The sequence below is a fragment of the Aptenodytes patagonicus genome, chromosome 4 (assembly GCF_965638725.1).
Source record: "Aptenodytes patagonicus chromosome 4, bAptPat1.pri.cur, whole genome shotgun sequence".
Classification (NCBI taxonomy): Eukaryota; Metazoa; Chordata; class Aves; order Sphenisciformes; family Spheniscidae; genus Aptenodytes; species Aptenodytes patagonicus.
In genome coordinates, this window is record NC_134952.1 from 8,931,159 (window position 1) to 9,219,516 (window position 288,358).

Sequence of the window (288,358 nt, forward strand, 5' to 3'; positions counted from 1 at the left end):
CCGCTGCACAATGGCTTCCAGCTCCTCCTGCTTGCCGCCCATGCTGCGTGCATTGGTGTAGATGCACTTGAGCTGGGCTATCAATTTTGCCCCCAGCATTGGCATGCCACCCCTAGGCTCATCTCTAGTGAGCCTGGTTTTATCCCCTTTCCCCTTCAAACCTAGTTTAAAGCCCTCTCGATGAGCCCCGCCAATTCATGAGCAAGAATCCTTTTCCCCCTGTGAGACAGCTGGACTCCATCTGTCGCCAGCAGGCCCGGTGCCGTGTAAACCTCCCCATGATCAGAAAAGTCAAAATTCCCCCGATGGCACCAGCCCCTGAGCCACGTGTTGATCAGGTGTGTTTTCCACTCATGGTCCAGAGATGAAAAATTATTCACAGGAAATATCCCATTTTCCTGGTCAGGGTTGCAGTACATCTGGACCAACCCTCAAAGCAAGAGGCTGCAGCCCTCTGATCTGCTTCTGGTACAGCATCCTCATCCCTTTGCTCCCGAGATGCTCGAGTGGGAGAAGAGAGCACCCAGCAGCTGGGACACACCATCCGGGACCCCTGAACTTGGGACCTCTGAATTCCAGTCCAAAATGTTACATCCCACTTCAATCAAGAGACATTATTTCCCTCTGGGCTCTGCATTCAAAATTATGATGATGCTTATGCATTATTTATAGAAAAGGGATGACATTCAAATTCTGCCTGGGTCCCAGCCACCACATTGCATCTTTCTAATGGTTTCCCAATAGAGACAGATTCCTGTTCTGGCTGCCTGACTGTCCTTTCCCCTTTCCCCCTGATACTAAGGGATCTTAAAAGCTTAGAAAGCTATAGCCATGCTAATTTTGTAATACACTGGAACTCTCCTTTTGCATCGTCCTAAGGGGGACTTACTCTAACTTGGTTCTTGGAAGTAATTTCTCCCCTCATAAACCCCCCCAAATTGTAAACCTTCCAATGAACTCCTTACATTAAGGCATTTTAAAGTTTTATTTTAGTAATCATCATAATAAACAACTCCAGTCTTTACAGAGCTTTTCATCCCCAAGGATCCCAGAGTGCTTGCAACCACTGCGCACCAACTACGGACAGGGATGAATTCATCGCCCTGCGAAAAGGCAGCTGCTCCCGTGGCTGCAGCTGGCCGTGCCGAGCAGGGCTCTGCAGGAGAGGCACCGATGCAAGGGGAGAACAGCATCTCTGCAGCTCGGCCGGTACAGTTGCCCCGTTACGATGCTCAAACCTGGCCAAAGCGGGATTGGTGCATGTCCTCCACTTCTGTAGCATCATGAAATTGGAGTCCAGTAAGCGGTTACCAAGAAACATGCTATTAATTGAGGGATTTATTAAGTAATAGCTAAAACATTATTGATTGCACCATGATAGGGGAAAGGCAATGGACACAAGTTGCAACACAGGAAATTATAATTAAATATAAGGAAAAAAAATCATTATAGAGGTGGTCAAATATCACAAATAGGTTGTCCAGAGGGGTTGTGGCGTCTCCATCCTGGGACTGAGTCCTTGAATTCAGCTGGACAAAGTCCTGACCAACCTGGTCTGTTTGGGACCTGCTTTGTGCAGGGCATTGGATGAGAGACATCTTGCAGTCCCATCCCAAATTCTTCTATGCCATGGTCTGGTGCAATAACTTAAAGCATGAGTGGTGTTGGTTTAAATTAACACATCAACTGCTGAGTTGCAGCAGCTGTCACAGCTGTTAGCTACAGGCCTAGCAACCTCCAGCAGACACCAGAAACTGCAATGCCTCAAGTTGTGCTAGTGAGAGTCTGCAGAAACCCCACTGTTCCAGTAATTTCACTGAAAATTAAGTTGATTGCTCTCATCTCACCCTGGCAGCTGCGGAGGAGAACAGAGCACCAGGCCCCGTGCAGCAAACGTTTCCGAACTTGGGTGTTCCCTGTCTTCAGTCCCGTATTTTCCAGATTAAAGCCATGCAGTGCTGTTAACTGTTCCTCACAGCAACCAACTGCTTGTTATTCTCATTAATCTGGACCCGCTCCAGTTCATCAGTATTAGTGGTGAAGAGCAATACCCAAACCTGGCTTCAATATACTGTACTTCAGTCCTCATCAACACCCGGTGTAGCCACCTCCTTATCTCATATACAGCTTTCCTATGAAGCTGGCCCAGAAAGCTCTTACGAGGCAGACAAACGGCGTCACGCTGTCCCACTTGGATTAGAGTCTCCCATAGCTTCCAGATGTTTCTCCATCGCGCTGCAGCCTCACCAGCTGTTGCCTCCTCTTTAGGAATTTGTGCACTGGATCACACCTTCTTGCTTATGTCTTTGCTGAAATTTGTCTTGCTGATGGCAGGTTTGTGCTTAAACCCTTCTGAAAAGTAATTTTCCCCCCCAAAGAAGTTGTGCATCCTATGCAAGGAATGACAACTAGACCTTAGCTGGAAGACAGCAAGGCAGGGATACTCCACCACTGCCCGGGGGTTTATTTCAATAGTTGACTTCCAGCTAACCACTTTTCAGCTCACACTAGATACTCAGGAGGTTTCTATGTGGGCAAGGCTACAGCGTGATGTAAAGACTTGGTAGCTAGACAGCAGCTATAGGCAAAATCATTGCATAAACCAAGTCTTCTGGGGCTGGGAGCCAGAGTGTGGAACTCAATATGGAAGATACGACTATTTTTTGTTGATATCATTATATTCTATATTCTGTTTCATTACAATCTGAAAATACTTTTTAACCCACTGCTCTCACGGCGATCTGCAGTCACCCGATTGCCTTGTGACGCTCATCCCAAAGGAATCCTCGCCTGGATTCAGGCTCTGCCTGGACTTAGAAACGGACAGTTCGGGGTTTTAATCTGTTTTTTTATAACCCTTAGATACCGTAGGGAAGCAAACAACCGAACAGTCCCTATAGCTGTGGAGCACTTTTTAGCAAACAGTAGCTCTGAACTACTGAGGCAGCATTTTAATCGTCGCTGTAGGACAGGGAGACCTGGGGCAAACAGCATAGATATCTATAGATCGAACAAAAACCCCATAACCCATTGACTTTGGACAAAGGTCTAGTGAGTTCCAGCTCTGCTGCACAGAAGCTTCTAAACTGCAGCTACCAGCACTGTTAAATAAGTTGAAAAAAAATCTATACTGCTATAGTTCACATCTAGAAAACATGTAGGGCAGAAAACATGCAATTCAAAGGTGAATTGAAGAACAACTTTTTGTTTAAAGTTTTAACCCACATAGCATAAATAATGAATGGGTCATTTGCAACTTGTAAGACCAGTACGTACAAAAATCACATAAACTTTTAAACTTATAACATTTCACGGTGATAGGAATGCCATTATTCTCGTCATTGTAGCAACTGAACACACACCCCTGCTTAACAGAAAAAGAAAAAAAGAAAACTTCCCACCAGAAAATAATGAAAAGAAAGTTAATTACGGGACTTTAAAAAAAAATAGTAGTTGGACATTGGCCAGAAAGCTTTCTGTTTAGACCTGGTTAAGTCTTCCTAAGGGAAGCATTATGGTTTTTTTGATGCAGAGGCTCAAGTCTATTTTTAGAGCACATCATAGTCGATGAGTTTAGCACTTTCACATTTGAACCAACAGTCTATTAATATTTTTTTTTTGGACTTTCTATAACACCAACATGGTAGTTTGCTCACTTAATAATTGTGTAAATTGTCATCAATTCCATGCCTGGCATTAAACCGGTTTTACCCTGAATAACCTCTTGGATTTGACAAGTGAGACTCAACTATTCCACATCGTGCATTAACCATGTGACCTCCTTGTTTCCATTTCAACCCTTCTTGTTCAGCGGTGTGTTCAGCAGTGTGTTCATAGTGGTCCTTACGCTGGAGGGGAGGGCTGCGTGCAAAGGAGCTTGACAGGCTGGAGAAACCGGCTGATGGGAACATCATGAAGTGGTAGAATGGCAAATGCAAAGCCCTGCTCCCGGGAGGAAAAACCCCATGCACCAGTACAGGATGGTCATTGACCAGTTGGACAGCATCTTTGCAGAAACGGTCCTGGTGGACAAGTTGACCATGAGCCAGCAATGAGCCTTTGCAGCAAGGAAGACCAACAGCGTCCTGAGCTGCATTAGGAAGGACACTGCCTGCAAGTCGATGGAGATGGTCCTTCCCCTCTGTTCAGCACTGGTGAGACACACCTTGAGTCCTGGGCCCAGTTCTGGGCTCCTCAGTACAAGACAGACATGAACATACTGGAGCGGATCCAGCAGAGGCCACCAGGATGGCCAGGGGTTGGAGCACATAGCATATGAGAAGAAGCTGAGCCAGCTGGGCCTGCTGAGCCTGGAGAAGAGAAGGCTTCAGGGGGACCTTATTGCAATCTGCCACTACCTAATGAGAAGGTGCAGAGAAGATGGAGCCAAACTCTTCCTTGGGGGTGCACAGCAATAGGGCAAGAGGTAGCAGACACTGGCTGCAACATAGGACATCCCCACCAGATTTTAGGAAAAAATTATCACCATGAAGGTGGTCAGACACAGGGTCCAGGGATTTCTGTAATCTCCATCCCTAGAGACAAGCAAAACACGACTGGCCAAGCTTGGGAGCCACCTGATCTAAATTTGGCCCTGCTCTGAGCAGAAGGTTGGATGACCCCGGGGTCCCTTCCCATCTGAACTATTCTGATTCTCTGATTCATACCTTTTCACCAAGCTACATTTTTTTTAAAACATGCCTGAGTCATTTGAAGCATCGCATCCAAACCACTGAATCACACGTGCGTAACCCACTCTAAACTGACCTAGCATTTGATCCTAAAAATGCCTCATACCAAAGAAATGAGAGTGGACTTTCAGTTTTTGTTAACTAAGTGTTTATAGCACTGAGTAATACATTTGTTAAGCCCTTGAGACAAGAGCCAAATCTGCCTTTGTTTGCACAGGAGAGCACACCGGCACCGCTGCTTTTATAGCAACAGGAAAGTGCTGGGCTCTGTAGGAAGATGCAAACCCAGATTAGCAATTTAAACCATCGCAAAAGGGCTGTATCTTCAGGGGCGTTTGGATGTCACCTCTAGATGTGGAGTCAAATTCAATGCTCTGCAGCCAAGGTAGGCAAAAAGCCCACAAGGCACTTTTGAACACCTTGATCGCAGTGTCAATACTGAAGAGTTAATAAGCAAACGCTATGCGTCACCAGCCCGGAGGGAAGGGCTCTGGGTAGGGCGGGACACAGGTCACTAATTTTTGGAGGAGCTGTGCAGCTCCAGAGTTACCCGCATTAATGCAGCCCTTAAGCAGCCCCACAAAGAAAATATTGTCGGGGGCATTTCCACAGAGCCAACCGAAGTCAAATGAATAGAAACCGGTATTAGACAAATTCACTAGAGACAGTTTGGCTTTTTGTTACTTGATTTTCCAAGGGCAGGGAGTTAATTTATTTTTCTATTTTTGAAGACTCTTTTCCGTCTCCCTTCCTCCACAAGAAAACCCCCACAAACCACAGAGTGATAGCAGTAAACGATTACCAAGGCTCACCAAAGGTTTGTGGTGGATTCTCTTTCACTGTCAAATTTCAAACCGAGATCGGAGAACTTCCTAGAAATGGTGCTGTTATTTTAAACAGGGATTAATTTGGGGAAGTCCAGTGGCTGATTATACCAGGTCATTTGACCGGACAGCAAAGTTTTATTCTAGTTTGCAAACGTTATCATGTTGACAAGCAGAGAGGAGATGAAACACGGGAAGAGGGAGTATGGGGGGACCGAGCGCCGAGAGGGGGGTGCAGAAACATGACCTTGCATTAACAGCATCCTCGGTGGAAGAAAAGAAAGATTTGGGAAACAACAAGCCGGGAAACAGAGCCTGTGAGTGCAGAACAAGAAACTGGACATAAAGACAAGCTGGGGAAAATCAGCAACAGGATCAAATGAGGGAAGAAACGTGCCGGGGGGCTCCGCCACGGGAGTTTCCTCGCCGGGAGGCAGGGCTCGGGCCGGAGAGCGGTGGGCGGTCAGGGCACGCCATCTAGTGAGATGCCACCGCTCGCCGGGCAGCCCCGGCAGGAATCCTCCCTGGGCTGGAGCTGCAGCTGAGGGTTTAGAACAACCGGGTGCAGATGTTTGGGGGTTTGGGGGGGCAGTGTCTTGTTTCGCAGCGTGGATGTGGTTCCTGGGGTGGAAACCCCGGGGTGATGCTGGTCCCTGTGCTCAGACGGGCGAATTCACTCTCCCTCTAGTCTAGGTGACACGTATCTGCTTTATTAGCCACTGTGTTATTGCTTAATATATACAAAAAATGTTTTCAAAGACTTTATCCCATTTCCTTGAAGTCCCCGAGTTTCACCAAGGACTTCAGTAAGAGTTTCAAGCTTGGTGGTACAATATATTTTTCTTGACTTAGGATATCTTCATATGCACAAAATTAAAATAAGTACTATAGTACCCTGCTCACTCAAGGGGAAATTACAGGGAAGAAAGCACAATCAGAATGCTAACACCATCAGATCTCCCCCACATCTATTCCCATTCGCTGCTACGGATCCTGTATGAGCCTGGGTAGTTGACCTATTTTCCACGCCAGGTATTAGGAGGTACAAATAAGGTTTTTCTGTTAATGCTTCCTCCCCTGTCATTTATTTGAAGAGGTTTTTTGGGTTGACATCAGTCAATTCTTGAGTTTGCAAGTCCGAAACCTAGACACTCAAAAGGATCTCATTTTCGGAGTGGGTACAAAGGATTTTCTGGGGAAAAAGATGACCCAAGTAGTTTAGGTACACCTCAAATTAAATCATACTGAGTTACTAAGGGACAACAGTGTTAGTTTAATCACAGAATTTGGATGGGTAACTCTGGTTGCAGAACGTAGGTTTAAAAATAGGGATGTGTGTGCCTTCTTTCAATGTCACTCAATTTTGAAGACTCGTCCTAAGAGCATAGTTTCCCCTGAACTGCTGTGGCTCATAGAAGGGCATACGCCGTTCCCCGTGCTAAGAGCACACAGGATTCAAAGGGAAGGATAAAAGCCTTCTGCTCTTAGGAGCATTGCATGCAGAGACTGCACAGGGACCACGGTGGAGCTGGTGTAATTATGATAGAGGAAGGTGAGAGCGAAGCTTGGTGAAGGCTACTAACGACTGAGTTTACACAGGCCAAGCACTGAAAACCATCTAGTAAGGAGGCGTTCATTGGGAAGATTAATGGTCGCTATATTTCAAATCTACTTCCACCAGTGCAAAGCAAGGTTCTGAGAAACTAAAGTGCAACAAGGACTCCATAAATCTTTTCTACTTAGTCCTGCATATTAAGTAAGGGATAGAGAAAAGGGAAAGGTTGGGGGATAGGAAGGATGGAGAAGAAAAGCCTGCTGATTTGCTTACTGCTTTGGGATATATTACCTGATTAAATCTGGGGGAAAAAAATCTTACAAGTCTGGGGTAGGCTGCAGAGATCCCCGGGTTTTCTGCATAACAGGTTGCTAATTCCCATCTTAATTTACTAAACTCTTAAGACTTTTTTTTTATTATTTTTTTTGTCGCTCATCTCCCTTCAGCTCCTTGCAGAAGCTCTCCTTAGCATGGAGTCTGAAGATCTCGCTTAACCAAGGATCTGAAAACGCGGTTAGAAAATACTAGGAAGGAACTTGGATGGCTCTCGGGCTGGAGCTAAGACAAAAGGAGGGGGAGGGAGAATCCGCAGCCGCTCCCAACACGCACGGGAGACCTGACATCTTGAACTGCTGGCTGCAGCATTCACTGAGACATAAATCAGGCCATTCATGAAGGGGTCTGCTCTGCCAATATACATAAAGAGAAATACTAGACGGAAAGAGGCAAATCTGAATTAGATCCATCTCTTGCATAGCAGAAATCCTTTACGCCAGTTAGATGAGAGAAACTGATGTTTGAAAACCACAGAAGGTTTGGCAAGGGTAAAATTTTACATGCTAATGAGCCCCCAAAGAATTTTGACCTGTGAAGGATATTTAACTACTGAGAAAGATTTATATCCAATAATACACAAAAATGGAAGTGAGCACAGAGTACAGGGAATTAGAAACACACTACAAACATCCTCCTGTTCACATCAGAGTTGAGAAATAATTCAAGAAAATACCAGAAACACTTTTCAATACATAAGCAGTGAGAAAAGTAAGATTCCTTAGCCAGAGAAACTGTTCGGTATGGTCTGTTGCTGTCTGTGTTCAGTATTTAAAGCCTTATCACTGCAAAATACTATACTAGGTCCTTGCATGGAGAGACTCTGCTCTGGGGAACTTGTCATCTGCCCAGTCACTGTCAAGGAGGTTTTATGTTACAGTGGCACAAGAGCCAAGCAATGTATTATTGAAAGAATAGGCATTAACTGAGCACAGATTTCTCAAGCCTCAGGTCGACAGAACAACCACAAGACTATCCATCTCTCCCCCACTGCTACGCATACATATTCACCCTTTAAATGACATTTCACCAAAATAGTTTGCAACAAAACTCCTTCTATATTAAGACTTTTAAGACCATGACTTCATGAAGTCAGAAGTTTCTCCAACCAGCTTTCTCCACACCTGCATTACCAGCCTGACGTAAAAGAAGATGCCATCCAGTGAAGTTACAGCAATATCTCCATTATCTATTATTCCTAATTAGTGAAGTCAGTTACCATTCCCTCTGTGTATATTTCTGGACAATGCACAAATTCACGTCTGTAATAACAGATTATCCTTATCTGTCACATGGGAAACATAAGAAAAAACTTTTTATTCCCGAGAGTGACCAAACACTGGCACAGGTCGTGGTGAGGTCCATCCGGACAGGATACGGAGAGGTGGAGTCGTCTCCGTCCTTGGAGATACACAAACCCCGATGGGACGCGGCCCTGGGAAACCGACTCTGAGCAGGGGGCTGGACTACATGACCTCCAGAGGTCCCTTCCAGCCTCAGCTTTTCCAAGACTTGAATTTGGCTTCTGCCTACCACCTACGCACCAACCAGACTGGCCAGGCACTCTGCTTGGTCATGGGTACCACTGTTTTGTTTCCCCCCTACATCAAGGCAAGAGAGTCCCAAAAAAACCCATTTTTTCTTCAGATTGTAACAATAACTAGACATAATTGTTATAAATGTGTAATAAAGATTTAGAAAAGAGTATAATTTCTTTGATACAACCAATTTATCTCAGCAAAAACAACACTGGATCCAGAAGTCAGTCTCTTTCTTGGGCATTCAGGACACAGGTAACTATGATCAAGCGCACTTGCCAATGTCCACATTTAATTTGCAAACTCAAAGCCACAGTTTCTCTGCTAGCCTGTTTTACCACACTGCTGCACAACAGTCCTATTCATGCGAAATAAGTCTGTCATTAAAGGAAATTTTTAAAGCAAAAGCTTAAAAGGAACAAGTTCTGCCACTTTTAAAGCCATTTATTTGATATTTGGCTTTAAGCAAAAAAAGGAAAAAGCTGCAACCCAACCTAGCTTATCTATTAAGTTATATTAAAAGCATCTCAAGGCAGGAGGTTGTTTTCAGATATCTATCTGTTGAAATACTTTGACATTAGAAAGTAGCTTCAATGTTTGCACGTTCCAAATCCTATTTGAAAGCAGGCAGGAGACTAACCGCTTTTGTGAGTGCAGGCCTGTGCAACAGGACCTCCACATCTTTTGGGTCTGGATCACCTTTGCTATGCATTTCTGTCAGCGCCGACCACAGCTGGCCCAAGACGAGCGCTGAAGCTTCCGAAACAGCAGCAACGCAAATTACATTTGAGGTAGCTCGGTTATTTCCAAGGGACCAGACGTGCACGGGACACCTTGCTGGCTCGGGCTCTCTCTGCCTTCCCACCCAGGCTGCCAAGGCTTCAGGAGGAGAGGTAGCAGCTTTTAATCGAAAAACTGTTTGTTGGATATGCCCAAGACTTAAAAGTCTGCTGTACGCCGAGATGAACTTTGTAAAGAATATTAGGATTCCAGAGGAATACGTGTAATTTTGCAAAATCAGGGGCGAGGGGCACAGCATGGCATAAAATAATCAATCTCTGGAACCATTTCAGATGTGTTTTCTCCCCTAACTCAGACAAAGACCAAACGCGGATCCTTCCTAAGGAGACATTTCTATTTGGAATAGATCTCAGCCTTTCCGTTAGTTCCTTATAGTAAAGAGTACACTGCTCCCCACTTTCATACCTAAAATGTAATAGTTAGAAAGAATGGTTTAGCACAATTCACTACACCAGGCAAGCAGTCCCACATTTGTTACGAGAATTTCTGCAGGAATTAACACTCCTCCAAATCCCACAAAACCCACCACCCCCCTGGTTTAAAGATTTGTCCTTCACTTACCCTCTTCTACCCCAAACATTTCAGTTACAATACTCAGCTCATCACTGTCCAGCTCGGTGACTGGCATCTCATCTGAACAGCAATAAATTAACACTAAATAATCAAAAGCAACAGAAGAATAATGGAGAGATTAGGTTTCAAAATGATACATTTATTATAACTAAACAAAGGACACAAGCTCCAATTAACTTAAAAATTTTATACTGCGTTATGGCAAACACAGGACCAGTACGCTCAGAGCACAGACAAATGATTTTCAACTTAAATTTCTAACACAGGCTGAAATTCTTCAACTGAAAAGCAAAACTTGGAATACATACAAAGAACAGAATATGGGATTATTCTTTTAAATATACCCAATAATTTGATATAAACAATTTAAAAGTATTTAAATACATGCTGAAGTAGCTAAAGTTTAAATGATTAGCAAGATATATAAAGTTACAAGAAGTATTTTGGAGTTGTATAAAAGATGTAACTTTTTCCCCCAGACAAAGCCTACATAAGTGTAAGGTACTATCTTGTCAAGAGAATATTCTCTACCTGCGTGCAGTCCTGCTGACAAACTACTTATTAACTTAGCTTTCTGGTACTTAAATTGCAGGTGGATTTACTCTCACAGCATGCAGTCAGTGATGAAAATCTCAGTAAAAACCATCTTTTGAGCTAATGTGAAATGGAAACAGTTTTTTCAATAAAATAGGTCCTATAACCTGCTTGTTTTGAAGGGGAAAAAGAAATGACATCCTACTTTACTTCTACGTCCCTGTTGATAAATATTTTTTTTTTTAAAAGCTTTTTATATGTTTTACATTTTTTCCCCTGAATAGTTTATAATCAAAACCTGATCTTATTTGCATCTGAAACAACCCCAACAACGGCCTTACCGACTACCTAACTCTGAGCTTAGAGGCTTTGCCTGTGTAAGTCACACGGTCACTGAAATCTCACACATCCTGTAATTATTTAAACAAGTATTTACATCTCCTGATTAAATATTCCTTCAGGAATAAGTTCTGACCAGTTACTGTACACTCAGAAGTCATCCTTTCTCTGAAAGTACTGCAGCTTCTGGTTTTTTTGGTCAACACGTGCTCTGTTGTCTTTCGTTATTCTGAAGCTAGTCCTCAAGCCACCGATTTGCTGGAGTTGGCTGTATCGCCTGGACAAAGCTGCTCGGGAAGGTTCAAAACCGGGTAAGTGGGAATCACCGAGGGCTTCCTCATCTTTTTAAGCTTGCAGAAGATGTGTTGTTCAAGTCCAGCTGTCACGGGTTTGCCTACTTTCAACATCAGAAGGAAAACATTCCCCGCAAAAACGCTTCGCTATGGTTGATGAGTACGTCCTTTAAACACTTTAGGTAACAGGGGAAAACTGACATTTGTGATTGACATTTAAATGTATTTTATGTAACCTGTTAAAATTTCACAATATGGCAAATTTCAAACAAGTCCAAAAGCTAAAAATGTTCAATAAATGTTTCACAATTATTTTAATCAGGACATTCTTCATTAAAAAAAATCTGCTATTTTTGGCTCCCTTTTATTTAATCAACAGAAAATTTAAGTGAAGAGTAAACACAGAAAAAGAACAGCAGCAAAGTGTCTTAAACTTCCCAATACTACAACCAGGTAATTTACTGTAAGGACAGTTAAAGCTCTGTGAAACTTTAATCGAGAAGTCTTTGAAAACAGCTTTTTCTGCTACTTCTCTGTTTTAAACTTGCATGCATTCAAGTGCATGCAATTCTTAGGTTTTTGATATTCCATGAAAGGTAGCAGACAATTTTAGGAGTATCTTTATCATGTTTCAGGAATGTCAAGTAAGATTGTTACACATTGTTTTCAAATTGAAGATATGCAACTGCAAAATTTAGCGTACTTCAAAGCCCATTAATTCTAATTGTAAATTATACAATGTAAAATTAGTTTTTAAATTGTATTTTTGTGAAATTAGTTTTACTCTTGCATTTTCATCTAAGATAAGTTTTGGCCTAAAAAAGCACCTAGTGAAGTCCTGTCTTCAAAATCTACAAACTGACTTTCAGGCTGAAATCTCCAGGTTAATCTCGATTTACAAGGAAGAGAACAGCCTCCTTGTTTAGCGGTACCTTAACTACAAAGATCGCACCGATTTGAAATTTCAGCTTTGTCACAGCAATTTTACACTTCAGATACAATTACAGTAATTCTCAGGAGGATCTTGCTGTAAGCAGCTTTCTTTGCAAACTGTACAGAATATCAACTCAATACTTGAACTAAACACTGACCCTTTTTCTAGAATTAATTGTACTGTACATCTTGCTTTGGAAACAACTAAATACAATGGTCCATCATGCAAGCCATGAGACTGTCAAAACTTTTTTTGTTCCACTAATTTCAAATAAGTTTTTACAAATAATTTAGCCAATCTAGATAAATACTGAACATGGAATTATGCTGAAATACTCTCGGGAGTCAACATTTTCTACGAAAATATGCAACTATGACTAAAAGCATGAAGTACTAACTGCCCACCTCAATATCACTGTGTACAGCGCCATTGTAAGATGTGCTCTCTATAGCGAACACAGAATCAAGAATGTTCATGTATTTCATAATACTGGGTGCAAAATAAAATATAAAAAAAACAAACCACAACCCTGCTGGTTCAAGTCACACTATGTGTATTTCATAACAAGATTTTAAGAAAGAGTGAAAAACTTAGGCTATCAGGACTTATGGAACATCCCAGAGTTGGCATTTTAAACTTAAAAATTTACTACTAAGGACACACATTAATGAGTAACCTTGACCTACTGTCAGTATTTAATCACACAGTTAAAAGACAGTAACTATAAGCAATATAGTAAAAATCCAGTGATGTAATCAAAGCACTGGCAATACTAGACATGACTTGTTGACTGCACAGTAAGCAAGGCCATGAGATGAAAGTATTTATGTACTTTGACTATACCTGGTTAGTGATTTTATACCTGAGATGAAAATTGAGAGGTAAGATAACTCGTTATGGTGTAAGTAATTATCAGATTAAAAACAACAAACGTGAAGATAACTGCATTTTTAAGAAATATATGCAAAAAGATGACAACTGACATTTTCCCCTTACGATTATTTTCATTTTGCTATTTAGACACTCACTTTACTGTGTGACAGATTGCATTCTGAAACTATTTTAAAGGCTCCCGTGATTCCAATGCTTTAGCAATTCATGGAATTTTGGGTAGAAGCGACATCCTCTACTCCCTAGTCTTAAGAAATTTAAGGCACCCATAAGAAGCAAACTTCATGGGAAGTTTCCATTCTAGGGAAAAATAAATCTGATTTTCCCTTCAACAGAAAAAAATAGTAACAATGAATTCATAAAAGTGATTAGAATGCCACATTCTCTGTCAGTGAGGCAACAGCTTAGTGATATTTAGCTTAAATAAAATTCAATCTAAAAAGCTACTACTGAAGCCACAGAATCTTCACTAACAGGTTACAAAATATGTAATATTGTGACAGAAGGGAAAGTTTGTATTAAATTCTGAAAAAGCTAAAAGGTAGAAGCAGAGCAAGGTTGGGCCCCATGTAATGATGAAAGAAAATAAATGAGAAACATTTTTCCATGATAGATACACTTAATTTATACAGCAAACTTGCAAGTTTAATGGATCACTGTATCACAACAATGAGTGCAAATACATGATTTTGTGGGCAGGAGCACTGCTAAAGAAGCATAGTTTGTTTTCATCTGTATGAAATGACAGTAAATCACTTCTCTGATGAACGGAAATTTCATTCCATATGTCAGAAAACATATCTACGATTTATTACTAGAATCAGCTCAAAACACTTCCCATAATCACAAAGCTCAAGTAACATGTAGCCATTAGACGCAGAAAGATATACAAGGTTTTGGTTACAACTGTAGTTAGCTTCAGATTCTGAAGCTTAATTCTTTGCTTCCGCAGCTTCTTTATCATGCTTTTCTTTTGCTTTCTCTTTTTCTTCCAGTTTTTCTTCTTTTTGAAGTAGTGCCATAATCTCAGCAACCTGACTGGTTCCAATATCAACATCTTCTTTGTCAATCAATTCTACCACCTACATGAACATAAAGTGAAATTGAGAGAGCATTTAGTTTGTACATGATTGAGGCATTTTCACATCATAAATTTTGTTAAGACAAAAAAAGTAATCAGTTCTCTCATGTTCAACAGCATTCTCTTACACAAAACACAAATTCAAGCCACAACCAGTGCCTCAAAGGTATCCAGAGTATTAAAAAAAAGCTGAAACTTAATGCAAATGATCTAGAACTTTTGACCTCAGCACACAAAGACTCACATTTTAAAGCATTAGTAAAACAAACCCATTTATTATATCTGTTGCAATGAAAAGCTCAGATTCAGTACCTGCTGAAACAGTATTTAAGACAATACGTATTTTATAGGCTTAATTTTATCAAAAAGACCTATAGGCACAAATTTACAAAAACTTAAAAGTAGACAGGGGTAGGCCTTTCAGAAAGCAAAATGAAAAAAATAATTTAGCAGGTGATTCCAAATTCCTTTACATAGCTTTTTGTACAAATGTATGCTTGGCATAGCTCCTGAAGTTCCTAGAATTATTCTGCATTATATGCAGACTTCAGAAGTACATTTTATCTGTGTTGCTAAATGTACAATTGCTGTTTAGATCAACAGGGAAGATAATCACCACTGGGACAACTTCAGTAGAGAGGAAAAATGTGTTTCAAAAGGCTGATACTGTATTTTCTAGCTGGCCATCGTTTAAGCGCTATTTCTGTATTGAGTAGGAAAATTACTTGCAAGGAAGTAAGTTTCAGAACATCTCTAAATTTACCAGGTAAAAAAGAAACAAGAAAGTGAAGGACAAATGCAGGGAAAACCTGAGAATGTTCTGCAAAATGAGAAAACAGGACAAATCAGGCAAAGAACACAGGTCATTTACAATGGACCTAAAGGACGACTGATGGTCTGATGCCTTTCAAGCATAGGAAATACAGGTCTCAATGAAATATGTAAGGTATACAAGTAGGCAAGACAATTATTATCTTGTGTTGACATAAAGTATATCTATATGCATTATGTCAAGACTTTGGCTAATAGTGGTATTCCTAAAGTACTTTAGTACTTCTAAAGCTCCTTCCCATGCTCCCTCCCATTCATAAGTAGCACAACAAAATTACCGTATTTTACAGAACTTGACATAGGCATACAGGAAAACCTACAGCTCTAAAGTTAATGTGGGTAACAGACACAGGATAAATTCCGCACCCCCCCCCCCCAAAACAGCCATATAAATTCTGAAGATGCTAATATGTATTATATGGTCTATTTACAATACATTACCAAAAACCTCACTGGCATCAAGTAAAGACTCTTGCAAAAGACAGCAATATGAATTTAAGTCAAAACAGGTACAATGTTTGAAGGATGGCTAGCCTTATTTTCTTTGAGTAGTCCACAGACTTACCTTAACAACATTATCTATATCAATTTTGCCATCCTTGTTTTCATCTAGTGCCTCTGCAATCCTAGTTAGCTTCTCCTCTGGAATCTTCTGAATTTGTTTCATCGCATTAATTAGCTCAGCAATACTGATGAGATTCTCCCTGAAGAGGAAGCACAATCTGTACATGGCAGGCAGTTACTCCAAAGGAGTAAAGTTGACAAAAGGCAGTACTCAAAGTCACTACACTGCAGGTCATTTGTAAAAACATGCATTATTTATTTATAATCCTGAACAGAATGCAAAAAAGCAAAAATGAGTTACTGATCAGCAAGCAGATTTCAAACGAATCTTTATCTTACTATCAAATCTCACGCTTTTGGTTTTGACATGCTGTATTGCACAAATACAGGTATCCAATAGCATTTGAAATGAAGTTTAGCACAGTTTCTGTGCTTCCCAGACTGTGTATCTAATGCCCTTTGCCCCCTCCCCGCCCCATTTACCAAAGATGCAGTGCCATGCACCTGTCATCCTTTTAGATTTAGAGAGACCGGCCTACACAAAAGTAATGAAAGTCACAGGAAAACAAAAGCTGAAAACTAATCGCTTTAGCAATTTAGCTGTTGTTAAAATAGGCCTTATTTGCTCCTATCAAGGAATAGACTTTGTAGAAGAAAGGACTAAACTTGACATTGTGACTAGCAGGTTTCAGACGTTTCCACTGTCTGCTTACTGATCTCATGAAGCTAAAGTTCTCTGTCTTCTGCAACCTAAAGCCTCTGCTTGCCTATGTAGTTAGTTTGAAGAACCATCTTCCAGCACAGGTCAAGCTGAAATGCAGGAGACAGTGAACCCGATAAATATTAACAGAAGGGCTTTATCAGTATAGTCACAGCTCTATACCTGTCCCTAACCTCTGGGCACAGACTGACTTTTATTCAAGGAGCATTTTTCAAACTGCCACTAAATGTCCTGGACTTGTGTTGTTCCTATGACTCTTAATGGCTTGGTAATGACTGCACCAACTTGAAGGTCAAAAAAACCAAGCCTTTGACAATTAAACAATATTTAAACTAATAATTTTCAGTCATCCACAATCACCTACAAAATTATCCACAAAACCATCCATTACATAAAGTATAATTACATTCAGTACAAGCAGATTCTATATTGTATTTTTAATTTACAAATTTGGATGGTTTTGATCAACAACTTCTCTATAGCACCATTCATATGGCTGCCTTAATCTTATTACACAAAATTTGAAACAAATGACCGTTTGCCTTGGGGACTGGAAAAAACAAAGGCTGGAAGCAACAAAAGCAGAATCCTTATTTCTGTTTAGGTTACGCTCTATGGGAGCTGGGAAGCTCTCTTTATGAATCACACAAAATGGTGCAAGCATAAACTAGATTAATACAGCATTCATAATCACAAACTGTGAGAATTACAGTCACAATTTTTAGGAATGTCAGTGCCTGTAATATGCAACATATGACCGTTCAACATATGATTGCCTGAAATGACTCTCCAGTAACATTAAGACCTGGAGAAGTGTTGATAAAGGAATTTTGCAATGAAACTATCAAGGAAGATCTTTCTTTGAAAATCTGCAAGTGTGTCACAAGTTGAAATGAAGCAAATTTTCAGAAAGGGACCATGTAAAATTATCTCCTTACTTCCATTAGACCTGTTCCCCCATTTCTCTCCAGAGACAGAATAGACTTTATGGCAATTTTTTTTCCTCACTGACATCTTCACTACTAAAGAACAACAAACATGAATATGCTTACCATACTGTTGCATACCTTTTCAATCAATGACACAGGGCAAATTTACTGCATGAGGAGCATGACTAAAGGCATGATTTCACCTGCATCACCATTAGTGCTACAGGCATGAATAAGATGGTAAGATACTAATCGACACTTTGACTTTCAGAACCCCCTCAGGACTAACATCTGGGGAATTATACCTGCTTTCTTCCTTCCTCATTTCAACCATATTTAACATACCTTAGAAGAGAGAAGGTCTACAGCACAATTTTGTTAATTTTATTCTTCAGTTAGATTATCTTAACGTTCTGAACAACTTTGCTAATTCTTTTCTAATCACACATCAGACAAAAGCAAGACTGAAGATGAAGAGTCAGAGACACACTCAGTGGTCTCAAGTCACTTACCCAGCAGGAGGACTATCACCAGCGTCCAGCTTTACATCCACTGTCTTTTGACTTGTCTCTAATTCATTAATAATTTTGTCTATCTGACCAATCATTCGGTTCACCCTCTTGGTCAATCGCTTGCTTGCCTTCGACTCTTCCACCACCTCTTCCTGGCCAGTTTTAGAGAGCTCTTTTATCTCTTGCAAATCCTAAAATAAATGGTCAAGAGAGAGAAAAGCTGCTGTTGGTGTGAATTCTCAACAATGGACACTACTGACTTCGACCAGCATTTCAAGACAGGAGCCATTTGTAAATGAAATGCGAACGTATAGACATATAAAGCCAAACTGGAATTAGAACAATAAATTCTAACACTGCTGCCTTTTTCATGCACCCCTTAAATGTTATTTTGCACATCTTTCATAAGACTGGATAAGATTCATTTTATATAACTTGAAGTATCTGTAATACTGACATGTATGCTTGATAAAGAACCGCAGCATGCAGCAGTTAGCACCTGTTAGTCTAGTCAGCCTGGGAATAAGAGCAGGAACAGGATTCTCATCTGGTGGGAACTACTCCAATGATTTTAACTAGGCTTTAAACGCGTTATGCAAGTGAGACTCTGCACTGTCCCATACAAAGTTCATTCACTCAGCTACCAACTACAGGCTAACAGACATCCAAGCAAGATAATCTTAAAATTTGTGGATCATTTATACTAAAACTAAACACGAACAGAAATAAAAAAAGAACTTCCATGCCCCATTCTTCACCTCACTATACTCCTGGATATCACCCTTCAATTCCTCGAGCTCTTCCTTTTCCTTTGTTAGTGATTTTTTCTGTTCCTGCAGCTTGGTGCAAGCATCATTCAGCATGTCAATCTCCTCCTTAGTGATCTCCTCACCCTGTAACAGAAAATATATACAAATAAGCAAAAGACACATTTGTGATTTTCCTCAAAGATTTCGGGTCTTTTACCAGAAAAGACAGATTCAAGATTCTTTTTCCATGTTCAGAGTCAATATTGTCATAGCCATTTTGAGGCTAATGCAGAGATCTGCATTTTGAGGCTAATGCGAAGATCTTAAATGCTAAGACAATTAGTTTGCTATGGTATGTATTTTTTACGTGCACCAGTAGTAAGTTCAGCTGATATGATTCATTATGTGGGTTTTGGCTATTTGAAATTCTGTACCTAATTGTCTCATTTAAGAATGTTGTACTTCGTTCTTTGCTGGGTGAAAAATCCAAACAACTGAGAAACGATTCACTATGTACAAGAAAGATAAATTACACAAAAAAAATTTGCAAAGTTCAGGGAATTGAGCTGGAGCAAAGTTATCTTCAACAACCTTTGTGAGAACGAGGATGAACATCCATAGTTTGTGAACTATACCCGTCTCTTGAAAAGCTGAGAATAAAAATCTAACCCCCAACTGAATACGTAAAAAATAAGGCTTCAAGATGATTCATTAAAAATGCTAAAATCCTGTAATACTAGCTACAGTTAGTATATTAATCTTACCCAGACACTAGTTTTTATTCTGAATGGCTAAGCTCTGAACAGCTTTTAGACTAAATAAGTAGAGTACAGAAAGACATGTGCAAACAAGGATGCCAGAAACACAGAGCAGAAGGATGACATGCTTCCAAGAAACAACTACAGAACAGTTCACGAACTAGGCATCCAGCCCCTTTGTCAACTCTTTTAGAGTTTCAGTGTACTGTTAATATCTATGCATCAACCTCAGTTCTGATTTTAATACAGTATCTATAGTTTACCTTGGGGGGGGGGAGAAAAGAAAGCAACTCAGTTTGAAAACAAATTCCTCTGCCTCAAATAAAATCAGTCATCTTCAAGAAGCTGGCAGTCTTACATTTTTGCTCTAAGAGGCAAGAATGTATTCGACGGCATTTAAAATCTTTGGAAGGATCTTTAGGGGACAGGCCACACTGTAACCTCAGTTAAGAAATGCCAAGCTAACTGTACTTTTTGTTTTCTCCTATAGGTTAGGGCTGTTGAAGAAGTCCTACTTGTGGCCCGGTGTCATGCATTCTCACAGCGCTGGTGGCATGGCAGGCAGCAATGCAAAACGCTATGCCAGATGTGGCAGTATAAGCTAGCTGTGACATCACACATCCTTGCTGTTTCCAAATGAGATCATGCCAGCCTTGCCTGCCTCCCTCCCACAGAGTATCCTCATGGCTGCTCTATCATTCACCCAGCTACGCAGCCAGCAGAGTCAGCTAACTCATCACACAATAATGCATGATTTCAACGTGGATTAGTTCCATTTTGTTATTACCATTAAAAACTTCTTGGCAGCATTCTAAAGTAAACAATGTTATTATTATAACAGGTAGATAATGATGCTGTCCAAGAAAATTGAAAATGTTTTTCTACTTAAACTTTCTATTTTAAATTAATGTTGTTATTCTGCAAAGTAACACTGGGACTGAGAAAAATCCTGACATCAAGCCTCATGGACAAAAATAAAGTGCTCAGCTACAAATAAAAGTCAAGGTACAACTAAAACATGAAAAGAAAGCATACAAGAGGTGGAAGCAGGGACAGGCGACCCAGGAGGAATAGCAGAGACAGTCTCCCAGCACGCATGGATGGGTTCAAGAAAGCCAAAACCCACCGGGAATTAAATCTGATGAAGGATGTGAAGGACAACAAGAAGGGCTTCTACATAGAATTATAGAATTGTTTAGGTTGGAAATGACCTAAGATCATCAAGTCCAACCGTTAACCTAGTACTGCCAAGTCCACCACTAAACCATGTCCCTAAGCACCACATCTACCCGTCTTTTAAATACCTCCAGGGATGGGGACTCCACCACTTCCCTGGGCAGCCTGTTCCAATGCTTGACATCTCTTTCGGTGAAGAAAGTTTTCCTAACATCCAATCTAAACCTCCCCTGGAGCAACTTGAGGCCATTTCCTCTTGTCCTATCGCTTGCTACTTGGGAGAAGAGACCGACACCCACCTCCCTACAACCTCCTCTCAGGTAGTTGTAGAGAGCGATGAGGTCTCCCCTCAGCCTCCTTTTCTCCAGGCTAAACAACCCCAGTTCCCTCAGCCGCTCCTCATAAGACTTGTTCTCCAGACCCCTCACCAGCCTCGTTGCCCTTCTGTGGGCACGCTCCAGCACCTCAGTGTCCTTCTTGTAGTGAGGGGCCCAAAACTGAACACAGTATTCGAGGTGCGGCCTCACCAGGGCCAAGTAAAAGGGGACAATCACTTCCCATCACCCACTGTGGTGGTCCTGCTGGCCACCACACTATTTCTGATACAAGCCAAGATGCTACTCGCCTTCTTGGCCACCTGGACACACTGCCGGCTCATGTTCAGCCGGCTGTCAACCAGCACCCCCAGGTCCTTTTCCGACAGGCAGATTTCCAGCCACTCTTCCCCAAGCCTGTAGCGCTGCATGGGGTTGTTGTGACCCAAGTGCAGGACCCGGCACTTGGCCTTGTTGCACCTCAGGCAACCGGCCTCAGCCCATCGGTCCAGCCTGTCCAGGTCCCCCTGTAGAGCCTTCCTACCCTCAAGCAGATCAACACTCCCACCCAACTTGGTGTCATCTGCAAACTTACTGAGGGTGCACTCCATCATTGCTAAAGATATTAAACAGAACTGGCCCCAGTACTGAGCCCTGGGGAACACCGCTCGTGACCAGCCGCCAACTGGATTTAACTCCATTCACCACAACTCTTTGGGCCTGGCCGTCCAGCCAGTGTTTTACCCAACAAAGAGTACGCCCGTCCAAGCCATGAGCAGCCAGTTTCTCCAGGAGAATGCTGTGGGAAATACTGTCAAGAGCTTTACTAAAGCCTAGGCAGACAATATCCACAGCCTCTCCCTCATCCACTAAGCAGGTCACCTTGTCACGGAAGGAGATCAGGTTAGTCAAGCAGGACCTGCCTTTCATAAACCCGTGCTGACTGGGCCTCATCACCTGGTTGTCCTGCACGTGCCATGTGATGGCACTCAAGATGATCTGCTCCATAACCTTCCCTGGCACCAAGGTCAGACTGACAGGCCTGTAGTTCCCCAGATCCTCCTTCCAGCCCTTCTTGTAGATGGGCATCATATTTGCTAACCTCCAGTTGACTGGGACCTCCCCTGTTAGCCGGGACTGCTGATAAATGATTGAAAGTGGCTTGGTGAGCACTTCCGCCAGATCCCTCAGTGGATCCCATCCGCCCCCATAGACCTGTGTGTGTCTAAGTGGTGCAGCAGGTCGTTAACCATTTCCCCTTGGATTATGGGGGCTTCATGCCGCTCCCCATCCCTGTCTTCCAGCTCAGGGGGCTGGGTACCCGCAGAACAACTGGTCTGACTATTAAAGACTGAGGCAAAGGTGGCATTAAGTACCTCAGCCTTTTCCACATCCTTTGTCACTATGTTTCCCCCCGCATCCAATAAAGGATGGAGATTCTCCTTAGCCATCCTTTTGTTGCTAATGTATTTATAGAAACATTTTTTTATTGTCTTTTACAGCAGTAGCCAGATTAAGCTCTATCCGGGCTTTGGCTCTTCTAATTTTCTCCCTGCACAACCTCGTAACATCCTTGTAGTCCTCCTGAGTTGCCTGCCCCTTCTTCCAAAGGTCATAAACTCTCTTTTTTTTCCTGAGTTCCAGTCAAAGCTCTCTGTTCAGCCAGGCTGGTCTTCTTCCCCACCGGCTTGTCTTTCAGCACATGGGGACAGCCTGCTCCTGTGCCTTTAAGATTTCCTTCTTGAAGAATGTCCAGCCTTCCCGGACCCCTTTGCCCTTCAGGACTGCCTCCCAAGGGACTCTCTCAACCAGCCTCCTCAACAGGCCAAAGTCTGCCCTCTGGAAATAGGGCAGCAGTTCTGCTAATCCCTCTCCTCACTTCTCCGAGAATCAAAAACTCTAGGTATTTTGTGATCGCTATGCCCAAGACGGCCTCCAACCGTCACATCACCCATAAGTCCTTCTCTGTTTGCAAACACCAGGTCCAGCGGGGCGCCTTCCCTAGCTGGCTCACTCACCAGCTCTGCCAGGAAGTTACTTCCACACACTCCAGGAACCTCCTACACTGTTTCCTCTCTGCTGTATTGTATTTCCAGCAGACATCTGGTAAGTTGAAGTCCCCCACGAGAACAAGGGCTAGTGATTGTGAGACTTCTCCCAGCTGCTTACAGAATATTTCGTCTGCCTCTTCATCCTGGTTGGGTGGTCTGTAACAGACTCCCACCATGACATCTGCCTTGTTGGCCTTCCCCTTATTCTTACCTATAAACACTCAACCCTATCATCACCGTCATCAAGCTCTAGACAGTCAAAACACTCCCTAACATACAGGGCCACAAGTACATTGGGAGCAAAAGGAAGGCAAGAGAAAATGTGGGCCTGCTGCTGAATGGGACAAGGAACCTGGTGCAAAAGGACATGGAAAAGGCAGAGGTAGTCAATGCCTTCCTCAGTCTTTACTGATAAGACTGGCCTTCAGTAATCCCAGGTCTTTGAGACCAATGGGGAAGTCTGGAGCAAGGAAGATCTACCATCAGTGGAAGAGGATCAGGTTAGAGAATATTTAAACAAACGGAACACACACAAGTCCATGAGACTTAATGGGATACAACCACAAGTGGTGAGGGAGTTTTTTTGATGTCATTGACAGGCCACTCTCCATTATCTTGGAAAGGACCTGGTCATCAGGGAAGATTCCTGAGGACTGGAAGAAAGCAGATGTCACTATCTTCAATAAGGGCAAGGAGAAGAATCTGGGGAGCTACAGGCCAGCCGGGTAGCAGATGATTAAAACCAGCACGCTCTGACTGTAACAAAGCATGCTCTGATCACAACAAAGCATGCTAATCCTAAAAATTAACCTGTTACTTTAACGGTGGTAATAAATTATGTTCAACATCATACAAAAGAAATAGTGGAGTACACTAAAAAGTTTTTATAGCGTACATACACTGCCCATATCAGTTTAGAAGAGGAAGTCGATACAAATCTAGTAGAGTCTAGTCCAAACCTAGTTCCTTACTTAATCCTTTAGTCTTAGCTACACCCTTCAAAAGAAGGCAACACCCATCTTTACCTACTCTTCCCCTCTCCCTCCTCATGTGTTAACTATACACAGATTAAACATGCACAGATGCATTACGTCTACAGCCAGTGCAAATGCCCCCCCCAATAGGTATATTAGTTTCAATAACACAGATAGATAAAGGACATACTCAGAGATGTTTTGTGCCATCTTCAATTTCTGCATTGGTGGTTGAGAATTTGCAATCTACTAATTAGCTGTTTTTAACGGACAGAATGCAGTGAGAGGGTTAAAACTGAAGGACAGCCAGGCAACTTACCATGGCTCTTACATGTATGTTTTGAATCTTTACATTAAAAAGTATAAAAAAGTACAGTTACCCAGATTACCTTAATGCCTTCCAATACTGGTGCTGTATCTTTCAGTGTCTCCGAGTGCATCGCCATATCTGCCCTTGCCAGTTCTTGTTCGGTATCCATAGCCATCTGACTTTTTTTAACTTGTAGAGCAGCTGCTTCAAGATCTACTGCTGATTCCACCTCTTGCTAAATTTGAAAGACCCATGAAGTTTTAATTAAAACAAAGATAACATTATCTGCATTAGCATCAGTAAAGAATGACTTCTCAAAATAGAAATAGTTGCCAAAGTACACGCAGACATTTTTAGAAGACATTAAAAAACTGCAACATATTGAGTGGTTTCACATTAAAATACCCACTTGCACTTAATGAACTATGCCTGTGAGCTCCTGAGGCTTAATTCACCAGTAAAGCAGGCCAGCAGCTTTTATGGTCAAGTATTATACAATGACATTATCAGGTTAATGACAAATAGAAAGAGCCAAAGATAAGAACATTTAAAGTACAGGGTGGGGGGAAATCAAAAAACAAACAAAACCACCACCTTTGCTAGAGGAATAACAGGCTTCTCTTATTACTCTAATTAAGAGGAAAGAGAAATCAAAGATACCTAAGACTGAGACAATCTTTAATGTTTCACAGTGAATCCTTCTGTGTTGCAGTCTGGTTTAATATTCTCCCACATCTTCCATATGTGCATTTAAAGTCCAGTTTCTTGCAGGCAAGACCCAGAGCAGAGGCAATAACTCATAACGTGCTAGTTTTTACATCACTGACATTTATTTCTCAGTAATTGAGAGCAGAACTTACCACGGCTGCAACCTGAAGGGTTTCTTTGGCTTTCTCTGCAGCTTCAGACAATCTTTCCATCTCTTTTTCTTCATTTTCTTTTCTGATGGCTTCCTCTTCCTGAAGTGTTGCTTCCAGACGCGCTTTGTTATCTACTTTCTCACCTTCAACTTCTGCCACTTTGACTTGAGCCCCTCTGGCCTAAAAATAATGTAGGAAGTCTATTAAAGTCTACATATGTGTGTGTATATATATGTATGTCTACATAATGTAAGAAGTTTATATAACCTTATTGAAATAGGTAGTACAGGTATGCTAATGAATATAGTTAGAACTCCCAAAAGTTACCCTATTTTTGCATTTCGTAGAAAAAGATTATTCTCTTTCTTTGAAAACGAGAACCTTCCACCATGAAATCGTACATATTCTTCCCTCTCTTTCTCTCAAGACTACCAATAATCTACCCAGATCATTTCTCTCTCTACACAACATCAACATTTTCATGTATTAATGTCTTTATATTGCCCGCAGCGTAGACTGTTTTTTATATAAGTAAAAAGATTATTCTAAATCTTCTTATGCTATTACTGTCTACTGTCATGCAATGAAATATTGCCTTTTATTTGCTTTATTCTCAGACCCCTCCATGTATAAGCCAACTTCTGTGTTTGACGGTCACTCAAATAAACCTATCCATGGTTTAGCTTTTCAGGGAAAAGAAAGGAACCAAGAACATCCACTTCTCTGAACGGATTTTCAGTGATGATACTGAAAGCTGGTTACAGACTATGTACATCAATACTTACAACACTCTCTGGTAGTGTCTGAAGTGTTGTTTTGAGCTGATCAGCTGGAGAAAGGGTATCTGGAAGATACATAGCTCTGGATAAAATAAGCAACGAAGTAGGGATTTCCTGGTTCAGATGTAGATCTAACCACTATAAATGCAATACACAAAAAAAATTTTCAACTTTTGGATTTTTTTTCTTTTTTACAGATCAAGTCAAGCATACACAAAAAAGTAGATACTATTTTTTCTACCACTACTTATCAGTCAATATCCTAGCACAGGAACTATAGGCTATAAGCAGCTAAGAATTACAGCAATTGCATTGAAATATATGAAGAAATATTCTGTTTGAAGAAGTATTTCAAGAAGTATTGAATGAATATTTGAAGAAGTGTTTTGTTTCACATGCATCTTCCTCTAAACCAGGCAACACCAAAAGACAACAAACCAATCTACTTGGAGAAAAGTTCTTTACAGAGTAATACAAATAATTAACAAGACAAACTGCCAAAATTGTTAACATATTTTGGATATGTTTAAGTCTAAGTATCTATTTGCATCATCAAAACATCATAGCACAGCCAAAAGCCAGAAACCCACTGCTACTACATACTTACACAGTACACATGACAAAAGCTTATTAAAGAGAAAGACTGTTTTATCCAAGCCTTTAATGAGAACAGAAGCAAAATGACTCCTCAGAATCATAACAAAAATCAGAGCCGCAACTACAGGTCTGTGTATTCGGTCTTGCAAAAACATACCTGTTTAAGCTGTTCCTTGAGACGCTCCTCTGTCACACCAAGAGCTCTCATACCTCGGGCACGACAAGCTGCCTGCAGTTCTTTAACAGTCAGGCTATCAACTCCTTCTTCAGCAATCAGCTGCACAAAGCGTAAAATAAACTTTACCATGCAACAGCTCAAAACTGAAGAACCACCATCAATGCACACCCAGAAGTCCATATTTTTTACAACGGCCACTAGAGGCTGCTGTGATAACACAAAATAGCCTCCACTTTCTAAACAGTGAACATTTATACTGTAGTCTTAACAGCTCCATAATGGTAATGTCAATCTCTTTCTAAGTTAATATTTCTATCAGCTCCCTTACAAATTATAGTTTCATAGAAATGCTTTTCTTTGTAACATAATTACTTCCATTGCAATTAATGGTAAATTAAAAAAAGGTCAGCTTTTTCTTTACAAATAAGGATGCTTCCGATTTTAAACTCTTCAAACCTTTTCGTTCTAAGTTAGCTCAAAAATAAGACAATTAAGACAAAAAAGAAAAATGCCTAGAAAGACATACATATATCTACACACACTCATTACTCTTACACGTCAAAATTATTAACCAGTGCCTATTTAGAATGACTCACTTTGTCATCTGCTTTTATGCTTCTCAACCTCATAGTCAGCTGGAAGCGGAGAAAGTTATTTGTCCCAATTGACTGAAGTTCCAACAATTTACAAAGTGCCACCAACTGAGGCCTGGTTAGATTGTCCAGAGTCAACTCATCTTCAAACAGTTTAGAGAACCTTAAGATCTCCTCATTGCTGGGTCTTTCGCCAGTTTCCCTGATCTGTAAGAAAAAACAAACACACACAAAGCTTTTCAAAGCAAATGTTATGGTTGGGCATTATTTTGAACAATAAAAATATTCTCCTCATTTGTCAAGTACTTTGCATCAATTTTGGGATAGGAAATAGGACACAAGGAAGACATGAAAGAAATTTAAAAAAAACAAATTTATTTACTATAAAAGGCAAAAGAATTGATGGTGTTGATAGTTTCCAACAACATTGCATAATATAAAAACTAACAAAAACAAAAATTAGATGCATCTGTATACTAATGAGCAGGTCTATCTGAGTTGGCACTGCCATGAGATACCTCAAAAAAAAAAAATCTGAGCAAATAAACAGTTGCTACAGAAGTCACACTGGCAAGTATTCTTTCTGGTACCATACTTCATAAACATAAAAGCACATTAAAAGCATCACCCTGTGAAGATAAAGTGAGAAGTATGTCCAATGGCAAAAATTTTGCAACGTTGGTGTCCCTATGAAACACAGATTTGGACACTTACCTACCTACATTCTCTCCACAACCACATTTGTTACAATACTGTCTTGCTTCCAGTTTCTAGCTGTTCTGCAGCACCTCAATGCAAACGCACTTGTACTTGAAGTTATTCCAAAGTATAAAACACTATTTGGGAAAGGACTCTGCATCTTTCTTGATGGAAGATTCTACATAACTGCTTATACAAATGCAAAGTTAAGCTTTTAAGTTATGTGTTGCCAAATGGTACTTCACAGTAATTAAATCCAAATACTGGAAGCAGAAATAACAGTTCAAAGAAGTAGAAAAAAAAAATCATTCCCTAGTCTCATCAGGTCTTAGTTAAACATTATCACCTGTATAAATGTTGATTTTTCTATTTTAAGTGCACCATCAAGTGCTTATTAGTGATATTACTGAATCAAAAATCTACAGAACTTAACAATTAAGTACTCCCAGCCATTTAACACCTTCAGTCTAAACAGTAAGTACATAGATATCCAAAAAACACTTTTCCCAATACCTCCACCTTTTTTTAAGCCCTGTAAAGAAAACATAAGCTAAGTGACACCAAGTACAGTCTGAAAACCTAACATTACCTATACAGCCTGATTTATTATGCCTACCTGTTTTACTTGCCAACTCAAATCATTTAATGAACAGCTACTGAGTACAGGAAAAGATAAAAATTTGGGAGACAAGATGGTCTTGAGTCCATTAACCTCCAGGATACTTGTGTAGCAGGGAAACCAACTCAGAGAAAGAAAGGTCAAAGGCATTGTTCCACTTCACCAGCTCCTTCACTACAGGAGCCAAAAATGGAACTTTAAAAATACAGAAAGTATTTTCTTCCTTGCTTAAAGCTGAATTTTGGCAGAGGCAAGCATATGTTTCTTGAGAGTACAAACTGAAACTTTCTAGTACATCATTAGCTACAAAGCAACACAGATAAATTCTGGAATTCTACAGCAAACACGTTAAGCCTGTAATCAATGGTTCTTGCAGCATCAAATACTTCACTGCAGAAGCAGCTATAAAAGAATAGCAAAAAGGTGGGAAACATTTAAGCTTCTTCGTGCTCTGACATTTATTATTTAGTAGAGTGAAATGAGATCAATAAAATTTGCCTCCATGGCACAAATGAGAAATACATAGCTGTAAAAAGCACACCCACGCATAAGAAATGCGCGGCTTGAAATGTCTTTTTAGTCATCAGAGGAACTTGGGACTTCCTCCAGCAAATGTGGAGTGATATGTCATTTATTTCCACAGAAATTAACCGCCAAATGTAAATACTCAGCAGCAGTTCTTTGAGAAGAAAATTAAATGTTCCAAACATGAAGCATGGCAGTGGCATGCTCCCAGAGTCTGCAGCATCAGTGCTTCAGCTACTAACTGCTATAACTAACCATTTAAAATTTTCTGCAGATGAAAAAGAACAGAAACAGATGATTGCATAGAAGCTTCAAAGTACATGGACTTCGCAAGCAGATACCAACTGACAAAATATGCCAATATCATTATCTGAGGTAACCTACACGGCACTATCAACATGATCTTATTACCCCACCCTTTAAAACTTCATTCTCAGCACTGACAAGCAGGAAAAGCTCCAGCTACCTGACAAGACTTGTAAAGTTCAGGTCTGAAATCCCCAGGCTTATGTGCCTTTTTCTGTGCAAATACATACTCTCCCCAAAGGAGGGGACTACACTCTTTCTTTCAACAAAGCACCTGGTGATGGTTGCTGGCTCCATCTCTTACTCAACAGCCCCACAATTAAGAGAAATCAGAAGTGTGAGCTGACCAAGATAAATCCTATTCTGAGAAGATTTAAGAAGGTATTTTTCATCTCTCCAGGGAATACCTTACCCTTACCTACAACTTGGTGAAAGGAAACACTGTCAAACCTAAAGGCCATCAACATAGGAGGCAGATATCCGACATTTAGTCTCTGTGTCAGCAACTGCTTGTGAATAGAACAATTTTGTACCAAACACAGCACTCACGTTCTAGCAAAACCCCAGATTATACCGCATTCTAGTCAGTACCCGAAAGGATTTCAGCAGTATAGCAGCCATGCATTTAAAAAATGTTTTTATAAACAGAATTAAATTTGACAAAAAAAATTTTACTTTTCCCCCACTAAGTTTTAATCAGTTAATTAGGAAAGAACTTCTTTATCCCACTTTTTTTTACACCCAATGTTCAAAAAAAGAGGTCAAAAACTACACGAGTAAAAAGAGAACGAGAAGTGAATGAGTAGAAATACACTGCTTCTAGAATCAGAGTGAAGTACCAGCTAGAATACCAAAGCTAAGACCAGTAAAACTTCAGCACGCTGAAGTATTACTTGCAAAAAAGAGATCTATCCTAAAAAAACCTATTACATCCTGCTCCTTCAAATCCAACAGAATAAAGGTATCTGATGATTACCATAGACCAAACAAAACACCAAGCCATTTTTTTGGTAGGAAGAGAAAATAATTTTTTTTAAATTTTTACCTTTTGAAAGAATGTTGAGAAATCTTTTGTAACATTTCCTTTGGCTGCTTTATTTTTTAAGGCAATCTCCTCAATCGTGTCTTGAAGGAATTTAGCCAATTCAAGCTTTACTCTCAATTCTTTCTTCAATCTTTCCTCCTGTTAAAAAAAAAATTTGGTTTTAAAAGTTCTTTCCAGAAATGTGCGCACTAAATACCACTTCTGCCCTCAGACAAGTTATGTGGAGTACTTCTGAACTGCTGTAACACACACATCACAAGAGGACATTCACTCTTACCAAAGATCCCCAAATCACACTGAAAAATAGGTTGATCAGCTCAAAGCTCCACGAAGCATGAGATGCAATACCAACAGAGTGAAGTGCAGCATGAGTGGCCTCAACTGCTAAAACTAACATGCACCCTCTGAATTAGTAACAAAAAAATAGAAACTAACCAACTTCGGTTCGCGTAATTCCCAACTCTTGTATCCAGCACAGAAATCCTACACTACATCTCATCCAAGGAATTTATCACAGAACTAGAAATTAATGGTTACTTAGATCCAAGTATACAATCATGATTGATTATATCTGTGACTGACTGGAAGCGCACTATGTACAAACCTTATTTAAGTATTTTGTGCTCTGAAAGAGAAAATTTTGGGGGCTTTTTGACTTGTGTTTACAAAACTCTATACAATTCCCAGAAAACTTAACTAAAATAAATAAAGTTTAAACAAAACAATGTATCAGAAGTTTTTAAAATAATTAGTATACCTACAAAAAACCTTGCATCAAGAATAAGGACTACAAATGTTAAAACAAAGTCTGCCCATTTTAATACAAACTAGAAAAAGAGAGTTTGAGCTTTCATTTCTGCTTTGTAAGGGTCATAGAAAATGGAGATAAGGATAGTGAAAAAGACAAGAGAAGCTTACAGCCCTGACAGCTAAGCACCTGCAGATATAAAAAGGCAAATCAGGGCAGCACTGTTTCATTATCAGATGTTAACAGCAAGATCATCAAAACAACATAAAGAAAAAGCATTCCCCAAACATGAAAGAAAAATAGTAATTTTTAGAATTTTTCTGATTTCTTTCTTTATCAAAGAAAGTTCTAATTTTTTCAAAACATATTACTGGATCATAAATTCAGACCTGCTTACCTTTTTAGACTTTGTCTCAAATGTAGAGGGAAGCATATTAGGGAACAACTTAAGAGCTACTGGAAGCAAAAATTCCATAAATGGGACAACAAGAAAAACTAGGAAAGGGACCAAGCGGAAGAGATCGGCACATATTCGAAGAAACTGGAAGGGGGGGGGGGAAGAAAAAAGAAATATATTGATAAGCAAAATTTTATATATTTAAAAAATACTTGACATGATCATCCACATTATCACTTAAGTACACGTATATATACTTGCTACAAAGGAAATTTAAAATAACACAGAAAAAGGATGTGACAAAGTCAGTTTTTAGTACCTTTTTCTTCAAGTTGCTATATACTACAGTGCGCTAGTTTCACCAGTTTTCAACACTATAGAAAGTATTTCAAAAGCCTCACTGTGTCTCAATAGGATTATTGAACAAGTATCTCATTTAAACCTCTTAAAAGCACCTGAAAACAGGAGGTGGTCATTTGTTGTCGTTAAAGCTGCTTAACTTCTTTTATTCATCTTTTTTTGTGCTCCACCACTTCTTACATGCATGAGCTACTATGGACTAAGTAATCAAGAATAAAATGAAAGATCCCTCCCCCTCTGCCTTTTAACAATTGTAATGTACATTTAAATCCAGGGTAATGAGCCCAGCTTGGTAGATTTTTTTTTTTTTTTTAAATCACTGCTTTTCTAGAGCAGTAACCCTCTGAAGCAGGCTGATGCATTAGTTACTGAATCTTGAACTGCATAAAATAAATATTGTCCTTCTGATTTCTGTACACCCACAGATGTATATATTAGGCTGTACAGTCTACAATCAAATCTTTCAGTACTCGTTGGAAGCTTAATAACTTGGTTTATATTGGGGAGTGTAGATCTTGCATGACTCTACCTTATTTTACAAAGCAAATAACCGGTTATTGGGAATAATGTCAGTTCCTAAATCAGAGACTGAAGGTCAGACATACACTACAGTACACTACTGCCACAGCACTGTCATTCAGCATCATGATTTGATAAACACAGCTATGATTGGCAAAAACTGGCAACTTCAATGCTATTACACAAGTAAATGCGTGCTTCCCCTCCATCCCCTCTCCACAGCTTACACCAATCCAGGGGAACAGCAGCAACAACCAGTATAGATTGCATGTCACTAGGACTGCTTTGCTAGAATACAGAACCAGTAAAACATTTAACCATAATTTTCTTAGCATAAAACCAGCCAAAATCTTAAATACAGTTTGAGGAATGCACAAACTCCACAGATCCAAAGTTCGACATTTTTCTTTGTATATAAAAAATTCTGATTCCCAGAAGGGATGCTTTGGTCCATTGTTTACAGGCTCAAAGATGTTTTCATTCATTACAACAATAGAAGATAAATGACTACCAGAGAGTTCAAAAATATTTAAGAAAGTTTGGAAGAAAATTTTAAGTCAGAAAAACAAGTACATTTTCCCTAAAATCCCTCAAAATATCTATACAGTGCAATACAGAGTTTATTTCTGCCCAGTATCTATTTTTAGACAGTGCATGCAAGTATTTGTACAAGGCAAAATCTGAATCTAAGGAAGCAGTTTTACAACTGGATTAAGCTAACCTAATGCTAACCTGAAATAACGTATAAAGAGTCATGAACGCACACTAGCAGTCACAATGTGAAGGTACACCATTGATCCAGCTAAAAGTAACCCATGAATAGATACACTGACAACTGAAAAAGGATCAGTACAAACCAAAAGCGGGGGGAGGTGTTAGAAAACCTGATTTGAGCACAGAGCAGGCCTGGCCTTTTTCGCAGCAGCACTGTCCTGGATCAGCTTACATAAATCATGAAACTGCACCCTCTGCTAAGTCAAGGAAAACAACTTTGCACAGGAACCCAATACAATGGTGCATGATTACACACACATTATTTGGCAGCACAGCATGAAAAACTTGTGACTACTCTGTATCTGCTGCTACAGTTCATGTATTCCACTTTTCCCTCCTCTGCAGGGCCGAAGAGTTTGTAAAGCTGATAAACTTGCCACAAACTCCATAGTGTTTGCCATCTCACTTCCATGTCCTGAACCATCCTGCTGTAGGAAGCAGCACTAGAGCAATTAGTTTTTAACAGCCAGTATCGTATTTTGCATGTTTTACTTCTTCCTGCCTTCTCTCCTAAGTGTAGATATGTGAACCTGTTGAAACCAAACTCTACCAGCAATTGTACAAGCAGAATTTTGGAGCCGACTTTTGGTTTACAGAAGCAACAGCTCCCTTGCATTAGCCACGCTGCAATTGCTTGTTAATGTGGTTAGATTACTTGGATATCTTTCCATTATTGCCTCCAAAGAGGAAGGAAAGGGCAGGCAGAAATAACTCATTTGTCAGTCTGCGTGAAGATAAGATTTCTCTAGGACTGTCAGTTCATATGCAGTTTAATACATTTAAAGCAGTATGTACTTCAATTTTTTTTTTTTTTTTAAGTTCAGGAGGCAAAGTTGTAGCTAATCTGGCATCAAAGTTTTAAGACTTCTTTAAGTCAGTCAATATACCACAATTTAAGGCTGAACTGATAAAAATGAACTGTGTTGAAACAAGCTTAAAATAAGGTTTAAAAAAAGTGCATGTAAAGGGTTTTGTTCAGCTGTAGGCTGGTTTGCTTTCCACTGACTAGGTTCTAAGCCTAACTTGACTCCATTCAAGAGACAGGACGTCCTCTACCTCCATATAAAGAAAACACAAAAACCTAGATTGAGAAAACAACATTACTGTAGTTCTTAAAACTATTTTCTCTACATCTTCTACACTGGAATGCACGCATACAGACATACACACACATTATTAGATAAGAGACAGGCTACATCAATGTAAACACTAATTTATATCTGCATAATAAATTTCTATTTTAAATAAGGGAATTGATACTGAAATCGCACATCTGCACAAAAAAAATAATTCAGGAAGGCCAAATGCCAGACCACTACATAAATATGAGAAAGACTGCTCTGTCATCACTAGATGACGAAACTAAAGGGCAATCAAATGAATAAATCCACCTATTGATGGAATAATGCATGTGTGTCCAAAGATAATGTATTACTTCTAAAGGTTCATGCCTTCTAGAATACAGTCCTGATCTTTCAGCAGAAATATTTCCATGATATCCATATTTTACTGTTGTTTGCATAATTTCTCAGAAGTATGGCTCAGTGAACAAGAAACAGGCAGGAAAACCAATGGTTCCAGTCTTGCCCTCTGGAGGATTTCTGATTCTGTTTAAACCATGAATTAATTTGTCTCACTTGGTTTTCCAAGTTTTCCAAAGCTCTCAATAAGCCAGCACAAGCCAGCACTGCTACTTCAAGAAGTCCTGCTGTCCTCATTCCCCCCCTATCCTCAGTTACTCTTTTTTGGCACTACATAATCTCCTCTCTTATGTCAGCACAGACTTTATATTTATTGCTGAGCAATGTTTCAGCTGGATCAGCTGCCAAACATACCCTTGTACTAGCATAAGGAAGAGGGCAAAAATCAGTAGCATGAAGATGCTGAGACCGCATACCATCAACCAGTGCTGCTGTAGAAAGAGACTAAATGTAATCACAGATGAACTGCTGTATGTGCATTTAACAATTTTTGTTATTTGTCTAACCTTGCGAATATAGGAAAAAAACTTTTGCATACTGCAATAAGATGGGACGTTTTTCAATTACACATGAAAATGTTCAGCTATGTACCAAATTTTATCAGGAAATGATTAAAACAATGAGCAAATACTCATATTTTTGATCATTTAACAAAACTTTTGAAGGCAGAGATGTGAACCTAACATACTGCGTGTACAGTGTACAAACTGCAGAGAACCAGACGGTGATTGCAAGCAGCACTATTCACTCCTGCTGCCAGAGTATATACACTTTTCACTCTCCAACATTTCTTCCAGCACATTTTTTTCCAGCAACAGCTGAAATGCGCCCCCCCCTTTTTTTTTTAAAAAGGCAGGAAGAGAGACTTGAATATTTTATCTGTATAAATTGCTTAAACATCTTGGCTTTAAAAACAGTAAAATGAGAACTATTAAATCAGCATGTTAGATATATTGCTAATGAACTGGTGAAGTTGAATACCAATGCATTCTTTCAAAAAACTTTTTTTAAATTATACCTGTTTTAAAACAGCTTATTATTTTGCAGTCTTTCCATATATGAGCTCATGTCAAATGTTTTTAAATATCCATATATTGTTTAATTCTAGCTGTATATGCATATTTACTTCATCCACAAACTGAAATTACTATTGAAATGTATGTATATTATCCTACTTTGAAAGCACTCTCATTTTGCACTCCGGATTTCATCTCCATCCCCTCTTCCCTTTTCTTTAAAATTATCAGTTGCATTTTTACAGTTTCATAAATGTAAGCTACATGTCATAAAGAAAAACAAAAACTTTCCTCAAATTATCTTCTTTGGACTAAAATTATCTCACAAATATATTTGTAACTGTGATAGTACTAATATCTGATTATCAATCATGCATTTCAGCCTGCAGCTTTTGTTCTGTTTAAAAAAAAAAAAACACAACAGAATTGGCACAAATCCAACCTTTACTAGAAGTGTTTTCCCTCTGTTTTTCCAGCTGGAGTGTAAAAGCAGAGAAAGTGACCGTGTACACACATGTAGCACGTGGATGGGAACTTACAAACAAACCACAACTGCTGTCCACATGACAAAGCAGAAGAATCCTCTGCTGTTCCAGTTAGAAAATACCAAATTTATCTTCAATAATGGGGAACAAGACTAAAATGTTTTGGAGTCAAATCCAAAATTTTTAGTGTCCACATAGGGAGGAGGAGGGAAATACACCTAGCAATTTTAATTCTAGGAACAGAAGACAACAGAAAGAACCAACTCAGTTCAAATAAAATGGAACAATCGCTAAGGATACTCAGATGAAATTGGTATTTACTCAGTACCTGTCTCCGTTCTCGACGAGACAAAGTGTTTCCATGAAGTATTCGCCAGAGCATCCTTGCCGCTATTTTTGTGTCAATCCAGAGTAGTCGAAAACCATGATAATAGTGCTTCAGTTCATCCACAATCCTCTGTCCAATAGATTTTTTCACAACTTCCACTTCTGTTGGACTATATACAGGACCTCCTTCTTCCAACTTCTTGTTTTTGTCCTTTAAGGACTTCAGTGACTTTTCAACTATGGAGTCATCTTGAAGGGGACGTGAAGAATGCCACCATCTAACTGGAAAATACTGGGGACCTAAAACACCCATGGTTGCTAGTGGCGTCCATGAGCCAGAAGAGCTCGCAAGAGTGAAGTATATTTGTTCAGATCCTTTAGTCCAACAACAGTAGCGACCTTTTTTGGAGTATGCGTAAACAGAAGGGACACTAGTGCAATATTTAAAGTGTACAGTCCTTCAGAAGAAAAAAGCATTCAAGAATTAGCAACAGATCATAAGCTATTTAAATATTTATATATATTTGTAAAATTATATAAATTTATGTACTCATAAAATGTATCATTTGAGAAATATCTACTGCATATTTAAGAAAAAAACCCAAACCTGTGACTCTCAAGATCAGGATATCTATACCTGAAAAGAACGCTTGGCTGTACTTCATGACAAGAAATAACCTGCAGAGAATTTTCCATTAAGCAACTTTGAAAAGGTAGCTTATTTTACTCCAATTCCATAAAGAGTAGCGACCAGAAGTGCTTTCCATATAGAAAGCTACATTTGAAAATAAATCTGTAAACCCACAAGTAACATAAAGCCCCTTCCATTAATTCTCCTGTTTGAACAAAACACTTGAGAAAAAAATACAAGTTGTAGACTTGGGATAGGTGCTGAGTTAGAGGAAGAGAATTAGTATCAGAGAAATCTGATTTCATTAGAGTTCCTCTTTTACTACCTCCATGCATCTAGTTTTCCTTTTTCAGCAGAAACTTTATGCACAATATTCCATCATGGTACTGAGCTCGGGCACACAGAACCAACACTTTTCTACCTTATTCAGAATTTTGTTCTTTTTCTTTAATTAAATGTAAACTGAAGTTAGAAGGAAAGCATTGCTCAAACATCCCAAACACTCATTATACACAAAGAACTACTCATTATAGTAGGATCGTACATACTTTTATAAAAGGATATGATAAACTTAAAATAGTAAATAAAATATTTTATATAAATGAGTTCCATTAGGTTTCCCTCAAACTGAAATGCCAGCATTAAGTTGTCTACAGGACAGAAATGACTGGGGGGTTTCTTCACTAAGCCCTTGTACTACCAAAACAAAATCAGAATGTATATTTGTCTTCAGTCAATGAACAGAAAATAGGTACAAGTGGCTCTACAGCTGTGAGTAACATTAAGGAAAATAAAGTTTATTGAACACTTGTAAGTATTAGCCTCACTCACTCAATTTTCAGCCAGAAGTACTTTATAAACTTAATTATCATATGCATCCAATGAATTTTAAATTACTTTAATGGTTTTATCCATTTAATGTTATTCAAATAGAGCTTTGTACAAAAAAAATTTACTAAATTATTACTTTTTAAAAGACACATGATTATTTTCTAGGTTAAACTAAAGTTTTAAGCATCTGACCATTCACTGATCAGATGACTGCTGAAACATGCACAGCTACACAAAACATTTTCTTGATTAGCTAGAAAACTACACACTTGCACAGATACTAACTAATGAGAATTATGGTTCCTTCAAGAAAATAAAGTACATATTCAAAACCAGATCAAAACACTTGCATAAATCAATCCATCCTGACTCTAAGTCCAAAAGCAGAGCTCCAGGCCTACAGACTAAGTTCCACCTACATACATCTACATTCTTCTGTATGCAGAGAGGAAGGGAGCTCTGCCAGCAGAACTGGTTCTGAATCTGCAGGGAAAAAATTTTCAGAAGAAATGTGCCTCTTTGAACACACTTTCACTAGCAGGATGTCAGACATAGAACTTCTATCCCAAGCTGTCCTCAGTACTTGTACCATTACAGTCCCTTGCTTTTGGACGTGGGTCATGCAGGGTGCAGGTACTAGTTTGTTTTATTTTAAGCAGCAACATTACATTAACAGCAGCTTTTGGTAAAAAAAATTTCTCAAAAGAATAACAAGAACTTCTGTCCCAGTATTCTGCTGCTCATATAACAGACTTAAAATTGTAAGTTTCCATTTTTCCAAGAGAGAGGCCCCATATAATAATCTACTAAAAAGCAAACAGGTTTTTAAAATGCTGTATGTATTAAAAAAACTCTTATAACTAATTATACAGTAAGCTATATAGAACTAACATGACTAAAAAAGAATGGAATTACTTCATTTCATATCAGAGGGATATGTCCAGAGACACACCCTTATGTTAAAATGGAAACTTACGAAATTGAAAAATAGTCACTGTTTCCTGAGCAGTTAGACTGTAAATAAACCAGAGAATACATATTTTAACATTCCAAGGAAAGGGGTTATGAAATTCATATCCACAAGCATGCCTTGTGAGCCAAGTCAGGAACAGAGAATGGATTCTGCCAGCATCCAACTCCTTAAGTTCCATAAGAGCACACAGCAGCTGGATTTGTTTTCAGAAGAGGACACCATCTCCTAGGAGAGCCTCACCCAAGGCTGTAACATTCAGTAAACTACATTGGTTTAATAAAGATATAACTCAAATGATCTACATTCCTAACTGTCAACTATGTTTTTCAAACCAGCTTTGACTGAATGTTTACTCTATGGAACTCCACAGAGAAAGTATGCAAGAAGCCCACGATATCCCATGGTGTCACCTGGAATCACTCAAGAACAAGATTAATATTCTATTGCTTTCACATTGTAAGTGAAACAAAAAGGAAAGAAGCGGGCGAAAAAAGGAAGATGTCACTTTCCTTCTCCTGCACACAACCAAGCAGGTGAAGAGGGTAATACTCAGACTTCCTTTAATCTGTCAATAACACAAGCTGAAACTAGTATTTTCACACTTTGTCTAGAAGATTTAAACCTACATTCTATGATAGTACACTAACTAATGGTTTTGTACAGTTTTGAGTTTAGGAAAAAAGTTCATATTTACTCACATTTTGTTTGCCAGCCTCAGGGATGTACAGCTAAGACATGCCCGATGTCCCAAGGTACCTAGAGAAATACCAATAATTAGCATTAATTCTGAAATTCAGGAAGACATTTATTCATATAGCGAATTGTACACAAATACGTGATTTAAAAGACTGACCTTTACTTAGGAATGGCTACTACTGAAAGCACAAAAAAGATGCTGCTTAACAGCTACTGGACTTCCTTATCATGCACTGTTTGTACGCACATTCACACTTTAGATGATTGTGCATCACAAACAGCCAAGACTGCAATTTTTTTTGCTTTGATAATAACCATGTGAAGTACTGAAGCCCAAATACTGCATCCTATTCCAACACAAGTAGAAGCACATGCCTTGTTCTTCTTATTTCTCTCAATCTGTAATCCCAACTTATAGGATAAAAAAGAGAAAACAGGTGGGAAGCAATTCTGTAACATGGCTGACATCTCCATAAGCGTTCAAGCAAATTGTCCATGCATACAGTCGAACTCTGTGGACATATGAGGTACTGCTTGCACTTGTTCAATTGCCTGAAGACAGGTTTCCAAGTCCCTCAGACAAGCAACTACATTGCAGAAAAACTTCACTGAAAGCAAATGTCTTTTTTAATGGCTCCATGACAACACAGTATTAGATGAGCCAAATGGAGCACTTGGCAAGTGTCTAGGATGAAAATGTTGGGTTTTTTTTAAGCAGGACAACAAAGAAAGTGTGAATATGAACCTAAACACACTTCACTAGAGAGGTGGAACTACAACACCATTTCAATACATTGCTGTCCATTTTGATTAGCACCATATGAAAATAGCTCTATCCCTGGACCTCACTGCAAAGGATACAAATTGTCCCGAAGGGCAAGAGACTGATCCAAGAAATATGAAAGGTTAGCTTTCCAGCAAACGGTGTGTTCCCCAAAATGAATTTTATTCAAAACATTAACTCAGAATCAGTCCTAATAGTAACTAATAAAGTCCACAAAGATGACTGACACCTATATAGGCATCCTCTATCCAGGTACAGAGACAAGCAGCATCCATTCTGGCAATAAATTGAGGAGACGGTCAAATGATAAAATTATCTAACTCAGTTCACATACTTCAGTAAAGGGCCATGCTTGAAAGCCTTCCAACCATCCAACACCATGGAAGCACCATCAGCTACATAAAATGCTACCTAGTGGCTGTATGCAATCTACAATAACTGAAAATCATCCCCGAGCCCACTAGAAAAGAATTGATCTCCCTAAAAAAAATTTTAAAAAAATCTTGTATCAATACCTAGCTGCAACAACTAAATAGCTAGATAATACCAAGTGCAAAAAGATTCCTGGACAGAACAAAGGAAGAGCACATGAGCAAGACTGCAAATGCCTCTACTCTTTTTGGCCAATCTCTTCAGAATTCACTGTAACCAAAACAAAAATTAAAGGCTGGAGTAGGCATGCCATAGTTTGTTTCACCCATCTAGTATCTACTATTTCTGGTCAATCCTAAGAGACAGTAGAGTATAAAGGTCACTTCAAAGGTTAGTGATCAATGTTTCCATCGTCAAAGCTAAGATATAGCCCATGACAGAACCTGAAGTAGACAGTTGTATCTAAGAAAACGCAGCACCCGAAGCTGATCCCCAAAAGCCTTCTCCAAAATACCCTAATTATTAGAGGAAAAGAGATACCTCCAAAATCAGGTGGGGCAATCAGAAGGTATTGAAAGGGGGAGGAGGGGAAAAAAAAAGACAAAGTTAACTTATCGAAGAAAAATCTCAATAATCAAGGGATGTCCCACGCTAAGTGGGCTTTGATGTCATTACAGCAAAAGCTATGGCATTATGAAGTCAAAGGAAAAGGATTTACCCATCTCAAGCTATATCAAACTCTTAACAGGTACTCACTGCCACTACAAGTAGAGCGAGGGGAAAAACTGTTTCTTTCTGGCTCAAAACTCAAAGCCTTGAGAATTTGTAAAGGCGTTCTGTTACTCTCCAATATTTACAGAAAGATTAGTAGCTGAATTTCTTGACCCAAGAGTCAAGCCATCTCACAAGGATGTCCCTGACGTTAAGGAACAGCTGAGCAAAGCAGAGAAGCACTCAAAGTCTTGAGGGATACATCACAGCACGGTAATCTGTTTCTCTCACCTGAGTGCCAGGAAGCACACAAAGCCTATGTGCCAAAAATGAGAATCCTACTAGTAGAGGACATTACCTGCTATGGACAGGCGCCCCTAGGACAAAGAGGGATGATCTAGAGCTCAAAACTGGCTTGAAGTTTCTTAGATAAAACTCCATAACAGCAGGACACTTTCACTTCGCTTATCATTATCTTTTCTTCCAACCGGACTCATTAATGCTAAGGAAGGGGCCAAAGAACAAAATTCCAAGGTTACAATAAGAAAACATGCTGACTCAAACACTTCTTGTCATACAGCCATTCAGAGTGTGAATGGGCACACAGAAAAATCATTTCACCAAAACATTCTGCAAATAACTGTTAATGTCAACTTTGTCAGTTCTGACAACAAGAGCTCTTTATGTTTTGCAGTGTCTGTTCTAATCATGTACCCAAGAGCAAGCCAGCCCTGAAATAAAATATACACTTTCTTCAGAAAGGAGCACAGTCCATACTCCTTGCTTCTAGGATAACAGAGACATCCAGAAGTGTCTGAACAAGGTGAATGTAGCTTACCATACTCAACATTGTTCATTTAAGAAACCTGCATTAGGATTACTTGGTTTGGAAGAAAGAAAGGGGGTAGTGCCAGAAAAGCTATATGTTAACATATTCCTCACGGAAAAGAAACTCATGAGAAACTTTATTTTTAAATTTAATGAAACTTCAAAACCAAAGTTTTAAATGTAGAATAGCTGTGTACTGTTACTATGTTTAGAGTTTTTAAAAAGCAAGGGCTAACATGAAGTAAGTCCCTAGAGAAGTATAAATAAGCCTGCAGTACTTAACAGCTTGATCTTTACGGGAAGAACATTTAGGACTCTTAGAAGCACTTAGGTTTAAATTAATCTTAGACTATTTACACATAAAGCAAAGAAGATGAGCTAAGTAAAGCAAAACACTATACAAAAAATTACACCATAGAATAACATGTTAATAATAGATTAGCACTCCAATTAAAAGCATTGATTATATCATAAGCATAGTGCATTACAGCACACAAATTATTTGATTCGATAGCAGTATTTCAGCAAATGAGAATTTTCATGCCGGGTGAGATTTATAACACGCAAAAATGTAGCGATCATTAGCATTTCTTCTTATGCTATGCCACAAGAAGAATCTAAGCTCCCATCTAATTTGAAGGTACGTGGATGTGTTTCTTCCCCATTTTAAATAAACTGGATGGCTAACATACCCCAGCTTTTTGTTCAGGTCACTGTACAAGCTCAACCTCAATAAATGTCTTTACAACAGTAGCTAAAAAAACATCAACTAGAACAAGCTACCACACTTGGGCAATTACTGGTAACCAAGAAGACAGCTTGTTTATCAAAATGAACAAGCATCCATATGGTTGATCAGGTTTGCCAGAATACGAATATGCAGATAGCCCATTCTCACTGACAGCACTTCAGTGACAAGTCAGGGCTCAGTGTGGGTGACAAACCACTGCCTGTTAAGCCTTCACTCATTCCTCGCTAAACCCCTGCCACTCCAACTCGTGGACGTAAAAAGCAACCACAGGCCTCATGTACATCACAAGTGATCAGCTGTTTCATGTCATTAAACTCCACTGCCCAAAGACATTTAAACTGCCAAATTATCTTGATTATTAATGGAAACGGCATCACACACTGCATTTCCTTTTTATTTTCCCAAGCTTTCAAAGCCACTTGGAAAAAGGCAAATTCACATTTCCTTCCTAGTATTGACTAGGAAAACAACCTCGTGTACTTTCTTAAAGGGTACTGAAAAGCATGTAACTAGTGACAACACGACTTCACAGCCGAGCTATACTGAGAACGAGGCAGGCAAGACTGAAACGAATCCTGTACCTTAATAAAAAGCACGCGATTTTTTCTTCCTCAGCCAGCTGGCATTTAAGAGATGCATGTGTCCTAACTGCTATTAGGGGAAAGCATCCCCTCAAACCACCCTGGCAGGGAAGCAAATGCGAAGAGACCAGCTGTCCATCCCCGGCCACAGCAGCCAGGGAGAGAGGGCCCCGCTCACCGCCCCGCTGCCCCGCCGACAGCAGCTCCCCGCCAGGAGGAGCAGCGGGAGGCGGCCGACGGCGGCAGGGGGGAAGCGCCGTGCCAGCCCCGGCACTGCTGACGCCGCTCCGGAGGACGGAACGGCGGGGAGTCAGCCGGAGCCCCGTTGCCGCCCTTCCCTCCCGCAACGACCTCTCCGCCCACACCGGGAGCCCCAAGACGTCGTCGCCGCCGTCGCCGCCGCCCGCCCTGCCCCCCCTTCCCCTCCCCCCCCCCAGGCCTTCAGCGCCGCCGGCAGCGCAGGCCTCGCGGGCCGGGCGGCAGCACCGCACTCCAGGGCTGGGCCGGGCCAGGCCAGGCCGCGGGGCGGCTGCGCTCCCCTCCCCGCCGCCGGAGCCGCCTGACGGCCCGCGGGGAGCCTCACCCAGCTGGGGCTGGCGGCGCAGCGCTCGGGGCAGGCGGCAGGCCTGCCGGCCGCAGGTCTGTAGCAGCATGGACGCCATCTTGGCGCTCGCGCGCGGCTGGGCGGCGGCGGCGGGCTAGCGGCGGCGGCGGCAGGCTCCCGGCCTGCTCATGTCCCGCCGCCCGGGCCCCGCGCTGCGATCCCCACACGCCCAGGAGCGCCGAGCCGCGACCGCCGGCCGCATTTGCATAGCACCGCCCCGCGGAGCTGGGCACGCCGGGAAGTGTAGTCCTCGGGGGCGCACGGTAAGCCTCCTGCGGGCGTGCGGCGCGCAGCATGCCGGGATCTGTAGTCCTAGACGGTGTAGCATGACGCCAGTCGAGGAGCTCGGAGCAGGGGCTCAGGGGCGGGATGTCAGGGCGCGGTGCATGCTGGGAGATGTAGTCCTCCCTCAGGCACGCCGGCCGTGGGAGCCTTTCTCTCTTCCGGCAGCCGGTGGAGCGGAGCAGCGGGTGGGCAGGTTCCCCGGGACCTGCTATCGGCACCAGGGGTCGGGGCTGCTGAAGGCCGCGTGAGCCGCCCCGGGGGCAGCGCGGGGCTTGTTTACCCGAGGAGACCGTGGAAACGGCGTGCGGCGGGGTTGCGGCTCGCAGCCTGCTCATCCCCCACCGTGCCGGGAAGGTCACGCAGGCCGTGTGCGCTGAGGGATCGCTGCCGAAGGGGAGGGCGCTGGTACCTCACGAAGCCGTCCTGGGCGGTTTAGGCCAGTGTGGCCGACGACCACATAACCGTAGCCCGAAGTACAGTACACCAGTACCAGACCCTGTGTGCAACGACGTTCCCTCGCGTTTGGGGCCAAAATCTGCCATTTATGCTGGTGTTAAGTACTGCTTAGGAGCAGTTGTTTCACTGCATGCACGTGTATTGCTTGTGGATCTCGGGATGTGACACAAAAAATACCTTTCTTGTGGAGCGAAGATATTTTTGATATAGTACATAAATTAATTGACAGCTGTGCTTCACTAGCGCTGGTTAATAGTTTGGCTACAGGTAGCATGTTATTCTTCAAATATCAGTCTACTCCTGTCCACCACTAGGATCTTTTATCAAATATTTCAGTACTCAGTTAATACAGTATTAAATAGTACCATAAATTTTGCTTAGTTTTTAACTGTGTAGACAGATGCAGGGCATAACCAGAATCAAACTGCAGAAATTATAATTTAATCTGGGAATAGTGAAATTTTATTTTAAAAACTATGTATATGAGGTTTGGGTGTTAATGCCTTCCTTGTTCTAAAAAAGGGGGGAAAAGCTGCTGGAACTGTTTTTCAACAAGATGGCTGACACCCCCTGTCAACAAGATGGCTGCCTCAAGGACAGGGCTCAAAAGTGACAAGGATACCGTGGTTTCAGACCTCCTGTATTTCACAGGTTATTTATAATGCCAGGCATTTGTTCACTTGTACACCCACCTAAGCCCCAAAGAAAATAGGTGCTATTTAACTTTATATGTAAAGGATAGCAGAAGCTTCAGGTTTGACCCAAAACATGACTGAAACAGCATCTCATAGCAGGAAAAAGCAAATGTGGCTGCAGTCATCCTTTCATGTTTGAGACTTGGCAAATGCAGGAAATTAATTAGTAATATTTTAAAGTTCTTTTATGTATTTAAAGAAAATCCTCAGGGTTTCTCCTAAGTATGAAAAATTTAGATTAAATTTATACTACTTCTATTTTTAATTCAAAAGAACATGTGAAGATGGAATATTCAATTAACCAAATCTTGAAAAAAAAATCAAGACATCCTTTTCTCACATCTTTTGACTGTGTTGGCTACAGAAACACTAGTGTTGTTTAGATTTAGTGACTATTAAAAAATTAATTGGTATTATTATTTATGTACTTATTATTAGAGCTACTTTTAAAGTGTTAGGCTCCCAAATGCATTGCAAGATTTTTAGGCAGCTGTGTTTGCTTTACAAGTATTTAAATATGTAGTACATTTAAATGGTTAAAATTGTTTAAAATGTGCAACTTAACAATAGTGCTTTATGTTAATATGGCAATCTTAAAAAAAACCCAAACAACAACAACAAAAAAAAACATCTTCCCAATCTACACATTTCTCTCACTAGACTGGGCTTTGTAGCCTTCTCTTGTTATTCTTTTTTCTTTCTGCTTGGCTGATAACAAAACCAAATGAAATGGGGCAACTAATGGCAGTTCCTCTAACAAAGCTGCTTAATTATGTAGAAACATTATATGAAGCCTATACAAGAAGAATATTATGCTCTGAAGTCATTAAACTATTGACAAGAGGTTTCAGACAGCAAACAGATGATTACAGAGGTCTCAATACATTTATGCAGACAAGTAACCAGACTTTCAATAGTTTCATTAAATTCATTAGTATTCAGGGTGGCAGACAATGTAGATGCATGAGCCTTTTCAGAGCTGAATGTGTTATGGTTTTGCACAGTCTTTTGTTCCAGATTTGTTTATACCTGGAAGTTACATGGTTTTCTACCGTATATGAAAAGGAATGATAATACAGTCTGTGAAAATTTCCTAAACGGATGCAGTTTCAAAATACTCATTGATTTTGTGCATTTACCAGCATTGTGAAATAACGCTTAAGAAAAGACAAAGTATTAATAATTTTCAAGTAGTTGTACGAATTGCTCCCACATGAAAAGGCCTAGTGACTGTAGGTGATACATGGGCCTTCCACGCAAGTCAGTTTTTGTGTTAAAGAAAAACATCTTTCACTCCATCCAGACCAACAGCCTATGAGTTCACAAAAACACTCATCCCCAGAATAAAACATGATACACATAGTTACTAGGGATTTGTTTTTAAAAAACTTAAGCTGCTATGGCCACTTTAGACCTGGTTCTTAAAGCAACCATGTTGTTTGGAAAAGTTGTCAGCCATCTTGTTGAAAAATGTTTTCTAGCAGGAAGAGGGTAAAAGACTGAAAGGAAGAAATACAAAGCCTTCTTTCTAGATGGATTTGGTAAGGATCTGAGAATGATTAAAATAAATGTAATATTTAAACAAAATTAAGATTATTTAGTATTAAACATCAATTTTTTTCCCCTGAATGTTAAATAGAAGCAAAGCAAGGTGAGAGTTGTCTAAACAATTACAAAACAAACTCCAAATAACAGGAAATTGTGATGCCTATTATAGGCTGTGGGAATATCAAAATCTGTATTTTACTGATAAATGAGCACAGCCCAGTGATACGAAAAAAGCAAGAATGTTTTACTTGTCTAAAAGAGGTATGTGCATAAGACCTATAAAAGCACAGAATGTGCCTACATCTGTGCATTACTAGCATAGACATGAAAAAGGAGCAGATGAACCTATAATTCTCGTTGAGGAAGTTTAGAGAGCTGTCTAGAAATTGGGGGGCAAATGTCAATATGAACAGGGAGCAAAACTGTAAGGTAACTAGCTATATATGCAGTATTCTCTTTTAAAAAATCTCTACTTCACAGCGCAATAGATTTCCCGTAGTAAATAGTTATATGAAATTCTTATCTGCTATTGTCCCTTACTCCTCCTCTCTTCACCATCTAACGAGCTCTGGTGGGTGGTAGGCAGATGCATATGGGGAACAGGATTCCTTTGTGGCCTGCCAAAAATACCTGCACAGTTGGAGGGGGCACCCCTCCATGCTCACCACGGTTGTCACCCCTTCCCTGAGGACATGTCCCAGGAAGCACTTCCTAGATCCTGTTGATTTTTTTGGAGGATGGATAACAGGACCCCTACGCCCAACTTCAGACACATGGTCAGTTGCCCTATAGCTTGTGAAAGTGGCTGTGTAGCAATACCAAATCTATGACACTCCTGCCAGAACCACCTCGTTCATTACACAGGCATGGCCTCAGTTCCTCGTTACACCCAGATGACAAGCTGAGCTGGCAGCGGAGGCAGCAAGGGACTGGGGAGATAAGATACAGTGGGTGGAGGGGAAGGAGGTGCAATGCTTGATGCTCTGGGCTATAAGCGGGAGGTGGCGGGAGCATAATTAGCATTTGATGAGATGGGAGACAGGTTTGCCATTTCTCTGCTGCAAGATCATGTTTGTGTACACAGCTTGATTCTATAAGCTATGTAGTGGTACAGGTCCATATACAGTATTTAAAAGTAGGATTACGCTTTTAGTCTGTAGAACCTGTTTCCATGGCAATCCCCAGGTTGTCTCCTTGAATAGATTTGACAATACAGGATTAACCTCATCTTTATTCACTGAATAAATCTGAAGAGGAAAAAAAAAAGACATTACTGTGTAGCAAGTTACATTGTTTCCACTCGAGGGAGAAAACCAACAGATTATTAGTGGTTCTTTAAAAAATACTCCATTCGTCATCACAGATTTTTAGGAGAGGATCCCAGGATACTGAAGCCTGTTGCTCTGTAAATGCTTCTGCCCAAAGGCAGAAGTTCAAGTGGTTGTTGGATTACCGACTTGCTCTGTATGTGCGTCCAGGTCACAAGTTCACTCCTGTCTGTAATGTGCCAAAACCAAGGAGCAGTGGCTACCCATTAGCAACAGCACAGAAGCAATCTGCCTTGGGTATCTTTTCAAACAATGCAGCAAAAAGCTACTCAGAGATTTCCATGACAGTAATAATGTGCTGTAAACAGTCATTCCAGATCCAAGGATAATTTCTTGCTCAAATTCTAGTCAAAAAGTGGTATTTTAAAAGATTGCATAGGCTTGACCCAAATTAGCAATACAAAATAACGTATCAGGTTGTCATTAATTAAATTTGACATGCAGGCAGACGAGAACACAGCTGGGAGAGTACAAACAGATAATTTTGAAAATCTTTTCAAATTGAGGAAAAAGTAGCATTTGCAGTTCACAGTGAAAGTCACACAGATTCTAGTTTTAACCAGCAGATGGAGCTTAAGTGAAACAAACAAGTGGAAAAGATGCATAATCGTGGCACAAAGCAGTGTTTTGGGGCGCTGCTGTCTACAGGACTGGAGGAGGACATGGGGAAAAAGCTAGAAGGTTCTCGCCAAGGCAGGATCAAGCAGAGGAGGGAGGGCAGGCAGTGTTCAGGCTATACGCATAGCAAAAAGGGAAAAACGTAGCTATAATGAGTAAACTGATTTAGACCTTGAGAAATACAGATAAAAAAAAGGACAAAAGGAGTCTTTAGTGTTAAAAATGCACCTGTTAGTTCCAGCTGATATGAGAAGGTCTGAGATTTTGCTGCAAAATTACCAGTCCTGTATTTAAGATAACCTGTTACGCCTCCAAATTCATCAATTTGATTTTATGAATGACAGGCTTTAAAACTATGTATTTAGAGTTATTCTTTGTCTCCAGGTTTTTTCGAGTCTGTAAGGTTTGCAACTTCCTGTCTGCAATTAGAAACACAGAAAGCCAACAATCTTATGCCATCATCTGCCTCTCAGAGTTAGGTCTTTAAGAAAACACCAAATGTTGTGTTACTGTCAATAAAAGCCCTAAACCTGCCACCTCTGCTTTCATAAACCCATCAAGAAGCAAGACAAGAAGCGCATGCCATCAGGGAAGCCCTCCCTCCACCACATCCCAGATTTTGCAGACCTGATCCTGCACTCCTTATATATCTCCAAATTCCTGGTGAACTCAGCCAGTATTATAGGAGTGCTGGAAAAATAGGAGGTCCCTGCAAAACAGATACCTTTCAGTTTGTGTCCATTAAAGAAACAGCAGAAGGTCAGCACACCATTTTAGGAGAATTTTTACCTTTGTATTCTAAAAGGGAGAAAAATGTGCTACTTCCAAGGGCCATTTTAGTGGCAATAACATAACTTTCTTTAGCAATTTGGCAAGGCTGAGGCTGCTTGTGATAAGCACTGGTTTAGAGGGGAGAGGATTACAGCCAGCATATGCACACAGCTGTATGACTCGGTAGCAGGCAAAATGCTATGTAGTCCCATTGTCCCCCAGGCATATTCGGGCTTTGTCTGCCTCTAAGGAGGGAAGCAGAACTAAGCATTTCTGTTAAAAGAACAAGTAAGAAAGATATTGAAGATGGATAGGTTGATTTGCTGAAGCCTGATGCTTAAAATTCCGGTGCAGAATTTAGCCCTCTTGGGCCTCAGCTGTTGTTACCTCTTTCTTGCTGCTTTTGCTGATGATCTTATCAGTCCTGGCCCATACTTTTCCCTAACAATCAGTCTGAATGACCCTACCAGAATATGTCTTTCCAACCTTTGAATCGCTCTCTCGTTTACCTTTCAGATTTAAACTTTCTACCTTACATAATCCAGACCAAGCCTGTAACACAGATCTCACACTTTTTTATCCTGTTCTCCTTGACCTGACTAACACTCCCATCTTCCGTGCTGCCATACAATGACCTCCCCATTCCAGCATGCAAGCCCACAGCCCCTCCTTTATTCAAGTCAAAGAGCTGCTTTTCTCAAGAGGCCTCCCCACAGAGATAATGAAAAGCAGATTAAGAGATTTAAAAAAGGAGTTGGTTCCTTTGGAATGGTCAGTGCGCTTTCCCTTTCTACAACCGTCCTCTATACTGTAAATTTTCTAAATCAGTGTTTGTCTGGATGTCTGTGCCTTGACCTCAGCGGGACCTAAGCTGTTGGGCCCCAATCCTACACATGCATATGCATGCCATGTCCCTTTGCTATCAGTAACATTCACAGACACAGAGTGGTAAAGGAACAAGCACAGTTATGTATTTGTAAAATCAAATCCTGGTGCTTGCCAGATTATATCATAAAAGTGTTGGAAAGGGCTAAAAATTAAGATTTTTATCTTTGTTTTGTGACACAAAGAATGGCAACCTCCAAGGCAAGTGAAGCGGCAGCTCTGTTGACAACACTTGGTTTGGACTGATTTGTAGGTATATGAGAATCTTGAGGGGGAAATACCTGGTAAAATGTGATGTGAAGCTATAGAAAAATAACAAAGAGCCACCAGCACAAGTACATCCCAGTGGTGCTTTGCCAGTATCCTGCCTTTTTCTTATGTGGCTGAATTTCAGGCATCAGAAACAGAAGACGCTTTGTCTGGGCTTTCCCATGTAATCGGCAACCTCTTTCCTGCTTGTCTTAGGCCTCTGTTCACTTTATTACTATTATAGTATTCCCTAGAGACAGACTTAGGAGGCATTCACCCCCAAACGTCCTGTTACCTTAAAGCAATTAGTTATTTTCTCAGTAACGCATTACATGCTTTAATCCTGGTTATGTGATTGTATGAAGTGTGGCTAGCAAGTTATATGCGTATATAAGAAAATACAAAGTTGACATAAAAGAGCTTTACTGTTGGACTTGATCAGTATCCGGGGGAAGTAATGTCCCCCAAACCAGGCGCTTTCCTTTGAAAGCAACTTCAGGAGGGACCTTTGTGTATGAACTGAAGCCTTAGCTGGGGGTTGCAAATATCTAGCAGTTCATCAGCTGGACAGAGCGAGAGGAACTCATTGGGACTAATCTGAGCAACAGGTAAAAGTAAGCCATCCAGACTGCTCATCAGTCAGGGTGACAAGCCCCACATTCATTCCCATATGACATGTATCGATCATTTTCTTTCTCAACCACTAATCCAACAGCTGAAAGAGGAAATACACCCAACAGACATCAACAAAAAGACTCCATTCCCCTTTGGCTCAGCCAGCAGTGCTTTTCTGTTGTGCCAAGGGAACAACCTCCTCCCCTTTCCGAGGCCTCTCCTCCCAAGGAACAGACATCTAACTCTCCCTGAGCGGGAAGCCTCTTTCAGCATGCCAGCTGGGAATCAGGGCCCTGGGCTCAATCCCAGCACCTGTGCCTAGTTTTCTTACAGAGCACGGCCAGCTGCTCTTCCAGGTCTGCAAATGTCCTGTACACCCTATTTCTTTTCATTTCTGTGTATTGCTTTGGATAATCAATGCAAATGTGTTGCTTACATTTGGATTTTTGCAAATACACTATTTTACATTTACCTTAACCTGGTCTGTATTAAGGATCATATCAGGGTACTGACAAACAGAGCCTTGCCACGTTTTTGGTAATCCTTAAACCAGGGTTGTTGAACCAGTAGTGCCCAGAACCCCTGTACTATTTTTGAGGAAATTTGAAGGTGAGCAGGATATAACCGCAGGCCCCTTTGGAAACTAGTGACATGGGAGCTTGGGAGGAAGAAGTGTTTTTGATGGCTGGTGTTTGTCTGAACTTTTCTGGCATTAAGCATGGTAGCAGAGAGTATAGTTGACCTTGAGCATTCACAGGCATTAGATAATTGCATTGGCTCTGACTTAGTTCACAGCACGTTAGACTAGTCATTTCTATCTGTGACACCGAACTATCAACTGCAAACTTCCTGTGTGGAAATAATTATGCATCTTTTCCGAGTTTGCATTATGTACTTATTTATCCAACAGTTCTTGTGCAGAGAGGCAAGGTTAGAATTAAGAGAAGACTGTTGTCACTGCTAATAGCTTGACTCTGAAAAGCCCTCATATCATTCAAAAATCCTAGTATAAACAGGAGCCAGACTGGGGCTTGCATTCGTACTGCAACAGGAAGGGGATACATAGAGGTCTGGAAAATAATGAAGGTGGGAGGAAAGTGAATAAAAAATTGTTATTATCACTGCTCATAATACCATATTAATTCAATCAGTTTATCAGGGAGCAGGGTTTAAAAAAGAACAGGAGGAAATACATTTTCATATGAACTTGTTGCCACAGGATGTTCTAAACCCCAAAAATGTAAATAAATAGGTTCAAAAAGAAAATAGACAAATTCAAGGGAGATAGGCTTAATGAAGTCTCTGACACATGCTAATTTAAATGCAGTGTCTGGTTCGGAAGTTAGGAAGTCCTTAAACTACTGATTTTCAGAAGCAGGAATGACACAAGCAGGTAGGTGCTACTTTTCCTATGTCCTCTTTCCAATTCTAAGCACCCATTACTACTTCACATCTTGGTTTCCCTTGAGGAAAGGACATGCCTGAGCCTGCTTTGAATTTTAAAAGCCTTCTCCGTTCTGCATAAATAGAGGTGAGAATAAGAGACCATAAATGATTACCCATGGGCAGCTAATGAAAACCGTAGGATGCGAGTCCTAAATTGGAACCAAGGAGGTGTCTGAGGTGGACTGAAGGGTCACTATTGGTGGGTCTCAAGCCACTTGACTTGAAGCGTGCATGGCTTGCCCCATGCTGGGGAGCTGTGGCAGTTCAGTTAGTCCTAGACAAGCACAACGCTGTTTCTGCCATCCTCACAACTCCAGGTGTTGCTGTCACCAACAAAAGAACAAACAGGTTAATAGGGATGGGGATTTTTTGAAGAAAAGTGTAATGAAAGCCAGGTCAGAAAGGGAAAGGATTTCAGTCCAGTTGGTAACTTACACAGAACTTTGCAGCACGATACTCTACCAGGGTAGGGAACTAACATCTTCTCTGGCTTTCTTATCACAGTGTTTCCTCTTTGGACTTTACAAAGTCCAACTTCTGCCATAATCCACCTGGCAACCAGTTACAGTCTATCTCCCTCTAGTGGGTAATTACCCATGAAAGCCGTGAGGAGATGTGCACTGAAAATTTCCCTTGCACTTACTTTCCATTAACATCTTTCTTCAGTTTGCTTTCTTCTTCTTTGCTCCATGTTCTCGCAAATACAATCAGTGTTTTCCCGATACCCTCTAAACATCATGTCTGCTCTTCCTCCATTATTGTGCTATGTGAGGAGTTGGGCTGTTTGAGGGTTTTCTATTTGACTTTGATGTAAGTGGAAATGAAAGTAAAGAAGCTGCCCAAGAATGAATTTAAAATGAAATATTCTAGAGATTAGTGGTGTTTGCACAGAGGCACATGTGCAATCCCCAGTACGCTGGAGACTTAGAAATCTGGGAAAAAGAAAACCCTAAGACCTACCTTAAATGGGTTCCTGAAGTTTGTAATTGATTTTTTCTATCTGGAGTCAGTCAAAAGAAATGTACAGTTGGGTTTTCTTATCCTTAAAGTTGATTTATTTGGGTGGAAAATCTTCTGCATTCTGCTTAGTAGTTTGTTCGCTTTGCATTCGTTGTTCCATTACCAAAAATATTAACAGCAAAATACATAAGCCAGCTGTGTTATATCTAAAGTTAGCTCTCTAACAGCAACAGTTAACTACCAAAGAGTATTCCCAGACCAGAGCTGACGTTAATTGAGAAAGATAGTGCTCTCAAATATGTCGAAACAAGATGCTATAGAAATTGATTTAACCAGACCATGCCTTTTGTCTATGGAACTGTGTTTCTCTCCTTTGCAGAGCATATAGGCTAGATACTATTGCTGTTACTCCATTGAGATTAATGGAAATATATTAGGGATGAATCTCAAAGGTGTTCCTTTCTCTGACTACTCTGATTTTTTTGTCTGGTTAAGCACATTTCAAAAAATAAGATGAACAAGCCAATATTTTCCAAACAAAAAATGACAGATCTGATTGAAAGAAATTTTTAGGTCAGGCTTTGATAATAATATGTTTCTCGAGTGATAGTAGGCTTTGTGTTAATCATTATCTGTTATCTTTCTGTTTAAAACTTTAAATTATCTAAATAAACCAACAGGAAAGACATTTTGCTCCAGTCCAAATATCTTCCAGATTCCTTGAGGCACTGACCTTTTTCTTAATTCACTGTGGTAATGGTGTACCTCAAAAGTCACTAATTAGAATCAGACCAACAGAGTCTTTATTATGGCAAACTTAAGTATCACAAGGAAAATGAATGAAATGAAGATAAACTGGAATTTAACTAAAACAAAGTAAGATCGTGGATTATTTGTTCTGAGCAAATTCTGCTCCTACTAACACCTATGCAATCCATATATTTATATTATTTTGTGAAACAGCATCATACAAGAATAATTTTGCTATAGAGCATATCAGGATTATCAACAGAGTCATTTTACTTACATGGGTAAAAAAATATTGTAGCTTTTGCTCCCTTTATAACTGAGATGTCAACATAACTAATTTCATTTCACTGTAATAAAGATGAAATGAATTCCAATCCTTCTCCTGTATCAGTAACAACATATTTTTATTCAGCTGAGACATTTCATAAACCTGCTGAAGGTAAGAATTACAGACGGCACTGAGACAGGATGTAAAGGCAGGGAGAAGGTACTGCAGAAGAAATTTACGGGTTTTGTCTCCAGAGCTTTACTTGCATTGATGTACAGGAAAAAAAGAATCCACTGACTATCAGCTTTCAAGACCAGCTTGTAGAGCTGACAGTAGGAAAACGTTCTTTTGCTTCCAAATTGAGTATATTTGTTCTAGAATTTATTAAGATGCTGTAAACAAAGAAACTTACAGTGCCACATCCTGTTCTTTATTTAGGTTGGATGAGGGCTTCATTTGGCATTATGGAAACTAGAACAACTGCACTGGGCTAAACCAAAGGCCTGTGAGTCCCGTTATCCAATCTCTGGACATAGTCAGAAACGAGCGCTTAGGGAAAGAGTATGAGAAATAGGGCAAGCATAGTGTTGCTGCCATTAGCCTACTCTGCCTGCAGCAGTGACTGTTGTATTTCATTGCTGCTGACAAAGAAACACAGAAGGTAGTCTAGTGGTCTGAACACGGAGCTGGGAGCTATGAATCTGCGTGTTTCAGTCTTGCCTCTGTCACCAAGGTTACTTGTATATTGCTGTGTCCCAGCTCATGTGCACGTGTGCTTGTGGCAAACCTGTCTTCAAGCCTCCGCACTGCAGAGGCACACACAGCCCACACTTATGTACCCACGCACATTCACACTGTAGTTGGCCAAGTCTGGTGTTATGGTTTGGAGAGATTGTTCCTCCCTAACGAGCTGCTTAACATCTGTGAATGTTTCCTGAAGAGCTGCATAATATCCCCCTGCGTTTCTTATTGTGCCCCTTTATCTCTCCCCCATTCCTTCTGGTTCCTCTGTTTTTCACATGGTTATCATCACCGGTCTTTGTGGTCCTTGTGCTTTCTCTTAAGCTTGTCATCCCTGAGTTCTTACACTCCAGAACAGCAGGCTCAGTGCAGTGTAAAAACTCTGCAAATGTTTTCCCCGACTGCATAGCCCAAGTCAAGGTCAATCTATCGGGTAGCGTGGAGAGGCTGACTTTTTCAAATGTCCCAGCTGAAGCTGCTGATAAAAAGGTGATGCTGTTAGATTTCCAGTACAACCAGAAAGATAATGTTTAAATCACGTCCTTAAAAATTCCTGTTAAAAAATTTGTTTAAAAACTATGCTCCACCTTGCTTCAGAACTACCCTGCAATTCCCAGCACCATGAGATCACTCTTGAATGGACCCTCAGAAAATGAATCCGTCAGCTGCAGGCCCACAGTGAGCTCACAACTTCACCGTTGCTCCTGAAACTCTGCCACCTCCTCCTCAACTGTCTCCTCTAGTGCAACCATTGTTCCCACCTCCATTGGTCTGCTGTCCTTCCAGAAACACGAGGTGGAGGACTGCAAGCTCCACACTCCACACTGAGCAGTGAGGGCACTGCTCAGAATATCATGATGCAGGCAGGTAGATGGGGAGTTGCCAGAATTCCCGTTTCCATCTTTAACCTTGCAATGGAGAGCTTTTACCAGTTTGATGCATTACTTGCCCTCCACAGCCATCGGGCATGTCCTCATTTCTGCAAGCTGATTCCAGCTGGCTGGATCGAAGGGCAGATTTGAGGTATTTCTCCCCAAATCCTTGCACCTCAGGTTGAGCAGAACCCTGGAGAGCTCCTCCTCCTCTTCCCTGCAGCCTCCAGTTGCGCCTCTGTGCAGAGCAGGGGTGCACAGAAACTGGAGTAAGCCACATGCAAATCAGGGTTGAGTGGTAACCAAATATATCTAACCCGGGGGAAGCTGGTGGGAAGAGCAGAGTCAGTGAAAGGGAAGTAAGCAAGCAAACAGGCTGGAATAGGCAGGTCCTGGTATACTGGCATGTCAGTGGAGGGCTGTGTATAGTAAATAAATAAATACAGGTACACATGCTTTAGCTATTCCCCAGGGTAAAGTGAGTAGGAGTGTGTTCAAAGAGTAGTATTTGCTTTATACTGTCCTGTGAGCACACGTTCAATATATACATTAGGAAGTATTTATAGGTTGTACGTGTGAATCATCAAGGAATTTAGACAACAACCTGAATAATCAGCAGCATACACCAAATCCCATCAGTCTAATCCCGTTCCCAAGTTCCTTGCTTCTCAGTGTTACAATTTCACGAGCAATTAAAATGGCTACTTAGCTATGTTATGTTATTATGAGCAACATCACCTGTCAAGCATTTTAAGTATGAAAAATGATGTTAATTGTTAGGCATTACTACCCAGGTAAAAATTACACCCCAGTGTTAAGAATGCACAACAGTATACCATTAACTTGTTTAATATGATAGCTTTGAAAGAGTGATACGTTTGTCTCTCACATTTCTACTACGAGACCTTTGTTATTACTTTGTTCATTAAAATTCTTTCTGCGATAAAGATGATTCAATGATTTTGCAAACCAACCTCATCCCTAGAATGTTATAATTTGACAATTTCAAGGCTTTTCAACACAGACCCTTGCATATATGTCATATATCGCATTGCAGATTTCATCCAATAGCAGAAAATGTACTCTGAATGCAATATCATCTTATCAGTATTCTAGCACCATAGGCTTTCTCACTGCAAGCAGGGTACTGTTCATTACAATGAAACTGAAAATGGAATAACTGAAGGATTGATTTATATGACCTTCACTCAGGAATGTTCTAACTCTGACATAATCTCTCTGACTGAAATCCTAAACACTGTATAATTTTGATTTATTACCCTTAAAAGAAGGAGCTTAGATCTATAGATCAACAGAATACCTAGCATGAAAAAGAGTGGTGCAACAGCTCAGGAAGACTGCAAGAAAATGCAGATTGATCATGTGACTTTACTCCAAACATTGTCTCAGCCAGCAAATCCAAGAACGGGGCTGAAAGCAAGTGGAAAAACATTATGCGGATGTTTTCACAAATCCACTCCTTCACTCAGAAATCTCTCTTGATTATATACATTTCTATAGCAAAGATAAGAGCATGTTAATAAGTTAAAGCATGAACCAATCTGTTTACTAAAAGTTGCAGGAAATGTTTATTAAAACAGCTAATTTATGGCAAAACAGGGCCAGAGTTTGATTCCCAATATACTACACAAAAGGCTGCTTTACCAGGCAGCTCTGTTTTCCTCCCGCACCAGCAGTATAATCTATTCTGTGCTATTCTGCCCTAACATCCGCTTGTCACGGGGGCCTGGGGAAGGCTTATCTATGGTGTGAGGGTATCTTGGACCTGTCTCTGCTAGCAGGTGAAAGCTAGAGCAGCCCTACAGTGTGCTGCTTAAAAATCATAGCTGACATCTTTAAAGCAAAGTAGCTGGATCTAAATCAAGTAGAATCTTATGGAATTGAAAGGTGAATCAGGTTGGTTGTGTTACTTCTTGGATTTTTTTGGTGAGGTAAAGAAAGCAATTGGAAGAAAGGACAGATACAAACTATTCACAACAAACTGGTTGATAAATGTACATTAAAAGCCCAATGAACACAGCTTTAATACCTTCCAGAATTGAAGTCAACAGGTCACTTAATTTTAAGCAGACTAAGAAACAGAAATCTGCCCCCCACCCGTGCCTTTTTCCTGTTCTTAGTGTTGGGTGACATGAATGCTTGCCTCCTTCCCTCCCACACACTCAGCTCACAGTTCCCACTTAGCCACTTCCCAGTCCTGTTTTGGACAAATCTTTATCTTACCACCTTTCTCTTGCAAATCCTTCTTCTCTACAGCACTTAACATCCTCCTCTTTCACAAAATCCACCTTTTACAAGTGGTACCTAATCAATCCCACTTCATCCTAGCCGGAAAACAGAGGGTTTTATTTTAGAAAAAATTCTTTTTATTCAGTGCATTTTGTGGCTGATATGAATACTTTGTTTAATTCTAGCAGATGGTAGTCTCCTCTACACGGGAACATTTGTCTGCTTCACTGTATTGCACAATACTAGTCCAAGCATATTATTCTCACCTATGAATGAGCCTGTTTCTTATTACTCCCAAAGATGAAACATTACAGAATTCCTCCAGTATTTTTCACTTATGGACAGTCTGAGCTACAGCTACTGCAGCCACTGTAAAAGCACTACAGCTTCAGGGAGATTATTCCTTCCTTCCTGAATACATTAGAGTGGATATACCAGGAACTAAATTTGTGCTTAGGGCATAGCAGGAAGTGCCTGATTCTTTTTATGTATTTGTAGAAAGGAAAAAGAAAAGAAAAAAAAAAAAAGAACTTGGAATCAAATTTAGGACATTTATTCCCTCAGCTATATGGACACAGTTTTCAAGACTAATAAATTATTTCTATCAAAAACTGTTTTCTACTAGAATGACATAAAGGCCTGTAAGCAGTGGACAAAAGAGGAGAAAAGTGCATATTATTTTTATAATCAATCAGCACCATAATTGTGTATGGTGCACATCAACATATATTAATACAATGCAGACAATATTTGATTCTTTGGACTAGAAAACTTAATGTAAAGCCCAGTTCTGCAAACCAATCCTGGCATGCTTGATTTTCAGTATGAGCTGTTTATTGAATTCTCAAATGAATGCATTTATCGGTAGGAAAATCAAAACAGCAGAGGAAATAATATAGTCTTAGATTTCCCAATGGTGAATTCATTAGCGGAGTCAATTCTGGACTCAGCCTGGCATCTTATCCACCAGGCAACACTCGCTTTCCAACGTAATGACAGATGATCATAAAAGCTTAACAGTGTTTTGCTATGCTGGTAAAGTAGATAGGGATGGGAGTGAAGAGCAGCATGGCATCTTCTTCGACCAATGGCAAACCATTAAGTATGAGAGATTAAGAACTAGACTTTATCAGGATGATTATCATTACCCTCAACAACAACTATAAAAAGCTCTTAAGTCAAATGGTTCTGACTCACTTGTTGAAGGGTACTAGCATCTGTGGGGGAAATTCTGGGTATGGGCTGTCACCGGTGGCTAATCCCTCTGGAACAGGTGCACAGCAGTTTGCCAGTCCCACATCACAGCAGGGCTGGGAGCCAGGGGATCCAGCTCATAACAGAGATGTCCATTTGGAAAAGAGGTGGAACAAAACAAGAAAGGGCACTGCCTGTCTCAGCATCTCTCCTGAGTGGCTTCCACTGGTAAAGTTTTGGTGCCTAGCAAAATTTGGAAGCCTTTCTCCCCTCCGTGCACATCAGTGGTAATACCCTACCCACCCTTCCCCAATATCACATTCTCCTGGGCCATAGCAGCAACTCTTGGGTGAAGTACTTTTGCAGCCAGTATGTTTGTAATTGTAAATTCAACAGATTCTCTATAAACTGGTGACTGTTAATATTTAAAAATATCACTAGAATGCATAAGTAGCAGATCAGTCTAACCTGACTAAGGTCAAAGAACATTTATTGGGCCCTTTCAGGACAGAAGGCAGAAATATTGCAAAATTGACTTTCAAATGAATGAACAGGGAATACAGACTCAAAATCTCAACTCTGGCAGACGCTGAACCCACTGTCATTTGATCTTCAGTAGCGCTTAGGTGTCTGAGCAGGTCAGCTGAAGCAGAAGGAAACCTTTCTCAAAAATTATTGCTCTTGTTCAACTAGTCCAAACTGGTGGCTTCTGAATAAGAGAAAAACATTTTCTTACATAATATAAATAAAATAATATAAAGTCTTTTCACTGATTCAGCTACACCTGTTAAAAATTACATGTTATAGAGTTAGAGAGGACCCTATCGTCAGACCTGCACTAGACAGACTGAAGGAGTTCTTGAAGGGATTTTTTTTTTTAATCTGAAATACAACATACCTTTCAACACAATATTTCTGCCTGATTAAAATAACTCCATTGATGGACAGTCTATCAGTCATAGTTTGATTATGATTACAATTTATTGTAAACTTATTGTATTCATTATTAACCTGAGCTGTAATAATATTAATACTGGTAATTATTAAACTTGAGAACAATGCAAAAAAAGATAAAGAAAAAAAGAGGAAAATGAAGCTGATTAAATATCTGGCTCCCATTGATTGCCAATAGCTGCTAGTGTTAAATTAAGAGGTTATTTTATTGTCTTCTGCAGCCAAGCTCAGCCATACTCCATTCAATAACCAACAATTTAGGTCTCTGAGTTAATAATAATTACAATAAAAGTATTCCCCCCTTCCGGCACACTGTGTTTATTTTAGGATATTAACACAGCAATCCAAATACAACACGTAAGACTCCCTCAGGGCTTTCTGTCTCACATCCCAGACCTTCTGTTTCTTTATAAGCTTTAGCAGCCACAGTTATAAGAGATATAAATAGTCCGAAGCACAAGAGAATCTCTCTTCCCTGACAGAATCTTTATTTACACGCTGTACAAACCTAAGCAGGTCAAATAGTCCCTTGCTGGCAGGTTAATAAGGCCCACCTGCCAAATAAACCCACCAGTGAACTCCACAGAGCCTACATAAAACCAAAAAGCTTGGACAAGAGAAGATTTTCTCCCTAGGAATCATACTGAGACGGGATGCTTATAGTTCAAAAGGGGTTCATCGTTCGAACTGGAGTGTTTGTCTACCTGGCACATACTCATGAGTGTGCAAAAAGCTTGCAAAAAACATGGTTCTTACCTTCAGAAGACACCGTTATTTAACATTTATATTTCAATATTGTTTACAGGACACCTACATGCCGAGGGCTCCTGTACTGGTGCCATACAAACATGTAAGACACTTAAGTCTCTGCCCTTGAGAGTTTTTAAAAGGCAAGTATAGTTGGGTCATAAATCAAATCTTTAAAATTATTTAAGACTTAACATACAATTAATTTGCCTACAATGCCATGAAAGAGAAATGGAAGAATAGGATAACTGATTATTTAAGCTGACCTAGAAATTAATTCTCACAAGCCACAGTACATTTTTAAATGAATATTGACCGCTATCAAAGTGGAATTCTGTTCCGAGACCTGAGCTGTTCAAACACTACTCTTGGGTAAATGTTTCCCACTGAATCAATGGCTTCTTTATGTTCTTTCCTGAATCAACTAGGCCCAGCAACTGTCCCAGTATGGGGATATCCATAGACCTTTCAAAAGGCCTAGTCACTCTGTTTATATTGCGTTGTAAAAGTATCTCCAAAGCATCCTTCAGATTTCTATTTGCTGTTCATACAGTCAGCAAACTGGTAAATTCTGAGAGCATGCATCCTAATTTATTATACTTTTAGGATGGCATCAGACAGATGAAGGCAGCCAGCCACGCAGCAGTAGATTGTAGCTGGGCAGCAGAAGCTCCCTAGCCCAAGAATCTGAAGTAGGAACTTGTGATCCATTCATGAAGGGAGTTAGTTTACCTTTGCATGCCAGGCTGAGAACTGCAGCAGTGCACGAGCTGATTCACAAACAGATCATATGTCCCAGCCTCAGAGGTGGCAACAGCAATCAGGGAGGGCGATATATAGCTGGAGAGGCAGTGTGTTTGTACGGAGGGTGGGGATCACAGATCCCATTTTAACTAACCAGCAAAAGTCTGATGAAGTTCTTTAATGCATGGTGAGGGACACATCCATAGCAGGCCTACAGGCTGTCTACTGCCTGCCTGCAAAAATCCTTGGGGACAGGTTACAGGCAAATCAGGGAACACATAAAAAGGCATGCAGCTATTCCTTCCTGCAGGTCTAGAGTGGCTAGACCAGACTCCCCACAGGCACTGGGGATTACAGCTGTATTAAAACATGTAAGGGCTGCAAAGAGAACTCACATACATAACACCAAGTACATATATTTGCCACAGTGACTCCAAATATAAGTCAAATGAAACAGTTTTACAAGTATACATGAAATAAGGAACACATGCAGAATGTGCATTTAAGATGGTATGCTGTGGCAAAGCATTTAGTCGCACTTTGAAGGCCTCTGTGTCAGATCACCAGAGGGAATGCTGGGTTTCAGGATTCTGGTATTTTAGGTGAGCTGCATGCTGGGAGTGGTGTACTTTTAGTCAGATGCAAAAGTACTTCTTCTAGCCCCTATAAAGGACTTCTAGGGTGAGACAGAAGTTGGGGCTTTGAATCACAGGTTAGACAACTGAATTCTGAGTGCCATTTCAGTGCCTATCTCTTCCTTTGGACCAGTGCAAACCGTTCATTCCTGCCTTGAAGAACCAGCTCAAATCCAGAAGATGCACATAACCTCAGCCCTTCAGCAAATACCACATGGCCAATTGCTGTAGCAATTGCAAAAGGAGGACTGTCCAACACATGGTGGCTTGTGTCCATGGGAATGATGCTATTATTAGCTCAACAGTACGTAGAGTGGGTGAATCTTCATGTAGGCGGTCTCCTACACACTGGCCAAACCCAACACCTCTTCTCTGCTGACTACATTCTTCGTTTGAATCACAGTTTAGTTCAGCTGCTGTAAATGCAGCTGAGACAGTCCAATGTTTTTCTAATGTATGTAAACTGGATGCAGATTCAGTGCTGGAGCCAGAACTGCTACAGTGGGATCACTCTTGCATGTAGGGTTGAGCTGCTGACAGTGAACCGCAGTATAACTCCTGCAGACAGCTCAGCAGCCACCTTTCACTCCCTGCTAGGACTTGTTCACCAAGCAAGGGTGTCTCGTAAAATGCCTGCACCGATTTGCAAAGTGTAAGCTCTGGCTCATTAACAATAACTGAAGCAAAGAAATACAGCTTAGAGGAGCAAGCATATCAAGCTCAAGAAGAGTGTAAGAACATGGTAAAATGTGCAAGAAACACATCCTACTCCTTTCAGTTTTCACAGCAAAAACAGCACAGGTGATAATTCAGCAGTTAGGCCTGGATTTGCAAACCTGCTCATCCTATGCCTCAAATCCAGTTGTTTCAGCCCTCATTTGTCAAGTACATTTGCACATACTCAACACCAATATAAAACAAGTGCTAGGCATCTTATATAAAGTCTCCAAACAGTTCTCAAAATTAGTGGGTATTTCTGAAAACGTCTGTCAATGAGCATTTTTCTCAAGGCATATATACTGAGTAAATGGGATATGATCACAGCTACAGTTTCTCAGTGCAGGAAATTGCCAGCCACCAACATAATTAGAAACAGTTCATATGATCAAATTAATCATTCAAAAAAGAGCAATTACTGTTAACAGAATAATGGCATGCCTTAAAAAAGAATGAAATTAACCTTTAGGACCGACATAGTTACCCCTCACCATTCTGTACCGAGGCAGCAAAGATTAATATATGTGCAAAATAAAACACTGCATTAGCGTCTGCTGAAAACAGAAGTAGCATTATCTATCTGGCCTATTCAACCCTTAACAAACTTTATTCTTTGGCACTGGCATAGAGTGGAAATATCAATAGTCACTTCACTGCCAAAATGAAAAAAAAAAATCAACTTCAAGACTTCCATTGCTATATAACTTACCACATTGTGTTTATCACGGAACAGTAATTACATGAAGATTAAGCATAAGTCAGTAATTTGAAATGCAGTAGAATTGACATTCAAACCTACATTACGGCTCCTCAAAAGCCAAGAGTTACAGAGTTAAGCTTTAGCCTTAACAAGTGAAGATCTAGAAATGCATACCAAACATATTGCAAAAAAACCTGTAGTTTTGCTCTGTAGTGCTAAACATTAATTCTGATTATGAATGTATTTCAGTATTTATACTTCTAAATGAGATAAAATTGATGTTTATAAACACAGTAATGTACTAAGCTATCAATAGATAGAAGAGTTAATGTGTTTTGAATCCTCAAGCTGTGTGTTTCTACATAGATTAGATTTATTTTATTCTGAATGTCAGCAATGTTTAAATTAAGTCATACTGATGCTGAAGATAATTAGAGACATATAACTTCAGTACGCTAATATATTTATCTACAGAAGTTACTTATACCAGGCTGGAGCATGTTAGCTGTTTAGAACTGGTATACAGCTGTTTTTTATCATCCCAACACTGGAAAACAGCAGGGACATGCTCCTCAGTTTTCCTTTCTCCTGGCCTCTGCCTTCCCCTGAAGGTGTATCCCACTCCCTCATGTCTTCAACTTTCCTCTTCTTTTTGCTCCCTCAGTGACACTTCCCTTCCTTCTGCTCAGCACAAATGATGCAAACAGTAATAGGTATTTGCGAGAAGTGACATTTACTCCATTCTTTTCCTAACTGAAAATGTATCTGGTAAACAGACTGGTGTATAACTCACAGTACGAAGATTCACATTTAACTATGTTTTCATCAAGGTTATAATTTCTTACTCTGAACAGTATTTAAGCTATAAGCTATAGTTGCACTTAAGACGTCTCTCATTTGAACAGAGACTAATTCTGTTTGAAACTCTCTAAGCAGATTATTTTCTTTTTCCCAAAGAATCAACTTTCAATTAAAAAATACTATTACTCCATTTTTATATAAGATTACACAAAGCATACGAAAAGTCTGAAAAGCCTGTACCTTCGCATTTTCAAGTTAAGTTAAAAGTAAAAACAATTCTAATGCACAATGCTGAATTTTTTAAATAACCATTTCCAATGAACTTTCATTCAAATTAATTAGCAAATGTATGTGTAGGTTCTCAAGAATGCATTTAGTACTATAATTCTAGGATGACTATGCCACATATAAAATAAAATATTTTGAAACGCTGATTTAAGTTTTATACTTCGTTCTTGCTTAGTTCTACATCAGCAGCTTGCTGTCTCCATATTAAACAGCATGCAGTATGTTGCATGGCCAAAGACATAAATGCATACATGCCGATAAAGATTTTTCTTAACAGTTGTGATGACACACGGACTGACATGCCAAAGGATCAGTGGCTCTGTCTAGCTATACCTCACATAGCTAAGGATAGGTTCAGACAGGGTTCAGGCAGGTTGGAAACAACAATTACTCACTGTTAATCCGAAACATGGACTGCTGGCCAAAGTCAGAGCGCAGGTGATGGGTTGCCAGCTGACAGCATGAAAGAGAGAGTAATGGTGATAGGAGGGACAACACTGGGAAGATATCTCTGCATCAGTGCTACAACAAAACAGGAAAATGGGCGGCATAACTTTTCCAGCGTATTCACGTTTTGAAGTAGAACTACAATGTCTTCAGTGTTTAGCCCTAATAGGTGGAAAAGTCTGTGAAACAAGAAAAACCTACATTGGTAGATTCTATATGGCCTAGTACAGTCCTTATCGTATTAAATACCTGTAGTACAATAAACACTGTGGACGTGCTGTGCTGCTCTACTAACTAACTTGGGAATATCTGATTAACTCATCAACTGCACTCACATAACTTCAGTTTAACTCTACTTGCAGTTATGTTTACATTGCCACCAAGATGATCTGCATTCAGAAAAATATTAACGAAACAGATGATTATATAAAATCCTGAAGCAAAAATAAAAAGTGATACAAGAAAGGAATTCAGAAAGCAATCAATCCTTAGGATCCGTACAGGAGAGAAATGTAAACATGAAGCTCCTGCCACAAAGATCTACAATGAGATTAAACGGGCTTGCTAACCGCACCGTCATTACAATTGGCCTTTGCCAGGAGAAGGGCAAAGCTTTAGCACAGGGACTGCTAATCTCCGTTACTTCTAATAGCAAGAAGTACCCCAAAATGTGCCCCATCCCCTTGTTAACAGGGCTGACCAAACTCTCAGGGGAGAGAGTTCTGCACTGTTGCATGGAGTAGTGCCACACACGTAGAATTTGTTTCTGAGCTCTGCCTAATCGCAGTGAAACTACAGCAACTGCAATGTAGGCCTTTGCTTTTCTGGCACTGTCTGTTCCTGTGGTGGCAACAAAAAAAAGTCGTCTTCAGCTTCAGAATTTCAGCATATCCTAACATATGCCTAAGGTCAGGGGCACCGACTACCATTACTGCTGAATAAATGACCTTGAAAAAGTGTTTAAATTGTAAATTTTCTTTTGGCCTAGTAACTAATTGATAATCTCTAAAATATTTAAATATCTCTAGAACAATATGCAACCGCTACATTTATTTAAATTCCTTTACTGAGTCAAACAGAGGGATATTGCTCTCTATACTATTTCTTAACACAAAAGTTGAAAGTAAAGAGCAACAAAATTTTAGATACCAAATGAAACAGGAGTCATTAATAAATGAATACTATTATGTGCTCTAGTTGTACATCGTTTGGTTTCAATGCCCTGTTTGGCTATCCAAGAAACATCAAACCGTTAAAAAACACTGGCTAACTAAAAAATCACAAGAAAATGTAATGAAAGAGAATAAAACCTCCAGGAGGTTCAGTCTGGAAATTTGCAACTACTAGAAACAGATTAGAGGATATTTACTTCAACTCCTTCAAAGCCATCACTCAAGTATAATGCAGTGTGCCTGTTATTTGTCAGCACAAGCTCATGCTGCACTGCACGTGCATTTACACCGTTGGAAGCTAAAACTTTTTGAACTCAGTTTTCAGAAGTGTCATATAACTATATCCACTTTCAAAGAATCAGCCTCTATGTACTGCAGTGGAAAAATTGAGATATTTTTATTATCACGATATGAGCTCAAGAAAACAGACAATTGTTTTTGAAGTTAGAAAACCTGCAAGTACAGTTTCTGTTTAAAAGGGTCGTGACATTGGAGAAGTTTGCACCAGTGTCTATGTACAGTATAAACTGGTGCTATTCCAGTTAAAGGTGTTAACTCCCAGCATAAGCTTTCCTGGAAATTTGCATGGTGGCTCTATCAAGAGGTAATTACATGGTTGCAAATCTTAGTAGCATAGACAAGGCCAGTGATCTATAGGAGCTGAAAGGACTAAGGAAGATTTGTTGTCACCTTGACCATGATAGCAAAATCCTTCCACTTAAATCTTAAACAACTGACAGAAGGCAAACATGAGAACTGCATTATCTGGAGGATCTTATGCATTAGTAATAAGTACAGAATAAAAATCTGTTTCTCTTTTATAAGTCATACATAGAGATGGATTTACATCTTTGAGCCTGAACACAGAATTTATTCCCAAGAGGAAGTAGATAACACATTTGTAGCAAGCCAATTAATGATAACTAACCTGGTTTCTTACACAAGTTTTTTTGGTGGAGAAACAGCAAGCACCCCTGCAAACATGTTGTGCTTTGTACTTTTAGTACATTAGCATTATTGTTCAACTATGGAAGAAAAGCACACCTGTATATGCTCTTATGTAGCAAAACAACAGGATTCACATATTTGTACTTCTATTTATTTGTATTGATAATGGTGCCTCTATTTTTAATTAGAAAACATCTTTTTCTGTAAACACATATAGCTGAACTTTAGAAAGGAAGCTGGAAGATAAAATTATCATGACTTAATCCAAATTAGCTATTTTAAAATGGGAAGGCACTTTATCTTTCTCTTTAATGCTGTAAATACTGACATAAATTCTTACTGAATTCGGAAGCTAAATCTTGTTTGTCTAACACCTTAAACAGTATGATTTTTTACAATAAGGCCATAAAACAAGTTAAGGTACCTTTACCACCACAGACAGATTTCCTTCAACCACCTTGAGATTAAAGTTTTAATCAGCCAATGATTAAGTTTTTCATTACAAAGTAATTAACACTAAGTTTGCACTGTTCAACTGTTAACTGCCATGCTAAGAAAGGTGCACCCACCATTAAACACACGTAAAAACATCGACAAAGTTTTAACATATAAAAGTAAATTAAGGATTATGTAAAAAAAAAAAATCTGAGCCTTTCTGTGACAGATGGTGTAATTTCACCATTATCCAGAAAGCATGATGCTGGTGTGTTCCCCTCCTCCATTATCGTCTGTTTACCTTTCACAGGAGTTGCGTTAGGCCCTTAGCTACCAGGTTAATACAGTCTCCATAGCACCGAGGAACTATATTCTCGGCCTTGTAGAGAAAACACAGGTTGTCAGTGCTCCACAAATCCTTTATCAAACCATCGAAAGCTTGAAAGAGTTGGCCATTACCTGCTTTACGTTACCTGGTGCAACGGTTCGTGAGGATATTTGGTCCGGTTGTAACATGACAGATATTTAACGACTGGGCCTAAAAAAATAGCTGTGCTTTCAATTGGCAAATTGCAAGCACATGTACTTATTTTGATGCAAGCTTTAAAAAAAATCCACCAGGCCATACTTGCAGAAGAGGCAGCCCGAGTAATTCACAGCCAGGCGCACCTGGGTTCTTAAAACCATCCGACAGCCTCAAAGTTGTGTGCAGTTGTACGGAAAGTCAAAACACTTGACTTAAATCAGGATTTTCAGAGAGCGCACGTGTACGGTCGCCGAGGCCAGCGGGTGAGGAGGGCACATTCACCAAGCAGTGCGGCCCACGGCGAGCATCCCTGCGCCCAAGGGGGAGATAAATAATAACATGAGATATTTAAAAAATAAGTGTTTTCCACCGACCTCTGCGGGGCCAGCGGGCCCTCGACGCGCTCTCGCCCACCTGGGGACGCCGCCGCGGCGAGCCAGGCCCCCCCGAGCGGGCCGGGCCCCACACAGCTCCCGCCTTCGGCCCCACCTCGCCCCGTGGCGTGGCCTTCCCTCCCCTGGCACCCGGCCCGCCCTCCTCTTCCTCCCCGCCGGCGGCGGCGGCCCTGTCAGGGCGAGCGGGCGGCCCTCGGCGCGCGCCGGGCCCGCGGCCGGCTGCGCTGACGGCCCCGCTCCCGCCGTCCGCGCGCGCTCGCCGGCGGCGCGGCTGGCGCTGCGGCTGGCGCTGCTCCCGGCCGCCGCCGGGCCGCTGGGCCGCGCGTGCGGGCGGCTCCGTGCGGGGGGATTTGAAACAGCCGCTCCAGGGGCAGCGCAGCGGCGGCGCCCAATCAGCGGCCCCGATTTTTCGCGCTGGTTCTGGCCGGAGGAGGGGGCGGGGCCGCCGCGCAGGATCGCCGGAGCCGCCGCCGTTGCCGCCGCCGCTGTTGCCGTGTCGCTTCAGCTCCCGCCGCTCCCCGGCACCGAGCTACTGCTACCGCCGCCGCCTCCGCCCGGCTCTCGGGGGAGAAGGATGCGCTAGGGCACAGGTCAGTAGGCCGGGAGCGCGGCTGGCTCTCCCCCCCCCGCCTCCCCGGGGAAGGGAGGAGGCACCCGGGGCACGTTCCCGCAGGCCCCGGGCGGGAGGCGGGAGCGGCGGCGGCGAGGCTCCCTCGCCCGCGGCGATGCTGCCGCCCGGCCCCGCGCCTCGCCGCGGTCACCGGGAGCCCCCTCCCGGGCTGGGACCGCGGGCCCTGCCCGGCAAAGCGCTGTGGAGGCGGCGTGGGGGCTGGGGGTCCCGTCGCGGGGCATCCGCTCCCCCCGCTCCGGCCCTTCCCCCGGGGACTCCCCCTCCGCCGCGGCTCCGCTCCCCTCAAACTTACCGCCGGCGCCCCGCCGTCTCCGTCGCCCGCCCCTGCTCGGACAGCCCGCAGCTCCCGTTTCCCCCTTGCCGGAGGAGGGTTTTTTTTGTTCGCTCCCCCCTCTCTCCTTCCCTCCCCCCCCACCCCCCCGCTACCTGGCCCTCGCTGAGGGGCCGCGGGTCCCCCTGCCGCCCCTCGCCCCCCGCCCCCCCGGAGGCTGCCGCAGGATTTCTGCTGCTGGTTGGGCCTGACTCTTGGGTGGCGGAGGAGCGGAAAGGAGCGATGCCGAGCCGGAGTCCCGGCTGTTGCAGCTTCATCCTTTCCCCCGCTGCCCTCCTCCTCCGCCTCGGCGCTGCGGGAGGTCGGGGCAGCATAAAGGGGTAAGGGAGAGGTGCCCACCCGTCCCACCTCCCTCCCCCGGGGAGGGGGGGATCAATCAGTGCAAATCAGAAAGAAGACCGGAGGGGGGGGAGAACCGATGGGAAGGAAAAAAAAAGGCTCCCCCAGGGTTTAAACCGCCTCCTTAAGGGGTGGGGTGGCTGCAAATGTCCCCCCCGTGGCGGTGAGGGTGTGAGGAGGTGGAGGCTGCTCCTGCCCCTTCCCTCCGGGTAGGACTGGGATTGTACGGCAGCAGGAGTGAATGTAACTCTGGAAATGTATGGAGGGGGAAGCCATGTTTGATTTATTCCTCCACTAAACACTGGTGTGATGATCCTTCTACTTACACCCTTCTGCAGTCCATCCTGGACCTGTATGGGAGGAGAGCCTTGTTAGGAAAACGGAAAGAAAACATTCCTGCGAAGGCATATGGGCTCGTTGGCTCAATCTTCATTAAGTATAAGAGGATAGGGCTCTTGTAACTTGAATTGATATTTGTGTGGTAAAAGAGCCTGGGGAACTTGTATTCCCAAGGCCATAGTTACAGCTCATCCGCTGTGGCTTTACCGCTCTGGGGGTGGAGGAGGGAATTTGCCACACTTCTTGAACATATTTATACTTGCTTTTTGGTTTTGTTTTTTTAAAATATGTCGGCTGAAAGGAGGAGTAAATACTAGTAGAAGTGCAGAGACAGTAAACGCTGTATTTAAACAGATTTCAGAGAAAATGGGCCTCTTGCTAACAGGCATTAAACAGGCAAGAGGCTGGTATCAGTCATTGCCCATGTATTTTGTGTGCGTGAATAGTTTTCTTATTGGCATTTGCATTAAAATTGGTTTATAATGATTCTTAAATTTAGGAGCTAGTGCTGCCCGCGCTGAGTAAGCTAAACGAGGTCTGCTTTAAAAAAAAAAAAAAAAAAAACACCAAGGAAGATATGTTTGGCGTTTAGCCTTTTCAGGCGTCTAAGGAAGGTAACTGTAAACACTGTAGGGTGGCAATGAAGTTTGTAATAGATTTTGCAAAGAGTCCTTGCTGGTGGTTTATGTGGACATACATGCTTACTAAAATTCCTTAAACATGGAATGTGTGGCTTCAGCTGCAAGAATAAATTGGTTCTTCACCAAAATGTTCGTATGTTTGTACAATCTCTGTAAATTTATCACTGAAGCTATTATTTGCTTGTTTTGCTGTGGGAATTTTGCTCAGGAAATGCAGCATATCAACCTTAATAAACTCCTCAATTTCACAGTGTGGTATTATTTGACTGTTCGATGTAATCATTGAATAAAACCACTGTTTTGCAGGACTACTCAGGACTCAGTACTTACAGTATATGCCATTTTTGGTTGTTTCAGTAAGCATCTGTATCCCATATTTTAAAGCATGCTGAGATTTTCATCTAGTATGCAGCCATCAGAAAATATGACAGTTTTTTTAGTATTTGAATATAAAAGCTCTGGATATTCCTGGAGACTATATGGCTAGTTCTTGTGACGGTTATACGAGTTTCCACCCTCATACATGCTTGGAAAAATTCAGATATTAAAAGTACAATAAAACCTACTAATTTATCAAATATTATTTGAAAATGTCAGAAGAAACTAGGTCATTATACTTTAAGGATGTAGATTGAAAGTAGTTTAGAAAATGGAAATTAAATGTAAAATATATTTCCTTCTAGTTCAATACGAATCCAACAAATGACTAGTAATAAAAAAATTGTGTTTTAATATCTGTAGGGCTATGTGCTTTTTCTGAAGCCAGTGGTTGTTTTGCAGATGAGACTATTGCATTTAAATTACTGCCTGCATGCAATAGACTGGATATTACAACAAAAACAACCCCACTTTGTTTTAGACTGGAAGCAAAAATGATTGTTAAGGGGGTTGCTTTCTAATATTTGGGTGGTGAAATTAATGCGTACAGGTATACATACATATATATGTATATATGTGTGTATATATATATTTTAATATATATGAGTTTGTGTCCAAAACATTACGCTAACAAAATGGCAAAGGAATGGAAAGAAGGGATTGTTTTTCAGTGTCCTATTGTCTGTGGCCCATTCACTTCTCACTTTTGCACTGAGCCTGCTTTTTGTTCCACTGGTGTCAGTGTGTTTCCCAAGCGAGGCCTTATTTCTACAGACTGATAAATGCATGTCTTTCCTTGTGGTCGATCAAAGCCTATTGACTGCATTGGGACTCCATGCGTATATAAAGATTCATCTGCTCTGGTGAGATTACTGGATCAAAGATGTAGTTTATGATGAGGAGAAGATACAAGCACAATTCTTGCAGCATTTCGGTCACCTCTGGTCACTCCTGCTTACATAACTACAAGACATCTCTTAGGTTTTAAGTGTAGAAGATGGTTGAGTGCATGAAAATTGCAAGTATTTTCTGTGTAGAACAAGGTAAAGTACCTAGCCTTTTCTGGGAAAAAAAATTTCACCTCGAGAGCACTGTGCTGCACAATTGTAAGCATCCACTGCGTGGTATTGCTGAAAACAACAGATACTCTAACATTCAGTAATCAGACATCAATAAAGAAATGCTTGGTGGGACTAATTGTAATGCAGTAGATGATGATGACTGCGTATTTTAGTACTATGTTTGTGGCTATACTATTTGAGCTTTTTCATTACTTTTTGGCAAAGACAAATGAAATGGCCTTACGGTTGAGTAAATATGATAGATCTGGTATAATTCTTGAATCTAGCCTTTCGATGAAGGAAGAATGGAGATACTGAAGGGGGTCTAAGTGGATAAGTAAGTCCATGTTTCTAAGAAGCATCGCTTTCCAGTTAGGATGTAGCTTTGAGAAATGTCTTCACCGAGGGTGTGCTGGAATCTTGGTGGTGTAAATGAGAAGGCAGAGGTGGAATATGGTACCAGGATAAGCGGTCAGGTGGTAAAGTGGAGAGAGAAAATCGTTTCCCATCAGAGTTTGGCATGGGAGTCCAAATTTCCTTTGGTGCATGATTGTGGAGGACTTGGGAGAAAGGGGGGGGTAAGGAGAGCCTTGTTGACATGCCAGTAGTCACCCTGGAGCCTGTAAATTTGTGCAGCCGGTTGAATGGGTCAGTTATTTTCTAAAATTAATGGTTACTTGGAAGGCTTTGGTTCTGAGAACATTTTTGAAGGAAAAGAGAGAAACTACCTAAATTCACCCTTCACTGCACCTTCAAATTAGCTTCTCTATGACCTGCAGTCATTGGAGGTAATAAGACAGCTGTATAAATGTATTTACTTTTTTCCTTTCAGTTTACACTGACAGAAGTTACAAAAGTGATATATCAAGTGCTATTTTTAATATTTTTATCAAGTTGATGGTGTCCAGCATAGTTATTTTATATTTTCTAGCATCAGCCGGAAGGGAAGTTTTTGGACCGTGTTATAAGGGAAACTTAGACCATACTCTATTCTGCTGCCCTTCTGGTGAATAGCAAGCTACAAAAATACGCAAGATTCCTGGAGAACAGATCTTATATACTAATACCTTGTGTATGGTGATGATAGGTTAATGCATAGTCCATCATGTATTACTTTGCTTGCAAGCAACTCTAAACTTTAGCACCAGGTAATCTATTGGCTTTCTGGTACATTTGAAAAGCTGCTTCTGTCCAAAGCATATAATAGATTATACCATAAACTGAATTTTTTAAAATGCATTTTGTGTGCAATGAAGAAATACCTGTTAATCATGGTTGAACCAAAAGCAAAGTTTCTACTATTCTTCTTGCTAATGTTAAGAAATAATACCATTACATGGAAATTGTTCTGATAGTACAACGGTGTGATGAGCTACATGTGGAAAGTAGATGTTTGAAAATCTTTTTGAATGTTTCATAGCAATCAAATTAAATTGACTAAGTATGGAAAAGTGAAGCGCTAGCCCATATGTACTTCAGAGTATTCTTCTGTTGGGCAAAATTACTTTGCCCTAGGGCACCATTGATGTAGGTTCTCATATTTGACATAATCTGAAACTAATAAAATACATAAGTGACTTAAAGCATGTGTTAAATTGCAAGGGCTACTCAACAGGTGATGGCTCGGTTTCTAGTTTTGTCCCCATCCTTTTAACTTGTCCTATTTTTATCTTAGTGCAAGATAGCAATTTGATCTTGTTTTGAACTTTGGTATTCAGCTCCCCAGCACAAATTGGAGCTATTTTATATTCATCCATATTTGGGGTAAGGATACATATGTGGCAAATGGCTGGAAAACTATAGCATGATGTGCTATTGAAATAGACTTTCATAGAAACTTTAACATTTTTCTTCTGCTGTTTGTGAAGGATACTGTCAGTTTTCTGCGTGGCTCTTTGGAGAAGCACAGGGTGGTCTTGTTCTGTTAGCTGACAGAGATGGCCCTTTAACTGTCTGTGAAACCTCTTCTGGCCTTAGCCTCATATCAAAATACTAAAATACTGACATCTCACATCTGTGCTAAAACACACATAACATCAGAAAATTTGTGTTTTAAAATAATAATCATTTTTAAACGTATTTGGCCTTGAGGGCTAACATCAGAATTCCACATTTTCTTTGCCATGGTCAAAAACATTGTAGAGAGTGAACATTGTCCTGTTCTCCGAGTTCTGCCTTACTAAATAAGAGAGAGACCAAGGAGCAGAAGATGAAATATTTTGTGACAAAAATATTTTCAAGAAAGAAGGCTGAGGTTAGGGAAGATTTTATTAGAAATGTAATTAAACGCCATTTGAAATATTTTGAAAAGCATAAAAGAAGCAATAGGAAGGAGATGCAGTAATGCAGCCTCCTATCATAATGTTTGGGACCCATTTCATTTATTTATTCATTATAATAAGTTGAAGTGTAAATGTTCCTGCTGTGGCATGGGTTAGTCTGTGGAGCTGAGGTTCCCGAGATCGTGTATCAGATAAATCAATTGTGGAACTTGCCAGCCTTGGTGGGATGCCATCGGAGCAAAGAACCTGACTGCACTGGCACTCAGAAACATCTAAATTGGGGAGTTATCTCTCTAGTAAAGAATGCCCAGATTCTAGTCTGATGATAAAGCCAGAGGGATATAAGCCAAAGTATGAACCTTGGAGAGCAGTGTAGGATGAAAGATATGAGTATGGATCATTTCGCTATGTGGAGTAGTTGCCAAGAACTTTCAGTCAGATACTTCAGAATGAAATTAATGTTGTGATTTTTCTGTGGATGCAAAATGCAGACCATCAGAAGCTGTTTTATAGTAGCACTCCTGAACAAACCGGAAACAAATGCTGTGATTAAATGTGGAACATGACTGAAATTCAGCAGTAGTGCAAAAAACAAGTAGTAGGCTTAAAATGTGTTGTAGAAAGTACGTGTGCGATATCTATTCATCAGGTGAATGCTTGGCTCAAAAGTGGTAGTGATAGTTGAGTCTTAAGAAACTCTGCAAGTATGGATAGCAACTACAGTTGCTTAACACGACTTATTTCTACAGTCAAAACCTTTTAGATTTTCCCATAAGAAGTAGGTACAACATAATTTGTCAAAGGACTAAATTTGATAAGGCAGTGAAGTAATCCACAGAACTAATGCTGTGCTGAGAGAATGGACAGCAAAAATGGCAAGAGGTACCCATTGCAAACCTTTCAACACAAAGGCTTTGGAAAGTGGACAGGAAGGATTTGGTTTGTTGGACAGGAAAGTGTTTTACCTTTCTGTCTCCAAGTTAAATGGGTAGGCTACACTATATCTGCAGAAATGTAAAACTTGCCTCAAATTCCAGACTTTTTACCTGTAACAGTCATTCTAATCTCTCTTCTGGAGAGACTCTTGATGTAGACGTAGCAAAAGAAATAGAGAGGGAATTAAGAACACTGTGAATGGTAGTAATGCATTTTGGCAAGAGCACAGGGAGATACTTCAAATAATGTCCAAACCAGAAAGGCCACTTATTAGCAAGTAGTTGGATTTGTTTGGAGAGGATCTAGTGTTCCAAGTCTCTTGTGAGCGCGGGCCTTGTTTGAGTGTTGCTGGCATACATCTGCCAGTTACATGTGTGTTTTTTGCTTTGAGGTAATACATTGATAGAATAATTAATATAATCGCATGTATATAGTTATAGTCTATGTGTAAAGTAGACCAGAATTAGCACAGTATGGCCAGGGTTACATTACAGACATAGTTACATTGATCAGCTATGGATATATACAGTTCTTGATGAAAGGTACAAGTCTATAAGTAAAATTCCATAGTGCTGTTGAGTCAGTATTAATTACCTCCAAACTTTACCTTCCAGTTATTTACTTAATGTTATGGGATGTGAAGTTGAATGTACTGGATGAAAGAAGGTATACATATTTTTACACGATACCTGCCCACATTAGAGAGGTGCATTATCAGTGCAATGTGTTGCTCTTTTTATAAAAAAACAGAAGACATGGCCAAATACTGCTCTATGATAAAGACAAGGCCTCATATATCACCAGTGTCACAATGCTGCTTTTTAGAATTATTCCAATGCACCAAGTGTGCTTCTGGCATCTAAATCCACCCGCTTGGGTGAACAGGTTTTAATGCCCTGATAGACAAAGATAGCGGAGTTTTAAGGGTCTAGGTAAAATGATTGTATCCTCTGTATTAAAATTAGCTGCTGTCTGGTCTGATCTGGGCAACATTGTTTATTTCTGTAGAGGTGTAGCGGATAACATTTTATTAATATTACAATTTGATTCGTTACTTATATTGATAACTTATTTTGTGGTGTCATCCCAGATTTGATCTTTCCTTCTCAGAATTTGCACGATCAGAAATTTTCGTGATACTCGCAGTGAAGCTTCAGGCAATTGCTATGCTGTCATGACTACATATGGGAATAAGGGCAGGATCATTGGCCACAGTGAAGAGGAAACAAACAGATTATAGCACGTTTATCTACTGCAGTGAGTATTATGTAGAACCAGAGGATCCAGGTCCCGAAGGTATGGCGCAAGGAGCAGAGGTAGGATGCTGAAAAGAAAAAGCAGTGGGATTAAATAAGGGGTGGGAAATTAAAGTAGGCTTGGACCAGGTGAAAAAACAGCGTACATAAAGACGGAACTATGCACCTAAGTGCTGAGCTATTTGAGATTGCATTTGGTTCTTCATTCCCAAGCTAAGCAGAAGCCAGATGCACAGCTCTGGCCCACCTGAGAGACAGAGAGAGACATAATTTCATTGGTGAGTAAAGACCTAGACTGAATGAGTATTCTGGCTGTATTGAATTGTCGAGTCCTGTTCTGGTAGAGAGGGGCCATTCCCTTCAGCTGAACCATTTGGAACTCTCCAGGAGACAGAAAAGTCTCAAGTTTTCGTTTGAAAACATAACTTTATTTTTACTTTTAGCCATTTGTTAAGCAACTGTTGAGGACTACCTTTTAGTGTTTATTAAATACCAGTGGTAAATCCAGTAGTTCCTACCATTTTAGGCACCAATGTTCCTCTCTGCTTATCTGCAGAGGAGAAGCAATTCTTTTCTATTTGATTTGGTCCCACAACAGTAGTATCTGTATCCTCTCTTCAGACAGAAATACAATGTTTTACAAGAATTTGAATTTACTCAAATCTATCCCCTTCCTTCACCACCCACCTTCACCAGCAGGAGTGGAACTGACAAAATTCAATTTCTGCAGCAGTGGAAAAAGAGTATTTCTTCTGATTTTGAAGAAAGCGAGTTAATGGGGAGGAGTCCTGTTACAGAATCTTCTAGTGTTATCCTCAGCAGCAAGGGTTGGTTGCAAAAGCTTTTCCTGAGGAGGAAAAAAAGTCAAGTCCATCAGTTTTGTAAGCTCGCTTTCTGCAGTAGCAAGTAACATTTAAAGCGAAGAAATTCTTTGCTTGCCATTCTGCAGTTCTTAACTGTATAAGGTGGTATTGCCTTCATGAGAAGGCAATAACTACTTGTTTTGGTTGATGAAAAAAGACTATAACAATTAAGTTCTGACATTTTATCCATTGGGGGGGTGGAAGCAAACCCAAGACAAATTAGAAAAGATCAATACTAGTTTTTTTGAAAATATTTGGTGGCAAATAAGTGTAAGTTCAACTGTAAGTACACTAACCTTTTTCACACAATTTTCAAAACATGCTTGATCTTTTTGTACAAATGTATATTACGTCTCTATATAAACATTATTATGTACTATAAATGTAAGAAAATTTTCATGTACTCATGAAATGTACTCATTTAAAAATACTTTGTAGGTCAGCCTTGCCAGCTGACTAGTTAACTGAAATCATTGTATATCTACTGCAAGACTAACAAATTCTTTACTTCAGGTGCTTTTAAACTTAAAATTGGCTCCTTTGGACTAAAGTTTCCTGGTTTTTTCTTTCTAAGTCTTTTTTAAGACTAGTGGTAAATTGTTAGAAAGTTTTGGTATAATTATTTTCAGTTCTCTATCAGCTACTACAGTAATGGTTTTCTTCATGAGAGATAATGCTTTTGAATTTGCTGGGTAGAGCTGGTTTGTAACAATTTTTGGCAAACCCACAATGCAATGTTCAGTTATGCGTTTTCTTCTAAAAGTAAATTCTGTTTAGATCCTGTAGTAATTTTTCATTATTTGAATATAGTGAAGAACAGTCACAATGTATTGCATGATAGTAAATATGTCTACTCCTATTTGGTATTTCATTTTTTTTATACAAGATAATGTGAATAAGCGTACTCAAGTTTTCAAATGTGTTAGCAAGAATGTGTTGTAACTTTACTAATCTCTTTAAGTATTTTGTCTCATTCTGATCTGAAAATAGGAATAACCTTGGTCTTAAAATTGATGAGAGAATGGAGAAGACTTATCAGAAAGTTATCTTTGCAGAAAAAAGCAGCAGCCCTCTATTAGCTTTTTCAGTGCCAGCTGAAAGCCTGATTTGTAGGTAATAAAAATAGCTTTTGTGGATAAAGTTCTCTTGCTGTGAATTGTATTTAGGTGTGTCATCTTCCCCCTATCCCCCCACCCCTCCCCGAGTAATTCACCTAAGAAAGGGCTTTAAGAAAACCTTTAGACAAAACAAAAGTGGTATTTAATAGTGACGCTTGTTGTTGATTACTTACTCTGTTCACTCCCTTTGGCAGAATTGGAAGGAATGGACTACTCCATTATTTCTGACACACAAGAAATGCATCTCTGAAATTGCAGCAGATGTGGAAGAAATGAATAATAAATCTCACATAAATGATAGTGGCCTGGACAGTGAAGGAGGAATCTGACATGCAGACTAACTGTATTTGGCTCATGACTCCTGTCAGATGATGGACCTTCAAGTAATTAATAACATTATTTAAAATGTCTGCAAAATAATTTGCCTTATGTAGAACCTGGTTTTTTAGTATGAAAATGTGTACAAAGCCATTGCAAGGATTGTCCGATTGTCATTGTCTGATTAAAATGTCTAGAGACCTTTCTCTGATAAGTCAAATCTTCTTTTGCTTACTGAACCCTATTTGTTCACAAGCCAAAATATCATGTTTATTCAGCAGACTCCTTGGCTATCATGTTTTTTCCTCTTTGTTAGTGAAAATGGTACTTCTTGGGTCACTAGACAGTCAATATGGGATGATACTAGCTTAAGCTCATTAGTTGCTACTAGTGTGTGGTGCTTTTGTCCCCTTCCTTTCCCCACCCTCCCCCCAGTTTCCTTTTCTATAGATGCAGTCTCATCTAGAAGAAGATAAGGGATTGCTTTTGCTTCTGTGTGATACGGTGGTCCAGCATGAGTGCAGTTAATTTAACTACCAAATCTAATCATATACTCAGCTGCTTCAGGACCTTACTCTTGCAACTCTGATCAACCAGATCTTGTCTGTGATCTATCTCACTTCATTTTTCATGTCATGTCTTCTAGATCTCCTTGTGTTAATTCTAAGCTCACAGTACTGCTTGGTTATCTGTTGCTGATCATTTTCTTTCCTCACCCCTTTCCTTCTTTTCTGCTCTATTGTCCTCTTCTCACAAACAGCCTTTTTCTTGCTTATGGTATTGTGCTACCATGAATTTTAGATAGCAAAGGTTTCTGCAAAATTTAACTAGTTTCAATTTTGTCCTTCTTTCTTGAAACCCTTTGTTATTCCCATGTGTAGATTTGCTAGCTTCTTCCATTTAACTGGATCCCACAATGTAGCTTATTTTTTACGAGGAGGACTGAGATGCGTATCGACCATTTCCCTCCATTGGTTGTCCTAGAGATGGTGACTAACCTGCAAGTTAGTCAGTCCTGGTTAACAGGGGAGGTCCCGGACGACTGGAGGCTTGTCAGTGTGACGCCCATCTACAAGAAGGGCCGGAAGGAGGATCTGGGAAACTACAGGCCTGTCAGCCTGACCTCGGTGCCGGGGAAGATTATGGAGTGGTTCATCTTGAGGGTGCTCACAAGGCATGTGCGGGACAAGCAGGGGATCGGGATCAGGCCCAGCCAGCATGGGTTCATGAGAGGCAGATCCTGCTTGACCAACCTGATCTCCTTCTATGACCAGGTGACCCGCCTAGTGGGTGAGGGAAAGGCTGTGGATGTGGTCTGCCTGGACTTCAGCAAGGCCTTTGACACTGTCTCCCACAGCATTGTCCTAGAGAAGCTGGCGGCTCACGGCTTAGACAGGTGTACTCTGCGCTGGGTCAAAAACTGGCTGGACGGCTGGGCCCAGAGAGTTGTGGTGAATGGAGTTAAATCCAGCTGGCGGCTGGTCACGAGCGGTGTTCCCCAGGGCTCAGTTTTGGGGCCGGTCTTGCTCAATATCTTTACCAATGATCTGGATGAGGGGATTGAGTGCACCCTCAGTAAGTTTGCAGATGACACCAAGTTGGTCGGGAGTGTTGATCTGCTCGAGGGTAGGAAGGGTCTGCAGAGGGACCTGGACAGGCGGGATCGATGGGCCCAGGCCAATTGTATGAGGTTCAACAAGGCCAAGTGCCGGGTCCTGCACTTTGGCCACAACAACCCCATGCAGCGCTACAGGCTTGGGGAAGAGTGGCTGGAAAGCTGCCTGTCGGAAAAGGACCTGGGGGTGCTGGCTGACAGCCAGCTGAACATGAGCCGGCAGTGTGCCCAGGTGGCCAAGAAGGCCAATGGCATCCTGGCCTGTATCAGAAATAGTGTGGCCAGCAGGAGTAGGGAAGTGATCGTGCCCCTGTACTCGGCACTGGTGAGGCCGCACCTCGAATACTGTGTTCAGTTTTGGGCCCCTCACTACAAGAAGGACATTGAGGTGCTGGAGCATGTCCAGAGAAGGGCAGTGAAGCTGGTGAGGGGTCTGGAGAACAAGCCTTATGAGGAGCGGCTGAGGGAACTGGGGTTGTTTAGCCTGGAGAAAAGGAGGCTGAGGGGAGACCTCATCGCTCTCTACAACTCCCTGAAAGGAGGTTGTAGCGAGGTGGGGGTCGGTCTCTTCTCCCAAGTAACAAGCAATAGGACGAGAGGAAATGGCCTCAAGTTGCGCCAGGGGAGGTTTAGATTGGACGTGAGGAAAAATGTCTTTACTGAGAGAGTGGTTAAACATTGGAACAGGCTGCCCAGGGAAGTGGTGGAGTCCCCATCCCTGGAGGTATTTAAAAGACATGTAGATGAGGCGCTTAGGCACACGGTTTAGTGGGCATGGTGGTGTTGGGTTGATGGTTGGACTCAATGATCTTAGAGGTCTTTTCCAACCTTAATGATTCTATGATTCTATGAAGTTGCTCTCTACAAGTCTTGTCTCCCCAGTAGGCCTATATTTGCTTATAGATACTCATATCTATCATCTTTGCCCGTTATTCTGCCTCTTACTTTAAGCCTCTTCTCATTTGGCTCCATTATATCTTTGTACAAACATGGTCTATTTTCCATATTCTGTAACTGTATCTACTGGTTCTGATGCTCTTACTGTCTCAAATTACTGCCTTTGTCTTCATCTTCCCATTCACTATTGGCCTGGGTACATTGACTTCCTTTTACCAGTTATACTCCTGGATTTGTTGTCTCTCTAGGCTCCAGCAATTTGAGGGGCCTTTTTCAGTGCTTTCAGCTGTGACCTGTATTAGTGAGAATCATTAACTGAATCTTCACTCACTGAAGTTCTAAAATCTGCATGCTGTGTATCTTCAGATGTATTAGGCAAATCAAGGTAACCCCTAAAAGTTCAGGGTCTTTCACTGCATGGTCTTATTGTTATTCATATTTTTGTGATATGGAATTACTACCCTTAGTTTTATCAGCTAGAAAGAGAGTAACTTGATTTCTTTAAGCCATGTCTTTTCACTTAGTTATTTACTGGTCATTGTCCAGACAAGGCCCTGAGCAGCTTGATCTGCATTGGCCCTGATTTAAGCAGAGGATTGGAACAGATGATCTCAGGAAGTCCCTTCCAGCCTAAGTTATTCTGTAACTCTGATGATTTTTATGTTTTGAAACTCTTAAGCTATCACTTTTTTTAATGCATGCAGTGTTTTGAGATTGAGTACACCAGTAACGTGTCTAATTTGATTATTTGTTGCTTTTTTTGACTTGTCCTGTTCTGCCTCAAGCTTGATGGCTTTCTAGCTTAAAGAAATACGTGATGAGAGTAAGAGTTATTATTAAGCAGGACAAAAAAATACTAGTAGAATTAAGGATTAAAACAAACAGTTACAAAATGCAGATGTCTCGATCCAGAAATCCAGACCCTGGTAAGCAGCTAATGGAGCCATATTAAAAAATGTTTTTCAACTTAACCGTGTAGTTGATGGACAGGAGGAAGTCACACAAGGCATTTTTGGTGCTGGTCCTCTTGTGAGAAGCTGTGATAGCAGCAGTCTGTCAGGCAGGGAAGTGGGGAGCTGCAGTGTTTGCTGCTCTGGCTGGTTCAGGCAACCACTGGAGGGCGTCTGCAGCCGCAGAAAAGCTGCTCACTTGTAGGCGTATTTTTTAGATAGAGGGGAATTTAGATGCCCAAATCAAACCTCTGTTTTGCATTCGAGTTTACTCTGTTAAGAATCTGTGGGAAGGAAGTACAGATTTTGCAACAATTCAGTGTTTGGGGTTTTTTTAAGGAATTTTGCTGTCATCTCTGTAACCATAAGTGTCACATGTTCCGTAACGGGTTTGCCTTTTGCCTAGAGATTTATAGAATTTGTCATCAGTTGTTTCTTAAAATAAATATGATTTCAGTTAAATCTGCTGAATCACAGCTTGAAACATTGTCATGTTATTAATTGGACTGAGAGTCTGTCTCATGTCCATGTTTTCAGAGAAGATCTTGTGAAAGTACATGAGTTCTCTTTCGGTTTAGTGAGTTCTTTGTTCTGTTCTGGTGGAGTTTTGAGTTTCCTTTTACCTCTGACTCCTCTTCGAAAGGGTTAATATAGTTGGCTGGTTTCCACTCATTTTATCAGAGATTTTATTGGTAATTCAGACTTTATCTGGCTGAAGAAAGATTAGAACCTTTCCTGTCGCAGATTCACTTGGAATTCAGGTATACTTCTTACCTTGTTTAATGCCAGCTTTTGAGGCTGCTGTTTGTACCTGGAGAATGGTTTTCATCTCTCAAATAAGTCTATATAGCTTGTATGGAGAGATACCCTTTTATCTTGTAGGTACCTTAGAGCAACATATTAGGGAGATGGGAGCATTTGCTAAGGAGTGATGGAGTTATGATTTTTAGATCCCCCCCCCGCATCTTTGGGCATGAAGAGGTTTCATGTTGGCCAATTGCCTTGAGTTCAGTCTTGACACCCTTAAGAAGCTTTGCCAGGCTAGGGTAATGCTCAGCTATACTCATTTGTACCTTGCCACTCCTGATGTAGAAGTAGCAAATATGCAAGTTTCAGGAATATGCCAGTTGTAAGCATTATAACTGTGTACATTAATAAACAAGGTGGTGAGATTCAGTAGAGATTTATTCCATAGCAACTGACAATTCAATAGTTATTCATCATCGTTTTTACTGCACTTTTTTGGAAACGTGAGACTAGATTTGATGAATTTTTGATTCGATGTGACAGTTCTCGGACTTAATCATATATGAAATTGGTTACCTTGAGCATGGATATGATGATTATTGTGCTGAGCTTTCATAATATTTATGATGGTGTATTCTCTATATCATGTATACACTGGACCTGGTAATATGAAGAGTCTATGCATATGAATTTTAAAAACAAAAACTATCATCTTGCCTGGTCTAGGAGCACAAAGGAGTCATTCTGCCAGATTCATTTGTTTGCTATGATAGTATAATGTTGAAATGGGCAGGGTTAGCTTTTAGAACCCTCAGAAAACCTGTCTAGGGCAAATAATAGTGCAGTTTTAGCTTGTTGGATGTTTTCAAATTTCTGTGTGAAAAACCAGTGTTAGATGATGTTGCTGTTGTTAGTAAAAAGCTGAAATTCCATCAGTTGCTTTGACCATTTAAATTTTGCACAGTGTGGCCACTGGCCTGAAGAATCAGCTGTTTCCCAGTGGGCTGGTGTTCATGATACAAAATGCTCATGTTTTATTCGTTCTCATAGCCAGAACGCTTTGGGATACATCTGAAGACTGAGCTGTGTTGTTTCCCCAGGAGGTGTGCTTTGATGGAAGATTGAGGGCCTGTTTGTAGCGTGAGGAAGAGAAGCTTGTGATGCTGCTGTCCATGGTGTAGGTGCTACAGTAACACGGCCTGTGGGGTTTTTACGCTGGCACGACTTCTTAGAAATAAACTCATCTGTTTTACGTTGTTATTAATGATACTATCTTAGGTCTAACTCTTAGCTGTTTTAAACAGTGCAATACCTTTGAATAATTAGTGTGGGTAAGACTCATGCTGTAGATTGTTAACAGATTGTTAAAATTAAAACTGTGATTTCACTCTCTGCTTTTGTTTTAATAAAATTGATGATTCATCAATCTATTTTTCTTGGACTTTTTCATAATGCATATTAACAGATATAGAAGTATTTTGGTTATGAAGATTGTAAGCAACACTTTTTTTAGTAAAACTTGAATGAAGTACCTTGAGTGTTATATTAGTGGGGACATATCTATCTGAATACTTGGTAGCTTTTGACATTTCTGTATTATTAAAAATATTCTCTGTCTTTTTGTCTTAATATAGCAGTGTAAGACTGGAAACATCTGGGCTGAATGGACTTTAGCATCAAAAGAAGTTCTCAACTGTTAACTCGAAAAATTAACTACATCAAAATGAAGCAGGTACCAGAGATCCTTGGAAATACCAATGGGAAAACTCAGAATTGTGAAGTGAATCGTGAGTGTTCTGTCTATTTGGGCAAAGCACAACTTTCTGCCACTCTACAAGAAGGTGTCATGCAAAAATATAATGGCCATGAGGCTCTTCCATTTATTCCAGCTGATAAATTAAAAGATCTAACCTCTCGTGTGTTTAATGGCGAGTCTGGGGCCCAAGATGCCAAGCTGCGGTTTGAACCCCAGGAAATAAAGGGAGTTGGAACACCACCCAACACTACTCCTATCAAGAATGGCTCTCCAGAAATTAAGCTGAAAATCACTAAAACCTACATGAATGGAAAGCCTCTTTTTGAATCTTCCATTTGTGGAGACAATGGTGCAGATGTGTCTCAGTCAGAGGAAAATGAACAAAAGCCAGCAAACAAGGAGAGAAGAAGTAGAAAAAGAAGCATAAAATATGACTCCTTACTTGAGCAGGGTCTTGTTGAAGCAGCGTTAGTATCAAAGACTTCAAGCCCCACTGAAAAGAAGGTAGTACTTTTTTTATATTCTTTCTTCTGTTAGGTTTGTTAATCATGCTGAGATTTCATTTGTTCATATGCTAATCTTCATTTCAGGTATTTCAATAGGTGCTTCCCACAAACAGGTCACTTTCTATGATACTCTCGCTTTGTCTCAATGAAGGACAGATGCACTCTAGTTCTGGTCTGTGTTTCTTGCCTAGGCTAGGAGTACCCCATAAAATCTGTTTCCCTATAAGTAAGTCTCCAGAGCAAATCAGGGCATGAGTGGTATGGGATGTATGAAACAGAAGCTTCATCCAGACATGCAGCCAAGATGTGCACCTGGGCAAGGGAGCTTGGGAGGCCTCTAAATTTAGAGATGGCCTTTAACTGTTGGAGCATGAGGTATTCTGGCTTCCTAATAACCTGTTTTTCTGTTTCAGAAGAAAATAACTATTTCTATATTCCTGGTACTGAATTAAAGAAAAATGTACTCAGGTGTCATTTGGCTGATAAGCTAGGCTCTTTACCTTCAGATTTTGGCAGTTGGAATGTAGTCCCTACCCTTATTTATCATCTGAAAAGAGCTGGTTTTGCTTGCTATAACCTAGTGAATTGTATTCATTGAAAAGGTCTAGATACTTGTATTAAATGTCGTTAACTTGTGGTCAAACTCATCTGTCTTTTGCTTCTTTTAAACATGGGCAGAAATGGAAATTTCACTTTTTTTTAAATTTGCTTTACCAAGTTGTAAATAAGAATGCTGCTGGGAGCCCTTTTCCCCCTTTATTTAGTTTTTGTTGCTAGACTCCATTTAAAGGAATGTGATTTGCAATCATTTTATCTCGGAGGAAGAAACCTACATAGCAGGGATACTTCTGTGTATATTAAGTTTCTCAATGAGTAATTCAGAAGTGTTGTATAACAGTGGTAAACATTAATGAATGCTTTGGCTAGCAAACACGTCCTGTTTTTACGCACCTTAAACGTGAAATGTATGTTACAGTTTTCTGTCAACTGCAGGTTTACTAGTTAATGTTGATTCTTACTTTCTCCCAAGGTCACACGTGCAGAGAAGAACCACACACATAGCTGCTGTATTACTGATTTTATTTACCCTTATTTTCATTAAAACTACTTAATGAATGAATTTACAGAACTGTGTAAACATTCTTCTAAGTATCAGAAATACTTATTATTTATTTATGATTTGAATATATTATTCATCCTAGAATGATCAATACTGATGTTTTCAGGAATTTTGTTAAAGAGTTTGTTTTCTTTAATTTCGCTAAGGAGAATGTTTTAACACTAATTGGTTCAGACTTTTCCGAATCACTACTCAGAGGTAAAAAGTATGGGCACAGTCGCTAGTTGGAGTAATTCTTTGTCTTGTTCATTGTTAACGAGGATATTTATTAGCATCAACAACTGTAGCATATTTCTGTGGCTTTTTTTTTTTCTTTTTCCTTAGAAAGAGGAGACAATATTTAATATGCCCATCTACACGGTTTGTTCTGAGGCCTTTCATATCAGTTGTCAATTAAGGGTGGCCTTTAATTTTTCCTGGTGAGCGGTTCATTTAAGATTAAAAGAAAGGCTGGTCTGGGTTCTCTGAGTTGTCTTTTGGCCAGAAATGGTCAGGAGGAAACCATGTCAACGCCGTTTCCTAGAGTGCTTGAGACTTGATGGCTGGAGAGTGATGGGGTTATTTGCTCCTGTGCCAAACCAGTGAGCTACCAAACTACCAATTCAGGACAACCACCTGCTTGATCTCAGACTTTGCAATAGTATAACCCTATTCTTTGCAGAGCACTTGAAACAGAGGGTCATGCTTCTGGCTTTTTTTTCCTTGCACAGTGCACTTTAAAGCACAAAGGGCAAAAGGAAAAGCATTTAAAGGTCACAGGTTGTTTTATGATATAACTCCTTGATTGTAAAAAGTCTGGGGCTTTTCTTTCTCTCACAGGGAGGGTTTGCAACTGTGCAGGTTTAAAATAAAGGAAGAAAAACATACTAGGGAACATGCTGAAGAAGATTTTTCAAATATTTGTCCACATGTAGACTAGTGATATACATGTGTTCTCTGTGATCATAACTGTGATATCTTAATATCAGTGTTCTTTGGTTTCAGGCCCCTGCTCTAGCTGTTATTTCATCGCCAACATCCAAAGCCTTAATGTTAGTGCATCATACTGTGATTTTATGTAGCTGATTGTGGCTGCAAAGTGGAAGTTGAAGAAATATCCTTGGAGTAAAAGCTGATTAATTTTGTACTTAGATATCTGTTTACTGTAGGTTACAAGTTAATGTAGAACCTGTTTGTCTGGTTTTATTTCTGGGCTGGTTTCTCTCTCAATTTCTTGTTGTCCAAGCTCTTACTCTTTTGATTTAGCAAAAACCGCCGTGGTTCACTGCCTTTTGTGTAAGGTAATTATATCTCTGTTTGATGGACATAGCAGATTACTGTCTTGCTGAGGTGAGAGGCGTATCGTTTAACAAATGTTCCAGTGCTCTGTTTGTTGGGTTTTCTTGTTGTTTGGGCATTTTTTGTTAACATAAAGGAAGGCTGTTTAAAACTTTATCTGCAAGTCAGTTTTCAATTGGGAATAAACATGATCTGCCCAGCTCTGACTTGAGTTAGATTTCTGTTGATAATCACCACCTTTTCCAGGCTTCCAAGAAACAGCTGTACTGCTTTCACTTTCCCAAGGTAAAGGAGAGGAAGCTGGACAAGCGTGGCTCTTTCCTCCCTTCCCTCCTGCCTTTCACCCTTCTTTCCCCACCCCTGGTATCTCTCCACCTGAGGAGTTTACTTTAAAATCCAGGCCTCTTCTGATAAGGCCTGGTTTAGCAACTTTTATGCCAAGGTCTGACACCACCTCCAAATGTTCTGTGTTATTGGTGGTAGGTATCACATGTTAGATGTTTGAATCGACGCCAAACCCATGGACTCCGATAGTTGCCCACTTGATAGTGCTGCTCATGAGAGTGGCAGTATGCTTCAGTACTAGATTTTGTGGTGGCTGCTTTTTAAAGTCATTGTTTTTTCAGTTCTTGCAACACTACCAGTTAGGAATGAGGACTTTCCTAGATTTTTCTTACTCAATGCTTTTGTTAGAAGTGAAACAATCCTGTTTGGAGGATGGCAGAGGTTTACTTCATATGCTAATATGAAGTAATCCAAGTCCGATCCCTAGAGCAATCCAGAGCTTCTGTACAGGAAATAGAGTACGTGTATCTGCAGCTCTCGCTGGTGGTCCCAAAGTAGGTCTGTGCTCTCTAACCCTAAGAACAGCTCAGTATGTGATACTGGCACATTTGAGCTTGTTCTGCACAAGCTGGTTTGGGCCTACAAGTGGCAGTTTGCCCTTTTGGCATGGCTTCCTGGCATGACTTTCTAGCACGGGTGCAGTAGCTCAGAAAAGCAGCGATGCTGTGTCCAGAACAAACCTGAAGTCCACACACTGCTATGCTTGCTAGTTTAGGGATTCCAGCTGTGTAAGATGTATACGATCCAAAAGCTGTACCTTCCACATAGCTTCCTATCCAGTTTTCTTGTAGCCCTGTTTTAGTATTGTACCAGAAACTTGGCAGTTTGTTACTCTTTCTGCTCGGTACAGTCTATAAGGACTTTGCAGCAGCTACATGGGGGGCAATTGCAAGTTACTGGAGAAATTCCACTAGTCCTTGTCATGTGTTCGCGTTGCCATTTCAGCTTCACAGAGAAAAACTGTTCTGGCCAACTCCATTATATCTGATACCTACATAATGTTATAACGCCTTTCCCAGTGAGTGGCAAAGATTTAGAAACCGAGTAAGGGTAGAACAGAAGCAGTATAAGGATTATCTGCTGCTTCTTATGCTTCTGTGCTGACTAAATGCAGGAAGATGGGGACCACTGAAGGTGGTGATGTTGCTCTGATGCTTGCATCTAATCAGTAGAGATGAGCCGAAACCAACAAATTCCCTCTGTAAGATTGGAGAGCTGTGCTTATCAAATGTTTGATTAACCTGTTACAGCCAGATCCTGAGATGATTTGTTTTGTTTTAATTTCAAAAAAAGTAAAAAGAAAAAATAAAGTCAAATAAATGTGTCTTTTTCAGAAGGAGGACTTGCTTGATTGTTTTTCATTATCAGTTGCTAGGAAATCCTGGTCAAATATGATTACTGAACTTGTCATAAAACGTGCAGCTAAACTACCACGGGAGTCGGGATCTGTAGTTCTAGGGTAAAATGAACTCAATTACTTTTTCGTTTTTAATAGGCTGTTGTTGAGGTATCAGATCCTGTCTTCAGGTGAGTGATAACACAGGCTGTCTGGCTGATGCCATCAGAATCCCAAAGGAGTAGGAGTAACCCTAAAAATCTCTTCTGGGTGATCCCTTCAGGAACAAGAGAAATAACTTCTTATCCTTTTTGGAAGGGTTCCTGAGCTACTGGTTTGCGTTAGCTGTTAGTAGAGGATTACCTTCAGCTACACCTTGAAAACTTGTTTGTGCTAAGCAGCTCACAATGTGCAGCAGTAATTGTTACTTTGGAACTTTAAATTGTTTGTTCTTAACGCCTCATTGGAAAAGTATCTTAAAGAACTATTTGTAGGTGAAGAAGCACCAAAAGGCATGCAGCGTTAGGAGTATACTGGTTTGGGGGGAGATTAGAAGCTATGAGTATTGTCAGAGTGGCTACAAAATTAATTACAGAAAGCTTAAGTATTTGTTTAAGGCTCTCCATACCAGACTTCCTGTTCTTGTATGTAAAAGTGGCTGAATTAAGTACGCTTTCTGCGTAAAACTGTGGTCTCAATATGTAATATGTAAATACATATTTTTCTCTCTTAATAAACACATTGGTGGAAGAATCCAAATCAAATATAAAATAATATCTTGAAGTGATGACAAAAGTGCTATATAAGATTAGCTCTACCAAGTTGGATCAAGGAGCCATTTAATTCAGCACCTCAGCTTGGGGATGAGTTTCAGCGGAGGATGTATAGATGTGGCAAATCATGGAGTGATGCTCTCTTTTAATACATTCAGCCTCCAGCAGTTTGTGACTCAGAGGTTTCTAGAGCTGGTGACTTTGTATTTAATAGCTGTAGATGGCTAAACTCATGGAAGACAACCTCAGTTTCTTTTTGAGCCAGCATGAACTTTTTGCATCCATGATGTTAAGTAATAGAGCAATAGAGCATCTCTTTTTCCTTTTCAATTTGCCACCTACTTGTTTCACTTGATTCTCTCATAATACTAGAAGTAGAGATCATGGACAAACTTCTCCATTACTGATAGTTTTATAGATTTCTCACAAACCTGCTTAATTTTTAATTTCAGCTTGAAGAGTCCTAGTGCATTGTTTCACATATAGGAGCCATTCCAGAATGTTACTTCTTGTTATAGCCCTTTTTCTGAACTGTGATGCCCTTTGAGTTCTGCTGTCTCTTTTTTGAGAATGAGGGACCAGAACAGTACAGGACATTCAAGATACAGAGGTCTTGTGGATGCATACAGTGGCATGTTAGTGACTTTCTATATTGTTCTCAATTTCATTATTTTTCATTATAAATAATACTTAGCATTTGATTGATTCTTGACTGCTTCTGAATGCTGAGCCACTTTTCTGTGGAAAAGAGCTGACCAGATGTAATCTAACTCATATTGGAAAAATGTCAGCAACTGTTGCATTGTTTCATATTCATCTTTGGTTTGTGCATTCCAGGACTCTTTTTATTTTATTTTTGGTCTTTTGGAAACTATGGTGGACATGACAGATCAAATAAAGTGGTGAGCAGGCCATCTTCTGAAAGAACTAACTTCCTTTTACGTCTCAACAGCAGACTGTGTGCCGTAACACAGTTGAGAGGTTAATGACACTTTTTTGGTTTAATTTTTTTAAGTTGACCAGACTTATTCTCAGTCATTGCACTGGTAGTGTCATGATTTAAATGAATAGTATCATCTCAGCATCTCTTCTTCACGTTGTATTGACCATTACTGGTTGGTGGGGCAAGGAATTTGCTTGTTTTCACTGCTTTTCTGTCCAAGATACGGTGAAGCCTTTCTGATGCTCTGCTCAGTTTTCTGCTTAACCAAAATAATGCATGTCTAACTTCCGTATTTAGCTGAGAGTTAGTTCTACAGTTCAGGGTTATGTTACTTGGATGGATTTACAGGCAGATTTTTGGGAAACTTTAGTGATCTGTACCAGATGTCATTTCTGGCCCTTAAAGCCCCCTTTTGTCAAGAAAGAAAGATGCTTTGTAGTAACCCTTAGGCAAAGCAGTGAAAGCAAAATATTTTGATCTGTCTTGGAACAGTGATATCAGCCTTCTTTACAAGTTTCCTTGTTCTGGAGTGGATTTCACATAGGGCACATGAACTGTAGGACCTCCAAAAGAGGTCTTTGTTCACAGACCCTAATTTTATGTTTGTCTATTACCATGTTTCATTATCCTCCTATTATAAATAAATAGGTCCAACCAGGGTAACATTTATATTTCTGTTTCTTGCGAGTACCCAAAGTACCTACAGGAAGTTGTTCTCTTGCGCATCATAAAATGGGCAGTAGCTAAAAGTGTAAGCTGTCAATAATAAGGAATTCATTCCCTTCTCAGAAAGACAGTTCATAAAAATGCTTTACTTTGGAAGCCCAGTGCAAGAGGGAAAACTGGATTTTGCACAGTTGCTAAACAAGCCCTGCTGCACTTGTATGAAGAAGGGAAGTGAATCTGTGGCCTCATAGCAGCAACTAATGCTAGAAAAGGTTGGTTTTGTTTCTTTGTTGTTGTTTTGGTTTTTTTGGTAAATAAGTATCAACTCAAGTATATGTTGAGGATGCTTGTGATGAAGTAAAATGATTTGGGATCCTGGTTCTTGTGGAATTGATAGCACTTTGATCATGTGCTTTATGATGTTTTACTGCAACGACTGCCCTATTTTAACATTCGTATGGGGTTGGAGCATTTCTGGTTGGGGTTTCCCAGGTCTTCTGTACATCTTTATTGCTCAAAATAAGGATGTTTCAAGAATATGCTTCAACATTGCCAAATCAAAGTAACATCTGTCTGTTTAGGTTTTTTGGGTTCCCCACCCCCCCACTTGCCCTTAGGGTGGTTAACCACTGATAACAGTTTCTTGCATTTCATCTCTAGAAGAGGAGGACCTACTAGGTATATGTAACAACACAACCTGGATGGAAACCTCTTGTGCCTGCTTTTAGGTATGGGGATTCATTTTAAAGGTCTAATCTCAAAGGCAAAGTAGTACTTGGGACTATGTAAAATTACTAGTTAACTAACAGAGCCCCTTTATGCCAAATCAGCATTTGTTCTATTTAAGCCTAGACAGCTTCTTTCAGAAGTGTTCTTGTTGCAAAAAAGTGTAGAGATAAGTATCTGCCTTCACCAGAAAACAGTGTTCCGTAAATCTAGTTGCCTGTTGGCAGTATTAACGGGGCTTGGGTTTTTCTGTTTTCTACCAAGAATATTAGGATTCAGAACATCTACCCGTGCTACCTTGGATGTTTATGAGCTACCAAGAGGAGGATATCTGTTAAGAAAGTGTTTTGGGAAAACTCTTTCCTACTGAACTCTGTAGGGGCGTAGCAGAGTGCTAAGGGTAAGGCCCTGATACAGATTCTGATCTTGAAAGTACATGCAGATAACACAATACATATGGATATGGCATTCTGAAAATCTGTAGGTATGTTGAGATGATTTAGCTTTCATTCTGTTATCCTATGTGAAATTCATATGGAAATTATTCAGAAATAACTTGTTGCCCGTGCCAAACTTCCTCATGGCTCTACAGAGCAAAAAGCAAAAGTTATGCTTTTCCAGACTTCTGTAGCATCTCATATCCACACTGTCTAACGTACCCAGATGCTGCATCAAAAGTTTAAATTTTTGAGGGTGGATGAAGGTTAGAGAAGTTGGATGTAGGCAGAAATCTTTCTCTAATACTCAGTATAAAAGAAGTATAAAAGGTTTCATTCATTCCGATCAAGCCTTATCTAATTTAAATTTCTGAAACATGGAACCTTTCAATAATAAGCCAGTAACAATTTAAGAGGTCATCTAAATGTAAATGCAGAAATTCAGTAAAGCAGTTGAAAGAAACTGCTCTCCACATTTTTAAGAAAGATCGAAGGTTGGTAAGTGTTCCAGAACTTGCATCTTACAGGATCTATCTGTGAATGATTAAATCTCTTTCTCTTCAACTCTTTACTCTGGGTTGTATCCTAGTTACTAAATACCGTGTTAAGTTTCTTTCTAAAATACTTGCTTCTTGTGTAAAGAAGGATTGCTGATTTGGATAGACAGATTTGTTTTTAAATATAAAAGCATCTTAAAAAAATTTCTCATCTGCTGGAGACTTGCTAATGAAGGAACCAAAGCCAGAAAAAAGAATTGAAAAGTAACCAGGAGTTTAGTGGTTGATTTGAAATACAAATTTGAGCTTTTATCTTGTTTTAAAATCTATAATCTAAATTATGAATCCCCGTCTAAACTTAAATGGATTTTTATTGTCTTCTGCTTGCTTTCCCTCTTGGAGGGGAGGGTCCTGCGTGGTGATATTCAACATGCTGTCCACGAACTGCTTTAGATGAGTTTGTGGAAAGAAATGGAGGAAACAAATCTATTGTCACGAGACTTATATTTGGTTTCAAAGAGCCTCAGCCGGCACAGAAAAGTTTTCAGGGGATCTGCAAGTAGAGCAGTGATTTTCTTCAGCCTTTTTTGTCCTCTTGTTTTATAGCTTTACCATCTAAGCACATTAAAGAAAAATTACTAAATCCTGGTTGTGGCAGGAAGATTCAAACTTGGTGTCTTCTGCAAATGTAATTCTTCACACTGCCAGATTTGTCCCCCTTATAGTAATAGAAGAAAAGTAGTAAGTGATTAGAAGAAAAACAGATAACTTGGAAGAAATACATTTAATGTAATTGCTCTCAAAACTTAATTTGGAAGGTTTTAGTTAAATCTCTGGCTTGGTATAAAACAATTAGAAATCTGAAAAGCTAACAAACCAGCCCCCAGTATAATTTGTTCGTTTTTTTTGTTTTGATCTGGACTTTTCATGTTGTCGTGGTTTAACCTCAGCTGGCAACTGAGCACCACACAGCCATTTGCTCACTCTCCCCCCGCTGGTAGGATGGGGGAGAGAATCGGAAGAGTAAAAGGGAGAAAACTCGTGGGTTGAGATAAGAACAATTTAATAATTGAAATAAAATAATAATAATAGACTACACAAAGCAAGTGATGCACAATGCAATTGCTCACTACCCGCCGACCGATGCCCAGTCAGTCCCCGAGCAGCGGCCCCCCCGGCCAGCTTTCCCCCAGTTTATGTACTGAGCATGATGTCCCATGGGATGGAATGTCCCTTTGGCCAGTTTGGGTCAGCTGTCCTGGCTGTGCCCCCTCCCAGCTTCTTGTGCACCTCCAGCCTTCTCAGTCGGTAGAGCATGGGAAGCTGAAAAGTCCTTGACTAGTGTAAGCACTACTTAGCAACAACTAAAACGTCGGTGTGTTATCAACATTATTCTCATACTAAATCCAAAACACAGCACTGTACCAGCTACTAGGAAGAAAATTAACTCTATCCCAGCCGAATCCAGGACATATGTCCTCTTTCCCCTGAGTCTTTACCTCACTGCACAATATAATGCATGTTTTATGAGGGTGTTGCAGATTTAATTGTGCAGAGGTTGATGCAATGGCCTTTTGAGGGCTGCAGTCTTTGGATGCTCTACTGAAGTGTCCCTTTCTGTTTTACTGAAGGTGGAACACAAAACTTTGCCAACTCATTGCTTCTTTCTTCATGTTTCCTCATCCTTCTCCATTTTGTAGTAAAAATTCAGCATTTTCTCTTAACCTTGCAAAGGTCTGGTTTACTCTTTAGTCTTCTGCCTGAAACATTCCCTCTGTAGGCAGTGGTTTGCTGAATATGTAATTACACAGCATTCTTCTGTTAGATAATAAACAGAACATAATAAGACAAAGTGGAAAAACTTATTTTTATTCTTAATACATTCAGTTACTTGTGGTTTACTATCTAAATATACTCCCCCACATCCCAGAAGGTGGGAGCTATTTGGATAAACATAGGGCCTCTAAGGACCTGTCCTTCTGGGATGAACAGATTTACTATAACATGTGAATTATAATCTTTAAAAAAAAAAAAAAAAGAACAAAACACTAAGGCAGTTATGTTTGTGAGGATACTGTATTTTTATAGACAGAATCATTTAGAATGAGCACTGGCCGTTTCTTAACAGACTTAAGTTGCCACCCTTTTCATTTGAAGCAATAGTGTATATTGAGGGTTTTGCATAGATTTTAATCAGCTGTAGTTGTAATTTTTGGTTTTGAAGGGATTTGACTTCATGAGATTTTTGCCCTCAGTCACAGAGTGAGAAGAAGCTGTTTCTGTGTCCTGAATGACAGGACATCACTCTCTGGGAAAGTAGTTGCATCCCTCCATTCCTTTGCCTTTGAAGACTGAATGGTGATTTGTCTTTTGTCAAATGAAATTCCTGAATTTTTCAGGAAGCAAGAGCTTTCAGAAGAACGTAATTGAGATGGTGTTTTTTCAAGGAAGAAACGTTTAGAATCATTGTCCTATTACATAGTTTGTTTGTTTACTTGTTTATAGTGTCCTTAGTCATTGGTGAATTCAAGTGACAGAACAACATTACAAAAATAATCTTTTTTGTTCTGTTGCTCCCTTTTTCTCCAGACAAACCTACCTCACCTCTCCTGAACCTCTGAAAGGAATGAAGTTTGTTCTACAACCGCTTCCTTAGTTCACTATCTTTCCTGATAGAGAGGCAAGAGAAGACAAAACATTTTTACTTCTATTTTTATTACACAAGTCCATGATAGAAAATAGGAGTATTAGTGGATGAAACACAGCACAAGTAGATAGCAGGACCAGAAAAATATATGTGGTTTTGGTCAGCAGGCAATGTTATCTTTTCCATAGTAAAGAAACACATTTGACTGTCTAAGTTTGTGTGTTCTAACTTTGATTTAAAGTACATTTTAATTGCATATATTCTGTTTAGGGACCTTGATTGTTTTGTCTTAGTTTCTTTGTAATGATAATAGATTGGTTTTTATTCTGGAATGCAAGCGGACCTCCAGCAGTCTGTTTGTAGCATGGCCTTCTATTATAGTGCAGTCCAGTGGAAGTTCTTTGATACAGGATGGAACTGAATTGAAAATGAAAACAAAGGGAGATACCAGATACCTGCAAGTTGTTCAATATGTACTTCCCCATTATGTTACACAGAGGAGAGCATTTACTGTCTTCACTTGTCTTAATTGTTTTCTTTTATTTTTGTCCAATATTAAATTCTGGTGGTGTATTCTTCACCAATTCTCAACATAGTTCTTTGTCTAATCCCTTTTTGGCGATTTACAGTTAGATGAAGGGGTTTTTTAATGATTTCTATAGTTTTCCAGGTCTGTGTAGTGAAATAGTAGCTTTTTGATGCTTAAGGTAATTTGCAATAATTTTGAGGGGTTATAATTCCTTGCCCATGTATGCACACGTGCATATATACACAAAACAGATAATAATATTAGTATCTACTCTACCACTGACCACTTTAAAAGGGATAAAGTTATCTCAGTCTGACACCACCTAGTAAGACTTCTAGGTGGTTTTTTTTAAAAATTACTTTTGTCCCTTGTTTACTAAATACTCATCATGGTGTTTTTGTAACAGAGTCTACAAACAAACCTAAAGCTCTCAGTACAGTAAAGCTGCTGCCCTTAAATGCATTTTTCTTTGGTCATTTTAAGATAGTTTTAAACTTTGAAATTACCCATCACTCATGGTGTGTTCTTGTCTCTTCATACTCATTAGTCAGACCAGAACTAAATGGAAACTTACTGGATTCTTTTGATCAGATGTAGGCAAAGTTAATCAAATACCAATGTTTTCTATGGCTAAGCCACTTCTTTGGGCTGGTAGATTGCTGACAGCAGTGTCATAAATTCTTGTCAATCTGCCTGTCACTCATCGCTTATGAAAGTGCTGAGAGAAATGACAAACAAATCTGTGAAATGTTAAGGGAAGAGGAAAGGCATGTTAAATTTTCTTTTCTTTTTTGGTGCTTCTCAGCCTATTGCAGGTGCTGGCCCAGGTGAGTTTCTAAGGATGCTGGTACTCTTCAAGGCATATTTTCTCACAGAAAAACTCAGTTGCAATAAGGGAATTACTCCATTCCACACTCCACACCCCCCTGGACAAAATAAACTTAAAATTCGTCTAGCTGCCTTTCAGAGCAAGTGTTTCATTAAGATACTAATCCAGAAAGTCAGAAATTTTGATGTCTGCCATAGGGAGTGGTGCAGAGCCTGTCAAAATGCCTGTGTATTCAGTGTTAGGACTGGTCTGTGTGGGAGTCATCACCTGCTCACCCAGGCTTTGATTGCCCATTTATTAACTTCTCTGCAGTCCAGTGTTTGAAAGCGGAAAAAGAAACTGGAATTCCTTCCCAAAGTAGAAAAGAAATATGATCACGAGCTGTTTCCTTCTTCTGTTTAGCATAACTGGCTTAAAGTTTGGGGCTAAGGTGATTGAGGTGGTAGTTCTCTCAGAGGCTGCAGAGCTTGTCTGTAATTAAGGGAGGAGAGGGAGGGGAAATTCTGCGACTAAATGTGTACGTTTACTTCCGTCAAAACTGCAGTAAAAGGTAATGTGATGGGGCATAGGTAGAGCAGTCCAGACTTACTTAGCAATGACAGCAAGAAAAGACTGTTCTGTGTTCCTCTGCAGCACAGAATGCCCAACAGGCTTTACTTTGTTGACATTTATGGGTAGGAGATCTAATTAGAAGTGAGAACAATTTCAAGAAATAAAAAGTTGTCAAAAAGACACAGAGCCAAAAATCGAGGGGAAAGTATTTTGAAATAGTTTGATTTTGTGTGACTTCCCTTGTTTTACAGTTGTGCTCTAAACCAGGAGTCTCCCATCTTAATTTGCTTGTTTAAGTATCATCACAGAAAGAATTGATCAGCTGTTGCAGGAGGAGGTATTCCCTGTCTTCTGGTGCATTCACACAGACCACCAAAAGCGCGCTTCCAGTCCTGCCTCTCCGTCTTCCACGGGTGCACAGTCAGATGCCCTGTTCTGTCTGACTGCATATTGTTAGGAATCAAAATTTGCCTAAATAATTCCTGTTTTCTTCTGGAAGAAAAAAACCTGCAAGCCAAATTACTTTTTGCTATACCACTTTGTAACTTGAATGGTGATTTCCTATTCTTAAAAATTGCAGAGAGTACAAGTGTCTCATAAAGAAGCTCCAGCTCTCGTTGTATGAGAACATAGATGCCAACAGGGGACTGGGTGGCAAATTTGTTTAGAAATGCTCTTTTCCTCCCATCCCATCAATATTTAAAAAAAAAAACAACCTGGATACTGAAGTAAAATCTATGCATATGACTGTCTTCCAGTATCTAGCATTTTCTGATGTTTTTAATCAATTTAAATATGTAAGCATTTAATGCTATGCTGGCAGTTAGCAAAAATGTTTTTGAGAGAAAGTATTGAAAAGACTGTTGATGTCCTACAGCTGCTTGTCTCAGAAGTACATGCCAGGAATTTCACCTCGCTGTTTACTGTTGAGATACTTATTGAATACATCAGACTAATTCCCAGAATTGGAAAATCAAACTAAACCAGAATGATGTGGGAAAGTAAGATGGAAGTGAGCAAGTTCATGGTGATATTTTCTGTAGGTCTTTAAATAACCTCATCTGAGAGCTCTTAAAAAAATTATGTATATAGAATTCTGTGCTGTATTTTGCCATTCTTTTAAAGTATGTGCATTTTATCAATAAAAGAAAACAGAACTGCAGCAAGCGTTGTATAGATAAACTTTGCAGGTTTTATCAGAGCCTGTCATTTTCAAGTTTTTTATCATGATCCAGTATAGTAAAAGAATTCTGGGCATATTTAAAATTTGTGAAATGCTTGTAGGTATATTGAAATGCGATATTCACCCCTGTACTGCCACTCCTTTTAGGTTATGCTTCAATAAGAAGCACTGCTAGAGCCTTTTCATCATTCCAGCCAGCTCCCTCTCAGATTGTAGTCATAAATCTTTGTAGCTTAGTTGCACTTTCTGAAAAATACAGGGAAATCATAAATTAAAATGAGATTCAGAATTCTGAGTAACTTTTACATTTCTGAAAAGTTAACTCACTGAAAAATATTTTCATCCCACCTATTTAGTTTAAATGCTGAAGTCAGTTTGTGTGTTTTGGGATTAATGTTTATCCGGATCTGTTCTCGGCATATGTATTTCTTAATTTTTAGCTTTTAAGCATAACTTTTCATGTCATGTTTAACTGATAGAAGGAGCATTTGATTTTTCACATCTGCTTGGAATCTGTTACGTCCATTGAGACTGCTGGACTTGAGGCAAGCTCAGCAGGAGGGGTTTTCTGACAGTCTTACAGAATCCTTAGAGCACCAAAAACCTTGAGACATGGGAACATGGGTCTAGCTGGAGGCACGTGAACCAAGTCTGAATTCATCAGAAAAGCTGAATCACTGGATGAGTAACTGTCCCTAACAATCAGATGACATAGCATTATGTGTGTCTACCAGGCTTAGCTTTAAAAGCTTTGAGGAAAGGAGTTTCTGAGTATGTTAAGCTTTAGGTTTTTTGATTGGATGTACCTCTATGTTTGAGTTGCAAAAAAATCTCTATGTTGTTGCAGCACGTCAAAGATTTTTGTTGTTTGTATTTGGAAAATAATGTCTAATTCGTTATGGTAGTATTCTCTGGATTTAAAAATCTGTACAAGGTAACTTGATCTACTCTGATTCAACACAATGCTCCAAATACTTGTTTCCGCATTCTAGATTTCCGGTTTCTTAACAGTGTTCTTTCTTTCCTCTTGCCACTTTTAATTAATTAATGTTAGAGCAAAATTCTGTTTTAAATCCACTGAAAGCCTGAAGCTCCAGTCCGCCTTCTGTATGTTGAGCTGGTACTACGCAAGATGAACGATATAACATGTTGCACGTAAATGTAGTACTAGAAAAACTAAAAAGCAAATTAAAAATACGTGATTTTTTTTTAACAGATATCTGTAATGAGACATGTTCTGTGCTTTCTTACATCCAGAGTTAAGGCTTGCATATATAAAGGCATTCATTATTTATATCAAATAGAAGAGATGAAGCCAAAAAGACAAAATGTAACTAACTTTGTGGAATGGTTTTAGTTGGTGAATAGCCTGTGTTGCTGAACTCTGTTACGATGCAGTAAAAATGTGTGTCTGTCATACGGGAACACAAAACTCCCTTGTAGTTAAATCTGTCCCTTGAAGTGGAAATAGTTCTGTAATTGTTTTCCAATAGCTAAAATAGCTTTAGAGTACCAGCTGAGCACTCACAAACTTTTACTGCTAGAACTGGAACAGAAAAAAAAATATTGCAAAAGAGTGTGGGGAAGGGTTCATGTCACAAATTCTCAGTATGTAAAAAGACAGCTGAAAGATGCATAGTTTGGGGTTTTTTAACTGGTTATTTATGTAGTTTCTATTCAGACATAAAGACAGTATTTCAGTCTATTCTAGTTTGGGAATTTTATATTTTTTTTTTAAATCTAAGAACACATTTATGTGTATAGCGCTTAACTTGATTAATAATACTCAATACAGAGGGAGGGAGGTTGGCTCTTCCACATCTACACCCAGTGCTCAGTTAATGTGTTTGAAATTAAAGTAAGCCTTCCTGACGGTCTCACAGCAGTTACTCGAAAAGATAAAGGCAAACCACAGCTTACTTGCCAACATTTCTAACTAAAAACAAAAACATAAATGGAACTTGGGATTTTTTTTGCTGTGAGAGAACAAAAATTACGACTTAAAGTTTTTATTACACATGAAATATGATTGCTGTTTGTTAGCAAACATGATAGTTCTTTATTCTGGTGAACTATTTCTTATTTCCCTCCTTCCATTACGACTCTGTGTTTTTACATATAATGAGAATGTTTAAACAGAGAATATGAACTGTAGTTTGTTGTTTATTTTTGTGTGCTATTTAGTAATCCTAGTGCATATCTGAAGAAATATGGTGATAGTTGTTTGGGTTTTTTTTCTTTTTTTATCTTTTAAGGCTCCTGCTAAGAGAGATCCAACTCAAAGTACCGTCAAAGAAGACAAAGTCCATCTGTTGAAGTATAATATAGGAGATCTAGTGTGGTCAAAAGTGTCTGGTTTTCCATGGTGGCCATGTATGGTTTCTGCTGATCCTGTTCTCCATTCCTACACTAAACTAAAAGGTATGTCAGTGATGTTACAAACATCCAAGTTTCTTCAGGTATACATAACCATTATTTGGGGAGAATTCTGTTCTTCATTTTATCTATTCAGTTGTATCAGTAACTGAATTAGCTCCTTGTTGTCAAGAGGAATGTTAAAATCATGTAAACAGTATTCTTGAGCATATAGCAGATGGAGCTTTTTTCCCACTGTGTCTTTTTAACTCTGAACATTCTCCGAAAGATACCAAAATTGTGATCTGTGAAACTGTGTGAGTCTTATTAAAAAATTATCTGATGGTACTTTCCATTGTTTTTATGGAGATGCTTGGAGAAGTGATATGCGCTAAAAATTTTATTGGAAGCTAATGGGAATTAAATACTCCTGATGATTATGCTTTACTAAAAGCAATCCGTAATTCAGGCAGGTAAATATTCTGTGATTCATAGAATCAATACTGTTATCTACAGACAACATCAGTTGATTCTAAATGCAGGGACTACCAAGTGTTAATGAAATTTTTAAGTAGTAATCTGTATGATTTCTTAATCTCACTTGCAGCTTTGTTCTCTGTTCTGATACCTGAAACTTGTGAGGCTTGTCTGTGCTGGTTATAGAATGATAGAAGTAATACAGGTTGGAAAGGACCTCTACAAGTCATATGGTCTCCAAGTTAGAGCAGGTTGCTCAGGGCCTTGTCCAGTCAAATATTTCATGTCTTCAAGGATGGAGACTTTACAGCCTTTCTGGGCAACCTCTTCCAGTGACTGGCAGCCATTATGGCAAGAAGACTTTTCCCTTTATCTAGTTGAAATTCTCTTTGTTTCAACCTGTGTCCATTGCCTTTTGTATTGGCACTGTGTGAATCAGATTGATTAGGTACAATTTGCCCTTGGTGAGTCTGTGCTGGCTATTCCCAGACACCTTCTCGTCTTTCATGTGCTTGGACATGTCTTTTAGGAGAATTTGCCCCATAATCTTGTAGGCATTGAGAGTAAGCTAGTCAGCCTAGCTTGTAGTTCCCCAGATTGTTCTTGTTTTTCTTGAAGATAGGTGCGATGTTTGCAATGTTTGCCTTTTTCCAGTGATTGGGTGTCTCCCCTGATGGTTGTGACCTTTTTATAGAGATCACCCTTGCAATCACATTGGCCAACACCTTCAGCTCTTCCTGAGGCATTCCATCTGGTCCCATAATCTCATAGATGTCCAATTTGATTAAGTTCTCCCTGACTTTTTCTTCATATGCTGTGGGTAGTGCCTCAGTCTTGCAGCCTTTATAACTAGACTAAGGGATCTGAAGGCTTGGGGGCAAATGTTACAGCTTAAAAAACAAACAGACAAACAAAACTCGGAGAGAGAGAAGACACAGAGTACCCCAGCCTTTTCTGTGTCCTTTGTCACTCAGTCTCCTGCCCCAGTGAGTATTCCTTAGCCTTCCTTTGCTACTGTTGTATTTACAGAAAATCTTCTTGCTGCACATTGCATCCCTCACTAGTTTTAACTCCAGCTGAGCACTGTAAACTATTTTTTGCTATGTTTATGCCAAACTGTACTGAAAGTTTGGTAAACCTGAAAACGGAATCCAGAAAACTTGCAGTTTAAGGAGAAAAGCAAGAAGTTAATAGGAATATCAAAACAAAATAGGAGCACATAACTTTGTTTTGATATTTATGCTTCTAAATACTTTCATGTATTTTATTAGATCAAGTGAAAGTATCGGCTTCCATTGTTATGAACAGAGTAGGGCATTTACTTGTCACTAGAGATTTCAGTAACTTTTAACTATGTATTTCCAAGTCTGGGAAGGGAGTGTTTTTGTGGTTTTGGTTTTACGTCATTTTCAAGGGTTGCATTGAGATCTTCAAAAATAGACTAGAATATAAATCTAAAATTTGCATTGGAATTACAAATTTCCAGTGTGGAGGGACTGTGTAAACATGTATGATTGGAAATCAGAATAATCTTGATACTTTGGAGGTGTGGTCTGAAAAAAAGTACAGTTCAGTAGAAGTAAGTGTTGGATTTTTACAGTGGTACGTGATCAAGCTGGGAAACAAGTGGAAAGCTGCATTTTCACAGAAAGGAGTCTGAGAGTCATAATAACCCATTGTAGTTTTCTCTGCAGAAAGACCAAAATCACACTGACATAAATTAATAGTGCTCCTTATAAAAAGCATGAAGTAGATCCTTTGCTTTTCCAGTGTTAGCATGGCCTCAGCGGAAGTACTTTGTTCATTTCATCCTGTTTGGGCCATCTCATTTCAAGAAACATGGACCAAACAGAGAAGGTTCTGAGGACAGCGTGAACAGAAATCTAGGAGCCTACCTGCACAGACAGACTGAAGGAACTGGGGCTGTTTAGTCTGACAAGGAGTAGCTAAAGGAGTAACAATGAATATTTAGACTACATATTAATAACAACTTGGAAGGGATAAAGATAGTGAAGCATTGGTGTGGATTGCCTGGAGAAATGGTGTGATCTCATTCATAGAAGGTTTTTAAGAACAAATTGAATGAGGATCTCTAGGATTATAGCTAGACTCAATGTTGGTAGTAAACTAAATGGCTTCTTGAGAACCCTTTCAAGCATTCATACAATTGCTAGAATGGTTATTGTAGACTCCTCAGAGAAATTTTTTCCTGTAGCAGTCTTGCAGAGTTTTGATCAGGCAGTCCCTGTGATTTTAGTCTTTGGATTATTAGGTCTATTATGAAATAAAGAGTTGGATTTTGAGAGAAATAAAACTGTTTATTTGTTCCTAACTGAATTACTCTGCTTCTTGAAAGGAGCTTCATTATCAAGAATCTCTGTGGTAGCTTTTTATAAGAAACTATAGAAATAGATCTAACAAAAACCAATGTCCTATGTCTGAATGCAACCGGTGCAGTGCTAACAGAAAGAAGGGCCCACGTACTTTGAGATGTTAACTTCCATCTCTTTGAAGTAATATGGATGAGGGTAATACTTGCTCTGGAGTTGGCTTGGGGCCTGCCTTTTCTCTCAGGAAGATGACTAGGGCTGGGCAGCCATCATAACTGATAAATGCACACAGATACGCATATTTCCATCACTACGTATTTCCAGTTGTGTATTATCTTCCACCTAGAGTTTACTATTGAGGCACTATCAAGTGTCTTCTGTTCCAAACAAAAGAGTTCTTTTATCTGGGAGTTGTAGAAATACTCAGCTAGGTCTCTGTATTTCTCATTTCTAGGATTAGGTTCGACAGTGTTTATAAACAATCTGAATTTCTGGATGCTAATACTTGATTTCATCATTCCAGCTGGTTAGGCTTGAGAAAAGTTTGTAACTTTCAACTTGCAAGATGCACACTTTCATGTAAGAAGGCCCATACTGAGTCAGACTAAAGCTCCATCTCATTTAATATCCTGTCTCTGACTGTGGTCAACCACAGATGCCAGGGTACAGAAAAAGACAAGTAATAGTGGTGGGTACCCAGAACACTCTCCCAAACCTTCAATAATTAGTGGTTCCAGGATTCTGTGAACCCAAAACGATATCTTTGTGTATAACAACCCTTAATGAATTCCATTATTTTATCCAGGAGCATTGATACGAATTCAGCCCACAGAAGATACCTGAAGGTTCACAAATAGGTTCGATGATTCTAGTGGTAGGCGCTATTATTTAGACTCGTTAATTAGGCAGTTACAGCTGTCCAGCATTATATTGTAAAAGGAATAGAGTGTGTCTGCTTGGAACTGGGCTGTTGGCTGCTCAGAGGCAGATCTTTACAGGTGATTGTAAATGTAGTCTGTGCCATCTCTCTGCAGCTAGGACATCCTGGTAAAATATGAAAATTATCCTTTATTTCATCATAGACAGATCTATTTCATCAGAGCTCAGTAGTCCCTAGTTAAGCCACAATTTCTTGATGAGGACAAAATAATTACTGTGCGAAAGAATTGCTCCTGACAGTGGATTACTGGAACATGTATTAGACTACTGGATTGGATGTGTGATGCATACAGTGCCAAGACCTTTCCCTATGTCATTCCTCTAGATTCTCATATCTAATCTCAAATGAGTCATTGTAAGTCTAGAAAACCCAGTAATAATAGTACATGAAGCAACCACCTAGAAGTATTTGCTGATTAAGGTGGAAGACATGCAGTGTATGAATAACCTAGTAAAATCTAGACCTACTTAGAAGACATCTGTAATGGAGAACTGTGACTGTTACTTGTTCTTACTGGGTAGACATCCTTACCTGATTTCCTCTTCCTCCCAGACTACACGTTAGACATACTAATGTGGTGACACCTTGAAGAACCATAGATACTGGGGGGGCATAACTGATCCTTTTTGCAGCAGGACTGAATTTACAAACACAAAAGTGTAGGTCGTCACAGTTAAAACCTTCTCTATTTTTAAGTGAGACCCTAATTTGTACACTTAGACAACAAATCTGCAAGTTTTAATGAAGGAGATGCTAGAGGACGTCTTAAGTCTGATTCTCTTACCTCTGCCTTTTAGAAGTTTGTTGTTACCTGTGAACTCTTTGGTGAATTTTGAAGGTGGTGTCTTCCCGCTTCACTGTAGAATAGCTGAGATCTTTAGAAGGTTAAGGTTGTATGTCTATATCTTACGACAGTGAGCCAATATTCCTCTTTACAATCTTAGAAGAATGGATGTTTCTTGTCTAGGTTTCAGAATTGTTCTCTTATCTTCCCACTCTCCCTTCTCTCCGTTCCACCACCCAAATCCTTTTCATTTCTTGCTTTGATTCCTTAAAAGCTTGGTTAAGATGAAATTATGATTGCAAGTGTTAAAACTAGTTGAAGTATGTGTTTTTATTCAAGAATATTAAAAGATAAAGTTTAGGCTAATCAGAGTTGAGGCTGAATGCACAGGCTATCCAAGCTTTGGAAACTTTTTCAAATGTAGCATTTTCAGAAACATCCAGGCCTATGTGTAAGTAAATATATTTGGAAAGCACTGACAGATGATTGTAACCTTAAGTTAATTTAGCAAAGCATATTCTTGTTTGGAATTAAACCATTGGGCTTTTATGTCAAACTTCATAGATTATAGCTCAGAGACTTTCAAGATGGTTAAGTGAGTTTTTGAAAGGTTAACTAGTGGTACTGTACTTTTGTCATGGTAACTAGAGCAGCTTACAAAAGACTTCAAGTCTGAAAGTGCAGAGAACAACCTCAGTTGTATCTTAAATACATTTGTTTTTAATTTTCAGGACAGAAAAAGAGTTTTCGTCAATATCATGTTCAGTTTTTTGGAGATGCCCCAGAGCGAGCCTGGATATTTGAGAAGAGCCTTGTGCCCTTCAAAGAAAAAGACCAGTTTGAACAATTATGCCAGGAAAGTGCAAAACAAGCCCTCACTAAAGCAGAGAAAATAAAGGTAAGAGGCTACCAAGTCAGACAAGATTTGCAGCTTTTTATTTTACTGTTACAGATATGTACGGATATAAATAGATAGTCTAGAAAGCTTTAATGACAGCTTGTTTTACAGAGGCTTGTAGTCTTATATTTTACCTATAGATGCAAAGAATGGGATGATTTGCCACTGTTTGTTACTTATTAAAAATCAGTACTCTTCTGCTTTGTCATTGATTCATGCATAGTATCAGTACTATCAAATGCAATTCCATTTGAATGTTTGAACTATAATTATACATTACACAGTCTCTTGGAAATGTTTTGTGTTAATGTTGACGTTTTGAAATCAGAAGTCGGCAAATTTCTCACACTGTCGTCTTATCTTGCAGATGTTAAAGCCTGTTTCAGGGAAGCTGCGGCCACAGTGGGAGATGGGTGTTAAGCAAGCAAGTGAAGCAGTAGGCATGACAGTGGAAGAACGGAAGGCCAAGTACACTTTCATCTATGTTAGGGACAGACCTCATCTTAATCCTCGAGTGGCAAAGGAAGTTGGCATTGCTGTGGAACCATTAGAGGAGATAGATGAGTCATCTTACTCAAACGAAGAAACCACTCAAAATCTGAAATCAATGAAGGAGTCGGGCATTCCTAACAAGAGGCGGAGAAGGACGTCAAAATTGTCTGCCACTGATGATATGCAAGAAAGCAGTCAGTCGGGGACTAAGAATACTACTCCTCAAAAATCATCCGAACAGGCAGAATCCAAAAGAGGGATAGGCTCCCCTCTCAATAGAAAGAAAACTCCAGCATCTACTCCGCGAAGCAGAAAGGGCGATGCAGTATCTCAGTTTTTGGTCTTTTGTCAGAAGCACAGAGATGAGGTTAGTCTCTTTTAGCTGTTATTGTTGTTGATTGCCTCTTCTCATTTCTGTACTTAAAGAAACTTCTTTACTTTAGTTACAAAAACTACTTGTTACTGTAGAATCCATAATACTCTGGGCTTGACAAGGTATGCCTGCATCAAATCTCAGTCTAGACAGGAACAGAGGAAGAATGGAATGTAGATAAGCAATATAAACAAGACAGTGATAATGCCATTGTACTTTAAGCATAAGTCATGTTAGTATCTTCCTACATAATCTTAATAGTCTTTTGTATTAGCCATAATTTTTTTAATGTATATAAAATACTGTAGATATGCATACATATGCTCAGGCAAATATAACGAAGGTTATGCTGTTTATGGCGATCTACTTGTAGTTAGCTTGTACATTCTTTCTGAAAATGTGGCTCAAACCCTTCGGTTTGTTCCTTTGTCTTTGAACTACTCAAAACTCCATTTACCCACCTAGAATCTTTTGCTGAGCTTCAAAGGAAGCTACTTAACAAAGCTTGTGAAAATCACTGTCGGTGTGCAATCTGCTAGGACAGAAACTAGGTCCTCTTGAGAGGATTACACTCCAAGACAAGGTAGAATAAATAAATACCTTAATATCAACATTTCTTAGGAAGACTGTTAGAGGTATAAAAGCAGTACTGCTGTTCTAGCTCATTACTTTAAAATCATGACCATCATTTTTCTTCCTTACAACCCTCTGCTCCATTTGCAGTACAATTCCATGCACTGAAAGAATCATGAGTTCTCATATTTTCTTGTAGTTGTACTATTGCATAATACCCACAGAAGGACCAGAAAGTTAGTGGTGACTTTGTCACACACTTTAGCTACTGAATGGTTATAAGAGGTTTGTGTTAGAAAACATTAATAGATACGAACTTATAAAGAAAAAATGAAAAACAGATTCTGTTGTATGGAAGTCAATTAGTTGTGGTTCAACTTAGGATCTTTTTAGATCATTGCAACTTAAGCTAATACTGAGAATGAAAATGAACACAGCGTTACATACACCTTTTAGTGGCTTTCGTTAAATTGAGAAAAACTTTGGCGGTTCAGTTTGCTGGCTCCAGAAAGGAAAGGGTTTTGTAGCCAGACTATTAAATATAGATTTTGACATACTCGTTATGAAAAGCTGTATGGGTAAATCATCTGTCTCATGTTTGAGAGACCTGAGTTCTATTTCCAGGTCTTCTATCAGTAACCTTGTGTCTTGTATAATGGCAAGGGGGAATTTCCTTGGCCTTTAAGGTAGGTAGCAAGAAGTCTTGTGCAATATTGAGGGACATGAAATTACTTCTCTGGAAGAAATGAGATTATTATGACTGGTTTTATGGACTCATAGCCAAACATATCTTACCACAGAAGAGACATGCTGAGTCTCTGATGTTATATTTCTATTTTCTGTGCCAGTTATCAAGCTTTATTCCCTACTACGGTTATACTGTAATTCTCAACTTAATAGATGGAAAATATGAAGACTATTACAATATTTGACATTGAGGAATTGCTTTGTCTTCAGTGTCATTTTGGGAAACTGAAAAACTTGCATAAGCTTGAAAATCACACTGATGATAGTGGCTAATATTGCACAGAGTTATAAGTAGAAGGAAGTAAGTTTCAAAATATTACATATATTTAGAGATGACATCAGTCATCAAAACCCAAATCCACCTAATTGTGTAATCCATTCTAACAGGTACAGAAGCACTTCTATGCGTAGAACAGAACTAGGTTACAAAAACTGCAGACAGCAGGTAGCTGCAGATAACAGTCCCTCTAACTGATCAGGGCAGTAGAACCTGTCTTTCCTTTCTCTTGATTCAAAGTTAACTGGCAAAGTGGGGAAATACCATTTTAGATATTCATGCTTCTTGCACAGAACCTAAGTTATCTGAGTTTAGTTAACACTTCCAGCCTGTCATGTCACTTTTGAAATGGCAGTTTTGTGCCTTTGGTGGAAGGTGGAGATTGTATCCAAACTAGTATTCGGAGTTTCCCCGTCGGTTAGGCTTATCTGGTTCAACTTGCATGGTTTGCTTTCCATCCAAGAGTTTGTTTGGTTGCTGTTGTAGGTGTTCTGATGCTTTAGAAGGAGTGATAACGTTGGCTAAAAAACAGACCTGTTTTTGAGCTACTTGCATTGGCATCTGAGAGTTTAGTGTATGGCTACTGTAGTATTTGCATGTAGAAGCTTAGAAGAAAGGAAAACTATGGATCCAGAAGAGGCTCTCTGGCCCGCAGACTTGGGAAGGGATGGAACTGAATGGAAAGGAATGACTGAAGACTTCTCTTTTGGGGCCTTTAATAATCACAAGCTCTCTTAAAAGTAGAGCCATTTCTGTTGTGTCTTGCTTGGAGTCCAGCTTTGTACGGTAGTAGGATTCGTATGTCGGTTTAGTTTTATTAATTACTACTTTTTGTGTTACTTTTTCTGGGGATAGGAGGGTGAGGAATAGTTGAAGTTTTTAGAAATGAATGATGGCTGCTGGAAGACTGGATGAACTGCTCGAAAATGTTTTTAATGATTTAAGAGTCATGCTTCCCTGAGGGAGGCGTTGAAAGCTTGGAGCACTTTCATGGTTGTAGTGACGCATTAAGTATTTTGTGCTGTTACCAAAGGAGTAAAGATATATTTTGTACTATTGGCATTCTTCTGTGTTTCCTCTGTGAAATATAACCATAGTAATCATTCGAAGGGAGTGTCTGACTTTGACATAAAGGTATTGTTCAGCTAGAGGCAGACAGCTATACTGTTTATATTAATTCATTGATTTGGGCCTTGAGTCTGTTTTGAGGTAAATTAAGAAATAATTTCACTGGCAGGGTGAATTGAAGATTTCTGCATGCATAAGGAGTTGTTGAACATGAAGACAAATAAGAGTGAAGGTAATACTCTTTGCTTGGATGAGCTAGGACGTGCCTGGTCTAATTACCATGTTTTCCACACCTATAGTGATATTCATTCCCAGATCCAAGAAAAGATCTTCCATGTGCTCTGTAGCATAGTTAGACTTAGAATAAGTATCCAGGAGAAGTGCATGATTTTCATGTACATCAAGATACCCGATACATCATTTCTAGTATGTATGCTGGGATTATGTATTACATAATATGAAGACTTTTGGAGAAGGCTGCTGGGCATTTTCCTTGGAGGCCTTCTTTGCAAGGATCCCTTAATCATTAAGAACCATGAGTGTCTTTTGCTTGTCATTTCACAGCACTCCTAGTCAGCTGAAAGTTGTTTTTATTCGTATTTTGGTGGGACTGGAGGTGATATTAAACTATCTCATTTGTGCGAACAAAACTAGTTATTTCTTAGAGAATTAAATAACTCTGTGCCCTAGTTGAGCACAACCAACTATGCACTTAGTGGCAATGGTCAAAATTGATGCTAATTTCTTTTCCTAAAGAAGTGAGATTTGTGGGAGGGGTATCTCGTGGGTCTGTCTACATTCTCCCCTCTCAATAACTTTTTTGACATTGTTGGATTTTAATTAGACTTTGAGTAGAGGTCTCCAAAGGTAGTTGTGTTCTCCAAGCTTTATGCAGATGGATTATGCCTGGTAGAAGCAAGTGAACTCTTACTACTCTACTAGGGGAAAAATTACAGCATGAATTTCCCTACTAGACACTGAATAATCCCAATGGAAGAAAGGTACTACAACTATTCTAACCCCTGGAGAAGCTTCACTTGTATCTTGTTTGACAACAGGAAATGCAATTTTAAGACACTAAGTTCTAAGAAATTAGGTTTAATCACTTCCACTTACCACAGAAAATTTGTATTTCTGTTCTGTTGAATGGTGTTACTGTTTGAACGCTTGGCTTTGTTGGCCTAGTTTTTATTTTGCTCTATGATTTTGGGGTATTGGTTGCATCACTCCAGTAATAGGATTTTGGAGAATGCTGGGTAATGAGGTGAGGGGGCTACTGATTCATTTCTGTAGATCGTACAATCTTAGAGCTTTCTGACTTTGTATGATTAATCAAATCTGTTTTTCCTTAAGTAGAAGTATGGGAATACTGAAGGAGTTTGGGAGGATTTTTTCTTTGTTTTTAATACTGGATTTTCTGTTTGTGTTCAATAAACTTCTAGAAACTCAGATTCCATGTTGATGGCTATTATGTGTCATGCTCACATTATTAAGAAAAGATGCACAGCTTTTTGAGTTCCTAATATTCATATACATAGAATAAAATGATGAATTAATACAGGAAAATGTTGCATCAGATGCTAGCTTGTGTAAATCTCTCTGCTAAGATAGGTGTAATGAGTTTAATGTACTTGTAATGTATTTAATGAGTTCTCCTATGAATTGATGGATGTCTTTGTAGGCAAGCATATATTCCACTATTTTTTGTCTGTCTCTTGTGGTATAGATTTAAACTTAATCAAGAAATAATACAAAATTTTTTTAATGACCACAACACAAGATTTACACTTACTCCATTTTTTTGAATGTTAAAAGATACTTCCAAAATGATTCTTAATACTTCTGAATATGCTAATAGATTTATTTTTTTTAGAGGGGGAGAGAGAGAAGTGGTTATTCAAAGAAAAACTGGATACAGAAGGTTTTAATCTAGTTCTGTCTACAGCAGAAATGTTAGATAACTTGTTTGTATCCAGTTTTCCAAAGCAATAGAAGTATGTACACCATTCTTTTCAATGGTCACCTTTTTTTAATACAACCCTATTTCTGCATGTATAGGTGGTTGCTGAACATCCAGATGCTTCAAGTGAGGAGATTGAAGAATTGCTCGAATCGCAGTGGAACATGCTTAGTGAAAAACAGAAAGCTCGCTATAACACAAAGTTTGCCATAGTGACCTCTCCCAAATCTGAAGAAGACTCTGGTAAACGTAAAACTGTGCTAGTGTACTCTAACTAAATTTGATATACATAGTGGTGTTAAACTAAGCACATATTTGAGACCTGTAGGGAAAACAGTTTTCACTGTTTTCCAGTTTTAATTCTTGGTGTTTGTGCCAATAGCAAAGGAATGCCAATGGTTACAATAAACGCAACCCATGAAGTCTACATTTCTTGCTCATTGTTCTGAAAAGTTGTTATATGTAAACCTTCTGCTGTTTAGAGATTGCTGATTTCTCATTCTTCTTCTGCCCATAAGCAGCTGCCATTGCATCCACTGCCTGTTACGAGTGGATGGTGGGAAAGGAAGACAAAGTGTTACTACTAGTAAAATTTGAGTTGTTTTTTTTATAGAATAGTTAGGAAATTGTTTAAAAAGTTTAATCAGTGCTACACCTTTTCTTCATATATACCTAAAGTATATTACCTCATATCATCATCAACTCAGGAAGAAGTATTCCAAACTTTATTCTGAAACTTTCATCCGTTTGGCATTTTATTGTGCTACTCAAAGTTTTTAGGATATTGTACAAGACTGCAAATACTTTTTTTTTTTCTCCTTTTATTTTTTTGTTGCTGTTGTCTAGCGTTTGGTTTAGATAAACAATCTCAATTATTTTGCAAAATATTTGAGGGGTTTTGGAGTCACTTATTTGAGAAAGAAGGAGGAAGATAGTTTGGCATTTGCATGAACTTTATCAAATTTAACTAGCTATCATTTTTCAAATTTAAATAGCTTTACAGCACTGTAAGAAGACTTATTATGGAAGTATTAGAAGCCAACAGGTGCTGCTTTGGGCAATGACAAGAATGAGAGGGAGTGTTTGAAAGTTTGTGAGACTTGGAAAAACTTGTATAAAAATGGCAGTCAGTTTTGTTAACTATCTGTGTGTGTGTGAAATAACATCTTTTTGTGGAAAATTGAAAAGTTTTTAACTTTAAATTTTAAGTGTCAAATATTTGGATATCAGTTTAAAAAAAAACCACATTCTGTATCTCTCAAGGTTCATCATTGAAGAATATTGGAGAGGCCAAACGTAAAGTGTTTCAAGACTCACCTAAAAGGAGATCAAGATCCAGAAGTAATTGAAATTTGTGTTGTGTGCAAATAGTTCATCATTATAAGTAGCTATTGAGTGTATTTTTTTATGTAATCGCCCACGTATCATAATCTCTTTATTTTATCTCAGATGTTGTCTTCCTTGACGTTAGAATTTTAATGGATCCCAAATTAAATATCTAAACACTGTAGTGCTGAATTTTGTTCACCTTCCTCAGTGTCATATTACAAGAAATGTAATTGAAATTGTACCTGTACCAGGTGTTTCTAGTACATATATTGTGTACATTTATAGTATTCTACAGATGAAAACATGTCAGTTCAATCGTTCCCCTACCCAAATCCTCTTATCTTAAACTTGGAAGAATATTGTGGGATTTCTTTTGCTGGCTTTTTGTAAGTAGCAGGTTCTCCTGGAGCCATTTCAGTCTGCTTTGTGGATTCAGAATCTGATAATAGAATATGTCCTAGATTGTTTAGATAAGAACATTAATTTGAAAATTATCCGTATTTTCAAGTTGCTATATTTTTAATATTTACAGCTATTTGTTCCCACTGGAATAGAATGCTTGTAGCTGTAGGGCAATTTTCAGTTAACATATTTGTGCCCCTGGAGTTTGCAATCTTCATACTAATAATACTCTGTAGCTTCATAAACTAGAGAGTACTGGAGAGTGTAATAATGTCATTTCATCCTGATAAAACAGACCACTTCCTAAACTTTCATCTATCTTTTTGAGGTGGTAGAGCGAGTGTAAACAATAGCTGAACCTGTGGAAGGGGTATGTAGGTTAGTCACTGACTTTTGTAATTTAGCAGCTGCTTGAACTTTACAGTGAACAGTCACCTAAATACGTGAATAAGTCTGTTGGTTTAAAATGACCAATGTGATTCTGTTCTTAGGATTTTGGTTCACAAAGGAAGGGGATCTTACGGTCTCCTGAAAAATATAAGTAAGCTTGTTAGAGAGGGTCTGGAACTGCCATACCAGAAAGAGAGAATTAATCTGTACGGTTGGTGATATCTTGTCTTTTCCAGAGGCCCCTTAATAGATGTCGCCAGTATCTTCATCTGTATCATTTGGAGAACTTAAAGGAGACTTAAGGAGGAGACTTAAAAATTCATTTCAGTGATAAGACACTGTTACAAAGTGGCAGGAGAGTTAAAAGCTGTATGGATCAATCGTGCAGTCTGACGATATGAAACAAATGTTGGGCAGTAATATTAAGATCTTAAACTAGTGCTTATACAGGTAGATTCATCTTTCTAAAATAACTTGAGTATGAAGCAGTTGAGTTGGATGTGTTCTAGAGTTAGTCTTCAGCACCAGAAACCAGACCTTAAGCTTTAAGAGGTCATCAAACTGTGTTAATGTTTAACCATGTTTTAAAAATAATGACTGAAAGAAAAGTAACTTAAATAACTAGATCAGTTCAAAATAATTTGAAAGTGGGTTTTAGATTATTTTTCATGTAAGTTTCCCCCATCCCCCATCCCAAGGTAACTTACATGGAAATAAAAGAAACCAAAAAAAGAGGACAAAGGAACCTACAGAAGATTTTGAAGTTCAGGAAGCACCTAGGAAAAGACTCAGGATGGATAAACAGAATAATCGGAAGGTAATTATGTCGTTGGTTTGTTTGGGTTGATTTATAGCGGCACCAATCACATTGCTGTAGTTAAGTTTGTCAGCATTTCCGTTTTCAGGATTAAAAAAGTAATGTCTGTATATCAAACCAAACCATTGTAAATATTCAGATACATGTGAGCTTATCGCTGTGGGGTTTTTTTCTTTGGTTTTGAGAATGGAAGTATGTACTTAAACTGTGGTGAAAATGTATGCTAAGAAAATCTGTTTCCCGAAGGAATGTGCAGACACATGACCTTTCCGTGTTGTCATGCTTTGTAGTTCCTTTTCTTTCCTCCTGCATTGGAGTTCAGAGATGTATACAAGAATGTAAAAAAACCAACTTTAGTCAATACTTAATTTAGACAAAAGTGGGGGGAGAGAGGAAAGCAAGTGAAGCAAAACAGAAAAACTACTTTTCAAGAACTGGAAGCCTATAGAACATTTTAGAGTGGCATGCTGACCCATTTCTTAAGTTAGGAAACTGCAGTAAATATTACAGTATATTTATTGCACAAATCACAGGCTCCTTTTCAGTTTAGCTTGCTTGTGAGAATGAGAATTTTCCTTACCTAGGTCACTAAAACTATATATATGGATAGAGCCCAAATCTTGTAGAGACTTAAGCATAGGTTTATTTAGTCATGCATGTAGACCAGTGAACTTAATGGATTTTACTTGTGTGGAAAGCTTAGCTCACAAGTGTTTTCAGATATGCTATTACAGTATCATACTGTAGTGTGAGTATCGCAGGCCTCATCTCAGGACTTTAGTGGTACAGCTATTAAATGAAACAACCTAATATAAGGAAAGGTAGTGGATTTATTTTTTAAATGAATTATGGAGGTCACACTTGTAGATGTCAGTTTGTTTGGTAGGCTGGTTATTTTAGTACCTCTGTTGATATTGTGGATATTCAGACAACTTGTTTAGAGTTCAATATAAAAAATAAATAGAATTTCAGATAGCCAGGCTTAATGAGCTTATTAGCAAGGGACAAAGATAATTCTTAGAGAAATGTTGTTACCTTTGCAGAAAGAAGGGCCAAAACTGGTTTTTGCACTTCTTGCTCTAACAGGTTAGTCATTGAATGATTCGTCTTACATTCTAGGAGAAGTTTTTGGACCCTTTTTAAACTTGTCTAATTGATTTGAGTTCGCTATAATACACTAGATCCGTGGAATAATTAAGTTTACTTACTGTAATTTTTGCTATGAAGTCCTTGTTTTGACTGTCCCTAAAGTTACTTCTTTACTGTCCCACCAGCATTCGTACACTACAATTAGCCTACATTATCACAAGTAGAATGAAAGGTGGTTGCAGTATAGTTCATGGAGGGGAGGTTTTGGTATCTTTGATGCTGTGATGCAGATGTGAATACTAACAGGAAAATAAATAAATAAATGAGATGAATGATTCCCATGAGATACATACCACTAATAACGCTGACTTAGTAATATGCTTTTAAAAAGTGTTGTCCTCTATCTGATCTGTTTATCAGAACTAGTTACAAGGAATCTGGTGTGTGTAAATATTAGGTAATTTGGAAACTAAATGCATATAGCAGTGTTTGTGCTTCCGTCCACAGAAGGGTCAGATACCATAGAATGGTTGCTTTGCGGTTTCTTTTATTACTTCTAGCTGTATGTGCTGCTGCTTAGTAAAACATTTAGTGAATGACAGTAAAAATGTCTGTGTAATGATTCAAAAAAGCAAACACTAACCATACACCTTCCTTCTGCTATTCCCAGTTTACCTGCAGGCTTTTGTTACAGTCATTTTGGATAGGAGGAGCTTTAATGACTTTTTTCATGACGTTTTACTTCTTGCATGAGTTCTGCATTATCCTCTCCTTTTTGTCCTTAATTCTTATTTACGAAATCTGAATGTTTTCACACAAAGTAACTAAGTCATGCGTACCCATATGGAAGTTTTTCAAAACTAATTCGTTCATCAGTGCTTTCCTGATGAATATAAAATGCACATTAACAAAATGGGGGTTCTGTAAAGCATGCTTTAAATTTAAGAGTGAACTATACTGTACATTTTCTTTCATTTTTACACAGAAGTGTAACAGTAATCTTACAAAACGGATATTGGGAGCCTCCGGTGGCATTAGTGGTAGGGCGTCTTGATCTACTTAGAAGTCAGTAAAAGCACAGTGTAGCACATCTGTAGTACAGTAGCCATTCATATTTATTTTTACAAAGGAAACCAGTTCTCTGGCCTTTGAGGTGTTCATCTGCACATCTTTTGTAAAACTGAATGTCAGATGAAGAATATGAAAAAGTATGTAAAACCTTCTGTTTGGTAGAATTATTCTTTTTGATCAGGTGAGCATTTGTCAGGGTTAAGCATTCTTGGCTACAATTTTAATGGCTTATTACTGGAATGAAATTGTAACATACAAAAAGAAAAAAAATAGTGGCATGTGTAAGGAACAGTGTCTAATTTTGACAAAGCTTTGACAAAAACTTCCCCAGTTTTCGGCCTAAACTTTTAATGATAAATTCTCAATCTGGAGCATTTATGTGGTGTTTGTGCTCCCTTGAAAATAGTGTTTTTATTTTGGAAATGCTGAAACAATCTTAACCATAGTAATTTAAAAAATGGCACTGCTATAAGTTGTGGAGTTGAAAGCAAGCCTCTCTGAGACTTAAAATTCTGCCCAGGGTTTTTTCTCAAATTTCTATACTAATTCTGCAGTTTACCTTTAACAATTAAAGGTTTTAATTTGACCAGTTTAGACAAAGAATAGTAAGGATAATTTACATGTTTCATGTTCGTTTAGAGCTCCCCTTTTTGGTGTGCTGAGTTTGGGATGGATAAGTGGGATGCTGGAATACTGTGTTCTTTACTTTTTCTCATTTGTTTATGGGTTTGTACCCTGTGCTGTAAATGAGTTTTAAAAATCACTTAAATGGGGCTAGCTTAACTACATTACCATTCAGGTATTTGTAAAGACACTTTCTTTTTAATAACATAAATCCAGAAGTAATTGCCAGTTTTATCCAACCACTCATAAATTAGGAGTTTTTTTATTTTTTCATATTTTTTTTTGTGACAGAGGGAGACAAGCAATGACAAAACAGCAAAAACAAACTCTTCTAAGGTCACAGAAACCTCCTCTTCACAAAAGAACCAGTCAGGTAATGTGGTCAGAATAAGTTTTAATGTAACTTTTTCAATTAAATAATTTTAAAATAAACAGGTTGTCTGAGGCAGCCGGCTAAATTTTGCTGACGCAATAACCAGTTACAGCCACTATGCCACAGATCGGGGGGGAGCGTGCCCTCTTCCTTCACTACCACCATTTTGCAACATTATACTTGACTGAAATTGTGTATTGCTGATTTAGAGCAGCAGTTCACAAGTTCACCATTTGATGGCACCAAATTAAAGCTATTGCCCTGTGATCTTGGCGAGCAGTGATAGAAATCCTACTGCTCCAATTTGTCATTGTGCATTAGCCCAATAAAACAAGTGCAGTGACCATCAATGTAATCAGTTACTATGTGATTTTAGTCCTTTTAAATGATGCTTGATGGGAGGCAGTGTGGAGCGCGAGAGGGAATTCTAAATAACCTTGGACCGAAATCCAAAAGTCAGACTTGTTAATGATGTTCAAGTTTAAAGTAACTTCTGTAAAAGCATGTCTCTTTAGGTATTATAATGATATGCCAAAGACGAGTAAGCTTCAGCAAGTTCTGCGCAATGTAGAAGTGGTGACGTGCCATAGATAATGTCTGGTACCTGGGTCCTGTATATAACCTTTCTCTTAACAAAGCGTTAGTGGTACTCAGATTGTGATGAGATCACATAGGCCTTCTAATGTTTATCTGAGAAGATAACTGTTACCTCTGCTTTAAAGAGGTCATAAGTCACAAGATATTTTGATTTTTATAGAAATGAGCCGAAAAAATTTGGGAAAACATTTCTTAGCCATTTGTAGTACATATTTGATTAATAGAAACCTCTTTATTTTTAAAATCAAGCCAAAACACATGGTTTTAGAAACTTACTTCGTGTTCTCTCAGCCCTCCGTAGGTGCCCAGAAGACCTACCTAAATCATTCCTTCCTTTATCTGAAGGAATATTTTAAATGGCTTCAGGGAGATAACGTTTTAAAGTTCCAAACTTCACTTTGTAAACCAAAATTATTTTACAGCAACGAAAAATCTGTCTGATGCATGTAAACCTCTGAAGAAGCGAAATCGGGCTTCAGCAGCAGAATCTTCAACTCTTGCTTTTAGCAAGAGTTCATCTCCTTCAGCTTCCTTAACTGAGAATGAGGTAAAAAAAAAGTGGTGTTTGCACACAGCCATTTAATTACGGAAATTTTCAGGTGTGAATCTTGTTTAAAAACAAAAATCAAAGGCGAATTCTCTAACGTTGGTGCTCTAGACAAGTTACAGTTTTGGCCTCTGTGAAACCTGTTGATGTGTGCATTGCAAATTCATTTATTGTAATACGAACGTCTGATTTGGGGACGTCGAGATATTATTGTGGTTTTTAATGTATTTACCAACAAAGTTTTAGAATTGTAACCTTCTATTAGAGGCAAAGTAAAATGCCAGTGTGTTCTGTATTTTCTTCTACAGACTTTATGTAAGTGTACTACATTAGTTACATTATGTAACTCAATATTGTCATGTTGCCATAGCTTTTATATTGAAGCAAGTTTCCTAATCCTCTCTTTGATCTAGAACTGGACAGTTTTCTGAGCAGAGCCCCTTTAAGCTCAAATTAGTTTTCAGGCTGTTTAAGTGCTATTTCTCTGTGATGCAAATAGCTTCATCCCCAGTAGAGTTAAACAGACAGTGAAGGATGTATCTTTTTGATACTTACTAATCATAGTCTTAGCTCTGCATATTTGGAACTGTAATTCTTCTCAATTGGCATACAATAAATGAAATGTATGTAACAGAAGTGTATTCATACAATCCATTAAACCATTCCCCAAGTCATCTACACTATTAAAACCAATCAGCCAAAGAGTGGCAGCATGAAGGTGAAGTATGCATGCTGTTTTGCAGGTGGATTCAGAAATGTAGTTGGTAGGATTTAGTAAAATATCCATAGACAAACAGCTTCAAGCAGTTTGTATTACAGAAGCTGTAGAGAAAATACTCGCCTGCTAACAAGGGAGTAGGGCTTCCAGCTATCCTAGAGACTTTTTCATCTCCCCTAACAAACGCATGAGGTGCTTAGACATTATAATGAATGCAGTTAAAATATCTAGACAATGTTCAGTAAATGGTTTACCTTTGGGTGGGGAAAAAAGATTGCATGTTAATGACTGTATATCTTACTGTAACTGGAAAAATATTTTAACAAAAAAACCCAGCAAATTCTCCCTCCTGTACCCCAATAAAACAAGCAAAGGAAGTCCCACAGGAAATAATGTCCATGGCAGCAGTCAAGTAAAGTAATACTTGTTCTTATTTTGTTCTCTTAATTGAGAGACTCCCATCTATTGGCTTACCAGCTTCTGCTGTTTTGGCTTTACTGTTGGGACTTGCTGTGTAACGGTTGGTTGTGTTTGAGACCATCTATTCAGCCAGACCAGTTTAAGGAACATACTGTCTTTTTGGCTCTAAATATGCATCTCCAAATATTGTAATCTCAGGAGAAAGATTCTTCTATTTCTAGATATTGTGTTTATAAAATGAAATCTCTAGAAATCTCTCTTGACAAAAGGCTCATTTTTGTAGGATTTTGGGTTGTGACTTAACGGTTCACGTGTAAAAAAGGATATGGTTATATAGGCTGAGATGGAAATTTTAAAACTTAGCTCTTAATCTACTCAGCTACTGCTAAACAGCAAAAGATGTGAGAAAAATTAACATCATAACACTGCTCACAAAACACAGATACACAAACTAGAAAGTGAATTAATTGTTTTCAAGGGCTTACAAGGTTTTAAAATATCAAAACAATCCAAATCAACGTAACAGAAAATACACCTGTCAAATAACGGAGATTTTGTGGGGCTGGATGCAGGGGGGAGTAGATCAGTGGGCTGGATCCTTAGGTGGTTTAAAGCTACACTGACCTGAACTTGTACCAACTAAGGATTGGACCCAGTTTGTTTCCTATGATATTAGATATATTTTGCCTTTAAATAAAACAAAAATGTCAGGCATGTGTTTCTGAACTTACTATTGATCTATTCTACAAAACAAGGAAAGATATAAATTTTGGATTGTGTGGGTGGCTTTAAAAACTGTTTTCCCTCTTGTATTGTTATTTAGCACTTGTCTAAATGGGTAAATATGCGTGTGCCCTGTGAGCATTCATCCAGAGAGAAACCTTCTCCAGAGTGTTAAGGGAAAGAGTTTAAAAAACAAACACAATCATGCAATGATGAAAGCCTTGCTCAGCTAATTGAATAGGATGTAATTCTTCTCAACATTAAATACATTTACTGATTAACTTTTATATTTCTGTGTTCACTATAATACTTCTAAATGTTGGCTTAGATGCTCTCTTAACAAAGATAGAAAAAATTCTGCGTATTCCACAAGTACATACACCTCCACAAGCAATGCTATGTGGATTCTGGCCTGGTTTTTTTTCTCCTTTCTTTTCCCCCCACACTATTTGTGGACAGCTGGTTCCAGAGTGGAATCTGGATATGACTGTTATTTGTCAAGGACTGTTGCTAGCTGCACACCTCTTAAATGTCAGCTCGTTGCAGCTAAGTTCTAGGAAAGGTGTGTTCAATAGGATAGGAAGGGTGTGCTCAGTTTTTTCTTGTTTGAAAGATGCATCTTATTTGACATTTTTTAAAAAGATTTTTGGATGCTTTTTATTGTTATTGGGGGTGTGGGGGTGTTTTTTAATGGGGTTTACTTGAAATATTGTAAAATTAGTCAAGGCCAAATTTTCAATTGATAAGTTACTTTGGGTATCTAATTTACAGGGGAGAGAAACAGGGGTGGGCGGGTGGACTTCTGCCTTAAGAACAAACAAACATTTATAGACCTGACATATCAGAGATTAAAAGGTAGGCTTTCACTCCCTTCAAAAAATCGGGCTTTGACATTGTTTTAAGATGGATGGACAGAAGCAGTAAGGTGTTTATACATGAATGAATAAATTTCATACCTGCATTTAATCTTGAAACAAAATACTTAATTTTACTTCTAGGCACTTGACAGCAGTTGTCATTTCCTCCAGTACTTCATGTGAAACATGATTTTGTTTAAAATCTAATTCTTAATGAGCAACTGGTAGGGCCAGATGTGAGAAAGATACTCAACACTTCGGAGTCTGCAAAAGCTCGGAGTAGTTTTTTACTGCCTATGTAAGACTTGGTGTAACCATCCAAAAGCTCATGATATTTGTGAGAAGAGACACAGGTGGTGTATTCTCGTTTCTTTTTTTACCTGGGCCCTCCACCCCCCAATAATGTAGTAGGTGCCAGTAGAGTGTAACCAGTATTTTTTTAATAAATAAAAAAGGCTTTACATTACCATTGCTGCTGGATTATTGACACACTTTGTGTGTTTGCATGAAACATATCTGCTTTAGCTTTACAATCAATTTTTGTGGTTATTGGCGTGCTTCATTAAATTGGATGGATTTGTTAACAGCAGATAAGTGTCATAGTATCCTGCAGGGTCTAGATACTACTTCTGAACTTTGTGTCAAAGCAATTGTAATTTTTTTTAAGAGAGGACAAAATAAAGAACATGTAATACTCTAAATTCTTAGCTAGTCTGTCATTCATCATATCCTCATGAAGTATGAGCTGACCAGCAGATGGCAGTTTAAAGAAGGCTGTGAAAGATTTTGAAGGCGCTGCTTTTATCATAAGATCCTTGTATCTTCCCTAGAGGGATTTCTTTCTTCTTTCGGTAACATCCAGTGTCAAAACAAGCTCAGTTGCTGGTTATAGCTACAACTTCATGCGTTTCCAAGGCCTAATAACGCAAGTTATAATAATGCAAGCCTTAAGTTTTGCTCTTTTTCTGCATATTAAACAGTATATTTTTTTCTCATTACCGATTTGAGGCAGATTTGTTTTATCTGCATTTTTAATGGTTATTAGCATGTGTACACAGTGGAGAAAACACGTACAATTCTTAAAAGGTAAGGTATTTGATTGAGAAGGCAGTCTTGAGACATGTACAACTTGGGACTAAAAAAGTACATCAGCTCCATTTATTGACCCTGGAGTCTAGTTGTCCTACAGTATACAACTAAAATATTCTAGGCATGCTTACTGAAGGTAAAAATAACTGTCTTTGACATCCTAAGAACAGGAAGGAAGAAAGCAATTCACATTATTTTAAAGAAACTACCGCCCTAAAGAAAAAATAGTTGAAGCTAACTTTGCAGGTTGTTAAACAAAATCAGCGTGCTTCTAGCGTTTCATTCTAGCTTCATTCAAAGATAATTTTCTCTTCAAAACAATACTTAAGGACAATTTAATATGTAGTGTCACTTTAAATCCTCTGACTTAGCAGATAGTTGTTTCCTGTGTTTGTTTCTGTATGCCTATAGATTTATTTTTTCCTGTTTCAAAGCACCAGTAAGCAGTCAGGGGTACGTGTTTGTGGAACACTGCAAGTAATTGGACTTGTTTCTTGCTAAACCTCTGCTAAAGCCTCTAATAATTGAAATGACCTGCATCGCCCACCAGATCATACAGTTTTGTTACAATGCTTCCACTTTCACATGGAAAAAAGTTCTAGGCTTGACTCTTGTTCTTTGGCAGCACGTTCTGTGTAGAAAATTAAGTTTCTTATGTAATTATTCTCATCTTGTGTATTACTTAGGCTTCGGAGTGCAGAGAATCTGTTTACTGAATGTTTACATGATGTAGGTTTTTATTCCACATCCCCTACCAAAGTATCATGAGTATCTGTAGGCAATTTTATAATGTTTTAAAATGTTCTCAGAGTTTTAATGAACTTTCCAGGCAAATTCAGAAATGCATAATATCCTTATCTGAAACGTCTAACTCCTGCTAATAATAAAAATGAAACTTGTCCCAGGCCGTCTTTTTTGCTATTATAGTACTGTGTACACTTGTGGCACCGCATACTTAAAGAATTTATCTAGTCTAGCAGTATGGGCCAAAATACCATTCTTCATTCAGTTCAGGAATTCTTATACTGAAATAAAGGAAATGTTAACTGTAACTCAATTGGCTCTGTCAGTTTTTCTGTCTCCGTGTGGGTGCACGATAGATTGTCTTTTGAATACAGTCTGATCTGTTGTTTGTATGTTGCTTACTGACTTACTCTTGTATAAGTTATGCTTAGATTTAAAAAAAAAACAAACCAAAAACCAACCCCCTAGCAATTGAGATTTTGTTAATAAGAAAAAAAATGCAGTTGGTGTTTCTCTGTGGAAAGACTAAAGAGTTTGCTTATCAGAACATGCATACTCCAAGCTTTCTAGAGAAAGCTCTTAGCCAGACCAGGCCACTTCCTCCTGGATGACCGTGGTATAGCAATCACTGACTCTAAAGTCATGTCAGGAAGTCTGAGCTTTTAGCAGTGTCCTTAGTTTTAAGCAAAGTGGAACTTAATAGCCGACAGCATTCAGAAGTCATGGAAACATGCTTCTAAAATGCTTATAAAAAGATGCAATGTGCCTGTTAAAGATAGCAGATGACCTGAGAGAGGATGCCACTTAAGCCAGTGAGTGTCTTGAGACAACTCCAAAAGAGTGGTAGGTTACTCTTGTGGGCCCTTTCTTTTATTGATCCTGCTGTGGAGGTGACTTGCCTACAAGTCACAACAAAAAAGCAGAAGGAAATAATTTTCTGCCATGCTTTGTTTTCATTTTATATACCCCTAGCTTTAAAATAAGTATACATAGTGGATTTTGCTTCCATTTGATGTTCTACAGCCAGGATTATAAAATGAGATGCTCGAGTAAAACAAGGGGAAGCGGGAGGGTTAACTTTTTTGGCTCTGGAAAAATTTGCCCTTTAGTTGCTTTTGGAACTGCTTAAGCACAACGTGACAGAACAACACCGTTGTCTTGAATATGACTAAGACCAAAGCTTGTATTCTTAATGCTTAAGAAATGCTGTTAAGCAAGCGTATATGAGTAATATAAGAAGTGTTTTTATATGACTGAATGAGTTAATAAAGTGAGTTTTCTGAGGAAGAATTTTTTTTTTTTTAAATGAAAATTGCACTTTGGTAGCTAGAAAAGTCTGAAAAGGTGTGCGACTGGTGTAGTAGTAACTGTTGGAGCCCATTCCAGTGTGGGCACCATGGATGCATAAACGTTAGCAACTTTTTCACTCAAAATTTCCAAATTCATTTTGAACCTTCAAACACTGGGCAGGGAAAGCTTGTCCAGGGAATTGGATGTAGGAGAGGAGAAGTCCTAGTGAAGCTGATAAGCACAGAAGTGTGAATATTGTTCACTTTGCAATTGCTAACATACAGTGAATAGTATTTGAAACTTGCTTCTGCTCCATGAGGCATGAGGTTTTGCCTTAAATACTGATGCTCTAGTCCTTTAGGATGTCCTTTAGCCAGGAGGTACTTACAAGGAAGAAAAAAAGACACCACCACCCCCTCCCGTCCCCAGGATAACATTGAGCCAGCAAAGATGCTTTTATAGATCATCTTTTAAAAATGAAGACTTAATCCTAAGCCTAAAACAAAAAGCACGTTTAATAGCCAGGCCAACAGCTTATTGAGGGCCAGTCTTGACAAGCAGAACAGTTGCATTTTGTGTTCTTGCTACGGTAACTTCTTAAATTCTCGGGCTGCAGATTGGATGAGTACAGCCATTTATTTTCAGACCTAGAATTTCTGAACCTCTTTTTCCTTGGAATTACAGTGTAATGGTTTTGCTGGCATTGGTATTTACTATTTGATTTTGGAGCTGTCTGAAAGGAAGTAGAAAATTTTAAATGGAAAAAAATATTTTTTCCTCAAGTGGGTGAGTGGATGGAGCAAACGTCCACATAAGTATTTCAATTCATCCTCACCTGCTTCTTTGAAACACAGCATCATTTGAACTTTTAAATTCCAGGCTATCCTTTCTTGTATCGTGTGTCAGTATGATTGGATGCCAACTGAGAATATGTCAGTACCTATCTTTTTTTTTTTTTTTTTAATAAGTGAAATGTCAACCATCCAGGCGTGGAACTAACAATACCATTTGCAAAGTTCACCCACATGATTCTAGAAATATGCAAGCTGAGTGTACATACCAGCTTGCATCCAACTTTTTTTTTTTTTTTTTTTTTTTTTAAAAGCCAGAGGGAATGAAGAATTGGCTCGCATTTCTGCTGAGGTGTGTGGCTGAGACTGGAATCAGGTACCTGGTTGCAAAAAATGCTTAAAAAGTTGTTGTAGACTTGAACTCAACATTTAGATGTACTGAATGGTGTGAGAAATGTTTCCCTATGTTGGAGCTTATCCTTTCACCTTTGAACGCTTTAATTGATGGTGCAGTGAACTATGCAGTTAACTGAAACTCAGTGTTGCAGCTGAGGAAAGTCTTGCAGTAGAAAAAAACATTTGAGAAGTGATTTTGTGCACAATGCTTCTGTCAAATCATCTTCCTTCCCCCCCCCCACGCCCCGTCTTTTTAGAGAGCTTCAATCAAAAGGCAAAATTAAGAATATAAACATACAAATTCACAAAATGCACATAGCTGACTCAATTTAATTCCTTTTAATACTCTAGTGTCTTACATCTTATTTTAAATGTAGGGAGTTGCACACATTTCCTCCTCTTCTCTTAGCCTGCCCAGCAGCCTCCATCAAAAACAAATTCTCATTTACTCAATGTAATCATGAGAAGGAAACTCCATTATTCCACAAACAGTCCTTGCATCTGTATGCACATTGTATATCCCTTTCGCACAAAACGGGGAGAAGTAGTTCAGGAAGCAGTAAAAAAAAAAAAGTAAATCTCATCCTTATATTTAGCAATTAAACAATTACCCAGTATTCAGTGGCAGTTGCTGGTGTAATCTGGCTTTATACGTCAAATATTGCAGTATGCAAAGCATCTTCCATTCAGTTAAGAATTAATGCTGAAGATTGCTTTTATAAGCCTTCTTATATAGTCTTTCTAAAAATAGGTCGATGTTTGAAAGAATCCATTAAACGCTTCTTTTGGTTATTGTGAACAGGGAATTTTAGCATACAGTTCAAAAGAAAATTAAAAATACTTCAGGGATACGAAGTCTTGATATGCTGATTGCTGTACCGTGGTGGGTCTGAGTAACTATTGCCAAAAAAAAGTTGTAGTAGTGTAAGATGTACGATCAAAATACCTTGAGATGAGTAGACCCAATTCTCAAACTAATGACACATTGCCACAATTTGTATCTTTTCACAGGTAAAAATATAATACTAAACCCAAAGAATTTACAGACATGCCAAAATTTTGTCCCAGTTTGACTCAGTAACAAGTATTTTTCCAATAACAAAGCTATAGAGAACTTGGAAAAATGCAGTAACGTGTCCTTACGTGTTCCCTTTGAGTCTTACGTGTGTGAGTAGTGAATAATAACTGATACACATGGGAAGGGAAAGATTGCCTTGGGAGCCTGACAGTAAATTTGTCGCTTCTGTGAGCAACCGTATTCTGAACCTCACTGATCCCTGAAGTAAGTTCTGGCCCAGCCCAAATGAAGAGCAAAGCTCATGATTTGGTTTTTAGGGCAGTTTTTTTCCCTTTCTCTCACTTGTGTACGCAGTTTCCAGTAGAAAGAGCTGCATTTGATTCCTGAAATACCACCCGGTTGCTCAGTGTTGGGGCAGTGCGGTGCAAAAGCCTCTACAGGCAAGTACTCACAAAATAATGTTGACGTTCAATAATTGAAGGAAATGGGAAGGAAAGCCTGACTGATGTGCAAAATGTAAAGTTTGATGGTGCTTGCAATGATACTAACTTCAGCAGAAGAAGGGTATCTTCCGTGCTGCAGCATCAGCTAGTGAAAAGTGGAGCTGATTATAGAGTTCGGGTACGATTTCATTGCAGAAATTTGTCACTTGCTAGAAATCTGAAGTGAACAGCCTTGCCTTTTTTCCCCTAAATTTGCACTCTTAAAAAAATAGTACTTTGCCTTTATGAGAAATAAGAAATTACTTAAAACGTAAAACAGAATAAAATAGGAAACAGGCAATCGCTACAAATTGCCAGTTAACAGGTTTTGCCACTGATCTAAATGTTGATTACTTTGAACCTTGGCCTGAATATCAGAAGAGTTAATTACATGCAATTTACTTTGCTAAGGAGATTATATTACAGAAGTAAGGACAAGACAAGCTCTGGCATGATCACAAGGGAAAGATTTACGTTTGTAACTTAACAATTAAAGAAAAAAGCCCCCAAAAACCTGCGCTGATTTTTATTGAATGCTGTGATTTGGGCACTTGTGTGTGAACTGTTAGACCTTCCATTATGGAAAGTTGTGTTAACAAACCACAAAAGCGTTGTGTGGTTTAGAGGTGGCTGTTTCACATCAGCATGAACTGATTTCCAGCAATCGTCTTGTAAATCATCTTTAGTTAGTGACTGTCTCAATCTAAAGGTATTTTTATTGCGAAACTCAACTGTCCCCTTGGTGAATCAGAACCTGTTAGTGCCGCTGCAGCTTGCTTGGGGTACAAATATAGTTTTCCCAACCATCTCGTGCTCTACCTGTCATTAGGTTGTAAGTCCTCTCTGAGAAACGTTAGATGAAGGTTGTCTCGGCCTCTGCTACACAGGCCTGAAGGGACAGACGCTCATTTTACTTCCCTGATACTTCCATCGGCTATTCTGGGATAACTTCAGGAGCTGAGGTGTTGAATTCTGGCTCTCTTCGTAAAGGGAGCTTTCCCAAAAGACGGTTCTATAGGACAGGGGTTATTTGCAAAGGGAGATGGCTGGTAGAGAGTGTTTCGCCTTCTGCAAGATACAAATAAGAGATTAGGGTCAAACTCTGAATTATCCTGAAGAAATGCTTCCCTCTCTTATAACGGGGAATCTGCTAGCCTCCCCCTCTATTAGCCCCCTAAAATTAGCCAATATGAAAACTCTCAGATGATGGTGGAGTGGATGCGAGCTGTGCATGAGTCGCACGTAACGTGGCTGTTGGATGCAATGGCTAAACCTTTGGTCGTGCTAGCAGGGATCAAGAGATGCGTTCTGCAGCAGCAGCCTGCATCAGGCAGTAGAAGCATATCCCTGAGCTTCTTATGAATGTATTGATTCTTAGGAGTTTCAACAGCCATGAGCAGGTATCCAGGCTTGTCTGTGTAGTGCAAAACTGGTGGTTAATAGAGCATTTGATTTGTGAAGTGTGTGAGGCTCGTGACAGCCATAAAGGAGAGATCTTGGAAGATACTCTGGTAGCCATACGGTCGATGAACTAAGGTGTTTTGTTCATGCTATGTGTGTTGGCATTCATGCTTGAAATCCGGCATTAATCTATAAGCGGGTGTAAATTGCCAAGTTTTATCTTGAACGGGCTGATAGGATCTGGGGTTTGTGGTTGCATTTGTGATGTAGAGTTTGATTCTTGCCAGCGCTGCTCCTTTTTGGCTCAGTAACCGTTTAATTTAAATGAAGGGCTGGTGCATTAATTCTGAAGCAGTATAGTCTCAGTTCTGTAGGAAAGTGGCTGTCAACCTGTGGTTCACAAATGGCTGGGATTTTGTGACCCATATCTAGGGGGTTTCTGAAAAACTGTCATCTGCCAATAGGGTTACCTTTCCAGATAGAGGTCTGCATCCTTCATTTGAACATTTTACAAATATATAAACCAAAGAAAAGCTAGGAAGCCGTTGCTTTGAAACAAACCTTATTCTCTTGTGGCTGAATATATTTGTCACTGGATATGTTCTGTTTCTCTGCTTTGCTTTCAAAAGTAGTGAGCTGAGGGAAAAGGAGTGCTTTCCTCAAGGGCAAGACTGTATAGCTTTTGCTGCTGGGAAGAAGACTATCTTAACTCTTAAGGTGTGCTGCACAAGTGGTTTTTCTCAGGGTTTTAGGTGTACTTTGTGGTGTGGGGAAAAGATGGGGGACAACCGTAGTGTCAAGTTAACATAAGACTGCTTGTTTTGTTTACAGCATAGAGTACTTTTTTTTTTAAGTAGAAAAGAAATGCAGATCTAAGACGTTCCAGCTTTTTTTTTCTTTTTTTCTTTTCTAAACATGACTAATTTTGGCTAGTTGAAACAGGAACATAATGAGGTACTAAAAATGTTAGAGCAGTGCACTGCTTATACTAATTAACGTTTCTGCGGGAATAATTTAAACAGAAATAAGCATGTGTGTAAGTTTACTTAAACCGTAAGGGAAAATGTTCTTATGTTTTTGCCGAACTCCCACGCTACCTTTCTTTATCTGCCCCTTCCCAGCAAGAACTGGCTGCTCCTGGCCATGCACTCGGGTTGCATTTGCAGTTTACTGTTTCACAGCTCCTTCCAGGGGACAGAGATTTCCTGGTGCCTGAACGAAGCAATGATTTTACATCCAGTTTCTTTTAACCACTTCTAAAAGGGTCGGGCAGAATCTCCAAATCACTCCAGTTGTAGAAATATTCATAGGTGAAGCATAGATACAAATCACTTTGATAGTATGCATTTGCACAGAGGAAATGCATTTAAACCCTTGCAAGTAATCTGGAAGAAAAGAACCCAAAACAACCAACAATCATCAGTCTGATCCGATTTACAAAATATTTTTAGACATGATCAAGGAAAGCAAATGTTAAATGGAGGAATGCAAATTAGCTGGCAGCAACGGTGCGAAGTAATTGCTCAAAACCAGTGTTCCTAAAGGGATTTTATAAAGACTAATGGTAGGCCTGCTTCGGCTTTACGTTTTTCTCTCTGATTTCAAAATAAATCACTTCTAATAAATCTGCACATTACATGGGGATTGGCTGACAGGGGAGGTTGCACATAGCTGTCTCCATTACTAAGTAAGCTGGGCCATTTTTAATAAAATGTGGTTTACTATAGATAAATATGAGATCGTATGTCTGAAAACAGAAAGCAAATTCTTCATACAAAGCGGGGTGTCTGTATTCTGACAAACAGCTATTGGCAAAATGATCTCTTGAGTACTGCGGTGATTTGCAGTGACTTTCAGTGCTGTGTTGAAAAGACCTAGGGAGATCCTTACACAGCAGAACAGGAGCGGTGAAGAGTAGTAGCATGTTGGTTTGCTTTGGATACCGTACTTAGGAGATTTGTAATGGGCTATTGCCTCCAGTTCTCATGCCTGATTTTTCAACAACCTTTTTAAAGTACAGATAAGGTTTAGAGAAAACCCACCAAAATTCTCTTGATGCTGGAAAAAATTCCTTAGGGAGAAAATTAGAGGGCGTTCTGGCTTACCAGAAGGGATTGAAACAGGCTTAATGGCAGCATGCTTCCACAGGAGGAAAATGTCTGGTTCCAAAGGACTTCTAATATAGCTGAAATACCTGGAGAAAGCATCATCAACTGTGAGTTGCAGTTAGACAACTCATAAGGGACATGAGGCAGTATTTTTGGTGGTATGTGTGAATAACCATTAGAACAAGCTCGAAGAGAAGTGACGGGTTTCTTTCTCAATTGCAAGTGGTGATGCTCTCCTGGAGAATGTACTTAGCCAAACGCAACTCACTAAGTACCATGTGGGGCCGACAAGATGAAATTCTGCATCTTCTGGTGTAACGTGAGATAAGACAAATGACTCGGTTGTCCGTTCCCTCCCTAAATCCTATTGAACTGAAAACTGCCTTATATTTTCTTTTAAATATGTTACTTGGTTGTGGGCTTTTTTAAAGTAAATTATGAATATTTTAAAAAATCCTCCATCTTTAATACATCTAGATCTGTTATATAAGATTTATCCATAGCAGGGTTATCTTCTGTAGTATTTTGAATTCATTGTTAGCTATAACATTCCTTAAACATATTCAGAGAGCCACTTTTTTCTTTCTTCCTCTCTTCTATATACTGTTCTCACTTTCTTGCAGAATATTTGGGTCAGAGACTTTCAGATGAGAGTCTTCATATCGGAGACTTGAAGTTTACCAAGTTTCTTTCCAAAATTAACTGTTACTCTCTCATAAAACACGTATTCAAACTTTAATCAAGGGATTTGAAGATATCCCTGTGTTACTGGCTAGGCACTTCTAGCTAACTGTATTACAGAACTGAGTATAAATAAAATGCCGTATTACAAAGTTTTGGTGTTTTGTTTTGGCTGCTGTTGAGTTCGTGAGGATGATTGTTTTATAGTTCTTTTGATGAGACTTCCACAAATGCACACTCTGGTTTTAATCAAGCTTTTTCTAAAGGTGGGGGAAACAAAACCAAAAGAGTGTGCCTAAATCTGCTAGTCTGAATTGCAGTCTGTTTGCTTTCTTCAGTTGATATTCTGTACAAAATTGACCATACATGACTGCTTTTTCTAACACGTATGTTTAATCTTCAGATCTCCGATGGCCAAGGAGATGAGCGGTCAGAGTCTCCCTATGAAAGTGCTGATGAAACTCAGACTGAAGTGTCTATATCATCCAAAAAATCTGAGCGAGGAGCAGGAACAAAAAAAGAATATGTGTGTCAGGTGAGAGATGTTAGCTGGGGCAGCGAGCCATGTTTTCTGAGGGTTCCTAGAAAAGTTCTTTTTAAATATGAAAACGACAGTATTAGGCCAGAAACAGGTTTCTCGTGTGTGTCTGAGATGTCTGTTAGCGATGAGGGTGTCATGCCAGTAAATGGAATTCTTCGTTCTTAATTATTTTTTTTCTTGACCTCCAATAACTGACTTAGCCTTTCTGCTTGAGTTTCCAGATCTGTAAGATAAGCATAATTTGTACCTCAGAATAAGTGCATGAATGTTGCCAGGTAACTAGTTAAATGACTGAGGAGAGCTGCTCGCTTATCTGTTAATAAAGAGGAGGAAGTAAAACCCAGTGGGTTTTGTGCTTCTGCGTGCAGCAGAGATTGCCGTGCTGCATTGGTAGCAGCGTGTGTGTGGCATGCTAATTGAAAGCAAAAAGCTTTCTTAAACTGCTGTTCTAGAAGAGTTCTTAGATTATGAAATGATAACGCAATGCAAATGGACAGATCAAATTTGTTTCCACGAGACTGGGCAAGCAGTTATATTTCCATTTCTTGTACATAGCGATGATGAGGTTATATCTATCTTTAAATGTTGGCTAATCCCTTAAATTCTGCCAGCATTATTGTTCGGTTCATTTTTAGTTATGCATGTGTCATTGCTAACCACTTGGACATAGAAGTATCATTGTGCCACCTAAATTAATTTCCTTTTGCCAAGGAAAAGGAAAATAAGGATGCTTTTTAACCCTACTCAGATGCATCAGTGTGCTCAGGGAAAATTTCTTAAAGCTTTTTTTCTTTTCCTTTTTTCTGTCAGATTGTATTTACTCATGAACCATGGTTCTATGAGTGATATTTCTAGCGGTTTAATGACTCTATTATCTGTTTCGACTGGAAGCCAGGGCATGTGATGATACTTGTAAAATTATCTTTCACTTGTTAAATTTGATTTCAACAACGGGAAAAGAGATTTTGAGGAGCAATATATGAAAAGGAATGAATAAAACAGTTTTTTCCACATATGAACTTTTCTTTAACATTCAATGCCTTTGTGTTGTAAAAGCTGTGTGAAAAAACAGGTGATCTCCTACTGTGTGAAGGACTTTGCTATCGAGCTTTTCATGTAAGCTGCCTTGGGCTCTCTGGAAGACCAGCAGGAAAATTCATTTGTAGTGAATGTACATCAGGCAAGTTTGTCCCTTTCTATTAATAAAAAAAAAAAAATATTGTAGTTTTCCCATACGTTGTTCTAGGAAATCATCCTGCACAGAGTATGTATCTCTGGAGAAATCATATTTACCCTTTGGTGCCTGACAGGGTGGGGTTTCATGTAGTACCATTAAGTGTGCCATGTTTCAGAAAGCTCACACTGTTTTCAGTGAGAACTCCGCTGCAACTTGGCTGATTTAGTCTGAATTCCATTGCCTTAATAATTGCAGAATATTTGCTCTCTGAGTACAATTACAGATTAGATTTAAAGGCTGTCACAAAGACTTAAGAAATCCTAGAAAAAAAGCAGCAAGTGAAACGTTTTAAGTCCTTTTTCAGTCCTTTGTGTGTCTATATCAATCTTTTGCTTTTCCTATTAAAAGACTACCTTATTGCTATTAATTTAATTTGCTTTTAATCCTATAACAACTGCTTGGAAGTTCTTAATCTTAAAACTTTACGTGAAAGATTTGCGTTCTTGCTCATAAGCTCAGTTAGTACACGTGGTTAAACCTTGTTGGAACAAGGCTGCTTCAAAATAAAGCTTTTCCAAGCAGTCCAGAGAGAAGATTAGAGGATGCTTGTCCTTGGTTTGTGGACCTACTTCAAATTTCACAGGATCACAGACAACCCATCGTCCTATTTCATTGCTTTAAAAAAAAACAATAAAAAATTCACAGTCGTCCTGGCATACTGAGGCTTATAAATAAGAACGTGAAAGCAAATCGGTGAGGCTTTGGGTGTTGTTGTGTACACTTTAACTGCAATGGGTTTGCATTGTAACTTTATTTTATCTGTAACTGAACAGATTAATATTTAACGCTAAAGAGTTAAAGTAAATAGATTGCTGCATCAAAGAATGGAATTTGATTTGAGGTTTTTTTTAAAAAAAAAAAAACAACAAAAGCAACTCCCCCATGCATAACAAAAACTCAGAACAGAAGCATTTTAAATACACAGGTTTGGATGAAAAATTAGTTACATTATTTTTATTACCTTTGCCACTAGGTGTGCATACCTGTTTTGTGTGTAAAGAGAGAAAGGCAGATGTGAAACGCTGTGTCGTATCCCACTGTGGAAAATTCTACCATGAAGCTTGTGTGAAAAAATTTCATCTTACTGTGTTTGAGAACAGGGGGTTTCGATGTCCTCTCCACAGCTGCCTGAGTTGTCATGTTAGTAACCCCTCACATCCACGAATTTCAAAAGGTAGTTTCATTTTACGTTTTTATGACTGATGAATTAAGTCTATTTATGGTACCTTAAGGTAAGGAATCTGTCCATTTAATAGCAGCTAGCTGCAGTTTTTCAGGCATGCATGTACTATTGATTGATTCAGAATTTTTTAAAAAATAATAATTGCATAATTTTTAGTCAACATTAGTATTTACCTTGTTTTCTTCTTTTTAACTAGCTTTCAATTATCTATAGTTAGCGATGTTTTCTTCTCAAAAGAGAATGAAATCTAGAATGCATATATGATGGTGAGAGACAGGCTGAGCAGACTGAGAGCAAGACCTGTGAATGTACAAACACTGCAGCAAGGCTCGCCGAATGTGGAGACGTTTGATGCTGTGCATATTTTTAGCTTTGGGCAACATCTGTAGACAAAATTGCATGACTGAGGAAAGCTTGTCTACCCTGGTGTGCATAGTTAAAGCCTTCACATTTAAATAGTATAGTGCTTTAAACTCAGTGTAGGGTTCTTTAAAAACCTTTGTTAATTCAGTATTGTTGCTAAATGCAAATACACACACAGACTTTGAAAACATAATTGGTGTATTTTTTGTGTATATAGGCTACTTCAGGCAGTAATACCGTTTTAGCTCAAATAATAAATCAGTTTTGTTCAAAAATAATATGGCAGTATTCTGCTTTGCTAGGAAAGATGATGCGTTGTGTTCGCTGTCCTGTTGCATACCATGCTGGAGATGTTTGCATTGCTGCGGGATGTGCAGTCATCGCTTCCAACAGCATTGTTTGTACGAATCATTTCACTGCCATGAAAGGAAAAAGTCATCATGCGCATGTCAATGTGAGCTGGTGCTTTGTGTGTTCAAAAGGTAAACTGATGTAACACTCTCTCATAAATGCAGCATCAAAACGTTTTATTCTTCGATTTAAATTTCATTTTACTAATCTGTTTACAGAAAATTATTAGAAATGTGGCATATTAAGTTAGGCTCTGTTAGGTATTGAAATAACTTCAGGTTGGCTTGTGCTGCTTCAAGTTTTTGAGTATCCTTTTTTTGCAGATATAATTTATTAAAGAATGTTTTTACTTGGACTTTGTCCAGCAACCAGAAGCCTGATTTAATTCTTTGCTGGAGACGTGTAATGAGAAGTATTTCTCTGTTCTTTCCCCTGTGTTCAATGTACTGAAGCTTTTTGTGTTTCTTTATTGCTAATACATAATATTAAAACATAAATATTTTAAGAGTTGCTTTTAGTGTAGCTGCAGACAGCTACACTAAATTCAATTCAGCAAATTGAATCAGTATTGGTTGTTGCTGAGAGTACCACTAATTAAGGGTGTTTTGTTTTATGTTGTATAATAAATTTATTTCTTATTGAGAACCACAAAATGCATAGTGCTGATTAAACTGTAGCAGTGAAAGTTCACCTGATTTGTTAACAAATTAACATGCAGCATACCGGCAGCTTAACAAGCTGCTAACTTTCCACTTGATAATTCATGGAACAAACTAACAACCTCATTCCCTCTCCCCCCAGGAAAAAAAAAAACATAAGAGAAATCTGTTGTTGTCAAAAGTTTGCATACAGCGGAATATTAATATATATTAAACTGTTAAATATATTGTATCATTGAAGTAAAACAAAGTAATTACAATTGGTGGTGCATTATGCTGACTTTTTTATCACTAGCTTGCTTGTTATTTTGTACATATTACTAATGCGAGTCTGCCAGGCATTCAAATTAGTACGGACCTTTTGGGTTTTGTACACAACTGAATTATATGTATTTGTTGCAGGCCAGCGTGTTTTAACCATTTATTTTCTAACTGAACCTGCCACATGTGTATCACGCTGCTTTGAACCTGGTTGGAATGCAAAACTTTTATTTTTGTCTTGATGTTTTTCAACTTTTTTTTTTCCCCTCTCTGAAGGAGGAAGCTTGTTGTGCTGCGAGTCATGTCCTGCAGCGTTTCACCCAGACTGTTTAAACATTGAAATGCCAGATGGGAGCTGGTACTGCAATGACTGCAGGGCGGGGAAGAAACTCCATTTCCAGGATATTATTTGGGTTAAACTGGGAAATTACAGGTCTGATGAACGGATTTATTTTGTTTTTACAGTACTGGCATGTTTAAGGATCATACAGTTGGTTGCTTCTGTAGGCCAGCCTTGCTGCACACAGATTTCTCATTCCTCTCTGAACTAGGGACTCCACCTCCTTGCAAGCTTCAAGTTCAAAGACTTGAAGCTTCGTTGTTGCTCTCTGCCAAGGCATTACCCATACAGGACTCCTTGTGGTCTTCTGACATCTGCTTCCAGTGTATGAGCCTTCAACCCCTTTTGTTTCAGAGGTCTCTTCAAATAGTTAAGCTGGTATAGCTTGTAATTGGCTAAATTACTACCTTGCAGGCTGGGAGTTAAGTCACTCGGGTTGTCAGTGGTTTACACTTCATTGAGATTTGAGTGAGGTAGAGGTGGGTGGGGTTGATCCTAGAAAGCATTAATAGCTGTTATCAGCTGTCTCTTGATCTTTGACAACTGCAGTGACTGCAGACCTTATTAAAGATGATGTTTTTGCTAACCAGGTGCAAGGAGCTTTATGTGTATGCTTATCTTGCAGGCGGGCAAAAGTCCCACAGATCTGAGTGTCGGGCTCTCCTTTTCTAGTCCTGTCTTCTCTCGTTGCCTAGTGAGTGGGGGGAGGAAAGGATTTTAAATCCACTTGCATCTTGGAAATAATAATCAGTTACTGCTACTTAGGGTGATTTTGTTGAACTGTCTCTTGCAGAAAGAGCTTGACTAAAATGCTGTATTTTTTTATTTGTACTTCTGTGCTAGATGGTGGCCTGCAGAAGTTTGCCATCCGAAAAACGTTCCCCCAAATATCCAGAAAATGAAGCATGAAATCGGAGAATTTCCTGTGTTTTTCTTTGGTTCTAAGGATTACTATTGGACGCACCAAGCACGGGTGTTCCCTTATATGGAGGGAGACAGAGGGAGTAGATACCAGGGGATCAAAGGAATTGGAAAAGTCTTCAAAAATGGTATATAGCTAAAAGTAAACAAAAATAATCTTGTGATATGCATGCTTTACTTTCTTCACACATAGCCGTGGGTCTGTTTTTGTACGTTTGTTTTACAATATCGTATTAAAAAAATTGTTTTGGTGCCCTGGGCAGCAGTGACTATTACTAACGTTGAAAAGCATTATTTTCATGGCTTGTAAAAGACTACAATCTAATTGGAATTATTTCTGATGATTTTTACTTTCTGGAAATGAAATGATGAGTTTAACTGGGAGACAGAAAGAGTAGAATTGATACATCTGTTAAGAGCATTAACACTCCAGAAGCATTGTTTGCAAGAAAATCGAATGATGGGACTAGGAAGTAGAAGGTGATTCTTTGTTTAACACACACGGGAATGAGCAAGTCAACTTGGGGGGAGTAATCCTCTTTCTAGCATTTTTGTTGATACAGCAATCTTTTTTAGCTTTGCAAGAAGCTGAAGCTCGATTTCGAGAAATAAAGCTACAGCGAGAAGCCAAAGAAACCCAAGAAAGTGAACGTAAACCCCCACCATACAAGCATATTAAGGTAAAGTTTGAGGAAATTACACTGGATACTCAAAGGTCTAAGCGAGCACTGGAGAGGAAGAGCTGAGTGGTGAGATGCGGAGGAGAGGTTGTGATGATGTGCTGGTAATTGTGCTTTACAGTCATGAGATGATGAAATTTTGCTTCCATTGGAACATCTAGTGTTGCAAAACCAAATTAGTAACCACTGTAATAACTCTTACAATAAATTCAAATGTTTTAAAGTGATGTTTGAACTATTTTAATGTATTATTCAGGTGAATAAACCTTGTGGTAAAGTGCAGATATATACTGCTGACATTTCTGAGATTCCCAAGTGCAACTGCAAACCCACAGATGAAAACCCTTGTGGCTTTGATTCCGAGTGCCTAAATCGGATGCTGATGTATGAATGCCATCCACAAGTTTGTCCAGCGGGAGAACAATGCCAAAACCAGTGCTTTACAAAACGTCAATACCCTGAGACAAAGATCATCAAAACCGATGGGAAAGGGTGGGGTCTGGTCGCTAAGAGGGACATTAAAAAGGTATGAATCATTCTTGCCTAGCAATGAAGAGGTGACTTGTGATGCTCTTTGTGGGTTTGGTATATACTTTACTAGTGATACTTGGTATCTTTCAGGGAGAGTTTGTGAATGAGTATGTCGGTGAGCTGATTGATGAAGAGGAATGTATGGCAAGAATCAAATATGCACATGAAAATGACATTACCCACTTCTATATGCTTACTATTGATAAGGTAGAGTATTTTGCATTTCCTTCCATTATTTAATTGTAACATTATTTTGATCTCTTTTCCTTCTGTTGATCACCTTGGTAGGGCACTCTGCTACCTGTCGTGTTCCACAGTTTCATATATTCGCAATGTTGTATCTTCTGTGCCTGCTTGCTCCATTCTATATATGTAATGTATCTCATTAGTTCTAACTGTAACGTAATAAAGTATATATTAAGGTCTATAAATTGTGCTTTTCTGCTTGAAATCAAGTACAGCAAAAGTATTTGTCTGCCTAGTCTTAAAAGGAAGTATGAAGTTTCAGGAAATAGAATCATGGAATGGTTTGGGTTGGAAGGGACCTCTAAAGGTCACCTAGTCCAACCCCCCTGCCATGGGCAGGGACATCTTCAACTAGATCAGGTTGCTCAGAGCCCTGTCCAACCTGACCTTGAAATGATAATGATATAATAACCTGACCTTGAAATAGTAGTGATACAGTTGAAAGAATTAGTTAGCAATCCTTTAATTTACTAAAATTTCAGCAACAAAAAAAAAAATCTCACTTGAGAGTAGCGTGGAATATAATTGTGAGGCTGTGTCCTATATTGGACATTTAATCTTTTTTGCAACTGTATGTCCCTTTCTTTGTTTATAGCAAAACTAGGCTTGTGCTTTTATAGAAACTCTTTTCTGAAAGCACTATCTGCATTAGTAGCGAGCCAGCACTTCACAAATTGATTCTGCAGCAAATGAATCCAGCAGATTAATTAACGCAGCAAATTAATCCAGCATCTGTGGTTCTCTGTGCATACCTCTGAGTATTTTGTTCCTGAGAAGGGGAAGAAAGTGGAGAACCCGCACAGCAGGGGATATTGATTATATATATTATATTGCTTCAGTGCCCAAAGAGCTACTTAGGAGAAAAACAAGAGTTGGCTGTCAGTCCTGCATATTTTTTCAGTCCTAATCACCTTTCTTTTGCCCGAAACGGTCCTGCCCTGTATTTCCACAGCTACTGTTTTCATTAGTCCTGTAACTGAGGAGTTCCTGCACAGGACTTGCCACCTAAGAAGGCTGAAACCATGTTCATCTTAACATTTCAGTTTCTCACCCCTCTACTAAACTGACACATAATGTCAGTGTGTTAAGTGTCTGAACTGAACATGTATTTGACTCTTGCCATAGTTACTAAATGATCATTGTGGTTCTGTCTTTAAAAAATGCCCATGCCATTATGAGGCTGAGCTGCACATGCAGTTAGAGTGGCTGGATGTATGTGCACATAGTCATGACAGTCATACATGTGCATTATAAATACGAGTTAGAAGGAAACGGTAATAATTGTTCAAAAATAAGCAAAGCTGTCTTAAGCACCCCTGCAAAGAATCAGGTTTCAAAATTCTTCTGGCTATTTCAAGACTTCATTTTATTTTGTTAATATTTGGTATGTTTTGGTGGAGAAAGAAATTAAAAGGCAATTGTGTGTAGGGATGGGATTTTTTTTAGTTTACCAAGAGCTTGTTTTTGTTTAAACTAGGCTGATTTGGGGAAAGCAAGCTGGTGAGAAACTGGTAATCTCTGCAAGTAATCATGCAGTGACTTGGTAAATACCGTAAAGCACAGTATTTGTAAATGCGTCACAGCTTTGTGAATGCAAAGTAAAAGGTAAATGGACTGAGTTTGAGTTTTGAGGCTTTTTGGAGGGAGGGGGTTCTTAACACAACCACCACAGCGCTCACGAGAACACTTATCCTGCCACGTGGCTGAGATGAGTTCTGGGAAAATGTGAGCCAGAGCACAAGTATTGCTTTGGGAGTGTCACATTCCAGGCCACATGAGACACTACAGTTTTCAATACAACATGTACCATCGGTTTGCTTGTGTGCTTCTGGGTAGCAGCACCATGTCTGTTTTGAATGTAACTACTGAAATAATTTATGAATTTTTTTTTTTTTTGAGGGGGGGAGAAAAAACATTCATTCTGTTGCTGGTTTGATCTCCAGGACCGTATTATTGATGCTGGCCCCAAAGGAAACTATTCTCGTTTTATGAATCACAGCTGCCAACCAAATTGTGAAACTCTAAAATGGACAGTAAATGGAGACACTCGTGTCGGCCTGTTTGCTGTGTGCGATATTCCTGCAGGTATACCAGCTTACGTTGGTTTTGGTTTAATTGCCTAAGTTAAACCTTTCGCGCAGTTATGAGTGGGACGGTCATGGTTTAACTGATTCAGTGCAAATATTTTTGTAGAGAACTCAGCACACAGGAGAGATGCTTTGTGACCTGCCTTTTATTTAATGTTTCTTAATAGAGAGTCCCATGGCTGCTTTTTGTTGCTTGCTTCTAAGGGAACACCAAAGAACCCCTAGTCGGTATCCACGCATTCACTTTGTGTTGTAGAGCACGGTTTTTGTTAGAGAGATCTCAAACAATATTTCTGTATCTTTTCTTCAAGTGATGATAATAAACTTAAGGAGTGGGGCAAGAAGGATGTTTAAAAATATATATGTTCTGGTTTGTGTACACACATGCGTGCACACACACACATACATCTATAGCTATATCCAGCTGTCTAGATATATGGATATATATAACGCGTGCGTGTGTGTAGACCAGACACACGCACAGTTTTGTTGAAGTCAAACCAATTTATTTTAAAATGTAATTGCATAAGACATCATGCTGTACTGGCATCTAGTCAATCATTGTCAGTGCTTATGAGCAGTAAAGAGGGGGAAAATCTTATGATACTAGATCAGCAAGCAAGTACAAAAACAGAAGACAGATAATGAAACCTTTATTTGTTTGTAATAATTTTGATAGACTTCGTTACCTTGTCCTTTATAATGAAAGGGTATGTCTTATCTCACTCAGGGACGGAGCTGACTTTTAATTACAACCTTGACTGTCTGGGCAATGAAAAAACAGTCTGCAAATGTGGTGCCCCAAACTGCAGTGGATTTCTTGGGGACAGACCAAAGGCAAGTAATATGTCAGGAGATGTTGACAGTGTCTTGTCAAACTACTAGCCTTGTTTTTCTTTTGGGGTATGTGTTGGTGGACCAGTTTTATGTTACGATAAGGGTTAATGCTGCTTAAACAGATGCTAGCTGTCCTCTGAGGAAAAAGCTTACTGTTTCCCTTGCTGGGAAGATGGAAACATTCTTTTGCCAAACATAACCTTGGTGCTAAAGAATACATTTTTATGCTGTAATAGTACAGCAGGCAATACTGCTTTTGGGAACACCCTAAAATATTTTCTCCCACTTTCTCGTATGAGAAATTAATTACTTTAGGTCCTGAATAAGACATCTTGCTAGCTACTGGCGCTAGCTTTTGGAATCAAAAGCATGGAAAAGAAGGGGTTGCTGAGGGAATAACCTTCCCAGTCCTGTTCGAAGTATGAAGGAGGGGAAGGGTTGTAGGAGCTAGGAACTGACTAAGAATTAGCCTAACTATAGCCAGTGAGATTATTCTGACATTGCAGTTTATATTTCCCCCATCTGAACCTTAAAATATGATTATTTTATTAGGATTTGTTAAAAATCTTTCAGTTGAACTGAAGAATAAAAAAACCTGAAGAATAAAAAGTTTTGAAATGTAAACATAAAGAAAAAATGATACCAAATTATGTCAATAAATGGCCTGTGTGATTCATGTCAGGTTAATTTAAAACCTGTAATCCAGGAGAAGTTGATGCGGCTTCCTGATGGGCTGGCATAGGGAGTGCGAGGGAAGGCACAAGTACACTCCCAAGAGAAAAAAAATCTCACCTGTGGATGTAGAAAGGCTGCACCTTCATGTGGTCCTTTACACTGCTCAGTATCAGGCGCTTCAGAAGATGGGTTTAAAATCTCCAGAATTCGCATAGCTGTTTTTTGTTAAGGGAGAGGCTTAAGTGGGGTTTCACATAAGCTTATGATTAATTTATGCAGACAGCCACGAAGAAATGAAATGTTACAGTTCAGTTTTGCAGGGCTGTCTGCATTGGTAGATAGAATGCGCTAATTTTAAAGAAAGTTGTTAATGATTACTGGGGTGAGAGGTACGATGGTAGGGATGTTGAAAAAACATCCAGAATTCATTTTATATGATTTGGTGAAGGAGAGTTGAAGTGCAAGCAGCAGACTGTCAGATTGAAATAGGGATAAGGCTTGGTATATTCTTTCTAGCATTATGGGCACAGTTACAGTTCCTGAAATTCTGCTGTCCATTCCTCAAAGAAGGGAAGTGGAGGCTGTTTTTAATAATTCCAGCATGAGTATACACAACTGGAAGAGAAAAATGGATGTTGAAGTGAAGTGATTGGTGGTGCAAGAACAAAATAGAGGTAAATTAGCCACAAGTAGATTAGGCTGGAACTTGGAAGACCTTTTTTCAGTCATAAGAAAGTGGAGGAGCTTTCCAATAGGAAGGGATTGTAAGGACAAGATCTGGTTTCAAGATGACTTTTTACAAGGGTCAGCGTGGTTTTTCTATCAACACAGATAAGCACCGTGAGGCTCTGGACAGGTCTGTACCAAGTCAAATTTTTGCCTGTGTGCACGGTCTGCCAGGCATGCCAACAGTTTTGCTAGGTTGTGTAATTTTTTTCCTTTGCAAAACTGGCGTTTACAGATTTGCATCTTACTCTTTTAGAATTCTTCCACTAATGCCTCAGAAGAAAAAGGCAAAAAGACCAAAAAGAGAACACGGAGACGCAGAACGAAAAATGAAGGGAAGAAAGAATCTGAAGACGATTGTTTCCGTTGTGGTGATGGAGGCCAGCTGGTATTGTGCGACAGGAAATCCTGTACTAAAGCTTACCATCTCTCCTGTCTTGGTTTGGTGAAACGTCCTTTTGGTGAGTGGGCTTGCCTCTTAAACTTATGTAAATGAATAACTTGTGCAGGTGCCTCATTTATTGCACTGAAACCTTGTCAAGAGTGTCTTCTCAAAAACATTCTTGTCATATGGTACGAACTTCCTTCGTGCAGGAGCTCTTCTTGAGTATGGAGACAAAATGATGGCCTTCCTCCTGCCTCTGGCAAAATGAGCCTTTAGTTTTAGAAATATAGGTAATTGAGTATATCACTTGGAAGGAGCACTGTGGCCCTGTCCCAGGAAAGTTGATTATATCTAAGAAATGCATGAAGCCAGTTGAGTTCAAGCCAAAAGAATAGCAGCAGCATCTGGAAGAAGGCAAGTAGGAAAATGTTAAGGGCAGCAGACGTCAGGTTGCCGTTCCAGATACCACAGGAGTTACCTGGTTCCATAGTCAGCCATGTCAGGTGGGATATGAAGACGTGAAGCAGGCAAAGCCTGTTATCCCAGAAACAAGTGAAACAATGACTGGTAAAATATGCTGGGGCAAAAGAGCGTCTGTAGGTAAAGCCCATCAGCCATCCCTGAGCAAAACTTGCAGAAAACAGGTGAGCGTTGTAATGGTAGGCAGCAGTTGACTGGATGTTTGGATACTCTACCAGCCTGCAAGTTCTGTAAAACGCTATCGAGTAAAGCCTGAATAATTTCTTCTAGCTGGAGTTCACTGCTGTATTTAAGTGAAAGGATATCAAGTCTGCTACTTACTGCTGTCAGCTGAGCTTTACAAGTGCGATGTAGCATTTTGATTTTTTGAGATAAGCCACAGTAGTTGCCGTCTCATCTAGCTTTGTCAGGAAAGTTGTGTGTTGTTCAGCTGCTAAAACACAAAACTTTAAAAGACGGTGACACGTTTTACTCCCTGCTAATGCGCTCTTTGGTTTTGATTGCAGGAAAGTGGGAGTGTCCTTGGCACCACTGTGATGTTTGTGGCAAACCTTCTGTTTCTTTCTGCCACTTCTGCCCAAATTCTTTCTGCAAGGAACACCAAGACGGGACAGTACTAAATTCTATGTTGAATGGACAGTTATGCTGCTCTGAACACGTTCTTGGGGTGGATTCTGTTGAAAATCAGCAGACTGAGAAACCCCGCAAAAAACTGAACAAGTTGAAGCCTAAGAGAAAGCAGAGGAACAGATGGATGAGAGCTGAATGCAAATAGTCATGGACTGCAGTTTCTACTGCCAACACTATCTTGTAGATAAGTTGTGAATATGGCCAGGGAAGGACACAATTTTACATATATTCTGTAAAGGTTACATGGGGGGGGATTTTTTGTTTTGTTTTGTTTTTATAAATCCACTGAGCCAACCACAGCAGTCTTCTGCTGCTTCTGCACTGATAACGAACTGCATAGTTCAGAAAATTTCAGGACAAACCAAACTTATTACTCAGCATTACAGTTACACTTGAATTGTTACGAATGTAAAAGGTTCCCTCCAAAATACTTTCAGATTGGAGGTAGGTTAAAATCAAACCAGGTAGGCGTAAACATAGGGTTTTGAGATAGTATTTGTCAACCAACAGATGTTAAAAATAGTATATCCTTGAAAGAAGTTATTAGCTCTCAAGTCCTTTTAAGTAAGAAATGGCTTGGTCTGTGGTCCCAATGAGATTTGCTTGCCTTGTGTGTTTTTGAGACAGTGCTTGAATGCCATTCATGATCCAGGTGCGTATCTCGCTATAACCACACCCATAACAATTTGTTTGTGCTCTTATAAAATAGCTCTCCAATGATTCTTAAACATTTTTTTAAATATCCTTCCACCAAGAAATATAGTGCGTGGTGGGAAAGGCACACCCTGTACCAGAGAGGGGAAATCTTACACTGTAAGAGATTTTTTTCTATACTGTTTTTTCCTGTATTTCATTCTGGCGAAATAGAAGCGACTTGATCTTGCAGAGCTGTACAAGTCTGGATTTAAAGGGATATTGTCTTGCAATCTAGGCCCAATATTCTAGGATTTTTGTGTCTTAATAAAAATAAATCTTACAAAACCTATTATTTGAAAAAATTACTTGATTTTTTTTTTTTTAAAACATCAAGTAAAACGCATAGGCAAACATTTCTTTGGAATGCTTGGAGTCCAAGCATTACAACTTTGTGATAATGCAAAAAATGCCCAACAAGGAACAAAAAAAACCCCATGAATGAAACAGAAAGTGAAACTTGACTAAAGTGCAAAAACTAAATTCAAAACAAGTAATTAAAAGTGAAACAGATTTTTGAAGAAGCACGTAAGGAACAATTTTAATGTGAAATTTAGCCTGACTGTTCCTTTTGATAAAGTTTGTGTAAAACTGGCTACTCGACTTGGCAGACTGTTTGAAATCATTCTTTACTTTTTTAGGAGCTCTGCTCTCGACTTTCTTATCGCCACTGTGCTGTGTCAGCAAAAGCTGTTTTGAATTCTTTGCTCCCATTAGGTTCTCACACTTGCAGTGAGATGAATATACAAGATTTAGTATTGGTGGAAATAATATTAGAACTAGGAAAAAACGGTAAAGAAAAATGTCTTTACCTGTTTTCTTCCCAGTGCATGTCATTGGTGTGTGATTAGGCAGCGTTACAAGTAAGTTTTGACTTGTACCATTGTTATCTAGCCTAAGTAAACACAATGTGTGCCTTCATGTCCATTTAGTAATTTGTGTATGTTCTAGCTTAGTTTGCCTTTAATAGTGCAGAAACTCTGTGTAGCCCTTTTGAAAATGAAGCCTTGCTATATCATGAAAGTGTATGTTTTTTTCCAAAGTATTTCTTCAGGATTTGATTGCAGATTTCGTTTTTGGAATTATCAAAATCCCCATTTGTTCCCAACACGTAAAAACTTTGGGTTTATTAGAAGATACTAATTGAAAGGGGTTTTAAATGTAGCGTTGCCCTATCCTGAACTCTTTGGTTTCTGTTTTGTGACCAAACTGCTTTGTTCTTTTAATCAATTTTTATAAACGCTGTTGGAAGGTTAATTTTTGTCAAATAATTTTGACAAAATAGCACAGTTCAAAATAGGGGGAAATGTTACATGTTTGCATTTTTTGAAGTGGTATGCCAAGCCTTGCACTCAAGGAAAAAAATCAAGATTTCGTAATTGATTTTGAGGGAAACTTTCCCTCTGCTATAGATACGTGTTATACCAGGACTGAAGCATAGGCCTGTGCCTAAAATCAAAACCAAAAAATGGTATTATGTATGTTTCTCTAATATTGGTTTTTGAGGGGAGGAAAGTGAGATCAGGTAGTAAAGCAGAAAGATCTTCCTCATCGCTTTTAAACAAAATGAAGGAATTTGATGTCATTGGGACCATTCTTTGAATACTATACCATGTAAGGAAGGCTTTATAAGAATACCTTTAAATAAGTTATTATAAAATTTTACTTTTACATTCCATTGCTTTTATCATTTGTTAATTTTTTAGTTGTTTCGTTGCTTTTTCCTCTTCATATATAGGTGTAACAGCTCTGGCACCCTGGAACAGTTATGCCCCAAGTCCTAAGAGGCAGATACCCCCTTCCAGAAGCCACCATCTCAAGTAGTTACTGATTGGCCCTGCTGCAGTAACACCATCCATTTTAAGATCGGTCGCGGAGCCTACAACTTCTTGCCTGCCTCTCGGGTGGGCTCACAAGCACATTTAGTATGGCAGGATGCAGGACAGCCACCTATTTTGTATCTGTCTGTGGGTAAATAAAGACTTTGGCGTTCAAAGCAATCCCTCTCAGCGCTCTTTTCATAATGTTAAATTTGCACAAACAGATCTTGGCAAGTGGCTGTTTGACTTTCTGCTTCCTTCTACCTCTTCTCTGCTCTTTACTACTCGACTCTTTGGGCCAGCGAAGGCTTGCATCACGGAGGCTGCAAACTAGGAGTTTGCTTTTGAGTTGCTAGGAATTCATTCCTTCTGCTGATCGCATACTTTGGAGATTGATCTTTAAAAGAAATGTGGATCATGTTCTCCCTGAATATGTACTGACCATGTAACCCCATGAGCTCAGCTAAGTCGCTCAGGTGGTTGGCAGAATTTTAGTTTCTGATTCAGGAAAGGTGGTTTTAGGTGCCTTTTTAATGAAGGCTTCTGTACCTTACTCTGCAGCACTGGGAGAATAGGCTGAAGTTTCCTTAAAAAAAGACGACAAAAGAAAAGTTGTTTTGCTGTTTTCCTTCTCCCACTGTTCAAATACAAGGGAAAACATCTTGAAAAATTAAGCTTTCTCATGATGCAACTCAATACTTTTTAGCATTCAGCAACTTAAAGATTTTGTTATAAATTCAGCTAAATAGCATCTAAGTATGACATATTATGTGGCATTAAATTATGTACTTAGTGTCTTGCCCATCGAAGTAGAAAGATGTCTTTCCTTTTCCAGCAAACTCTTCAAAGCTGGTACACGATAGCCAAATTCAGAATTTGTTGTTCTTTTATCACATGAGCAAGCATGGAAACAATATGTTAGATGTATTTTCATACAATCTAGGAAGAATAATCAAATTAAATGTCTGCTTTGTTCAATAGCTTTGTGTTCATGGTCAGTTCTTAGGATTTTTTTTTTTTTTTTTAACTACTTGGAAAAGCAAAATATCTTGAAAGATGTATTAATGGGATTTTTCCACATTGTTGAGTCACATTATTCCATGTCTGACTGCTTGAGAAACTTCAGTATCTTATTAAATATTAAAATTTATTCCTAGTTATTTAAGAAGTTGCTAATTGTTTTTTGTAAAACAGTTCTATATAGTTATTTTTGCACCAATTTTTTTTTTCTTTAAAGGAAAAAAGTGAAATGATACATACTAGGCAAGCGTGGTTTGGCAGTGAGGGAACTGGATGTTGTTCTTTCATAGTGAAAACTTACACTCCAAGACTTCCTAAGGGACTCAGTGGTAACAATGTTTTAAGCTTATATGGAGGTGATAACGATTGTGCTTTGGCTTGTTTTCACAGCATTGCTTATCACAAAAATATTGACGTTTTTTTGCAGCACAGTTTTTCCTCTTACAGTGCTGTTTTCTGTTGCTCATAATTTTACAGGCTTTAGTGACTTTGAGCTGGAGTCACGCAGTCCTACCAGTTCTGTTCCCTTGGGTTGGTTTAGTTGTCACTGGTGTGCTGTTCCTGCTTGGTCAGGTCAGAATTTGACTGCGTTTTGCTTTTTCAGCCAGGTTTTAGTTTGGGTCTGGTTTGACTTCATAGGTGGAATCTCCCATCTCTGACAGCAGGTAGATTTTTTTTTTTTTTAAGAGCATTTCAGAAAACTGCTTTGATACTAATGGAGTACTGTTCTGCTGAGATCCTCTGGTGCTGTGCATCAGGATTGTGTCCTTTTGCAGCTCCTGTGAAACACCACAATTTTTTGCCAGTTGAGAAATTCAGTGCTTGTCTACTAAATGGACAGTGTGAGTGAGACTATTGGGGAGGATGTGGGGGAGCTCTGCCCGTGCAGTGGAGTTTGGGTATGGTTAGAGGTACTATCCCTGTTCCTGCTGATCCAGATTAGAATCCTAGAATGGTTTGGGTTGGAAGGGACCTTTGAAGATCATCTACTCCAACCCCCCCCACCGTGGGCAGGGACATCTTCCACTAGATCAGGTTGCTCAAAGCCCCGTCCAACCTGGCCTTGAATGTTTCCAGGGATGGGGCATCCACAACTTCTCTGGGCAACCTGTCTGACCACAAAGGATGATATACCTCTCTTCCCATCCATTTATTTTTTTTTTTTTAAACACAGTAACACCTCCCCTGGGGAGAGGTGAATGAGCAGCTGAGGGCAGTTAACCACTTAACCCCCCACCAGCTGGGCTACTTCAGCTGACGGCTGCTGCACTGGCCTAGTGAAGAGGCAAACATGAGAAGGAACACCTGCTTCCACCTCAGTGCACATTCATTTAAAAGTGTAGATCTTTTAATAGTAGATACTATTTTTTCTAGTGCTTGTAGAGCTGGTGAAGCACAGCACTGTGGCAAAGGGTCACAGCTGGCTGGTCTGCCTGGGATTACGCAGCACCCCTCTGTGTATGAATTTTACTGGAGGCGACAAGGTGGAAGGTTAAGAGACCCCATGTACTGATTTCATGAAGCAGTTGAAGCTGGCTCCCCTACTGTTGATGGGCATTTCTGAGTGTCTGGTATGCTGGTGAGACCTCAAATGGCCATGAGGATAAGGTGCAGAAAGCTAAACATCACCATGAGAAAGAACATGATAGGGAAAATACAGCAAACAACAGTTTTAAAAAGAGAACAGTTAACCAGCCACGCAAACACCTACACTATTTGAAATTGTCCCTGTAAAACGTGAATCACATCAGTTTAACCAGATGGTTGAACTAGGCTGGCTGCACAGGAGAAAGCTTGGTGTGCCACAGCTCCGTACAGGGAAAACAGGTACAAATCACACGTGCTGCTCTCATGAGTGGGGAATGAATCAAGTGTCAGGGATCAGGGCAAGAACTTTGCACGGACATTTAAGCAATGGGTTTAGTACAGGCACATCTTGTAGGCGTGCAAAAATGTGCAAGGCATCTTCCATGGCTGCAGCCTGCTGCTCTGTTCGGCTCCCAAGGGTTGCATGCATTTTCATGTCTTAACTGGTGTGGCTTGATGGAGAAGGAAACAATTCCTGTGAGATCCGATGAAAGTTTTGAGTTGCTTCTGTAGCTCTAGTATGAAGCACCATCTCACAGCAGGAAACAAAAGGGACATGCTTGTCCAGGAATCAACCATTATTTTAGTTGCACGTGTTTTCCTGCAGCTGACAGGAAGGGGAAAGCTTTGGGCTCCCTTTCTTTAACTTACCCTTGCTTAAAGTAATGGTGAAGTTTTCAGAATGGCAAAAAGAAAATAATTGCATATTCTTAAAAGGAAGCATATTTGTGTTAGTTCCTGCTCAGGTGGAAATGATCATTGTATCACAGGAACCTTAATAACTGGAGCAGTCAATCCTTACTGAGTTTGTTCAGCTGACTGTTGAAATGGAAGGAGAGATATAATTGTTTGCTGGTTTTTTCCCTGAGGAAAGGAGAAAAGTATTTACTTGTGAATGAAGCCAGGAATTGAAGGGGGAGACTTCTATCAATCCATTTCAGTACAGCAGGCAGCTGGGTTGGTTAGCACAAGTAGCCACAACTCAAAACCTGAGTTTTATTTCTCCGCACTTATTTTAGCTATACAGAAATAGGTTGCTCACGGTTAAACATTTTCCCCATACACACTCATCTATATTGCCCCATGGAAAAAAGAAGATGGTGCTTGCTGACAGCATGTCCTACACTACCAGCCAGCATAGACTGGTTCTGTGTGCTCGGTCCCCCCGTAAATTGTGTGTCGTCCTGAGCCTCGGGGTAGCAGTAGGGACTTTAACGATTTCTTGTTATGTTCTTGCCACCTTCTCAGAATTATTAGAAAGACAGCAAGGATTGCACCTGGAAGGCAAGGAATGGTAGTTATTTTCAGACAAGAAGATAAAGTGTCAGGTGTCATTTGCTCTAGGGCTTCTAGGGTATTCTCTTCTGGTAAATTAAGGGGGTTTTTTCCTCCTACCTACTCTGCACAAAAAAAGGTTTCGCTAGCTATAATAATAAATACTCAACTTTGACATTTCAGCTTTACTCTGGAAGCTGTGGAGAATAACAGCAGGTTTTAATGAAATAATTCAGTAACTTGCTTTCCTACTCCCATTTACTCTTGCTCATTGGAACTATTATTTTCCACTTGGCATCTTATCCATTGCTGATCCCACCGAAGGATCGTGTTGAGAAACGAGTTTGCTCTGTGCAGCACTTACTTACACTGAAGCACAAGAAGTAACTGACCTAGATTAACATTGAGTCTAGACTGAGATCAGGACTGTCAAGAAAAATTACTTTTAGGTTGGGCATAGACATGGAAATAAGTGGCAAATACCAAGGCCTGCAACATTCTGTTTGTTTGTTTCTGGCAGAAGCATAATCAGAGAAAATTGTTCTTAACAGAAGAGCACAAATCTGTCACTGTGATGCAATATGGCCAGACAAATACGTCCAAATTTAGGTTGCATGAGTTGACAGTCTCATGGTAAACAACTGATCTGTTAGACCAGCCGTGAAACACTCACAGGTTCCTGTGTGGGCTGTTTCTTGTACCCCTCTTCTGAGCAAGCTCTTTCCTCAGCAAAGCAGGACTTCACTGAGGAATGCTGTTCTGTGACCCTCAGACTCGTTTATCAGAAATGCTGGTTAATGGGCCGTTGTCCCTCTGTGGACAGGCTTTTCATACACTTCATTTTAATTTACTTTTTCTAATTAATACTCGCTTCAGATGGCATCTGTTTTGGCAGATTTTTGGACTACAGCCTGGCACAAGGGGATATGGGCCAGTGGAGGAGCTTTCACACAGTTCCAAGCCACAGCTTGTGAGAACAACCCTCGTCCGCTCCCACCAGGACATTTCAGCCCTCTGGAGAAGAGCAGTCAACCAGCGCTGCTAGAGCTACAGCCCCTCCAGCCCCTGCTGTCCTTTTCTCCTCCTATGTATCCATGGAGTCCTCTCCTCAGGTGCCAAGAGGAGTCTGATGAGAACAACCAGCCCTGCTTTGTTGTTGGAGAAGCAGCTTTGCACTCTCTTGTTCATTGCAGGGAATAACACATCCCTTTTATCTCCCCCCTGCCTTTTAACAACAGTGAGCTGGACTGGAGAATGGGTCTTCAGAAGGCACATAAGTATTGCACTTAAAACACAGAAACCCATGGATATGAGGCTGTAATTCCTTATCCTCCGATGACTTGGTCATCTCTATGACCGAGAGATTAAAATCTTGTGTCAAGAGAGCTGGTAGCATAAGTGGCACGCACAGTGGGGTTTCTGTTCCATCTGCCTGCGCACAGATGAGTCCCTCTTCCCAGCTTGCTCTTCTGCCCTTTTTGCAATCCATAGCAGTAACAGTTGCTCATTTGCATCATAACTGTTATCTCTGACTAAACCTTCCCCAAACTTTGATTAAAAACTACAGAACTCTTATTTTTCCCTTTGCTAATACTACAAATGCATATTCATTGTTTTGGAATGAGTATTCATGGTGTAGCTTCCAGGTGGAAAAGCTCATCCACCCATTGGCTTGCTCTAATGAGCGAGTTATAGCAGGTGGCATCTGGGATGAGGGCTGCTCCACACACGCAGTGGGTGCTGGTTGTCTTTCATTCTGTTGGTTACAAGGTGCACTACAGCACTGATACAACCAACACTGCACAAGCTGACAGCACCCTGTCCTGCTGGATGCTGCGGCAAGAGTTACAGGGGGGAATGCTTTTAAGAAGCTTCAAGTCTCATACCAAAAGGACATTGTCCTTTTTCCTACTTTTGGGGCAGCCAAGAAATTCCTGTTTTAGGGTCCATACACACACCTGCTTCCCAAGAACAAACAACAAACATTCAGCATGTTGTTGCTAGCCTTCCTTCAGAGCAAATACAGCAATATTCCTTCTTACAAATGGGGAAAGGATTATAATTTGCATTGAAAGCAGCCAAAAAGACCATTATTAGAAATCCAGGTTTCCAGAAACATAAAATACGCCATCCGGAGACCACTGTTGGCATAACATGAAGCTGCAGAGGGGGGTCTTAATTTTACCAGAGGACAGAGAAGACTGACACTTACCTGCTGAGAAGACAGCCAGCAGAATGACCATCAGGGGAGTCAGCTGGCAGGAGTCCCCTGCCTTGTAAAGAAAGGCCTCCATGCAGTATGCCGGCTCAGCGCTGCCCATGGGGCAGAAGGCGTCGGGAGGGCACTTGACCGGGTTCACATCTGGGCTCTGCCCAAAAGAAGAAGTAACTCAGCACCAGCAAATGGGGAAGACTGCAGAGGTAACTAGTGTGAAGGGAGGTGACGCTTCAGCATTGAAAAAAACAGAAGAAAAATAACCAAGAAATGAACCTGCCATCATTAAATTCAGCCCATCTGCCCCTGTGGTGTTACTCAGAGTAGTGTGAAGAGCAGAAGGCGTCATTATACAGCATGTCCATACATCAAACGCCCTTGTTAATGGATACACCATCCTCTGACTTTCCCCTGATGGCCCAGTGAGACAAGGCAGCTCCAAGGGTGGCACAAAGCCAGACTCCTGGTGTCATAATTTTAACTATCTCCCTCCATCAGGGCTCTGTCTATGTTTAAGAAAAGGAAATAGGCTCAGATAAAAATGGTGTTAATTGAAGCGTATTTAGCTTGTCATGGGACAGCTATATTTGTTAATCCAGGCTGTCAAACCAGCTCATGGAGACTCACAGGGCAGTAGTGATTTTCTGGGCACAGCTCACAGCTCTCCTTGCCCCGCTGTAATTGGTATTCTCCCATCCTGCAAAGCTTGCATTTGTTGTCGCTGGGACCTTTGAACATACCTAAAATAGCAAATAAGCACAAAATTGAGATCGGGGACTAGACCCCGGGGCCTTTGCAATTGCATATGGATGATTCAGCTTTCAAAGCCACAAGGAGAAAGACCATTAAATACTTCATGTGCATGACAAAAGCTGAGCCTGGTCTTTGGTCCTTGCTCGGTGGCAAAGGGGCAGGAAAGAGAACACAGGCTGACAGAGGGACTAAAAGATATCTGGGGTTAGATCTTGGCAAACAGAGTAAGTGTGAGTAGGAGTACGGTGGGAGATGGGTTTAGTAGTGAGCTCTGGCTTTAAAGCAGAGGGAAGGTTGCAGCTGGAGGTCAGCAGTGTTTCATCCTCTCTAATTCTGGATTCAAACACCTTTTCCAGCTGTTTGAAACTTGCTGAGCAAAGTTTAAAGCACAGCTCAGTTTCCTAAGCTTTGTGGGAATAATGGGTCACAGAAGTCCTGGGTCTCAAAGTGGTAAATGCTTTTCTGCATGTTTAAAACACAACTTGACTACAAGAAATCACTGGTGCTGCCTCTGGAAAGGAGGCTCGCCATCATGGTTGCGGGGGCACCTGGAACGCTCTGCCCTCACACTGATTCACCCGCTGCGCTTTGATGTTATTTAAGACAGCGATGCAAGGAGCAGAGTCATTTCCTCGGTTCCCCTCATTGACTGTCCCCTTTGCCACTGCTGCTTCCCAGCCTCAGGAAACCCCCTGTCCCCAGGGTCCGCTGGGGCAAAGGAGATGCAGGAAGAAATCAATTCCTTCTGATGCTGAAGCTGTGCATTCCCAGCTGGGCTATCGCAGCCCCCCACCCTCCGCTGCAGAAGTTACCTGGCGGGCAAGGCATGCACTCCTCCGATGCCTCCTGAAGAGCCTCTTGCCCACCAAGGCAAGGCAGACACGCCATGCAGCTGGTGGTGCTGGGGAGGGGAGAGGAGACAGACAGTCTGCTTGCTGCAGGACAAGCACTTCCAAGACCAGCCCAGCCCACCAAAGCCAGCTCTCTTATGTATGCACAGACTGAAGTCTCCAGGGTCTACCAGGAACTAAGCTTTTGCCATTTTGTGGGCAGTCACAGTGTCTCTCTCCAGTGTGGTTTCTCCCATGTCTAATTAGGGCTGGGTACATGATAACATTTCTGTCCTCTCTTTGGTTGCTTACTTGCATGAAACTTGTAGGAACTCGCTATCCCAGAAGTCACTATTCCTTAGCAAACTTGGCTGGAACTGGTCAAGGGGTACTGAAGGGAGTTGGGAGAGAGACTGGAGATACAGCCAGGTAAGTCCTGGATCTGGTCTTGTGGCAATTTAATCAAATTTCAGCAGAGATCTGGACATGCTTGTCCATGTTACGCAGATCTCTGACAAGCGAGGTCAGAAGGAAGGTAAGTAGTCACATGCCAATTCACCTGCTTTGAATATAAACTCTGCAACCTCCATGCAGGCATCCCTACATGGCAGGGTGTGGAGCCTGTTGCGAGGTACCCCACCAGCACCTCTCCCAGGACCCCTCTCCCACCCTGAAGGTAACAGCGCAGCCGGGATAGTTTAGCTACTGCCTTCTGCACATCTCAACTCAGGATAAACAAACCATCAGCTCAGCTTAAATCTACAAAACCCAGAGCAATGCTCAGCTCGATCCCTGTGCCAGCATCTGTTTGTTTATCAGTGGTGCGCAATACCTATGCAACGTAGCAACATCGGCAAGAGGGGATGGCAGAGGTGGGTTGCAAGCTGATGCTTTACCACCTCATCCCAGGGTACCTCCACATCCAGCCAGGATCCTCCCCTCCATCGTCCCATCCCTCTCTCACCAGGGCTCAGCACCAATGTCCCTACAGCTGAAGTGGCAGGTGACTTGCCTTTGGCCACTACATTGGGTCTTCTAGCTCAGTGGCTAAAAGAAAACCACCCTTCCCTGTCCGCCTGACGGACAGCATCACAAGTAGACTTCTTACTTGCAAAATGATCCAGGCAGGCAAGGCAGACAAAAAGCTGCGTTTTGCTTGGAGCTAAAATAGCCTGAAAAAGAGAAGAGTAAGGCTTCAGGATCTTTCCTCCACCGTCACTGCCCCACATCGTTGTATATTTGCTCATCTCCATTTTACAAGCAACCAAATCAACTCCCCACAACACGCTTCAGGTGGGATTTCATGGGTTAATTCAGGATGTTTGGGCTTCTATTTGTCAAAAGCCCTGAAAGAGCACTAAAAGTTTCTTAAGAACCTCTGCCATGCTGAGGGAAGCGTGGGGGGGCTTGGGCAGATTTCCCTGGTGTCACTCTCGCATCCGAAACCCCGCCAGGGAGACAGAGAGACCTGTCAACCTTCCCAGCATGACACGTTGAGCTGGAACGAAGCTGAAATAGGTGATCCCAGTGCCGACTCCTCGGTTATTCAGCTGGAGCAAGTCTCTGGCCAGGGGAAACCCCTCCGGTCACCCCAGCCCCTCCAGGGGTTCCCCCACCCCAGGAAGTCTGGGGCACATCTCCTTCCCCCCAATGGGAAGGACACAAGACCCACCAACCAGGATGGCTCTGCTCAGCACAGCAATCTGCTGTTCACTCTCCCTCCCTGCACCACCAGGACCACGAAGAGCAGGAGGACATGTACAGACCCTTCCCCAAAGCACAAGAAGGAGTGAAATGCCCAAGCCGTGGGCAGGGGGCAGGCAGGACCCAGCTTGTGAGTCCCTGCCATGCCAACAGGAACCGCTAAAGGCAGAAAAACACTTGGGAGTTCAGGTGTTTTTGGGAAGGTGCTTGATGATGCACAACACTGGTCACTGCCATGGGTCCACACGGGACAGAGTCAAGGTGCCTGCGTTCAGAGAGGAGCTGGAAGTGGTGTGGGTAAGATCTGCCTTACGCCCTTCAAACTGGCCCAGATTTGCAACAAGCAGCATATGCTGTGGCAGAGCAGGATGAAAACAAAACCTCCCTCTCCCTGCAACAAAAAAGGAACTTTTAAAATTTATAATCGCATGATTTAGGGGCCACCCCCATGGACTCCTCTGTGGTCTAACACAGTGTTCAAATTTTCTGAGTAAAGGGAGTGACATACCACAGCGCTGTCACCAGTTAGACCTTTTTCCTCCCAAACTTAGCAAGTGATAGCCAAGATTTAGGTACCAGACAAACAGTTTGGTGGGCGGATTTTCAAAAGAACAATTGTGCATGTATGAGGAGCACTTAATTTGTGTACAGAATAGCTGCTGCATTGCATGTGTTAATTAGGTTTTTGCATAAGTAAATGCTAGTCTGTTTTGAACATGTTGTTACGCTGCCCGTGAACACATTGTACCAGGCTCGTATTACATTAGCCAGGTGCAAAGTAGCTCGCTGAAAACCCAGTTTTTAATGTCTGGGGAATAAGAGCAGCATTACACTTAATATTCAGACTGCAGAAGATTGCCTAACTGAAAACAAAGATGGTTTAGACTCATTTTTGCCATTAAAAATAGGGGAATACTTTATTTTCCTGACACCCTCCTCTCCCTTGTGCTACAACTGAATTTCATAAAACTTCTTTCCCGACTTTCTGGAAAAGGCTTTCATTGCAGCATTAGTACTACCTTGTTGCAAACAGAAGCATGACTCTGAGATCTGTTCTTTTCATTTTAATAAAAATGTCAATAACAGCATGGGAAAAGATCAGCTATTCTATTTTTAGTCTGAACAAAATAACCTGTTTACTCTCCGGTGCTTTTAAGTTAACTGGTAATTGCATCTGGCCATGGGAAAAAGCATCACATAGCCTGATGAAAATGCATTTGGGTTGAATACAAATCAAAGCCTACCTTTCTCACATGCTCTGCAGGCTGCAGCCCCAGACTCATTAGCGTAATGGCCAGGCGGGCAGGGAAGGCATGCAGTGCTCCTTGTGAAGCTAGGAGAGAAGGGAGCAGAGGTGAGTGCTATTTTAGGCCACCCGAGCCTCTATCCACTTTAAGAGGAGAGAGCAGAGCACAACTCTTTGTTTCACTAACAAGTCTAGAAACAGGGTAATTATAATGAAGGCATTCAGGCAGAAAACAGCAATTTGAACTCGCCTGAATGTTAAAGGTCCACTGAAAAAATAAAGTTTTCTGTATTATTAACATTAGAGATGCCCTGTGCCTGTGGGCTGTATGGAAAGGGATGGGGTTTTGAGTCTGAATTCTAGGTCTTGAAAATATGTTGTAGACAGGCTTAAAAACCTTGGTTTAAAGTCAGGATCTTAAATCCACACTTGGAAATTGAATTGAATTGGAGAGGTACTTGATGTTCAGCATCTATCATCAATTTTAAAAGGAGCTGCTCCATTGCTGAAAGTCAGGTCACTTAGGAGTCGAAAAAGGGAGCTAAACCACAGGCACGGATGTGTGAGTCTCCTGACCTTAAATAACAGGGACTGTGGGAAAGGGGATGTAATATGTTAGACCTCCGGGAGGAGGGGGAGGAAAAGAGGGAAAGGCAGAGAAAGAGGAAAGCTATTGCATTCATCGCCAACAGAGCCAAATCCCCAACAACAAGCATGTGGGTATAAGAATTTGTTAACATACTCAGGGATGCTTTGGAGGAAAACAAGGACATGCTCTTTAATTCCTTTAGAAACCCCAGGGCTGAGAGAGATTTGTGGAAAAAAATAAAAATCAATTGGAAACATAGCAAATGCTTTGCTTAAAACAAACTAATACAGGGCCTGCGCCAGCCAGAGCCGCTCAAAGCTCGGGGGAGCCTGGATTCTCCAAATACCACAAAAATGTTAAACGATCCCATCGGAGCCCTGAGGCCCGGGCGGCTGCCATGGAGATGGCCATGCACACGCTGCGCCTGCCGGACCCCCTCCCCTCCGCTTCCCCGCATCCCCCTTTCTTTTGGTCTTCCCCCTCCAGCATGCGTAAACCCAGCTGCTGTTTGCTGACCCTTCCTTTCTGGTCCCCGGCTCTGCGTTATCCTCTCCGACATCCCAACAGGAGCATTTGTGCGGCACCCTGGGGACTGATCCTGATTGGTTTTTTAAAGCACTTGGGGGGGAAATAGGTAAGGCAGGTCCTCACAGCACAAAGAGCAAGGGGGGAGCATGGAGGAGCGACCTGGGGGCTTCAAACTCAGGGGCTGCTGCAAACAAACTGCACGGTCAGGTCGCCCTTGCCCACGGCCAGCTTTTGTTCCCCCTCCCCTCTCCCCAGGGCTGACCCGAATAGAGCCACTCTGCAGGGGACAAGGTCCTGGGAAGCTCTCGCCACCCCTCCTGTCCTTGCAGCCGCCCGAGGGACAAAACCCACTGGTTGCTTGCAGAAGACATCAGATACACCAAGGGAAAACATGATGGGAAATGGTGAGAGCAGCACATGTGCATGTCCCCGCAGCCGGAGAACACTTGCACAGCGTCCCCAGGTCGAGGCAGCCTGGTGAAATTGCAAGGCTGGGCTTCTGGCTGGGATGTCTTGTTAGCTTTTTCACACTGTATCAGCTAAGGATGTTGCTTTAGTTGCCAGCGACTTAAATGTAATGAGATCCCTCGGAGGCGACAAAATAGAGATTGAGAAAGTAATTGGGCAAAGGACAGAGATTAAGGCAGTTGGCCAGAGGTATCCCAGAGGAAAGCCAAGGAGATGAACCCACACTTCACTCCCAAGTGTCCCTCTGTCACAAAAAAACGTATTCTCTCCCAATACATACAAAAGACCATGGAAAAAGAGGGCTGCCTGCAGAGCGCTGGAGCCAGCTGCTGGGAAGCCCTTGGCACAAGCTTCCCCACACCAGGGTTTCCTGGTGAGAAGAGTTTAGCAGTGCTGAAGAGGTGCACCCCTTCACACCTCCACCTGCCCCACGGGAAGCTCATTTGAAGCACAGCCCAAAGGCAGCCTGGGGCTTTCTCCGGGGTTTGGACTGTTTATAGGTTAGTTTAACAGGCACATAGCTATTTTGGCTTTGCAGTGAATGAGCTCCCTGACCCAGTTTGCCACAGAGCCCTGCAAGAAGCTGGGGAGCACACAGCCTCTCGCTGCTGCTGCTGAGTGTTTCGCGCCATGGATGGTTGCTGGCACAGCAAGCCCTGACCTCCTCTTTCTCTGGGGGATGCAAAACCCCGTGCTTCCCACTGAGAAACTACCCTGGCACCACTTTTCCCACAGCCCAAAGGAGGAGATTTTGCCGGCTGGGAAGTGTTTTGAGGGAGAGCATCCACCACCCCATGCCCAGGGGCTCAGTCACTTACTTGGCGTAACGCCCCTGCGGACAAGGCAGACACGACGGTTGCCCACTTTCAGGCTGGTAGTGGCCCAGTGGGCAGGAAGTGCAGGCACGGGGGTCTGTGCACGAGCCCCCCGCACAGCACAAGCAGCTCAAGGTGCCTAAATCAGAACAAAAAGGTCAGGATCAGGACTGGGAGACTTGACTTAAACCGCTTTGCTTGTCAGGACAGGTCACTGCAATGAATGGAGAAGTGTTGGGTAGAAAACTGTAATATTAATGCTAATGATGCTGCTGTGCATTGTTAGCAAGCTGAAGAACAGCCATAAGATGATCTAAGGTCTCAAGACTATCAACATGGATTTCTGGTAATTAAGATGACTGCTTTTTCCTCTTTTAATTTGAGAGGCCTGGAGGGTTTTCCTTGTTTCCCCACCAACACACAAACAAAACAAACGAAAAACCAAAAAATACATACTCCTTTAGTTTTCTGATAACTTAGGCTTGTGGGAAGCAGAACGGAAGAGTAAAACCCCAGAGCAGAGAATCTGCCTTAAGCAGCAACAGCTTTTCTCTGAGCACAGGTACCACGGCATTCCCACCAGACACAAGCTCACCCACTCTGCTCCACAAAACAAATCCGAGCTATGCGGAGTAATTGGGTGGGATTTGCTGTAGCTGCGTACATCAGACCTGCCATCCCACTGCTCGCAGGAACCAGTCCTTGGTGCTGCAGCAACCAAGCACGGGCAAGTGGAGAAGACCCTGTGGATAAACATCCTGCACATGAGGGAGGTGGGAATTACCTCCTGTCCTCTGCAGATTTACCCTAAAGCATCAGAACTGCTTATTCCTCTTTTTAAAAGTGCTCTGCAGTGGTAAGCAAAAAGTACATGGCTTGTATTTTAGGGATTTATTGGGATTTTTTGCAGGGTTGGGGTGGTGGTGTTTAAAAAAACCCCCAAACTAACCACATTACAACACATAAATAACTTCTGAAAAAGGTAATATTATGTACTCCTGACCACAACAGAGGTTGACTGGGTGGTTTCTCAAGCCCAAGTGAAAAGGCTGTTTCTATAGCAGAGATTCCCTTTCAAGCATTTGAGACAGATAGTTGGAAGCTGTCCTTATATTTGGCACTGTGCCTCAAAACAGCATCCTCCTGCCAATAAATCAGGTTGCACTTGTGTTACACTTTGCAGCCACAACCCTACCGCTTCTTCATCCTACTGGGGAAGTCTTGGGAAGAGGCTGGCACAAGGCCAGCAAAGGCCAAGTCTTTTAACTTAAGAAAGGTGCAATGAATTAACTCCCACTCCTGCTGCATGTCCAAGCCTCCAACACGAGAATGTGTGCCCGTTTCACTTCCCTTGAAAAGTCACTTTTCCACCTAACATGAGAGCCGGGGCGATCACTCTTACCTTCGTTGGGAAATGTCCCTGGGAAGCAGCGGGCACAGGCTGTCATGTTCATTCTGCTGCAGTTCGAGGGCTTGGTGGTGGTAAGGAACGGAGCTGCTGATGGGACCCCAGGAGAAGTGGTCACGCCTGGAGGGAATGCTGGGGCACTGGTGGACACGGCCATCGGTCCTGTAGGCGCTTGAGAGGTGGCCGTGCTCTCAGAGGTGAGGACGGTCACATCCATGGTGGTGGGTAGAGTCTGAGCAGGCTGTTTTGTGCTTGGATCAGCAGACGGCACTGCTGTGGACGCAACAAGGTTTGCAGTGGTTGATGCCACTCCGGCTGAGAGCATTGCAGAGGCAGTTGAGGAAGCAGAGGCCGCAGTAGTGGTTGCACTGAGAGGTACTGGGGTTGATGCAACAGGGACCTGGGCGGTGGTTGCACTGGGAGGCACTGGTGTTGATGCAATAGGGGCCTGGGTAGTGGTCGTCTGGCCTAAAGCGATACCTAAGAGAAGAAAAAAACATCATTAGTAGCCAAATTACTGTTCTCCCTTTAATGGAGGCTTCCCATTAGGTCTTTACCAACTGCTTAACCCATATATCCTTGCTCGATGTCCAGAAACTCCCTTCTGCTACATTCCACTACAGAGCAATACAGAGACAAGGAAGTGAACAGCATTGGCAACATCTGAGCATCCCTGCCACACGAGAGACTTATCAAGCAAATAAATTAGAGGGTCCACAAGTCCAGAACTCAGTAGATGCCAGTGTCCAGGAGGTCCGACTCTCTTAGATAAAAGGGTGTGAGAATTGCCTGAAACAATTTTGTTAGCGGCAGCTCCTTGAGACAGTTTACCCTGAGATCCCGAGACAATCTGATTTGAGATGCTTGTCAAGTAGCTGGCTGTTTTATCCCATCTCCGTTAAAGGGATCAGCAAAGAAAAGTCATGGGTTTAGGATTTTTTTGGGTTTTTTAGGCCGTTATGCAGATACATCCAGTAACCAGAAGGGAACCCTCAGGCCAAGACTTGCTTTGATTCTGAAATCCCCCTATCAGAGTGGGGACAGCCGTAATCTTCAGAGAAAAGGGGTATTACTGCAGTTCAAGTTGTTTTGCTGTGATACGTAGCGGACTGAAACGCTATCGGCTGGTGAAAGCCATCTCTCAGCACACAACCACGGGGGGTGTCTTCCAGTCTCCGAAGGGAGGAGAGACCCATAAAACTAAACATGAAAAGTAGCAAGTTGGTTTTAATTTAGCAGTTTGGTACTAAGCAAATCATAGAATAGAATCATAGAATCATTGAGGTTGGAAAAGACCTCTAAGATCATTGAGTCCAACCGTCAACCCAACACCACCATGTCCACTAAACCATGTCCCTAAGTGCCTCATCTACTCGTCTTCTAAATACCTCCAGGGATGGGGACTCCACCACTTCCCTAGGCAGCCTGTTCCAATGTTTCACCACTCTTTCAGTAAAGAAATTTTTCCTTACATCCAATCTAAACCTCCCCTGGCGCAACTTGAGGCCATTTCCTCTCGTCCTATCGCTTGTTACTTGGGAGAAGAGACCAACACCCACCTCGCTACAACCTCCTTTCAGGGAGTTGTAGAGAGCGATGAGGTCTCCCCTCAGCCTCCTTTTCTCCAGGCTAAACAGTCCCAGTTCCCTCAGCCGCTCCTCATAAGGCTTGTTCTCCAGACCCCTCACCAGCCTCCTTGCCCTTCTCTGGACACGCTCCAGCACCTCGACGTCCTTCTTGTAGTGAGGGGCCCAAAACTGAACACAGTATTCGAGGTGTGGCCTCACCAGTGCCGAGTACAGGGGCACAATCACTTCCCTACTCCTGCTGGCCACACTATTTCTGATACAGGCCAGGATGCCATTGGCCTTCTTGGCCACCTGGGCATACTGCCAGCTCATGTTCAGCCGGCTGTCGACCAGCACCCCCAGGTCCTTCTCTGCTGGGCAGCTTTCCAGCCACTCTTCCCCAAGCCTGTAGCGCTGCATGGGGTTGTTGTGGCCAAAGTGCAGGACCCGGCACTTGGCCTTGTTGAACCTCATACAATTGGCCTGGGCCCATCGATCCAGCCTGTCCAGGTCCCTCTGCAGAGCCTTCCTACCCTCGAGCAGATCAACGCTCCCGCCCAACTTGGTGTCGTCTGCAAACTTACTGAGGGTGCACTCGATCCCCTCATCCAGATCATTGACAAAGATATTAAACAAGACCGGCCCCAGTACTGAGCCCTGGGGAACACCGCTCGTGACCGGCCGCCAACTGGATTTGACTCCATTCACCACAACTCTCTGGGCCCGGCCGTCCAGCCAGTTTTTGACCCAGCGCAGAGTACACCTGTCTAAGCCGTGAGCCGCCAGCTTCTCGAGGAGAATGCTGTGGGAGACGGTGTCAAAGGCCTTACTGAAGTCCAGGTAGACCACATCCACAGCCTTTCCCTCACCCACTAGGCGGGTCACCTGGTCATAGAAGGAGATCAGGTTGGTCAAGCAGGACCTGCCTCTCATGAACCCGTGCTGGCTGGGCCTGATCCCCTGGTTGTCCCGCTCATGCCTTGTGAGCGCCCTCAAGATGAACCGCTCCATAATCTTCCCCGGCACCGAGGTCAGGCTGACAGGCCTGTAGTTCCCCGGATCCTCCTTCCGGCCCTTCTTGTAGATGGGCGTCAGATTGGCAAGCCTCCAGTTGTCCGGGACCTCCCCCGTTAACCAGGACCGCTGATAAATGATGGAAAGCGGCTTGGCAAGCACCTCCGCCAGCTCCCTCAGCACTCTCGGGTGGATCCCATCCGGCCCCATAGACTTGTGAGCGTCCAGGTGGTGTAGCAGGTCATTGACTGCTTCCTCTTGGATTACGGGGGGTTCATCCTGCTCGCCGTCCCTGTCTTCCAGCTCAGGGGGCCGAGTACCCTGAGGATAACTGGTCTGCCTGTTAAAGACTGAGGCAAAGAAGGCATTGAGTACCTCAGCCTTCTCCTCATCCTCGGTGACAATGTTCCCCCCCGCATCCAATAAAGGATGGAGTTTTTCCTTGGCTCTCTTCTTGTCATTAATATATTTGTAAAAACTTTTTTTGTTGTCTTTAACGACAGCGGCCAGATTGCGTTCTAGCTGGGCTTTTGCCTTTCTCATTTCTTCTCTGCACGACCTAACGAGATCCCTGTACTCTTCTTGAGTCGCCTGCCCCTTCTTCCACAAGCGGTAAACTCTCCTTTTTTTCCTGAGTCCCAGCAAGAGCTCCCCGTTCAGCCAGGCCGGTCGTCTTCCCCGCCCGTTCTTCTTACGGCATACAGGGACAGCCTGCTCCTGCGCCTTTAAGACTTCCTTCTTGAAGATCGTCCAGCCTTCCTGGACCCCTTTGCCCTTCAGGACCGTCTCCCATGGGACTCTCTCGACCAACGTCCTGAACAGGCCAAAGTCTGCCCTCTGGAAGTCCATGGTTGCGGTTTTGCTGCCCCCCTTCCTTACTTCACCAAGAAGTGAGAATTCTATCATTTCATGGTCGCTAAGCCCAAGACGGCCTCCGACCACCACATCTCCCACCAGTCCTTCTCTGTTAGTAAACAGCAGGTCAAGCAAGGCACCTCCCCTGGTAGGCTCCCTTACCAGCTGTGTCAGGAAGTTGTCTTCCACACACTCCAGGAACCTCCTAGACTGCTTCCTCTCTGCCGTGTTGTATTTCCAGCAGACATCCGGGAAGTTGAAGTCCCCCACGAGAACAAGGGCTAGCGATTGAGAGACTTCTGCCAGCCGCTTATAGAACGCTTCATCCGCCCCTTCATCCTGGTTGGGTGGTCTATAACAGACTCCCAGCAGGATATCTGCTTCGTTGGCCTTCCCCCTCATCCTTACCCATAGACACTCAACCTTATCATCATCACAATCGTTGAGCTCTATACAATCGAAACACTCCCTAACATACAGGGCCACCCCACCGCCTCTCCTTCCTCGCCTGTCCCTTCTGAAGAGTCTATAGCCATCCATTGCAGCACTCCAGTCATGAGAGTCACCCCACCATGTTTCTGTGATGGCAACTAAGTCATAGCTATCCCGCTGCACAATGGCTTCCAGCTCCTCCTGCTTGCCGCCCATGCTGCGTGCATTGGTGTAGATGCACCTGAGCTGGGCTATCGATTTCGCCCCCGGCATTGGCACGCCACCCCTAGGCTCATCTCTAGTGAGCCTGGTTTTATCCCCTTCCCCCTTCGAACCTAGTTTAAAGCCCTCTCAATGAGCCCCGCCAATTCATGAGCCATGATCCTTTTTCCCCTGTGAGACAGCTGAACTCCGTCTGTCACCAGCAGGCCCGGTGCCATGTAAACCTCCCCATGATCAAAAAAACCAAAATTCCTCTGATGGCACCAGCCCCTGAGCCACACATTGATCAGGTGTATTTTCCTGCTCCTTTCAGTATCCTTCCCTGCCACTGTAGGGATAGAGGAAAACACTACCTGTGCTCCCGATCCTTCAACCAGTCGCCCCAGTGCCCTGAAGTCCCTTTTGATCGCTGCAGGACTTCTCTCTGCAACCTCATCACTGCCAGCCTGTATAACCAGCAGCGGGTAGTAATCAGAAGGCCGTACCAAACCAGGGAGCTTCCTAGTGATGTCTCTGACCCGGGCCCCAGGGAGGCAAATGAGGCAAAACCAAAACAACCAGCTCCTTCCACAGCAGCTGTCACATCAGCTTGGGTCAGAAACTTAGGGCAGGGATTTACTCTAAAGTAACTGCAGCTTCTGAACACATGCAACTTCATACAGTGTCAGTACGCGACTGTGGCTGATACCATGGTGTCTACATGCTCACAACCAGCACACATCTGCTAAGCCACCACAGCAAGAGGGCCTGCTGAAAACAAGTGGCCATTGGCAGGGAAAATAAAAGGACTATTTTAAGAAATTGCTTTATGGGTTTCAAGGAGCCCAAAGAGCACAGCTGACACCCGACAGCAAGGTGTGGACAAAGAAGGACACGAGCAGGATGAGAAGCTGGAGACTCAGAGGGGCCACACCTTTGAGTGGTGACAGCACAAGCACCAGGTAGCTGCAGACCCACAGGTCCCTGCAGGCTTTTCCCAAACCTGCTTCTCCCCCAGCCTTCGATTTCTCTCTCAATTTGGGCTACACCACGTGAGGCCGGGCACCATGGGTACCAGTGCTTAGCACCGCTGTGGTATGACCAACAACAACACACAGACCAAGTTGACTAATAACTCTAGTTAAATTTCTACAGCAATATCAGGACACTGAATAAAAGAGTCCTTACAAAGCTGCGATCACATGGAGAGAGCTCATTGGGAGTGCTCCCTCCGATTGCATACTGCCTGCTTTGTACTCCACTGAGCGCAAAACCCCATCTTTCTGTAACTATTGAGTAAAGCAGCAGATGAGCACCCCGCCGTCTGGGCAACTGCCCACATTTTCTTGTTGTAGCCCCCAAAACAGAGATGCTGAATTTAACAGTGATCGTTTTGTGTCATATTTGTTTGCCCCAGGCCCAAAGGGGCCTAGATATAAGGAAGAAATTTTTTACACTGAGGGTGGTGAAGCACTGGCACAGGTTGCCCAGAGAGGTGGTGGATGCCCCATCCCTGGAAACATTCCAGGTCAGGTTGGACGGGGCTCTGAGCAACCTGATCTAGTTGAAGATGTCCCTGCCCACGGCAGGGGGGTTGGACTAGATGACCTTTAAAAGTCCTTTCCAACCCAAACTATTCTATGATACTATGATTCTAAATCCAAGTGACCTGGAGACGCCAACATTGGTCCTAGGCAGGGAGAGCAGCTCTGCAGTATCCACAGAGGACACTGCTACCTGGGCCATGCCTCGACCCAGGACCGAGATGCACAATTCCCTTTGTCTGACTCACTTGCCTTAAGGGCTGAAGTCAGTCTGCTTCTCTTTCCTCACATCTGGCAATGAGCTGAGTTAGTCCCGAGTTTTATTAAACTGATCTCAAAGTAAACACTAGCAGTAAGTCAAGGGCACCATCAAGTTCTCCCGGGAAAAGCTCTCAGAAGGACCACTGGGATCAAAGTCTGATCTCCCATGGAGCAGCCTGTCCCTGACGTTTGCTCAGCTCTGCCAGCCAGAGACACTGCAGGGGATTTAAACACCTTGGACTGCACAAAGCTGGATGAATTTTGTTGGTTTTTTTTTTTAAACAATATTTTTTTAGTTGAATATTGCCTCTTTGTAAGCTTTCATTGTTTGGTTGGTTCTGGTGTTAAATGGTGGTACTGTTAAAATGGATTTTTTTTAATGGAAAATATCTTTTCATAACATGTTACTAAAACAGTCATTAAAGAGTTGCTTGCAAAACTTCAGTAGCCATCAATAGCCTTCAGTAGCCAGTACTTCATAAATTCATTTAAACAACTTCTGGAGAAAAAAAAAGAAGTAAACAGGCTGGAAAAAATAGTTTTGAGCATCTAGTAAAAATGGGTGATGTTTTGCTTTACCAGTTATAGTATCACAGGTATGAAAAAACAATACTCAAAACCACCTTAGCTTCATCAGACCATTGCCTCTCCTGCACTTACACTGTCTACGCCAGGGAGCAATGATTCTGCTTTTAGAGACTTTTTTTTTTTTTTTAGGGACACTGTGAATCAACAAAAGTGTCTCCAGGGACACTTCAAGGATGGGTCATTTGGAGTGAAATATCGTGCCAAGGCGTCACACAAAGAGCCTTGAGGATGTCAGGGAAGGTTACTGAACTCTTAACTACAGAGCTAATCCTTCCCGACTTGTAAGGCAGGCAGTCCTGCCGACTTGCGAGGCACACAGGCACTGGCCAGGAACTCACAAAATGCAGAAATAGGATGGACACTCTCTTATTTTTTTCTTCCCTCCGTCTTGCACAACTGTACAGCCTGCCATTCTGAAAAACTAATCCTTCGAGCCAAACAAAACATGACCAAGTCAACAGTTACAGATCTAGGTGAAGATAATCATAATCTTTGGTGAATTCAACAGGTGAATAATAGGCTCCTGAATCAACAGGTGAATAATTGGCTCCTGAAATGGAGAGTTTCCCCCAATTGTTTAATTTCAGGAGAGTGCCAGACTACAGCTTGTACCTTGGTACATGCTCACACTGCCCTGGATGCATGCAGCTGAGGCTTGCCAGGTAATTGCTCTGAGCAGTTTTGTCCCTTGCCAAGGAACTCTGTAAAATGCAAGTGGTTCTAACAGGGCTGATGGGTTCATACTCCCAAAAGCGAGGCGGCCGCAGGGCCCCTGGCAGCCTCCAACCCCCCAGATGCAGGTGACTGCGGTGAGAAGGGAGCAGGGCAGCACCTCACCCCAAGGAGCTTCCAACTGCACGTGGCCAGACTTGCCCTGGAAGGTACATGATCTGACATGCAACAAGTTTTGCAGATCCCACGTAGCAAAAACATTAACTGTAAGAATGCAAATTTTTTTTTTTTTGATAGGTAAACAGTACAAAAGGGTGAGGAGAACAAGGAGAGGAGCAGATAGAGGCATGATTACAAAAATATTCCTGTATTTTTATATATGCTCTTTCTCTTATAAAGACCCAGTTACCAAAACACCCCAAGAAAGCGAACATACTGGGGCATCCTGTTCCTTGGGGTTTAAGATAAGGCCATGAAGAAGCCACTGCAAACCCTCAACATGCAGAGTAACAGGGGTCTATTTTTCCTCTTTTTTTTTTTTCCTTGTAAAAGCAAGTTTTTATATTTACCATATTCAGCCCACTTCCAACACTGCCTATCTTTCAACACCTATTTCCTTTCCTGCCTTCCCCCCCCTTGCCCCGCCCTTCTGCAGCACCCCGAGATGGTGAAGCTCAGTGCTTTCACAAGCCCGTTACAGCTTTACCCACCTCTGTGCTCAGCCAGTGAAGAGAAATGCCAGTTCCAGAAGACCTACCTGTTAAACACGCTATGGTTAAGCTCCAAAGCAGAGAGGGCCAGGCACTCATTTTTCCCTGAGGAGTAACACAGCTTGTCAAAAGGCAAGATCAGCAGCTAATGTCCTACACCCAACTGTTTATTCTCCTCCGGTTTTGTGCCCAATATTGTCACCTGACTCTGATCATGTGGCTCAGTTAAGTCAACCTCCCCCCAGCAAAGGGGGGTTTTATATTCGGAGGCTGCAACAGGTCTTAAGATGTTACTGGCCTTTTCAATGCGTAGTACAAACTAAATACTGAGCAGAAGAGCAAATCTAAGCCTTTTCTCACGGCGTGCAAAAATACATGCAAGAGAAGCGTCCTGGAGGAAGCGATGGGCTCGTAGAGAGGAATGGGCAGAGCTGCGCAGGAGCCCTGTGCCTGGCTGCTAGCCAGCCCCCCGTGACCTTGTCAAGTGAAAGGATTGCATTTTTTAGACACCCAGGATTTCCTGCAAGAAGAAAAACAAGAAGAGAAATAACCCCAGAAGAGTCCACAGTTCAAAGCAGCTCCCATTTTAACTGAGACCAACCATGCCATAACCAAAATTCACCCTCTGATGAGTGTAGAGCTTTCCCAATCAGTGTTTAACTCCCCCCTCATTGTCCCCAAGGTGTCAAACTTGGTGCATCGAGTTGTTGTGATCAGGACCAAACTCAACAATCCTGATGATGATGATGATTTTGAGGTGAGGGCATTAAGTTTAGCGAGGCCCCATCCCATTTTCCACATTATCTGGTGGCTATCCTGCTTGCTGTTCATGCCCTGAGGCCGGGTCCTCCTGCCTGTGCCCATGCTGCCCAAGGACACAGATGTCCCCATGGTTTCCTCACCTTGCAGCCCTGCTTTGAAAGATCCCCCCCATTTCCCTCTGCCCCCATCGGCTAGTAATCGAGCATTGCTGAGCCTCCACTGTGATAGAGGATTTCCTTTTGCATACAGCTGCATGCCACATCTCACGTATGTCACATCTTCCCCCAAATTCAGGGAAGAGCTGGCTACTCATGTAGGACTGTAGATGCTCCACATGCAGAGCCCCCCCAGCCACATGTTCAGTGAGCAGATCAGGCACTGTCATGCGCTGTCCATGTCTTTTGTGCTCCAAGATCCTCCACAGGGCTTGACGTGGTGAGCCAACAGTTAGAGTGCTCTAACCCAAGCCCTCAAGCTTTCCTCACAGTGGCCCAGGTAGGGTCAGTTTGGTATCACACATAGTGCCCTGACAGTACCATGCCGCACATGTGGTTGGTCCCCCATGTTGTGTGGTTGCTCCCCCAACATTGCACAGCCACCACGTGGGCTGGGAGGTTGCGTAAGGGAAGTTTCTCATGGGATCCCTGCCTGCACAGCCCAGCAGCGCTTCCTGCACGAGTTGCACAGAGAGGCACAGCCCCTGCTATGGGAGATGCAAGTACCCACCAGTCCCTGCCCAAGGACCTTCTCTGGTACCCACAGCTCTGCCGGGGACTCTCTTGTCCTCCTGTCTCCAGCAGCAACAGTCTGTTGATGCTAACTTGCCTCATGGTAGCTGCAGGGAGGCAGGGCAGCCTCCTCAACTCTGGTATCACCAGTTTGCGTGGGTATAGGTCAGTCAGTGGCCAGCTGGCTTCCCACTGTCAAATATAACCTTAATCTGAATTGGTTACTGCTAGCAAGCAAAGTATCAGACTTAAGGACACAGCCCCAGGCTCAGCACTCGGCCCCACAGCCCCTCGCAGAGACACTGCCCAACTGCTTAGGGCAAGGCAGCGATGGAGGTCTGCCCTTTCCCTGCAGGCAGGCAAGCTCTCAACATTACATTTCTCACCTTGGCTTTATAGGTTTTGCAAGTCTCTGCACAGGATGTTTGACCTCAGTCTGTGTAAATAACGCAACGACCTGGTCCACCAGACCTGTGTGGGGCTGTTCGTTCAGCAGCCCAGCCAGGGGGCTAAGGATCTGCAGTGGTAGACAATGCTGCATAAGCATCATTATAGGATGAAGCAGTCCTGTCCACTGATGAAACACTGCCAGCAGCTACACAGTGAGACTTACTCTGTTAGAGGAGCTGACAGCAGATCAGTCCCCTTCATACCACGAACTGCACCACTCGTTTGCGGAGAGCTTCGCTACACCCCCAAGTCCTAGGAGCAAGTCACATTTCCTGGGCAGCTACAGCACATGCGCGCGCGCACACACACACGAAAAGCACTTAAGAACTGGATGTTGACACTCACCACTGTGACAGTACTTTCACTTGCAAGTTTCGGCCTGACACATGGAAGAGAAAGGGAAATTGCATCTTAAACCCCTTCCCTTGCCCTCAAAGCCCCCTTCTTGGATGAGCTACCAGAGCCCAGCTGGGAGATGAGGCAGGCTGCTTTCCTCTCAATTACTTTAGCAACTGGGCAAGTTGAAAATACTCTTCCGACAAGAAAAGTCTGATGCCACTTCAGGGCAGAGAAGTACAAATAGGTTAATTTATCAACTCCTGACCTGCCCTGGCTCATCTCTGTTGAGATTAAATGCTTTTGCTAGTTGGTTCCCAGAGAATAAAAAAAAACCACAAAAAAACCCACACAGCGTCATGGCTGATCAAAAGCAATGTCCTAGACTGGCACAGGGCCCTCTTCTTGTCAGTTTGGTTGCTCTTCCATGGGTGGTGAACCTTGTGTCCCCAAATAAACCAGACACTGCCCTCCGCCCTGGGGACTCTCAAAACTTGGCTGGCTCCTTACAGGGCAGAGGCAGCAATGGTGACGTTTCTCCCAAGAACATGTCATCCTGCTCAAAGACGCCAGCAGTTTGTGTCAACTCTCACATGTTGCCTAGCCTGGAGAGGACAGCTGTTGTTCAAGGCTGCCTGGAACCACGCCTCCACACAAGCTGGGCAAGTAAAGGAAGTGCCCTTAGAGACTTCAGCTGCTGAGGGCAGACTTGGATTTCTGAGCTACCCAGGCATTGCAAACCTGAGGGCCAGCCCAGGACCGTGCATCAGTTGGCTGCAAGTCACCTGGGTGTTAGATAGCCAAGTGACCCATCTGTTTACAAGAAAAGCTACTTATTAAATAAGAAACACTGAGCAGGAAGAGTCTCTCAAACACCCACCCTCTTCGTGATGTCTAGCACAAGCTGCCACCACCCCAGCTTTTGTTAACTGGGTTGTGACAGTAAGTGCTATGGGGGTGAAAATCTCCAGGTGAGGTCCCACCTACAGTGAGGATGGTGAAAAGGAGAGGAATGCATGAGCTGAGAGTGGACAGACATCAGCCTGAAAATGGTAACGGTCACTGGGTGAACCTCTAAGGTCAAAAAGTCCCTATTAACTGCCAGCAGACGAGAGCAGAAAGATTACTTTATTCTTGTATCCTTAGGCTCTTCCCATAATTATCCACCACTCCACTGTCACTGCTGGGATCCTAGGCTTAACAGACACTTATCCCAGTATCAAATGACTGTCATGCTCCAAGCTAAGCAAGCTACTGCAAAACTTTTTCCCCACTACGCTGGGGGAAATGATGGTCCTTGGCGTACTGCATCCAGCTATTTAACAAGACTACGGTCCTTTGGCAGCATGTTCCTGATTTGCACCCTGTTGCTGAGCTAGCACCTGGGGGGCTGGGCTGCAGCTGGGCTGCATCTATTGCCTGGGAAAGAGCAAGGTATTCAGACTAACTGCAAGCTGGCTTCTGACTGGTACTTTTCTTGGAAAACAACTTTTCTTCAAGCAACGCAGCTTGCATGTCATACCACAACCTGGCTGCATATAGAGGAGGTACCTGCCAGCAGGTACCACTTCCTCCTTCACAGACAAAAAAGTACTGAAGCATTCTTGACACCCATGGGGTGCACTACCCCATGGGCTGGGAAGCAACTGGGAATCCAGAACCCCCTTTCAGATGCAAGGTTCTTCCAAGTCCCTGGTATATAAATTGACTCTCATAAAACAGCACAGGAGCTCAGAGCTTAGGAACACAGATCAACAACCTGTCAACAGTCTGCAAGTCAGCAATGTAAATTCAGCTTATCGTCTGAAGGCTCTTCCAGTAGCTTTCCTGCAAAACCATTACGAGCATATGCAGTGGATGGGTCTCCCAATCAGGAAGACCTTTGCTACAGAATTATGACCAGACTCCTCAACAGTTCTAGGTAGATCTTAAACTCCATGAGCAGGAAGGCGGCCGAGAGTTTCCTTCATTTCAGGTAAGGAGAGAAATTCTGCCATAGTGTCTGCTCATGAACAATACTGAAACCAGTTTTGAGTCCAAGAGGAGGGCCAAGACACTTCTACACAGGTAAGAAAAAAGCAAGCCAAAGCCATCAGTGCTCCTGAAGGAATGCACACATTTTTGTGCTCTGAACAGACATTAAAACCTGTGCCTGACCAAATGGCCACATGATGGCACCACAGCTTTGGGGAGTGAGGACACATCACTACGCTTCGGAGTAAAGACTAAAACCCTCCTAATGAAAAAAGTAGTGTTGCTCTTCTCAAACTGCACCAGCAGAAACCTCCGTCATCGGTGTTGTGTAGATGGAATAACAAAACCCACAAAAGGGAGCTGAAGGAATTTAAGTAATAAAGAGATTTATTAGTCACTTTGAAACAAGTAACTCAAAACTCTCTTTAAAAATGTGTTTCTTCTGGGCTTGGATTTAGAAGGAATAATAGTAAAAAAAAGTAGAGATAGCCAAAGGAAAGGTGTGGTACTGCAGCAAAGATCCAATGGTTTATCCAACCAAAGGCATAATATATGAACTGAGTCCAGAAAGTTTTCTCCCAAACAGTACTGAACATTTAATTCTTAATTAGTCCCCATCAGTTAAAAAAAAAAAAAAAAAAAGAGGGTCTTAAGATGCGAAGAACTCCAAAATGGACCAGTGCGTCTTGGGTGTAGTCAGTGTTAAGGATGCAGGTCAAACCAATCTAGTGCTCTAAGCGAAAAATGATACAAATTGGTCAGCTGCCTTAGAGCAGAATACACAGAAGAAAAGCATGATTCAATGAAATAAAGGTAAAAGGGAGTAAGTGTGGTTATCTGAAATGCAACTGTCCAGGGTCAGACACAGCCGAGACACTAAGAGCGTTACCAAGTCAGGAAGGTCACTCATCAGCAACTAGACTCTCTTAACACATTGCCCATATTCTTGTAGGCCCTGTGGGGATTTAAACCCCTGAACACCCAAACTGAAGATGTCGGGTTTGAGCAGCAACTCCCAGGGCATGCCTACAACCTGCCTCCTTCATGAAAAACCAGCATGGATAGGGCCTTCCTACAGTGCTCCAGCTCTACGGGATTCAAACCAAGATCCAGAACAAAGGACTCTGTAGAAGGGGAGATGCATTTGTCAATACATAGCTCAAAGAATCTCAAGGTAAGGTGCCTTGCTTTTTCCTTCATGTCATTGCTCCTATATACACATTCATTCTGTGGGCAGTTTTCAGTCACAAAAAAAAAAGGCACGGATAACTGCTCTGGCAGTGCTTACCTGGGCAGCTCAGGTATGATGGATCACCTAGCATGTCTACAACTCCAACTATTAGCTCCCCTGGCCTCAAACTTTAGGAATGCTGAAAGGGTAGCTGGTGGTCTGTAAGAGAGTAAACCAAAATACTTCAGGGAGAGGATTGCACAGGCACTGTTATCATAGAAGACACAGAAAACAGAATGTGTTTATAACTCAGTGGGACAGCTTTTAATGGACATCACCAAGCTCTTTGCAGAAAAGAGACTGAAATGTTTTCCAGAAGAGCTATGTTCTACCCAAAAGAGGAGAAAGACATTTAAAATCCAGTGCAGGTAGTGTCACTTCTGCTGGCAGTGCCTGTAGCATTTAGGGGAGGGAAGGAAGAAACAAAGTTGATCTTCCATTTAGATACAACTTGGGTACCATCTTAGCCAACAGCTCTGGATCAATGCAGAGTATGACCACAAAATTTTAGCACAAGCAAGATCAGTCACGAGAGCTTATGTCTCCAACTCTCCTACATGAATGAACAGCCAATAATATTTTTTATTGAAAGACAAAGAGGAAAAAGAAGAGAGACTATGGACTTCAATGACACCAAATGATGGATCAGACACTAGAACCAAACTTACATACTAGTAAGAGTTTTAATCAACCACTCTTAAGAGAAATGGATTGTTTTCTGTTGTTCATGAAATTTTTACCAGGAAGGAGTGAGTATATTTTAATACCAAATGCTACTCAGGAACCATGTTCTGAGAGCCAGATGAAGGAATCTCCCCAACTTTCTCAGGAGAAGGTCTGGTACCATGCAAGTGTCTTGAAACACAGCAGGTTCTAAAAACAATGTTACCTCATCTACTTTAGAACAATCACTTTTTTTTTTTTTTTGCTTCTTGCCTTATTTTTCCTTCCCTGCTCTCAAGAGAACCTGTATGTGCACACCCGCATGCACAGGGGTGGGAAGAAGAGTGAAGTCTGAGGTGTTTTAGGTTCTCTCTAGAGGCATTAGGGATACAGGACAGCTTTAGGACAGTATCTGACACTAGTTTGTCTGGGTCTTAAAGAGGTCAATGTCTGGTCAATCATCAGTCACAAGAGTTAATATTAGAGCAGCATCCTAAACATTAAAAAAACCTACATGCTTGTACCAGCTAAGCCTGTCCAAGATGTCTAGATGTCTAGTGACACAGATACTGCTAAAAATAGATGGGTCTGATTCTGCATAGGCCAGAAGACAGGCAAACTGGCACATACCTATTCATATAAAATGTATCAGTGAGTTACTCATTTGGGCACCAGGAAATCTCTTTGACAAAGCAAGTGTCCTACAAAATAAGAAACAAAACGTGCATCTCAGCCTACTCTCAAAGCTTTGTCCCAAGTGTTCTACCAGAGCAGTTGACCTGGAACAGAATTCCCTTCCTGGCTATTTGATAAGGTCAATCCAACACACAAAAGAAAAACCTCAGACTATATCTGGCACCGCACCAGCACAGGCAAGTGTAACAGAGCCATGTCACACAGCTGCAGGTAAGAAAATTGGAATGAGGCCAGCCACACAGTCTGTCTAAGTCAACATTGTAAGATAAGCCTTCATGTTTATCACAGGATAAACCAGACCATAGAAACAGCGTCTCTGAGCATGAAAACAGTTTCTGAAAAAAACCCAACACCAACCCCAAACCAAAAAACACCCACCTTCCACAGCACTCCAAAATTGAGAGAAGCCACCATTGCTGTAATTCAGCTAAAGAAGGTGTTAAAAAAAATAGGGTTTATTCCACGCTTTCACACCACGTGGGCCATCCACAGAACCCGTGCATGGCATACCTTCCTCGTACCATCAGGCCTAGGCTGTGGCTTGAGTGCTTCAGTATACGCACACCCGGGCATTGTGGAGACACATCACCCAGGGTTAATCAGCTTTCAGCAACCTGCCCAGAAAGCAAAAGTAGGTATTTTGGTAACACCTCCTACTCACAAATATCCTAACCAGCAAAACTAGCATATGTCAACTTTGAAATGCATCTACAGAAGCAATGTGACATAAATCTAAAATGGATACACGTTATCATGCAATTTGGCTGTTTGGTCTCAGGTACTCATCACTAATTCAACTGTTAGTACAATATGCAATTTGATTATTAAAAAGAGTATCAGTCCATTTCCTTAGAAAATCTAAATTTTTATTATACATACTGTATTACACTGAAAATACGTACCCAAAGACAGAATATTTTGAATTTACAACTGTACAAAAAACCAATAGAAAACATACGGGCTATGCTATAGATGTAACATTTTACAAAATGACAGTTCTTGTTAAAGGCACCAGATTCCCAGAGGCCTCTGGCTTAACATTTTTTAGTCTTTTTTTTCCAGTCAGATCTTACTATGAAAATGTGATTCACTCTTAAACTGTATAATGTCAAAGTCTCAAGCTTCTTTCATCTGGACAAGTGGTCTGCACTTTGACACAACTTAGTGAGAGAAGTGACCAATTTCACATGAAGGTATCAAGCAACTACCAAAGGCTCCTCCCCATTGCATCCAGCATCCTATGGTATTTAACTCAAAGATTAAATGGCAAAGCTACCAGTGAAAATCAAGTTAACCCACAAAATACCGGCCCAACACTAGACTGTTAACCATACTAAGCCTAGACTGTTCTGTATGGCGATACCTACAGAGCAGTAGAGTTGGAAAAAATGTTCTGTCTAAAAGGAAGATGGAATCTATGATCAGAACTCTCACTCAACATCCTCCTTGGGCTCACCTTCTTCATTACACTCATTTCACTCTTTCTGGTCCTCGCAGCACTCATGAAAGAAAACGGAGCCTAAAGAAACCCAGCACTTCGCTGTAGGGCAAGTTGTTAAAGAAGCCTGGGTATGCATGGATGTGTTCTTTCTCCCCTAAGAACAAAAAGTTTGGACAAGACAGGGAAAAAACGCAAGCCTCTTTCATTGCTTCTTTCTCCAGTATTCCACACTCTAAAAATCAAATAAGCTAATTTATATCATGCCTAGGCTTGCACAGACAGGTGCTTCTTTACAAGCAACGTCAAGAGAAGCTGGGACATCCTGCCTTGCTGAGGTGCAGTAATGCACTTCGGAAGTTTGGGCTTGCTATTTCCTAAAACTTCATGCTTTGGATAAAGGGAAAGAGAAAAAGGACAAACAAAGCTTTAAGAAAACTCTAAACTACTACTCTGGTCAATTTGTCAGTACATCTGCAAGTCATTCTAGAGTCAAATGTTTTTGTTTAATCTAACAGCACACATTGAGTCTCACTGAATGGAATCCAGCTAACATCCAAGTGACTGAATACTCAAGACAAAAAATATTAAGTTCCAGGGCCAGATTTTGTTCCATATGCAACAATTCCATGATATTGGAATTTAAGTGTTGATGTTGCCCTTTCTAAATTGTCTGGCATTACCCCTACTTTCAGGCCACTGGTTCAATGATTTCATTCTCTGAACCAAAGAACTCCACGTAGTTTTACTTCTTACTGTATCATTTTAACAACGTTGCAAAAACTTCCCTTTCTTTAGGTATTTAAAAAACTTTCTAGATTCACAGATCAAGTTGAAGTAATGCTCTGGTACTGAGGGTCATAAAGTCACTTTAAAAATAAATTATTTTTGCAGTGTTAAATTGTCTCATACTAATAACTTAACGGAATTAAAAACATACTATGCTTCTATTTAAAATTTCAATTTATTGCATATGACTGACTTTAGACAAACAGGCCTGGAGACCAACTTTGTTATGCAGCAAATACAATAGGTAGCAGCATGGTTAAGCTTCCTACACACTACTGCATTCTAGAAGGGCTTCTTGAAGAAGAGAGGGACAGCTGTCTCCATCCTGACAGCACGGGTCTGAAATGCAGACTTCTGCGGACTAAGAAAGTTTAGCGAGGGACCCCCCATTAAACTCAAGTAAGCCAAAAGAGCCATCACACAGCAGCTCCTGATCACTACTGAATTGCACAGTCTTGCATCAACAATTTATAATGACAGTACATGCCCCTCAAGTCAGCCAATTTTCTAAAAGTTCTTTCTTAAAAACTGTATTTGGTACTTGCAGCTTATCTAGCAAGCAGGAACAGTTAAGACAGAAGTATCATACATGTTTACAGAAAACTGGTCATCACAAGAAAACTTTAAAAATCTGAATGCAGACAAGAAAAGGAATGTCACTTTTCTTTAAACCTTTCTTTTAAAAGATGAATACTTTCATATTCTATTGTTAGCCCTTACTGTGTAACATACCATAATCAAATAAGTTATAACCATGAAAACGCATTTCTACTGAACTCATTCTAAAAACTAAAACCCACTACTCATCCTCACTTGTCAGGCTGGTTGCTAGCTGTTTAAAAGAAAAATCGCAATCAGAATCACAATCTACATTGCTTCTGAAATGGCGTAATTATGTGGAGGAGAGCCCCCAGTGTGACAGTTATATGTGAGTAACTTTCACACTAATACATGCACAACACTCTGTAATGGTAGCAGGTACCATCAAATAACTTGCCCACTACAGGAGCTAGAACATTCTGTATATTTGCTTAAATAAAGTTAAGAAATCTATACTTTTGGTCACATCTTAAAACACTGTAGAATACAGATTTTCTTACTATTTATACTTGCCCTGTCCTGTTGGATAATTTGTTTGAAAAACTAAAGATAAAATGTAATAAAAATTCCCCAGTACAAAAAGACTAATCAATTATCTAAACATCTTTGTTAGTAAGTGTACTTATGGGATTTGGTCTGCTTTCTTTTCAGAAAAAAAAAAGAAAAAAGCCTAATTTTGTCCCAAGAGTTCCACTTTAACATGAACCTCTAGTCAGCCCAAGGTACCTCCTCAGCACCAAACCACCATTGTGCTACTCATCTTCGTATTTCTTCCTTCTAAGCACTGCTCCCAACCAAGCACAGCTCCACATACAAGTACTGGCAGAAACCAGACGTTTAATCCATGTCTCCTTCAATTGATGAAGCTGAGTCTCCAAAGGATGAATCCTGAACTATGTACATAAGCCCTCTCCATAAATGCAAGCTTTATTTGTACTATTAAAGCCAGATTATACCAGTAGTGTGAACACAGTTATAAAGATAAAAATGTGCTTCTACTAGAAGGGGACAAGTATAAGGCACATTTATATGCCAGTATAATTGTGGCCACATTAGTGATTATACTGATATATCTTCACTGGCAAAAACCACAGCTACAGTCATTCAAACTTTTTGGATCAGGGCTTGGCGATCCAGTGCCTTATGACTGCTCAACCAAACATAAATTAACACTACCTCAAGACAACAAATCTTCCCAACCATCTATATTCAGGTATGTGTCACTCAACCAGTTCTAGGGCCACTTTTAAATTAAGCTGCAATTGGTCTTGAGGTGTAATAGTATCACTTCCTCACAGGTAAGTTATGCTGTTCAAAAGGCTTGCTATGCGAGAGCCACAGATCAGCTTCTGCCCTAAGACTTACATGGTAAAGAGCTATCACTTCCAAGCAGTGACAAGCCACCACTACTTTTCTTTTTTCTTAATTTTGATTTTTTTTCTTCAGAAAGTTAAGATACTCTGTTTCTCTCGATCTCAAATAATGTCAAACAGATTAACTCATGCTGGGCATGGACGTTGACAATATAGCGAGTTAACAAAGCTGCTCAATCCCATCCTATGACCCAAGCATAAATAAGCTAAACATACAGCGGGTACCATTAGACACTGGACATCTACCACCTGCAATATTTAGTTATATTGCAGCTGAATTACAAAATAATCAAGCACTGACTGGTGGTGCTTTAAGTGTCCATTCTTACAATAGAACCCATGTAGCCAAAGAAAATATTTTTACAATAAAGATCTGTGCCCTCGTTTAATCGTAAACCGTGAATGACTGTGCAGTAGTCTTCTCTTCCGGTACTCAGAAGTAAACTGCTCCCATCTGTAATCTTTCAGTCATGATCTCCTTTTCCGGCATCTTGAACTGTAGGAAAATAAAAACACCCCAAAACTTTCCCCCCCTAAGATGAGCTTTCCCTCTCCCAAGATTTAAAAAAAAAAAAAAAAAAAAAAAAAAAAAAAAAAAAAAGCAAGTTTCACACCATCTTCTTCTGTGTTCACTGAGCCCAGTTAGGTTGAAGAGCCACAACTTTTACTCTGGAGGGTACTAAGAAATGTACACATGAATGCCGTTTTGTACAGTTGACATACTCTATGAGCTGGTTGACTCGTCAGCTTGATTTGGTCCAGTCTGCTGTTGCTGCATCTCTTAGGAAACATTAGTTATAGGTTTGTACTTCTTGAATCTGGTCCATTCACCAGTAGCATAGTTCATTTCAAAGACTGTATCAACCAACATAGTAGTGCTGCCAGTGCCATCTGCCTTTGGTAAATCTTCTGTATGCTCACTAAGTTTAATTTGGATGATGTCACCTTGCTCCTGGCAAGGATTCTCTGTGAAAACAAGAACAGGAACAAATTATGCATTTCAGTACTGTATTAGAAAAGGTAAAGAGCACTTGATGGAGATTCTAAACCTTATGCTGAACCCCCCCCCAAACCCAACAAACAAACCCCAAACCCAGCAAGTAATGTCACTAATACACATAGCCACACAAAGATCTTCCTCCCTCCATACATCACAGACTGAGTTTTAAGGATAACAAAAGCAGACCCCAAAAGATGAACCCCAAGGCTAAAGTAACTGAAACAACAACAAAAGGGACAGTAAAGCATGCCAATGTCATTTCTGTCTGCCTCAAGAACCATAAGAGAAGCTTATATTTAAATGGGAGTTGGTAAACTTGAACTACCAGACTGACTTTATTTGGGATACATTTTGTAGTTAAAAGCCTCAACAATTTTCAGCTATTCTGGAAGCCTGAACGGCTTCACTGAAATCACTTGTCCAAGACTCGGTTCCATTCCAGTAGAAGTATTGAATGTTACATTTCCAGGTACTGGAATTGACAATCAGGAAGCTCAAGAATGTCATAGTAGGCAGTTATTTACCCAGCCTTCAGAAGGTGCTGACATTATTACTGAAGGAATTCATATTGTTATATATTTATCATATATGCATATGTGAATATGTAACACACACACGTGCACACTTCCAAAACAATATTTTACCTTGCATTACAAAAAACTGTCCATGTAGATATTAAAGCACATCCTCCTACTGCAATTTGAAGTAGCATCTAGTACTAAGAGCACCATCATTAATGCAAAATACTCAAAACTTTCTTAAAGCCCAGGGATCATCATGGTAACTTTACCCTGGTCATCTTAATAATGTATTGCATTAATTCAAATGCATGAGCTACATTTAGGCTCCAGCACTCCAGTGATAAGAGCCTTCAAATACCAAATTAGAAACCAGAGCTAGTGCAGGTGACAGAGTTCACTTAAGGACTCTTAAGCCCCTTCTCTTCTTACATCTGAATCTTCTGGGTAGACAGCCTTGGTCTATCAAGGCCAATATATGACAGGATCTAGCTATGAGACAGCTTATCTCCCTGTGATTCACAGCACCTGTAGTTACCTAAGTCTCCAAGACAACAGCTGCTACATTTCTAATGCCAAGGAATTAGCAAAGAGGCTCTGTACTACCCAACTTGTACCTTGACGTGCCATGGAAGAACTTACGTTCATTGGTCTTCTAGACAGACTACTAGGACCTAACCAGTCTGTTCACTGTTCTAACTGGCTGCCTTGTTTCTCCTCAACCCCTAGGCTATATTACATGTGTTCAGTTATGTATATATTGTGTTTAGCAGCTGCTCTGACAGACTCTTTGACTTACTGGAAATAGACCCTAAAGACCCATTTCCAGGTAGAACTAAAGTAGTTAGAACTGTAATCCATAAAACTACATACAGTCCAGAGTAAAGCAAAGAGTCCCATACATACAGAGTAAAGCTAAAGCAAGAATCTTGCACTCACATATGCACATTTAGAAATGCTAGGCTATATTTCAGATTTGGGTATCCAAAAGCAAGCTAAGTTAGTCTCAATACATGCCTCTGGATCCTGCCATGAATCCAAGTATAAGAGCCTTTTCTGGCCTTGTAACTTTGTTTGCAGTCTTGAACATTTCCTGTGCAGCATACATTTGCTCCCTCTGCAACAGATACAACAAATATGAATTCCAGTGGAGAAAACACTGCCAACAGGTACCATATTAATACCCACAGACAAGCGTAAGAGTAAGGTGGAAGTTTGTAGACCTGTAAAAAGTAAACAAAAAAAGCGCCTTAACCTCAAGGCTTTCCCTCCTTAATGCTTACACCTAAGACCTACAGCAGTGACAACTGAATTCTGAAACTGGAAAGAAAACACCACCTTTAAATAGTTTCAGAAACATGTGCTAAAACACAATGTTTACATTATCGATTTTGTGTTCTTTATGACATAAGGAGAAAAAACCCAATGCTTCCTCTGCAGTCCAAACCCAGGCTTGCAATAATTTCAGAGGGTTTTTTTTTTTTTTCTTTAATAAATGAAGTAGAGGTACTGAAAAAGAAAGTCACCCAGTTTCTTAAAGTTCAGTTCTTTCAAGCCAGGCTTACAGATGTGCTTAGCAAAGTCTTCAAATCAGTTGCATCTTGAATTAGTTACCTGCTTAACTTCAAGCATGCACATAATATATACTAACATACCAGCAATAAGCTTCAGGACATAAGTAATTGCTGTTGAATTTAGTTTCCTCCCCACTCAGGCTTTAAAAGATGTGTAATTGGGGGGGTGAGGGGATCAAGAAATAAAAGCTTTCACCTTAGAATAATCTATTGACATCTTTTCTCCTACCATTGCAATGACAAGATCCTTTTTAGCAGCTTACATTATATGCAATTGGCTGGGCAACAGCTCTGCTAGAAATACACCTTTCTCCCAAAATTCTTTGTAACAAGTAACACAACATTATTTTACATAATAAATAGCAGTAAATAAAAGACATCTTACTGTAGACATTAACACTGCACAATTAAAAGCGTTGTGATTAACATTTATAAGACAGCAATGCTAACAAAGCCACAAAACATTTTAATTCTCTGTGGTTATAAAAAAAGCAGGCTCAACCACTCCATGATCCAAAGGCCAGGAACTGCCAACATACCAAATGAGATCCATAATAAAAATTTGTGTTTTCCAATCTACATCAAAAGCAGCAGTGAAAAAGAACTTGGTTTTACTTACTGTGAGAGAGAGGCTTTTTTTCGGTGGTGGCTGTTGCTGAGTTTGGGGGGCCACTTGTGGTGCTTGTGCTGCAGGGGAAATGGCAGGAGGTGTGGTAGGTGTTAGGGGTGAGGTAGGTGTAGCTGCAGGTGGATTAGAGTTACTATTGTACATGGGTGTTCTTTGTTTGAATTGTGCAGGAAGAGTTGTGGTAGCATTTGGAGCTGCAGGTTCTTCAGTCTGTCTGTTAGTCTGCAAGGCCTCTCGTGCAGAGCCAGCTGCAAAAAACAATCAGGATAATTAAAAACATTATAATCCGCAAACAGGGATTAGCATCACCGAGGGCTTTTAAAGAAAACTAAAAATTCTGATTATTCCATTTTAGCACCACGATTCAATATACCATCTAATATCTGTATGAAAAATTGAAGAGCTAATGCTCTTTCCACTCAATTATCTTCAGCAATAATTAGACAACTGAGTGACTAGCTGTCCAATATGGATTACACTATATTTAGCATCAAATTTTATGTTTAATGGATATCAGATTTATTAAATTGGAACTGCTTTATTTACTTTTTAGCTTATATTGCTATAACAACTGTACTCTGACCCTACGAGGATTACTGCTGTACTGTTATGCAGAAGCCAAAACCATAAAAATATTTCAGTTTTACCTAATGTAGCAGCAGCTTCCAAAGGAAATGGTAATTAAGTCTCAGCCAGTAACAAATACTGAAAATACACAAATACTTAAACAGATGACAGAATTAAACGCAGTCTTCACAAATCACTCATTATTTAAACACTAACTGCTAGGAGGGTTAAAACCCCACAGTATTGACAAGTCCTAACTCTCTTATTTCTCGAAGTTGATCTATTCACCTGCACTTAAGGGAGCTACTATTCCAAACCTGGCTGCAGGTAGAGATTACATATATGATCAAGCTACTGCTATTTCGTAAGTTACCATCTGTCCAGCAAACAGTAATTACCCAGCGCACACTCCAGCCAGTTACATTCTTTTGCAGCTCTTAGACACAGGCAGGCACAGCTGCTTAAGCACCTTTCTTGAATCTCATGAGGTTTAAGCTAACCTATTCACATTGTGTTCACAGTAGACTATAAGGCAGATACAGACCAGAGCTAGGCCGATGCCTTTCAGATCAGATTTTATAGAATGAGAGGTCTACCCCTCTCCATCTAGGCACAGATACAGCATTGGTTTTAACAATATGGCTATTATCCAGTAAGATGTGGAACATGACAGTGAACACTTGATAGGACAAACACTTGTAACAATTAGTTACCCCTTAATTTTGTACAAATCTCTTAAATTTTATTACTGGCTTCCTCTCATGTCAGGATAACCGACTTGCATAAAGTAACATGTCTTAATTTTGCAACCTCAGATCACATGAGACCAAACACGTGGATCTTCTGTGTGCATCTTTTATCAAGGAAACAGTTTTATATTCCTTGCCCATAAGAAAAGCTAGATACCACATACTCCAGAAGGAAAAAATAAGTTAGAAAAAAAATAGAGAACAAAGACAATAGAGAATTTTAAACTAGGCTTTTCCTGCTGTTGGAATGCAATGCCAAGGCTCTGGAAAATAATACTAGCTGCTGACAACACTGATGTGCTCTTGGCAGCGCTCCTTCTGGAGATGCCAATTTTCTGCCAGAGAAAGATTTGCATGGACCTTCAGAGAGATTCTGAACTGTTTCAGGGCCAAGTGAAGCGATCAGATTTTGCATATGCATTCTTCTATAATGACCAACATGCCACAGCTCACATACATAAAGACAAACATTACAGTACCAAATCACAACAAGCAAGAGTAAAAATAATGCATTAAACTGAAATGTTGGTTCTCTGTTAACTGCAAGGTCTGGTAATGAATCCCAGTCACGCACATCTGTTAGCGCAAACTGATACATTCCTTTAAGACTTTACACGCAGCAGGGAAGGAAAAGTAAAACCAAGTGTGTTAAAATAAAAGGTGTAGAAATAAAGGATTTGTACAAATGCTATTTTTTTTTAACTATAGGTAATTTTCTAAAATTGAAAATAATGTAGCACTTTTCAAAATACGCAGGAACTCGGCTATTATCTATCAGACTGTTATAAAAAGGTAAAAGGAAAATAGATGGCTTGATCCCAGCCTGTGTGAAAGCTAATATGTACTTGCCTCTAGAAACGTATCTGACTCTTGAAAGCAACTGTTTTGTAAGTGCATGCATGAGGATGCATGTATGGAGTATGTACTCTAGACTTATGTGTATTACTGGTGTCTCTTTAGGGATTAAAAAAAATGCTGGATTTTCTATTACAGAGTAAGAAAAAAACCCAAACAGTAAATTGCTTTGCTTGTTTGACTTAACTAGCAGTCATTTTAAGACTTAAAAACAACAAGCGTTTTCTTTATTTAGGTTAAATGATATGTCTGGTTACCCAAACCCCAAAGGCTGGGTTCCTGCAGTGGATTTTTAGACTGCTAATGTTAAGTTTCACTAGAGTTGAGAGATAGCAGGTTTGTAAATAAAAGAAGAGCTAGACAATAAAACTGTGTAGAGTTGGAGGTACTAAGTCCCAAAAGCAAAAAAGTATCTTTTACCTGGCTGTGTTTCAGAACTTGGGATGTACGAGGAAGACGGCACCACACTGGGTGTAGCAGGTAAATAACTTGTAGAAGGTAGTGCAGGCTCATTGTTCAATGAGCCAAGTTTCTGTAAAGCAGAAAAGAAAGTGTAATAGCCATACTGCATATATTCATGCGCATTTTAAATACAATTTCAACATTAGTTCTGCTACGATATTCCTTTTGGGAACTTAATTATGGACACTTCTGTTAGAGCAAGTTTGCCCTTTCAACCCTAACTCCCGATACAAACTTCAGACATTAGAATTACCCTAGGAGAGAAAAACCAGCTTTTATTTCCCCTAATTCAGATCAAAGGCACAGTCTGAGCCAGGAAAAATACTATTATGGAAAATGTACTGCTGCGAAGAGAGTCAAGCTGCTGTTCCTTTGTCCCATTCCTCAGCTGGTAGTGTGGAGACCAGATGATGAAATTTGTGCAGATGGTACTCTCTGAAGAATTACACTATAGAAATAAGCGATCTTCTGCCTGAGCAAACATGCTTTTCACTATTAGCAAGCAGAAACCTGTGTTCATCCATCGGCAAAAGGCCTACTAAAGTACCACCCAGGAGAATGCAAAGGCCTCTGGGACATAAGCAAGCAGAAGGCAGCAGTAAAAGCACAGGTAAAACCCCGTTTCCACTGAAACGGGCAGTCAACACCAACATGACGGATGTAATCTAGGATCAGGCCAAAGAAAATGCCACATTTTGTACTTAACCATACATGATATTGCACACACAGCATAGAGACAGCAGCATGGTATCTCTATGAAGATCTTCACTTTAGTCCAATGCAGCCTTATAAACATAAGGGGTTGACAGAGGAAAGAAGTTTTGGGGGAGTAAGTCTAGCAGACAAATCATTTAAGGTAGCCTTACTAGACAAAAGATGGCTATTCTGTAGAAGGCGGAGCTTGCCAAAAAAGACTCTTAGCATTCTGCAGAAAGACAGGCAACGACCTTCGCTCCTGACACAGGCCTACCAATATCTGCCTACATGTTGGTTTTGGCATGTGTGCCATAGATTGCTACCCCCTTAACCATGGGACCGATGTTGCATGTGCTTACCGTTAGGCTCTAGAGGAAAAAATGCCTGGCTCACCAACCAAACCACAGGTCTTTTAAACAGAGTGCTCTCCAAAGGCAAGCACTGCATCTTAACACATGGACTTAGAGAGGCAGAGGTAATCATGACCACTTTAAATTTGGAACAAGAGAAGACACTTAAGATTTGATATGGATTTCTATCATCCTGAGAGGCTTGCGAACACTGGGTGCAGCAGCCTCAAATTATCTCTTGGTATCTAAAGAACCCAGTTGTCCAAATTAATTCCAGGCCAAGGCTTGCTGGAATAGAACAGACAGTTTCTAACTCAGAAGTGGGAGGAGCACCTAACATTCCTGTAAAAGCTATGCCCTGACTGAGGAAACAAAGCTGCATCACACTTTTTCCAAAGCACTGTATCTGAAAGACTAGGAAAAAACCCTACACACAACTCCCCCCACCTCCCACCCCCCCCAACTGAACTACCTCTAGCAACAGGTTAGCTTTTTCAGTAGATCCTAAATAATTTTTTTTTTTTTTTTTTAATCCAAAAGGACTGTTAAGAGAAGGAGCAGCCACCTCTGAACTTTACGGGTTTTAAGAAGCACAAATTTATAAGCCATGGGTAATTTGGACGGAGATCAATTCCACTGTATTTCTCCTCCCCTTTCAGTAGTACTGGGACTGGCTAAGCCTTGTTAGACAGGTTTGGAGACCTCAGAAAAAGCTGCCTTTTGGATTACGCATCAATTCTCAAAGATTACAAGCTAAAAATGGAGAAGAGAACCACAGAAGGCTACTAGCATGTAGGTTCTTTTCTCAAGCCAGAAGACAGATGAGTTGTAAAGACTTCTTTCTTACTTGGCTGCTCATATTCAGCTATCCCTCCTGGGCACAGGCCAACGACAAGTGCTCCTCACCGAGACTTCGGTGGACACTATTCCACTAGGGTCACAAAGGATGCACAGGCACAGAGTGAAACCTGCAGGAACTCTTGAAAATGATTCCACCTCTCTAGGGTCAGAGAGCCCTCCTATCCCTTTCACCTCTGACAGAACACGACAATCCTCAGTTACAGAAATGCCATACCCCATCACAAACTTAAAATAGCGACAAGAAAACAAACAAAAAAATTTACCTTCATCCTGCTTTGAATTTTTTATCTAGCTTGGTGAGAATATAATGGAATTTTGAAGTAATTTTGTCAAGATTTTTACATTAAAAGGCATGTTTCAACAAGTTAGTAAAATATCATTATCATTACAGTGTCTAAGAATAACATGCATCATGGTTTCCCTCATCTGTTTTTTGTTTGTTTGGTTGGTTTTTGTTTGTTTTGGTTTTGTTTGGTTTTACCTGTGTAGACACAAGGCCAGCAGCATAATCTGGGGTAGCATTTTCTACTACTGTTTCTTCTTTGGCTTGCTTTTCCACAACTTCTGTATCTATTGCATAAAAATAGAAGTCAGTTCAAGGAAAAATTTTCTGAAATAAGAATTAGATACACTTGTTTAAACAAAGAGATAAAAATGCATTTCTCAAAGTCTGCTAAAACATGCTTAAAGAGGTATATGCTGAAAGGTTGGTAGACACAGTAATCTTCATACACAGTTTTATAATCAACCCAATTATGAACTGAACCATAATGTATATCCATCAAGATACAGTAACTAAGTAATTAGGCAGAATTGGCTAATTTTGTGATATTAGAAAGCATCAAAACCCAAGCAAAAATTTAATTGCAAGTATGATTTTGTTCTGAGATGGTACTCATTTTTTTGGTGATAAACACAAAAAGGTTGTTTTGGGGCAAATATGATACCTCATGTATGTTCCTGACATGGTTAAGTAGAGCACTGCACTGTCACTTGACTTGAGAGCAGTTTATCAGATATTATTCACTTGTTAAGATCTCTCAGCCAGAATTTTGGATAGCACTACAAGTTTTTTCAACATTACTTTCAATTAATTTATTTGGCCACACAGCCAGTAGAAAAAAGCATACCAAAGTATCTCAGAACAATTCTATTACCGAAGCCACTCACACACCTATGTGCTGCCCAAAGCACAACTGACTAGTTCAATCCTTTCATGCAACCGAGTCAAGAGATTACCCAGGCACATGGCAATATGACTAGGAGCATTGAAACAAAAAGAGTGAAAATCCTCCCTTAAAGCATTTTTGGGTTGTGGTTTGGGGTTTTTTTTTCCCTTTTTTAAAGTTTAGCTGACAATAAGTTTTAACAAATGAAGAACAAAATGGTACTACAAATCTAGATCCTATCTGCAGGTATATTAATAGCCTTTGTAAGTAGCATGCTATACCAACCTAATGTCTTTCTTCTTCTCTTTGCTTCACGGCCAGCACCTACCATATCCAGCTCAGAGATATCTAGAAGCTAAAAAGACAGACCACAGAGAGCTTAATAACCATTGTTAAATTTATGTAGTTGATCTCTAAATATTGTCCTTAATTTTTTCTTTAATATATTGATACTTGATTCAAAACAGCATCAGAAATTCACTTTCGTCCTGGTTTTGGCTAGGATAGAGTTAATTTTCTTCCTAGTAGCTGGTATAGTGCTGTGTTTTGGATTTAGTATGAGAATAATGTTGATAGCTACAACTAAAACATCGGTGTGTTAAGTAGTGCTTACACTAGTCAAGGACTTTTCAGCTTCCCATGCTCTACCGACTGAGAAGGCTGGAGGTGCACAAGAAGCTGGGAGGGGGCACAGCCAGGACAGCTGACACAAACCGGCCAAAAGGATGTTCCATACCATGTGATGTCATGCTCAGTACATAAACTGGGGGAAAGCTGGCCGGGGACTGACTGGTGCATCACTTGCTTTGTACATTTTATTTTATTTCAATTATTAAACTGTTCTTATCTCAACCCAGGAATGTTCTCACTTTTACTCTTCTGATTCTCTCCCCCATCCCACCGGGGCGGGGCAGGAAGAGTGAGTGAGCAGCTGTGCGGTGCTCAGTTGCTGGCTGAGGTTAAACCCCGACAACTTTAGATCAGGGAGAAGAACTGAGCAGGAAAGCAAGAGACTAAGAAAGAGTGCACCTACCTTTACTCCTCTTTCTTTGCGCAAAGGCGTTCTCGAAGGAGGAATAGGAGTTCTGTTTCCAGAAGGACTAAATACACTAGGTGCTGAAGTACTCCTGAATGGAGCTTGTTTTGGTATTCCTTTGAGTGGTGCTTAGGGAAGAGCAAAAAAGGCAACAACTGTAATATATGTTTAGTTACAAAACACAATAATGAGGAGTTCTTTGGCTTTTCCCCTTCTTAACATGCACCTCCTCCTCCCCCTTTAACTTCAAATGTTTATAATGTGGAACTGTCTATAATACACTACACGTCCCTCAAAGGCCAGATTAGGTGTTACCCTTCAAACAAGGAGTAAGAGCCCATCTCTAGGCTAATACTTGCAACCCCATTCTATATAAAGTAATCGAACAGGTGCACTGCTATCAAAATACACTTTTCCTACATACATTGATGCTGTCCTTACTTATAACAAATAAACTCTGAACACACAAAAAGGTACTGGGCATGAATGTTCTGAATCCAATTACTGCCAAAGTTGCTCTTTGAACTTTAAGATCTAGTTACTTGGTAAAACTGTATTTAATCAAAGATTCTTAGCCAAGCTTCTGCAGGGCTAAGGGCTCGTAATCTACTGGAAAGGTAAATTACTGCTTCACACAGAGGTTTGAAATTCTGGAGCTGCTGTTTGCACAAGGAGGAGGATCAAATTTGGGTCTATATCGCAAACAGAAAACCTGCTGTCCCGATGCTCGGTAGAAACTGCTACACTTGTAAGAAGCTGTTTTCCCCCAACTTTACAGTTACCCTTCTACCTCATGCTTAATGTAAGCGCTGAAGATGGCATTCTTTCATCAACTGCTAAAAAATTAGGGACACACATATATATCTATCAGGTCTTTGAGCCTCCTGACAATCTCATCATACCCTACAATTTGAAGATAAACACAGAATTTTAGTTTAAGGTTAGATACTCTGTATCCCTCTACATGTTGTACTGAAAGCCTTTTCACCATAGGATAATCCTCTCTGACCAATGTAAGTAAGTTTCAGCAGAGTAAACCCTAGCTGGTCCCATAACTCATACTGCTAGAGACCACCTGGCTCTAAAGGTCAAGTCTAAAAACTAGCTTTATTAGTTCAATGGCTAGAAAAAATGCCAAGAAGAACTAATGGTCAATTTCTATACTGGGACAATTTTTAGTTCAAATTACAACTATACTTTTTGGCTGCATGTTCATGCAGGGAAATGCAAACTTTGGTGCTCAAAACCACATCTTAAATAGCATCGACACAAAGCTTCATAGCTTCTAGCCACCACACCAAGAAATCACTCAAGTTTTACACCTCAGCAACATATTGGTGGTCAGAAAAGTTATACCTGTGCAGTGATTTAAAGTATGTAACTAATTTTGAACCCTCCTCTTGCTCCTAGTCAAAAACTTATTTGAAAAATTCAAGCAGTTCAGGAACTTCAGCAAGCAGCTGAAATCGATTAATGCAAAGTTGAAGAATGATTATACATCTTTGTCATGTCCATTAAATAGAAGCCACTGCACAGCCTTGACTGCAGAGAGCACACTGTCCCCTCTTCTTTCTCCACGCAGAATTATACAAGATAGTTTCAGTCTACTTCACAGCATTTCAAAGAACACAGCAGATTACTGTGATCCACTCTGCTCCCTTTTGGAGCAACATGGCTTAGTCAGGAGTTATTCCTGGAGTGATGCAAATTAAATTCTTATCAAAGTCTACAGGCATGATCTAGCTGCATACATTTTAGAAGCATGGCAGATATACTTGCCATTTAAGAAACATCCCCCCCCTTGTTCTTTCTGACAAGACATGTCAGAAACATTTAAATATCAGGAGAGAAGGAGGCAGAAAAGGAGAAATCCTTTGCTTCAAAAAGAATTAAGTTTTTGTAAAAACTAGACAGTAATTTTATTCTTCACGGCTATTTTATCAGATTTTCTTTCCAGGAAGTGATGAAAGTGAGCCATACTTGTCGTATCTATCTTTTTGACCAGTCCCCTGCCTTTGGCATGGAAAGGCACTCCTGCAGTCTTCTTGAGCTGTTGTGCAGTTTCTGTTGCTAAAAAGAAAAAGGGCTTTAGTTATTACAGAATCTGCACTGAAAAAATACAATACATTGCTTCTTATATAAAGTGTTATTAACTAATACATAAAAAGATGGGAATAGCAACAAAATTATATTTTAATTAAAACCCAGGTCATTTACGCGAGGTAAACACAGTATTTGGAGAAAATACAAAATCAATATGACTATGCAACTGACAAGATGGTCTAAGCTAGAAGAAATTATCAGAGTAGACAATTTACTCAATAGAGATTGAAATAATTAAAGAAAGTTCTATATAACATCATGAAAAATTAAAAAACCAGACCAGCTACTCAAGTCACATGCAAGAAAGAAGCAAGCTGCTGCAACCAAACAGCAGATACAGTAAACTATTTTAAGATCACTTAGTTCAAGCAGCTACCAGTACATATATGTACACGTTGCCTTTTGTTAGCAAAAACCCTCTTAGCTTTCACACCCTGTATAGCCATACTGAGTAAAAGAAAGCATTAATTAGCAGCTTTTGCTCCCTGTTGCAAAAACATACGGCAAAATAAAACTAGGTTCTCATTTCAGTTTTGTTTCATTTCAGTTTTGTTTCAGGAGCTTTAACCAAAGCTGTCCCTCACAAGTCTTCACAACTGACTGTTAAATATACCCATGACAGAATATGTCTGTGCTTTAAAAAGCTACAGCTTTTTGTATGCCTTGAAATCTGAACAGCATTTAAATTAAGATTAGCACTTTAATGTAATCATGGCCGGAATGACTCGCACCTGCTCTTCCACACACACCAGTCTATCAAAGAAAAAAAAAATCAGCCAGCAAAGCTCTCATAACAGAAAATTTTAATGTATATCCCCATAGTGGAGAATGAGACTGAATATAAATTTTCCCTTCACCATTTCATTTGTTGCTCAATCTTACCAACCAACTGTAATACTACTTACACTTCTGCAAGAGTTCAGCTCTGAGAGTGGCACTTTTAGGTTTCCTTTTCAGCTGGAAGTGTTTCACTGGGGGAGTAAGTGGCCCAGCTAGTGTTGTCAACGCATTTTTGTTTAAGTATTGGCATTCCAACGGCAACATAGCTGAAGTTTCACATTCACTTACTGCATAAAGAGTTAACACAGTACACATGGGTATTAGCACCTCTTTGATAGGTAATTACAAAACATTTTACAACTAGTGTACAGGTGTTTAAGTTTTAGATTACTTGTTTAGACACCAAAAGTAATTTAGTTCTAATTATTACACAGTATATAACCAGTTATTAGGATGTTTGTTTTTTACATTAGCTCCATAAGAGCTTCCATGTTAATTATACCTAGTCAAATTACAGGAATCTTAAATATGCTACCATTGTCAAAGAAGATAAAAATGATTGAATTCTCAGATTCCTTAAAAATTACACATGAGAAGGAAACTAATAAACAGAAGTCCAAACCAAAAGTGTGAACAGACAAATGATCATTTGTTTATAGTAAGAAAACAAAATGCTTCCACCTCCAAGTCATTTCATTATTGGTCTGCTGCAATCCTAACTCCAAGACCATGTCTGCCCATTGATGCCTGAGGGCTTTTTCTAGGCAATGTGCTAAATCAAACCCACTGAAGTAGGAGTAGCTTTGCATCACCATTTACTACATTGTTTGAAGCAGCAACTGTGCAAGTGCCTGAGCCAGTATTTTCAGCTGCTAGGCAATCCGTAGCTAGTTGGACACCAGCAGCATAACTCTTCCTGTGATCAGTCTCCCCCACAGCACCTATCATTTGTTGCCTAGAGGACTTCCAGCAGAGAGGCACCCCACCTGCCCAATACAACGGTGGTGCTTCCACACACACAAGGCTGTCCACACAAGCACTGCAGAAACAGAGCCTTACTGTCTTCTTTGGTACTACGACATACGAGACAGAGCAATATATGAAAAACCTCAACTTACTAAGCTGCAGTAAGTCAGTTATTACCTATCAGTGCACATAAGCCCGTAAACGATACTAATGAATCCACATTAACTTGTGTGTTGCCCTTCACAAACGTTCAGGGTAATACCTGACATGCAAGTTCTGATGATATGTGAAAAGATAATTTAAGAAGTTACCGTTCCTCAAATATCACAGTTCCCAGTCCACTAACATGCCAGGTCATGAACTGTGACACTTAAGAGACAAGACATACTGCTTGTCCTGATACCAGTACTGTTAAGATAGCAAGTTTGCCTGTGAAACGACAGGTTATTTCTGAAAAAAGGCATCGTATGTCTGTAATTTTCACCAACGTAAAAGACTTACCTTTTTCTCTAAGCTCTCCTAAAATATCTTGAACATTGGGATTCTGTTCTTCAAGATCAAGGTTAAGGGAGCCAGTATCTGGAAAGGATTTTAAAATATCAGCTACCATTAAGACCCAGGGGTCTGAATCCAAGGTAGCGAGCTGGATAATTTCAGTCAGTGCCCCTTTCATCTAACAAAAAAAGAAAAAGAAAATCAGCCAATTGGAAACAGTTTTAAACAGATTATAGTTGGATTTTTTTTTTTTATTTTAAAAAGACACTAGCATAAACATGCACAATGTTTTACTACTGGGGAAGGGAAGAGGGAGACTGCTTCACCACAGTTACACATTAACTCTAGAACTAACTAAAGAATGAACCAAGATAATTTTTTTTTTTTTTTTTTAATATTGCTTTCGGTCAATCTAACCCAAGTTTGTTTTGAGCTTTTGGCAGCTCAAAGCTTTGTTTAGCACTGAACATTTTTACTAAAAGCAGTAAGCCAGATCCTTACATTACTGTCTCCTTAGTTCTACACTTATACTCCCAGTGTACCCACTAGAATACAACAAGTTATTTAGAACAGGCATCTAAATGAAGATGTGCCCCTTTCTGGGCTACAGAATCATATAGCAGACAGACTATATCCGCATCATATGAACATGAAGTCAGTCCTCAAAATTTTACTTAAGCTTAGGCCAAAATAATGTGTTTCACGCTAATCAAAACTGTATTGTTTGACAAAAACTACGTATTACAGAAGTAGACCCAGCCCTCTAATATGCCACAAGTAACAAGATTTTCCATCTACCCAAAGTTTCTATAGTCAGAAAAAAAAGTTATTTTTCTTTAAGCACCTATCTTGAAAAAGGGGAAATAATGCATAATATTAATAAAAAAAATTCATTGTCACAGTAATTTTTTTTAATTACTGATGAACATGTCTGGTGGCACTATGAAATGAAATAAAAATCAAGATGACTACAGTCAGGGGTTTACACAGTGAATCTCAAATTAGTTGTTCTACTTGATTCACAGGTAAGCTTAAACCTCCCAAATAGAGACTAAACACTTGCTTTTTTTTTTCCTAAGTAAACTTTCATGTAAGCATTAAAGCATTAGCTTCACAGAACTAAGATGTTTGAGGTGTACTGTGCGTCTGTCAAGCCACAAAACGTAACAGTAAAATTACTTATTTAGACATTCTCTATCTGTATGGTACTAACATTGAAGAATTTACAAACAAGTATAAGGAAATACTTGAATTTTGATTTTTCACAACCCGTTGTGGCACATACAGCTTAGTTACAGTCTATATGTTTCTGAACACAGAGACAAGCAAGAGATTCATCTTCACCTTTATGCTGCATTTCTTTCCCTTTCTTTAGAACCAGCCTTTGCTTATATGAAAAAGTTTAATAAAATAAGCTTACTCTACTCACGCAACTCTAAGAAATAAATTTCTGCTCTCCATTTCCCCCCCTCCAAGCACTTTTAAAGCTGAGAGGCAGACAAACATTGACATTTCTCAATTCCTTTCACCCATACAATGTTACTGCCCTCTCACCTTAGAAAGGTTTGCAAGTGCACTATAGGGGCAGTTTGTCCTTCACCACTTGCACATTCTAGTGCTCATAGTAATGTGCTTGTGAAACGAACCAGATCAGTTCATCTGACCGAAAACTAGCATCTCTTTATAGCTTTAAGCTTGATCAGCCCCTTGGTGTGGCTGCCTACAGTCACCCAAACACGAGGACCACAGAAAGAGTGGAGCAGAAAGGAGGCACTACAGTCAGTTATCATCTTCAGCAGCACTACCGATTTGCTTTGGGTTAAACTGACCACATAACCATGACCACGCACTGTTTAACATGTTAAATTTAACCAACACTTACCCAATGGAGAGAATCAATTTCTAAGGTTCTAGTCTTTGTTGTCCTCCATTGCTCATTTCTTTCTCAGTAAACATAAAAAAACCTACCTAGACTCCACACAGACTTGTCAATCTCTCTATTCTAACCCTAAACTGCTCATCAGAAGTCACTTCTACTACAGTGGATGAGTGTGAATACCATTGAAAAAGTCCTTTATTCTCCTATCTATTCTATAGGAATTACAGTACTGATTTACACAAAACACCTGAAAATTTAAAACATGCCATGAGATCTGATGAAGCTATGGTTTATTTATAGCTCTTTTACAAGCTTTTACCTGGACACCACTAATGCAGGTAAGTGCATAGAATGTAATTTCCTCCATCAAAGTAAACTCAGGCAACAGTTGGAGGAAAGATGTCTCCTGTATCCTCCCAATTTACCCTTCATATCTGCTCCACAAAACTCATATTTGTACCAAAAATTCACAGAGCTACATGCCTATACTATGTATGTTCCTGTGGAGCTCTTGTCTGGGTATGCTACATCCACACTGCTCTCAGAGCAGCTGAAGTTCAGGCAACCTACTTACGCCACAACCCACCACTTCACATGACTTTGGTTCCTTCAAGAAAGGAGCCCAGAAACAACTTGTTTGCCTAACACTGGGCAAATAACATTATCACAAGGCCTCATGGCAGAAAGAACACGGTGAAAGAACAGTCACTGTCACACACAGGGAAGCAAAGCACACTAACTTACTGTGAGCTAACCAGAGACCTTGCCTGAATATGGGTTTGCATTTAACAAGCCTGGATTTGAGTTTTGACTCAGGTTTGTCTTCAAATGGCAATTTAAATATATGTTCCCAGTTCACTGCAGTTGAAATTTTTTTTCAGCTGCTAGTTCGTTTGTGGTTTGAGAATGCATGAAATGTAACTCAAAACAACAGATAATCCTACATACAGTTTTTCTGTTACTTTACAGAGCACAGCCATAATCCCAAGCTCTTAATTGTACAAGACTGCAACACTGGGTCAGTAAGAGTCCCATCAGCTTCAACCAGCATCTTGTTAAGCGTGAATGTCAAGATCTGATGCAACATGTTCTGGCATTTCTCTTATCTAAAACTTAAGGATCTTAAGTATTTTTCTCAGCCTGCTGGCACTAAAAAAAAAAGCATAGGGCACAACTAGAAACATCTAACGAAAGGATCAGGCAGGATGGAAAAATTCTGGGAACAGAGACAAAGGGAGATTAATAATGGCTGCGCAGGAAGAATACACACATAGTATTGTGGGAAGGGGTAAAAAAGGAAATGTTACTGGAAACACACACAGTGATAGCTCCAAGATGACTTCTTGCAAAGAATTCCCATTTATTTGCTTTATATTATGCCTAAATTAATATATATGACTATACCTTTAGACCATTCCATCAACAGTTGGCTAATAAACCCAAACAAGTTTTAATCTTCCAGGGGCCATAGAGAAGGTGATATGTAATAGGTATCTGTATTATTATCAAGCCTTTTCATTAAGCTAAAAGCATTGGATTGAAAGTACTGTATTAATATTTACGCAATACAAAACTAGGATGGATCAAATATCACTATTGTCTACGTTTTGCATTTTAATCATGAATAAGAGTAGAAGTGGCCAAGAGTAATATTAGATTAAAATGTACTATATTACATCACAGAAAAATTAAGAACACTAAACACAGGCCAGAAAGACGCACAGCAGCCTGCCTGTTCTGAACACAGAGGGAAAGGCTAGTGTCATGCGCCTTCTTATTCCTTTGCCCTAGTACTCTACAATTCCCACTTGCAAGAACAGGGGACTCCTGCTTCACATAAGCAAGCAAGAAGAAACAGTCTTGACTTCTGCTCTCTTGCAGCTACTGTAATAAAAAGGCAGGCCACCGCTGGTATAGGCAGCATCTTCCTCTCAAGATAATTCAGAGAGAACAGAAGCACACAGTCCTCATTCCAGACTTGGTTGTAACATCAGTGTCTAACCCTGAACAAATAAATGAAACGCTGGCACAAAAAGAGAACTTGTGCTTGCCATTGTGAATCAGGTTAACAAGAATATAATATACAAAATAAACAGAAGTAACTGTTCTGCCAAATTCACAACTGAAACTCTGGTCAGCACTACACTGAGCTTTAGGCATCATTTCAAATAAGCATGATTATGTGGAAAAAATTTAGCGGATGAAGAGCTGAGGGGCAGGGAGATTCAAGAGTTAGCAAATTCTGCCCAGAGATTACAGTGGGAAAGGATATTTTTGATAACTGCCTACAAAATACACTTAAAATGAAAATGGGAGCCAATTATTCTTATTAGTCAGCGGGAACAAACAAGCAGGAATGAGGTTCACAGCGTGATAAAAATTTAGGTTTATTACCTGTCCCACAGAAGTATTATGAGGATTAAGTCACTAATATCTATACAATATTTGGAGTGTTGAATGAAAACATTATGAAAATTGAAGGATATTACATTTGAGGAAAAAAAACACTTAAGCAAAGGACTGAGCTTTCAAGAGAGCTCATTGAAGATTCACTTGTCTAGACTGAAGCTTTCACAGAGATTTAGAAAGGGCCAGCAGCCAATTAAACCCCTTCTAAACCAAATACCACCACACTTTTCTTGATTCCCATATAACTTCACTCAGACGTCTGCTCCCAAATGGTTTCCATGTTATTATACGCCTCAGTGAAAATGCTATTATAGAGAAAACAGGAAAAAAAAAAAAAAGATTTTGAAGGAAAAAGAAATAAGTCCAATCTGTTATCTAGAGAGGGGAATATCATTTAATATGTTACATAACAAACCAGTAACATATCCTGCATCCACTACTGAGATTCCGAAAGCTTTGCAAAGCTGATGCAATATATTTTCCAATACTCTTAAAAATGCCAGCTGAGTGCTTCTCACACATGATCAATATAGACTGGCACATGGCATGGAAAACACACATACGACTTTCCAAAGAGACTAATGAAGTACTTTCACAGTTAAGTTTAATCATTTTCAGAAATGGAGTGATTTCCAAATGATGAATTTCACTTCCAGGCAGCTACAAGTATCCTATACTAGTGTATTTCTGCTAGCAAAAAGACACCATGTTCAGCGCTCCACAATACACTCAGCAGTGAATACTGTAGAGAAGTACACAGCACAGTGTACATACATATATGTATGTCTGTGTTCGGTATATGTTCTGGGTATCATATGTAAGATACCCAATGCTAGTTAAAATATCCCAAATCTTGATAGTAAGTTACATAACAAATCTTCACAAATACAACCTATTTTAGCATACTCACCACAAATGATCAGTATCTGACAAGACAACATCCCTTTCAGTCACCAGTTTGGCTACAACAGCTATTTTTACCATTTATAGAAGGAAGTCTATAATGATAATAGCAGACCTACCAGCAATGTTAAGGGTTTCTGCCTCATGAGTTTTTCATTTTTAACAATTTTAAGCCTTTCCTCTCAGTTAAAAAAAACCCCTACATTCCCGTGAAATAATTAAAACGTTACAGTTACCTTGCAAAGGACTGAAAATATGCTAAATCCCTAGATCTCAATCAAGTCTGCTCTGTTTACAACGAAAGATTAAATTTATGATTGAATTCACAAACTCTACCAAAGAAATGAAAAATCCCACAGTATTTTTTGTTACAGCAGTAGCAAGAGCTTTATATTTGGAACACAACTGATCACTTTAACAATACACTAAAAGGCACAGCAACTGACTTGCTCTTCTTTATATACACTTTATCTCCATAGCTAACAAAAGCACAGATCAAGTTGCTGGCTACCATCTTCCTCAGAATCAGTTTAAAAAGTTCTTTTACCCACCCAGTGAACATTCTTGCAGCTTTTCAACAAATTATTTCAGTTTGCTTGAATGCTGCTCCCTCAAAGAGTTGGCATGAGGGTTATTTATGAAGGTCCCTAAGCTTTTTTAAGCTCTTTTCGATCTAAAAACATCACTAATTTGTTAGCTTTTTCTAAACATTGCAATACTAATTTCTTCCAAGCTACTTGGGTTTTCACGCTACTTCAGAAGAACTTTGCATATTCAGAGTTCATGTGAGCTTATGCATAGCTCCCCATCCCCCTTTCTGGCCTTGGTTATTTTGTTTGTCCAAAACACAACTGCATTTGTCACACACAAGGAAAACAGCTCGTGCACTGGACAGGCACTAAACACGAACACCATGTTTTAAAAATTAGAGTAAACATGCTGAACAAGATTTTTTTTTAAAGTTATACCAATTAATTAACACAGTGATCAATCATGCAGATGCATGTGGCAAGACAGTCACCGACATACACTAAACTATTGCTTAAATGTGATGCTTGTACATTTTCAGCTTAGAAGTACACAAAAGCTGAGCATACAATAATCCAAGTTACATACTGTCTCCCCACACCCTGCCTAGTATATACGTATATTAAGCCCAAGCAGCAGCTGTGTCCTAGCCAAGAAAGAGACTGGTGCAAGCAGAGCTGAGGATACTCTACAGAAGAAGGTGAGGATTAACTACACACCACCTCCATGATTGTTACCAGGAACCAATACCATACACAGTGGAAGTAGGAGAGGAATTCCTCAAACCTGGCTGAAGAAACTTAAATGTTTCCTAATCATTCTCCAGCTATTGCCCCAAACATCAGTAGCTGCCTACTGGTAAGAATAAGCCAGCTGCAGATGAGGTACGGTCCAGGATCAAATGAATAAGCTTTTCTGGATCTCTGATGACTGCTTGCAGAGCCAGCTCAGACTTGAGCCAGCCAGCTTATTAGCTGGGGTAGGACAGTAAAGGAAAGCACCAGTTGTTCCCAGAAAGGTAAAAAGAAGCAAAAAAAGCATGGCAATTTTCCTCAAGCAAGACCTGACTGCAAGAAGGCAGGGAAAAGCACTGTTTATTGCAGACCCCAGATCTTCCATTCCCAAAGTTTCAGCACTTGCTGCTGTCCTTCTTAAAGCTGAGATGTTTGACTTGGGACACCTACACAGCTGCCAGTATTAAGGAAGGATAGTGAAGCAAGCCTAACATGACTCTTCCTAAATGATCATGCCTCTCTGTCCTAATCCTAGACCAACCACTGCCTCCGGAAAGTCCTCTTCCCCAAAGGCACCTAAACTGTATCAAAACACAGCCTTACAACTACGAGTCCGTGTGGAGGCGTAAGATAGGTTACAGGTCAAAACTGCTTTCTAAACACTAGTGCCAACCAGAGATTCCCCGAAGAGGAGGAGGAGCAGCAAAGCTTCCACTCCACTCGCTCCCTTACCACGGGGAATCTGAGCGCTTTTCCTCACACCAAGGACCGAGTCCTCCGAGCTGGGCCTCAACGGACCGCTCTGCCAGCCGAGACCTTCTTCCTCCCCATCCCCGTCCAAGAAAGGCTGCAAGGGGCAAGCGGGGATGTCTGTGGGGACCAGCCTTACTATATACCCCGCGCCGACTGCGGGCGGGCACCTGCCCTTGAGGAGCAGCCGCTGCTCCGCTTCCCCCCTCAGGGCTGCCGCGGGCAGCTGCCAGCTCCAACCGCCCGCCGCGCGGGAAAGGGCAGCGCGAGGCCGCGTGAGGCGCCGTCCGCGCCGCGCCCCGGGGTCTCCCCTCCCCACAGACTCCGTGTGAAAAGAAAAGGGCGGGCGGGGGAGGTGGTGCTGGCGCTGCCCCCCCTTCTCCCCTCACGCCACCTCCGACCGACCTCTCCCCCTCACACACACGCACCCCGCTCCGGTTAAGCTTCCCGCGCAAGCTCCTACCCAGCTCTCACCTCATCCACCGCCCGGCGGGGCAGGTGCAGCATCCCCAGGAGTAGCTTGAGCTTGACGGCCGAGGAGAGGCCGTGGAAACAGAGGCGGATGTTGTCGATCACCGAAGCCGTGAGCAGCGAGGCAATGCTCGGCGGCGCCCACAGCTCGTCTGTGGAGCCCAGTTTGTTGTGCAGCCACAGGCCAGTGTCGCTCTCCCGCATCGACGCCATCTTGGGAGCGGGGCGAAAAAAGAGGGGATTCTCCACGGGCATTTTATGAAGACACCTAAAGGGAGGAAGGGAGGGGGTGAGGACCCCTGCGGGTCGCTGTCTTGTTCGTAAGCCAAAATGGCGGCACCCTATGAGGTTGCGCTAGGGAAGGCGGAGATTCTGCCGTAATCTAAAATGGCGGCGCCCAAGCGGCGAAAAATAGTGAGGCTCTTGTCATCTCTCGTTCAGATGCAAAATGGCGCCCACCACAGCTTTTCTTCCATATTGCAAGATGGCGCCGCCTCACCGCAGACAGCCTTCTCTGTCAGCCCCGACTCGTTGTTCCTCACCGTCTGCCCTAATTTCCCCGGGGCTCTCCTGGGCAGAAGAGGGCCAAGAACCAGGAGTTGGGTGCCGAGCCACCGCGGAGCCGGGCGGCACAGCTCAGTAGCAGGCCGGAGCCTGCCCCTCCCCTCCGAGGAGGCTGGCCTTCTCCAGCCGGCAGCTCCCGCCTTCCCCTTCCTTGCCCGGGAGCCGCCTCACTGGCTCGGCGCGCCGACCGGCTGCCTCCGAAGGCGGGAGAAGGGCTGAGGGCCCCGCTGCCAGCCCGCCCTTCCTCCCTGGGGCTGGGCCGGCCTCCCGACACGGCGTTTGGCAGAGCACCACGTCTCCTTTCCTCACAGCCCCCACGTCCCCGAGGGGGCGGGTAACCCGGTTCCTCAGCGGCGGCCGTTCGGACACAGTAGGCGCCTGCCAGCACTCCTTTTGCTCTCTCTGGTCGGCCTGCGTTGAAAAGGCAGCCCGCTTTCCCCACCCAGCACCGTGGGGAGCTTATTAGAGCTAATAGCACCTGAAAGCGCACCCACCTCCGCGGTTTCCTCACGTCCTGTCAGCCCTTGGCTTTCTTCTCGCTGAAACCAGCTAGCGCAGCTTGCCGACGTGGTGCTAGATGGTGAACCCCCCCGGTGGTGCTACGATTGGACACAAGTAGAGCTAGGTGTCTTTTTCATCATTTTCCCCAGAGATTTTTGTGCTGTGCACTTCAGAGATGTAGGAGGTTACCTCAGTGTCTGTAACACTAGCAGTAGGCACTCAGAAATTGGTATGCATACATTCATATTCTCTCGTGATTCAGCTCATTGTTATTTAAATATGAAAAATTAATCAATTGCCTAAATCCCAGAACACTAAGAGTTTTTTGAGTGTGGCATAAAGGGTTCATTTTATTGTCTTTCTAATTGAAACTGAAGCACAGGAGTTGTAGGAGTGCATAGCAAATTCACCGTCTCTCTAAATTTTTGAATGAAAATGCTTTCTTTACAATATTTTTCCCTTAAAGGAGGTTGTTTGCAACCCGATTCTGCAGGAGAGCAGAGCAATTGTTGCTGAGGTGCTTTATATTTCCTCAGTATGTCACTGTGGAGTGTTATACTTTATTTTTGTTCCCAACTATTACTAACACCTAAAATGCTGAGTGTCTGCAGCTCTTGGGTGCTATGAAACACTGACTCTTATCAGTGTGGAAGTGTTTTAGAACAAAGAGTTTCTATGTGAATAAATTAGATATTAATACATTGGGAATTTTTTTCCACAGCTAATAATTTAAAATGTGTGTGCAAATGCATACACATGCATTTTGTTGGTACTATCAATGTATACTCAAAACAAATGTGATTTAAGACAAAACTTTTGTATACAGTCAGCTGACATTTTAGAACAGCAAAATAAAAGTTGAGACAATTTGTCTAGCACATAAATTGTTCTGTCCACAATTTCAGTTGACCTCTATCTCAGTACGTTAGTTCAGTACCTAGTGTGGGAGAATTATTTATCCAAGAGTAACTATTTATCTGTTAGTTTGCACAGAAAATAAATTGTAAATAGGAGACTGGGATAAATGATTAAATTGAAAACAGAATGGGAAATGAATTAAAGCAAAAGGTTTGAAAATCAGCTGTAAAGGAATGGTATTAGTTTAGACATATAATTAACATCCCGCTATCACTAATAACCTTTACCCTCCATTAATTATACCCAGCTGTTTAAAGTAGGCACCAATATTGGTAAGACTTAGGTATATGCTTAACTGTAGTGCAAAATCCCATCAAGTTCCCTGGAACTATTTGTTTCATGGCAGGAGAGCGAGCTTTGGATTGCAGGTTACCTGGGGTAGAGAGCATGTGTTCCTGTACCTTACATAGCCTCTCATAGATTTAGGTCTGATTTTACTTAAGGGTATGGACTCTGCTGTGAGACAGCGTTCTGAAAATAAAAAAGTGCAAAGTGGCACAATTGTGACAAAATTCCCCAAACCGGTTGGTGAGGCATAGCTTAATATCTCACCCTTAACTCTGCTTTCGAAAATGTATAATCCATGAGATAGTGTAATTACAAAAAACCCTAGTTAAGCAAGGAAAACTAGCGGTGTTCTCACCTTCAAATGTGAGGAGAAAAGTAACTAACTCCTTTTAAAGGTGGGTTGGGGGAAGTAAATCAGAGAACATGCAACGGTTTGCGCAGCTGGTTGTCTTCCAGCAGTAGCTAACACAGAGAGTTAACCTGGTTCCATGAGATGGCACAAATGGTTTTTAAGCATCAGACCTTATAAATAAATGCTCTACAACTCCATGGTGCAAAGTGTGCAGTTGTACAGCCTCGCTCTAGCAGTTCACATGGACTGAAGGTTTTTTGAAAGGGTAACTTTGTTCCGGTAAACTTTGTGTGGGATTAGGTACTAGCTTTCTCAGGCAATGCCAAACTGCACACTGATGGAAGCTAAGGGAGTATTCTTACATACTTTCTTTGTTCCTATGCTTTCTTCAAGGCATCTATTTTTGGACACTGTCAAGTGTTAAAGCACTGAGCTGCATGGCTGTCTAGTCTGAGCTACTGTAATCACTTCTAAGTTCTTATCTGAAGTGTGACTTGAAAAGGGAGCCTATTCTGTGATATGTATCTGGAATATAAGGTTTTGCATAGTCAATGTGGCTCCAGTCCTATCACCTGTAAATTTGTCCATATCAGCTGTTAACTGAATGGGCATGCAGATGCTGTGGAGATTAAGACAAAGTGCCAGCTAGCTGTAAGAGCATGCTTTTGTCCTGTCTAGTTACTAGTAACCTTAACTTTCTGTTTGAATATAATAAAGCTTTATTTATCTTTTACTTAAATTTTGTTTCATTTGAGTAGTCATTTTCGAAGTAATATGGCAAATATAAAAGTACACATTCCTCAGGGATTCCTGGAGCTAGACAGGAATTTCTCTGGAAGTGCTTTATATCCCATATGATGTTGCATTACACAGTTAACTGTCTGCAGATGTTTTCTAAGTTGCAAGTCCCTTTTTCAAAGTTGGTGATGTTGAATAACAAATCGTTGAGAAGAGCTGGAGCATGCTACAAGATAGACTGGGGGGAGACACCCTAGATTCACTTGCCCAGTCGTGACAGTATTCAAACCAAAAACAGACACAGGCAAGGATTCATCTCTTTGAATCCACTTTATAATTGTTTTAAGAGAGATGTGACTTATCTCACACCAAAACCAGTGCTCCAGGAATTTCCTAACCTGCTGTTTGTCTCACTACGTGTTGAAAAATAGATATGCTGGGGTGAATTAGTCCTGCACCACTGAGGGCAGAGCGTTGTGTTCCCTTTCAGACTCAGAATAACTGTATACTCAGAAGGACGTTACAGGGATAGAGCCTGGCATTTTCCTGGTTCAGGGTAAGCAGCAATGCATCTCAGCTGGGCACTCAAGTTGAGGAGTGGTTCACTGATAAGCAGAGATTTCAGATTGGTGTTGGCATTGAGCTCTCAGTGAACAAGAAGCTGCTTTTACTGTGTTTTAGGAAGCACTGAGGCATGTGCAATAAACACAACATTAGCATTAGCAGTGGCACTAAATTCCCACTGGCATCCCATCCTGCAATGGCAAGTATGGCAGTTTCTGAGCCAACAAGGTTTTAGGCTGTGATTCATGCCATGACGACAGGGGCCAGTGCAAGAAGGTAAACAAAGCAGTAGATTGTGTATTACCATATAATACACCCTCCCGCTCCCACAACATTTCCATTAAGGTTGAATAACTGAGCTTTTCTGCAGTTTTATTTTTACTTTCATGTTTGTAACTGGAGTTTTAAACACTGCAACTTTTTAGTACATTCAATATTTCAGTATGTTTTTAACATTCAGTTTCCTTGGTTTTCGAAGCATAATAAGAGGACAAATTTTATCCTGTGGTATCAGGTTGACACATAAGTTGTCTGCATGGTTAAACCTTTAGAGCTGTCAGGGGCACTCATGGAGTAACTAGTACTAGTAACAGGCTAATATCCTTTATGTTAACTGGCACAGGTTTGTCAGTGGGTCTAAGGTGCATATAATTTTAAGGAAAATCCATTTCACTACCTTTACATATACAATTAAATTATCGTTAAGCAGTAGTGCATTTTATAAAATGGTATTTACCGTTAGTTTTAATATCTGTTAGTACATTTTTATATTGATTCAGTTCATAAAATGCTGCTTATTATGAGTTTATGCATTTTCATTTTGTGTGGGTGTATCATTTTGTGTGGGAGTTTATTTGTTCCATCTTAAAACTTTGCTGTAGCGATGGGATCTGAAAGGAAACATTGTCTGAGAATTTACTCAGACAAAACCAGATTATCTAACTTCCTCAAGTCAAATGGGAAGCTTGCTCGTGGTACCCTCTTGTGTCAGCTGTGACACAGCCAGCTACCTTCCCTGGCAGGCAAAGTCTCTTGAAACCAATATAACTCTATTCTGGCAGAAATAAAGATAAATAAAGATAAAAGCTATGAAAAGTGTCCTGGATACGTCTTCTCTTGTGAATGGGCATGGCATGATGGGCAGTAATTATTGCAATGGTGCTCCATCTGGCTACCTGTGTCCAAGATTACGCCTACATTGTTGTCACACCCTCTTACGACTTCAGCCACGTGATTCTGTGATTATTTTTTTCCCCAGATAAACTTCAAAATGGCGTAGTGACTTCGGACCTAAGATGATAAAGGCCCATGAAGAGTGAAGGTAGAACTCAAAACTGTCATTTCCTTTCTGTCTTGCTCTAGAGCAGTTTCACTGATAGACTGCCACTCTTGGGCTCTGACATCTAGTAGTAGCTAATGGGGCCTGAAAATTGAAGGTTATCAGCAGCGATGAAACAATTTCCTTGAAGTCTCTGCAAAGTGACATACCTCTGTGACAGGTGCCGTCCCTGAGGAAACATAGCCATCTGTTTGGAAACTCCCCTTCTACTTTCCCCCAATCTCCGTGTGTCACTCAGCAGCAGCTAATCAGTGTGATGGTATGCATCATCCTTAGGGTTGCCCTGACTTCATTAGTATGCACTGCTTTGAAGAAGGTGCTGCCCTCCTAGCTAGCAGGGCATATGGGGTGATTAATGGGACTTCCAGATTTCACTAGAGTCTTATTTGCTTCCCACATTTGACCTCAGAGGTCATCAAAAGTGTGTTTGTTCTCTGGGCTGGTGGGCCTGGCTGAAGATTATTCCTTTAGCTTTTTCTGGACAATGCCTACAGCCATTGCTGCTGCTTCCACTGACATAGCAGGGCCGCTCACTTGCCTTTGCCACCTTTTAGGCTGCCTTTTTTTCGCTCTTGATTTTAGTAAGTTTTTAATGTATTATTGTAACAAAAGGAGGCATTTAAATAGTTATTTAAGAAACAAAACTATGAATGCAGAGCTTAATTACCTTCTCAATTACTTTTTGATAAACAAGAACACAATCATTCTTTTTATCAATCTTTATGCATGCAAAATTCAGGAATGTAGGACTGGGTGAGACCTCCTACATCACCACTTGCTGTCATGTGCAACATTATTACGTTGGTCTTTTTATAAGCTATTGAACTCCATTTTGCAACTAGCTTGATTGTTTTACCCTGCACCTAAAGGCAGAAAACTATTCCAGAAACTCACTACTCTGGCAAGGATTGCTACCTTCCAATTTCCCAGCTAGATTATGCCCATTTTTATGAAAAGGTGCTCTTTTTCTTTCTATGCACACTGGATAAGCATTTAAAATAGAATTTGTCAGCCTCTGTGAAAATTTTTGCTCGTAATTTCTGTTTTAATGACTGTGGGATAATACCTTCCCTGCCACACCTCTCTTGATGGAGTCCAGGGTGCAGTTTGCTTTATTTGCAGTGAGAGTGCACTGTCGGCTTAAATGGGCTCATGCTCAGCCTGACATCACCATGATCCCCTGGTCCTTTTCGTGGGCTGATGCTCAGCCAGTTTCCCGCCTGTCCTGATGCCTGGGGTTGTTCTGCGCTGTTGAACTTGAGGTACCTATCTGTTGGCCTAATCCTCAAATTTATTGAGATCTCTCTGGATTAAGTTCTGCCAGTCCTCGTGTCAGCCACTCCTTAATCTGGTGTCCGTAAATTTGCTCAGGGTGCATTCTGTGTCATCATCTGGGCCTCTGATCAAGATGCTGAACACTGTGTTCTTCACTAGCTGCATGTCAACCATTCGTCTTCACTGGTGGAGCCTGGCGGTCCAGCCAATTTTCAAACCATCTGACAGACTGGTGGCCCAGCCTGTGCTTTCCCAAAAAAAGATCATTTTTGTGTCACTATATGTGTCACAAAGTAGAAGAGAACTGAAAACTTCTAAATTTTTTGGCACAGATCCCACACTGAGCACTTGGAGAAGATTTAAAAGCCCAGGAGGCATAGAAAGGATACACTAAAATATCCAGACAGGAATTATGGTACCTAAGACTTACCGTAAAGTTGTATTGTATTTTACGTACCTTATTCCACTGTTTGAGAGATTCCATGTGTGATACAGCTGGATGTTCTAGGTGTGGTTTAGGAGATGTAGGTATCTGGGCCTGAAACTCTTTCCATATTTATGAGTCAACGGAGAACCTGGATTTCACAGTCCATCTCTGCTTGCTTTGGATCCTGGTCAGTATCAACATTGGTAGCGACACAAGATAGAAGTACTTGAATTTACAAGTTGATAACTCCCACAGACAAAATTTCCTGCTTTTAATGGTGGCTGCTGACCCAGTGAGCTTTCCAGAGTTACTGCTGATGTATTTCTTATTCTTAAAATTAAATGAGAGATTCCTTATGTCAGTATTTGCTTATGTTTTGGTGGTTTCCTTCATTTGTTGATATTTCCTTCTGTATTTATGCAGCTTGTTGGGCAGAATTCCAGTGGGACGGCACGTACTCCTTTTCCGAGGACAATGAAATCAGGAGCTGAGTACCAGACCACACTGATGCTTGAGGCTTGGCTGTATGGACACAGGTCTGCTGGTACGGGAATGCGTCAGAAGCTGGAACACCAATAGTTCAGGCTGTAGAGGCAATCAGTAAGTGTGATAGAAAGGACAACCCTACCCGGGTAGCCAGCAAAATCATGTTTTTTTATCAGTGGAACCACTTAGCAATTGCAGAATGATGGCTTCAGGTTGATGTTTCAGTAAGACATGCTTGGGCTAATGGGCGTTGTTTGAGCAATACTTCTTCCAAAGAAGTTCTGATAGTAGTGCATATATAGCCAGAGAATTCACACAAAAAAAAATCATTTTATGCAAATCATTAATCATAAAATTATACAAATTCACCCACAATAAATTTCAAATGTATACATGCTTTCCAGTACATAAACAGTACATACATAAACAGTAAATGTCAGTTAGTGCCTATCAATGGACATCTCTAGCGTTAGTTCAGATACTGCTGTGAGAACTGGAGCCTTTTTGAAAAATACAGATTATAGTGGAAAAAAATACAAAGACCTCCAAAGAGCATGACAAGATATGCATAACTGAAGAGTCTGGCTGAAATCAAAACATCTCTTACAGTTTAAGGGATACTGTGAACTTGAACTGCAGTCACTTAAAATGGACTAAAAGCTTTTCAAGTTTTTTCATGCCAGTGAATTTTCTCAACCCATTTTTATGTTTTTACAATGACTCTTCAAAGTTTTTTATTTTTGTTCTTTTCATTGCTATGAGAAAAATCCAAATAAGCAGGGGAAAATTACTAGCTTTACACAGTTTTAGAGCTATGTAGAGAACACTGAAAATTATTATAAATCTTCTAGTCTTTTTCAGTTATAAGTTATCTTAGGCTTTATTGGCAAAGGAAGGGTTCCAAATTGACATGTTTTATTATGTCATTTCATATGTCCATTTATTTGTTAATATTTATCAACCATAGTAAAGTGTTTCTTGTAAATGCTTTACTTTTAAAGTAATACTTTTGTAGTCTATGCGAAAGGTTAGGCTTGTAGGAAGACATCATTATATTTTATCAGACATAATTGGAAAAATAAACACACTTTCTGGCTTACAGCCCTTATATTTGGTCTGATTTCATCTGATAAAACATATTACCTCTCCTTACAAATTTTCAGCACAAATTTTTTCAGCATGGCTGGATTGCCTCCAGGACTGTAATAATAACTTACAACATTGCAGTTTTTGCAGGCAAACTTACAGTATTTAGTATGTGATTGTTTATGAATTATTGAGACATTGCTACTCTCAGTACAAACTGATATTGCATGTCCATTATAGACACAGTAAATTAACTTTTTAAACAATTTTACTTTTCCATGGATTTTGGATTAGTATTATTTGTTTCACTCTGATGTCCTGAGAATTTTCTTGCTTTTTAAAAAATTATTATTACATTTTAGCAAGACTTTTGTTGTATTCTAGTAACTGAGGTGATGTCCTAATGGACACATTTACAGGGAGCTTCAGAAGGCATGAATTTGGTTTACATGTACTATTTGTATCTGTTGGTATGGTTCTAATTGCCATTGGATTTTACTGACTCAATCCCTGATAAAAAGGATTCTCATAGTTTTATGAGATTCATACACATTACCCTGTGTAACAAAGAGGGATTATATGCTTAGGGCCAGGTAAGAAAACTAGATGAGGCAGGTCTTTAACTCAGTTCTCCAGCATCTGGTAGGTGATTTTTAGTCTACATTTTTCCTCTTCTGAAATTTAACTGGGCTAAACCAAGGAGGAGAAAGCTGGAGTTAAAAATAATGTTGTACTCTTCCCAATTTTCAGTTGTACTAATGAGGGGGATGTTTAAATCCAGCTTAATCTGTTAATCCCTTTTTTGCTGTTGGGTGATGTAAATTAGTCTGAAGGAAGATGTTTTGAAATGGATTGTATTGACACTTACATAGAAGAGTTTTTGATCTACAGTGCTCAAAGCCCTTTTCAAAGGCGACATTATGGACTTAGGTTTTCAAACTGATGGAGGAGGGGAGTGAGAAGAGCAAAAGAGGGAAGACAAAAACAAGAAGGAAATTTAAAAAATCCAGTAATTACAAAGAGTATTTTTGATTTCAGTAAATGTTTTGGAAAAAGTTAATGATAGCAATTTTCACATTATTTCTTAAAATCTCTTCAAATCCTACTTTTTTAAATCGACAGGAGACCATCATTGAGTTTAATGGCAAGCAGATCAGGCATAATAGGAAGACACTGAACACAGAGCAATCTGACCGTCAGGTATAATTGACTCACTGGTACTATGCTGTTTCACAGGATAATGATGAGTGTGTAATTTACTGTGACTAGATGGAATAGATTGTACACTGACATGCTGAAAGCCCGGTGGTGCAATTGTATCTTAATTACATATCAAGTGATACAGAACAAGGAAGGTAACACCACCATTGAACTAGCTACCCAGCTTCTTTGCAAACTGCCAAATGCAAAGCTGCCAGATATCTTGTAAAGATCTCCATTTAATCCTCACACTTAAAATGCAAGCCTTGAAACTGAAATAGGAATATCGCAGTCCTAACCTGCAGGCTGCACAGAACCTTTCCACAGTAATTGGGGGAATAACGTGGTAAAATGCTGATGCTGGTGGGGCAGGGATAAACCAGTTCTTTGCACATTTGACAACATGGCAGGAAAATGCAGAACAGGGAATGAGCAAGCAAAGGGAAAGCTGATCCCAGCCAAGCATGGGGTGGTGATGAACATGAAAACAATGGCGGATTTAAGTTTTTTTTGTTTTACTGTCATTCACTATTTGCTTTTTCACTGTTAAAATGTTCACAGATGAAATGCTAAAGGACCTGATGATTCACATACAAACCTTTACAAAATTGATTCCAGAACGAGCTTTTCAGAGGAGCTTGCAGGAATCCAGGGAGGAAGCTCAGAGGAGGGCAATTCATTCACTCATGCAGAGCTGACAGGATTGTTGCATCTTTGAGTAAATTCAGTTAAAGGCCTTTGGAAGACATATTTCTGGCAGCTATGTGAGGTACGAGGACAGATGAAGGTGGGTATAGAGAGACGTCTTCTGTGTAAAACCATAAACATGAAAATCCTTAGTGTTCTAATAGCTGATTTACAAGTGTGATCCTATCCTGTTGGCTGATGTATTGGGATTGCATTTTACCTCCTACACCTTGAATTTAAGAGGCAGGATCTGTTACTGACGGCTCAAACAACCAATATCCTGATGAATACAGAGAAGGAGCTTGAAGACCAACCCACTGCAGTGCCATAGACGCAGGACCAAGTGTGTCAACTTTATGCACTGAAGCATGGGACACAGATGCTCAAATATGTTAGCTACAGGCATAATTTCATCAGTGTAGTGTTCCAAAGGGAATAATTTGCTAAAATACCAAAATACTTTATATTAATTTACACTTTCCATATCTCTTTAAATGTCTCTCATATTATTGTCTTAAGTCTGTTTATACACAGAGTTGCGCTGCCTCATTACTGTTCGACAGTAGCTTAGTTCAACTAGTTCAAAATTCTGTGGACCTTTTTACAATTCTAATATTATGATAAAGCTCGCTCTGATAAATATATAGGTTTAAACTAATCCACAATAATCAGGGTTAAAGTCTCAGAAATGTCAGTCTTAATGCACTTTTAATCTACAGGGATTCCTTTTATGGTTCTTAATGCTTTATTTTACATAATGTATCTTTAAATTCCACACAAAAATCATATGAAAGCTTTTAAGGCTGCAAAGTCAAGCATTCTGAAGTTAAAAAATGCCAGAATTCATGTTGTTTGCAGAACTTTGATTTGCCTCCCTTTGTGTTTGATTGCAAGGTAGTCATTAATGACATGAGCCCATTCAGTGGACAGAAAGGATGGTCGTCACTTAAAGAGCAACTATTCAGTATTTTGTTTTCTCTTTGGTGCTTGGTGTGGGACTCCATGCTTACTACTTACTGTTCAAATCCTGCTCCGAAGACAGAGTTAGTAATTTTGTCACGGACTTTTCAGTGGTATACAACAGTGTAGGAGCTGAGAGTTTCACAAACAGAATTCAATGTATTTTGATAACATCCTCATAAAGTAAGGAAAAGATAGCATTACAGCTAATTACATTACATTGCAGCTACATTTTTAGCCATAAAAGCACAAGGTTAGAATTTAGGCTTTCACCAAAACCCTGCACCCAGTTCATGGCCACCCATGAAAAATGGGGTTTTAAGCGGCTAATTTAGTAGTCTGTGTGAAAGACAAAAATAGAATCCAGTCCTTCTGAGCAGCATACAAACGCCTTAGCCAGCAACCACTTTTTTTCTTCCCACAGTCATTGTGTTCACTTTCTGCAACAAAAGAGCCAGACTCCTCTGGACAAGGTCCGATTCGTTACGCGATCCTGACTCATCTCCATACCACGGTCCATTCTGTGCACTGAGTAGCTATACAGAGCTCTATACCAACAAGCTAGATGTGCTTCCCTGAAAATGACAAAAAAGTTGTAGAGGGAGAGAAAAGAAGAAAAAAAAAAAAAGCCCATCCCTGTGAGTCTTTCTAGCAGGCCTGATGGTCCAGGTGTTTCCCTGCCTCTGTAACCTGATGTGGCTTCGGTGACTGCTTTGGGCAACTGTGTGTCTGTGCTGAGCATGTAGGATAAATGGATAAAAACCCTACCCTTGGAAGATGGGTAAAAAACAGTTCATGAGGTGTGTGGAAGATGAGTGCTGAGATGGGGACAAGGAATTCTGGTTGCCAAGAAGGGGATTTACTGGTAGGAAAAGGAGGCCTCATTTACCTCTGGAAGGATGCGTCTTGCCGTTTCCCATCACCGACCCAGATTGCTAACGGCGTGATCCTGACCTGTGAAAGATAACAGGATGCCCTCAACCCTGAGAGATTAAGCCCGGCACTGCACTGTAAATCAATGCACCACTTCCTTCCTTAAAAATAAAATACAGATAAAATAAGTTCCTCTCTTCCTTTTCCTCATGGGTGATGGAGCTAAACCCCCTGAAGAAGTGATAACACATAGGTGGGGGTTGTTTCGCCTCAAAATTCCTACCAACAGCCTTCTTGTAGTTCTCCTTCAGCTTCCTGATCTTTATATGACAGTGTCTGTGAAGCTGTTGAGTGCCTCTGCTGGGACTGTCAATGAGCGATCAGTGCATAAACAAGATAATTCCTAGTGGTTTTCTCTGTCTGTGATCCTCTGGATACTCTTCCAAATGGCAGGAGAGCCTAGAACGCCGCAAGGTAAAAGGGTGCTCTCTAAATCCCAGCTTTTGGAGTGTAGTGCAGCAGACAGTGTAGGGTGGCACCGTTAGTATATTAAAAATCTGCAAGTCTTTCCTGAGACAGGGACATTTTGCATAAGCACCCATGTGTGAAGTGTAATAATGGTGTGATGTGGCATAAAGGCCTAGTTCAGGTCTGCTGCACAGCTTTGCTCATGGTTGAGTGACTGGGGCTACTCCAGGTGGGAGATGCACCGAAGTGCAGTCTGCGCAGGTTGCATGAGCCATGTCCTGTAAGGTGATCTCACGGCCAGATGAGTATACTCATACTATAGGGTATACTGTCCTGGTGTTCCACCTGAGGGACCCTCAGCACCCTATCAAGTATTCCCAGAGCTAGATCTTTCAGACTATCAAGGGCTTCAGGTCTCAAGGAGCAATGCGTCACTGATATAGGGCAATACAGACCTACCAACACTGCTTTGATGGTGCTTGGAGAATTTCTGTCCCTTCTGCAGTAGAGGCAGACAGGATCCCCCTTTGCATTACCCATATGCTACCAGAAGAGAGAGAGAACTCAGTGCCAGCATTGAGAAACAGAAGATCAAGTGTTTGATGGATTTTTGTGCCCCAGGATGGGGCACGCTCAGTGAATCTGTACATGCAGTAAATGTAAAGAGCCTCTGGCACATGGGAGCTGAGAGTAACAGAACATTCATGGACTTGAGCTCACAAGCTCCCATGAGTCCTTACAGAACATATTTGAACTGAGATTTTCAAAGGCTTATCACTTGGCCCAAATTTGTGCGGTGACTCATAGGAGCAGTGAGAAGCACATCCCTGATACAGATAGCTCCTCTGTTAAATTTCAAGGCTCTGCATCAAACTAGAAGGTGCACAAACTTTTTAACAGAACAATATCTTGCACTTCTTTTATTAAGATCGGCATTCTTCCATCTTTTATTCTCATAGACAGCAGAACCAACGTTTTAATAAACAAGAAAACAAAATACCCTTCAGGTCCTCAGCAGTCAGCCAGCACAGAAAATCTCATTCGAACAGTTAAGGTTAAAAGTTGTAACATACTGATCATACTGATAACGAACCTAGTGATGAAAGTGTCAGGCTGCCTTAGCTATGTGTGTCCATATAAATAGTAAAATGGGAGTTAATGACATGCAGTAACTTACTTTTACAAGCTACTAATGCATGAGATCTTGTACCTTCTATTTCTGTAGCTATGTTCCTCAAATCAGTTTAGTGATGCAAAGCATTAGTTTTAGGTGAGTGAACTCAACCCTATATGTTTTAAATGAGAGAAGTTATTAATTATTGATTGATAACTATTAATTAGCCCAAACAAGACTGAACAAATGTGAAATCTGTGAACTAAGCTCATAGCAACAGTTTAGAACATGAAGGGATGCATCTCACACTGTATGGACTTTCAGGTTGTTTTATTACAGAAAGCAAGCATAGATGTCTTGTAATTTCCACTAGATAGATCTTTCCAGATAATACCTGTTCTCATTTCTATAACCAAAAGGTGGCAGCATATTGTCTACCTTCCCTTTCCATCCATCCTAGCTCTAAGCTCCTAAATAACCTTACTTGATCAGTTTGTCGGAATGCCAGGAAGTCCAGAACAATCATGCTGACTAAGGAATGCTGATGAGATCTTATGTGAAATCAACTGTTTATCACCTTTAAATAGAAATAGGAATAGATCAAGGACTGGTGATTTTATTCTGTTGTTTCAATGACAGCCTGATTGACTTTTGGAAATGTGAAGAACGGTTAAATTTCAGCTCGGTGTAACTTCAGAATGGACACCTACCTATAGAGCTTAACACTTTTATTAACAGTAATGATTGTTAAGAAGCCCGAGCCAATAGTGTCTGGCAGATACTGTTGATCTGTCAGACTTTAACTCAGTTTTGTTCCTACTTAGGTACTTCCTGCTTTGGTAACTAGACAAAAGGCCAGTGGGCATCCAAAGGAGCAGCAAAGGTAGGGCAAATACTTTATGCAGTGCAAATACCAAGGTGAAAAGGACATGAATGTACCAGTTGAGTTTTGCTGCATGAGTGCATCAATTCAGAGGCTTCTGGAAAGATGCCCAGAGACACCCATTTCCCATTTTGGCTGGTAAAGAGATCTGGAGGCGGAGGAAAGCATTCTGAAATATAACCTGCTCTCAGATCTGCAGGGGTACTGTATACTTGGCACGATGCCGCAAGTCCTCAGGAAACACAATTGCCGTGTGTGTCCTTAACAACTCAAAACACCCACATGCATATCAAACTGAATTCCTGCTCTCTACACTGGCTTCCCATACTCAAACTCAGGGTCTCAGTCATGATTTCCCAGCTACTCCATGGCCTGGCCTTGGAACTGTAAATGACCCTGCTCTGGGACGTTGGCTGGAGTTAACAGTACTGTTCCTTAGGCACTATGAAGCTTTTTACCACAAGGGTAAATAAAGCCTCGCACCTTGAGAGAGCTGAGAACTTCAAGTAGCCCTATTTGCCAGATGGAGAACAGATGCACAGAAAGGATGAGAATATGTCTGATCATTACAGAAAACTTTAGGGTCACTATCAAGCCCCAACTCAATAGATGCCTATAAAGAAATGCCCTAAGTACAAGCCTCAGCAGCCATTCAGTCTGAGTCCAGAAGTTTTTCTGAAGTTAGTTCATCTGGCTGCTGCAGCTTGCAAGTATGAGTAGTGCTGAGTAGCAATCCCACATGGCACTATACTGCCTGTCTTTGCTGTCCATAACTAGAGATCAGACTTAATGGAGAAAGGCAATTTATAGGCAGGGCTGGCTGGAGGATTAAGGAGAACAATGTGGAAGCTGGTGCTGACAAGCAAGATGCAGATGCAGGGAAGGTTGCTTAGGTGGCTGAGAGCATGTGATGCTTCATTTCAGTCATAACTGCCCGTGTAGATGCATTTTTGGGGAGTAGCTCACAGACTGAAGACACGACTCTTCTAGATATTAAGGATCATCTTAAATTATTACTCATCCCTCCAAATGGAGGAGTAATTTTTTGACCTGCTGTCTCTCACACAGAAGCATTATACACTTAACTAAAAAAGCTCCCCAAACGTTACATTCTCCCTCATAAGTGTAGAAGAGGAACAACAATGCTTATATGAAAATTATAAGTGATGTTATAATATATATAATATATATATACATGAATGCAAAGTACTAAAATATACATAGCAATGAGGCCATGTAAAAGCACATATGGAGGAGGATTTCCAGGCTTCAGTCTGGGTCTGTCATCCGTAGAGGTGCCTTTGAGGGAGGCTGGAGGATTTTGATGTAGTGGTTGTATCAAGATGTTCCTCAGCAGCACAGCACCGGGTGGGTGGTTTGCTGTGCAGTATTTCTGTAGCTCACTATTGTGAGTGGCTGCTCCTGACCTGTCAGTGCCTGCAACTTGCCTTCCTATTTAATCTGTCCTCAGTTCAGTCACCTTTCCGCACTGTCAGCGTTGGCTCCTGAAGGAGATAACCAACAAAAAGTGGCACACATGGTGAGCCCCAGCCACTGCAAGTCTGTTAGAAAGAAAGATGCCCCTCGCCAGTCACACCTGGTTTAATATCTAGCATTGGAGAGACAGCAAAAAGTGATCATAACTCATTTTCTTCTATGTACTTACAAATGCACAGGTGGGAAAATCCTCTGTGAATTGTCTTATATTTTACATGCTGTCAGTCAAGGGATGAGTTAATACAATTCAATCATGCCAATATGAGCAGATTTCAAAGTTGCTTGTCTGTTGCTCCCTCCATTTCCCACCTCTTGTTGAACAGCTGGTCTCTAGAAACAGAGGAAATATTTCTGTTCAGAGATTTCAAAACCAGCTTGAAAGATAAAGGACAGAGAGCACCTCAGTATGTTGTCTCCCTCCCTCAGTGTTAGTGCAGCTGGAAAATTGTCTGTATGACTAGTAAATCTCAGACCTTTTTAGACCTGGAATAGACATTCAGCACAGGTTCTATTTTGAATGGGAATCTATTTTCCTCTATCCCTTATTTTAAAAGCATCTGTAGTTCACAGCTACGCTCAAAACTGACAAGTCTGCGTATCAAATGGAAATGCCAACATAATATGGTGTGACATGAACAGCGCCCAAACATTTTCTTACGGCTTTTTTTTGCTGATGCAACAAAGGTATTTTTTAACATTTGTCTGTCTAAGATGAGGATAGGGTCTTAAGACTATATTTTCTTTATTCTGGAAAGTTACCGTTTCTGCTGCCTTTATACCCTATTCTTTTTCTCCAATGACATTTGCAGTTCAACACTGGTTAGATAGAAAAGCCAGAATTCACTGATTTAGAAACATCCCACACCACAATATCCAGTCTCTTTTCCACCTAGATAAAAAGTGCTAGCAAAAAAGTGCAACCTACATCAGATCTAAATGGCTGATCTCAAGATAAAAGGTGACTGATGGCATAATCAATCTTCAAAGCCCATTGTTATGCAAAAGGTGACAGTTTAATCCTCTGTTAATTTTGGTGTTTGGAAAGAGGCAATTTTCAACTCTGGCTTGGAAGGAACTAATTGCCAAGTACAGCTTCCTATAGCATGCAGATGGGATCTTTAAATATAGTGTGTGCCTTTGCCCTCCAAGATACTTTTACACTTAGAGCTAGGCCTAGTCCATAAAAAGCCCCCTTGTTTTGGTAGTTGCTATTAGTTAATGGGAAGCAGCAGGCTTTTTGAATAATCTAATGACTCCTGACTGTGCTTAATTACAGCCTTTAAAAAAAATACATCTGACACTTTCTCCAATAAATAAAATAGTTGAATAAGTAGAAACAGTCCAACTAATAAGATAATTGGTAGTAAAACAGCAAATATTTTCCTCTCTTTCAGAGTTTTTAAATTTCAGAATATGTGTATGCTTTTATTTTTTTTTTTTCAGCAAGCCTGGAGCAGTAAAGCAGCTTTGCAGGTCTAAGTGATAATAATGAGGAGAGGCACTCCTGAGGTTCAGGATAAAGTGTAGCCCACTGCTGGTTTGGAAGTGCTTCATTTTTCTCTCCTCAAAAAGAGGGTATGTATTGCTGCAGAAACCTGGCTGGAACCAAGCGATCCTGCCTCTCCAGGAAACAAGGTCCTGCAGATGGTTGGCTAATGGGAGGTACTTTGCCTTTCTGGAAGGCAGCAGCTCTTGCTGAGCTCAGAACTCAATTTGAACCAGGAGCTGACAGCTACTGCCTCTCACAAATGCGTCTCTAAAGAAGCTGTGGCTCCTGGCCCTGCACCAGCCCAACAGCATGCTGTCTGCCCACTTGCCATCTTGGGTGTCCTGCATTGCTGATCTGTCATCTAAATCATGCGCAAAGCCCCTCCAGTAACATCAATACAACAGGGCAGTGAATCAAATCGTGCACATCAAGGGAAAAAAGTTAAATACTTCTAGCTTTAAAATTGCCGAACAGATGTTCTTTGTTTTTGACTCAAAACCATTCAAGTTTAAATACAAAACCAGCTGAGCCAAGGAGGAGTGTTTCAGGCTCAAAAAGCCCACTGGAACCAATGAGGAATGGTAGGCTTGTTTTGTTCTCACACCAGTGCATTCATTCTGTTTAAAGTGCTTTCCCTAAATTAACTTCTGTTCTGGGGCAGTGTATGAAAAAATTAGCAATTGGAGAGGTTAAGTGAGGATCACAATAAAAGTTGTAATTCAGCTTTAACAACCCAGTACGCTGTAGCCACGTTTAACTGCCATGTATAGTGCATGCTTTTTCAAACACCGTAAAGAGCCCTGGTACCTCTTTGTCAAAAGGATACTTAGGCTAATGTTACTTGAAAACATTTCTTTGCCTCAACTATATTGTAAAGTTGACATAAATCCACTAGAACGAATTTTTTTAAAATCTTGAAAAATATTTACTTCAAATTGCTTATTAAAAAATCTCCCCATATGACAGCTACATGCCCTAAATGTGAACCCATTGCCCCATAGTGATTTAGGGTCATATTAGATTAGACAATAACTCTTGAGAGATGGCTGCTCATGTTAGCAAAATTAGCATATCACAAGTGCACCATTAGCATAGACATTGCAGGAATTTATGCTTTGAAAAACTGGATCTTTTAACCCTCACATAATCATAGAATCATAGAATCACTGAGGTTGGAAGAGACCTCTAAGATCACTGAGTCCAACCATCAACCCAACACCACCATGCCCACTAAACCATGTCCCTAAGCGCCTCATCTACACGTCTTTTAAATACCTCCAGGGATGGGGACTCCACCACTTCCCTGGGCAGCCTGTTCCAATGTTTCACCACTCTTTCAGTAAAGACATTTTTCCTCATGTCTAATCTAAACCTCCCCTGGTGCAACTTGAGGCCATTTCCTCTCGTCCTATCGCTTGTTACTTGGGAGAAGAGACTGACACCCACCTCGCTACAACCTCCTTTCAGGGAGTTGTAGAGAGCGATGAGGTCTCCCCTCAGCCTCCTTTTCTCCAGGCTAAACAACCCCAGTTCCCTCAGCCGCTCCTCATAAGACTTGTCCTCCAGACCCCTCACCAGCTTCGTTGCCTTTCTCTGGACATGCTCTAAAACCTCAATGTCCTTCTTGTAGTGAGGGGCCCAAAACTGAACACAGTATTCGAGGTGCGGCCTCACCAGGGCCGAGTACAGGGTGTAAGGGACGAGGCCCACGTGTCTGTGCTGTAAGCACAGACAATGCCCCAGGGAAAGCTCCAGAAGCCAGCCACGGGGAGGGGCCCGGTGTCACTCTCCTTGACTGACTAATGTCTCAACCACTCCTGGAGCTGGGGTGAGAGAAGACTCTAGAAACCTTGGGCTGGAGCCAATAAATAGGGGCGCACGTGAGCACCTGGGGGCACTCTCTCTCCGCACCGACCCCTCCCTGTTGGCAGGTCCGACGCTGGATTCAGGACTGGTGATTTCTTTGTCTCTCTCTCTACCTCTCTCCTGCTGCTCAGCTCTCTCTTTCTCTTTTTCCTTCTCCTTCTTGCTCACTGTTTTTGATGTTGTTAAGTAATACAAGGCCTACCTCAACTCACCACAAAGCCACTTAGCTTGTGTTATATATTAAGACATAGAGGGTTGATGCTTATAGAAGTGTTTGTGCCATTAAAGTTGGAGTTTGTTTTTTGGACCTTGAGTGTTATTTCACCTTAATCCACACCGAGGGGATTTGCGGATCTTAGTCACTCTCCCCTTCCCGCAGGTGGGGCATGACAACAGGGGCACGATCACTTCCCTACTCCTGCTGGCCACACTATTTCTGATACAGGCCAGGATGCCATTGGCCTTCCTGGCCACCTGGGCACACTGCCGGCTCATGTTCAGCCGGCTGTCAACCAGCACCCCCAGGTCCTTTTCCGACAGGTAGCTTTCCAGCCACTCTTCCCCAAGCCTGTAGTGCTGCATGGGGTTGTTGTGGCCGAAGTGCAGGACCCATCTTGTAGGCAAAAAAATCTCTTTTTTCTCCCTCCTGATGCAGTTTCCAGTATGTAGTGGGAAACTAAGTTAAAGATACCTGCTTTCTAAGGAGAGGATGCTGCTTTCTGGGATAAAAATGCAGGATGCTTGCCCAGAGAAGATTCCTTGGCAAGAGAAAACTATTTATGCAACTGAGAGCTCTGCCTTGTTCTTTTCCTTCCTTTGAGATGTGGAGATGAGAAGTAGTTTGTGCATTATCACAGATTCAAACATAGCACTTAAGATAATACAGGATGGTGCTGTGGACTGCCCACATTCCTGGGGACAGGGTGGTCCTCCCTGTTGCAGACTCCTTGTCTAGAAGCAATGAACAGGAATAACCAGGTGGTTACTGCCTTGCCTTTCCCATATCCCTAAAAATAAGTAGAAAGTCCTAGAAAAGGCAAAAAGGGCCTCAGTGTGGAAAAAGTGGAGAACCTCTAGTGAGGGCCTTTTCAGCACCTTAGGGCCTCCTGCTAATGGCTGAGGTTTTGACTTGGAGCCAGCTGTAATTTTTTGGGAGATGGATTGGGCAGATTTTTCTCCCAGCCCTCCCCCACCTATAACACTGTTTTTTAAAAAAGTATATATTTGTGTCTTACTGTCCTCAAATAGCTGATATACACTGATTCAGCACAGTCCCAGTACCCATATTGATTTATTGACTGGTCTCAGGGAACCTATGCCACTATCTCCGCAGTATTTTGAGAGACTTCCACGCATGTTCAAAGTTTTCAAAGTGGTTACATGACTTTTAAAAACAGGAGTCTCTCTTTGTTTTACATTCATCTACATCTTTGTTTACAGTCTGCACTGCTTGGAGCTAGCTGTGTTAGGAGCAGAAAGCCAGCTGAGCTGATGCTAATTCTGGCAGATGGGACAAGTGTGTAGTCATTCAGTGACACTCCACGTTGCCCTTTACAAAGCACTCTATGATCTGTTCTGGCATAGTATGCCAGACTATCAGCTACACGGGGATGAGAAGCCAATGTGTTTGCTCCAGCCATCTTTCTAGAGAACAATAGCATTTTGGCAGAGGGATAAGGCAGTGGAGAGGTGCATAAACAACTATTTCTTTGGAGGGTCACTAAACTGCACTCAGACAGCTGAGGGCCCAAACCAGGGGTCAGCGTTCACACACTGCAGCTGAGCATCGGATTGCAGGAGAATATCAGGGGCTGAGAGAACACAGGATGTCAAATGGGGGACAAAGAACTAAGAGACAGAGATAGAGAGAATGAATAATTACAGCAGAAGTTGTATAAGAGACGAGGAGTATATATGAAAGGAGCAGAGGCAAAGTAAGAAAGGAAAGAGTTTAGTTGACAGACACCTCTTTCCTTTTCTTTCAGCTGCCATACTGTCCTGTACACATCTCTAAGCACCCAGTAAAATATCTTCTGTGATTTCTCTTCCTCCTCACCTTGAAAATTTGGCTGCACTGTAAATATCCTGCTCATGCTTTTAAACATAAGCACTGTTTCAAGCTATTAAAATTGTATAAGCCCCTGTCCAACTCCCACTCAGGCAGTGCTGAGTTTTGGAAGAAGTGTTCAGCTGTTTTGGCAGGCAGATTCACCTATCTGACAGACATGCTTATGGCTTTCTGACAGTCCTGGGTTCCAGCATAACAGTGAAAATCCTGTTTTTCTTGATTTGCTGAGGTTTAAATTGCTAAAAACAGTAATCCACAGAAGTCATGGTAATGGGACATGTCTAGAGAGTACCCCATACAACAAAGTTGCATGATGACATCCCATTCCTTACAATGTGTCACCCTGATGTCTACATCACTTGAGCAACACTTTGTAGTTCATGGATCAGTTCTAGACCTTCAATGTCAGGATATCTGTTTCTTCCTCAGAGTGCTGTATATCACTATTGACATTTTTGACACGGTCTAGAAAAAAATTGTTGTTCACCTCCAAATATAAAGCATTCTTGTCCATCACAATTATACCAGTCTTGTCTGAGAACTTGAAAGGTTTAAGAAAATGGACCTTTCCTCCACTTTTCCAGCTAAACTAGCCCTTCTTTTTCTCTCCCTTTCCCAACTACTTTCTTATCTCATACCACTTTTGCTTTGTGGCTATATTAATTTCAGCTCCCCACTTTTGTCTGCATCTTGCATGACCGTGCTTGCTGTTTTCTCCACAAAAGGAAATCTCCCTTCAATCTGATCTGTATGTGGGGCTGCTCGCCACATATCCTTCAGCCTACTTGACAAAATTAAATTTATCATTATCTCCTTCTCGTATCAGTAAATGAGTTATAGATGAATCTTTGCCCTTCCATGTAGAGGGGTGGGAGTACAGAGGGGTTTTTGTATGGAAGGGCAGCTTACTATTTTTGGTCCATAAGAGGAAAATATTCTTTTTCTGGCTTTTCAATTTTCTAAGATTTTCTGCCATCTATTAGTCATAGAATCATAGGATGGTTTGAGTTGGAAAGGACCTTTAAAGGTCATCTAGTCCAACCCCCTGCCATGGGCAGGGACACCTCTCCCTAGATCAGGATGCTCAAATCTCCATCCAGCATGACCTTAAAATAATATATATCCGTCTGTTTTAGAGTTTTTTATTACACCTATCATCATGGCATATTTGTTTCCCTTCTACATCCTCATCCCCTTAGAATACACTTTTTTGCCCATGGTAGGGATTTTTGTTGCTTTTTAAGTGAGTAGATGTGAAGATTAGAAAGAGTTCAGGAGAAAAAGAAGCATTTCAGTGGAGCATTTCAGCATTTCAACCTCCTGGGAGGTTGCTGGTTATCGAAAGGCTTTTATTGAGAGGAAGATTTTGCAGCATTTTCTAATTCAGGTCAGACTCTGGATTCACCATATTTCTTCTGAAGCTACTTGTGCAGACAAATGCCCTCAACAAGATTGATTTGTTCTCAGCTCTCTTAAAGTGCATTCTGCATGGTCTCAGAGCTGCAGAACTGCCATTGTGTTTCATAAGATGAGTTTGATACTGCTGAGGCATGAGATATTTACTGCCTTGCATATTCTAACAGGTGTTGGAAGTGGACAGCGAATGAATGGTCTTAAAGCAGAGCTGCGATGGATTTGGCTGGGAAACTGGATGGGGATCTTGTTCTAGCTAGAGCCTAGGTGCTGTCTTTCTGCATACATTCATGTGATTTACAACAGTGTGCAGTGAAAGCCAATAACATAACCAGAAGGAAAAGTGTGGAAGAAAGCAAAGATACTTCCCAGGATGCTAGAAATGAAAGAATGCATTGCTTAGAAACCAAGCCTGGATGTCAGAGCATAGGAAGGCAATAGCCTCCAGTGTGGGAAGTGCCCTGCAGTGCATTTGGACAGCACATTTGGCACTGGGGGTGCTAACACAGGTTGACAGTAGTTGCTACTACTAACTGTAACTTAGTAAATGACAAGACTAACATAGGATACTTCATGCTTTTTCTTTCAGAAGAACACAATCTGCTGTTTTGAGGGCTGTAGACCCACATTTTTTTTGCCAACAGAAAAAGTTCTCCAAGGAACAAATAACCCATTCTGTCCTGGTGATCACTGTGTGTCTCTTCTAGAATGATAACCAGGTGAGCTTGAGGACTTGGGGAGTGTAATCTGTTAATGAGTGTGTGTTAGAACTTGATCCTTGCCTAGACTGAGTTCTAGACCTCCTGAGGATGGGAGTCTGTCCCAGCTCTGATCACTGATTCTTGACTCAGTCGCTTATGCTGTAACTAGCTGTGCTTTTAGCAGGGGTGGTTCTGGTCTGTTTTCTAGCATCTCAGCCAAGATTGTGACCACTATAATGATACTTAAGGAACATTAATTGCTCATTTGTCACTGGCTAGTGTCTAAAAACATCCCTGGATCACAAATGAGGAATTCATTCACAGGACATCTTGAAGGCGGATATGAGTAAGCTCTTAGCTGGAAACTGTGCAGTCACAGTTAGTGCAACATCAGGATAGTACTGCACTAACCAGCTTGCAATTTGTAGCACTGTCATTGTGGAAGGGAGAAAAAAATTGTAAAAAGGAGAGGCCACATCTGTCAGCTTGCAAATGTCTTGTAAACATGAACTCAGGTGAAAGATGCTGTTTTCAAACATAGATGTATGAATGTACATCCACCTTTAAGCCATTAAATCATAGAGATATTAAGGCCAGAATTATTGATAATCAATGAGATCCAAATATTGCTGTCATAAAAGTAATCCTGGATCAGTCTCAGGTAACTGACTGCAAAGCAGTTGATTCCTAGAGCAGGGAATGGATCTGGAGCCCCCTGACTGTGGCTCTTCTGGATTCTGAAGTTTGAGAGTCCTTATGCAGACTTTGGATAATGAACATCTTTTGGGGAAAAAAGGGTCATTGATAAGCTTCCAGTTTTAGCAGTCTCATTTCCTTTAGTTTCCTCAGTTGCTAATTTCCAAGGCAGCCTTTGCAAGGAAACTGGCTAATGGTGCACTGCTTCTCAGCTAAGAGATCTTCTCTTTTCTAGGCCACCCATGTTAGAAGAGGCCCCTGGACTCTGAAGTCTGGTTCTAGAATGGGGAGCTTGTAAAGATAGCATTTTGTTCTCCTCCAGTTCGAAGCCCATTCATATGTATTCATATTTATATAGTTGCTGCAAAGTACTCAAGACATCCCTGTGGACTTAGCAAACTAGTTATAGTTGCAACTATTATGTACCTAGAAATAGCTCAAGCACAGCTTGGAACACAGCTTCCCCAAAGATGTGTGTGCAGGAGGGTGGATAGGGACAGTGCAAGCCAAGGATAGCTCAGCTAACGCTTCCTGAATATTGCCATGGGATTTTTAAATGCTTCTCAACTCCCAGAGAGATGCTGAAAGATTTGACCTCAGTTTAGCATCTCATCCAAAAAAGCAGTAAGTAGTTCTGACAGTGCAGGTCTCCCTAAGAGCTGTGTGGAAACTTCAGACTTGGACATGAGCCCAGCCTTAGTGTTGCACTGAAACTCAAGACTTTTGGGGCCTAGAATGATTTCAGATGAGCCATACTCTGACAGATAGGGACTGCAGGAATCGGAGTTACTGACAAGGAAATTATTCATAAAATTACTAGTGGGGAAAATGGAAGGAGGAACAATTTCAATTATTTGCTGCTCCCAAGATCTGCGAGACCTGTTCAGGGAACAAAGGAAGGCTTCATTTCTTAATCTGGTCACTCTGACACTTCCCAAGAGCTTTAAATTGGAAGGAAAAGAATAAGAGACTTGCTCTATAAATAGCTCATATATCAGTGTGGGACAATGCAATCAGCTTTCAGTAGTTTGACGTTATTATTCATCACATCTGCCTGAAGGCCTCAGTCAACACACCAGCCTTGTGGTGCTGCGCCAACAAGTGCAAACACAGCGCCTGCCCTCAAGCTATGGCAGCCCGGGATTACAGCGGGATGACAAGGGGGGGACTCAGTGAGAGGTGTGAGGCAGCGAGATATTGGTATAACGAGCACATTTGCATACCATCAGCAGTCACAGCCAGCTTCCTTCCCAGGCTCTGCCGGGCAGCAGTGCTTTGTAGGATTCGTGGCAGAGGTAAAGCTTAAAAGAGGATTTGATGGAAGACAAGATGGTACCTTGTGGGGTGATTTTTACCATGATTTAGAGGGCAGGCTGTGAGAAAGCATAAAAGTGTCTGCAGGAGAAGTGACAGAATCTGTTATCTCCAGTGAGGGAAGAAAGTTTTCTGCTGTGACAGAGTATTAGATTTAAGAGCCAAGGAGAGACCAAGCAGTGAAGAGGCTTAGAGGTAAAGGCTTGAGCTTTTCTCCCAATCCCACGGAAATATTTATAGTATCAAAACATGTGCTATCAAGATGAAAAATTGAAATCTCAGAAACAGTGCTTTGATGCTTTTTAGCTGGTGGGGATCTCAAAAAAAAAAAAAATCCATTGTGTTCGACTTCATTATAAAAAGAAACTATAAATTCTCTCTGCTTACCTATGAATGATCCCCCAGGGCAGCTGGGGAGTCAGGACGTTCCAGCTTTCGCTTAAATGTCACTTCTCATGCTCAGCCCAAGGAGCGGCATGACCACCACTGCAACTTTGGGCACACCAGTGAAATTGCCACTGAGGGCTGTTGTGCAGGTGCTGTATAGTCCCAGTTCTCGTCTGTACTTCTAGTTTTGGGGTGCCCTTGGGCTAGCATCTGTAGCGCCCATGCTTTGTGCATGAGCGAAATAAGAGAAGGAAAGATTTTATTGGGGTTGTAATGTTCTGGTGCGGATGTGCCCCAATACCCTTAACATAAGAGCTGCTCCTGCTCTGCAGTTCCGTGAACTGAGCATGAAATGTATTTTTACTCTGTTAAGCTTAGGTTTTAAAAGGAAATAACTTTGAAGCAGAAAGCCAGAAATTATCAATTTGAAAATTGTCAAAATAATTTTTTTCAAAACATTTTTCAAGTAAAAATATCCTAAAATGGGGTCTCTACCTTCTCTGTGGAAAAACTCCTCCTTGGTGAACTGATATTTTCCAGTTGAGAAAATATTAGCTTCAGTGAAGAGAAAAGCTGGTGCTTAACACAGTACAGAATGGGGAGAAGTGAATAAAGAAGAAATGTGGTTAAAATGCTAAAAAGGAAGTTGTTCCTTGCAGGACAAGTAGATTTAGGACAAGTTTGAAGAAGGGACATCACAGTAGCTGGTATGAGATGCTTAGAGCAAGGAATTTGGCAGCTGAGAATGGCAGAAACAGATTTTAAAAATTGTATTTAATGGGGTCAGAAGCCCATTGCGTGGGTCTAGAAGAATGAATCGGTGATTAACACCCAAGCTACCGGGGCTGGCTGCTTGGCGATACTGTTGTGACAGAGAAAGGACAGGATTTGGGAGAACAGGGTAAGATTTACTGGGAATGATCAAGAGCACAGATTAAGAAAAGACGTGTATATATATAGATGTGTGTGTATATAGATGTGAATATCTATGTTATTTATCAGGAAGAGAGGCCAAGGTGTGAGATTAGATGGCTGAAAATGATCATGAATAAAGTTCTGCATTTGTAATTTGTGTATAGGCAGATACTTAATCAGACCAAATCCTGCATGGTTATCTCTGCAAGAACAATGCTAAATCTTGTGTGCCCAAAAGAACAGTCTCTAAAAATTATTTTCCCCTTCTTTCTGTTTTTGTGATGTATAAGGATGGCAGTACTATAATTAATCACCTCTTGACTCTGCTTGTGGATGCTGTAACTTCATATAGCATCATAGTTACACACTGAACAACCTGAGATTTTAACATCTTACTTAAAAAGTGGAATTAATGGGAGCAAACCATTCCCCTAGGGCTCTACAGGAGAGACAGATTATAGAGCATGTTGAAAAGAAAAGTGTTAGCCAGCAATTTGGTCATAATTCTGAGAAGGAGTTTCTGCTCATGAAAAAAAAAAGGTTGTGTGCCTGACCTTCCTGGACACTGAGTGCCCCCAGCTTTCACCATGAAAGCATTTAAGATTGAGTCCCCATTGAACCGGCTAAAGCAAACACAGAGCACGGTCCCTTTGAAGTTCTGTGCATGCTTCTCAGTGCTGTGCCTCCCTTCAGCTGTGCTCATTCTCTCTGGAACAAGAACTGCTAGTGTCTAATTTGTGATGGGAAATGTGGTTTGGGGGGGGGAGATGTGACCCCTGAACTTAGCTTTGCTTTGACAAAAACACTTTTTTCATCTGCACTCCATTATTGTATTGCATTCAGCACAAGCGCCGTCAGTGTTGTTCTGGAGTATAGCTTGTGGGGCATTGAAAGGGGAACAGAGGTGCAGGCTGGAAAAGGGGAGTGAAGTTTACTCTGAGTTCCGACTCAAGTTCCTGGCAGCCCTGAGACTGGGATCACAGAAACACCCAGGAAAGCAGGCATGGGTGGTTATGACCCCTGTAACTCAGAACCATTCAAATGGCAGATTGTGCACTGAACAATTCCTGGCCTTCCCCAAAGTCTCACCTGTGACGTGTCCTGCAGTTTCTGAGTGCGATCCCATGGTTCTTCCCGGTTTCCCATAAAGCAGGTGTAATTTGTCATGGTTATTTTCAGGCACTAGGGAAGCAAGTTGCTTGAATCAGGCACCACATCCAGCTGAGCAGACTTCGGGAAAACCATTTAGCAGACTTCAAGAGAGATGAATCAAATGGCCCGGCTTTAAAAACCTTACCCGGAGCAGGTAAGTCACTGCTGGAACTCACATGTCAAAGCAGAAACATCCTTCCCCAGACCTGGGAGACACTGCCTTTTCCTCTTTAAATCTGTGCTGTGTGCTGCAGTGCTCTGCATTGTTGCCATGGCAGAAATCTCCCCATAGTAATAACCTCTTTCAGAGAAGGTTAAAAAGAGGCAGTGCACATGCTCAGAAATGCTGCACTTGTTCTGTTAGCAGTTTGCAGCGGCCATTTCAAAGAGACCGTCACAAAGACAAGAGAGAGATCAGGTACTGATATTTTTTTCCTTTGTTAGAGGGGATTACTTTTCTCTTTCACAGAAGTCCGTGCACAGATCTGCCTCCGTTCCCAGTTGCACTGCAGAGAGAGACCACCCTTGAAGCCTGTTGTGATTATTCCTCGCAGACAGCAAATTCCCACAGAATAACTAAGAGGCGGTAGTTAGATGTGGCCTGAGGTGACTGCTGCAGTCAGGGAGCAATTATTTTGCAGCGGGGCTCACATATGAAGCTGAGCTGATGCTGGGGTGGGTGATGTGTAAGGTACCCTGAAGAAGTTTAACAGCGTATCTGCTATGTTTTGTTGAACCTTTCTAGCACTTATAGTCAACTATGAGAATAACCTTTGCTCCTACTGACCAGGAGGCTTCTGCATTAGGTGCTTTCAAAGGAGGCTGGTATTATCCTAATTTACTGTTACTTGGAGACACTGCTGCATCCTGTTGCAAAGCCTGGTGTCTTTGATTGTACTTGCTTTGATTGCAGATCACCATTAATTAAAACAGAAAACCCAAGCCACTTGTTATGATTTTAATCCCTTTATTTTAAGGATTGTAGAAATAGGAAGGATCACATCAGATCACTTCTAAATAGTGGGAGGGATAGGAAGCCCAGTTCTGAGGTTATAGGAATTACATTACCAGATCTATTTTTTGGTGTGGGCCCAAATATATCCATGACTCTACGTGTACGTGTGTGTCTCTTGCTTCTGAACCATTCCCTACTCTTATGTTTAGGTTGAGGTGCACAAGAAGGGGATGTGTATAATGCTGCTCCTTTCCCGGATCAATTGCTGGTTTGCACGTGCTGCAAGTGTTCGTGCAGAATTTGCAGCTTCGGATTAGCTGTGTCTGAAACGGTGGATTGCATATATCAAAGAGCAAGCTTGTTCCATTCTGTGTTTGTGGCAAAATGGGGAAAAACCTTTCCTTTCCTGCCTCCCTCTATTGCCCTTCCAAATATGAAATACAAGCTGGTTTGGGGAGTGCTGTACACTTGCATTCAGCACGTGCAGATTTGATTTTCTTATGCAAGATCTTTTGCTTAGTATGCACCGACTTAAAAATCAGGAAGAGACAGAATGTTGTCCTGCTTTCCTGGGTTCAGCTAAAGAGAATTTTTATGTGGATTTTATTGTCTTGCTACAACTTAACTTTATTTGATTCTTTTTTTCTTCCATTTGAACATACAGGACCGGAACGTAAACTTGGCTGAACTAAGGACCACCCTAGCAGTTTGCCAGGATCCTTGAGGCTTGGATTGAAATCTGTAATAGACAGTTGCAGCTTGAGCCAGTCCAAGTTTCCCATGTTCCCTCTTGATCCAAACAGCCTACCTGTTGGATCAAGAAAATGCTTCATTTGAAACCCGTGTACTTATCAAAAATTTTACCTCTGTGTGAAGGGGAGGTGTTGCTGAACCAGACTGTACCTATCTTCAGGGCATGGTGTGGCCTGGCTGTGATGTTCAGGAACAAATGGATGGCTGCAAATAAGTCTGAAGCCCAGATTAGGAGGGGAAACAGAAGGTCAAAGAGTTTTGATGCATTTACCGTTAGAAATTCTACCTATGAATTTGTGGAGGTTTAACAAAAGTCTTTTCCTTCAGCTACTTTCATAAAGGAGTAAGTTTTTATGATCAGTGTGGCGCGTAGTTAATGATAACAGTTAGCTTTAGTTATTATACTTGTGAAAAGATGGCACTAAAGCAAGTGAGTGGGTAAAATTTTCATTTCCAGGTTCAGGCCTGTTTCAGCCAGCTCTATAATCCCCGCAGTTTTGATCTCGAAGTCTAACAGTGAACCAGCTGTCCAGATTCATGTGCCGGTCTGGGACTGTGTAGTTAGAAAAAAGATTGGAGTCACAGAGCAGGCAAAGTTGCTGGCATCCTGGCTTGCAAATGAAACCAAAAACTGTCTAGGGACTTCTGATCTTCTCCTTCATGTCTAGGGACATTCTCTCCCAGTTGGGTTTTATGTGCACTGCTGGAAAAGTACAGAGAACTACTGTCCACGCTCTAGATCTTCTGATATTTTTTTTTCTTTCAAAGGTAGACTGCCAATGCTTTAGCTGTCAGGAACATTAAGTTCTTTGTAACAAAACCTTGTACCTGTAATGTTCCTCACTGACTTGTTTGTGTCTCTTGATAAACAGAGAAGCAATTCCCAAGATGCTGGCACCCTGCCTTCTGAGAAGAGTGGTCCTTACAGTTCCTTTAGTTTTTGTGGTTGCACTGCTTCTCACAAAGCCTGTTAGATCTGATCAAGAAGCGGGAACAGCCGTACCAGCTGAAAGTACGTACCACCCTGCAGTCGCCTCATACAGCTTGTACTGTAGTTTTAATGTTGCAGGACTTGATATCACTGAAGCTTGTCCAAATAATTCAAACTATTGTGCACGTCTTGCTTATGATGTTTTAAAATCACAAGTTGATAGCATACCAGTGCTGTTTTTCTCCTGCATCCAAGGCTCTCCACTCTTGTACCCTTATCTCCTGCCTGTTGTTCTCTTGCTTGTACCTGAAATGTGCCACTGTTCTGTACTTTTTGTTTTGTACAGCCCTTTCATTGTGTTAGCTCTTTCTATGCCAGGAGTCACCCTGTTTGCTTTTCAGAGACATTCTTGAGACTTGCTTTTTTCAACTGACATTGTCTGTTCATTACATCTTTCATTCTTGGTAATGTCTACTATATTAAAGTCAGTAGTTTTTATTAAAAAAATTCACAACAAAGATGCCAAGAAAGCACACTTTATCAACACTTAGTCTTGCAGTCTTCAACCATCTAATTCTCTTTTGCTGATCTGTGTTGAGTTTAGCGTACATCATAAACATAATGGCAGGTCCTTGCATCAAGTGGTTGATGTGGAAAATGCTGTCCTCTCCTTATGTCTGGTGCATATATAATAACACTAAGGTTGGGTGGTCGTACAACAATGAAAGGAGGTCTGTAATACTGTTCAATGTTTATTTTTATCTCTTTTTTTTTTTTTTTTTTTCTCTAGCCAGTTAAAGAATTTGGCAGACTCCTTTTCTGCAGCAGGCAGGATTCCTGTCTGCTGGTTAGCACACAGATCATGAGCTGGAAGCTCATACTCCAGCTTATCAGAGGCATGTAGTAATCAGTCAAATATCAAGTGTTTGCAAAATAGGCTGACAGACACTGCAGGATTTTCCAACATCACTCTAGGTTTCATCCTCTCTTCCTTACCAGACCTCAAAGAGCAAACTAAACCTGTGCTCAGAATTTCTCACTTGCGCAATATTTCCTATGAAGTTGTCAGAGAGGCACAGGCACTGAGAAGCAAATAAGAGCATATGTAGAGCCTGATGATTCGAAGACGTTTCATCATGTCTATATTTGTTCTGTCTCAGTACTGCTATCTGTTAGGGCACAGCTTTGTGTTACATGATGATCAAGGCAAAGCAAGCCTTGTGACCTTCAGTCTGGATATCTAGATACGGGAATACTATCTTAAACACTGCAATTAGTCCAGAATGCAGCAGTTCTGCTTATCAGCAATGCCCACTAATGACAGGGCATTGTGTTTATCTGCTGCTTGCTTCACCAGCTTTGGACAAAGCTGTATCAAATTCAAAGTTAGAGGCTAAGTGATCTGTCTTCGTGATAATGTAGTCAATTTTATTCTATTAGCTTTCTATTTAGAGCTCAAGTTTGTGAGATTAGGAGACAAGATTTTCCAGGGAACAGGTTCATGGTTTCAGAGGTAATTTCTGAAAAATCTGAAGATGAGGTTGAAAATGTGCTCAGCGTTGGTGGAGCAAAATGAAAGACTCAAGTTACGGGTTTAGTGTTTCCACACTATGAACTGTGACAAGAGAAGGACGAGGGGAACAGCAATAAAGGAGGAAGAAAATTTTTAATGCACATTTGTTGAAGTAATTCTTTTGTCATTGAGAGACCGGGTGGACCATCATGATGGACCACTTACAATAACCTGGATTGTTCAAGAGTACATACATCAGTACTCACTCTGTGGACTCTTTTCTGTAGCTCTTCCTCATACTCAAAATCACTGTTTATTCCTTCTACTTAATACTTCATGCCACATAGTCATGATTCTCTACTAAATGCTCTACTAAATGCTCTCCTAGGTCGTCCCTGTGTTGATTGCCACGCGTTTGAGTTCATGCAGAGGGCTCTGCAGGATTTAAAGAAGACAGCATATAATCTAGACACGAGGGTAAGGAAACATTCAATTTCTTTTTTTAATATGGAAGAAAATGCTGTGGATAAAAATAGATAAGGTGGATGGATTTTGCACAAGACAGTCAACTGTACTGTCCTGTCTTCTAAGGTGAGACTGGGTAATTACATTTCACCTCTCTATGCAATAATCTGTGGAATTCTTCTGCCTTGGGGTATCAGGGACACTAGGAAGCTTAGGAAAGAGTGAACTGAAAGTCCTCAGCCCTCTATCCTTCTCTTGCTGAGTTACAGCCATTAGCGCTGCTATTCTGCTGAGCGCACACCTTTGTTTTTATGTTCGGGGGAGTAAGGTAAGAGCATAATTTATATTTATTACCCAAAAGGAGAGAGCCAGCTCAAACAAAAAGCCTACTGAAATAAAATACTCCCCTGCACGTGCTTTTACCCCTGGGGAGAGGCTAAGGGAGGAAACATAATCTCGTAGATACTTTTTATATTGCTCTGATTCCATAATGATGAAAAATGCCACAAAGTAGAACAGCACAGGGAACGAAACTTGTTTGGCTTGCAGTCAGTGTGGAGAATTTGCCAAGGTTGGTATCTTCCTTCTGTGAGGGAAGTTGAATCTGTCTCTTGCTACTGCAACCTGCAATCTGTGACTAGCTGTATCCCAGCTGCTGTCAGATAGTGGTGTCTCAGGAGGGTAGCTTTTTCCCCACCTCCTGTGTACCCTGTAGCTGAAGTGCTATATCTACACTCTTGCACAGATTTTTCAACAGAAGGTGCTCAAACTTTTTTTGCTGTTCTAATCTATGGTCAAGGTTGTTCACAGTTCAAAGCCTGCAAACTGGTATCTTTGAACAATGGTTTGAGGTAAGTCCAAGCAGGGTCCATGATGTTTGGGTGAAAATGCAGGTGCAGGAAGGAAGATGCCTTTAATTGTGACATACTGCAAAAACCAAACAAACATTCCAGCACAACCAGATTGGTATGTAGCACATTTACAGTTAAACAAAATCTGTTCAATAATTATGGGTCAAATGTATTTTGGGCTCCTTCATGAAGAAATCTTGTTAACGAATACATCTGCTGAGCACTGTATACAGCCCAAACAAGATGTTCAGATTGTGCTGTAAAGTAGTTCTAGCACACCTTTTCCTTCTTTTACAAACCTTCGAACTTTTCACCAGCATTTCTAAATCTTCATTAAAAAATACCTCAACTACTAAAATCTTCTCTGGTTGTCTGGCTATGGCAGTGACCTTTATGACACCTACAGCTTGCAGACCAAGAGAGAAGGTTTATAAAATACAGATATCCAAAGCAGGAGTAGCAGTAAGACCCCCAGAGATAGCAACTGTGTTTTAATACTTTTTAAAAAATAAAAATAAAGGACAGCCAAGGAGAGGAAATGAGGATACAAAAAAGGTTCAGTTGAGAGGATTGTCCTATTATTGACTTTCACAGTTGTAGATTTGACAGCAAGCCTGAAAATGTGGCTCCATGATATGTTCTCACCAAAACAAACCTATCGCTTCCTTATCACTTTAAAATCTAAATAATTTAATCCATATTGAGATCCTTCAGTGCTTCTGGACTAGGACAGGCCTATTCCAGTCATTAAGCTAGGAATTCTGCCTACATCTTCAAAAGGCATGGAAACATTTAATAGTTGAGGGCTTCTTGGAACTGCCTTCTGCAGCGTTTCAATTCTTAGTTTTATTATTCATCTGTGGCCTAATTTGATGCAAACTGGGAGTTTTAAGACAATTGCTTTCAGCCACATATATATTTTACATTTGACTATTTTAGTCTGTTTTGCTGCTTAGTGGGGCAAATGTTTCTGTCCCCAAAAATACAATTCCCTTTGTTAATATTCCCACTGGAGACACTAATTTCCTTGAAAAACTCTTTTGTTTGCAGGCAAGATTTTTAGATGATGACTAAGCAGTTCCTAACTGTGTTGGAGGGGGAGGGATTCCCAAAAGCTTAGAGAGGAAATTCCCATTTAATTCCTCCTGCAAATCTCACCCTGCAGTTCTGTACAGGGGAAACCATATAGTTTTATTGCACAACTCAAGAGTTTTCACACTTAATTTGGCCCTGTGTTATCTGCATGGTGTCTCACAAAGCAAACTGGCTCTAGCATAGGTCACATCATAACCTTTTATGGGGGCCATAGGCTATATCTCCTTCCTTTCTCAAGACTAGACATTCTTGTAACCTACACTGATGTGATGATCACTTACTGATTGACAGGCTAGCTGCATTTTACTCATGTGGTAAGAGAAGGGTCACAGACCACCTCTGAGAGGCTGGCTACTATCCATGCACATACCAGATCTGTTTGCCCCCCTGCATACTGTTTTCCACCCTTCCGTTGCTGCTGGCCCCTTGGAGCAGGCTGCAGGTTGGATTAGTAGTTTTAACAGCAGTAACCAACTCTGGGCAATCTTTTCTGGGGATATCTGTGATTCACCACTCAGCCAAAGTGCAGTATGTGGCAGGTGCAGCTCTGATCATGAACTAGGGAGAGGGTTCTTGTACTGCTGGGAGGGAGCTGCTACCATCAAAACCATTCAGCCAGTTCACAGCCAGCTCCCTACTGCATCTAAAAGCTGCTCAAGACAGAGGCCAGCAGGGAGCAGGCCATAAAACAAATCCAGTCCATGGGCTACACAGTTCACTGTAAGTCTGCACTATAGACACTTATTTTCAAAATTCCAGCACGTTTTTCAGAGTTAACCAGCGGACATTGCATTACAGCCTTAAAGAGCTCAGGGCCTGCATTTTTAGCTGGAACTTATCAGCTTTTTTGTAGGTTCAGAATCTGGACCCTGCCCTGTTTGTTTTTTTCTGGTTTTTTGGTTTTTTGGATTTTTTTTAAAACGTGCTTTAACCCACCAGGGGATAATAACAAATCTCTGTGCAAATGGTTTTGTGATCATGCTCACAAAACAGTCAGCAAAGCTGTATTTAGTGCCATTCATTTTGTTCTTTATTCCTTTCTAAACTGTCAATGGTTATTTGGAATGTTCAAAGCACATTAATTTAGATGTGCCCATGAAAGTAAAAACAAAGGCTTGGAAATGTTATTAAAGATATATAAGATGGTAAGCAGCCTTGGGGCTTAGCTCCAAAGCTGTTGGCATGCTGTCAGCCTCCCTTATTCAAACTATTGCAAAGGATGTCAAGGAGATGGTTAGAAGGTGGTGATTTGAGTGTCTTTTAGGTGATTAGCAAAGTCTGATCAGATCTTTCCAGTTCTACAGGGCAGCTGAAACAATCAAAAGCGATACCTGATTTAATACAGAACCACAAGGCTGTGTCTAGTGATTTATCATCTGGGAAAAAAAACTGGAAAAAAAAGATATCTTTTCCTGTACTAAGAAGGCAGGTGGTAAGCAGGGTGCTTCAGCCCAGCTCTGCTCTAAGTGCCTTTAGCTGGTGTGGGTCAATGGATAACACAGCTTTTAAAACACAGCCTTTAATCACGTGGCAATTCCATATCATACAAAAATCACAAAACAGGCAGATTAAGGATGGATTTCACTGGCATTTAGAGCTGGTAGTGTTCATAATGCCCTTTTTTTGTGTAGCTGGGGATTACACCAGTGGGGATTAATTTGGTGAGTGGAGTTCCCACAGCTAGTGTGTCCCATGACAATAAGGAGGAAGTCCTCTCTTGGATCAGACTGATTCTCAGATACAGCTTCAGCTCATGATAGACAAACTGAGATGAAGATATGATGTTGATGTCAAACAGCTCTGTGCTCCATCATGCACCTACTGAAGTCACAAGTGCTCCAAACAGCCAGGAAAACCAAACTCTGTGTGTGCTAGAGAGGAAGGATTCCCAAATTTCCCTTATGCAGCCCTGCTGTCCCTTCCCTGGTCCTCAGTCCCTTCTCGCACAGGTAGGCTGAGAGGGTGCAGGCCTTTCTGATCATACCCAGCTCCAGCTCTGAGAAGTTCCCAATCTGCCCTCATTGCTCCAGAAAATCCCTGTGGGCAGCAATGATCACCTGATATTGATGAACCCCAGTTCAACTGGGGGACCTCTGCTTTCACCAGTTTGGGACCCCTTTCCTTAAAGAAGCCAGCAATCTCATCACATGTTTCAACTGTGACGGCTGTATGCCAGCTCAGCACCTGTTGTCTATTTTAGGCTCCAACAGCATATTAACAGTAACAACAGTGAAGCAGAAGAAGTTAAAACAGAAGTAAATTTCTTCACTGAGAGGGTGGTTGGTCACTGGAACAGGCTCCCCGGGAAGTGGTCATGGCACCAAGCCTGTCAGAGTTCAAGAAGCATCTGGACAACGCTCTTAGTCATATGGTTTAGTTTTAGGTAGTCCTGTGAGGAGCTGGGAGTTGGACTTGATGATCCTTATGGGTCCCTTCCAACTTCAGATATTCTATGATTCTATGATTAAATTATGCCTTACTTTCTCTGTATAACTTTCAACAGTGAGTCCAGGCTGTAATACTCTAAATTTAATTTTTTCAGTCTGTTTTTAAGTAAAAAGAAAACTTCTGACAGGTTTTTGGGGGTTTTTTTAAGCCTCTCATGGACTTGAGAGCTTATGTTCCAGTTTGTGCAGTTGAAGTAAGATTGTAAGAAAGACTAATAACGTTAAACAAAAATAACAGCACCCAGACACATACTGAATGTACTAATGTGAAAAACATGAATGTGTGCCAGACTGAATTTTTCCATGTCACAGGAAGTATTGCCATGTTGATATGCCAATTAATCACGCAAAAGCTAAATTATTTAGCAGAGCAGTAAGAAATAACTCTGATTTTTACCTCAAGCCTCATCTCATACAACAAATTCCAAATCTTAAAACAAAAGTAAAATGGATCTTTCTTTGGGAGCTAGTTAGTTTTACAGTGCTGACACTTGTTTCTTGATGTTTGCTTTCCCTCTTATAGACAGAAACTCTGCTTCTTCAGGTGGAAAAGAGAAATCTGTGCGACTGTGTAACTGCAAATCTGCTGAACTGAATCCTGGAGGCCAGCTAAGGAGTATCACCTGTTCAGTGGTTTTTAAAATGCAGCTGTATAAAATACAGCTGGAGTTCATGTTGCAAGCATGCATGCCCCAATATACTGAGGAAACTGGGGGGCTGTGTCTTATGTATTTGTCTGTTCTGTTTTTTTTTAAAAGAGTACCCTCTTTTCACATCCACTGGTTGCCAGAAAGGACTCAATTCAGTAAATCTGTTACTTGGTATTAGAGTGGGGGAGAAATGTACCTGCTTTGTTTTTTAAATCAGAGTTGGCCAAGTGTAACCCACAAGATAAATATGGCCAGCAGTGCTCTAGAGACACTTGCAGCTGTTTTTTGTCTCTAATATGAACATATCTCTGTGGCACCTTACCCAGTTATATGGAGACAGGGAATTGTGGTCTCTGTAGGCTTTGCCTGTGTATTAAAGATGATGGAAGTCTTTTCTGTTTGTTGTCTGCACTGTGACCACATTCATGCATGTTGTAGTTCTGTCAGCTGTTATGAGGTATGTGTCATGAGGAGGTATATGTGTGCTGTAGTTGGACCAAAACGGTTTATATCTTAGGGCTGAGTTTTCTGGTATCCTGCATAAGAGTATTGTCTTAATTAAAACCTTTAGTTTCTTCCTCTCCTTCCCTGGACAGTCCATTCTTAACCCACTGTATCTCTAAATAGCTTTATCTTAGCAGGTCAAATGGATAGAGTAGAAAGGAGAATAAGGGTATGACTAGGCAGCCTTGCCAGTTCCGGGTATACCAAATGCTACCACCAGCAACTGCTCAACGTCACATTGAAGAAAGCTCTGAGCAGTGCCAAGAAGTTTCTTCATGAGACTGCTCCTTATTTTACTTTAGGTGAAACACAGTGGTTAGGTCACACATATTTGGTCCATTCTGTGATGGACTGAACTCTGAACATTTTGGTCTTTCTTTGTAGTTGCCTTTGAAAGCTGCTTTTTTTTGTTTCAGGCATGAAGAAAGACTTGTGTACCTGAAAGCTGAGATGGCTTTTATCCTCAACTCTACCACTTTATTCTAAGATACGTGTCCACTCACAAGTCTGAATTAGGCTGAGCGGTTTGAGTAGATGCTCTGAGTTTGTTTGATGTGATTTAGGGCCGTCTTGAACCACTCCAACAGTGGGGCTGTGGGGTGCTAACCTGGCTTGGGGAGTGGATGGGAGGTGGACATCTGAAGGCCAAAATCTCTTCAGCTGATTTTGGAAGAAAGTGCCTGCCTGCGGCCTTACTTCTCTGACTAAACTGGTGGGACTTTGCTGGAAGTGGATGAGAGAGGAAACACAACTACTGCTCTGCCAGTGCAGCTGTAGGTATGGTAACAAGCAGCTGGGGGAGTAGGGGAACACGATAGACAGCCTCAGTGGCTTGCCAAGCTTGTCCAGGGCTTGGAAAACCAATTCCTGCACGCTGAGAAGTGCAGCATGCCCTTTTGCATGGGTCCAGAACATAGGCCAGCACAGAAGCTCAGTATGAACTGGAGAGGGGATTCTAATGTTATTTTTCCAAATTCCCTCAAGGAGCACCTGTGGTGTGTGTTTTCCACTAAGCCTGTTCACACAGCATGGGAGCACTGCCACTGCTCATATCTGGCTGCTGGGCAAAATAAGAGTAACTGCAAGCCTCACCAGCAGCTCCACTCCTGGAGAGTGGGAAGGGGCAGCAGTCCTTACTCATGCATGGCAGAGTATTTTCTGGACTTCTTGGAGCAAAGCCTCCTTTAGAGGGCTTCAGCTGATCCTGGCTGTAGCAGAATGGCTTCGCAGAGCTTCTTGGCTTTTGCTGTACTTGGGTCATCCCCATCTTGTGCTAGCTTGGCTTTGTTCCTCTGCTTTGCTCTGGACCTGCCTTGGCTCTCCTCTCCAGCGCGACCTCCTTTCCCCCTTCCAGTCTGGCACTGCCCTCTCTCTAGGCCCAGGGATTTCTCGGTGAACCCCTGGCCCCCTGTCCTGATGGCTCTGTGTGTGGTCACTGCAAGTGTGGGCAGTGGGGCTGATACTCCTCAGGTCAGCAGTCCCTTTACATCCAACTGGCAGCACTGCAGGAGCAATGAGTGGCACTCCAATTTACCATGAAGTGAGTGAACACGGTGCCAAGCAACACCGATATCTCATTCCCTGTCCAGTGAAGACATTGTGGGAAGGGCCTCTTTTTACCTGGGAAGCCAATATTCCCATTGCAGAACTTGGAGAAAGTCCCAGAACAGTTTGGTGGTGAAAACTCTGCTCCCAAAGCTGAGTTAATCCATGGACTGTCCAGCAGGATGCTGTAAGCTCACCAGCTTGTTATAGGTGTGGACAGGAGCCCGGCCATGGTCAGCTGCTGATTTTGCCTGGCATTGAGTAATAGATGTTCTGGCACAACTGGAAACACCTGTAGATCTTGATGAATTTTTCCCTTGGTGTCTGCTTGAACAAAAGAAAATCTGACCATGTGGAAATACTTTCCTTCAGTCATTTTGCCACACCTCTACCTCCTGATTCACATCACCATAACTGGGGTAGTGAGATACAGGACATAATAGCTGTTGCTATTGAGAAAGCAGCCAGGAGGGGAGTAGATGGGGAAAGGGGAATAACTTTCTCATTCTCTTCCTCAGAATCTGAAAAATTAAAGATTCCTTTCAGTCTGCAGAAGATCCATTAGAACCAGGAATTTCTTAGCGGAAATTGCTGTATGATGCTTTAAAGCCCACCTTACCTATTTTCCTTTAGTTGAATGACTGTTCTGTATTACCTCTTTTTCAAAACCACCAAAATAGCAGGAGAACAGAAGACAGCTAATATGCCACCGGTTCTAAGAAAGGATTAGCAGGGAGGTCTGGGAATTGCACCCAGCAACCAGAATATCTGTTCCAGGCAAGTGAACAGAAAGTTTTGAAGGATTTGAATACGTAAACTCAGGTTTAATATGACACAGTGACGAGTCAAGACCGTTTCTATAGAGCAAAAGAATACAGCAGAACCAGTTAAACTGCTGACAAAAGCAGCTAGGATAATCTGAAGTAATGTACAGACTAGGAGTCTTCAGTCTGGACAAGAGATGACTGAAGAAGAAGATGATAGAAGCTTATAAAACCATGAGTGACCAGAGAATGACTGTTTGCTGTCCCTTCCCAAAGAAGGAAGTGGGGTGCACTGAATGAAACCAGCTGGAGGCAGGGTCAGAGCAAATAGGAGGATAACGTTCTTGACCTACCGCGTGTTTCAGTTGTGGAAGTCCTCATTGCAGGATGTTGCTGATGCTAAAAATTTACGTGGGTTTAAAAAGCAGCTGTTCAGACTCATGCCTGAAAATCCTATTCAAACTGTTAAATATAAAAACACCAACTTTGATTCAGGAGGTCCCTGAACCACAAGTTGTTGCAGGTTAACAGTGTTGTAGGAAGACATTGTAGTTGACCTGGGTTTATATTTTTCCTTACACATTTCTTATTGGTCAGTGCTAGTGATGAGATACTGGCCTCAGAAGGGTCTTTGGTGTGATCTGGTGCAGTTGTTCTTATGTGTAGAAATGAACCTCTTCCCAAATTCATAAAGCAAACCTCCCTGCATTCCAGAGAGCCACTCCTTTTTATCCCTTAGAAACAAACACTTTTAGAAAGTCTTGAAGTTCTGGGTTTCCCCATTGCCCGAGGACAGGGCACCATTAAGTAGGCCAGCGGCCCTACTTCCGCAGCCCAGGACACTGCAGAGACCACTCCAAAGGGAGGAGTAAAGGCTCCTTTTTGAAGGGAAAGAAATGCTACTGCAAAACATTTGCCTACTGCCAGGAAGAAGCTATATAATTACTTGGATATTAACGTCTTCTACATAGTATACAAGCCCAGTCCTGTCTAGCTTTCACTCCTTGCCCTGTGGCCTTTCCTCTGCTTCTGTCTTGGCTTTTTGCTCAAGTCACTGTCCTAGCTGTCCTTTGTGCTGACCATTGGATATGCAGATCATCTCTCCTCTGCCATAAAGAAATCTTGCAGCGATGCACTCATGAGTAGCAAACACTTGTGCATGTGAAAAATGTCTGAAAATGATTGTATGTTGCTGTGGTCATGCTGCTGAGCTGGGAAATCTCCAGACTTATGGTCCTATGTCTTTGATGGCTCTGGCACTGTTTTGCCTCTTGTTCCTCTTCATCTATACATACAGTATTTTCTCTGCCCTCTGAAAGCCTGACATTTTTAACATAAAAAATGAAACCGTTAGTACAAACAGGCTTTCTCTTCCCATCATACTTAAAACTGCTTCTGTGCCTCCTCCAAGAAGTGCATTTTTTCTCCTCAAAATCCAAAGGTCCCTGTTAAATCCAAACTGTTGTTTCATATGAATTTAATAGGGCCATCAGAACATGCATGCATCCTTCTCACCATACACCTTGTCCTGTTTTATTCCCTGTACTGCATTATGTAGTTGTCTCTTGCTTTGTGACTGCACTGAAAGCTGTCTGGGGCAAAGAAGTTGTCATGTCAATAGCACTGGAAGGTGGCCGTCACACCTCCAGGTGTTGTGAACTTATTAAATAAAAATCACAATGTAAAATATGCTGGCCTGTTGCTCTAGTTTCAAGCATAGTATTTGTTTTTATGCATAGGTTTATGCAGTTTAATCTCCACGTAGATATTCCTTAACCTTCTAACTCCAGCTTGCTGTTCTGACTGTAACTTTGTAGAGACGAGGAGTGGCAGAGATGGTATTTTCAAGGCCTCTAAGCTCCTGAATTTTAAAAAGTGGCTTAAAACATAAGAAAAAGAGTTCCAGGCATGGATGCCGTGAGAAAGGAAATGCAAATATCTGCATATATTCTATTTCTTACATTGGACTGCCTACACTTTTCTTTCCTGACAGTCAAGGCTGTCATCATTTGATTTCTGCTCTGAACCATGCACTTGCTGAAAACCTACTAACATATCAGCTTGTCTTCATTAGCCTTGAGTGCCTTTTGCTGTTTAAATCAAAGTAAGTGATACTGCACTTTTCTGGTCATTTAGGTGACAAAACTATAGCTTGTTCTCTTTGTCAATAGAGTCTGAAAATGGAACAGGACTGGCAACTCTCTCATTATTCTTTATATAGCTTCACTCTTCTTTGAGAGTCCAAATCAACCCGAAAGACTGCTGACTGGTGATGCAAGTTAGACCGTTCCGTAGGGTAAGCAGGACACAGCTTTCAAGGGAGGCTGGTATTCAAGTTCTTGTTTTGGGGTGGGGGGATCTGAATTTTCTGAGTGTATGCATTAATAGCTGCACTTAACACTTAATGTTCATGCTCGGGCAAACATAATGGCAGCCTCAGCCCTGAGCTACATATAATTGTTAGATGTTTTCTAAGCATTGATGCTATTTTCATTTATTTTTTTAAGATTAGAACTTTATTTTTACCCTAATCCTTTATTTTATTCCTAAACTCCATAAAATATTTGGCAATGCAAAAGCCAGTAGGTACCACTGACAGAGAAATGAAGGAATCACGTTACTGGGAAAGTGTAAATACAGCAGATTTTTTTTGCTCTGAAGTGGCAGTTGTTGCATTACAGCAGTTACAGTCTTGTGTTAATTGTTAGAGAACGTAGAGACAAAACACAGCTTCTATTTAGCTTTAAGTGCAAAGAACGTTTAATGCATGCCGATTTGACGTGCATAAGCTTATTTATGTAAAGGGCTCTTCTACAAAATGAGCAGAAAGTGTAGGAGCTTCTCTGTATAACAGAATTGTGTCTAGTCCAAATTAATGGAAAGATCTCCTCACATAAACTACATTTTTATGTCAAATCGGACTAACTTTTGAGCAAATCAATGCTCATTTAGGCAAACAATATTGACAAAATTTATCAGATTGTGTGGCTTCTGCACTGAGCTTGGTGAAACTTGGCATTTTCCTTTGCATAAATCCCAACAGACTTTAAAATTGCTAGTGATACGAGGTTTAATGAGGTGGTATCTATTCAGCTCTCGACGACAACCCAAAAAGATGACCACGGTTTCACTATGAAACTCTCAGTTTAATACAGGGGCTGGGGAGAGACACAAACTTTTAGACCAAAATCAAAGTTACCAGCATTTGTGAATGCTTATAGTCAAGGCTTTCACTGGAGGCTATCTTTAGTGCTATAAGTTGACTTTCAAAGCTCTGGGCATTGTGGGTTATTTCTCTTCCCCGGTTAAAGGGCAGAACTTCATCCATGCAGTAAATTTGATACACATGGTTTCTTGCCTAAGCAGCTCTTGCATTCGTCCTGGACTATATCTACACTGTAATAAAGCATCCAGCTTGTGAAAAGTATCTGGTTTCAGCCAACAGCACTGAATATAATTAATGCGCAATTCAATCTTGCATTGAAGTGGGAACTGAACGATGTTTAAATGCCTTTTGACAGCTGGTATATTGCACATTTAAAGTATGGTTTACTTTATATGCAATGTAAAATCAGACTGTATTTTACCCATGGAAGGTTGAACCATGTCCTAGAAGTCAATAGCTTTTCTAAAATGAAATGACATCTCCCCACCTCCCCTTTCTGTATGCGCATACAGGCTGTGCAGAGGAGAACTGCCTGTGCCTTTTGTTACTTTGGTTTTGGTAGCCACAGAATAACGTGCCCAAACCCCAGCACTTAAAAAAACAACGAACAGGTTCTTCCTGAACATCAACTACTCTCAGAACACATGAATTCAGAAGGGATTTTTGCACACAATTCTATAGCAAGTAAAAAATTACATGCTTATACCTTCCTAGACAGGGATAAGACTGGCAGTAGCAAGGCAAATAGCTCAGCTTCACTGTCAGTGGCATTCAGGCTGAGTGTACACAAACAGTACACAACTCTTGTCTATGCTGTAAATTTACCCCATGTCCAGCACAGTCATCAGTTGCTGGATTTCCAGCAGTCCAATGCAAACCTCAAATATAAACTAGGAAAACTGGTATTTTGCCAGTGGTTCTTACTTTTTCTTGGAATCAAAAGCCTGAACTGACCTTCATTTCACAATAGCTTGACAGCAGCCCCTCCTGTGAAAGCATTCTAGGCTTTAGAAGGTGTTTAAAGATGCTTGTCACACTTGGCTTCAGTTGATTTTTGGCGAACTGATCAAGCCTGGATGCTTTCCCACATCTTACACTGTGGTGAAAGAGGCCTCTTGGAGTTGACTAGCTCCTGCATCAAAGGATCTTGGTGCTAAGTTTCTATCATACTCCCTATTTGCAGCCACATCCCTGTTTTGCAGTGTCACATGGATTTTGGGACAGCTGCAGTGTCTTGAAGCCTCATAGTCTGACCAAGGTTCAGCTTGTGGTTGGATTCTTGAAGGGTTTTCCAGGAAGCTCTAAGATGGGGAACTTATCAGGCAATGATGCCAAGAACAAATTTGTCATTTCATGAGGGAGACTTTTTTTCCCCACCAAAGCTCTGACTTAGTGTTTAAAGAAGATACTGAGCCATCAAGCAAAGGTGAATCATTATCTCACGGCATGAGGGACAAGATAAGTATAGGGTGCTTTAATTTTCAGTCCTTCTCAAGGCTTGAGATGGCTGTCAGAAAAAAAGACAATACCATTTATTCTGTTTATGCACTGAAACATCTACAGTGCACCAGCCTCTCACCTCTCAATTCATTTGCAAGACTGTGAAATAATTATTTAAAGGAGGATTAAGAAGCTGTGAGCCCTGGCAGCTGCCCTGCAGCCAAATGTCTCTGAATTCCTTTATCAGCGACCCATCCCTAAATGGGAATGTTTTCTAGCCATCATACTTGCTCAGACCAGAAAAACATTGCCTTTGCCCTGATAACTGAGGAAGGAGAAACAGTCAGTCTGGATTTCAGATGCTGCACAAGGGCAATGTGTTTCTCCCAGGGGTGTCTGTGTTTATGCTGGAATTACAACACAGAGGGCTGGGAAGTGACTGCCTGGGAAGCAAAATGATTCTTGTAATCATAAAATCATGAAAAACAGGAAGGGAAAGGTATCCGTAAGAAATCACCCAGTCCATCCCTTGTCTTTATGTGGGGCCAACTATCCCAATGCCATTCCCAAATGATGTCTAACTTATACCTACAGGCTTAAATATCACCGTCTTTCACAGGCAATCCATCCCAGTGCCATCCCTATTATTAAGAAGTTTTCCAGGGGCTTTGGTGGTGCCTCCTTCATGCAATTTAAACCTCTGGTTATTTCTGCTGCTGTTGGTGTCTCTGCTGGTTCCTAGTATTGCAGTGACCAAACCAGATGCAGTACTACAGCTCAGACCTTCTGCTGAAGGCAGTCTAAGCTTTTGCACTTTTTTTGTATATCCCAGTATATTTGCATTTTTTTGGCAATGACAGAATAGTGTAGACTGATTTCAGCTTGTGACTCCGTAGCTCCACCGTAGAAGTGCCACTTAACCTGCTGTTCCCCATTCTAAATACGAGCCGTTGATTATTCCTGATGAAGTGTAGCACCTTGTTCTCATCCTTATCAAATTTTATTCTGTTTTTAGACCCTTTTTTTCAACTTGTCTGTATGATTTAGAATTCTAGTCCTCTCCCCCAGCATTGCTTATAACCTCCCAGGTTGATGTTACATCTTAAATAACCACTTCGCTTATTCATTATCCAGCTGACTAATGAAATACTGAATAACCCTTGACCTAAGGGAGTCTCTGCAGACCCCATGTGATATATCTTTCCATGGTGACAGTGACTCACTGCTAACTCTCAGCAGTGACCCAGCCAGTTTTGCTGGCCTCAGAGCAGTTTCCTTCATTTGCTTCTGACAATGCTGTGTGATACGGCATCAGAAATCTTCTTGAAGTTGATTAAATTTGGCTTTTCCCTACCTGCAAGGCCTGTTACCATGTCACAGAAGGAAACTAAGCTGGTTTGACTTGATTCTTGACAAATACCTCTTATTTGCCACTCCACTTCTTGTTTTCTAAATGCTTACAAACTGTCAGTGGGATTTTTGCTTCTAAAACATTCCCAGGGATTGACGGTAAACTGGTTTGCGTGTCATTTTCCAGTTTCTCTTCCCCCTTTTAAAGACAGTGTCGTGGTTTAATCTCAGTCGGCAACTAAGCACCACGCAGCCGCTCGCTCACTCGCTCACCCCCGGTGGGATGGGGGAGAGAATTGGAAGAGCACAAGTTAGAAAAACTCGTGGGTTGAGATAAAAACAGTTTAATAATTGAAATAAAATGATAATAATAATAATATGATAATAATAATAATAATACACAAAGCAAGTGATGCACAGTACAATTGCTTATCACCCGCCAACTGATGCCCAGCCAGTCCCCGAGCAGCGGCCCCCCCGGCCAGCTTTCCCCCAGTTTATGTACTGAGCATGACGTCACATGGGATGGAATGTCCCTTTGGCCAGTTTGGCTGTGCCCCCTCCCAGCTTCTTGTGCACCTCCAGCCTTCTCAGTCCATAGAGCATGGGAAACTAAAAAGTCCTTGGCTAGTGTAAGCACTACCTAGCAACAACTAAAACATCGGTGCGTTATCAACTTTGTTCTCATCCTAAATCCAAAACACCATACCAGCTACTAGAAAGGAAATTAACTCTATCCCTGCCGAAACCAGGACAACAGTCACGGCATTTACTCTTTTCCATGGCTGGTATAACACATCTTCCCTGAGCTCTCAGCAATAATTGCTGACGGTGGTTGCTTTAGTTTCTTCTTTACATATCCAGAGGTAGGTCTAGTGATAGCCCTGAGTAAAAGGAGAGCTCTAGGCAGATTGAAACCCTGAAAAGTGACCTGGCACAAACCTACAAGCATATGTAACCAAAACAAATTTCTGCTAAATGTTCTTGCCTAAAACATGTACACTGGTATTAGTTGTGTTAGCCTCCTGCTCACTTGTTCACCTTATTTTGGTTGGTAGAGAAAATAGATGCTAAGCCCTGTATCACTTTCTAGGCATCAACTTGATTAACTTTCCCCTTCTGCTGAACAGAGAACAAACTCTTCACTTGGTTTTTGTCTTCCTTACTCCCCATGTGTTTAAAGTATGCTGTCTTGCTATTCTTCATGTTTCTCACTATTTGCATCTGGTTTTGCTTCTTGGCCTTTCTGAGGTTGTGCCTGTATTCTCTTGCCACTCTATTATTCAAGTAACAGTAAACAGACACAGATTCTTCTGTCTCTGTGCTTTCTTCTTCGGTTTCAGTTCAACAAAGGGCTTATGGCCATGTTAGCAGGCAATGATTTAGCACTTTATATTAGACTGGGATTAACCACCCTATTTGCCATGTCTACCCATTACTATAATAATGGAGTTCTAAAATTAGAACCTTTGCCTGCACCTTCCTTTTATGCACACACATTTAACTCAGGCCTCTAATGTTAGTGATTTTAACTAGGCATATACATTTTCTTCCTCCACTGCAAAGATGTAACTAACTTGCAATACCTGTAACACTTAGGCATCAATAAGAGATTTTCTGAGGGAGCTACCAGATGTCTATCCTCACTAGTCATCTTCCCAATAAATGTCTGGATGTTTCTGATTATTTTGGAGGAAACTCTTCTTCTGTTAGCAAATGATAATTAGGTATGGGTTCTCTGTAGAAAAAGAAAACGAAGTATAAATATTTCCAGCAGCCCTCTGAGATTCACTATGACATTCTTCAGACAGCAAATGGACTCCTATGAATCTCTTGGAATTTTCTCATCCTTCAAAGTAAATTTAGTACTGGTATTCCTTAGTCGTAGTGGTAGGCAATAGTGAATGTAATAGCAAAGCAAGTCATGCAAGTGCTTTCATACTTCTCTCTTCTTCAGCTTTGCTGGAGGTGATAGAACAACACAGATTTCTGGAAGTTTTCCATGCAGACTGGCTCCTGTTCCCTGTGAATTGAGAACTGCATCTTGGACCACATAGTTCTGCTAGCAAGAGGAGTTGGGAACTTTTCTCATGCTTCTTAAAGACCATGGCATTTGATGCAAAAACTGGCCTGACTCTGCAAGTGCTATGTCTGATTGTTTTACATTGGCACCAAACAGTTAAAAAAAAAGGACATTATTTTAAGCTTAGCAGTGTGCTGTAACACAGAAATAACACCTTCCACCCCATTAGATGGTGGATAGAGAGGGCCCTACTGCAGATCCCCCTCACTGTCTCAAGTGGGAGCAGGTTCAGTGGTGCTGTACTGTCTGGGTGGCAGTAGTCCAATTCAGCAAGGACTCCTGCTGTGGCGCTATCACATTGTTAAGTTGGGGTAGTGGGTGGTTGAGCAGTCAGAAACCGACAAAGACAGTCCATCCTCTTGCAGAGAAGCTTTATTGGATGAATATACAACTATGCAAAATGTTGCTGTGACACCTCTCCTGTGAGGACAGGCTGAGAGAGTTGGGGTTGTTCAGCCTGGAGAAGAGAAGGCTCCGGGGAGACCTTATTGCAGTCTTTCAATACTTAAAGGGGGCTTATAAGAAAGATGGGGACAGACCTTTTAGCAGGGCCTGTTGCAACAGGACAAGGGGAAATGGTTTTAAACTAAAAGAGGGTAGATTCAGACTAGATATAAGGAAGAAATTTTTTACACTGAGGGTGGTGAAACACTGGCACAGGTTGCCCAGAGAGGTGGTGGATGCCCCATCCCTGGAAACATTCAAGGTCAGGCTGGACAGGGCTCTGAGCAACCTGATCTAGTTGAAGATGTCCCTGCTCATTGCAGGGGGGTTGGACTAGATGACCTTTAGAGGTCCCTTCCAACCCAAACCATTCCATGATTCTATGATTCTATAATTCTATGATGTATAGACCCTAATAACAAGATATCACCAAACCATGTGTAGGCATCCTTGGAGTTTGGCATCCTGGGAATGACATATTTCAGGATGTTCAGCTTCTCTTTATTCCACATTTTCCCAAGTTCTCTGCTCTGATCCCCTTCTATACTTTCTGCAGTTTTTTAAGATGGGTAACACCTCTGCTTACTTCTGTGGTTGTCCTTCCTCCCTGAGATGTCAAATTCCTTTCCTTACCTCATTGTGGGTTGTACTGCTTGTTCTACCTACCTACTGAAAAGACCAAGCAATTATGAAAAAGATTTTACAAAATAGTTACAATTTTAGAAAAGACTATATTGATACCTTGAAAAAATATTAGAACAAACAGTGCTTTCCACCTTATCAAAGTTTATTGCATCTGTAGGCAATTCCTTTCCATCCTTTTCTTGAAGCTCATGTATGAAAAGTATGATATGGCCATGGGACCATAATGAGGGTATGCTCAAGAAACACATATGCCACGGTGAATGGAATTGTAAGGTTTGGATTTTGTGCCAGAATTTCCATTTGGTGTTATTTAAAACTGCAGATCAAGGCTAGACTATGTCACCAGCCCTAAATGAGTGTATAGTCAAACTGTACAACGTTGTTCCATTATATCCTGGATCTTACGGAGCTGTTCCTTTAACAGGCATCTGAGGCCTGTGAAGAGATAAACAATGTTAAACTGGGCCGTCTCACACAACCTCACTTCAGGCATCCAACTTCAGAGCTTGGATTAGGAGTCTCAGTTTCTCATAAAGGCAGTGGAGCCATCTTCGTGCACACATGTGCCCTGACTCACCTTATGAAGACCCCATTGACTGACTCATTTGGACCTTCCACGGAAGGGAAGTTGAGTTTCAGTTGCACTTTGGGCTAAAAGTTTGCTCAGCATGTCATTCTTATAGGAATTGCTTCCACTACTCTGGGCTGCCCTCCCTGCAGAGTCCTCTCTTGCATGCACAAGGCAATTCCACTTTGCCAGAAAGTGGTCAAGAGCCTGGAGCCCTTTGAGATGACTTTTAAACTAACCTGGTCCGAAAGCATAAGCATTGAAATGAGGGATGTGAGAGGTAATTCTGAGGAAGCCACAGGAACAAGTAAAATAGAAGCAAAGTACATTGCTGGTGACAGTCCCTAGGGCTGAAGAAAGCCAGGGATAAATTGTGTCTCAGCCCAGGAAGGCTGATGCCTCCACAGCCTGGCACGTTAGTTATTCTGTACAGACCAGGAAGGCTGGAGCCTGCTCTCCAGTGAAAGGCGGTGGAGTGTCCTCCCCTGAGAGAAGGACAAAGCCATGAATTGAACAGATACATTGCAAGATCTGTGGTCTTTAACCACACTCTGGGGCAAGCAGGTATTGAGAGCCTCTCTCTCTCTTTTCCAACAGGTATCACCTCCACTTTCTGAACGCTTGATTTCAGCCAGGTCCTTATGGAGATCTCCTATCCAGGAGGGCTCATACTCGAGCTTTGTCAGGACACAGCCTATTAGCAAAATCCCAGATCAAGAGTTGAGCTTGAAGTGAGCATCCTTAAACTTTTGCGGTGCGTAGGTTTTGGCTGGGCTGTTACCACGATTACCTAGTGTGATGCTGTGCAGGATCCATATTCCTGGTCGGTTCATGTGCCAATGTTGCTGTTGTCCAGAAGGCTTCATTTTCAGTGTAGTTAAACGAAGCCCGTAATGGAGTCTGCCCCAGAGCCCAGGGCACCATCAGCAGGCCTTGCATCTTTATTTTTCCAAGCAAACTTTTGTGTTTTCATCTCATTTGAACCTCCCGGAACAAAATCTCACTTTAAGTGAGTTACAGGTAAAGCAAGGGATGGGAGCTGCATATTTCAGCACAGTCCCTTCAGGAATAAAAGCAACAAACACAAAAATTGCCTAAGACCCTCTCATATGGGTGGCAGCAGCCAGTGTTCGCCAAGGAGAGGACATGGCCTTCAAGGAGCAGAGGCAGAGGAGGAGTACAGCAGTGACCATCCACCACACTGTGGTCCCTTTAAATCTTCTTCTCCACTTGGCAGCTCCAATTTTTCAGTGTTGCTATAGCAAATCTCCATGGCAATGACCCTAATCAGGGAAGGGGGGATGCAGGGGGGACGCATGCTCAGAGTGGCTGCTGGAGCCTCGCCTGCTCGCTACAGCTGCTCCAAGGGTCTGGCACACAGGCGAAGAGAAAGATCAGGTACTTGGCAAACTGGTCCTTGGGGTGCATCGCAAGCCCGTGGCGTGTCACTGCAGTGATGTGTGCGTGTGGGTTTGCGTGTACATGTGGGTCTGTGCTTATCACGTCTCATCCACTCCTTTGTGGGGAGCGTGCTGGGAGCATACTGCTGATTTTCACTATTTCTCCTCGTTTCAGGCAGGGAAGAAAGCTTGAATTATTGATAAGAGTAATGGCGTTGCTGTCTGTCTGGAGCGTGGTGCGTGTGGCGATCCCATTCATCTCAGTGGTTGGCCTGCTAAGCGTGAGGCTTGTGGGGGCCGGCCAGGACTCTGGGAGTGTCATTCCTGCAGAAAGTATGTACCTGCCGTGTGCACTCATGCCCTCCCGCTGCACCGCGTCCTGCTTGCTTTCCTCCACTTAACCCACAGCAGCCACACAGACCTTAAGCTCCAGGGGGAACGTTGCATTGCCTGATTAGTGAGGAAGAAACGCTGAATTTGTAACATGTCAGCAAAGCACATGAAAACAGCGCTTATAAAAACAGCAAGCAAGGAAAGGATTAATAAATTAAAGGAAAAAATACTAACTGAATACTATAATTTTAATTGGAGCTTGTTTAACAGCTCTTTGGTTGTAGGTCTTTTAGATCTGCTTCTTGAGAGTTTTGTTTCCAGATTTGCCACAATACGTATGAAGTCCTTGCTAATCTGGATATTGTTAGGAGGAAATTAGTGTTTATTTCTGGTAGGGAGTTACATTTTGCTTATTTTAGTATTTGGTTGGAACAATAGCTCAAGTTCAACTTTCTTGTAACTACTATAGATTGACACAGGGGAAGTTGACCCAAACAGTGTATTTGTAAAACATATATAGATTTCTGAAATCCTACTGCTATTCTGCAAACCTAAAAAATAAATAAATATGACAGACTAGCTTGAGCACACTGTGGAGCTGGGAGCTCTTGAATTTGGATCACAGCTCTATATTAGCTTCCTCTGTCATTTTGAGCAAGTTTCTAGTTAAACTTTCTCAGCTCCAAAATGAGGCAATAGTTCAAAGATATTAGGGGATGGAGTCAATGTTCTCAGGGTATTTTGGTGACAGCGAGTGGGAAGTAGCTACTCATTAGAAACTTAAAATATCCTCTGGGGGAAAAAAAAGGAAAGTAATTGCATACAAACCAATCTCTAGTTCTTAATCATGCTTAGTTTGTATCACAGCTATCTTTTTACATGACTACCAAAATATTTGATACAAGACCTGATTTAGTCACTGCATTTTATTCTCCTATAATTCCATTGCTAGTTTTCAAATACACCTCTGTGTATTTGTCTCTACAGGACTTAAATGCTGAATTCCCTTCTTTTTCCATTCTCTTCTTGTTTTATTAGTGCTAAGTTTTGGTCTGTTCTAAAACAGACCTCATCTCTATTTTGTGTGTCTGTTTTCCAGGCATTAATTAACTTTAATAAGTTTTGTGGCACGTAGTCCATTTTGTGTCCTCAAGGAGAAAATCATGTTTGAAAAATAAATTATATGTGCCCTTTGTGTGTCTATGTTAGCAGAGGCAAGTCAACACATTTTTGGGAAAAAGTATATGGTGATTCCTTGTTCTGCTTGTGTAGTGGAAACTCCCATTTTATCTGTAGAACAAAACTCTTGGCCAGGGTCTCTGGCGCCAATCTCAAGGAGTTATCTCATGGTTTTGATATCCTGTGGCCAGGCTACTAAGTCCCCTGAAGAGCCCTTGAGACAAGATTCCTTGTCTTGTCTTACTCCTGCATGTGAGAGTGAGGAATGAAGGGCGGGTCAGAGTGTTTCTGTGGCCAGTATTTCTGCAGAGACATGCTGCTCTGTCCTGAGTAATGGAGGCTGGTAGCATTGCTACGAACGCATAACGGTATTTATGTTGGAGGCCAGGCCAGGAGGAAGACTCTCAGCTGATCATGAATTGTAAATTGTTTTGTGCTGCTGCAGGGACAGAGTTTTAAAGCAACAAGGAACTTGGGATGCTCCTAATCAGCCACTTGTTCAGAGTGCTGCATAGCTGCTAAGTGCTCCGGGTACTTTCCTTTGCCCTTCAGGGCTCTTCCTGATAGTTAACCTGTGGAACTCCTCCCTTAGGACACTGTGGAAGCTAAAAGTTTGCATGGGATTGCAGAACTGATTGTGTAAATTCAAGGAAAAAAAATCTTAGAAAGGGCTGTTAGATACAGCAGCAGTTATTCTGGCTCAGGAGCTGCCTCAGCATATTCCTGAGGCCTGGCAGGGTCGCTGGGGACACATCCCTCCATACTTGCCCTGTTCTTGTGCTCTTTCATGGGCATCCATTGTTGGCTGTGAAGGTCACATCTACAACCAGCGCCCATGGATGTTCCCTGGCATGGGGATATGACTGTACTAGTAACCTGCTAGGATGGTCCCTGGCACACTTTTGTCCATGACAGGAGGCCATTTGCCTATCTGGAAGACAGAGTTTACTGTTCCAGAGATGAGCTGTCCCATGCCAGCTGCTCTCAAAGCCTGGGAATGCTCCTAGACACATTTAATGTACTACAAGAGATGTAGCTCACGACAGACAGGACACTGGGCCAGCAGACCTTTGATGTGATCTAGTACAGACATTCCTGGATCTTTTTCTGCTTGATGTCAGCTATTTCTCATCAAGGAGTTGATCTTCCTGGGCACTGACCCATTCTCGGGGCAGCGCTACTGCAGCACATGTGCACAACTTCCTTATTGCTGGCACTTAAGTCCAAACTGTCAGCCCAGGTAAAATGGTGGCTGTGTGATCCTGCATGACCCAGGGAGAAAAAGGGGGCTCTAGTACACATTCTTGACAGGGATATATGATGTACATGGACCATACTAAGTGTCCTTCTGTAGGGCAGACCAGTGTGGTGCTCGATGCTTTTCTCTGTTCCCAGGTGTGCGGCATGGGACTGGGAATACGCCTTTAGCAGAAACAATCCCTCACAGACTGCACAGCACTACAGCCTCTCTCTCCTACTGGGTGGGAGGAATGTGTCCCTCCTGCAGTACCATGAGCAGGAGAGGGGCAGCAATGCTCTCGTGCAAGCGTGGGAGGTGCAGGAGTCACAGGAGAGAAGCATGAGAGTGAGTCAGAGTTCTTCTTAGCTTTGCAGAGAGATCCTGCCCTGTGTGTAGCACTGGTATCTGGCTTGGGGTATCATCACCTGCTCTCCATTTGGCATACTTTTCTGCCAGTCAGAGAGCCAGGCCCAGCTTTTTATGAATAATGCTAATTAGCAGTGATTATTCATGTCCTTATACTTTATACACAGCACTTTGCATATGCAAAAGACTGTTCAAATATGAAGTAGTGTTACTAATGTTTGCAGATTATTTTCTTTAAAGTTCAGGGCAATCCACTAAAAAAAATTGAGTAATTATTTCCCCAACGTCCCATTGCATTTATAGCCCAGATCACCCGCTGTGAAAGCTGAAATGTGGAATTTGAAGAACAGAAGCTGGTCAGTCTGTTTTCATTAGCCAAGGTGCATGAAATACAAAGAGTAAACGCCATGTGCATGTGAGAGAAAGTAAATTAGACTTCCACAGTGCTTTCAGTTCCAGTTTTTCACCAAGAAGAAGCCAAGAAGCATATTTTAAGCTCTCCTCCCCCACTTCTCCCCAAATACACAGAGACACATACAGTCTTCATGCTGACAGGACCCATTTAAAGAATTATAGCTGACTCTTGATAATTCTCATTATGTTAATCCACAAACCTGTTAAGTCTTCCTATGAATGATAGTCTGTTCCCAGCTGTCAGCAAGGAATTAATAGCACTTTGCTCTACTTTGCTATGATGTGACTTAAAGTTTGGTTTCACGAGTGCTTTAAGCTGATGTAAGCCTATGCTGCCTCTGCCCTTCTCCTCCCCATAACCTGGCCTCCTGTCCTTGCCCTATTTCTTGTTCTGGCTGCAGAACTTGGGCATTCAGGATCTGATCTGGAGAAAAAAAATCAGCGATCCAGCTGACCAAGCAATTGCATGGTCACTCCTGCTGTGAGCGAGGGAAGGTGTGGGAACACGTAGCCAAGGACAGAAAGCAGGGTGGGATTGCTCCTATTGGCAACAGCACGTATTTAGATTTGCTTAAAACCCTTGTGGAAACAGACCCTTAGACATCATTACTTTGGGGAAATGTCCATGGACATCCTACTGAAAATATTGTGAGCATGAAGAGAGAATAAGTCCAGCTTCTAGACAGGCCAGCTTACCAGCCCAGCTCTTCAGTCTGGAAAGGAGACACCGAGGCAGGGAATGATGGAGAGCAGCAAAGTCGTAAGTGGGACAAAGACGGTGAATGTTTAATAACTATCTCTTCCAGTGCAAAAATTAGAGGCAGGAAATGAAACCAGCAGATGTTAACTTCAGAGCAGACAAGAATGGTATTTTGTTCACACAGTGAATAGCTGAGCTGTGGAACTCGTTGCCACAGGATGCTGTAGATGCCAAAAGTTTACATGGATTCAGGAAGCAACGGGGCAAATTAATGTGAGAAAAATTCATGGAGGGCTTATCAGATGTAGAAGCATGAGCCAGACTCAGGATATCCTCCAGCCTCTTAGTAGGCTAGAAGAACATTGCTATAGGCTTATTCTTATATCTTCCTTAAGTATCTGCTATTGGCTACTGCGAGAGTCTGGCTAGTATAATAGATTTAAAGCCTGGCTAGAGCCAGGACTTGGGCAGCTCTGCTGGTAAAAATCTGACTGTAGCTATAGGTTTTCCAGGTAGTGGGATATCGCCCCTATTTTATTTGCAGAACTGCCTTCAAGTTACTCTGTGCTAGTGCAAGGTGCTTGACGGAGAGATCAGCATTGCCCTAGTTCAGTCCCCAAAGTGCTGAACAGATGCGTGCTCCGCAGGGCTGCATGGGTGGAAGAGTTTATAGCCAGCCACCTCCCCAGCTGCTCGTCACCTCCTCCCAGGTACAGCTGTCCTCTCGTCTTCCAGTGGTGCTGCTTCCGTGAGTCCTCTCTGCGCCGCTGGAAGTCAAAATGATGTGTCCCATCCTGGGATATAGCTGGCTGGAGGAATCACACGAGCTCTCCCACTGCCAGTGCTGCAGGGCTGCTACCTCCCAGCAGGCAGGGGTGCTAACCCAGTGACAGCTGTGCCTGGAGAAGGACCCTCCACCAAGGAGGACAGCCCAGGAAACCATATTAGAGAGTGAATATCCCATTATGTGGTGGAACTGGCTGCATCTGCATTGTAGCTTTGAAGAGCAGTGCCCTGTTAGAAGCTTCGCATGTGCTGATCCTGCACAGGCAGGTGTCCTCTGTGTGACCACCATTTTCCTGCAGAAGCTGCTTTGATGCCAGGGCAGCTGCTTTCACAGGGGTGGCAGAACTGAAATAATCACTTGGCATGGTTGTGCCATTCCACTAGTATCTCCCTGTCCACATAGGAGCACTTGGCTGCCATAAATACCAGTGAATGATTCCACACAGCCATGGCCTTCATGAGGGCCTAGGAAGACTTCCTGGGTGGCAGGCAGTGATTGACAATGGAATTCATGGTTCTTCTCAAAGATGCTTTCTCCACACTGCCGGAGCAGGAGACATTCATTTATGACCTGAAGTTTGTTTTTTCTCCATCAAGTTCTGATTTTGAGAACACTTTAGTGACAAGCACTTCAGGGTATGCAGCACTTCATTGAGGTGGAGCCAGGGCAGGGTGTTTTCTGAGAAGACCACAGCAAGAGGAGGGAGCAGGCCATGGCACCAAGTGAATGATGGATTTGCTGACAGCAGACTGAGGATGCAGGTTCTTTCTAAGGGCTCTGCTCCATGATCTGAAGTGAAAACAATTAAATTACTGAAATACTGAAAACAAGAGGGGGTTGAGCATCCTTAAAATGTGCTCATAACCATCCTGTTGCTACTCCTCTCAGACCTGAAGAGAATCTTTGTTGAGTGATGCTGTTCTTATAGAGGTGGGGACTTTGCATCTCCCCACATCCCTAGAATTAAGTCCCTGGCTTGATCCCTGGGTCTCCCTGAGATGTCAACTGCGTGGAGGGGAGATGGAGGATGATGGGTGGGAGAGAAACACGTCCTGAACAGGTCAAAGCCCCTAAGAGGCTCGCTGGGGACTGAGAAGCACTCCGGCTGCTCCCTTCCATCAGGCCCAACTCAGAAGTGCATGTTGGCAGCAGGGTGCCAGGTATGGGGTGCTGCAGTGCTGCATGGCAGCTCTCTGGCTCCAGGCAGCTCCCCAGCTATCTCAGCAGCAGCTCTGCACCCTCTTTGCTTTGTCAGAGCAGCACAAGTGGCTGCCAGTGGACAAGGATTTCAGCACCACCCCCCCCCACATGGGGGCTCTGTGATCAATGTAAAATGCCCTCTCTCCCCATTCCCCCTGCATCTCCTCCAGTATCTGCAATTTCTTCTTCTGAAAACCCACACTTCATTAACTCTGTGACTGAACGAAAGGGCCTGAGATTAGTGCAGGGTGAATCCTGGCAGAGCAGAAATGCCCAGGTCCAGAAGTGAGCCATTTTAGTTGTTACAGGTCCCTTCCTCCTCCTCTTCTCTGCCTTTTCCCTGCCCTGCCCCTCTGTGCACGCACACTGGCACCAGCTGCGGAGCCAGTGGGATGCTTTGCATTCCTGGCAGAGAAAAAAATACAGCAGCAGGTGAAAGGAAGCAAATACAGATCTGGCACTCTCCCTTGCCAAGCCGCTCTGTAAGAGCTCCTGTAAAAACAGACCTGCCTGTCTGGTTTCTGAACCACTGCAAACTGCTATTTTCAGTCTATCAGTTGAGAATTAACCCATGTCTGAGAAGTGTTGAGGTTTTCCATTTTAAGGGGAGAAGCTGGGGGCTGAAGGCACACAGCACCAGGCAGAGTCAAGCCTGGGCTATGTTCAGAAAAGCACACACAGCAAAATGCTCTTGTGTTTTTGCTGGTCCTTAGACACTTGCACAAGGATAGATACAGTCCTGTCCACAGGCAGCCCTAACTTTGTACACATGCAGGTGTGGGTGCCTAGTAAAATGGGTTCTCTCCTGGCATTGCAAGGTCTCTAAGTAGTCTCTCTCTGTACTGCCACACTCCAGATTTCATGCTGACAGTGATATCTTCTTCTGTACCTTTTTCCAGGTCGTCCCTGTGTTGACTGCCATGCGTTTGAGTTCATGCAGAGGGCGTTGCAGGATTTAAAGAAGACAGCATATAATCTAGACACACGGGTATGTGTTTCTATAGAAATGCTTTTACTTAGCCTTTATCTCTAAGTGGCCAGGTCTGCCTGTCTGTGTACAGCAGACATGACATCTCTGCTGACTCACTTCCATTTCAGCAAATAGGATTGTACCAAGTACAGATTATTTTTCACAGGCTGGAGAGGTTCATTAAAGATCATCTAGTCAGACTTCTTGCGTAACAGGCTCGAGAATTACCCAAGACAGTCCCTGCATCAAATAGAGAAGGAAAGAAGATGTATGAAGGGAGAGAAGAACAAGAAAGATGATTTACTCTTTATCGCACAACATTGCTTCTGAGCTGTGAACTGACTGTTCACTGGGCAGGAGCAGAAAGTGAACTGGAGAGGAAGAAGGGGGCTGGCAGGGCTGGCAGAGGGGAAAGGGAAGCACGCATATTCCTTGCTCATGGATCGATACTCTGTGAAAAAGGGGGAAGCACATTTGCTTGGGTAGTTATCACAGCACACAGAGCATTTTGCAACTTTACATGCTGGTCTTGTGCTGCAGAGGTCCCAATGAACAAAAAATGAGGGTGTGTTAAATGCCCTGATTTTAGCAATGCGTGTGTACGTGGGTTCCTAAATATGCACAAACACTGACTAGGATAGGACTTACCACAGTGGTTCCCATGCTGTCTGAAGTTTGCAGGGGGCAGGAGGTCTCTCACCTCTAATAAAGCCCCCCTCGTGTATGTCTTGTGCTACCTCTCCTTCCCTAACAACTCCATTAACACTGGACATGACAGTAAAGCGACTTGTGGGGAGTGAAGCCAGATCGCAGCCACATCTCCCAGTTCCCTTAGGTGCCTGCTCAGTCCCTTTGGCCAGTGCTGTCTCTGTTGGTAGGTGAGAAGGGCTCCATGTTCCTTTAAAGTCATGCTCCGCTCAAATTGTCATTCACAGCAGTCAACCAAAGAGATGTAAATCAATTATGTGTCTCAAACTATAACACAGAAGGGCAATTATGTTGCTTTGCCTTTGGTTTCTTGTGACCTTGGGCAATCATGTAGGGCCCCACACAATAAGGTTGGAGTGACTTTAGCTTTCTTGAGCTATCAATAGCAAACTGATTAGGGCAGAACTCTGAGTGCAGTACAGGTTACATTGCAAAAGTTTCCCATGCACTAGCGTAATACTAAATAACTGTTAAGTGGTAGACTGTGAATAGAGGGGCTTTACCTCCAGCAGCTGTGCTGGGCTGTTCTGGTGCATAGCGGGGTTTCACCTGTTTGGATTAGGTTCAGCTGAAATGTTTTGTACCTATGCATGACACGGCAAGACCATGTACAATCGCAGCTGTGTTGGTTCTTACACTGTCAACAGGCTTTACATGGGAAGTTAAAGGAGGTACTAAATTTCTGTCTAAGTTGCACTGGGAAAATTTTTTTGAATGCAATAGAGGCAGGAAAATTCCTTAATCCCACTTACAGAGATATTCAGACGCATCTGTGTTGGCCATTCTATTTGGAGGGTGGAGTGAGAATACAACCCATCAGAGAGCAAAGCTGTCTTGTAAGAGGCGAGGCAGAGTATAAAGGGAGAAGCCGGTCCCAGAGTACCACAAGATAAGCTTCTGTTTCTGTGAGGACCTGGACAGGCCTGAGATGCCAAGGCACGGATTCAGATAGCTCTTAGCCTTACAGAACAAGGGGCATAGGAACAGTGCATCACTAAAACAAACGTAACCAGTTATCTGCAACATCACTCACCCTTTGACAACTGTCAGAGTTTAATACTACTAGTAAAGAAAGGGTATATTACTGTCCATCTTTTCCAGCCTTTGGACTGAGACTCCAAAGGCCTTTCTGGAAGAGATGCTTTAGTTAAATACAAATTATTGAATGATGCAGAGATACTAAAGTGAAATGCAGTGGCCAGGGCCCTACAAATGGCACACTGTAGCCTTATATTCTCTGAAAGGTACAGCCTCCATATCCTTACTCAGCCACTGGTGCCTGGCTTATGCTGACCAACTATAATTTCTCAAGTTTTACACACAAATAACTTCATTCAACAACTCCTGAGTCTTGAAAGTCGTTGTTACAAGGGCAAGCCCCATGCAGGGCTGTTCCTAACAGGGACTTCCTAAGCCAATGCCAATGGGGCCACAATTAAGTTTTGTAATTGATGCTTCTCTTTCATAGTCTTTCTGTTTACTGTTGAGTGCTCCCAGATCTGCTCTTCCTGCCTGTAAATAGTCATGAGTGACGCCTAGGCAGGGTTTGTTCTAACAGTGACAGCTTGTTGGCATTACAGTGAAATCCAATAAGCCTGTTTGAAGTTAAGATGATTCTATGATTTCTACTGGGCTCCCAACAATGAGAGCATTCATTCATCCAGGATTGCATTGTACAAGCGAGGAGCAGTGTTTAATAATGCCTGCCGTTGCACTAAGCCGATAAGTGAAAGCAGAAAAGGAAAGTGAACAAGTCCTCTTTAATGCAAAGGTGGATGTCATAAGTTTGAGTTGAAAATGATAGAGGGCTGTGGAGGGGAGGGGAAAGCAGTTCTGAAGCAGCCTCTCCCTGCAAAACCTTGCAGTCTGAGAACAAGAAATGAGTAGTAGAGAGTGGGAACTGCTGGGGGACAGAGGTACTGCTGGCCAAGCAAGGCAGAGCTTGGTGGAGCAGGTCCCCAGGTAGAAGTGCCCAGCTACTCCTTTGGAAACTCTGTGTCTTTGTTAATTAGCCCTTTGCTGTTTCTAATTTGTCAGGAGGCATCATGCCAGAGGAACACCAGCAGGCTGAAGACCTTGTCCTGTTGTTTACAAGTGGTTTTCAACCTTTAATGGTTTTTTCCAGTGCAGATGGGAAACCCATTCATGGTGAATTTAAGCCTGGTAACTTTTTTTCTCCTCAAGAAACTCTTCAAATTTAGTCTACAGATTACTTAAGGGACCACAGACCACAGGGTGAAAACCACAAGATACGCCTAGGAAGGGGTTTCTCTTCAGTCACAATTGTGCTTGCTAATGTGAGTTGCTTGCACCAACAATTTTATTTTGAGTCTTGCAAGAGACTCAGCTTTTGAAATTATGGTGCCATTTGAGAAATTCAGCCTTTGTTTCTCAAAGACTGAGACCAGGACCCACAAAAGATTTAAGTTATTTGATCACAATTAAATGAATGATACTTAAATATCTTTGAGGCTCTGAAGTTAATTTTTGTTCCTGGATACAGAGAAAAAAGCTTGGAAATGCTTTTCCACTAAGATGCTCCAAAACCAAGAGCAAGTAATTTTAAATGATTGTCATGGTTTAACCTCAGCCGGCAACTGAGCACCACACAGCTGCTCGCTCACTCCCCCCACCCCAGTGGGATGGGGGAGAGAATCAGAAGAGTAAAAGTGAGAAAACTCATGGGTTGAGATAAGAACAGTTTAATAATTGAAATAAAATTAATTAAAATAGTAGTAATAGTAATAATAGTAATAGTAGTAATAATAATAATAATAATAATAATAATAATAATAATAATAATAGAAAAATATACAAAGCAAGTGATGCATGATGCAATTGCTCACTACCCGCCGACCGATGCCCAGTCTGTCCCTGAGCAGCGATCACTGCCCACCGGCCAACTCCCCCCAGCTTTATATACTGAGCATGACGTCACACGGTATGGAATGTCCCTTTGGCCAGTTTGGGTCAGCTGTCCTGGCTGTGCCCCCTCCCAGCTTCTTGTGCACCTCCTCGCTTGCAGAGTATGGGAAGCTGAAAAGTCCTTGACTTAGTATAAACACTGCTTAGCCACAACTAAAACTTCAGTGTGTTATCAACATTGTTCTCATGCTAAACCCAAAACACAGCACTATGCCAGCTGCTAGGAAGAAAATTAACTCTATCCCAGCCAAAACCAGGACAATGATGTATATAGAGAATGGTTTTTAAGCTTTTGTTGGAGTTCTGGGGGCATGGCTCCAAATGGAGTTGATAATAAGGCAACTGTCAGTAAATTAACTCATGTTAAAATAGGAGCCACAAACTCAAGTCTAGATCTGCCCTGAAAGATTATGAGTTTCAGACAACAAGGTTAGACTGACAGCTGGATTGAACTCAGTTATTCTAGAGAAACAGCAGTGTAACTGAGAGCACAACTGGCTCCTCAGCACGTGCTATCTGGCGCAATTAAATTATACAGTACTGAAGACATCGTCAACAGGAAGCCATCAATCACTGTGAAGGAATTAAAAACAGTGCAGTTGAAAGTGGAATTTTTCTCAGCATTTATAAAGGACACTTTAATAATTTTGACAGCCTACTCCCTAGAAGTTAACTGTGAAAATGAAAACATTTAAACTATAGAAATACTCTCCATGCACCTCAGTTCTGAATATACTTATTTCATCACTTTTTCTGGATGAAAACCAGCACTAATAACTATGATTTTTCACTCAGCAAAGCACCTTGACTACAGCTGCGTGGAGGGATTAGGTCTAATCAATTATATACTCTTCTAAAGTGATATATTCAGTTCTTTAATTTCATGGTTTTTTTCAGACAGAAACCCTCCTCCTGAGAGCGGAAAAGAGAGGCCTGTGTGATTGCTTTTGTGCAATACACTGAAACGAGCACTGGGATTTGGCCAATGGACATTTATTCATTTTTAAAATGCTGTTCAATAAATTACTGGAAGATACAGAGTGCAACTGCAAGGAAAACAATTTTTATCCAAACAGGTACAGCTCAGATCATTTTTGCTTTGATGTGTTTTATCAGTACTGTATGCGATATTGCATCTGCTGAAATGTCAACAGAAGAGACAGCACCAAAATCTCGCTCATGGGTTTTATGTGAGGATAGCATCTCGCTTTTCGGGTATTTCAAGCCAAAAATTGTCCCTGGACTCTCAGGCCAACCCCTCAGCACATGTCAATTGCCATAGATCTGTGAAAGTCAGTGAAGTCGAATTCTTTAATGTATTTATGGTAGAATGTGTCCCTAACATGATAAGAAAGCTACTTTGCAATGATGCATAGCTAAACATTTACAAACAAGCAGTCATGGCTTTATATAGAAATTAATAGTTGTCACTGACTGCTTGGCAGTCCAAGGAAGGTATTTGTTCCCAATTGTATCAATAGTCCAGTGCACGGCAAACACAGTAATCTGTATCACAATTTTAATTTCTTCACAGCCACACAGTAGCTGTGATCTTTTTGGAGAGATTTATTAAGTATCTAATGTGATCAGTAACATTTGTAATCACATGAATACTGCCTGGCAATTGAACTGATTGCATCTGCCAAAATCTTCTGGAGAAGTGTCTTTCATTAAGCAAATCACATACTGGATTGAACCACTCAAACTGGCCTCTACAGAGAGTTTTGGCAGAAAGCCTACAAAATGCCTGTGTGCCCAGGAGTCTCTTGCAAACTGTATTTTGAGAAATATTTAAGTTCTACCAAAATGGTCCATAGCTCTTGCATGGACTTTACACTCCATAGCAGTGGGTTACAGTGCTGATACTATTAATATTCCTGCGGCAGTCAGTGTGAGACAAGAGAGAACAAAACAATTTAGGCAGTGTAGTAGTAGACAAGATTGCGCCTTGTTACTCTTTGAAAAAGAATAGCAAAACCTTTCTCGTTGTTTTCCTTTTTTCCTTTGTTTTGGGGAGGAGAGCAGAAAATGGCCCTGGTGGAAAGTTCTTGTAGATAATAACAACTTTTTCACAAGGCTTAAAATATCATCCCCAAAGTATAATTAATAGAGATTTGTATATCAGCTAGAGCATCTATGTACAGGCTAGAAACTTTTGTACAAACAAGAGTATGGGAGCAGTGTCAACAACAGTGGTTTTCAAAGTCATTTTACCAATTCTTATTAATATGTCTGTCTTCCCGTAAGTGGCTGATATTTTGCGTCAGGCTGCTCAGTAAGTTATGACGGTAGCTATCTGTATGTTTCCAAACCGCTTTTCTCCCATTTTATCTACCACATGAGACACAGGGAAACAGGGAACTGTGACCCACTGCCAACTTATTATTTTGTGTGCAGTCATACTCAATAACACAAAGGAGTGTATTACCATATACTCTGCCAAAGTTGTTTGAAAGGCATGTGGTTCTCAGCAAGGAAAAGCTTCCTTGCACCTGCACTTCAAGTAGGAAATTTGCTTTGTCCTTTGTAGTATTCTAGAAAAACCCTTTATAGGTCATCAGGACCTAGTTTGTATAGAAGAGAAGCAGCATGACACAGCAACACATTGCTTCTGGTAGCATTACACTCCGCTGTAACACTGGTAACTGACTGATGGGAAGCAATAGGGGTTCTTATCATAGACCACATTTTATTTTACAGATAAAACAATAGGTTTAACACAACTCCTTTGCAAAATACCAACCTTAGGTCACTTTACTCCCAGTTAGATTTGCACCAAAGTAATGCACAGATTTTGAGTCGGCTTTTTGCAGGAGATGGAGTTCCAGCACTGAACCTGTGAATTTTCCAGCACAGCTCACCTTTTCAGGGAGCAGCATGTCTATGGTTTTGTATTGCTGTTGTGCATGCTTATTCTGCTGGTACCTTAAAGAATCTTGCAAAGTCCTGTTAACAAGCACTGCTTTTTTGGCTGTGTTTTTATTTAGAAAAATGGTTGCTCACAGTTGAGTTTTGATATAGGCAGCTTGTTATGATGAACAGGTGGAATGAATGACAAGTGGATGTTCTCTGACTCCCAAAGGGATCAGAGTGACACTGCAACTTTACGGTTGTGATAGCAGTGATTATTCTGTATGTACTCCTCTTTGTCTATAATACAATACAATAAAAGGGCAAGATACATTATAGTATTTGGTGTGCTTTGTTACTGATTTGAAAAATGATAGTGCTTATGCATTAATAAATATCTGGTCTTTAATTAGGTGGAAAATCCACAGAGAAAAAATGCTATTTTGAATACGAAAATAAAATCTTGTTTTTCACCTAAATTTATGAATGTATTCTTATTTGCTGAAGTAAAAAATCAAACTCACTCTTATTTGAAATTAAAAGTACTGCAATTATTTTTGTGAGCGTTTTTAAGGGCCCCATACTCTGTTCTTGGTGGTTGTGATAAAGCTCCTTATAATTGCTGGATGGCATGAAGAAAAAAAACTGAGCTAGATAGTTTTAATTTATTATTGCTCATGAAGTTAATTTAAATTCAGAACCCCCTTGAGTCTCCACTTACTAGGAGAAACTGTATTTTACAAAATGTTTCAATTGCAGGAGGCCTTAAAGCAGAAAGTCTGTTTTCCCACACAACACTTCCAGCACTGTTTTGCTGCGGAGCCAAGGCAGTTCTCATGACCTTTTGAAACGAAGCCGTGTCTTCTTTTCTTTCGGTGCAGCGCTGCTGCAGGCAGCCCTGGGCACATGGCATTTGTACATAAGGTGGAGTGCAAGCGGTAGGCTGTAAAGATGCAGAGCCAAGTCCTCCCTATAAGAGAAATGATGTAATCATGTTAGCGTGGTGCTATCTCTGGGTAGGCAAAGTGATGGATAAATCCTGGTAATGTTCTCCATACCTCCAGAGCTTCTTGTACCTGAGCTAATGCCTTCTTTGGGTGTAATTCTGTGTGCATTCTAAGTTAGTAATTTTGAGCTGAGTCTCAGGACAACTCTCTGAAGACATGCCTCTGGATTTCATTCTGAAAAATGGGAACACAATTTATCTTGCTTGTAATGAAGATTCCTGTTAGGTAACACCAAAGCTAAGTGGTATTATTGCTAGCTGAATCTGGCTAGTGTATGGGCTGGTGTTTCTTGCCCATATTTTTGTGTGGAATACTCTGAAACCCCATGAAATACCCTCTCCAGATGGAAATCTCATATTTAGAAGTCAGTTGTATCTTCGTACCCAACACTAGTCTGTAGGTAACTCCTGGGTGACCTGAGCATCCCATATATATTCCCTATTTTCTAAGCAATAGTTATAAAGTGTGTAGGTAGTTCCCTTAAGAGTAGCCATGTGGTTTCTGCGCCCCCTCCTTCACCTGCCCCAGGCTGGTACCCAGAGACAAGACCTCCTCCTGTAGCAGTGGGACTTGTGGAGGGGGTGGATGCTGGCTGTTTGTTTGCTACTAGAAGACAGGTCTCACCCTGCTGAGAGAAAGCACTTGCTGTGCTGGAGGAGGCTAAGAGGAATTCCAGTTTAGTTCAAAAGGAATTTAAAAGAAGAAAGGCTCTGAGGCTGTTGTGCCTTTCCCAAGGCAGAGAAGCACAAAGGATGTTTTTTCTTTGGAACTGGCACAAGGCGGAAAGTTTGCCTTTGCCTCTCTTGGCAGACAAGAAAGAAGACCCCCTTGCCTAAAACAATGTTCTGCTTAGTCTTTTGCTGGCCAGGACTCAGTGAGTGAGAGAAAAGGGGAGCAAGTGTGGAGGGCAAAAGAGATGCCTGCCTTCTGCTGCCTGGCTGAGTTCCTGGCAAGTCAGTGCTCCTGACAGAGAAACCAGAGCTGCAGCCTCCTAAGGATTTATATGCTGTGCATGGTAAGCGGAGGCTGCAATAATTTTGAATGAGGGCAGTGCTGCACACAAAGCCAGCACAGCGGTATCAGGAACAGGATTTGAAATGAGAAGCACAGAGATGTTGTGTGCACTGATGCAAAAGAGAGGATTATTTTCCCCACTCTCATCAAGCATGGCATGTGAAATTTCCAAGCTTTCCAGAACCTGCTTTTGAGAGCTGTGCAATGAAATGCAGATGGAAGAGTTGGTTGAGAATAATCCCTGTGCTCCTCAGCTGGAGCTGTGGAGAACATGGAAAGTCTCGGGGAAGCTTTGTGCTGTGCTTGTTCCCAAAGAAAATATGGAAGAGCTGGAAGCATCTTTTGCAAACCGGTACTTGCCAATTTGAAAATTAAGGGGAAACTAATTTACAGGTGTTTTTACTAGCCAAGGAGAAAGGCAGTACTCACTTAAGGAGTGTTCTTGGCAGAAAAAGTTAAATAGAGGTGGAAAACTAATATCAATTGCAAAGACATATATGTATGTATAATATGTATATGTGTATAAAATATTTAGCCTTATTTATGCTCTTCAAACGTTTTGAAGAAATAACTTCTGACAGCAATGGATGAAGCAGGATGGGTCTGTCTGCTAAACTGCTGAAAAGACACCGTGATTTTCCAATTTCTGATTCTGGCTCTGCCTTGAACAGGCCTCGGGGCTCTGTTCAGAACATGCATTCAGCATCTCTGCATCTCCACACGGGCAGAGGAAGGAAAGAATTTCCCACACACACGCTCATGACAATTTGTAGACTGCTGGAGAAGGATCCCACAATAGAAGAGCCTTTGGTCTAACCCAATGTGGACAGGCTTATGTGCTTATGTTATGTTCTCTATGTATATGGCTAGAAAAGAAGTTGGAGTTATTAACTTCCTTCCCTAAACTCCAGAAGGGAGGAATAAGACACACAAGGAGGCTGTTAGAAAACCACTTCATCATTCTCATCATTCTTGAGGAGACTGAAGCACATGGTAAACTTTACCAGAACCCACTTGCCTCAATCCTGTCTCACCCGCTCCATCCCTGAGCTGGGTGGCAAAGGGGAGACAATTGGATCCCTGAAACATGTAGTTCCAGTTGGCTGTTGAGCTCAAAGATGATGGAGAGGAAAAGCAAAAACAAAGGGGCCAGTTGCAACACAGAGCAGCCATCCATGATAGAGCTTTATACAGCAAGGAACCCCAAGTATCCACTTGCTCTGTCTGTGTGTAAACACAGCCCTGTCCCTAGCAGATAAAAAAATTATCACTGATGATGTTCATTAATGTCCATGAGTAAAGCTTCAGTTCACTACATCCATCATTATGTTTTCCATGCAATAGCTCTTTGCAGAAAAGTCTCGAGTAAATGATGGACCTTTTGTTCAGCCTGGCTTGTTTGAATGCATTCTTTGAACTCCATATGTTTCTGTTTATGCTGAAATCATTATCAGAGCTGTTTTCTCAACACTGTGGCCCAAATTCTACCCTTATATGCCTACATGGGATTCTTCATGAACTCACTGGGAACCACAAGAGGTGACTCAGGCCTGTTTCGCACTAACACAGTGCTTTGTTTACTCTGTGTGTGTCTAAAATAACTGCCTTTTGGATTTCCTACAGTTCCCTTACTGTATTGTAAAAGGTTTTCCTGGGGAGAGCAAAGCCCTTGTGCCCTATCCCTAGAAATACAGAACAGGGGACTGAGGTCTAAAGAAATTTGATCCTGTAAATTGTGTTTCTCAAGCTGATCACGAGTTGGCTTCAAGATTAAATGTTATCCATAGTTTAAGTACTGACCATATGAAATAACAAACAGAAGCCTAGCCTTTTTGTAGTGGTGCAGAAGGTATTTCATCACCTTAAAAGCATTAAGATACTAAAGATAGATGGTGTCTGCAGCACCGATTACTGAATATATCTGTTTTTTCTAACTGTTGATACACCAACCTGCATTTACTGGTCTGTACGTTATAGATGGGGACAGAATGACACTTCTCAAGAGGACAGATTCTCTTTACGTCAGATTTCATTCCATATAAATAAATGAAAAAGGTGAGGGAAAACTATGGATCTATACATTTTTCTTGCAAAGACACAATAATGATATTATAACAAGTCTATCTTCTGTGATGTTTAATTCCTTTTCTTTTTAATTGCTTAAGAAACTGTGCCTGTATCTATCTCACTACTCAGGTGTGTGTGGGAGTTGAATGTACAGCAGACTGTAAAGCATGTAAAGCTCATCAGTAGCAGTTAAGTATAGTATAAACCTGAAGAAGAATTTGGAAACCAGGCATTCTTGAGCTGTGATACAGCTTTGCCACTCAGGTGCCTTGGGGTACAGGCCATGTTTCCTTTGCCATCTCTGGCCTCCAAATTCATCAATGGAGGAATACTCTTTTCATAAGAAGAATGCAGACCACTGTGTCTCACTTGTGGATGTATTAAAAGCAAACATGTCATTTACATATGAAAATAGCAAAGTCCTCAAGTTACAATTGTTTTAAGGTGAAATCTGTAGTCATCATAGCTCTGTATGACTTCTAGTGTCAAAGGTACAAATAATTAGTGTCTATAACTATTGCCTGTTTAGCTAGCATTTGGATAATTTATACAGGAAGTAAAGAGGTGAGTGTTATACATTTAAGTCATTTTATAAAATAATTGATTTTCCTACTTGGAAACTAATGAAAAAACTTTACTTCAAATTCTGGTCCACATTTCTAATGCATCTTCCTGAACTATGCTTCTTATATTTCCTTCCCTGAACAACCATATGAGTAAGTTTCGATACCAAGATGCACAGCAGCAAGGAAATACCAAGGTTATTCTATGAACATTCACAAAGGAGGACTAAGGAGAAGGTTATAAATTTCTGTTCAGAGACTAGATTTAATATGTGACTTGCAAGACCCATACATGACCTGTATCTAAATAGACTGCTGTATGTTGCCTGCAACAGAAAAGTACTCCATGCCAAATAATGCATTGAATAATTGTGATTTTGAATTTGTGAAATAATTCTGAAGAATGGATTGTAGGGACTCCAAAATGCTTCATTGTTGTGCAAAAAAACCCCAACCCCAAACAAGGAGAAGTTGCAAAATTTAAAACCTTCTTCATTGCAAATGATTAGCTGTTTCCCATACATACAGTTATATAACAGAAACAAACAATTTTATTGTGATGGAGTTTGAGTTAATCTCATTTAAACATTTGTTGAGAGGATCTGGACCTGGAAGTAGATGAAGGCCCTCAATGGATTTAATGAGTAGTGGACCTTGGCCAGCTCTCTAAGAACAAGTGCAAACATGCAACACTCGAGAAAAAAAAATCAAACTAGTAGCTAAAGGCTGGGAAGACAAATACGGTAAACTTTGGAAAAATGCATTTAGCTGCTTTCCATTTGACATGAGGTCTGATTTATACCATGTCCATTTAAAATTTTCATTGTACATGGCATGTGAGCAAGTTTTTTCTATTGCCTCAAGATCAGTTGCCATTTAGACCTACAGTTTATTCATGGAAGGCCACCAGATACCTCAGGTACATTAGGTCAGGAACTTCATAATCAAATTCATAGTCTGGAATTAGCAAGTGTGAGGTTTTCTGGCTGAGACTGGCAAACAGTTGGCCATTTGGATGCCCATATACTCCTCCCAGCCACTGCCAACCTGGAGAAAGCATCCAGCCACTTCTGCCTGAGTGACTGTGGAGATCAGCCCCGCTGACAAAGTGCTCTTGCACACAAAGCCTGGGAGGATGAGCCACCAGCACCTCACTTGAGGAACCCAATGGCATGGATGCTTCTCATCCTTGCCAGGGAGAAGTTTTACAGGCTGACTAGCATGGCTTGGCTGAGCACTGAGCATGGAGAACAGAATGCTGTACACTGCAAGTTGTGCTGTAGCCACTGTAGTGCACAGAAGCATGTCAAGGTATACATGAATTGGTTAAGAAAAACTGAGAAACCAAAATCTGTTTTGTGTTTGATACCGACTGTATTCTGCACATCTTTGAAACACATAAACATGTCTGAGATGTGGCATGCCCCAGAAGTTTCCTAAAGCACAAGATGAAAAGGGATACCCAGTGAAGAGAACCAGCCTTCCAAGGTGCTGTGTTTGGATGTCCAGAACTTAGGGCGCCATTTTGTGTGCCCTAGACCAGGCGCCATTTTGTATGCCCTTAGAATGGCACCTGTGAGAAGGGTGGACAAAATGGCCACCAGTGGGCAGAGTCTCAGGGCAGAGGACAGCCCTGCTGCCACCACACTGAGGACCTGGCCTTCTACCCCAGAGAATGAGATTGCTGGCACCAGTGAGAGCCTCTATTTCTTCCTCTGGGCATGAAAACACTCACTCTGGAGCACTGACCCATGAGGGACATCTGGGAGCAGGGGGGCAAAATGGCAGATGTTTGTCACCAGCCATTTTCCTGGACATGTCACTTCCCCAAGTGTTCAGCAGGCTGTGCCTGGGGACTAGAACTGCCCTTGGGCCCATCCTTCGTAAAGCGAATGCAAAGCCAAAGCAGAAGGGCAGAAAGTTGTACATACCTTAAGATACAGAAAGAAACCAACACCTCTGCCTATCTCTTGGCTCTGTGAGCCAACACCAGTGTGTTAATAGGAGGAAAGCATATGCAGGCTTCATATTCTGTGGGAATGGAGACCCCCAATTGCTTTTTGCCTGAGGCACTTGGGTTTGGCCCCTTAGGAAGGGCATTCCCCTGGCCTGAGCTGGCTTCCAGCAGCCTTTGATAAAACCCCAGCCTTGTAGTATTTGACAGTCATTGCTCAAAGCTGCCCCTTCATCTTGAGACAGCCATATTGCAGAATTTGGGATGATTCCAGCATGATGCTGGTGTACTGTTTGTTTGCAAGGAAGGAGCAGACCTAAAATGCAGTTTGCTACTATATTATCTTAATAGCATGACTGTGATTAAATTACATGTGAACAACCATGTTACAACCTCACTGTCAGTCACAGAATCTGCCAGGTTATTTGCACTGCGAAATCCAGGAGTCCAGAATCACAAGCACTGCAGGAGAAATCATGGGATTTTTATAAAAAGCAGAAGATGAAATTAATACATCCATTTTGGTTCTCTTTATTTTGTGCTGGTTTTCAAACTTCAAGTCACAATAGCTGGAAATTACAGCAGGAAATAGTGCAGAAATTGTATTAAATCTGAAAAGCTGATAACTCCAGAGAGTTGAGATTTTTAATGTGTTGCCTTTGGTTGTTACAGTAGATAGAGCATGAAGAGTCCTATGCTACTGCAAAGACCCCTGCAGCCTGTAGTCAAAGAACTCGATCGACTTTCTGAGTTCAGCTACCCATGAATTTAGTCTGGTGAATCAGGCAAAGGTTGCTTCCACATCATGTCATTCATTACATTTTGATGTAGACTTGGACGTAGTTTGTTGTGCCTCATAAAGCAAAAGCAGATACTGGGTTTGCACACACAGATGGCTTCTCAAATGTTTCCTGAGGAAATGATTGTGGAGCTCAAGGGACCTACGTGTGATCTTAGAATCAATTCAATTTTGAGATGCTTTAAGAAGTTTGCTTGAAAAGCAAGACAGGATAGCTGTGCATGGGATACTGATGAACAAAGGTCGAGAGATTGGATAGATGAACTGGATGGAACAGTGAGCCAAGATAAAATGCTCCGGATCTAATACTCTAGATATACTTTCTGTAACAACTGTTTCAGTTCTGCAGATCCCAGGAATCAATATGTGCCTTCGGAGTATGAACAATAAATCTTGCAAGGTGCTACAGTAGCAGCTTGCTTAAAACAACATACATCCATGCTTAACAGCTTTGCAAAATTGGACCTTGAGGGCTCAGTACTCTTTGGGATTCATCGCTTAGTGAGTTTTGCTCTTTGCTCAATGGTGCCATTATTCAAGCCATGACAGTTTTTTCCATTATGTATCCATGTGTTTGGAACCGCTGAAAAAAAGATCCGCTCCAGATGGAAATGTAGCATGCAAACTATCCAAATGCTATTTTTGCAAACAGCATTTCAAGAACAATTGTTTGGGACTTCATAATGTGGGCACTAACAAGAACAGGAAAGACGATTTGAATGTGGCTTCTAGCAGCTTTTTCCCACTTAAAGACAGTGTCGTGGGACACTTCATCTTACACTGTCACTGGGCTACAGAGTTAGGCCAGCTGAAGTCACAAAACAGCTCCAGTAGGTCCTCTTTTATGGGGTGCCCCACAGGACAAGAGCTAGAAGAACATAAAGGCTAGCTCAGCCCTCCTGTGTGGTGAGCCGGGAACCCCAGCAGGATTGCTTTAGGAAATGCCGCTTGCGAGTCAGAGGGATTTGTATTGATAGGCCCCTGTAGCTATCCTCCAGGACCTGCTGAAAAAGGTAATGCTTTGGCTAGGAAAGTTCAAAGGAAACAGAAAGGCTCCAGCCCATTCCTTGGGGACAATTCTTTCAAAACATATTTAGAAAAGCACAGTTGGAGCTCCAACTTGGACAAATTTTGGGGTGAAGCATTTAAAGATGAATTTTAATAAGTGAAGAGATAAGTGGATGCTACTATACTCAAGAGCCCAGATTTATCCATCAGGACTGTCTGAGGAAGTGTGAAGGGGCAGGGCTTCAGGCTGACTCCTGTCAAACTCGGCATGTGGTGCTGGAAACTGAGGCTGGGAAAGTTGTTGTGAGGAGTTGAACAAGCTGTCTCATCCTGCACATTTCATAGATGGAAGGGGCATTCCTTAGGATCTCCTTAAGAGGGTCCACTTCTAGGGCACTGAGAAGATTGTGGATGAGGAAAAAGGGTCCAAGCAGATCACAGTGGGATTTAAGCTGTGTTAAGTTGATGAATTTTCTTGGAAAACAAGTGCTCTTTGTATTATTGCAAGTTAAAATGGTGGCACTTGTACCTTTGCTAGACTTTAAACAATTTATTTTCTTTATTATCTGGAAAAGCATGACTAGGTTATGGCCATTTAGGCTCTGTTTTGGGATACTGGGATGTCTTCTGGGATAGATTAAACTGTACTGTGAATCAATACCTTCACCTTGCTTTTAAGATAATTGTAAGGGAGTAAGCTCCTCAGCTTACTAGGTGCCTGAAACATTAGGAGCTTCTAGCCAAAGCATAGATGTATGTGACTGCCCCAAACTAAAGCATGTGTAAGATCACTCAAGAGTTTGAACTATGTGAGAAGGCTGTGAATGTATAAATTACACTGTCAGTCATAGACTGGTTTATTTTTGGCTTGCAATGATGTGTTTTGTCAATGTCTTGAGTACATTTGGACCTCCAGGTCTTTCCAGTACCTGCTGGCTCTTTGCCTACCACATATGTGCAGATATTTCACATTTGCTGACAATTACTTTGTTTCCGTGCACCTGTTAACTTTGTGCAATTCCACATTTCCCTGTGAGTTTTTATGACAACACAGTTAGAATTAGCCTCTCTCTTAGGGAGTTTGAAAACCCAGTTCTTACTAATTTCTAACAGAAAATAAGCAACCAAATCTTTCACCTGTCTTTCCTTTTCCCATCCATCCAACTGATTTACAGAGGCTCATCGCTGTGTGAAACCTGTTGTCTTTCATTGATTTCAGCTTCTTGATCAGTTCTCCGCACCAGATTTCAACAGAAATGTAAGCACTGAGGCTGGAAGTCTCTATCACAATTGTTCAAGGCTAGCTAGTTTTTCCCTTTGGGTATTTTCTAGAATATGTTCTTATGCATAATGTATCTCTCTCTCCGTAGGCTTCAGTTTCATAGTCCTCCAAAGCCTTGGTGCTTCCTTGTCAATAAAGCCTGGCACACTTGCAATCACAGTGCTTAGGAGCTTTATTCTTTTGTGACTGAAAGAGTCACTGCTAGACAATGCCTGAGGAAAGCATAGCTATATGTGATAATGAAGGTTTATGTCATTAGAAAGGGGAGCTTATCTTAAATAGTTTTTTCCACAATTCTAATAATTAGGTTGTATTAGGTTTTGATATTTCTTCCTAAGAAGAGTCTAACAGTGGTGGTAAGGACTGAGCTGGAGAGCACAAGTGGAAGTGCAGCAAGGAAGTGGCATGGGTCTGCTCAGCTTACTGGCAGGTGCATCAAGAACTTGAAAAAGAAAACTTAGTCAATGTTTTCAGCTTTAGCAACAACTTATGTTTTCATCTAGGAACACGATTTTTCAAGTTGACAGTGTTCTATTGAGTTTCTGCATAAATAATAGCTAATGATCTAAGTAACAGACTCATTAATGATCCAATGTGGTTGAGGGGGAATAGAAATGTCAGTGGAGGAATGTGCTGCAAGCAATTACGTCCAAGTGACCCAGGTGCCAATCTATTCCTGGCATAGATAGGGAGAATCCAGTGTTCAGGGGACAAAATAACGAGAGGCAGTGAAAGTGCTAGAAATTACTAAGAACACGTACTGTTGCTGGGGAGCAGAACAGCAGCAATGAGGCTAGTGAAGTCCAGTCCTTCAAGACATTAAATAGGCATGATTTATCAACCACATCACTTGTATAAGTAACTGTGGTATCTTAGAGGCCTCAGCTAAAATAGGATACCCACTGCACAGGGGACAGTGCCAGCCTGGGGCACATAAAAATCTAGGGCAGAGAGGTGGAAAATAAAGGATACAGAGACCACCAGCACACTGTCCCCATGCTGCCAGTGCTTCCAGCACTGGGAGGTCAGGGAGGCAGAGGGCCACTCCAAGAGCTGTGGGGCTGCTACCAGTGTACAGCAGCCAGCCAGTGCTACTCTGGATTCTCCATCCTGCCCCCTCCATGGCCAACACTGTCCCTACAGAAACAGAAGAAAGAAAAAGGAAGAGCTCAGCAATCCGGAGCATCTCTACCCCAAGCTGTTGCTTTGCAACAACCTGAGAAAGAGAAGGGACCGGCTTCTACCATTCTAGGAGGGGGAGTTGTCCCTACTGATGGTGGGGAGGGACTGCCTCTTAAGTGCTAGTACATCTTAGCTATTCGGAAATACGATGTTTATTTAGCCAGAAAGGTTGGGTTGTTAGAGTGCTTCCCTACTGTTCATTACCATTGCAGAAAATGCACATCAGTTAAGAATTGCTCCATCTGTTGCTGTCCAAGAACTGAACTACTTTTATGACACTGGCATCCAAAAATATGGGGCATTGCAGACCCATAAAGCACAACTGCAGGGCTCAGTTCAGATCTTGGCATCTCAGTTCCTCTGAGGCAAGAGTGGCCAACAATCAGGTTCAGCCTCTCAAGGCAGAAGAGGGGATGGGAAGAGCAAAAAGTGGATCCCTTTCGTCAACAGTGAACTCTGTGGACTTTTGAGAAGCCAACTGCATTGGATTGCCTCCGTGCTCAGCCTCAGAGAGCCAGCAAGACCAAACTGGTGGATAGGAGGAGGTGACAGTAAGTACTCCTCCAGGTGCTTTTGGATCTGGCACACATCTTTATATAAATATCACTCAGCTGGTGGAGATTTGCAGGGCATTATTTTTAAACCTATTATCTCCTTTGCTTTTAGTATCTGTTTATGTTTTTCTGCAGAAGGCATGGGTGCTTTCTCGTGCACTTAGTCTCTGCTTCAGGGCCATTAGCACGCTTGATACAATTATAAATGCGCTGAGCCACAATTCAGACTTTATGATGAGCTGTTTATTTCTTTCACTCTGGAGACCTTTCAGACATGGAAGTGCAATATTCAGCCCCACATTTGTACTCCTGAAGTAATCACTTTTTTTTCTAGCTGGAAAGACACTTTCAGCAGGCTCTCTCTCTCCGTGAGCAAAGCAAACAAATTAATGGGCCAATAGCTCTTAAATTTACAAATCTTACACTTTTGTGTTTGTTTTAAGGAAGAGAACTGCACAAACATGTATCTCAGCCAATTATTCACACCCCACTGTACTGGTATAGCGTGCTATCTCGAAGTCAGCAATCGGAGGTAATTAGATTTTGGCTTATAGGAAAATGTCTGATTTGATCTCTGAATTTCTACTTCTGATTTGCCAGTATTTGAAGCCTTTAGGTTTTTTCCCCCCTGAAGTGGAAAAATGGATGGTCAAGGTCAGGCTTTTCTTGGATGCAGTCCTGTTTACTTACACAAACTGTATTTAATGTCCTTTCTCAGTGAATACTGCAGCAATGTCATAATTCAAGGCCTCTTCTCTACTGCTGTCTTTGAGCACCAGCTCCACAGCTGCCTGTTGCCCGGAAAAGGAGATCTGCTCATCTTTGAAGTCAGTGAGTAGTAGGAGCCATTCGGTGGGTTGCTGAACCCGTAGAAAAAAACATACTTCAAATCTGCTGTTTACATAACTTTAGTTCTAGGAGGGTTACAGGAAGGCTGCAGCAGAAGGCAGGAATGGGAAAGATAACACTGTTGACGATTCAGAAGCAAAATTCACCACTACAAAAGATCTCTATGCATTATTTATAGGGCGGGCTGGCACTACTGCTTTGAAATCACTCTGCTCTCATGTTATGGCTGCTCTTCTGTGAGTCTGTGGAGAAGTGGGAGACAAGGTGATGCAGCAGAGGGAATGTGTGAGGGCCTAGGCAGAAGGCCATTTAGATGGGTTACGTGAATCAAAAGAAATAAACCTTGAATGTTCCTTGTGCACTTCACTGAGAGGTGTTTCTCAAGGTCTAGCTGAGGTTAGTTAGAAACCTTCTGGTCCCTCCAAATGGGAATACAGCAGAGCTGGAAACCTGCTTTCCTCTTTTGAGCAGCGAGGAGCTATGTCGGGCCTCACAGGCCTAGGTGTGTCTCATAAATTCTTTACACAAGAAGGCAAATGCTCTCACTTCCTAACCTAACTATGTAAAGCTCCCTTTCCATGCCATGAGTTAAATATATGCTGAACTCCCTGCTCATCAGTATTTTCACCGAGCTCAGTACATTTGCATGCTGGAGGTTATGTGAATGTGTTAGGAACTTGCTTTACAGTTCACTTGCTGAGAGATGCATAGCCTTTGGCTCTCTTGCTAGAAGCGTGTACCTGCCATGTACAGTCATTTAATTTGCCCCCCTTTGATTTCTGTGTTGAACTCTTGGTGTTGTTGACTTGTAGCAATTATGGAGTTCTCCGCCAATTAGACAGTGGAGATGAGCAGCAATGGGCTCCCAAACTGGCACTCAGATGCTCTGGCTGCTCAGTGCACTGCTGAGCTGCCGCAGGCTATCACAGAGCTGTTGGCACTAGCCTTTTTCTTCTGCTTGCTGAGGGCTTTTGGATCAGCCTGCAGCCTCACAAAATCTATTCAAGAAAAAATTAGAGTTGAAGTGAAGTTCTTGCATAAGAGTAACAGAGAGAAAGAGGCCAAAAAAAAATTATCTCTGTAGCAATTGTTAGGAAACAAAAATTTTCACTCTGCATTAAAATGACCATCATAGTTCACCGGGGAATACCACCTGATGTTCTTCACTAACGTAAGGCTCACAGATACAGCTTCAAGGCTCATCAGAAGCCAGCTCAGCTTCCAGAGCAGTTTTGGGAACCCCTGTAATCCCTTTGTGCCCCACTTCCCAGTTGAATGAAACTCACATTCCCTTTTTCTAAAGCCTGCTCTGTTTTACTTGGAACCAATTTGGGTTAATAGCTGTCCTATCATATGCAGCGGTCTGCAGGAGGAGGACACCTGATTTCAGCTGGTGGTCGAGATTCCTGTTTTTCAATAATAATACAAAAATCACTCTCGTGCAAAACCCAGTATAGACCAGTTGCCCCCTGTCTAAATGCTTGCAGCAGCATTCAGCACACAGCCAGGAACAGAGTACAAGGGCTTAACAGCAGCTCTAGCAGATACTATCAGTATTTCGTCCAGAGCCCTGTGCCATCCTGCCTGCTTTAGAAAGTGGATGTTTATCGTGCATATTTATGCTGCCTTCTTGTGATTTGTAGTTCTGTAGAGTTGTCTCCTCTCTTTAACCTGACTTCTTGGCCATGCTTTTTTTTTTTTTTCTTCTTGCTTTTTCTTCCTTTTGGCCAGCTGTTGGCAATTCTTCTGGTAGAGTAAAGCAGATTTTTCACCATTCTTCATATTGTTCTGCCATTTCCTGCAGGAAGTCTCTCTCCTAGATATTAACTGGGGTTTAGTGTTACAATAAAATACTCATTTACCCATGCTTGCTTAACTGCAATGAAATCTGTAGAGAAGCCTTTTATCTACTGATAACTTCTGTCTTGAGACTTCCCTGTAGGATTCCTGTGAACTATAGGTACAAATGGGGGCTGGATTTACTAGAGAACAGCTCCTCTCATGTAGCTGGCCTTGTATTGCACTACGGTTATGCCCATGATGACTTTTATCAACACATGCCTAAATAAACAGATGTGTCGGTCACCACATATCAAAACTGCTAACTTCCTAACAATGCAGATAAAACAGAAATTGTCCCCAGTATCAGGATGTGGGGAGAGGAATAGAAGCTATAGAGCAAAAGAAGGTACGATGAGCATTGCAAACCTTGTGATGCATAACCAAAGTTGACAAATGTTACTGAACAAGCTGGCAGCTAAACTGTTTCTGGACAGGCTAGGCATAGACTAGATAGCCCTGCGGTATCTAACCTCACCATTGCATATCCTTCACTCAGAGCAGGGGCTCAGACTTCCTGCTGGCATCATCTGGGCTGCTGAACTGTGCCCTCAGTTGGCAAACTCCATCAACAAATGGCTGAGCTCAAAATCATCCCAAATGCTTCTTCTGGATGCTTTCCCCAGCCAGTCAGCATCACTCCAGTCTTACCGGGTGCCATCTCAGCCACCTTGCCCTCGCTGATCAGGCTCTGTGGTCCTGAGTAACCCAATGAGCCAAGCCAGGGAGGCCAGAGAAAATGGAGCGATAAAACTTTGTGTTGGGGCACTGTGAGAAAGGCCTCCTCACAAATAAGTTTGCCTCAGGTGTGTGCTTAGCATGCTGAGAACCTTCTAACACTGTTAGAACCACTAACATGAGGGCTTAAGGAAAAATAACATGTAACTGGCATCATCCTCCGGGAGATCAGTGATATAAAAATGAGAAGAAATAAAAATAATGTCTCTGTCACTTCGTGGCCTCCTCTAGTTTGATCCCTTTGAAACTGGGAAGGAGAAAGTCCCTCCTAAAATTTCCCTTCATCCTGTAGGCCATTTGCTGATTGATCCTGAACAAGAAGCAAATGGAAAGACCTTCTTGATTTCAGTGCTCCCTTGTGGATTTTTATCACTGACATGAATTTTGGTGGCATTGCACCTTCTGAGGACATATGCTCCATGATACAGGATGTATCTGCTAGATCTTCTCCTGGAGAAGACCTGCTCTGATCAAGGCTGGTCCTTCATTTCATTTAGCTCCATACAAAGTCACACTACCTTTGATCAGTTAAGGTGAAAGTCAGGAAAGTTGGTCCAGATGATCCACATCTAATGACACTTCTATGATTTTTTTTTTCTAGTTCAGTTGGTACTTTTCTAATCTGTGCCAAAGCCTCCCAAAGGATCAGTACACTCTACAGGCAAACTTTTCTCATGTGGACACACTTCAATTCAGCACGGGTTTCTTTGCTAGAAGTGTTTGTACCTTGTTCCATGCTTAAATGATGACTGAGCTCTCCTGGACCCAAACATGGCCAATTATCAAGGATAAAGCACATTCGTCAGATGTAAACACTCCATGCCAATAAATGTTCCTGTTTACAAGAGCTCTTTGCTTTCTTCCCTACACAGATAGCTTAATTTCACTCCTTAAGAGACAACAGTGAAACATGATACCGTGTTTTTAAGCTTTTATTCATTTTAATTTTCCACAAATGGTTTTCACTGTAACAATCTCAACAGGAACCAATAACACACATAATCACAAGGCCCTTGATAATGATGAAAGTAGATCTGCTGCCAGCAACTATTATGTTCCTCCTGGGACTGTGAAAAACATTACACACGCTTTTGTTTGGGTGAAATAAAGGGCAGTTTTACCCTGAAAAAGGGCTGTCAGGATGACATTTTCTTATTCAGTGGCTTTGCTCCCTCCTCATGTCACATCTGCTGATGTTAGGGGAGACAAGCAAAATTGTACTACCTCAGGGCTTTAACCGCTCACTACCTAACAGTGTCGGATATGCTCAGTGGTTCATCATCATCCAAATTGATTCATTATCACTCTGCATGGCTCCTTAGACCAGCATCTCAGCCCCCCAGGAGAAGTGCAGTGGATCAGAGGAGCCATGAAACTACTTGAAGCAACTTGGGGTCCAGTCAGGCAGCTTTTCCGTGCAACCAGCAGCCTGCAGGACTGGTACTGCTCGCAAGGGTTAACTGGGTTGTCCCATCTCTGCACTGTCACCAGAATGAGTGACTGTCCCCATGCATGTGAGAGGTGAAGAGGTGGCAGCCAGGACAAGGAAGGGCAGCATTGCTCCCCTGAGAAGCAGTAAATGTGACCCCCTCCGCCCTCGCGTGCCATTTGGACAAAGTGACTTCTCAGTTCATTAATTGATGGTTCTTACTATTTATCTAAGTACTAACATGGCCCTTGTCATCCCCACCATTAAGCAGCTCTCTGAACATAAAAATTCCAGCATCCCAGAGCGACTGGGGGGAGCAGCTATGCCATCATATAGGTGCTGTCTGGCTCAGAGAATTGAGAGGCAAAACGTGAAGTGCACTGTGACTTCTAGCTCCAGGCAAGAGATATGTGGGATAAGTCAGATGTACAAGACTGGGGAAGAGGTGAGTGCTGAGCCTGGGATTTACAATGACTCCTAAACCTGCCAGTGTGCCAGTGCCAGGGATGTGTCTGAACTCTCTTGGCACTCATCTGGATTTGAAGGCTTTTCCCAAGGCTGCCATTAAGCACCCTGGTGAAAATGGGATTCAGTCTGAAACCTTTCCCTAAGCTGTGCTGGGTTTCAGAGCCACCTGCTGTTTTTCCTCCTAAAATACGGACAGTGGTGGAAGCACTGGTACTTATGTGAGGAGATTCATCAAAGGCGGTTGGCAGCAGAACTGAAAAGTGATCACAGTCCCAACTTTCTGTCTTTATCATGAAGTCCATCCCTTGCAGGCCTTTAAAATCCAGCTGGAATGCAAATATAGCTTTACCATATTTACTTGTCTGTAGCGCTCACAGGGCAAAGACATGTTAGGAATAAGATGTAAAATGGAATGTCAAAACAATAAAAATCTTAACAAATCACCTCCTTTCAAGTAAGTTTTCCAGATCTTCATGAATACATCCAAACAACATTAATTTTATCATCAGGCACAAACAAATGTATTTATTAGCCGCAAACTAATCCCTAGCCATCCACGGTCTGATTTTTTACACTTGATTTCTACTGAATTCACTGGGAGTTTAGAAAACTCAGAGCTTTAGAAAATTCAGAATATCAGATGCTAAACATCTTCACATGTGTTTATTTTCTTTTATTCTAGCTTTCATTGTATAAGAAGCTGAGCCTATTAATTCAAAATCCTTTCAAGACTGGAACATTGGATGTACAGTAAGGACAAAGTTACATATAAAACCATGTCATTTTAAAAAACTGTTAATTTGAAAATTAAAACTTCAGTGAATATACAGTTCTTAAACACTGTATAAT

At 41.1% G+C, this 288,358-nt stretch overlaps 6 protein-coding genes, 1 long non-coding RNA gene and 1 other non-coding gene across 16 annotated transcripts; 5 read left to right on the forward strand and 3 right to left on the reverse strand.

Moving 5' to 3' along the window:
* Nucleotides 1-10,433: 10,433 nt before the first annotated feature.
* On the reverse strand, nt 10,434-44,468 carry LETM1 (leucine zipper and EF-hand containing transmembrane protein 1). Of its 2 annotated transcripts, none has more exons than XM_076335793.1 (14): nt 44,326-44,468; nt 39,718-39,775; nt 36,586-37,042; nt 31,623-31,766; nt 30,478-30,615; nt 27,287-27,490; nt 26,670-26,789; nt 25,922-26,053; nt 25,137-25,316; nt 24,356-24,511; nt 18,703-18,837; nt 17,945-18,135; nt 15,784-15,940; nt 10,434-14,388 (listed from the first exon to the last, which is right to left on the reverse strand). In XM_076335793.1, exons 1-14 carry the CDS (start codon nt 44,402-44,404, stop codon nt 14,239-14,241), a joined length of 2,301 nt encoding a protein of 766 aa, XP_076191908.1. In that variant the 5' UTR covers nt 44,405-44,468; the 3' UTR covers nt 10,434-14,238. The 2 variants fall into 2 exon arrangements, with proteins under 2 accessions (XP_076191908.1, XP_076191909.1); XM_076335794.1 differs by having other exon boundaries at nt 15,784-15,922; nt 44,326-44,466.
* Nucleotides 44,457-149,342, forward strand: NSD2 (nuclear receptor binding SET domain protein 2). 6 transcript variants are annotated; one of them, XM_076335788.1, is made up of 23 exons: nt 44,457-44,609; nt 86,123-86,748; nt 102,867-103,032; nt 108,229-108,395; nt 108,763-109,254; nt 113,984-114,128; nt 115,149-115,226; nt 116,705-116,823; nt 119,899-119,980; nt 121,000-121,124; nt 134,246-134,377; nt 135,440-135,563; nt 136,594-136,794; nt 137,469-137,648; nt 138,714-138,870; nt 139,621-139,826; nt 140,275-140,378; nt 140,635-140,904; nt 141,000-141,116; nt 143,099-143,240; nt 143,973-144,079; nt 145,737-145,941; nt 146,852-149,342. In XM_076335788.1, the coding sequence occupies exons 2-23, from the start codon at nt 86,152-86,154 to the stop codon at nt 147,118-147,120; spliced, it is 4,185 nt and encodes a 1,394-aa protein (XP_076191903.1). In that variant the 5' UTR covers nt 44,457-44,609; nt 86,123-86,151; the 3' UTR covers nt 147,121-149,342. The 6 variants fall into 6 exon arrangements, with proteins under 6 accessions (XP_076191903.1, XP_076191902.1, XP_076191905.1 ...); XM_076335787.1 differs by lacking the exon at nt 44,457-44,609 and adding an exon at nt 70,253-70,376; XM_076335789.1 differs by lacking the exon at nt 44,457-44,609 and adding an exon at nt 80,169-80,344.
* LOC143160169 (small Cajal body-specific RNA 23) lies at nt 142,827-142,957 on the forward strand. The gene has a single exon (XR_012995345.1).
* A 3,707-nt stretch (nt 149,343-153,049) lies between the features above and the next one.
* Nucleotides 153,050-171,929, reverse strand: LOC143159248 (uncharacterized). The gene is made up of 9 exons (XM_076335795.1): nt 171,819-171,929; nt 163,921-164,406; nt 162,522-162,657; nt 160,117-160,205; nt 158,277-158,340; nt 157,151-157,239; nt 156,213-156,325; nt 155,583-155,739; nt 153,050-153,372 (listed from the first exon to the last, which is right to left on the reverse strand). The coding sequence occupies exons 1-9, from the start codon at nt 171,868-171,870 to the stop codon at nt 153,221-153,223; spliced, it is 1,338 nt and encodes a 445-aa protein (XP_076191910.1). The 5' UTR covers nt 171,871-171,929; the 3' UTR covers nt 153,050-153,220.
* A 7,526-nt stretch (nt 171,930-179,455) lies between these two features.
* NELFA (negative elongation factor complex member A) lies at nt 179,456-205,939 on the reverse strand. Its single transcript, XM_076335796.1, has 11 exons — nt 205,298-205,939; nt 197,627-197,798; nt 196,285-196,446; nt 195,257-195,346; nt 193,274-193,404; nt 192,526-192,595; nt 191,553-191,641; nt 189,123-189,234; nt 186,523-186,779; nt 185,347-185,446; nt 179,456-183,777 (listed from the first exon to the last, which is right to left on the reverse strand). The coding sequence occupies exons 1-11, from the start codon at nt 205,547-205,549 to the stop codon at nt 183,593-183,595; spliced, it is 1,620 nt and encodes a 539-aa protein (XP_076191911.1). The 5' UTR covers nt 205,550-205,939; the 3' UTR covers nt 179,456-183,592.
* Nucleotides 205,940-206,141: 202 nt separating this feature from the next.
* On the forward strand, nt 206,142-217,734 carry LOC143159254 (uncharacterized). 2 transcript variants are annotated; one of them, XR_012995155.1, is made up of 6 exons: nt 206,142-206,483; nt 210,478-210,540; nt 212,684-212,860; nt 214,955-215,032; nt 215,594-215,819; nt 217,104-217,734. It is a non-coding gene; the product is annotated as an uncharacterized LOC143159254 (long non-coding RNA). The 2 variants fall into 2 exon arrangements; XR_012995156.1 differs by having other exon boundaries at nt 215,594-215,801.
* A 16,137-nt stretch (nt 217,735-233,871) lies between these two features.
* LOC143159252 (NELL2-interacting cell ontogeny regulator 1-like) lies at nt 233,872-247,677 on the forward strand. Its single transcript, XM_076335799.1, has 4 exons — nt 233,872-233,933; nt 236,096-236,235; nt 238,056-238,144; nt 243,049-247,677. The coding sequence occupies exons 2-4, from the start codon at nt 236,112-236,114 to the stop codon at nt 243,118-243,120; spliced, it is 285 nt and encodes a 94-aa protein (XP_076191914.1). The 5' UTR covers nt 233,872-233,933; nt 236,096-236,111; the 3' UTR covers nt 243,121-247,677.
* Nucleotides 247,678-247,784: 107 nt separating this feature from the next.
* Nucleotides 247,785-271,094, forward strand: LOC143159251 (NELL2-interacting cell ontogeny regulator 1). Of its 2 annotated transcripts, XM_076335797.1 has the most exons (6): nt 247,785-248,092; nt 248,210-248,284; nt 256,282-256,415; nt 257,260-257,417; nt 264,203-264,291; nt 268,804-271,094. In XM_076335797.1, the coding sequence occupies exons 2-6, from the start codon at nt 248,261-248,263 to the stop codon at nt 268,867-268,869; spliced, it is 471 nt and encodes a 156-aa protein (XP_076191912.1). In that variant the 5' UTR covers nt 247,785-248,092; nt 248,210-248,260; the 3' UTR covers nt 268,870-271,094. The 2 variants fall into 2 exon arrangements, with proteins under 2 accessions (XP_076191912.1, XP_076191913.1); XM_076335798.1 differs by having other exon boundaries at nt 247,785-248,284; nt 268,808-268,879.
* The last annotated feature ends 17,264 nt before the right edge of the window (nt 271,095-288,358 follow it).

What these genes read in the sequence shown, in the direction of transcription:
- LOC143159251 (XM_076335797.1), top strand. Translation starts at nt 248,261, where the DNA reads ATGCAAGTTAGACCGTTCCGTAGG. An exon ending in AAGTTAGACCGTTCCGTAGG is followed by an intron (nt 248,285 to 256,281) that starts GTAAGCAGGACA and finishes CTTTTCCAACAG; the next exon opens with GTATCACCTCCACTTTCTGA. An exon ending in CATATAATCTAGACACACGG is followed by an intron (nt 264,292 to 268,803) that starts GTATGTGTTTCT and finishes GGTTTTTTTCAG; the next exon opens with ACAGAAACCCTCCTCCTGAG.
- LOC143159252 (XM_076335799.1), top strand. Translation starts at nt 236,112, where the DNA reads ATGCTGGCACCCTGCCTTCTGAGAAGAGTGGTCCTTACAGTTCCTTTA. An exon ending in AACAGCCGTACCAGCTGAAA is followed by an intron (nt 236,236 to 238,055) that starts GTACGTACCACC and finishes ATGCTCTCCTAG; the next exon opens with GTCGTCCCTGTGTTGATTGC. An exon ending in CATATAATCTAGACACGAGG is followed by an intron (nt 238,145 to 243,048) that starts GTAAGGAAACAT and finishes TCCCTCTTATAG; the next exon opens with ACAGAAACTCTGCTTCTTCA.
- LOC143159248 (XM_076335795.1), bottom strand. Translation starts at nt 171,870, where the DNA reads ATGAGTGCCTGGCCCTCTCTGCTTTGGAGCTTAACCATAGCGTGTTTA. An exon ending in AGGGACATTTCCCAACGAAG is followed by an intron (nt 162,658 to 163,920) that starts GTAAGAGTGATC and finishes GTTCTGATTTAG; the next exon opens with GCACCTTGAGCTGCTTGTGC. An exon ending in GTGCATGCCTTGCCCGCCAG is followed by an intron (nt 156,326 to 157,150) that starts GTAACTTCTGCA and finishes TTGCTATTTTAG; the next exon opens with GTATGTTCAAAGGTCCCAGC.
- NSD2 (XM_076335788.1), top strand. Translation starts at nt 86,152, where the DNA reads ATGGACTTTAGCATCAAAAGAAGTTCTCAACTGTTAACTCGAAAAATT. An exon ending in AAGGAGATCAAGATCCAGAA is followed by an intron (nt 115,227 to 116,704) that starts GTAATTGAAATT and finishes CCCCATCCCAAG; the next exon opens with GTAACTTACATGGAAATAAA. An exon ending in ACATCCACGAATTTCAAAAG is followed by an intron (nt 136,795 to 137,468) that starts GTAGTTTCATTT and finishes CTGCTTTGCTAG; the next exon opens with GAAAGATGATGCGTTGTGTT.
- NELFA (XM_076335796.1), bottom strand. Translation starts at nt 205,549, where the DNA reads ATGCCCGTGGAGAATCCCCTCTTTTTTCGCCCCGCTCCCAAGATGGCG. An exon ending in CAAAAAGATAGATACGACAA is followed by an intron (nt 193,405 to 195,256) that starts GTATGGCTCACT and finishes CTCTTCCCTAAG; the next exon opens with CACCACTCAAAGGAATACCA. An exon ending in AAAAAAGCCTCTCTCTCACA is followed by an intron (nt 185,447 to 186,522) that starts GTAAGTAAAACC and finishes TATCTGTTGCAG; the next exon opens with AGGGAGCAAATGTATGCTGC.
- LETM1 (XM_076335793.1), bottom strand. Translation starts at nt 44,404, where the DNA reads ATGGCGTCCATGCTGCTACAGACCTGCGGCCGGCAGGCCTGCCGCCTG. An exon ending in CTGAGGCTGGCAAACAAAAT is followed by an intron (nt 37,043 to 39,717) that starts GTGAGTAAATAT and finishes TTTCTTCTGAAG; the next exon opens with GACTGTACACTTTAAATATT. An exon ending in TTGAGACAAAGTCTAAAAAG is followed by an intron (nt 30,616 to 31,622) that starts GTAAGCAGGTCT and finishes TTTTTTTAACAG; the next exon opens with GAGGAAAGATTGAAGAAAGA.